This window comes from Temnothorax longispinosus, chromosome 9 (genome assembly GCF_030848805.1).
Source record: "Temnothorax longispinosus isolate EJ_2023e chromosome 9, Tlon_JGU_v1, whole genome shotgun sequence".
NCBI classification, from domain to species: Eukaryota; Metazoa; Arthropoda; class Insecta; order Hymenoptera; family Formicidae; genus Temnothorax; species Temnothorax longispinosus.
The window spans coordinates 15624834-15856354 of NC_092366.1; the positions used below are offsets into that span (position 1 = coordinate 15624834).

Genomic DNA, 231521 nt, shown 5'->3' on the forward strand with positions numbered 1-231521 from the left:
TAGAAATCGAAACGGGAAGCAAGAGACGCGAATTTCGAGGTTATTGTCTCACTCGTGACACGCGGGATAATGACTCTGTTAAGATTCGGATGTATCGCACTATTCGTACTTCGAAACATTTATTTCGTATGTAAAATTCACTCACCGATCACGGAGAGCACCGCAGGAGATTCACCAAATCACAGCCGGGAGGGTGTCACGTCGTACAGCGTCCAGCACGGCGTTCATTTCGCCCAGCGACGGCATTCCCACTCGTTTCGGTCGACGCGAGAAGAAACGGAATATTCGGCGTACGTTCACTTTGCAACACACTCCGTAACCGGATTTCTTTTCGTTCACGAGAAAAGAATCGCGAGCGACAACGTTTCGAGCACCGACGTTGAACGTATCGCGTAGTACTTGCGCCGGTCGGCCGCTTGCGCGCGCCCGGCGCGCCGTTACCGCCGCACAGTCGGGCGAGACTTCAAACGTGATTGGCTCGCGAGTCGAGCTCCCCCGATGCGGCCAATCACGTTCGGCCGCTCCGAGCCGCCGCGGCGTACCAGGCGCGACCGTTGAATTTGACAGCAGCGTACAGTCAAAGTCGCCGCGCGGTCGATCGTTTTTGCCGGTGAGTGGCCTTATCGCTTGTTTTCGTTAACGCTCGGACTACCGTTACCTGCGGAAGTCACTCAGCTATCATTCACTCGATGGATTTTGCACAGGTAGGAAGTGTTCGTGCTCCGCGCGCCCGTCGCCGCCGCGCCGTGGCCGCCGTGCTTCGTGCTTTTGTTATTCGGAACGCGCTCGTTTCCTGCGATTGGCAATCCTGCTCCTCGTTCGCGGGAATCGCGGGCCGCCGGAATAATCGACTAGCGCGAGTACGCGTTTGCAAGTGTATCAAGTGTCGGAATAAATGTGTCGCGCGAATCGCTCGCTCGAGACGGAGACGTCCAGACGTCGAGGTGGAAATGTCGAGGCAAAGGATATGTACGGTAATTGTGAATGATTTGCTTTCGTTGTGATATTCACGGGCGATAATCGTGCGCTGGTCTCGCCATATTTCTGGACTCGGATGTAGCGTTCATTATTATCTCGTGTCGCGCTCATTGAACGCTGTGCCGGAATTGTCATATGATTTATTATCTTCGATTCTCTCCGCGCGGAAAAAGAGTGATATTGTGTCGTATCGAGTGACTCGCGCGAGTAACGGAACGTCGTGATCGTGTTCGTGATACATCGCCCATTCGTGAATGCTTCATGATTTCGTGTATTTCGCGTCGCGTAAGTTAGCGGGCGGCAATCACGGTTCTTCGTCGTGCAAAAGGTTAATAATGCCGTTTTACTTTCACGAGATTTTCGAGTTTGATACGTACTGCGCGTGCGATATTTAATTTCAATAGCGTACGTATATCTTTGATTAATTAACTGCGCGTCGTTACTGACCGTCTGCTTAAAGCCCCTTACACAATAGGCGATAGCGATAGCGATAGCGACAGCGACAAAGTTGCCGACAAATAAGGCATAGCTTTGTCGGCAACTTTATCGCTGTCGCTATCACCTATTGTGCAAGAGGCTTAATAAGGGCCCGGACACACACTTTTTCGTAACAGTAACAGTAAAGTTTCGACCAATCGCGTTGCTTGAATCGGGAACGTACGGCCGTACGAAAAAGTGTGTGTCCGGGGCTTAACTCGCGTAGTATCGCGCCAAGTTGCCGACATCTTGGAACATTTCGTCGACATTAACGTAATGCGGTGATGAACGCGGAATGAATCGGTACGATATATATATATTATTATATATTACACAGTAAAGTACTTCCTTCCCATGGGTAGGACCATGGCGAGGTGGAAAGGCTCAGTACCCTGAGGATGTTATATCCGAGCAAAACTCTTGTTCTGCTTGGATAAAAATCCAAAGACGGGGAAGCTACGAAAAGAAGCTACGGGGAAGACGGGAAAACGTACCCTCTGTCCGTCGATTTAATTAAATAAACGAACCGCAGCCGGTTCGTCGCGTTTGCTTCGGGAGTGTCGTTCAAGTAATCGGAAAAGGACTTTTTAAACGGGAGTGCCGTACAGTATCGCGCGAGAAAGACTTTTACTGAAATTAGAAATTAGCGCGATTGTAGTTTATTATCCGCAAGTGTTTCTCGCGAGTGTCCTGTGCGGTGAGAGGAGAAGGAGGAGAAGAAGGAGGAAGCCTGACGTCCTGAGAGGAGGAGGAGGTCCGAGAGAGACATCGGGTGGCAGCGGAGCAACCTTGGGGTGCGTATAATTATCTCTTATCCGCATAATAATTATTTTTCATTTATTTAGACAGTTTTATCTTGATAAGTTAAAAATAATTAGAGAAAGAGAAATTATCTAAAATTTTACTCTTGTAAAGATTTTTTTCGGTAAATAGATAATTGTATTGCTAAAATATTTTATTGAAAGACAAATTAGAGCCACGTAAGAATTATCTTTTGAAATATTTATCATTTTTTGAACGCTTCTTTAATTTAAATTTTATGTTTGTATGTTACAGTAGCATTGTGGCTAAATAACTCCGCCTGTTGCGCATCAGGTTAATTGGTAAGTCAGATTTTTTTTTACTGAGGCCTTTTACTGAGGTAACGAATCTACAATTAATCAAATATATAGAACAAATATATCTCAATACATGTCGAATTACAATCTCGTAGATCCATTGCCTTAAAATGGATGGGCTAAAACTGATTGCAAATATTTAATCTTGGTATTATTTGTTAATTAATGTATTTATTGATTGTTATCGATTTATTGTGTAATTGTGAAGAAATACTCGCACACTTCGCACGCACCGAGCTCTGGAAGAGCTTATTATTGATCATTTATTTTGACGAACCGCCGAGTTCTATATAAATAATTTTTAAATAAATTTTAAATCTTAAATAAAATATATAACAAAATATTTTATTGAATTTTATTTCGCGGAATTTGAATTAGTAATAAATACATAATAAATTAACTTTTCGAAATTTTGTTATGTAAATCAATTCTACTTACAATTAGAATAACAAATATTTTAAAGAAAGAAATACAAAGAAACAAGAAGTAAAATAATACTATCACAATTAAAGTAATTATTTTTAAAATGTAACATTTTTATTTAAATGTCTTTATAAAATTATTTTTATATTTCTTTTCTTGAACAAAAAAATAAGAGTAAACAAGTTGTTAGGTATTAAAAAAGAAAAATTAATAGATAGGGAAAAGTATGAATTAGTTAGGATATGTTATTTATATCCATCTATTCCTTTCTATTTATTTTTCCAAGATTAAATATTATATAAATCGATGCAAGAAAGCAATATATAGATATATAATGAATAAAAAAGATAAAAAATATTTTGATTTTATGCAATTTATTTTATTGAAAACGTGATAATAATGATTATTAATTACTAAAATAAATTTTCTGTAAGAGAGAGAGAGAGAGAGAGAGAGAGAGAGGGAGAGAGAGAAGGGGAGGGAGAAAGGGAAAGGGGAGAAAGTGGAGAGATGGGAGGGAGAGGGAGGGAGGAGGGAGAGCGAGAGAGAGAGAGAGAGAGAGAGAGAGAGAGAGAGAGAGAGAGAGAGAGAGAGAGAGAGAGAGAGAGAGAAGAGAGGAGAGAGAGAGCAGAGAGAGAGAGAGAGAGAGAGAGAGAGAGAGAGAGAGAGAGAGAGAGAGAGAGAGAATTAAAATTGTCGCTCTTAATTTTAGGGAAAACATAATTAAGTATTAAAATTGATTGTTGCATGGTTAGGATGTCTGTTATACCAATATGATGTAGACGCACATGATGTAGACGTCTATGATTAAGTTGAATTTTATGCAGAATTTTCTGAGTTTATAAGTTATATAAGGCATTAATGTCTGAACAACACTAGCATTAGCGTTACCCGGTGTACAATTTTATTCAGTCAGAGAATTTGTACATCATGTAACTTTAAAAAAAGCTGATGGAATGTAAGTATGTATATATATGGACGTGTTTGATTTAATTAATAAAACATTCAAATGTTGCACCATTAACTTGTATACAAGATTAAATACAGCATTCAAGATGCTGAACACACACACACACACACACACACACACACACATACATACATACCTTTAAAATTTTTGCATATCTCTGAAATTTTAAGTAGCGCCTGACTGTTAACAGATATGCAGTGACGTAGTCTTAAGTGCGTTAAACGCATACCGCAATTATCAAGAAAGTTTATGAAATCTTTAACATCAAAGTTGTAAGATTTTGTAAGATCTAATTGTTGCAAATATTTACATCTAGGTGTAAAATAACGAAATAAATCGCATATAAATTTCTCAGATTTAATACATCGCATGTTCAAACGTGTATAGAGTAGAGGATCCTGTGTCAAATTGTTGAAGCGCATATTATTTACTTCACTCATGCGGCATAACGTTATCAAATCTAAATATTCAAATATTTTTAGTAGTATTTCATCCTGTAAAGATAAAATATAAAACTTTAATATTGAACTGACATTGCAATAAATATTATTATGAGAAACAGACAACTTATAATACTTTATCGGAAGCGCAGATAAACTGTAATGTGATAGCTCCTTGGATTCATCCGAAAAGAGTTTTATATGCTTAGCATAATTTGAATAACTTTTTAATAAAATACGACGCGAGTATTTCTGTCCAAGAGATTGCACATAACCAGAGATTACTTCTTGAGATACCTTTTTGTGTTTAAAATTACTTTTATAAGAAACCTTTCTTACATCGCTGTAAATGTTATCGGAACAAATTTATTTTCATTATTAACAGAAAAAAGAATTTAAATATTATCTAATGTCGATTTAATAATACCTTTTATAAATAACACAATATTCAGGAAAATTCTGTCGCAGATGAACTAAATCCAAGTGTGCACTTTTTAAATCTGTTGTTAAATTATGAACATCGTCATGGCACGGAGAGTACATGCAGTTAATTCTTTTTAACACATTTGTTAAACTCTCATTAGCATTTCTAGAAACAATTAATTTTGATGTACCGATAAGCATCACAGCATCTATCTTTGAGAAAGATTGAGGTGAGCTGTTCTTGAATACTAATCTGAGCATTTTGGTTTTAAAATTACGGATGTGACAACGGTGGAGAAAATAATCTTGATGTAGAGGATACAATGATCGTCTGAGATGATTCATCCCACAATTTAAACCACTTATTATTAGAATTTTGAGCCCAAATTTGAATTACGCTTCTAGAATTACATAATTCGTAAATACAGACTTTGATTGGGTATACAGCTTTATGAAACTCGATATCTTCAAAATAGAAAATATAATTATAGTCTCTATCAACAAAAGCGTATTTTCTTTAACAATATCTTACTTGTTAATTCAAGTGTATTACATACCAATATACTTATCGCTCGTCGTTTTATCCCGTAAATCGAATGTAAGAATATTAACCCTTAACTGGAACCCGGAGTGTTAAACACCCCAAAACGAAGTTTAGGCGTTTTTTTCGGTCGGTTAATCTATGAATTTCGCATCGCAGTGCCATCTTGTCGTTAGTTCGAGTCACCAATGACACATTCCTGACTTAAACATAAAATAAAATTAAGTTTTCTTATAAAAATCAAGATTTTAATTCAGAAAAAAGGGGCACAGGCGATCATGAAAAAAATATTTTTTTTATACCCACTACAATCATAATTTTTTTCGTAAAGTACTCTATCTCAAGAACATCGTGTTAAATTTTTATCAAAAAATATTTATTTTTGACTGAGATATGATTTTTTTAGCAAAACGCAATTTTCATGACAAATTTATTTCAAGAATTTTTTTGAAGCCTTAAAACTAAAAATTTCATAGTTTAGGCTAATGGGTATCATTTTCCAGTGTTTAATGTATGTACTTGATTTTTTTTAAGCCTATTGGAGCCTCCATTTCGCCGTAACCAACGTTCAAAGTCGTGTGGGGTATACAACACCCCGTGTGCAGATAACGTTCGATCGCGGACGTGTGCCAGTTAAGGGTTAATAGAGGAAAGTACCCGATTATGAGATACCATATCTATTTTGTGTGATTGTCGGAAGTCTATGGGCAGAATTGAAAAATATAGTAGGTCATTTTGAAGGGAATTTAATAAGCTTTAAGATGCTGAAATGTAACATTGAATTTAAATATTAATTTTGCTGAAAATTAGAAAAATGTGAAAAATGAGCTTTCGGCAAAATCGCAAAAATGTGCTCCTAATATGAGAGACCCCGGGAAATCGCTAATAAAGTGCTAAATACATCAGTATTACTATTGTATTAAAAATCTTTATTTAATGTTTCTCAAATACACATGTGATGCAAAAGCATATTTGCAACAATCGTAAACCCACTTATACTCAATATTGTACCTAATCTTCCCCCTTCACCCTTCCCTCTCAAATCAAGGTCAGCACAGTCTTATAAATTCGTATAAACCTTCCCTTAACGTTAATATAGTATTTTCTCTTCTTTTATTACTATACAATAACTTTCATACTCCAGCAACCCAGGAGTACCTACCCTGAGTATCTCATGTTACGAGCACCACGCCTTGCGGTTTCACGATCACCAAATTTAATCTCTACAATTGAGCAACTCAACGTATCCCGTATTTTCCTATTAATACGACCTTACTCTATCGCTGCATGCAGAACTTATTGCCAAATATTTATTAATTGTGTAATAAACAAGATTTAAAGATTCATATCCATAGCCCTTGACAACATCCAATTTCATAATTTCTTTCTCTGCAACGACTACACGCACGATCAAACAATGAATTTTCCACTAAATAGGTTTTACCCCAAGGGCAATAAGTTCATGGTGGAACCAACAGATAGGGCCTATTAGTTTAGCAGAAACCTCGCTGTCGCATATTAGCAGCCTATCTCATAATAGGGGACTTTCCTTTAATACATTCTTTCACGAAATCTATGTTTTGCCATGGAGATATTGAAATATTATCATCCCTTATGAAATCCACATTCTTCCTCTGTATTAGAAAATCAAAATGTATCAAATAGTAGAAAATCTTGTAACATCAATTTATAGATAGCGATTAATTTGTATAGGACAATAACAGATAATATTACTAGGAAATACACATACCAATATTTTTTCAGAAAGAAATGGTAAATGAAATAGTTGTCATAGTTGAAATATTTTTCATAGTTTTGAAATTTGGGTGGCCCAATTATATCAGGGGCAGTACAAAATATGCTAATATTCCGATGGTCCCCGGGAACAAATCTCTTCTTCGCAAATTGATAGATAAAGTCAACACTATCCTCCTCTCCTACGGATACTCTGCCGACATAGGGATATCGACTGCAACTCTCGCAGTGTAAAGATTGATAATGGGATGTCATATTTTCTAAAAAATGACAAAAAATATGGAGAATAGTAATCCTTGCTCTTGTAGTATATGCTAGAATGTATGTTAATATCATATATTTATAATTATAACGGTAAGGTGTTATATAATCTAAGTTTATCTCTTGCTTCCATTCACATTGCTGGTACTGACATTATTACATAGTCGGCATGTATATATAATCTCAACATCTCGAGTACTCGCAACTCGTCGCGTCGCGTAAAAGAGTCACGGTCGGTCTCGCTCCACGTGTACTTGGCGCGAGACACTACCGTGTCTCTTGATTATTAAATAATTAATTATTTTTGAAGAAATAATTTATTTTTTATTTTGTTAATATAAAAAAAGTTTTTTTATAAATTTGAAATATCATAAACTCTGTGTTCTTCTACCACCACGTGGCACACACATGCATGAACACAAAAGATAAAACAAAAAAATTACAAAATTTAAATTGCTCACCTTTGCCACACTTAAATTCAATTTCTGAATAACTAAGGTACATTCTACAATAGCCGTAAGAGTAGATGTAAGACGTAAGCAGTAAGCTATTGCCTGGATATTGACTAATAAGATTTTTACAATTCAAGAATGATCGTCTGAATTATAGTTGGACAATTTTTACTTAGATTACGGCTTACAGCATACTCTTATACGGCTATTGTAGAAAGGGCTTAAGATTTTCCAAAATATTTTTTATCTTATTTAATGTAATTTTTATCTTATTTCCGATAACGTTATAGCGTGTTTCACCACGTGGGAGAAAAATATACCTACATCATGCACGTGCACTAGCACCAAAGGAAAAGACATTGTAAAATGTAAATTGCTCACTTTTGCTACACTTATGCTCAACAATTTTTCAAAATGTATTTTTTCGTTTATTTAATGTATCCTTTACCTCATTGTTGGATACAGGTTATACTTTATAGTGATCTAACAATAATAAGTCAAACAAGATGACACAGTGAATAAAGAATAAAGAGGACCGGAAAAACTCGGAACTGAATAAAAAAATTAATCAGAAAAACTAATTTCTATCGATTTTCATACGAGCTTACTGCTTATATATCAACAAGGCAGATTTAATTATTTCTTTATAAAATGAAAAAATTATGAAACAGAAGATTTACCTCATTGTTTGATACAGGTTGTTATATTTAACAACAAGTCGATCAAAATGATCACACAGTAAATAAAAAGAATTACCGGAAATTTTACTCGAAATTGAATCAAAAAACTAATTTCTATCGATTTTCATACTACTTACTGTTTATCAACAAGGCAGATTTGATTTTTTCCGTATAAAATAAAAAAATCATGAAAGAAAAGAAATGTTGGAACACGTGGTTAGTGAGCGCATACTACTTCTGACTTCTGTGTGAGTCACATCTATGGCTATATACGGCCAACGTGACGCTACAAATGCTTTGGAGCGTTCTTCTTCTTGTTTCTTCATTGAAAGAAAAGAGAAGACGAATGCTTCGAAGCATTTGTAGCGTCACGTTGACCGTAGCCTATATTATATACTAGACTGCGAACTTCCACAAAATACATAGTCCTGAAAAGTGTTACATCCACAAACCTAGGGATTCAGATAAATTAGTGGAAAGCAAAAAAAAATACTAGCTAGAGGGTGGAGATATGGAAGGACGCAGGCAGGTACAAGTAGCGTTTTCTACTGGGGAAAACTACCTAGACAGCATATAACGCTAAAACAATAACAAAAAAAAAACGTTTTTCTTAAGTTATCTTCTTTTTGACAAAACGAAAAAATGTGTGAAAGACCTTTTGATCTTATTGAAAAAAATTATCTTAAAATTGTTTCGTCTCTTTTACGATGTCTTTCAATAAAGACAAAAAAAAACGCGTTAAAAATATCTTTCCAGCCAATCAAAAATAGATAATTATTATTTTATATTATTGTTTTATATTTTTATTAAACATCAAAACTGAATATATCGATTGAAAAAGTAAAAACTGTTTTATTAATTTTATTGTGCTTATTGCGAGATAATCCGCTCAGTTAGTAGTCATTTGCTGCGTTCAGCGGAGGAAGCTGTTTTGCAACTGTTGTAAAATTTAGGAATCTGCAGATCAATGTATGCTCTTAATTTTTACCGGAGCTAAAAATATTTACCAATTAAATTCACAAATTTTACAACAGTTGCAAAGCAGCTTTCTCTGCTGAACACAGCTATTTTCAATTACCTTCAATTTTGTACATATATAATGTTATAAAAGAATAACATTTAAGTTTTATTAGCAACTTTAAATATTATACAATTTTAAATAATTAATTTTTAAACAACATTTGAGATATATTTAAACATTAAAGTTACAATTAACAATATAAATCTTGTTCTACAGAGAATAATGTGTATAAGGTAGGGGAGCAAAGTCGTCACTATTTTTTCGGTGCCGATTTTTAACAACAAAACAAATAATTTTAGTAAAATGTGGTATACCGTTGTAAAGAGTGAATCCTTGGCTACAAAATTGATCAGGGCATTTTTCGTCTACGTCACTTTGTTCAACTGGTATAGAGTAAAAACGACAAAGGTGCAAAAATTTAAATGTCAAAATTGCCGGGGCCGAGTCGTCACTCTATTCTCGGACTGAATTTTAAATGAAAATTTATAATTCCGATTATGAAAAATGATAGGATACATTTTATTAATTATTTATTAATAGAAAAATGGAAACATTAATTGAAAACATGGCGGAAAATAATTATAAGAAAAGCGCACGCACTTATGAACGCTCGCACGAAATACACTGTTTCTCGTCAGCTCTGTTCTCTGTCATCTCTCATGCTGAGCACACGCAGCACATATTATCCAAGTCCTCGTCGGAATCCGACAACTGCTGCTTCCTTGACTTTGATTTTCGCTCAAAGCCTCCATGATATCGTACGGCCACGTCAAGTGTGCTATTTCATCATTATTCTTCTTCAACCAGTCGTTCAACGTAGTTTTCGTGACTCCAAATTGTTTTGCGGTTACTTTTTGTCTCAATTTTATCTTTTGTTTTAATTTTGTTTTACTTTGTCTTACTTTGTCTTAATTTTATCTTTTTTCACCGCAAGAACTGTCTTCCTGAGTTGCTTCTTGTCGACAGGAGTCACTTTGCGATGGTACATGCGTACCATTTTCTTGCAATTGAGAACGACGCGTAGGTACAATGACGCATTTGCAACGAAAAATAGAGTGAAACTACCGGGATAAAGTCGTCACAGTGACGAATCCCCGCCGCGGCGCCGATGGCTTGATGACGACTTCGCCCCGAACACAGATTTTAAGTTTGATCGCTCATGAAATATTAGAAATCAACGAAAATAAAAAAACTTTACTGGATTCGTGTTTAGCATGCATTACTCTTCAGAGTCACTTATCTCGAGATTCGGAGAGAAAATAATATTTAAAATATTGAACATTTTCGACGCGCAAGAAATTTTACTTTTGACCTTCGAAAACACGTTTGCCTTAATGAAAATCACAACATGGCGTATAATCTCACTAAACTCCGTTGGTCACATATGGGCACCATAAGTAGCGTTTACAATATTAATGGTGAGTTCACACAACATATAGATTTCGAGATAATTGTAGTAACGACTTCACCCCGGTGACGATTTCTCCTCAGTCTCCCCTATTTTTAAAAACAATAATTTTCACTAAAATTAACTTTTAACTTTTCTATTTACAAATTGTACTTCTATAACGGAATGTTATATATAGGGATCCTTAACCAAAGATCGGACAATATGCCGTCGTGGAGTGAAAAGGATCTCTAGTATATACATATGGGTAATTCCACGTCAGATCGGACGAAAAATGATCTCGATTTTTTAAATTAGTCGAAACTTTTTTTACATGAAATATATACATAAAGTAAGAAGATACATATTTTTTATTCCGTCGAAAAATTTTTTTTGCAAAAGTTGTAAGCAATTCAATTTTTATGAGATATGAAGAAGTCGTTAACCTTAAAATTAATATCTCTGATGGCTATACTTGTGGTAGAAAAATCTTTGAAAAGGCATTTTAAAGTTAAGGAGACAATCTTTTTCGTTAAAGTAATTTATGTCACAAAAAAATTTAATTATTATAAGCAATTAAAATGTTTAATTATTTAAAAAAAATGCATTTTTTTTTTAATTTTTAAAATAATGCTATTTTATTCTCTATTTTATTCTAAAAGTGTACATATTTTTTATTTTATGGAGAAACGATGAATTTTAAAATTAAATATACAAAGATTATAGTGTAATTTTCAAGAGGAAACCGCGGACAAATTCTGCTATTATTAATAGTAGCTTTCATAATTTTATTTCAGAACAGTATGAAGATAAATTTTTACAACAAACTTTACGGAAAGCTGTTTTAGAAACTGTTTTGTTTTAGAAACCGTGGCTAGAAAGAGTATCACAGGAAATATATTTCTAAACGAAAGAAACATACGGAAAAAAATATCAAGAGTTTACTGACGATGTTATTAATGTAGCTTTTATAGTATTTTGCTGAACAATTGTTTCAAACAAAGAAATAACACCATCGCCTAAAAAATTCAAATTATGAAAAAGAAAAGAAAGATAAAATGGTTCGAAAATAACAAAACTATAAATAAATTTGAATATTTTATTTTTATTAAACATTAACTTATTTTAAACCTAATTTATCAGATAATTTTTACAAAGTAAATTTGTAAGTGTAAAAATATGAAAAGTAAACGTAAGTAAACATTAAATTGATATGTCCTAAATAGTAAACAAAAACTATTCAAATTACCAGTCATAGTCGTATATATAGACCGATATACACACAGAAAAATATAAACTACCTGCAAGTTAATATTACTTGATTCAAGTATTTGATAAGTTCATATATGAGCAAATCTTCCATAAAGTCGTCATAAGTATCACATTTACTCAAAACATATTCTAGATCTTAGCAAGTTTAGTACTTGAAACAAGAATATTAAATTAATACGAACATTTTGTTTACTTACAATATAGAGTCCACGGAAGAGAAGCATATACTTCAATAAAGATATTACATTTTCTTGAGAGAAGTTTATCCGTTATTTGAATCAAGTAAAAATTTTATTCATCTAGAATAATTGTTTACTTCAAAAAAGAATTTGTATTCTTGATGATTACAATTAATATTATTTTTATTTTTTTAATTTTCTTTAATTCTTTAGTTCCTAAGTGGAATGTAGGTTAGGAGGTTTTCGTGCGCGGTGCGGAGGGGTAGTACTTACAGTTTAGAATATAAAAATTCCTGTCTTCAGGTGGACTTGAACCCGGTTCCTCGTGGTTATGAGTCTGACACTTTATCACTAGGCCACATCTCTGATCATATTCTTAGTGTTGCAGTATCTAGTTTTCACAGAAGTAATTTATTGATTTCAAGTATTTCATAATCTTACCTAAAGAATCAGTAAATATTCAAATCAAGCTTATGTGGCTTTTCTTAGATAAAGTTTACAGAATATATTTGAAATTAATGAATCACTTTCTGTCAAAACTAGATACTGCAGCACTAAAAATATAATCATAGATGTGGCCTAGTGATAAAGTATCAGACTCATAACCACGAGGAACCGGACAGGAATTTCAATATTCTAAACTGTACCCCTCCGGACCGCGCACGAAAACCTCCTAACCTATAGAAGAATGTCGTTCTACAGCCAAGTATTTCATATTCTTACCTAAAAAATCAGTAAATATTCAAATCAAGCTTATGTTGCTTTTCTTAGATAAAGTTTCGAAATATACTTAAAAGAAGAATAAATTCTTCTTTTAAGCACATGATGATAAGCTTTTCTAATACTTATGATGAGTATATTAAGAAACTAATATTAAGAAAATATTCTTTGTTAAAGAAAACTGTTACTCAAACCAAATAAAATAAAATGAGTAATTGCTTTTCTTGGCTATAGAACGATATCTTTCTGTGTGTAGACAGACACATGCGGATATCTCTTTTTCCATTTATTAACCAATTGATCGCTTATATTACAGTGTACGAAACAAACCTCTTGCAGTTTAGAACATTGTTTCAAAATAACGGAACAATTATCAGGTATATCAAGTTTCGTTGTAATGGCACTAAGATATAACTTTTTCAAGTTTTTGCACTGCGCTAGTAATTCCAACCGGTGATCAGTGAGGACAGCATGTTGCAAATGAACTTCTTGCAAGTTTTGGTTAGAAGAAAGGAATCTAAATAAACTGTCATCAGTAACTGGATAATTGTATCTGTAACCAAAATCATATAATTATTACAGTACTTTAATTGTAAAGAAAACATTTATGTAACTTTTTCAAAATGCTCGCAAAAGAAGCAAACAAATTTTAATAAAGAATACAATAATATGTATTTTAAAAGAAAATGTAGCACACACACTTACAGACAAAATTTTACTTTTCGTAAATTCTTACAGTTAGTGAGGGTATTAATACCCTCAGATGTAAGATTACATATACATAAATTTATTACTTCCAAGTTACGACACAAATTTGCCAACTTTATTAGAACTGCTTCTCTGTTTATAAGGTACGTATCTAACTCACGCATCCATTGATTTTTTTGCAGTATTTTGCAAAGCTGTTGAGCGTTTATACGCGTACTACAAAGGTTTAAACGTTCCAAACTTTTTAGCTTTTTGAGGTATGAAAATCCTTCGTCGTCTATACCATAACAACGACTTAGATCCAATTCTAAGAAAAATTTGTATTAGATGTTATGCAATTTATCCATAATCTTGACAATTATATACATATACTATATGCATTAGGGTGTGTCATTTTGGAGCAACTTTTTTTTTCATTTCACGAATAGCATATATACTTGCAGGAAGGTAAAATAAGATACCTGTTAAAATTTTAGTCCTTAATATTAATATTAACAGGTCGCTCATCGCGATTTTTTATTTTTCATTTAGTACGATAGAAAAAATTTTATAACTATCTAACAAACAGTAATACAGCATTGCGCCATATAGATTTTCTGTAGTAAATTTACCGCTCTACAAAAAGATCTCTTATCATTTTTTCATAAATTCAACCGTTCAAAAGATATTCAAAGTTAAAGTTTGATAAATTTTATAAAACTTGTTTTTGCTTCTTATGAATGTTAATTAAATTTTTATACTTTGAACTTTAAACCTTAATATCGTCTAAATGGTTATATTCATGAAAAAAACATAAGAGACCTTTTTTGTAGATCGTTAAATTTTCTACAAAAATATGTATTAATTATTTCATAATTTTTGATAATCGATATAATACAACATTCATAAGAAGCAAAAACAAGTTTTATAAAATTTATCAAACTTTAACTTTGAATATCTTTTGAACGGTTAAATTTATGAAAAAATGATAAGAGATCTTTTTTGTAGAGCGGTAAATTTATTACAGAAAATCTATGTGGTGCAATGCTGTATTACTGTTGTTAGATAGTTATACAATTTTTTTTATCTTACTAAATGAAAAATAAAAAATCGCGATGAGCGACCTGTTAATATTAATATTAAGGACTAAAATTTTAACAGGTATCTTATTTTACCTTCCTGCAAGTATATATGTTATTCGTGAAATGAAAAAAAAAGTTGCTCCAAAATGACACTCTAATATGCATATATATACATACCTTTCAAATTTTTGCATATCTCTGAAATTTTAAGTAGAGCACAACTGTTAACAGATATGCAGTTACTTAATCTTAAGTGCGTTAAACGCATGCCACAATTATCAAGAAAGTTTACAAAATCCTTAACATCAAAGACGCTTCCTGTAAGATCTAACTGTCGCAAATATTTACATCTAGATGAAAAGTAACAAAATATATCGCGCATACGTTTGTAGTCCGATACAAAACGTATGTTCAAATGTGTATAGAGTTTCGGGTCCCGTGTTAAATTATTGAAGCGCTTATCTACATAACTCATGTGGCATAACGTCATCAAATCCATATTTTTTAATATTATTAGTAGTACTTCATCCTACAAAGGTATATAATAAAAACTTCAAAACACGATATGACATTGCAATAAATATTATGATGAGAAATAGACTTCTTAGAATACTTTACAGAAAGCGCAGACAAACTGAAAAGTGATAGCTCCTTGGATTCATTTGAAGAGAGTTTCAAATCCTTGGCATAATTTGAATGACTTTTTAATAAATTATGACGCGAGTTTTTCTCTCCATTAGGTTGCAGATAAGCAGGAATTATCTCCTGAGGTACTTTTTTGTGCCTCAAATTATTCTTATAAGAAGTCTTCTTTCGTATATCGCTGCAAACAACATTGGAACAAATTAATTAGTATTCTTAATTTTTATTCTTAATTAGTATTATTGGAAGAATTAAAAAATATTAATTATTACTCAATATCAACGATTATAATACCTTTTACAAATAATGCAATATTCAGGAAAATTCTGTTGCAGATGTACTAGATCCAAGTGTGCACTTTTTAAATCTGCTGTTAAATTATGAACATCGTCATGGCATGGAAAGTACATGCAGTTAATTCTTTTTAACACATTTGTTAAATTTTCATTAGCATTTCTAGAAACAATTAATTTTGATGCGCCGATAAGCATCACAGCATCTATTTTTGAATAAGATTGAGATGAGCTTTTTGTAAATACTAATCTGAGCATTTTGGTTTTAAAGTTACACGGATGCGTTAACGGTGGAGAAAATAATCTTGATGTCGGAGATACAATCTGAGATGACTCATTCCACAATTGAATCCACTGATAATTAGAATCTTGAGCCGAAATTTGAATTACGCTTCCAGGATTACATATTTCGTAAATACAGACTCTGATTGGATATACAGCTTCATGAAACTCGATATCTTTAAATAGAAAATATAATTATACTTACTCTCTTCTCAACAAAAGCGTATCTTCCTTAACAATATCTTATTTATCGATTTGAATATTACATACCAATATAATTGTTTTCACTCCTCCTCGTCCAGAATTCAACCTCAAAATCAATTTGTCTTATGAAACCTTTGTTTTGCCATCGAGATATTGAAACACCAGCATCATCCTCCCTCTATATTAAAAAATCAAAATTGTCAAATAGTAGAAAATCTTGTAACATATAATATATAGCGATTACTTTGTACAGGACTATAACAGAGATAGGTAGTACCAAAAAATACACGTACCACGGAATGAATAAGTTGTCCGTAATTTTGAAATTTGGGTGGTCCAATTATGTCAGGGGCAGTATGGAATATGCTAAGACTTCTATGGTTTACGTCAACAAATCTTTTTTTTACGAATTGATAGATGAAGTCAACACTATCCTCTTCTCCTACGGATACTCTGCCGACATAGGGATATCGACTACAATTTTCGCAATATATAGATTGATTGTGGGTTGTCATGTTTTCTCTCTAAAAGGAGGCAAAAAATACGGAGAATAATAATCCTTTTTTTTAGCATATGCTAAAATACATTACAATATCATATATATTTATAATTATAGCCTTAAGATTATATGTATAATCTAACAATAAGTTTATCTTGCTTCTATTCGCATTGCTAGTACTGACATTATTATTATATGCATGTGTGTGTTGAATATCATGATTAAATAATTAATTATTTTAAAAAAATAACAGTTATTAAACTAAATAATTACCCAGTTATTTTTTAATTTCGTTAATGTAGAAAAATGTTCTTTTATAAATTCGAAATATTGAGAGCTCTGTGTTCTTCTACTACCACGTGGCACACACGTGCACGAGCACAAAAGAAAGAACAAAAAAATTACACAATTTAGATTGCTCACATTCGCCAGACATACGCTTAATTTCTAAATGACTATAAAGTTCCATTTTACAATAGTCATAAGAGTAGATGTAAGACGCGTAAGCAGTAAGCTATTGACTAATAAGATTTTTACAATCCAAGAGTAATCGATTGTAGTTGGTCAATTTTTACTGCTTACGCCTTACCGCATACTCTTACAGTTATTGTAGAATGGGTTTAAGATTTTCCAAAATGTATTTTTTATCTTACTCAATGTATTTTTTATCTCATTTTCCGATACACGTTATAACATGTTCCACCACGTGGTAGTGCGTTTCACACGGTAGAAGAAAATACGGCATACACCACGTTTACGTGCACCAAAAAAACAAATTGCAAAATTTAAATTGCTTAAGTTCGCTACACTTACACTTACGCTTTTAAATAACCAAAATTTTTTAAAATGTATTTTGTTATTTATATTTAATGTATCTTTTATCTCATTGTTTGATATAGGTTATAGGTTATCTAACAATAAGTTGTACAAAAGATCACACAGTGAATAAAAAGAATTAATTATCTACCGGAAATTTAACTCGGAATCAAAAAATTAATCAGAAAATCTAGTTTCTATCAATTTTCATACTTACTGTTTATTAGCGAGGCAGATTTAATGTAAAAAAACTTCTGTGTAGGCTGTAGGCCCAGATCTATATTATATTCTAGACTGCCAACTTTCACAAAATACATACATAGATTTAAAAAGTGTTACGTCCAAACCCTAAGATTCAGGTAAATTACTAGAAAGCAAAGGAAAGACTAGCTAGAGGGGGGGGGTATGAAAGAACGCAAGCAGATAGGTACACATAATTTTCTACTGGGAAAACTGCCCAGACAACACATAATACTAAAAGATAACGAAAACGATGTCTTTCTTAACCCTTAACATACACACTACCTGTTTGAGACATAAAATACACACTGGGTCATTTTGACCCAGTGCTACTTTGCGTAATTACCACAAACGGGGGATCGATTTTTTTTGGCTGAAATTAAAAGGGTGCATTCTTGCAACACTCAAAATGAATGTCAGATTGTTTGTAAAAGGTTATTAATAAAGCTTTATGGTTCAAAAATTCAAAATATGGTTTATAAACCAAAAAATTGCTATTTTTTACGAAATATTCAATAACTTTCTAAATTTTCAATATTTTTACGTGAAAATTTAACTGCATACTCTCTGGATTATATACTTTAAGGTAAAAATACGCGCGAAAGCTAACATTTCAAAAAAGGTATTTATTTGGAAAACCGAAAGCAATGGTCGCGTTCAGCAGACCAAGCCGCTCAGTAGCGGTCGAACATGATTGGCTCTTACTTTTAGAACTAACTAATCGACGCAGAGTGTTGATAAGACGAACTCAACAGTTGTGTCTGCTGAACGCACCCAATATAAATCGGTAGCACATTTGCTTCAAGATTCGTTAATGAACGATTCGTTTTCGATGGATATAGGGCATGGAAACAATTCGAACTGTAGTAAATAGACTTAAAAAATATTAATCATACTATTATATAAAACCTGACTGTTTTAGCCTGAGAGCTGGCGTTAAAAAACTGCAAGAGTTTTGTAATGGCTGATTTTTTCACATAACGTTATATTGCGGGTGTACATGAGTCAGCACCCACTCGCAAGGTCAGGTACTGGGACACCTGGCGCCGGCGCGCTTTGAAATAGATCAAATTATTAAGTGCGATAAAAGTGTTTTGTAATGGCTCAAATTTTGTGAGAAACTAATAAATAATATAAAAAACCGTTAGAAAGTGGTCAGACCGCACAGTTATGGGACGCAGCGAGTCAGCACCTCGCATAAGTGGTCGCAATAATTAGGTCAGTAAAACTGTTTCGAAATAGCTGAAAATTTAGAAACTATTAAATTATTGCGTATAATGAAGGAAGAAAACGGTCAGACTTCAGTTTAATGGGACTGACGCAGTCAGCAGTCGTTTGAAGTGCGAAGATCAAGCGCGCGCGGCTGCTCCAAGCGCGTAGTGATTTGTTTATAATTAAATTCCATTTGTATTTAATAAAATGATTGAAAGATTTTCAACTAAATCAGGATTGAAATTGTTATTTTTTATGTTGTTTTCCTTTTCTGCTTTGAAAAGGACGGTTAGATGGTTTGAACAGAGCGTCGGTATTCGGCGTCAGTCTTAAGGCGAAAATAAACGACGCGTGACTCGGCGAGCCTCGCGCAGCTCGTAAATGGTTAATTTTTATTCATAAAAATGATCGTTAATTTGAAAAAATATTTTTTCAATTTTCTATGTTTATTTTACATATTTACAAGTAACGTTTTTATTAATTCTTTAAATATAAAAAATTATAAAAATTATAATTTACATATATTTTGCTTTTAACAATAAATTATTATGTATAAAATACTATAGATGAGGCATAATTTTATTTATTTACAGACACTGAGTCTGAGCAGGTAGACGACACTGAAGAAGCTGATTTCGAGAGTGATAAGCAATCAGATGAAGAAAATAACAGCGACATTGATTATTAATTGTTTATTTGAAAAAAGTGTATTATTTCATACTTTAATTATACTTTTTATAAAAATTTTTTTTAATTTTTTGTTTCTTCATTTGTAGTTTTGTAATTTATAATTTGATCTTAAGTTTATTTATATTATAATAAAATTTTTAATTAATTAATTAAATAACGTAAAAAATAACAATTTTAATCGTGATTTAGTTAAAAATCTTTCAATCATTTTATTAAATACAAATGGAATTTAATTATAAGCAAATCACTACGCGCTTTGAGCAGCCGCGCGCGCTTGATCTTCGCACTTCAAACGACTGCTGACTGCGTCAGTCCCATTAAACTGAAGTCTGACCGTTTTCTTCCTTCATTATACGCAATAATTTAATAGTTTCTAAATTTTCAGCTATTTCGAAACAGTTTTACTGACCTAATTATTGCGACCACTTATGCGAGGTGCTGACTCGCTGCGTCCCATAACTGTGCGGTCTGACCACTTTCTAACGGTTTTTTATATTATTTATTAGTTTCTCACAAAATTTGAGCCATTACAAAACACTTTTATCGCACTTAATAATTTAATCTATTTCAAAGCGCGCCGGCGCCAGGTGTCCCAATACCTGACCTTGCGAGTGGGTGCTGACTCATGTACACCCGCAATATAACGTTATGTGAAAAAATCAGCCATTACAAAACTCTTGCAGTTTTTTAACGCGCCAGCTCTCCGCCTATTTGTCTGTCCGTCCGTTTGTCCGTCTGTCTGTCCGCGAACTACTCATTCGTTAGTGGACCAAATTTTTACCAAAAGTATATGAAATAGGGGTAGAATTGGGGAGTGCAATGATGTGATTAATTTTTTGTTACCGATTTTTTTGGAAACCGGTTCCGAAATTTGCCCTAGATTGTACGACATTTATGTATAATTCAGTGTTATATTAATAAACATTAATTAAAAAAATTTCAGAGCATATTTAAACATTTACTTACACTTTAATTGTTCGAAAGAAGCTCAAAAAGACTAAAAAGAAATTACAAAAAATTACCCCCAAAATGCGTAAACTACACACTGGGTCAAAATGATCTGTGATTTTCGAAACGTTTGACACGGACGGCAGCCAGACACAGCCGGACGCCTGCTGACTTACAACGACTGTACCGCTATCTAGAGAGAGATTAAAACTACCAAGATATGGGCGCGACAGATCCCGATTTCAGCGTTTCAATGCGACACAATTTTTTTTACTGGGTCATTTTGACCCAGGGTGTATGTTAAGGGTTAAGTTATCATTTTGACATAGCTAAAAGATACGTGAAAGATACCTTTTGATCTTATTGAAAAAATTATCATAAAAAAGATACCGTTTCATCATCCGTTTCCTATAATTTTTTTCAATAAACACAAAAGATATTGTTAAAAATATTTTTTTAACTAATCAAAAATAGTTATTATTTCAATAAACATCAAAATGTCGGTTAAAAAAGTAAAAAGTGTTTTTTTCAGTTATATTTGTGCTGGCAAGATATATAATCCGTTCGTATACCATTAATAATCACTGGCTGCGTTTAGCAGAGAAAACTGCTTTGCAACTGTTGTAAAATTGAGGAATCTTATTGGTGAGTGCTTTTAATTTTGACCGAAGCTAAAAGTATACAATAATCAAATTCGCGAATTTTACAAATTGTAAAACTACCGTTGTAAAACAACTTTTGATGCTGAACGCATCCGTTGTGACCATGTTGAAGCGAGAAATAATACACTGAAAATTCTTGCGTATCACTTTTAAATAAAAAAGAGATATTTAGGTAAAAAACATTTCTAATCGCTTATATTTTATTTTATCCAGATATTCGTAGGAACTTTCATGTAAATCCTATTAAGTTTTATCGAAATCGGTGGAGTTCAGTTCTAAGCCTCTCTTGTTAGTAAATATATAAGACGGTCACTCACAAATGTGTCTGTGAAGGGTCTGTGTAGAAATTTACACGTCACCCATTAATGAGGGCCTTGTTGCACTCAAAGTGTTAAAGAAAATGATAATTTGTCACTCTGCGATACAGGATGCACAACAACGTAACCATCTTGTAATTACATTGATTTGCATTAAAATGCAAATATATAATTTGCATTAAATTATAACAAAGCCAAATATTTTAATATTTTAAAAATATAATAGTTATTGTGCGTGACGGATTCTTTATTTACACATATTTACGCAATTACTTTTTCGTGGCATGCAATTCAACCGATTTTATGTATACCGATTTATATATCTCTTCTTTGTAAGATATATTCTTTTTCAGACAGCACAAAATATTCTAACAAGATAATTTTCATGATAATATTCAACAAGAATATTGTAGATAATTCGAAGAATGTTATATTAATGGAAATATTATTTATATATTATTGGAATATTATTTATTAAGTCTCAAAATATTCTAATAATACGTACTTTAATAAATATTTTGTATAACATTTCATATTGTTATCAACTGGAACGTTCATGTACCGAAACATTTTATGTATACTTTGTACTGCTAGTGTCCATCTGGGTCAAAGGTTCGTGGCACCCCGTTGTTGGATCTCGGATTTTTATCTCGCGTATTCCTCGATTAAGTGGAGGATTCCCCAATTAAGTGGAAGAGAGCTTAAAAGGAAGATTCTTTGTTTAAGAAGAAGAGAAAAAATTCAGAAAATCTTAATTGTGAACTAGAGTATCTGTGTCGTATTGCTTAAAAGCAGAAGTTACCTTAATTTCCCTCAAATGAAAGAAAGACCTCACAAAAATACGTTTTACGTGGTCTCATGGTTGTGTAGTGCCTAATAAAAAGAAAAGAATAAAGGAAGACTATCACTGTTTCTTCGACCGTTACAGAGTGTATCAAGATTAGTATAAATATCTTGCAAATAAATATAATTATCGATACTTTAATTAAGATATCTAAAAGAGTTAAATTATTTTACAAATTCTGAAATATAAATTTTCAATAAAAATATACAAAAAAGAGTTTAACAAAAATTAACTAAAAGAAAAATACCCTAAAATGCATTTTATTTTTTGAGCAATAAGATTATTAAGATAATATATTTGTTACTGTAATATATTGTCACAGTCAATATCTAAATCCACGTACAGAAGTTCAATATTGTTGTCTTCGAACTTTCCGGTAAAAGTTCTAGAACTGGTTTTAGAATTAGTCTAGAATTAATAGATTTTAAAATACAGAAACGTAGTGTATTTTTTCTTTGCCCTTAAAACTTCGTAGAAGATGATATGAAAATACGCAAAATATTATCTAAAATTTTATTTAATTATTTATCCGTAGAATGTAAAATTCGTAATTTATTGCATATCCCCGCAGGGTTCGCAATCTACTACCAATACTATCCTTCTCCTCTCACTTTAACCCTTTGGACCAACGGCTTAACGTCTCTTTCCGAAAACGGAGCCCAGTTTTCTCCACACAAGAGCCTATCTTGCACGGAGAGGCGCAGCTATCGGAAAAAACATTTCCATGCTTCATGGCTCTAGTGGACTCGAACCTGGTTCCTCAGATTACGAGTCTGGCGCTCTACCACTAGACCACACTGCCGCCCTTTTTATCCGTAGAATGTTTCCATAATATTTACAAAATATTATTAGACTAATAGCGTTTTTCACTGGCAGAACTGGTGCGCACTCAGTGCACATTAAAGCCGTTGTACACTGATTTAGTATCTAATATTTAAAGTAAAATGCAAATATTTCGACTGATAAAATACTCGCAGTACATATTTTACCAAATAGTGCAATAAAGAATATTGAGGATTTCATGATTTAACCCGATTATATTAAACATACACTTTACGTTGGTTTGTGTACGACGGCTTTAATGTGCACTGAGTGCGCACCGGCTCTGCCAGTGAAAAACGCTATAAAAACTTCTTCATTACAAACCCAGCGTGGGCTTTGGCCTCCCTGAGGTTCCGAGACAAGATTTTCTGGGAGTAGGTTATTGTCAGCCTACTGCCCAACTTCCAACCTGAGATAAGAGACCAGTTTCCTTCTCTAAATACAAAGAGATTTACGTGGCAATATAATCTTGGTGGGTTGCCATCATCTTCCGAGAGCGATCGAATAAAAACCAATCCGTTTTGATGAAATTTGAACTTGGATCTTCAGCTCATTAGAGCTGCGGTCTACTTGACGCTACAAATGCTTCGAAACATTCCTTTCTCTTTTCTTTAATGAAGAAAGAAGGAGAAGAAGAACGCTCCAAAGCATTTGTAGCGTCAAGTGGACCGCAGCCTAGATCAGTGCGCACATTTTTCTGCCTACGATCGCCACTCTAATGGCGTTTTTCTTTGGCAGAAACTGGTGCGCACTCAGTGCACATTAAAGGCGTTGTACACAAATCAACGTAATGTGTATGTTTAATATAAACGGGTTAAGTCACGAAAGTCTTAATATTCTTTATTGTACTGTTTGGTAAAATATGTATTGGCTATTTTATCAATTAAAATATTTGCATTATACTTTAAATATTAAAGATTAAATCAGTGTATAACGGCTTTAATGTGCACTAAGTGCGCACTAGTTCTGCCAATGAAAAAACGCTATAACATAAAGCTACGTTTCTATTAATGTATTGTTAACGCCACTATAGTCACATTTCATATCTACTATACCGGAAGAGCAATTTGAGAAACACAAGTAAGCTTTATAATACGTTTGGGGAAAATCAGAATGTTAATAGTGCATGATATACTTTATATTGGAATGAGGTTGTAAGCCAATAATATAACTTTAATTGAATATCTTCAACGTTATAAAAAGAATTGATAAAATAATAATGAATTAAACGAATGCATTTGTTTACAAGCATAATTTGAGAAAATTGTAATGCACTATAGAAATTCATAAGTTACTAATTAGCGTGAGTAATATTTGCAATATCTAGCAAGTACCTATACTGAATTTATAAATCATTACACTTATATATGCTTAATTCTAATTTCTGTTTGAGAAACTGTGGCTTTATCTATATATATATATATATATATATATATATATATATATATATAACAGGTATCGCAGGAAATCCATTTATAAATAAATTCTTAGAAGAGACATGTAGTTGCGAAAAAAATACCATGAATTTACTGATGATGTTGTTAATATAGTTTTTGCAATATTTCTTCAAACTATTCCAAGCAAAAAATGACACCATCACATAAAAAAAGTCAAATTATGAGAAAAGGATAAGAAAGATAAAACTGTTCAAAAATAACAAAATTATAAATAAATATAATCAAATATTTTGTTTTTATTAGACATTAATTTCTTATATACAACCTACACAATTTACCACATAAATTTTACAAAGTAAATTTAAAAGTATAGAAATATAAAAAATAAACATAAGAGCAAGAAGTAGATTGATATATGTCCTAACTATTATAGTAAACAAAAACTATTCAAATTATTAGTTTATGTCGAATATGTAGACGGACACATGCGGATATCTTTTTTTCCATTGATTAACCAATCGATTGCTTATTCTACGGTACATGAGATAAAACTCTTGCAGTTTAGGACATTGTTAAAAAATAATAGAACAATTACCAGGTACGACAAGTTTCACATGACTGAGATATAATATTTCCAGGTTTTTGCATTGCGCTAGTAATTCCAACCTGTGATCAATGAGGACATTACCAGTCGAGTATAATTCTTGTAAGTGTTGATAAGAAGAAAGGAATCTAAATGAGCTGTCATCAGTAACTGAATTTCCGTATCTGTAACAAAAATCATATAATTATTACAGTACTTTAATTGCAAAGAGAACATTCATGTAACTTTTTCAAGATGCTCGCAAGAGAAGCGAACAGAATTACGCTTCCAGGATTACATATTTCGTAAATACAGACTCTGATTGGGTATACAGCTTCATGAAACTCGATATCTTCAAAATAGAAAATATAATTATATCTCTTCTCAACAAAAGCGTATTTTCTTTAACAGTATCTTATTTATTAATTCAAGTGTATTACATACCAATATACTTATTGCTCGTTGTTTTATCCCGATAATCGGGTGTAAGAATATTAATAAGACGTTCTTTCACGAAATCTATGTTTTGCCATGGAGATATTGAGATATCGACATTTGTAATATGTCTCTGTAATGAAAAGTCAAAAAGTGTTAAATACTACAAACTCTTGTAAGTTTAAATTGCGATTATTTTTTACGGGACAATAACGTATAATACCAGAAAATACACATACCAATCTTTTTTTAAAAGAAAATGGTAAATGAAACAATTATCCATAGTTTTGAAATTTGGGTGGCCCAATTATGTCAGGGGCAGTATGAAATATGCTAATATTTTCGTGGTTATTGTGAACAAATCGTTTTCTTCACATATTGATAGATGAAGTCAACACTATCGTCTGCTACGGATACTCTACCAACATAGGGATATCGACTACAACTCTCGCAGTGTAATGGTTGATGATGAGATGTCATATTTTCTCTCTGAAAGAGGACAAAAAATATGGAGAGTAAAAATCCTTGTTTTGTAATATATGCTAAAATGTAATGTAATATCATATTTTTTTATCATATTGTAATATCATATAATTATAGCAGTAAGATTATATAATCTAAGTTTATACGGCTTTTTCATTCACATTGCTATTACTGACATAATATTGTCTGCATGAATATCATTATTAAATAATTAATTATTTAAAAAAAATAACTGTTTTTTATATTTTTTTAATATAAAAAAAGTTTTTTTTTTTATTAATCTGGGCTGCGTTCCACGCTCTTAGTAATATGAGAATGCTCTGTTTTTGTTCAACTTTCTGTGAGTAACAAGGATAAAACGACGCTCGAGCGTTAAGAGTGTGGTTTTGGAACTCAGCTCTGAAATATCGCGAGATCTGTGTTCTTCAACCACCACGTGCACGAGCACATAAAAAAACAAAAAAAATTGCAACATTTAGATAACTAACATTCGCCACACTTACGCTTAATTTTTAAATAACTAAGGTCCGTTTTGCAGTAGCCGTAAGAGTAGATGTAAAACGTAAGCAGTATAAGCTAATGGGATTTTTACAATTTAATAATTGACTGTAGTTGGTCAATCTTTACTGCTTACGTCTTACCACATACTTTTACGGTTGTTGTAGAATAGGCTTTCCAAATTGTATTTTTATTTTATTTAATGTATTTTTTATCTTATTTTCCGATAACGTTATAGCGTGTTTCACCACGTGGGAGAAAAATATACCTACATCATGCACGTGCACTAGCACCAAAGGAAAAGACATTGTAAAATTTAAATTGTTCACTTTTGCTATACTTATGCTCAACAATTTTTCAAAATGTATTTTTTCGTTTATTTAATGTATCCTTTATCTCATTGTTGGATACAGGTTATACTTTATAGTGATCTAACAATAATAAGTCAAACAAAATGACACAGTGAATAAAGAGGACCGGAAATTTAACTCGGAACTGAATAAAAAAATTAATCAGAAAAACTAATTTCTATCGATTTTCATATGAGCTTACTGCTTATCAACAAGGCAGATTTAATTTTTTCTTTATAAAATGAAAAATATATGAAACAGAAGATTTATCTCATTGTTTGATACAGGTTATATTTTACAACAAGTTGATCAAAAGGATCACACAGTAAATAAAAAGAATTGCCGGAAATTTTACTCGAAACTGAATCAAAAAACTAATTTCTATCGATTTTCATACTACTTACTGTTCATCAACAAGGCAGATTTGATTTTTTCCGTATAAAATGAAAAAATCATGAAAGAAAAGAAATGTTGGAACACGTGGTTAGTGAGCGCATACTACTTCTGACTTGTGTGAGTCACATCTATGGCTACGGTCAACGTGACTCTACAAATGCTTTGGAGTGTTCTTCTTCTCCTTGTTTCTTCATTGAAAGAAAAGAGAAGAGGAATGCTTCAAAGCATTTGTAGCGTCACGTTGACCGTAGCCTATATTATATACTAGACTGCGAACTTCCACACAATACATGGTCCTGAAAAGTGTTACATCCACAAACCTAGAGATTCAGATAAATTAGTGGAAAGCAAAAAAAAATACTAGTTAGAGGGTGGAGGCAGGCAGGTACAAGTAGCGTTTTCTACTGGAGAAAACTACATAGACAGCATATAACGCTAAAACAAAAAAAAAACCGTTTTTCTTAAGTTATCTTCTTTTTGACAAAACGAAAAAATGTGTGAAAGACACCTTTTGATCTTATTGAAAAAAATCATCTTAAAATTGTTTCGTCTCTTTTACGATGTCTTTCAATAAAGACAAAAAAAACGCGTTAAAAAATATTTTCCAGCCAATCAAAAATAATTATTATTTTATATTATTGTTTCATATTTATATTAAACATCAAAAAACTGAATATATCGATTGAAAAAGTAAAAACTGTTTTATTAATTTTATTTTATTAGTTTTTATTAGTTTTTATTAGTTTTTATTAGTTTTATTAGTTTTATTAATTTTTAATTAATTTTTAAACAACATTTGAAATATATTTAAACATTAAAATTACAATTAACAATATAAATCTTGTTCTACAGGGAATAATGTGTATAAGGTAGGGGAGAACGGAGCGAAGTAGTCGCTATTTTTTCGGTGCCGATTTTTAACAACAAAACAAATAATTTTAATAAAATGTGGTATACCGTTGTAAAGAGTGAATCCTTGGCTACAAAATTGATCAGGGCATTTTTCGTCTACGTCACTTTGTTCAACTCGTATAAAGTAAAAACGACAAAGGTGCAAAAATTGAAATGTCAAAATTGCCGGGGCGGAGTCGTCACTCCATTCTCGGACTGGATTTTAAATGAAATTTATAATTCCGATTATGAAAAATGATAAGATACATTTTATTAATTATTTATTAATAGAAAAATGGAAGCATTAATTAAAAACATGGCGGAAAATAATTACAAGAAAAGCGCACGCACTTATGTACGCTCGCACAAAATGCACTGTTTCTCGTCAGCTCTGTTCTCTGTCAACTCTCATGTTGAGCACACGCAGCACATATTATCCAAGTCCTCGTCAGAATCCGACAACTGCTGCTTTCTTGACTTTGATTTTCGCCTGAAGCTTCTATGATATCGTACGGCCACGTCAAGTGTGCTATTTCATCATTATTCTTCTTCAGCCAGTCGTTCAACGTAGTTTTCCCGACTCCAAATTGTTTTGCGGTTACTTTTGTCTCAATTTTATCTTTTGTTTTAATTTTGTTTTACTTTGTCTTACTTTGTCTTAATTTTATCTTTTTTTACCGAGCAAGAACTGTCTTCCTGAGTTGCTTCTTGTTGACAGGAGTTATTTTGAGTGAAACTACCGGGATAAAGTCGTCACAGTGGCGAGTCCCCGCCGGTGGCTTGATGACGACTTCGCCCCGGACACAGATTTTAAGTTTGATCGCTCATGAAATATTAGAAATCAACGAAAATAAAAAAACTTTACTGGATTCGTGTTTAGCATGCATTACTCTTCAGAGTCACTTATCTTGGGAGTCGGAAAGAAAATAATATTTAAAATATTAAACATTTTCGACGCGCAAGAAGTTTCACTTTTAACCTCCGAGAAAACACGTTTGCCTTAATGAAAATCACATAATGGTGTATAATAACACTAAACTCCGTTGTTCACATATGGGCACCATAAGAAGCGTTTACAATATAATGGTGAGTTCACACAACATATAGATTTCGATATAATTGTAGTAACGACTTCACCCCGGTGACGACTTCTCCCCAGTCTCCCCTATTTTTAAAAACAATAATTTTCACTAAAATTAACTTTTTAACTTTTCTATTTACAAATTGTACTTCTATAACGGAATGTTATATATAGGGATCCTTAACCAAAGATCGGACAATGTGCCGTCGTGGAGTCAAAAGGATCTTTAGTATATACATATGGGTAATTCCACGTCAGATCGGACGAAAAATGATCTCGTTTTTTTAAATTAGTCGAAACTTTTTTTACATGAAATATATACATAAAGTAAGAAGATACATATTTTTTATTCCGTCGAAAAATTTTTTTTGCAAAAGTTGTAAGCAATTCAATTTTTATGAGATATGAAGAAGTCGTTAACCTTAAAATTAATATCTCTGATGGCTATACTTGTGGTAGAAAAATCTTTGAAAAGGCATTTTAAAGTTAAGGAGACAATCTTTTTCGTAAAAGTAAATGTCACAAAAAAATTCAATTATTATAAGCAATTAAAATGTTTAATTATAAAAAAAAAATGCATTTTTTTTTTAATTTTTAAAATAATGCTATTTTATTCTCTATTTTATTCTAAAAGTGTACATATTTTTTATTTTATGGAGAAACGATGAATTTTAAAATTAAATATACAAAGATTATAGTGTAATTTTCAAGAGGAAACCGCGGACAAATTCTGCTATTATTAATAATAGCTTTCATAAGTTTATTTCAGAACAGTATAAAGATAAATTTTTACAACAAACTTTACGGAAAGCTGTTTTAGAAACTGTTTTGTTTTAGAAACCGTGGCTAGAAAGAGTATCACAGAAAATAGATTTCTAAACGAAAGAAACATACGGAAAAAAATATCAAGAGTTTACTGACGATGTTATTAATGTAGCTTTTATAGTATTTTGCTGAACAATTGTTTCGAACAATGAAATGACACCATCGCCCAAAAAATTCAAATTATGAAAAAGAAAAGAAAGATAAAATGGTTCGAAAATAACAAAACTATAAATAAATTTGAATATTTTATTTTTATTAAACATTAACTTATTTTAAACCTAATTTATCAAATAATTTTTACAAAGTAAATTTGTAAGTATAAAAATATGAAAAGTAAACGTAAGTAAACATTAAATTGATATGTCCTAAACTAGTAAACAAAAACTATTCAAATTATCAGTCATAGTCGTATATATAGACAGACACATACGGATATCTCTTTTTCCATTTATTAACCAATTGATCGCTTATATTACAGTGTACGAAACAAACCTCTTGCAGTTTAGGACATTGTTCGAAAATAACGGAATATTTATCAAGTGTATGAAGTTTCACAAGCTCAAAAAGTAACTTTTTCAAGTTTTTGCACTGCGCTAGTAATTTCAACCGGTGATCAGTGAGGACAGAATGGAACAAATTAACTTCTTGCAAGTTTTGATAAGAGGAAAGTAATCTAAACATACTTTTTTCAGTATTATTGTCAGTATCTGAACATTTGAATCTGCAGTAACAAAAATCATATAATTAGTACAGTATTTTAATTGCAAAGAGAAAATTCATGTAACTTTTTCAAGATGCTCGCAAGAGAAGCAAACAAATTTCAATAAAGATCATGTATTTTAAAAAAAAATGTAGTACACACTTACAGTGAAAAGCCCACTTTTTGTACATTCTTACAGTTAGCGAGAGCATTAATACCCTGAGGTGTAAGATCACGTACTTTTAGTAAATTTATTACTTCCAAGTCACGACACGAATATCCCAACTCTATTAGAACTGTATCGTTTATAAAGTCTTCTAAATGTAACTCACGCATCCGTTGATTATTTTTGAGTATTTTGCAAAGACGTTCATTTGTTATACATGTATTAGAAAGGTTTAAATGTTCCAAATTATTTAGTTTCTCAAGATACGAAAATCCTTCGTCGTCTATGCGAGAACAATAACTTAGATCCAATTCTAAGAAAAATTTGTATTAGTTGTTATGCAATTTACCTTGACAATTTATCTTGACAATTATATATCTATACTACATGCATATATATATACTTACTTTTTAAATTTTTGCATGTCTCTGAAATTTTAAATAGGACATAATTTAATAAGTAGACGTCCATGTCGTTCATCTTGGCAGACGTCCATTTCCATTTCCAGCATTCACTCAATCTTAAATGCGTTAAACGCCTGCCGCAATTATCAAGAAAGTTTACGAAATCATCAACATCAAAATTGCTTTCTGTAAGATCTAATTGTTGCAAATATTTACATCTAGGTGTAAAGTAACAGAATAAATTGCGCATAATATATTTGTCAGTCACACGTCGCATGTTCAAACGTTTATAGAGTAGAGGATCCCGTGTTAAATTATCAAAGCGCTTATTATATACTTCACTCATGCGGCATAACGTTACCAAATCTAAGTATTCAAATATTTTTAGTAGCATTTCATCCTGTAAAGATAAAATATAAATCTTTAATACTGAACTGACATTGCAATAAATATTATTATGAGAAATAGACAACTTATAATACTTTACCGGAAGCGCAGATAAACTGTAACGTGATAGCTCCTTGGATTCATCCGAAAAGAATTTCATGTATTTCTGTTCAAGAGGTTGCTTATAACTAGGGATTACCTCCTGAGATACCTTTTTGTGCTTCAAATTACTGTTATAAGAAACCCTTCTTATGTCGCTGCAAATATTATCGAAACAAATTAGTTTTTATTATTAACAGAAAAAATAGATTCAAATATTATTTAATGTCGATGATAATAATACCTTTTACAAATAACACAGTATTCGGAAAAATTCTGTTGCAGGTGAACTATATCTAAGTGTGCACTTTCTGAATCTATTGTTAAATTATGAACATCGTCATGGTATGGAGAGTACATGCGGTTAATTTCTTTGAACAGATTAGTTAAACTCTCGTTAGGATTTCTAGATAGGATCAATTGTGATGTACCGATGAGCATCACAGCATCTATCTTTGTGTAAGTTTCAGGCGAACTCTCCTTAAATACTAGTCTGAGCATTTTGGTTTTGAAGTTGCATGGATGCGATAACGGTGGAGAAAATAATCTTGATTTCGGGGGTATAATCTGAGACGATTCATCCCACAACTGAATCCAGTGATTATTGGAATCTTGAGCCAAAATTTGAATTACGCTTCCAGGATTATATATTTCGTAAATAGAGACTCTGACTGGATATACAGCTTTATGAAACTCGATATCTTAAAAATAGAAAATATAATTATAGTCTCTTTTCAACAAAAGCGTATCTTCTTTAACAGTATCTTACTTGTTAATTAAAGTGTATTACATACCAATATAATTATTTTTGCTCATCATATAGTCCCATGTAACTTGGGACGAGCTGGGACTATGTAACCAGCTTGTATCAGTAAGCTCTCTTATGTAATCTTTGTTTTGCCATGGAGATACTGAAATATCGAAACCATCCTTTCTCGACTATATTAGAAAATCAAAATATGTCAAATAGAAAATCTTGTAACATAAATTTATAGGTAGCGATTACTTTGTACAGGACAATAACAGATAATACCAGGAAATACACATACTCTGACATATTTTTCTCCAAAAGAACATGGTAAATGAAATTGTTCGCCATAATTTAAAAATTTTGGTGGTCCAATTATGTCAGGGGCAGTATGGAATATGCTAAGATTCCAGTGGTTCATGGTAACAAATCTTTTCTTCACAAATTGATAGACACAGTCAACACTACCCTCTTCTCCTACGGATACTCTCCCGACGTAGGGATATCGACTACAACTCTCACAATATAAAGATTTATTGTAAGTTGTCATATTGTCTCTCTAAAAAAAGACAAAAATATGGAGAATAATAATAATCCTTGCTTTTTTAGCATATGCTAAAATTCATTATAATATCATATATATTTATAATTATAGCGTTAAAACATATTGTAGAATGGGCTTAAAATTTTCCAAAATGCATTTTTTATCTTATTTAAGATAATGTATCTATTATCTCATTTTCCGATATACGTTAGTGTGTTCCACCATGTGGTAAAAAAACATACGGTATATATGTGTGCACGAGCACTAAAGAAAAAAATATTGTAAAATTTAAATTGCTTACGTTCGTTACACTTACCTTTATGCTTCTAAAATGACTAAAATTTTTTAATCTTTTATCTCATTGTTTGATACAGGTTATATTTAACAACAAGTCGATCAAAAGGATCACACAGTAAATAAAAAGAATTATCGGAAATTTTTCTCGAAACTGAATCAAAAAACTAATTTCTATTGATTTTCATACTACTTACTGTTTATCAACAAGGCAGATTTGATTTTTTCCGTATAAAATGAAAAAATCATGAAAGAAAAGAAATGTTGGAACACGTGGTTAGTGAGCGCATACTACTTCTGACTTCTGTGTTAGTCACATCTATGGCTACGGTCAACGTGACAAATGCTTTGGAGCGTTCTTCTTCTCCTTCTTTCTTCATTGACAAAAAAGAGAAGAGGAATGCTTCGAAGCATTTGTAGCGTCACGTTGACCATAGCCTATATTTTATACTAGACTGCCAAAAACTCCCACGAAATACATGGACCTGAAAAGTGTTACATTTAAACCCTAATAGGATTCAGGTAAATTACTGGAAAGCAAAAAAAAAAATACTAGCTAGAGGGTATGGAAAGACGCAAGCAGATAGGTACAAGTAGCGTTTTCTACTGGGACTAAACTAATACCCAGACAGTACATAACACTAAAAGATAACGAAACAGATATTTTTTTTAAGTTATCTTTTTAATAAAACGAAAAACTGTGTAAAACACACTTTTTGATCTTATTAAAAAAGATATTTTTTTCGACATCTGTTTTATGTCTTTCAATGAAGACAAAAAAAACGTGTTAAAAATATCTTTTCGGCTAATTAAAAATAGTTATTAATTTATATTTATATATTATTCATCTAAACTCAATATATCCATCGAAAATAAAAACTATTATTTTATACAGTTTTATTGTGCTTGCGAGATAGACTGCTCGTAGCTCGTTACTGGCTGCGTTCAGCAGAAAAAACTGCTTTGCAACTGTTGTAAAATTTAGGAATCTGATTGGCGAGTGCTTTTAATTTTGGCCAAAACTATAAGAACACCAATCAAATTCACGAATTTTACAACCATTGTAAAACAACTTTCTCTGTTGAACGCACCATTGTGACCATGTTCAAGCGAAAAATGATACACTGCGAATTCTTGCGTATCACTTTTAAATAAAAAGATATTTAGGTAAACAACACTTCTATTCGCTTATATTTTATTTTATTCAGTTATTTAGAGGAACTTTCTCTGTAAATCCTATTAAGTTTCATTGAAATTAGTGGAGTTCATGCAGTTCTGAGCCTCTCTTGTTAGTAAATATATAAGACCGTCACTCACAAACGTGTCTGTAAAAAGTCAGGGTAGCGATCATGTTACTTTTTCCCTAGAATGGAAACGTGAAAAGTGAAAAGTTTCATGTAACTATCTCTTTCTATTGGTGTTGAATAGAAAGAGATAAACTTTTTACTTTCACGTTTTGTCCTAGAGAAAAAGATACATGATCAATCCCCTGTGCGGAAATTTACGTGTCACTAATGAGTGATCTATTGCACTCAAAGTGTTAAAGTAAATGATAATTTGTCACTGCGATACAGGATGTACAACAACGTAATCATCCTGTAATTATTTGCATTGATTTGCACTAAAATGCAAATATATAATTTGCATTAAATTATAACAGAGCCAAATCAATATTTAAAAAAATATAATAGTTACTAGGTGGTTACCCGGGCTTCGCCCCGGAGGACATATGTAATAAGACACGCAAATAGTTTCTCTCTCTCTCTCTCCCTCCTCTCTCTCTCTCTCTTTCTCTCTCTCATACTTATAATCTGTTGCGTCAAACTAGAGTCAAGGCTAGGCAATTTTCCTTTAGGTATGTGTGGTGTAGGGACAGTGGGATTTTTGTCCGTAAAGATCAAGGTCAGCCTCCCATATCGATTACCTCCGAGGTTGATTTGGCAGAGCTTCTGTGACCTGTGTGTAGTTTCTTTAATGTGATCTATTCTTGATATTTCGACTTGAGCGTAACATTCTAGTCTATTCTAAGGGATATGTCCGAGTGTTTCTTGCGATATTTTATTGCGGAGGGTGAGAGCATAAATCGATCAATTTAGTTCGAGCGTGATCGGCCACTGACGCCTAATGTTCAATCTAGTTATAATTGCATTTGTTAATACCGTTGTGATTAGTTTCTTTCATGTGATATCAGCATTTAGTATGTATTTTGTCTATGGCGAGGCATCCTTTACGGAGGTGTGAGCTGCATGCGTTAATTTTTTCTACTAATCGTATATCTTTATCTCAATTTTTTCACTGTAACTTTTCCGTTCAATATGCTTAACGCATCCTCCGCCGGGGGGTGAGTCTCCTGCTTGCTGATATAATCTCCATCATTTTCCATTTTTTATTTACCGTATATGCTTATCTGTGGCGATTACACTCTGTTCTTCATATTTGCTTTCGTTGTATATTATTATAATTTTTGTATCTTTTGTATATCTCATGATTTGCCTAAAGTTTAAACTAGGGCATAATAAAAATCATTCATTCATTCATTCTCTCTCTCTCTCTCTCTCTCTCTCTCTTCTCTCTCTCTCCCGCTCTGTAAAATTTCGTAACCGATTTCCAAAAAGATACCGGTTCCCAAAAAGATCGGTAACAAAAAACTATACGGTTTATAGCACTCCCCGAGAAATTCTACCCCTACTTCATATATAATACTTTCAAAACCAGTCGAATAGTTTAAGAGTGTATAAAGAACATACAGACATTCTGTTTTATATATATATAGATTGTACGCGACGGATTCTTTATTTACACATATTTACGCAATTACTTTTTCGTGACATGCAATTCAACCAGTTTATGTATACCGATTTATATATCTCTTCTTTGTAAGATATATTCATTCTCAGACAGCACAAAATTCTAACAGGATAATTTTCATGATAATATTCAATAAGAATATTTGTAGATAATTCGAAGAATGTTCTACATGTTATTGAAATATTATTTATTAAGTTCTCAGATTATTCTAATAATACGTACTTTAATAAATATTTTTTCTAACATTTCATATTGTTATCAACTGGTTGTGTACCGAAATATTCCAATTCAGATAGATTCTGATAGATAGACGTGCTGAACAGCATGCAAACATTTTATGTATACTTTGTGCTGTTAGTGTCCGTCTGGGTCAAAGGTTCGTGGCACCTCGTTGTTGGATACCGGATTTCATCTCGCGTATTTCTCGATTAAGTGGAGGATTCCCCAATTAAGTGCATGGAAGAGAGCTTAGAAGGAAGATTCCTTGTTTAAGAAGAGGAGAAAAATTCAGAAAATCTTAATTGTGAACTAGTAGTATCTGTGTCGTATTGCTTAAAAGCATAAGGTACCTTAATTTCCTTCAAATGAAAGAAAGACCTCACAAAAATACGTTTTACGTGGTCTCATGGTTGTGTAGTGCCTAATAAAAAGAAAAGAATAAAAGGAAGACTATCACTGTTTCTTCGAGCGTTACAGAGTGTATCAAGATTAGTATAAATATCTTGCAATAAATATAATTATCGATACTTTAATTAAGATATCTAAAAAAGTTAAATTATTTTACAAAATTCTGAAATATTAATTTTCAATAAAAATATACAAAAAAGAGTTTAACAAAAATTAACTGAAAGAAAAATACCCTAAAATGCATTTTGTTTTTGGAGCAATAAGATTATTAAGATAATTATATTTGTTACTGTAACAGGCAATATCTAAATCCACGTACAGAAGTTCAATATTGTTGTCTTCGAATTTTCTGGTAAAAGTTCTAGAACTGGTTTTAGAATTAGTCTAGAATCTGCAGTAAGTTCTAAAATACAGAAACGTAGTGTATTTTTTCTTTGCCCTTAAAACTTCGTAGAAGACGATATAAAAATACGCAAAATATTATCTAAAATTTTATTTAATTATTTATCCGTAGAACGTATCCGTATTATTTATCCACAAAGTAAGTGTTTATTCCGCCAATGATATTAAACCAAAACTAAATATATTTCTTTTGACAACAAATTGGCAATCCATACATATAGTTACACGACGTTTCCCCGTAGAATGTTTCCATAATATTTACAAAATATTATTAGGCCAAGAATTTCTTCTTTATTACAAACCCAGCGTAGGCTTTGGCCTCCCTGAGGTTCTGAGACAAGATTTTCTGAGAGTAGATTATTGTCAGCCTACTGCCCAACTCCCAACCTGAGATTAGAGACCAGTTTTCTTCTCTAAATACAGAGAGATTCACGTGGCAATATAATCTTGGTGGGTTGCCATCATCTTCCGAGAGCGATCGAATAAAAACCAATCCGTTTTGATGAAATTTGAACTTGGATCTTTAGGTCATTAGATCAGTGCGCACATTTTTCTGCCCTACGATCTCCACTGTAACATGAAGCTACGTTTCTATTTTCTATTAATGTATTGTTAACACCATGTCACATTTCATATCTACTATACCGGAAGAGCAATTTGAGAAACACAAGTAAGCTTTATAATACGTTTGGGAAAAATCAGAATGTTAATAGTGCATGATATACTTTATATTGGAATGAGATTGTAAGCCAATAATTTAACTTTAATCGAGTATCTTCAACGTTATAAAAAGAATTGATAAAATAATAATGAATTAAACAAATGCATTTGTTTACAAGCATAATTTGAGAATATTGTAATGCATTATAGAACTTCATAAGTTACTAATTAGCGTGAGTAATATTTGCAATATCTAGCAAGTACCTATACTGAATTTATAAATCATTACACTTATATATGCTTAATTCTAATTTCTGTTTGAGAAACTGTGGCTATATCTATATATATATATATATAACAAGTATCGCAGGAAATCCATTTATAAATAAATTCTTAGAAGAGACATGTAGTTGCAAAAAAAATACCAAGAATTTACTGATGATGTTGTTAATATAGTTTTTGCAATATTTCTTTGAACTATTCCAAGCAAAAAATGACACCATCACATAAAAAAATCAAATTATGAGAAAAGAATAAGAAAGATAAAACTGTTCGAAAATAACAAAATTATAAATAAATATAATCAAATATTTTGTTTTTATTAGACATTAATTTCTTATACAACCTACAGAATTTACCACATAATTTTTACAAAGTAAATTTAAAAGTATAGAAATATAAAAAATAAACATAAAAGCAAGAAGTAGATTGATATATGTCCTAAACTAGTACACAAAAACTATTCAAATTATTAATAGTGTATATAGACTGATACATGCGGATATCTTTCCTTCCATTGATTAAACAATTGATTGCTTATTTTATAGTATATGAAATAAAACTCTTGCAGTTTAGGACATTGTTCAAAAATAATGGAACAATTAGCAGGTACTACAAGTTTCACAAGTTTGAGATATAATATTTCCAAGTTTTTGCACTGCGCTAGTAATTCCAACATGTGATCAGTGAGGACAGTATCAGACAAGTATACTTCTTGCAAGTGTTGATTAGAAGAAAGAAATCTAAATAAACTGTCATCAGTAACTGGATAATTGTATCTGTAACCAAAATCATATAATTATTACAGTACTTTAATTGTAAAGAGAACATTTATGTAACTTTTTCAAGATGCTCGCAAGAGAAGCGAACAAATTTTAATAAAGAATACAATAATATGTATTTTAAAAGAAAATGTAGCACACACACTTACAGACGAAGTTTTACTTTTCGTAAATTCTTACAGTTAGTGAGGGCATTAATACCCTCAGATGTAAGATTATGTATAGATAAATCTATTACTTCCAAGTTACGACACAAATTTGCCAACTTTATTAGAACTGCTTCTCTGTTTATAAGGTGCGTATCTAACTCACGCATCCATTGATTTTTTTGCAGTATTTTGCAAAGCTGTTGAGCGTTTATACACGTACTACAAAGGTTTAAACGTTCCAAACTTTTCAGCTTTTTGAGGTATGAAAATCCTTCGTCGTCTATACCATAACAACGATTTAGATCCAATTCTAAAAAAAATATGTATTAGTTATATGTAATTTACATACACACAATCTTGACAATTATATACATATTAGGGTGTGTCATTTTGGAGCAACTTTTTTTTTATTTCACGAATAACATATATACTTGCAGGAAGGTAAAATAAGATACCTGTTAAAGTTTTAGCCCTTAATATTAATATTAATAGATCGCTCATCGCGATTTTTTATTTTTCATTTAGTAAGATAGAAAAAATTTTATAACTATCTAACAAACAGTAATACAGCATTGCTCCACAAAAGATTTTTGTAGTAAATTTACCGCTCTACAAAAAAAATCTTTTATCATTTTTTTATAAATTCAACCGTTCAAAAGATATTCAAAGTTAAAGTTTGATAAATTTTATAAAACTTGTTTTTGCTTCTTATGAATTTTGTATTATATCGACTATCAAAAATTATGAAATAATGAAATAAATTATAAATACATATTTGTGTAGAAAATTTAACGATCTACAAAAAAGGTCTCTTATATTTTTTTTATAAATATAACCATTTAGACGATATTAAGGTTTAAAGTTCAAAGTGTAAACCTTAATATCGTCTAAATGGTTATATTTATGAAAAAAATATAAAAGGCCTTTTTTTTGTAGATCGTTAAATTTTCTACAAAAATATGTATTAATTATTTCATAATTTTTTTAATAGTCGATATGATACAAAATTCATAAGAAACAAAAACAAGTTTTATAAAATTTATCAAACTTTAACTTTGAATATCTTTTGAACGGTTGAATTTATGAAAAAATGATAAGAGATCTTTTTTGTAGAGCGGTAAATTTACTACAAAAATCTCTTGTGGAGCAATGCTGTATTACTGTTTGTTAGGCAGTTATAAAATTTTTTCTATCTTATTAAATGAAAAATAAAAAATCGCGATGAGCGACCTGTTAATATTAATATTAAGAGCTAAAACTTTAACAGGTATTTTATTTTACCTTCCTGCAAGTATATATGCTATTCGTGAAATGAAAAAAAAAAGTTGCTCCAAAATGACAGACCCTAATACATATATATATATACTTTATGCATAAATATACACAGACCTTTCAAATTTTTGCATATCTTTGAAATTTTGAGTACAGCACGACTATCAACAGATTTGCAGCCACTTAATCTTAAGTGCGTTAAACGGATGCCGCAATTATCAAGAAAATTTACAAAATCCTTAACATCAAAGACGCTTCCTGTAAGATCTAACTGTCGCAAATATTTACATCTAGATGAAAAGTAACAAAATATATCGCGCATACATTTGTCGGATACATCAAGTATCGAATACCAGTATCGAATACAACGTATGTTCAAACGTGTATAGAGTTTTGGGTCCCGTGTTAAATTATTGAAGCGCTTATCTACATAACTCATGCGGCATAACGTCATCAAATCCAAGTTCTTTAATATTATTAGTAGTACTTCATCCTACAAAGATAAAATATAAAACTTCAATACACGATATGATATTGCAATAAATATTATGATGAGAAATAGACTTCTTAGAATACTTTACAGGAAGCGCAGACAAACTGCAAAGTGATAGCTCCTTGGATTCATTCGAAGAGAGTTTCAAATCCTTAGGATAATTTGAATGACTTTTTAATAAATTATGACGCGAGTTTTTTTCTCCATTAGGTTGCAGATAAGCAGGAATTATCTCCTGAGGTACTTCTTTGTGCCTCAAATTATTCTTATAGGAAATCTTCTTTCGTATATCGCTGCACAAACAACATTGGAACAAATTAATTAGTATTATTGAAAGAATTAAAAAATATTGATTATTACTCAAAATCAACGATTATAATACCTTTTACAAATAATACAATATTCAGGAAAATTCTGTTGCAGATGTACTATATCCAAGTGTGCACTTTTTAAATCTGCTGTTAAATTATGAACATTGTCATGGCATGGAGAGTACATGCAGTTAATTCTTTTTAATACATTTGTTAAACTCTCATTAGCATTTCTAGAAACAATTAATTTTGATGCACCGATAAGCATCACAGCATCTATTTTTGAATAAGATTGAGATGAGCTGTTTGTAAATACTAATCTGAGCATTTTGGTTTTAAAGTTACATAGATGCGACAACGGTGGAGAAAATAATCTTGATGTCGGCGGTACAATTTGAGACGATTTTTCATCCCACTGATCCCATAACCGAAACCACTGGTTATTAGAATTTTGAGCCCAAATTTGAATTACGCTTCCAGGATTACATATTTCGTAAATACAGACTCTGATTGGGTATACAGCTTCATGAAACTCGATATCTTCAAAATAGAAAATATAATTATACTCTCTTCTCAACAAAAGCGTATCTTCTTTAACAGTATCTTATTTGTTAATTCAAGTGTATTACATACCAATATACTGATAGCTCGTCGTTTTATCCCGATAATCGGGTGTAAGAATATTAATAAGACGTTCTTTCACGAAATCTATGTTTTGCCATGTAGATATTGAGATATCGACATCTGTAATATGTCTCTGTAATAAAAAGTAAAAAAGTGTTAAATACTACAAACTCTTGTAAGTTTAAATTGCAATTATTTTTTACGGGACAATAACGTATAATACCAGAAAATACACATACCAATCTTTTTTCAAAAGAAAGTGGTAAATGAAATAGTTGCCCATAGTTTTGGAATTTGGGTGGCCCAATTATGTCAGGGGCAGTGTGAAATATGCTAAGATTTTTGTTGTTCACGGCAACAAATCTATGCTTCACAAATTGATAGATGAAGTCAACACTATCGTCCTCTGCTACTGCTACGGATACTCTACCAACATAGGGATATCGACTACAACTCTCGCAGTGTAATGGTTGTTGATGAGATGTCATATTTTCTCTCTGAAAGAGGACAAAAAATATGGAGAATAAAAATCCTTGTTTTGTAATATATGCTAAAATGTAATGTAATATCATATTTTTTTATCATATTGTAATATCATAATTATAGCAGTAAGATTATATAATCTAAGTTTATACGGCTTTCATTCACATTGCTATTACTGACATAATATTGTCTGCATGCATATCATTATTAAATAATTAATTATTTTAAAGAAAATAACTGTTTTTTATATTTTTTTAATATAAAAAAAATTTTCTTTTTTTATTAATCTGGGCTGCGTTCTACGCTCTTAGTAATATGAGAATGCTCTGTTTTTGTTTAACTTTTTGTGAGTAACAAAGGTAAAACGACGCTTGAGCGTTAAGAGTGTGGTTTTGGAACTCAGCTCTGAAATATCGCGAGATCTGTGTTCTTCAACCACCACATGCACGAGCACATAAAAAAATAAAAAATTGCAACATTTAGATAGCTAACATTCGCTACACTTACGTTTAATTTTTAAATAACTAAGGTCCGTTCTACAGTAGCCGTAAGAGTAGATGTAAAACGTAAGCAGTAAGCTAATGGGATTTTTACAATCCAATAATTGACTGTTGGTCAATCTTTACTGCTTACGTCTTACCGCATACTTTTACGGTTGTTGTAGAATAGGCTTTTCAAACTTGTATTTTTATTTTATTTAATGTATTTTTTTCTCATAGATTTGATACAGGTTACAGCGATCTAACAATTAGTCGAACAAAAGATCACAGTGAATAAAGAGAATTATTGGAAGTTTAACTTGGAACTGTGAATTAAAAAATTAATCAGGAAAACTAAATTTCTATTGATTTTCATACTACTTACTGTTTATCAGCAAGGTATATTTGACTTTTATCGTATAAAATGAAAAAAATCATGAAGGAGGCGTGGGTCCACATCTATATTATATAGATATACTAGACTGCCAACTCTTACGAAATACGTAGACCTAAAAAGTGTTACGTCCATGATTCAGGTAAATTACTGGAAAGCAAAAGAAAAACTAGCTAGAGGATGGGGATATTGAAGGACAGGCAAGTGGATATGTAGGGAAGACCATGAGCCACGGGGTACCATGGGTCGACTGTTTAGGGTAATCCAGAATATTTAGGTTGTTTCAATTATCATGTAATAGTTATGTAATAGTAATTTTGTTGTCCATACTTCATATTTAGGTGGCAGACATCAAAGTCCGTAGTCTCGAAACTCACGTGACATAAATGATTTTCGTGATGCGTAAATTTCTTTTTAATCATTTAGAAATGTTGTAATATTGTTTTTATAGTAAAATATATATACGTACTAAAAATTAGATGTAACTTTCTAGCATCTTTCGTCATTTTACTACACTATACAGATAATCATTTATTATTATTTTTTTTATTACGTTTCACTGTTTTCTATATTAAGTGCATTCGAAGTACCATGGGTCACACTCGCCACCAAGGTTGATGATAGACAGGTTGATGATATATGTTATTTTTAATTGAAGAAAACATGTCAGAAGTTAGTTTTTCTAAAAAAAAAAAAATAATATTTTAGTAGTGGGTTCTGATATCTTGTTTGTCCTGCCCAATCCTGAACAGTGTCATAAGAAAACATATAAAATAAAATTTCTTTTCAACTTTTGTAACTTTTCATTATTTCTTGAATAAATAAATTTAGTTTTTGTGTGTGATTTATAGTGCCCAGTGACAGACCCATGGTGTTCCGAGTATGGAGCACCTTAGGTCATATGTGTTTTAATTTTTTTCTAAAAAACTAATCAATATTTACCAAATACGCTAAATAAATTTTAAAATAAATATAGTGCTTTAATTATTAAAAAAAATGAAACAAATATCTTATATTTAAAAGTACTTTTCAGAGTTTAAATTTTTGTGGCTCATGGTACCTCGGTCTTCTGTATAATTAAAATGATTCTTTGTAATATTAAAAAGTTAAAGAGAATTAAGAAGCTACCACTTGGGTTGAAATAGGAAAATCCTTGAATAGGAACACAAAGACACCACTTGGGTTTAATTTTTTTTAAATAGTTGCACAACAATTATCTTTTAAAGCAATATACATATTCTCTTTGCAATTGGCGCAATTTAATTTAAAGATTTCACTTTTTTTTTTTTTAATACATGTCACTTGAGTTAAGTTAGGTAATATAACTTTGTGAAGGAGAAATAAAGCTACCACTTAAGTTGGATTTTTGAATTTACAATATACATTGCGTATACTCGGCGCCTTTTTTTACCTTTTTTGAAAAAGATAATTTTTTACTATTCATATAACACAAAGTAAATTTTTTTTTGTACTTGATTATAATTGCAAATTTAAGAAATGGGTCACAAAGAAACGGTTATTTAATATTCTCAAGTAAATAACGGAATTAGTGATAAAAACATTTTTCAATGTTTAATGTCGTTGCAGTTAGTTTTTATGAAATAATATATATATATTTTTTTTTATTAACTTCTTGTTGTACATTTTTTGATACTATCAATGCTCGCGCGTAATTCGAATCGAACGTAATATTATCTTTCGGTGATGATAATTATCCGACAGTGGAAGGAATTTTTCCCCTTCTTTTTGATCTGGTCAAAATGCGACCAGATTGTATATGGCCAGGACAAAGGTAGGTCCGATCTGGCTCGAAGAAAGAAGATTGAATAAAAGTAAGTGGTCAACACTGATCACAATGGTGAAATAAGGTATAAGAAAAAACATATAAAATGATTTTATATATCTTATTTTTATTTGTTCCAAAAGGCTATTTTTTCTATATTTTCTCGCATACGCGTGCGAGATTAGAAAAATCGCAATTAAATCACAATCGCACGCGTGTTATAGGACCTCCAATTCCACATTTCCCACATCTCAATTAGTGATCGTGTTACTTTGAGGTATCCCACAAGCCTTTTATAAATCGTGTCGCGGTCTTAATTAAAGCTTTGAATATTATATAGATTATAACACGGGTAGGTAGAAAAATGGATAGGTAGGACTATAGATCGGACTACGAGTAGGTAGTGATTCGGGTAGGCAGGGACAAGGGGATAGGTATAATCGATAGAAAAAATTGTATACAAAATAAAAGTAATATCCTTTATATAATAATAAATATACTTATATTTATTATTACATTTTGAATAAAATAACTCAAATGTATATTAAATAACACTAATTTTTATATTAAATAATTTTTATTAATTGTATTTCTCAACAAACTATATAGTATACAATCTCTCAATCAATTGGTTTATATTATTTATTTTCTTTTTAAAGTCATTAACCTTTCTAACATGTTTAATGAACATTCTTAATAAAATAAGTACTGTTTTAATCAAATTTATTTTTGCTTTCTTTTATTATGATGGAATTAGCGGAAACTTTAAATTAATATTTCGTGTGTTTATCGAAAATATAAAATTTTTCACAGTTGTGGAACAATTAAATTGATTTGAAATTAATTGTTTCTGTAAATAAATCTTAAGAAAGAATATATATTTGAAAATGGTATTTGTGAATAGTTTGTATGGAACTCTAATATTATAACTTCAGTAATTTAATATATTTTTAAAGCAATTTCACAATATTCAAGTGAATTATATTATCCACTAAGATACGTATCAACCGGGGTACATTTCGTTTCACATATGATGTGTGCATGATGTGTGCATGATGTGTGCATGATGTGTGCATGATGTGCGCATGATCATTTATCCTTGTTTGGCATTCAGTGAACAACAAAAATAAATAATGTATTATGCGTATCATGAAACGGATAATGCACCCATTATCAATAGGCTTGTTCTTTGTCACACTGCATTGAACTGCACTAAAACTTTCTACTGTGCTTTCGCCACATTTTAAATATGTGGCCACGTTTAGCAGAACAACTACTGAAGGTTTGTTTTTTTTCAAAGAACTCCCTAAACTGGTACATATTAGTGCAATAATTTAGAGTAAAACAAAATATACTTGCCCTACTCTAACTTATAATATATACCTATTTCATTTGAAGTACAACGCGAGTGTACAGTTGTGGACAGAAAGGCACTGTACATTAGCACAATTTAATTAAACGCTTTTATATTTATTTGGGAAGAAAAATAAAAGATCAGTATTCAGATGGTTTTAATAAGATTTTTCAGCAAACACCAACTAATAGTAACATTGCGTCATTGTTATTATTTTTCATGTTATTATTAGTTGGTGTCCGCTAACAATAAGTTATTTTTATGGACAAAACAGATAAAATACAATTTACAGATTTGCTGAAATCCGTTCAGCCTCTTTTATTATTGTTAAACGAAGAAAATTGCTGAAAAAATCATTTGATGTTAAAATCAAACTAGAAGTCCTTTTAAGATTTTTGGCAACTGGAAATTCTTTGAAAAATTGGCTACGGCTGGGTTCCCTACATTAATTAAATATAATTATTAGTATTATATATGTATATATATATTTTTTTAATTGATGTAAACATTATAATTTTTTTTTTAATTTCAAGTTTCTAAATTTTTACAATAAAATGTTTATAAACTTTACAAAATTTTAAGATCATTTAAATTATATAATAACAAACTAGAATTATTTTTGGTGTGATTGTATATAGTAGTAGTAGTAGTAGTAGTAGTAGTAATAGTAGTAATAGCAGTAATAGTGGTAGTAGTTGCATTGTCTGCAATAGCAAATTTTGTGTCCAATTGAATGACCATAACGGAATATGTTATTATAGCTCCAGCAACCTAGAAAAATAAAACTTTATTTAACAGATCCTGCATTATATGTTATTGTGCGAATAAATAGAAGTACATTTTTTGCTTACAGAACATATGAGAGGAATATTGATTTCAAATAGTCCTAAAGCAGTAAACGTTAAATTCTCATGGAAAAGCTGAAGTGAAAAATGCACCACCTAAATAATACATATATAAGTTCATACAAAAGAGTACCGATCCAAAAATATTTCGTATTTAAAATGTTACATATAAATAATCTTACTTCAGCCCGTAATGATTTATACTCCAGGAAAGCATTGTGCAAAATGATTGCCATTTGCCGAAACTAAACGTATATAACAAAATTAAAATCACGTTATGCCACGCTCTCTTATCTAACTATAGTAACTATGTTCGCACGCACACCCAATACACGCACGAATATATGAATATTCAAAACTATTGGTAATATTGAAAAATAATTTAAACAAAAAGCTTTGAGGAGGACGTAAATTGATTTCAAAAATTTTTTTAGCTAAAAGTGCAGCAAAGGTGTAAGATTACCTTTGTTTTATCTCAAAATAAAATTATATTATATATAGTTTTAGACTTCTTGATTTTGTTTTTTATTAAGAAAATTAGCACGTACTGTATAATTAGTGCTAATTACGGAGTGGTCTGATATGATGTATATTTATAAATAAGCTAATAAATAAAACTCAACTGCATTTCTCGATCGCTGACAAATGTAACTGACGTACAGAAATGGAAGAGCATAGAAGAATGTCATATGTACATAGCCTAATATTATTTCAATGTCAATGTTTGTTTCTATACTATGATGTATAGTATAAAGGCAAAAAATTATATTAGTTAAACATAGAGTAGACATTGTGAGAAGTTGTAGACTAAAATTTGTATTTATCTGGTGGTAAAAATGAACTCGTATTAGTAAAAATTACTAAAGAGAATGATAATTTAAATTACAACAGTAATTCATGCTACACAACATAATTGTATTCGAATCTTCGTATTTTTAGTATATTAGGAATGAAATCAACATTCGTAAAAATTATAGTGCTATAAAAATAGAGAGAGAAGTTTAATCTTTAGAGAGCCACATTATAAGATGTTATTCTGACAAGAAGAAAAAAAATATTATTTTAATTTATACAAAATTTAGTAGTTAAGAATTTTTGAGACTGCTAATTATAATACAAATTCTGAAGTCAAAATTATCAAATTTAAAATGGCTGGAATCGAAGGCCTCTACAGGTTAATTATTAATTGATTATAAATCCATATTTAGGCTGCGATATAATCGATAATTAATAATCAACTGATCAATTGCAGATCAATTGATAAATTGCAGATAACATTATGTTAAAATTACCTTTGTCGCTAAAATATACAATTCATGATGAACATATTGAATCGATCGAAATTTGGTAATTACAGCATTGTTGCATTTATTAAATAATAAACTTGAGCTTGTGGTGAAATCAACATAAGAAACCGATAAGTTTTCCCTCGAATGCTGTACTGCGATCTTATTCAATTCGCGAGATCTCAGATATATATCGTATATGTGATGACTGAATAACCCATTCGTAATTAGTATGCACATTCTGCAGTACCAGTTAAACATGGTGAAGGGTATATCTTTAAATAAATTAGAGTAAGCGATTATATCGTACAAGGTTTTCATCGTATCCAATAATGCTATTTTCGCAGTCACGATGTCCTGCAGATGCGCGAGGAAAATATCATTATTTGTGAATCGTGCACCGTACGACCTGAAATATGAAACAACCGAACATATTAGCTATAATAAAATATAATAGATTATGACAACTTATAATAAGATGCAGTTATGCAATAAGGAACCAAGCGCCATTTTCGTGATTTTTAATTCTGCATTGCCAAGTGATCATAAACTGGACAGGAGATTGTCTAAAAATCCATATAACACATGGATTTGTATTTGAAAAAGATTATAGTTCGGTAATTATATTTGACGTCAGCATGTATTATAACGTTGGCACAGAATTTTATTTCTGATATTTCGCGAAATTTATTCTAGCGGAAAAGTAAGGTTTTGAAATTGGTTCTGCATTGCAGAATGCGTCCAATATACAATCCAGATCTTGTAAATATTGATTTCAAAATAATTAAAAAAGCGTGTAATAACGACGGCACAAAAAAATCTTTAAATGTCAAATGATTAATGAAAAAATTATTATCAGCCATAATTTATTGCATATAAGAAAATTATTTACAATATTTTTATTAGAAGACTTTGTCGCTCTTTGTCTTAAACAAACAATGTAATGAGAACATTAAATATCTTCATTGTGTCTCCAATGACTTAAAAGCTTTGCATTTAAATGAAGCGCGTTTAAAGATATATTTAACAAAATGTCAACAAATTTATTACACCTACATATATCTTATTAGAAATTTTAATGATATAAAGAGTGAGATCGAGTATTAATTAAATCTTGTGATGTAATTATATATACAACAATCAATTTCTTTAATACACTTTAAGTTACAAAGCTGAATCTGTGATAAATTTTGCTTTTTAATAACAGCTGATAAAACTTGACTTTACGAATTAAAGAATTATTATTTTATTTCGCATTAATTATAAGTATATATAACTAAATATGCTTTTTATAAAGATTGTTTTTTTTCCGATATGTATTTTAAATTAGTTATTTTTGAAAAGATTTTCACTACACACACACACACACACACACACACACATATATATATATATATATATATATATATATTCGTCGAGCGCGCGCGTTTAATGACGCTTGATATAATTATAAAATTATATAAAGACTTGAATAATATATAATTATATTTAACAAAAAAAACGTACTCAAGTATGGAATCTATGACAAACGTCTCTTGGCGAGGGAAAACAAATTGTTTTGGATGAAATAGGGATGTGCTCAGTATAATCAACACTAATAGAACCTTCAAGGAATATGTTAACCCTATCAAAAACTTTACGGCAAAACGTTGCTCGCAATGATTATCAGATAAACAATTGATCGTCCAAGAGTCTTGACTCAAGAAAATGACCAATATCACAAGAAGCGCAAGATTATATAATCTATTTATGTAACTCGACAGATTGATTCCCAGGAAACGCGAAATTTTTTCCAAAGATTCACTTGTAGAAACTAAAAGTTGCTTTTTCTTTCGATCCATTGTAGTATATAAGTTATTCTGAAAATTTTGAATTGGATTTATTAAAACAGACAAGCTAAAGATATAATCAATTAATTTATCATTAATATCCGTTGAATATGATGATATATTTACCTAATTTTTATTTGATTTTGGACAATTCTGTTTATCGTATTCACTGTTGTACAACTTATACGTGCGTATCAGAAATTCTACTGACACATTGTACGTGGGGGTTTATGATTTTATCGTTACTTTCAATCGTAGCGTTTTATTGATCGCTGAGAAAAAAAATACGCATTATCGTAACACAACGCGTTAACATGTAATAGCATGAGTTATATTGCGATGAAAATTGCTTTTTGCTTTTATGATCGACATATATGTAATAAAGGTTTGTTCTTTTTTAAAGAACTTCCTGAATTGGCGCATATTAGTGCAATAAAAGTTAGAGTGAAACAAATATACTTGTCCTACTCTAATTTATAATATATATCTATTTCATTTTAAGTACAACGCGAGTGTACACTATATATTAGCACAATTTGATTAGACGCTTTTAAATTCATTGAAGAGAAAAATAAAAGATCAGTATCCAGAATATCTAGATGGTTTTAAGAAGATTTTTCAGCAAACACCAACTAACAGTAACATCGCGTCATTATTATTATGTCTTATGTTATTATTAGTTGGTGTCCGCTAAGTTATTTTAATAGACAAAACAATTAGCAGATAAAATACAATTTGCAAATTTAATGAAATGTCTTCTTATTTATATTATTGTAATTATTCAGCCTCTTATTTGTATCATTGTTAAACGAAGAAAATTGCTGAAAAAACTAATTGATGTTGAAACTAGAAGTAACTTTAAGATTTTTGACAACTGAAGATTCTTTGAAAAATTGGCTACGACTGGGTACCCTACATTAATTAAATATAATTATTAGTATTATATATATATTTTTTAAATAGATGTAGCCATCATAATTTCTTTTTTTTAATTTTAAGTTTTTAAATTTTTATAAATTGCTTATAAACTATTAAGAATTTTAAGATTATTCAAATCATGCGATAACACTTGTAGAATTATTTTTGGTGTGATTCTATGTAGTAGTAATAGTAGTAACAGTAGTAGTAGTTGCATTCTCTGCATTAATATATTTTCTGTCAAATTCAATGATTATAACTGCATACGTTGCTACAGCTCCAGCAACCTAGAAAAATAAAACTTTATTTACCACGCAGCATTATATTATTGTGCGAATAAATAGAAGTATATTTTTTACTTACGGAACACATGAGAGGAATATTGATTTCAAATAGTCCTAAAGCAGTAAACTTTAAATTCTCATGGACCAGCTGAAGTGAAAAATGCACCACCTAAATAATAAATATATAAGTTTATACAAAAGAGTATCCAAAAATATTTTGTATCTAAAATGTTACATATAAATAATCTTACTTCAGCTCGCAATGATTTATACTCCAAGAAAGCATTATGCAAAATGATTGCCATTTGCCTAAACTAAAAGTAACAAAATTAAAATCACGCTCTCACGCTTATGCCACGCTCTCTCATCTAACTATGTTCGCATGCACACCCGACATGCGCACGAATATATGAATATTTGAAACTATTGGTAATATCGAAAAATATTTTAGACAAAAAGCTAGATGGCTTCGAAAAGGACGTAATCTGATTTTAAAAGTTTTTTTAGCTAAAAGTGCAGAAAAAGTACAAGATTACCTTTGTTTTGCTTCAAAATGAAATTATATTATGTATAGTTTAGGTCTACTTAATTCGTTTTTTATTAAGATTTAGAAAAGCAAAATTAACACATATTATATAATTGATGCGAATTACGGAGTGCTCTGTATATTTATAAATAAGCAAGTAAATAATACTCAACTGCATTTTTCGATCGCTGACAAATGTAACTGACGTACAGAAATTGAAGAGCATAGAAGACTGCCATGAGTACCTCATTTATTATTCGGAAGATGCCAAGGTTTGTTGTTATATAATAATATACATTATAAAAATTATTAATTATAGAAGTCAAATATAGAGCAGACATTATGAGAAGTGGTAGACTAAAATTTGTATTTATCTGGTGGTAAAAATGAACTCGTATTAGTAAGAATTACTAAAGAGAATGATAATTTGAATTATAACAGTAATTCATGCTATACAACATAATTGTATTCGAATCTTCGTATTTTTAGTATATTAGGATGAAATCAACATTCGTAAAAATTGTAGTGCTATAAAAATAGAGAAGTTTAATCTTTAGATAGCTACATTATAAGACGTTATTCTGACAAGAAGAAAAGAAATATTATTTTAATTTATACCAAATTTAGTAATTAAGAATTTTTGAGATTGCTAATTATAATACGAATTTGAAGTCAAAACCATCAAATTTAAAGTAGCGAAGGCCTCTACGGGTTAATTGTTAATTGATTATAAATCCATAGTTTAAGCTGCGATATGATGAATAAATTAATAATCAATTGATCAATTTCAGATCAATTGATAAATTACAGATAACATTATGTTAAAGTTACCTTTGTCGCTAAAATATACAATTTATGATGAATATGTTGAATCGAACGGAATTTGGTAATTACAGCATTGTTACATTTATTAAATAGTAAATTTGAACTTGCGGTAGAATCAATATAAGAAATCGATAGGTTTTCTCTTGAATGCTGTACTGCGATCTTATTCAATTCGCGAGATCTCAGATATATATCGTATATGTAATGACTGAATAACCCATTCATAATTAATATGCACATTCTGCAGTACCCGCTAAACACGTAAATGCATATATGTCCAAAACGTGTATCATCGTCGATGATTATAAAGTACAATAAGGTATTCATCACGTCCAATAATGCTATTATCGCGGTCGCGATGTCCTGCAGATGCGCGAGGAAAATATCTTTGTTTGTGAATTGTGCGCCATACAATCTGAAATATGAAGCAATCGAATATAGCTATAATAAAATAACGTATTTATATTGGCTAGAACATAATAGATATTATGAGTAATAGAATGCAGTTGTGCAATAAGGACCCAATCGCCATTTTTATGTGCGATTTTTAGCTCTGCATTGCCAGATGATCATAAACTGGAGATTTCCTGTAAAAACGCATATGACACATGGAATTGTATTTGAGGAAGATTATAGGGTAAATGTTTGGTATAACGCTCTCCCCTCCGATTTTCTTAAAACTTTGTAAAATTGTTTATTTCTGTGTGTAAAAAACATTTTGAGAAGGAAAATCGTCGCTCAGGTCTCGTTTTTTTTAAATTTAATTTCAAAGTTTTGATGTCGGTAAGGTAGGAAAATGATAATTTACGTTTTTTAAATACTGCGCAACTTCATTTGTTACTATATTCACAAATTAAGTTGTCCGCATACTCATTAACGGTGCCATTTAAGGACGTTCTCTCGTCCTTATACTAGAGAAAATCGATTTTCTTAGGATTTTCTTAAAACTGTGAATATACGTTAATTTAGGTGTGCTTTATGCGTGGTATAAATTTTAGTACCTCTTCTGGTATAAAAAATAAAGATACTGAGCCTCAAAGTTTTAAAAAAAAATTTTTAATTTAATTTTTTTTAGTTTTAGCATTTTTTCCATATAGAACTCGACGAGAGGAGCAACTTTGGTCCTCTTGGCCAACCTCGTATCTCTTACCGTTTGGCCTGGAAAACCTTTTCATTAGTAAAAGTTGAAACTTTGAGGCTCAGTATCTTGATTTTTTATACCGGAAGAGGTACTGAAATTTATACCACGCATAAAGCACACCTAAATTAACGTATATTCACAGTTTCAAGAAAATCCTAAGAAAATCGATTTTCTCTAGTATAAGGACGAGAGAACGTCCTTAAGTTAAAATTTTATGGTTGTGAAATACTGTACGTGGCCAAAATTGATAAATTGCTAAATTGTGATTTTCGTTAAAGCAGGGCACAAACACACGTATGTATGCCCTGCTTTATAGAACTTGTTATTTTCGTTAAAGCAGGGCACAAACACACGTGTGTATGCCCTGCTTTATAGAAGTTGTGATTTTCGTTAAAGCAGGGCACACACACACACGTGTGTATGCCCTGCTTTATAGAAAGTTGTGATTTTCATTAAAGTAGGGCACACACACACGTGTGTATATCCTGCTTTATAGAAGTTGTAATTTTCGTTAAAGTAGGGCACACACACACACACGTAATTTTCTTTTTTTTTTTCTTTTTTCTGAGCTTATGTATGCCTTGCTTTATAGAAGTTGTGATTTTCGTTAAAACAGGGCACACACGTGTGAATGCACTGCTTTATAAAAGTTGTGATTTTCGTTAAAGCAGCCCAGATAGCACAGCTGATCTTTATGAATTCAAAAAGATCTGAATCTGATCTTTATGAATTCATAAAGATCAACTGTGCTACCTGGGAGGGCACACACATGTTTTAAGCAGATATTTTGTATTTAATTAGCAGAAAGTTGTCACGTGACCTTCAAATGAAGTTGCGCAGTACTTTAAAAACGTAAATTATCATTTTCCTACCTTACTGACATCAAAATTTTAAAATTAAATTTAAAAAAAAACGAGACCTGAGCGACGATTTTCCTTCTCAGAATGTTTTTTATACACAGAAATAAACAATTTTACAAAGTTTTAAGAAAATAGGAGGGGAGAGCGTTATACTAAACATTTACCGATTATAGACATTATATTTGTGATAACGTTGGCACAGAATTTTATTTCTAATATATTTTGCGGAATTTATTCTAGCGGAAAAGTTTTTGGAATTAGTTCCACATTGCAGAACTGCGTCCAATATACTGTCTAGATCTCGTAAATATTGATTACAAATTACTGAAAAAGTTTGTGATTTAGGCGGCACGAAAAATCTCCGAATGTCAAATGATTATAACGATAAATACATTACCGCTCATTAATTTCAAATACACCCCCAGATTCGTTGATTTCTCTGTAAAGGATGAACATGATACGTGTGTTTTGCACAGAAATGAATCCACTTACTGTTATAAACACTTCACTTGCATGCATCGTATTTTTATACATTATTTACATATAAATCTTTGAAAACTGTAGTTTTCGAAGAAACGGGGGCTAACAGCCGGATAGTGTCTGATCCCTGGAAATGAAGAAAATACGCGCGTAAGATCATTTAATTTGATCTTACGCGCGTATTTTCTTTATTTCCAGGGATCAGACAATTTCCGGCTGTTAGCCCCCGTTTCTTCGAAAACTACAGTTTTCAAGGATTTTTATATAAATAATATATAAAAATTCGATGCATGCAAGTGTCGGAAGTAATTATAACAGCAGGTACATTTATTTCTGTGTAAAACACATATCACAATAATAATAATAATAAACTTTATTAACGGGTAATAAACCCTTTAGCGTACAAAGAGAAAAGAAAAACAAGAACATTACATAAAATTAAAATTTTACAACATAATATGGAGAACATTTAGGTTACAAAAGTAGACAAGAAAGTTTTTGTTTAAAAGTTGATACAGAGCCACCAAAGTCAACCCTATTGGAGAAATTACTTGCAGATATTATTAGCCTATTTACACAAGAATTTGCGCTATACAAAGTACGGTGATACCCGGTGTGGAAGATGGAGTACTGTCTTAATTCTCTAGTCGGGATGTTAAAATAGATACGTTCCAACAAATCCGGACAATCAGTAAAGTGATTGAGAAGCTTAAAAATAAATGTAAGGTCAAAGGTTAGTCTCCTACTTTCTAACGATAGCAGATTTAATCTATCTAATATAGCGCAGTAGTCATGGCAAGTAATTGACATGGGATTACCTAGCCGATAAGCAGCCATACGCAGGAATTTGTGCTGCACACGTTCAATCAATAACTGATGGCATTTAAAATACGGAGACCAAACTATGGAACGGTACTCTAACTTGGGGCAAACTAACGTACAGTATAATAATTTTAAAGTGATTATATTCTTAAAAAATCTACCCCATCGAAGGATGCATCCAAGCGTTCTATAAGCAGATGAAACTATTGATTGTATATGTGTATTAAATGATAAGTCCGCTGAATAAGACCCCGAGATCTCGAGCTGCGCGCACTGCTGAGAGAGGTAAACCATCAAGAGTATAGTTATATAATTATGAGTTACGTCTATGAGTAAAATGAATGACAAAACATTTAGAGGCGTTAAGCCGAAGACAGTTCCTCCTACACCAGGCCTCAAGTTCAAATAAGTCATATTGTAATAAAAGTGCATCAGCAGGTCCATTAATCTGACGGTATAATTTAAGGTCATCAGCATACAATAAGAAGAAGCAGAATTTAATAAAAGCAGCTATGTCATTAATAAATAAAACAAATAAAAGACGAGGGCCAAGATGTGAGCCCTGCGGCACTCCAGACAAAACATTTATACTTCTGGAGAAGCTATTATTAAATTTTATGACTTGAGACCTGTTTGATAGGTAGCAGGATATCCAACGCAAAAGAGAATCTCCGAACCCTAGAGATCGAAGTTTACATATTAATATTGTATGATTAACTAACAATAAGTCAAAGGCTTTTCTAAAATCGGTATAAACTGAGTCAACCTGAGATCCACTCTCAACAGCAGAAATTAAAAAATTGTAATAATTAACGAGATTTGTCGTCGTCGAGCGTCCCGGTACAAATCCACGTTGTTCTTTTATAATAATGATTTTATAATAATTGTTTTCCAGCAACAATACCTTCAAATATTTTCGGCATAATATTTTGTTTACACATAGGATCATGTTCATCCTTTACAGAGAAATCATCAAATCTGGGGGTGTATTGAAATTAATGATCGGTAGTGTATATTAATATTAGTTATTGCATACTTATTGCATATGAGAAGATTATTTACAATATTTTTATAAGAAAACTTTATTGCTCTTTGTCTTAAATAAACATAATGTAATGAAAGCATTAGATGTCTCTTTTATGTCTCTAATGACTTAAATACTTTGCATTTAAACGCGGCGCACTTAAAGATAGATATATTTAACAAAAAAAATGCCAACAAATTTATTATACATATATCTTATTAGTAATTTTAATGATAAAGGGTAAAATCGATCATTAATTAAATTTCGTGATTATATATACGATAATCAATTTACGTTACTTTACGAATTGAAGAATCGTTATCTCATTTAGCATTAATTATAAGCATATATTGTATGTATAATTAAGTACTTGATTAAATGTCTGATTTTATATTCAATTTTAAGCAGCTAATCTTTTAAATGTTTTTTAGGAGTATTTTTTTTTAACGGTATGTTTTAACGGTATTTTAAAATTAGTATAGATATTTGTGAAAAGATTTTTACTATATGTATAAAAGTATTATAAGCTTGATTGCATACACTTTAGGGTGTTATTTTATCCCGCAACTATGTATCTTCGTCGAGCGCACGCATTCAGTTTGGGCCCCGAGTGAACAGTCATGAGACACATATTAATCACGAAGTACAAAACAGAAGATTTTAATTAGGAATCGAATTTCTAAAAATCTCTTCTTATAGTTGGTGCTTACGTCATAGAAGGAATATATATACTCCCTGAATTTCATGTTTCTAGGTTTAGGGGTTTTGGGCTAGGCGTTGATAAGTCAGTCAGTCAGTCAGTACAGGACATTTGTTTATACATGTATACTTTATATAGATTTGACAAAAGAAACTTACTCAAGTATGGAATCCACGATGAACATCTCTTGGCGAGGGAAAGCAAATAGCTTTGGACGAAATAGAGATGTGCTCAGTATAATCAGCATTAATAGAACCCTCAAGGAATACACTATCAGAAACTTTACGGTAGAACGTTTGCACTGATATTTATTTTGACACTCATGATTTGTATAATTTAAAAAGATGACCAATAGCACAAAAAGCGCAAGATTATTTAATCTGCCTACGTAACTATTGATTCCCAGGAGACGTAAAACTTTTTGGAAAGATTTACTCGTAAAAACTAGAGGTTGCGTCTTCTTTGAATCCATTGAAGTATATAAATTTTTCTGAAAATTTTGAATTGGATTCATTGAGAGAGGCAAACTAAAGGTATCAATTAATTTATTAACATCCGTCTAAAACATGATGTATTTACTTTATTTTATAGACAATTTTGTTTATCGTATTCACTGTTATACAATTTATACGTACGTGTCAGAAATTATACTGACACGTTGTACGTGGGGGGGTCTATGATTTTATCGTTACTTTCAATCATAGCGCTTTATTGATCGCTAAGAAACTAAACGTGCATTATCGTAACACGATGCGTTAACACGTAGCATTAGTTATATTGCGGTGGAAACTTTACGATTTTATGATCAAAATATATGTAATAAATTTATTAGTTAATTTGTTATGTACGTGTACACGCGCGTTAAAATAATCACATGAAAAAACTATTGAACGTAATGTTTCTTTCCATATAGTTCAACTTTAAATTTCAAGTGAAATCTTATTTCATAATATTTGCATAATTGTTAAAACGCATATTATATTAGGACATACATGCATGCTAATATTGCGCGATATGTAATTTAATAAAAAGCAATTCTAAAACGAAAAAATTTAATAAAATACGACAGACGCAGTGTTAAATGGTTTGTATTATTATAACAAGATCATTATTTAAAAATGAATCACTTTTTAGATTGCATTGCACGATAATATTTCTCTACAAATTTTTACTTCTATAATAAATAATAAAATTTAAAAAATGCATGGAAATATTTAGGTTTTTATTCGTATTCATAACCATTATCGCAAAATTCGCCCTCGGATATTGCATGAGACTCGAGTATCTGTCTAATATGTGACATTCCTGTAGCATCAGATTCTTCTTTATCAAGGTAATCGCCATTATCATATACTGCAATAAAAATGGATAAGTAATAAGGTCTATGCAGGACATTTAGTACTAGTATGATAATTCATGATAAGATAAAGATAGTCTAAAGTTTTCTTCAGATAGTGATTACACAATTGCCTAATTAACCGCCTTAAATTATTGCTTCGTCTAATGGAGAGAAGAATGGAAGATGGCGCCAGTGGACAAATTCTATTTAAAACGCGAGCATGATGTCCACTTTCAGGCTTCTCTCTGATGGTAGCATCACAGATATTCGATAAAGAAGATAACTTTCCAAGATAACATAACAGATACACATGATAACATATAATATTTTTCCAACTATTCAATCTATACTTAAAAAAAAATATTCAATCTTTATTCTAATAATATTAAATGTACTTATATATTTACTATTTTCTCAGAATATATTTCATAATGTATAATAATTATTTAAAGTATCCTTTGAAGGTAAAACTATATTGTTGATACACCAGATTATATCACTCTCCTGGTGCACTCTATAGGAAAACTATTGATGTAACATGTAATGCGGAAATTTAGAAATGTAATGTATCATGTAACATGTAAAGAAAGTTATTAATCTTCCTCCTCCTCATCAACATCTGTTTCTTCTTCTTCTTCTTCTTCTTCCTCCTCCTCTTCCTCCTTTTTATCTAACATTCCTTTTTCTCCTACAGGAAAAAATTATTTTAGGAAATGTAAAAAAGTAAAAAATATAATTATAAAAAAAAATATTTTTTTCTTTAAGCAATCACCCATTGGTAATGTTGGTGATGGTAAACGCGTTAATTGATAAACCTCTTCTTCTTTGACAGTAGGATCACGAATTTCCATAATCTCCGGTCCGATTTTGTACTGATCTTGAACAGGTGGCATATCAGAAGGACTATAATTATATACGTTGTATTTGTGGCCCCAGCCAATATACATAGTAGCGAAGCGTCTGTGAAATGACATCATTAAAATCATATTAGCGTAATTCCATGCGCATTAATTTCCTTATAGTGTAATTATAGTTCAGCATAATTTTTTTTTGTGTTATCATTAGCCGCAAACTTTTGCAGTGGAATGTGATGATCATTGAGTACGTGATAAGTTACGCATGAAATAAATTTCAAATTGTTTTGCATTAAATTTGACGCTGTGTAAAATTTAAATAAAATTGTTTTGTATTTTAATGTATTAATAGTTGGCTCTTAAATTAATTTAAATATTAATATTGGAAAAAAAATTAAATGCACTTGCGTACTTTCCTGCCGCAAATGCGAACGCTCCAGGCCAGATATTCGATCTAACTAAAGCTACTGCAATGTCTGGTTGTATGTATGTCGACTGTCTAACAGTCCATGGTATCACGGAGTCAACAATAGCGTCTTCCGATAAAGGAGTTAAGAGAGGCGGTCCAATCTCTTTTTCCATCATCTTTGTTTCATCTTTTTCTACATCTTCTTCTTCTTCTTCGATTGCTTCCTATGTAATTAAAGCTCCCTATCAAGCAACTTGATGAAGTACTTTTGCAAGTAATGATGAAAGATAGTTTTACAGTGGGAACTAAAATATTTAATCAACTAACGTCGACAATCTTTTCCTCCTTCTCGAGATTCCACCACACAGTTCGTCCTTGCTCGAGAATATATGGACTATGATGACACCAATTTGACATGGAAGGATCTACAAGATCCTTGATCGGCAGTGGATCATAATTAATGTTTTCTGACAAATCTTCTGTGTAGACTATATGTAAATAATACTGTTTTTAAATAGTGTATAGAGTTAATTTATAAATAATAATTATTGGATTTTTTTCTGTCATTGTCTATTGAAAAGATAATTTATAACAAGAATTGAAAATTTGTTATGTATTACCTTCTTTCCTTTCTTCTTCTATCTCTTCATCCTCGTCTTCTCCACTGAATGTAAAGAAACCAATCGGCGAAACATGAGTGGTCGCACTGATTCTTGCAATTTGTGCACGAAGATAATTTTTCTCAGTACCAGGAAACGGCGGAAAACTGTGAATCTGTCTTGGAACAAAAAACAATATGATAAATTAGAGGAATAGCCAAAAGAATAGAATTGATTAATCAAAATAATTTTATTGTAGTTTAAAAGTCGTTCGTTGTTTGATTTTAATAACTGCTTTCAGGTATCTCTCCGCATAATTGCTATATATATATATATAGATATTGCTTAGAAAATAAATTTTTAATTTATCCATAAATCACTCCGCCGTCCTTGTTCATTGTTATCATACATCGTCTCGCAAAACTCTGATATCGTCATATATATGCATACCATCACATATTATGAATAACAAAGCGATATGTGGATTAACTTTATAGATGCTTTATGGACGTGTTCGCAAATAACATCGCTCTAACTAGGGGTTCTCCTTTATTAAAAGGCATCACGTACCGGTGTCTCCAAGTTTCCCGTGCAGTATCGAACAATCTGTCGTGCAATTACTATCTGCTGTGGTGTAACCGTCGGAAGTTCGATCCACTCGTCTAACCCAGGCGTGTTGCATACAAAATACACCTAAATACGATTAGCTGTGAGATAGCGAGAGATTATAAAAGAAGCGTGCAACGTGACACTGGCTAAATATTAATTCATTACGCAGCCGTCAAATGTCATCTTTGATATTCCGATAATCGAGAACTTATAAATGCGCACTTTTTTATTGAGGCCACTCCCAATTCTCTCGATCGGTATTTCTGGCAATGGTATCCACGGATTAACAGGTAACGATGGAAAGACAAGCTCCAAAGGCTTTCCTTCTGACGTATCCTTGCGCGGATTTCCCGTTGTTTCGACAGTTCCCTCCATATCTTCCTTCTTGATTTTTCTTTCCGCTTCTTCCGCCGCGAGTTTCACCGCTGTTTCGACTTCAGCTTCTTCTTTTTCTCTTCTAGATTGTATTTCATGTTCCTCCTCCTATTTTTAAAGAAAGTGACATAACATTCTTACAAGATTTTAAGATTTTACGTACATAATAATTGCATTATATGTTAGTTATTCAAGAAAAGCTCATATAGGTATTTTAATTCTATGATAAATATTTCTTCAATTCATGTTTTCAAGCTATATGGTAGAGAATATATAACAATAAATTAATGAATACAAAGAATAGCATAATCAATTTTCTCAGCGTCACTCATAATGTCACCAAACATTTTTATGAGACTATATTTATTTAGAGATTAGATTGAATCGCTATATGCAATGTCTTTTGTACGGTACAAAGCAAGAGTTTAATTGTATTTTAATATTATTATTTTACCTGCAATCTTCGAGCAAGCTCATCCGCCTGAAGTTCAGCTTCCAGTATATAATAATTTTTAGGTTTTCCAAGTATTTTACCCCAAAATCTGGTATAGCAATTAACAACAAAAAGATACATTTATTGAATAAACATATGGTGCGATATAGTTTTGGAATATGATAGCTACATAAATCAAATACCTAATATTTTCAAGTGGCATTGTCGAGGCGAGTTTCCGAATCGATAAATTAAGCAACGCTATTTCGTGTCGTGGCAATCCTACACCCGTCTGCTCGAAGTAGAACAAAAGATCCAACATGTTGGGATGTTTCTTTTTCTTATCGACCTCCTCTTCGTCCCCTATTTTCTCCTGTTCGTCGTCGTCAATCCGCTGTACGCTCTACCATGATTGCAAGAAGATCGAAAGGTAAAACGAAGATTATAGTTTGCCTCGTTTGCGTCATTTACATGTATTTATCTGAAGAAAACTTGGAGTGTGTGTCGTGGTTTCATTATCTATTACTTGTCAGACCGCACCTGGAAGAGCTTAATGAGCTTCTTGGCATCGTCGTATTGCACGGGCGGTATGTACAGATCCCGAAGATAATCCGTCTTAGTCTTAAATCTCTCCTCTTTCAATTTTTTACTGTATTCCTCGAAAATATCAACAGCGTTTTGTGGCCGTTCGGCCAGTATTTTTGCCAAAAGCTCGACTAAATGGTCATATCTAAGAATAAAGAAGTAAATTAATAATAATTTATTTATTCCTCTTCAATAACTATTCTTTATTTATATTTAATACATTTTCAAGTTTTTATAACGTTAAAAAATATTATTTTATCATATGTTTAAAAAATATTATTTCAAAATTAATGCAATACAATCGTTTCTACTACGCTAAATTTTTTTCTGTAAAGGAGAAATATAATAAATATGTGAAATATATATTGAAATATATTGAAAATAAAAGTACGCGACAAAGGGAATACAATTGTATAGCTTTTATCGCAGGAAATTCAGTGATGCGCGTACAAACTGTCACCCGATTCCGTGCTGTGTTTCTGAAGAAATATCTTCGCGCGTCGGATATCGTGCTTCACGCTGGGAACGTCGTCGGGAGGTGCTTCTTCTACGATATAAGAATATGCCATTCTTATTATGCTGTTTTTCACGTCTCACCGCATGCAGCTAGCTCTGTAAAATTGCACGCGATGTCGCATCGCCGGATACTCAGTATAATATTATCGCACTAACGTAACCACTACGCAAGCTCTGTCATCATTTGGTAATATATCAACGCCAACTGATTTTTTTTAATCGACGCTGTTCATCCGTTTCTTCCGTTCATCGCCATCCTGTGTCGCGAAATCGCTGCGATTGCTGTTACAAAAATATAAAATCTTATCTAGTGACCTAATTATTTCGACACACCACACTGCTAAAAATGCTTTTAATCAGCTTTGTCGAAAGTAGATAGAACGATAGCTGAGATAAATGTCGCCTACGCATTTCTACAAACGGGAATCCATTTCCGAGTGACGATGTAAGAAGCAGACAGATGTACAAAAAAATATTTGAAAGAAAGCTCCGTTTAAAGTATAAATATATATACATATATAAAATTATTGAGTTGAATACGTGTAAATATAATAATAGTAGTAAAAATATATATCATGCATATACATATAATTTTTTTAGTATTAATTTAAAATATTTTATATATATCTGTATCTTTTAATCATATATATTTAATTATATATTTTTTTTCTCTGCATCTATTGCATGATATAACAAAATACAATCATTTTCTAGATAATTCTGTAAATAGGTAAGTTAAAAGGAAAATGTGAATGAATAATACGACTCGATAAAGATGAGTCGCACGCGTACAGTTTCTATCAGCTTGCATCCTGGAATATAGTTATCGTCTATCGGGTGTCCTAAATATGACGAACATTTTTCGAGGTCACTGGCTGTTTCCTTTGACGCCCACCCTCCTTTTACAGCGTAGAACGTGCCCCATCTTCAAAAACTGCCGCCACGATAAATGTCGAAGCTTTCTGATTGAAAAGTTCTGAAAATCTACGTCGTTAAAAATAGTTTCAGAAATGATGACTTTTATCTCTGCTTTGTTTACACGAATTATTGAATTATGAAATAAAAATGTTATATCATATTACTTTAACAGTTATGTTTTTAGCTGAAGTTTGGAGCGTTCTTGGAGTAAAAATTAAAAATTTGTTTTAATTAAAAAGGATTTATACAAAGAAACATATGTAGATAAAGATATAATAAATGCAACAAAAAACGTGCGGATATATCGGATTAAATGGAGTACTTCCAGGCGTCGGCCGATAATAAATCATTATTCTCTTACCTTCATGCATCTTAAAGATTGTCCGCGCACTTGTACATTTTGGCACAAAACGCAGGAACAGTCGTGTTATGAATTTTTTATTTACATATATACAAGTCATCATTACATATACTAGTACGCACTGAGCTTAATTGAGCACTTTTGGGGGCCTCGATTATTAATAAATTATTTTATTCTTACAGTCAAGAATCATAGATATTGTTTTTACATTTGTATATTATTTTTTTACTACAAATTACAGGATTCAGCGTTTTTGTGAAAATTTGATTCTGCTCTCTTCTTTATCTTTTGTTATTTGTTTATTACTTTTAAATTGATTTCTTATTATAATTTTATGGTTTTTTATATAAATATATATTTATTCTTTTTTATAATTTTTTTTAATTAAGGCAATTTTTTAATTATTTTAAATAAACGCTCCAAACTTTATCTGCATAGTTATTAACGTATAATACATATACATATATGTATATTATATCTACACTGATGTCTGTGCGCTGCAATATTTATACATGCATAACGGCATTATGTCTTTTCCAGATATTATGAATAAAAACTACTATTTCAAAAAGTTCTCAAAAAATGTAATTCTGCGTACACGTTTGCATAATCCTTGTAAGCTATCATGCAAATTGTTTTTCATAATTTTAATATGTTAATATTTGCTGAGGCATCTAAATATATAGTAATCATTGGCCATAATATATATAATTAAATTTACGAATATTTGGAAGAATAGGATTAAAGACAATGATCATGATGATATATTCTTGTTTCTCCGTAAAATTACCAAGCTTCTCATTAGATTCATGCCACAATTTTAATAAAACTGTTAATTTACGCACATACTTTCTCATATATGAAATTTTCTATCGACATTGCAGCTCGAATGTACAGTGCTATGGCGTGCGATGCGTTCGGCTTTAATTACCATTCGTTGTTACGCCGCCGGTCAACAAGCTGAAATTATGGCTGTGCCCTACCACCCGCGAGGCATTCGGTTGAACACGTGGCAAGCTTCAAACACATTGAATTGCGTATAGTCCAGGATTTCGTAATTTCAAGAGTTATAACAGGTGGTGTTGGACGAACGTATCACACATCATCCCACGTGTTATGTTCAACATGCTTTTCGGCGAGCCATGCAGCTGCGTCACTCCGCATTCCGCTCGGCACTTCGCCGCTGCATAATGCCACGTAATTAACAAAATGGTATGCCGATTAATAAAACGTGAGCGCATGATTGCCCGAGTTGGCATGTATCGGACGGACGGATTCGGAGCAGAACGGATTACCCGATTCGCCGAAATTCAATAGCCACCGCCGTTTGACGCGCATTGTTCGCGCGACGGCCAAATGCGTTAATTAACAAAAGGCCGTTAATGTATGAGCGTCTATCGCAGATGCGATTTTCAACCGATAACGATGATAAACGAGTTCGGATAATCCGACTCTCTCTCGTGCGCGGAATAGCGTAATAGTCCGCGATAGACGACAATCACGATATTTTCCTCGAGCATTCCATTTTCCGCAGCTATCCGCGGTTAATGCTGTTACAATCAAGTCAGTCAAGTGTAAACGTTTTCTTGAAAATGAAAATAAAAATATTTTAATTAAGTACAAATATAACATATGTGTCAATTTTTAACGTTATTCTTTGCTGTTTGTAGAAATTATTTTATTGAAATGATATGTTAAGTCGTTATCATTATCTTAATAAAATTAATTTTAAATAAAATGTATTTATTCCAAATGTTTTTACCGCGGCTATTATTCAATATAATTTAAAATCTGATTTAATTTAATTTAATTGTTAAATATACTTTATTAATTTTCAAAAGTTTTTAAAATTTTACTTGCTTATAAATTAAAGACTGTTGAAGCTCTCTGATGCTTTTAAAGGCACTGTTAAAAACAAATCTATCCAAGATTGATTAAAAAATTCTTATATAAAAGAAAGTCAATATACCTGCAAAATTTTATATAAAAGTTTTGTAAGTCGTATAGACTTTCTTTCGTATAAAAATTTAAAAATTTTTACAAATCCTGATATGTTAAAAAAAGTATAGATAGTGAGCGAAAATATAGTTTCCGAGATTTTTCTTGAAGTTCCTTTACACGCTTCACCGACGATGCTCTTAAAGAAGAGCGAAGAACGATAAATTTGTTAATCAAGCGGCATTGGACGCATTTCGAATGTAGACGACGAGTGCCGGAGTTGGTGCTCGTAATTCGCGGGGGCGTTGGAGTATGAATGAGTCCCCACCATTGTCTCTCTCTTCAAGCCATCTCGTTCTCTCGCCAGTCGACCACCCTGTCTCTTACCAGCCCTACTCGTCCCCTCCATATATCCTTATACTCTTCTTTTTCTTTTCTGTCTCTCCTTCTCTCTCTTCCTCTACTTCCCTTTCTCTCTCTCTCTTTCTCTCTCTCCCCGTCTTTCTCCTTCGTATCATCACTATTCTTTGGTCCCTCTGCCTCACACCCACACCGACCGAAAGCAGCTCATATCGGGGGTCGGTTCTCTCTCCAAGTTCCGCGCTTCTTTCGGTCAGTTTTCTCCCGTGAGTTGTACGCGCGCGTTCTTTCGTGAGGACCGGCTTCTGTGTCGTACAGTCTTTAGGCCCTACAACCACGAGAAACAGAACTAGTTGTGTTGAAATAAGAACTATTCCTCCCGGCATCCTGTGGATACCCGCAGAACAGGAGAGCCGCACTGTTCAACATGCGCCATCGACTTTCAAGGTGCGTTACATACAATAAATAATATATTTTTTTATTTCTATTAGATTGGTGAGATAAATAAAGTACCTAAATTATCTTGATTAGATTGATTATCAACTTTCTTTGTTGCTCGTTGTCAAGTTGAGGTCCGAATATCTGTCCATGAAATAAAAGTGTATATAAGTAATTATACAAGTAACAAAGTAATTATAAAATTACTTTGTTTATTATAAATACAATAATAGTAAAAAACAAATTATTACATATATTTATAGCTAGCAACAAGATATGTATTTTAATTATAGCATTTTATCTAATGAAACATTGTACATTGTTTAATAAGTAACAAACCTTAATATGCTGTAACTCTCCAAGTATCGAAGCGATTAAAAGATGAACCCTTGTTAAATAATATGCCATTTGAAGTCTTTTTCATTCAAAATAGAAAATTACCCTGCTGTCGGACAGTTACTCTTGCAGTTATTAAAACGATTTAGTATGAAATGCGCAAGTTTACGTCTACTGGACCTTATTATTAAAAGTTTCACTTCTCCCGTCTTGAAATCGTTCGAACTTCGGTAATGTCATTCTAACTTGAAAGTGCAGTCTAACTTATTTGGTGGTAATTACGCGGCATTATACAGAAAAGAGGAAAAAATGCAAACGTATTTAATACAGCAATAAAAAATAATTCATTACGCAATGATTGTGTAAAGACATAAAACATTGAACAAACTGCCCTGAATCCATCTGACCTTAGATTTATACTGTACTTAAAAAAGCATTTTTTTTCTGTGATAATTTTTCTATTTTCTCCCTTTTAAGTTAATTTTTTGTGAAATAATTATTATCTTTGTAAGTTACATTAATTTTACCAATTTTATTGTATATTAGTCAAATTTTGTTTTCATTCACTACTTCTGAGATTTCGTCTCTATACTAATATTCTTAAAAAATTTACAATTTTTTTTACATTTTAATCGGTTAAATACTTTATGTTTTATATTATAGAAAGATAGTGGTAAATTAGTATGGTATTCGTGTGATTTGTCGCGAGAAGTAATGTCACTCGTTACTATTAAGGAGTCGTTTCAAAGAACGCCTTACATTATTCATTTGTCGTTTCTACACGGCATTGGTCGATCGTTCGTAAATCGTTCGTTCCTGATTCCCCTCGACTCACTCTTTATTAAGACGTTCACGTTTAAATGAATGAGTGAATGAATGGATGAATGGATTTCAAGAAGCCGCGAGACCTCGATCTTTCTTTATCCTTGAGCCTTCCAGTAATGAGATACTGATTTATTACAAATTGCAAATATGCGTTAAATCGCTCACATTCATCCAAAAAGCCTTTTAGATGTATTGTGTTAGCGTACATCATTCTCACGCATATATGTAAAAGAGACACTTTACATTCTTATAAAAATAATTTTATCTTTAAGTGGTGTAAAATATTGGAACATGTTATATCCTTTTTTTTAATATATTAGAATTTTAATTTAAATTCTCGCACGCATTTTAGATATTTTTTATTCTTTGTTTGCATTGTACGATCAATAGCATGAAAATAAAAAATTACCATTAATGTTTCAATTAAATTTAGTTCAACAAAAATTAATTGATATTCCTACATCTTTTGCATAACAAAAACATAATTTATGCAATGAATTTGATACGACTAATGTAAAACCAACGTAAACAATTATATATGGAAATATTTTTTAGTATTGCACAGTTTAATTACCAATATTTCCGGTGTACACCTTGCATTTTATTTCTTATCTTACTGTTAATTAGATATATAAATCCAAATGTCCTTGTGTTTGCCTCATCTAGTTTTATGTCCTAGAAATGATGCATGTGCACATTCGAGTGGAACAAATCATTTCCTTCTATTAAAGCGTAGCATTAAAAAAATAAAATAGGTAATTACCATTCTCTTCTCCACTGATGTAAAACCAATGTTTTATAGTTTACTTATACGCATATCTGTGTATTAGAGTTATATTAACGTTCGTATATTTGATGCAAATTTTTTCTTTGTGAAAATAGGAATAGCTATGATTATTGTTAGCATATGAAAGCAATTACCGCGATTGTTATAAATTCTAAATCTGACAGGTTTTGTCGACGAGAATGTAATAATGACGATATAACTACTCATCGATGAGTAACTTAACTTTAACTCTATTTAACTCTCTTAACTTTATTTGGAAAACAGAGATTTTAATATGTCATGTGGATTTATCAGTCAAAAAATTTAATGAGATACGAAGTCGCGCGCGATGGGATAAGGGAATAAAAGCGAAATTTGCGGCACCTCAGTATCGGAAGGCCGCAGGCCTGTGGTCCATGACCGGTCGACGCAGCCTCCTCCCGGTTCCAGAGAGAATCGGAGTCACGTTCAGTCAGTGGCCGACTCCCGTCCGTGGAGGTGGTGCGCGTTATCGCTCCTTCGGTTCCTCTCCCAACAGTGCGCCGAAAGGAGTTTTCCGGCTTCTGCATATATCCCAAGGCTCATCTTCATCGGGCATGACGAACATCAGGAGCACGTGGTTAGTCGAAAAAATTTTTTTTGCGTCACTGTTGGTTTCCATTGCGTCACGACTATGCTCCGTTTTTCAATTTTTGAATGCCGTTCTTCAATGCGTGAAGAATATCGAATGTTCGTTTTAGTTTTCTCTTTCTTAGATTCAGGTCTCAATCTCTCTCTTTCTCTCTCTGTCTCTCTCTCTATCTCTCTTCCTTAGGCTGGGAATCGATTTTCGTTTAGCCCGTTTTTATGAAGCGCACGGAAGTACCCAATTACGAAACCATTTAAAGGGAGTTTTAATTAAAGGCTGAGGTGGCTTTTGCGAGTGATTTGCTTGCTTTCTATCGTGCCGCTCCTGCTTAAAGATATAACGCGTAATTAATAATCACGTTGTATACAGAATGTTTATTTGCATTAATGAAGAATTTACCGAATGTTCGCATACTTCACATTCTTCTCAGCTTCTTCTCTCCTTTTCCTCGTTTCTCGTGGCAAATCAAAATTGTATGAGGCTATAGCAATACTGTCAAAACTTGATGTCGATCGTAATTGCTTGAATGAATAAACTGAATTGCTACAAAAACGAGTTTCTATTGAGTTCTTACTTCTACTAGTTATTACGTCTACGAGCGAATAATTTTAAAATTCTGGTGATTTACACACTTAAATGTATATATCCGCGCTCGCATTTGTAGAATGACTCATGAAATTCTCGTCACAATTTGAATTATGCCGTAGTTTTCCAAATGGTTCGACCGTTAGATGTGTGTGAAAGTCCGTTTCAGAAAAGTTTTCGTTTCTGCTCGCCTAGTCGCAGACGTTTACGTTTCTTCCGACATGCACAATTCGCACATGTCGAGAAACAGGAGATGGTCTCGTGAGTTCTTTGAGACGCGAAGGGCGGATTGGTCGACATGTGTGTCTCCTCCGACCGACTCATTTGTCAAAGCGCTCCGAGCGCTTCCAGTTAACTGGACTTAACTTATTATATACTGCTTATTATTTATTTTCCAGTAAACCAGAATTATGTTATTTTTAAAAAACAATTTCGTATATTCGCACAATGCTGTGGTTACAAACTAGTTATCATCAACTTTTCACGTTGCGCTCATGCAACGTCTACCACGTTTATACAATGTACATATTTCTCTTGCTCTTAATTTTTTATATATAGATATATAATGTAAATCCGGGAGTTGTATTTTATTACTGTTGTTCTTTTCTCCATCTATTCTGTGCTAAGCTATCAGACAAGCTGCCTTCCTGGTATATTGTAACAGTGACAATTAAATTACGTTACAACACATGAATTATTACATATTTACACAAAGTCAACGAAAATGTTTTTGCCTTCGATTTACAGTTATAACAGTACTTCACTTGCGGTAGTTCTAAAGGGTTATTGTAACGAGCTTTCAGGTGCCATCCTACTGGCTAGCTTGGCAGGACAATGGTTTATGCTAATTCCTGCTGATTCTATGTAGACGTCTTTCCACAGTCTGTACACAGAATACGCGTGTAATGTGTCAGAATTTAAAATTTAACCGGCATCACAACAGTTGCAAACGATGCGAGATTTAAGCATTGCACTTGCGAGTTGTTTTGTTCAATAAAATCACAACTTGTATTTTATGAGAAATCAAAGAAAAAATATGAGTTTCGCGCTTCGTTTTATTTACTTTTTTATTTATCTCATTCATTTATGCACGTTTGTGTAATGGTAAACATATGTTTTCTGTTTTATTTATTAATTAATTTTGTTAATTGCTTTATCATTTATTTTATTATTTAATCATATGTATAAATAATCCGATTCTTCCTTTAATGAGATTAACAGAATCTAATAAATGTCTTTTTCGAATTATGTATTAACTGCGCTAATGTTTATTACTAATGCATTCTCGGAAGGAAGGAAAGGATTCCTTGAAGAAGTATCTGCATGCTGACATAGCAACATTACAGAGTTTGTCATTTGCGCGATGCTGACTCGTGAGAAATATAGTAACTGACGTTCTAATATCTTTTTCGAATTTCAAAAATCCGAGAGATCTACCTCGTGGAACAAAGGGTTGTAGGCTTATACCGAATAAACAATTTAATGTCGGCCGAATAAATACGTTGTTCCACTGGTCCCGCACTGTGTATATTCGCTCATAGAAATTTCCAACGCGGAAAGCACTCTGTCAGGTATACCCGGCCACATATGTTGCAGACAATCCTGCATTTCGTGGCTTATTTTAGTTTCTCTGGTAGAGGGGAGAGGGAGAGAAAGCTGTTATTTCTGTTCCATAAGTTAATACTCCAGGGCACAGCCCTCGCGTGTTTGGTTAAATACCAGGCACTGTTCCGCTGTTTCAAAACACTCGAAAGTATTACGGTTTTGTTTATTGTTAGGCTGTTTGTATAAATGAGATTATCGTACAGGAGGGTAGGAAGGCGTGCTGCGGGAAGTAATTTTAATCACAACTCCCGCGCATTCCTAGATCACGGAAGATACATCGCGCGACGTACGCTCCCCACATTATTCTAACTAAATTTGAATTCATCCTACAATCTTGCGAGCTATTTGATCGATTAAAATAGGAGTTTGCAAACTTTACGCGTTTGTTAACTTGCTAAAAGGATAATTAATGAAACATCTATATTTTTAAGTGATATAATACTTTACGCTCATTAAAGTAATTATGTGCTGGCATTCGTAAATAGTACGAATGTATTGCATGATAAATTTTTCCTGTCCTTCTCAAATACATATTTGTTTATATAAATTTTACATTTTACTTAAATTTTATAAGATTTATTTTACTGCTGCATTTATCCAATTTGCTATACAATTTTTAATATATTTAGAAATTGATCTTATTAAATTTCTGTACACATGCATGCCTTTATGAGAATTAGTATATACGCTTTTGCCTAATTCTCACGATGACAGATAAGCCATCAATCCAAACAAGTTTAGTTAAAAAATTTTCTATTATTTATATATAAATTCTTTTTTCAACAACATTTTATTATTGTCAATATAAGTCAATATAAAGTATTGAAATTGATAGATACTATTATGAATGTATCTCTTCGTGATAATACATCGTATTCTCATTCTAAAAAAATATTTGTGTGAAAGAATAGCGATACAATATAGGACTTTATCAATTTATAGTACATACTATTTGCAAATTAATAATATTACTATTAGTTCAAATTGGATATTGATTACGGGTGCATATAATAATTATTGTGCAGTTCTTTATTTCTAATCATATTTACCCCTGTTACTTTTGATGAGGAGTAAAAGAAATGTTAATTTATTCTCAGAAGATTTGACCGGATGATTACTCGAAGTAATTGGATTGTTCCTCATCCGTAACGAACTTGATTCAACAGTGCAGTGCCATTTAATACGTTTAAGACTTAAAGACAATGTATACTTTTAATCTAAATAATTAATTTAAAAAAATAACCAAACTTTATCTTCAAAAATCTGACATATAACAATAGATTGTTAAACGAATTACAAAGTATAATTTAAAAAAAAACTTACATATCTGTTTCATGTTTTTTTGCAAAGTAGAATGTTACTTAACAAACATGATATGAATTATTAATATATTTTTCCAGTTACAAAAAAAGCTTGATACGTTTTTCTCAGTTTAAGTAATGTTTTTCACCAGCTGTGCTAAAACTTCTTTTCACTATTTCGCGTTAACATTGTGCAACATAGCTTGAATTATTATTTCCACGTTGAGCATTTACCGTGCAACTGCATTCACAATTTCTGATATCTGCTGGCGCTGACTCGCATAAAATGAAAAACTTGCCGACGCATCTTTGTAAGCGAGAACTCATCTTTTCTCCGTAAAGATATACATTTCTTTTTGTTTTTAATCTTTCCCTTTTTAATATTTTCGCACCTATTTGTAGCTCGGGCGGTAATGTATACGCGCGTCATTTTTACGCCCCAAAGCCTTCGTGAATTATTCTTCTAAAAGCAATAGACTGTCGTAATCAATCCGAGAACCTATAGCTTATGTGTTTAGTGGTCGAATGTCTCATCCAACTATCTCACGAAGATATTAAGTACTACAAACGTTGTCTTTTACGTGGACGACAACGAGCACAATTATAATTTGCAATTCGACTGTGTGAGTATCAACATTCTGAAGCACAAGGATACGATTCCTTGCAGCATTGTTTGCTCATAGTAATTACGAGATCCACGGATTCAAGTGCTTCTGCAAAAGGAGCAGAAGAGATTGAAGAGAAGAGGCCGAGTAAATGAGGAACGAGGGAGAAAGGCCAAGGAAAGCGCTTGCATACACGTGGGTTTCCCCTCCGTTCATCCTCACGTAAGAAGAGGCTCCGCAGAGCGGGGAAAAAAGTACCGGTTATATCGTATCCTCGTTCATCTCCATCGTAAGAGAGCGACTGTAGTCGATAAAATATCATGATAGGGACGGGAAGGGAGGGCAACCCTTCTGCGCTCGTGCGCATCACGCACGAAAAGGAACAAGAAGAGAAGGTACGAAGCGAGAGGAAGCCGCGCATATAATTCTTGTGTGACTGACGGGTACGCGTAAATAAAAAAAAAAAAAAAATCCTTAACGGAGATGAAAATGCTGGGTGTTTTTTTACGTTGGAAAAGTTGTCGCTTCTTCCGATCGCGATTTCACGACAAAATATGTTTTAGCAACAAATTGTACGCGCGAGTCATCTCTGGAAGTAATCTGTCAACGAGTTCGTGCGGCCGATGACAGTTTACCTTCATCGACCTACCTCGTTCGCGTACTCACAGCCCGTCATTGGTACAAGATATACTTGTCCTCGGAGAAAATGAGACACGCGTTTGGCGAGCCTTCTCGTTGGCGGACATAATAACTTGCAATCAACGAGGATCATTTATCAGGCTAAGTACGATCGTATCGTGACGCGCAAAATCGAGCAGGACGAAGCTAGCGGAACCTTTGGTCCTTCGCGGAAGAAATTGCGCGTGAGAAGCACGATAATATACGATCGGCGAGGAAAAAAAAACGTGGTATTCTTACATGTACTTCTTCACCGGTGGGTTCGTTTGTCGAGAAGAAGTTTAACTACAACTATTGAGCGAATCAAATCAACAGCGCGAGTGGACCATAGAGAATTGGAGCAGCAGGTTTTGTGCCGTTGGCTTGCCAGAAAAATCGATCGATAGAAATTTTGTTGTCAGTCATCACCGGCGAACCCGGAGATTCACAAGTTGTCCATGACTGTGAACATATCAGTGAGTCGCGTGATCTTTACGATGATTATACGTCTAGCGGATCCGAAAAGAATCTGACGAAATAACAACTTCCATATTTACACTCGTTCTTACCGTGTATGACTTCTTATGCTGATATAATCTCGAACGTTGTAACGCTCGTTACGTAAATACAACTTTTATCTTTAACCAGATAAAATCTTAATATAATTTACATTCTTAACAATCTATTATTATTATATTTTTCATCATTTACAAGAATTCTATCATTTATATGTGCATAAAACGCACTTAGTCAACCTGACTTGAAATTGAAGAATTTAATAAGAGATTTTTTTTAAATCAAGGAATTGATTGCTGTGCATAAAAATGTAGTAAATGTTAATTTAATAGATTTGATTCTTGATTACAAATATTTTAGTGAAATATTTTAAATAGAAAAAAATAAACGCTATTAAAATAAAATTACGTCCAAGGATTTTTTCTCATTGTCAGTGAAGCGATGCGAGACGTATAACAGGTTTCTAATCAACATATGACAATGGCAAATTAGTTCAGTGCAGTCAAGGAATCATTTGTATCTCGTTACATATATTTTTCATGTGTTGATTTGACGATGCATATTGAGCGAACAAAACAAGGAATTATTTATCATCTCGTTGCTTCGTCTTCGCCTTTTTCGAGTCATCCCGCATTCCAGGACCATAATTTCAAACTCGTCATTTTGTTTCACATTCGCGTATCGCAGCATCACCGTCGAGAGTTTCTCCGGGTCGCATCCCCTGTCAGAATAAGCATCAGGGCAACCTGTTGCGCTCAGATGCCGCTCTCCGTCGTTGCTCACGTCCGTGACCGTGTCAGTGAGCTTCTTTCGCTCTCCCTCTCTCTCTCTCCCTCTCTTTTCCTCTTTCGCTCTCTCACTCTCTCACTCTCCTTCTCATTCTCTCTCGTCTTCCTCTCCGTCCCACTTTCCTCAAGTCACCATCTCTTTCCTATGCTTTCGTTCTTTCTTTGTCGCCTTCTTTCGTCTTTTTCCCGCTTGCCAAGAGCGACAGAATGCCCTTCGTCTGCGACGTGTCTACGGTGCATGTTCTCCTGGTGGTACGAAGGCCTGAAACGTCGCACTCTGTTGCTCCGTTCTGACGCGGCATCTTCGTCGCGCCAACGTCGGACACCACCGTGTTCTCGCCTCCTCGTAATAACACCCGCCGTGGCTCCTCTTCCTGTCTATCGAGCGCGCCGGCTCTCTTGCGCTTTTCCACGCTCGTTCTTCCTTCCTCACTCATCCGGCCGTTCTTTCCGTCTCGCTCTCGTTCCGTCCCCCTACCATTTCGACGCCGCCGTCGCTTTCTCGATGCCGCCTCCTCTACCGTCTACTGATACCTTGATCCACGTGAGCGAAAGCGTCCTCCTGTTCTAGAAGAGAATGGTCTCTCTCACGAGATGAGCAACGAAAAAATATGAGAAAAGCCGCCACGACTAAAATCTGGCTTTTAAACGAGGTATTAGATATAAGTAAGGTAGCGCTATCGGCAAGCACTAGCAAACAAAAGTTTGGTTTTTGATATTGCAAATTCTTTCTACATAAATATTTATTATATATTTTCAATTTTAAATATAGTTTGTATTAAATATATAAAATTTAATTTCTATTATATAAAGTTAAATTTACTTGTTTTAAGAATTATACGATTTAAGCTATCCTGGATCATATGGAATTTAAATGAATTTTCTGCAAAGGTTTCCCCTGATAAAAGAAGTACGTGCTTGGATGTTTTGTTACACGATATTATTAGAAATGGCCTTTCGATCTTTGAAATATCGCTGTGAAACTCGTAATAGTTATTGACACTGAAAAATTACGGTCATCGCCGGATTGACATGATTCCTCTCGGAGCACGAGTTCCGAGACATCTCTTTGCGATCGTTTTTTATTTTTTTCCCCGGCTTGATGTCCGGATACAATGCACGGGGGTGTTGGGATGTAACTAATAACGGAGCCAGGACAACCGCGAAACGATTTTGTGGCATGACAGTTCTCCCACTCATTCTGCGGTCCGAAACCGCAAAAGATGCCCAGACGACTGAAATTTCCGATGAGAAGTAGAGTCACCAGACGGTTAGTCCTTTACAAAGTTTCCCTTTGTTCAGCGTCCTTAATTATACTTATAATACTTATAATACTTATCGAAGCGTTTTATATAGAGTGCAAAGTAAGTTTTATGTAAAATGTCATGCATTACTAATCATCGAGATCTTGCGAGATAACTTAATTTTTATTCATACGAGAAAAACGTATTAACCAACTATCGCCGGCGGAAATGAATTATTTGCGTGCGGATATCATGCGTCATAAATCAAAGTAAAAAGTGCATTACGAACAAATATTACACAATGATGCAATTATTACGCAGCAGTGAAAGCATATAGTTTTGACCGAAAAAACAAATCTATCATACTTTAATAACTACCACAAATATTTTTCGACAATTCTCGCTATCGCGTACAGTTTACATAGAGCATGTTAAATGAAGCGGTGGTTTACCCGATCAGTGGATTCAATATGATTCAAACATCTCGACCCGTTACGAAACGGTCTTTTCACATCAGACCGCAGATGGTTGACAGGGCGGCGTCCCTTGAATCAGTACTTAGAGAATATAGAATGTAGGACAGTAGGACCTGTTTGCCGAGGAATTCTAAAGATCTCATTATAATAATCCCTCACGTGCCCGTCCCTGCGGGTCGAAACGTCATTGTGATCGCCGATACAGTACCATATATCGGGTGTTCGCGCTTCGATGGATCAATGAATCATCTTAAGAACAAGTTTTTTTTTTAGTTCATCGCGCTTCGTGGCGTGTGTATCGTGGTCCGGTTTCTCACACCCCCGCATCGTTTAGTATCTGTTTCGAACAAAGCCAAAGATATGCCCGGCATTCTTCGAATATCTCAATGGAACACGCGGCTCCCTGGCTCTCTTTGTAAACCGCGGACATCCGATAAAGATTCCACGGCGCTAATACAGGTATATTTGACGTGATTTCGCGTTACAATGCTATACGAGGACACCGAGTGCATCATCGTACATCCTCTGTATCAACTTATATAAATTGAGCTTGATTCTTCACGGTAATGAGATTTCTCTCGCTGCAGCATGCGACGTTAAGCACAATGGAGAATGGGAATTTTTAATCACACGCGCGTCAGGAATGTCACGTATGTCGGACTTGTAGATTATTCCCTTGCTTATTTTTATTCTTTTTACTTCGCAGCATCAGTCTTTATTCGCGCCATTGTTACAACGCAAATATTTTACAGAAGCCCGTTGAATAGGTTGTTTTATTCAAACATGGATATGCAGCGCGTTTTCAATGAGATCAAGGAGAACTTTTATTCATCACTTCATTGTGTCTTTATAATTTATTTACAATAATTGAACATCGCAAAAAAGTGAAAAGTGAACGAACGAAAATAGAGTGAAATTTATATACAAATATAGCCGAGAGTTGAGAACCTACAGAAGTTGATCCTTCATGACTGAGCATTATGCGTTCTTTGAACCCTTGGCTCACTTGTACCTACGTCGCATCGATGTGCTGTAGGTCGGTCCGAGGATTACGACATCCTCGGACGTGGAAGATCGATATGTCTTCGAGGATAAAATTGACTTAGTCGCGTGGGAGTACCCGCGGTCGAGCTTGAACAATGTGACGGTCGAGTCTTCTTTCTCTCTCTTGGATACGATATCTCAATGTCGCATGGGCGACCTTTTACACATTTTACGAGAAACCCTGGTTCGAAATTGCAGGACGTCAAGCTTGAGAAACAAATGGAAGGATGCAATGAAGGGTTTTTATGAATTTCGGCGTTAATTCTTTCGCCGTGAAAAGATCCCAAAGACGGAGATATATTCGCCCGTATATAAACTATTAAAGAAATCCATTAATATATATCGTATATAATTTATTTAATGCATCGTAACAATAAGACGAAGGAAACTATAACGCAAGATGAAATATTGCGAGTCTCGGAAATGTTATTAGATCTCGCTATAAAAGAATTATGAAGTCGAAGTAATAAAAAGTCACTGGCAACTAACGTGATTGTTTCTTGCAACTGGAGCGTTGTAATTTCTAGAAAATTTATTGTCCAAAAATTAAGTTATCGAATCAGCCTGCCGGCCTTTTCGATCAACGTCAGAAGATACCAAGATGGATGTTGCAAGATTGCAGGGTCGTTCCTACCCGGCGACGATGCTCTCGCCAGAGGATCCGGATAATAGGGTTTGCAATTTTTGCCCAGGCCTTTACCGCTCCGCGGAAATCACGGTGTAACGCGCATCTCGTGCACGGTAACGATCGTCGAATCGCGCACGATTGCAGGTAGATATCATCCGCCGTCACACTCTAATCTGTAATAGAATCAGCTCACTCGCCGGCGAATCGAATATAGGGACCGCCCGTGAATGTCGCGCTGTCGGGCTGCTCGGTTATTCGCAGAATATCCGACGTCAATTTAAATTCCTGAATTTTATGACATCTCTGACGCGTAAACTTGCGCTTTACAAATACGTTATCGCGCGCGATAATCGATCTCGTCGCGAAAACCGGAAGTTAAAAATCCGAAATAAATAACGAGAAAAAAATGCGAAGCATAGAACCACGAAATATTTGAATTATTTGATTTATAAAAAAATAACAGTTTTACACACGAAGGCAAAAAAGATTAGACTAATGCTTTAGACTAATGTTCTTCGATGACTCAGCAAATCAATTTGCGAATCAATTGGCTGTCTCATCTCAAACTCGTTTAAAACTTTATTAAGTTACGATTTCAGATTAGACAAGACGATTAAGAATTGTCCTATTATTTCATCGTTAATTGCTTTCATTCAATACAATTAGAAGCTAAATGTACTTGTTATAAAAATGTCTTAAATACCTATATAAATATATAAATGTTATGCGTATAAATAATCTCCGATTAAATAAATTGCAATAAGATAAATAAATAAGAAATTATTAGTATTACCCCGATGCTTCACTGAGGAAAAATCAATTTTAAATTAGCTGAAAAGCCTGTAGATAAATAAAACTACTGATATTTGTTATAAATTAGAAATTATAATAATTTTAATCTCCTAATGAAGGAGATGTGTAAATGCAACAGCTGTAAATCGAAATGATAGGTCATACGTTTATGATGTCTGTGACACTTGTGTGGTCGCGGTAGACGTGAAGAAACCTTTATCTTGTAACTAACGGGTGTCGGGTTCTTGTATGCACGGTGCATTAGCAACGACAGCGAAGACGCTTCCGCCTGTTACCTGTTTACTACATACAGTAGCTATACTGTTCTTCTAGACAGCATTCTCACATTGCACCTGCGCCGCAATTTCTACCTACCTACGGTGATATCGCGAACATAATCGTGCGCATCCTTCATCCACGAAAATGTCTATAATACTTTCCTTATGCTACGCGCAGCTGACTAATATTAATGACAAGCAATTCCGATAGAGCAGTTACTGGAATTCTTCATGATATAATTAAGCAAAATTTACGTATGAAATGCATCAGCGTCAATGAACAACAGAATTAATTACCGACCTTGTCACATCATAATTGTCTAGTTCTCATCCATAGCTTTGAAACAAGTTTTTCGAAACAAATCAATGTCGTCTGAAATTTTTAATGTGTCTATTGCACTGATATTGTACTTAATAAAGCTGTTCATAAATCTCGTGCTGCTATCAAATCGATTAAATTAATTGCATCTAAATGAACAAATCATGCGCGTACATAATAATTCGCGTTAGTTTATTATATATTTTATGATATTATTTATGCTCTTAGTTAAATTTTTAAATAGATAAAAGAAAATTTAAAGTTACATATTAAACAAAAATCGTAAATAATGAAATTTTCGATGCACGAAAGATTACTCGAGGTACAACGTTTTCCTTAAATGCTTTCTTTATAGTCTAAGAAAAAGTCTTGTCATACCAATTAGTATTTTTATCAGTTCACTCTTCTTTGACCAAAGGAATAAAAGATAGGAAGAAAGATAATTCTCGGAGAAATTGAAATGTTTTGTAGTACAAGAAAGCCGCGTTAATTGTGGTAGTTTTCCAACGCAGTGAGATAAATCGTTTTATCTTAAATAGGCATACACGAACAATGCCGGCGGATAATATTGAAGATCCTCGCAATTTATGTGTCGAAAATTCAAGGAAATTGTGAAACCGCGGTGGACAGATATTCGCGAGCTTAGTTTCAGGAATGAGCAAGCAAGCAAAAGAAGGCATAGCCATTGAGTATCGTGCAAACAAATTCGCTGCTAATGACTATTGATTTAGGTTGTGCGAGTGATTTAGGCACACTATGTGTATTCAACATTTTGCATCTCATTGCGTACTCTGATCACGTTTGTGACGACCGTCTTGAATATCATTCAAGAAACGAGAACGAGAACGAGCGGAGAGAAAAGTAGCAATTCTGTAGTAACTTTCGATATACAGTTAAACGGAATCATTCTTATAACAGAATGCTTTAATCATGTCTCCAAGTAAGTCCAGTAGTAAAATATTTCAAAAATTAAAACATTTTAATTTTAATTTTAATTTTTAATATTTGTTTAAGTGTTCATAATTTGTACTATTTTATTACTACTTTCATCTGTACTCAACCGCAACATACAAACTACAACCTCATATTAATAATTATCAATTTAAATATTTCAAGTGTGTGTGATATAGTCTCCAAATAACAAATACAAAAGTATATATATATATACCGAGGCAATCCGTAGCTTGTGTATTCTAAGAATTTCTCTGTTTTACAAATATGTATTAAAACGAAAATGAATATATATGTTCCTGGTCAAATACTCTATTATCATAGATATTCCCGTCTTAAGCAGCTTGAGGACCATTACTTGGTCGAGTATTTAAAGAAAATGATTGCTCAGTAATGATTCATCATCGGATGAGCGCGTTAGACTCACATAAAATTTGGACGCGTGTGCATTCTGAGTAGTAATGGCACGCTTGATTAATTTAATTGACGCAGTGTTTCATATATCGCGCAGCACCAGGCATCGTCGACATACTCTCGCGTTCACAGGTGTTGCTGACGCGCGCATGCATGACTCTTCGTCGGGTGTCGCGTGCTACTATCTTCGTTAATTAGTATTTATTCGCTAATTAGTTATTATTTGCCGTGATCTATTGTGTCGTAGAACCAGACATTCGCTCGACGCTTAATACTGCGTTAGCTGACGATTAATTTCAACAAAACGTATCAAATTCTATCAAATGTTATAAAATGAAATTGGTGTTGTATATCTTTACAGTTTGATCTTTAGATCTTTAGTTTGATCGTTAGAATCTTTTAGAGATTTTTTAATGCAAGTTAATAAAGCTTTGTTTCTCGAAAGCAAACATTTTGTTTGGGGAATATCCGCTTACAACGCAAAAATGATTAGTTTATTATTGACTCGTATTATTATATTTAGATGCATTAATGCGAGCAGTTTTATTTGTTAATTGAGGCCGTTAATTAGACCATGCACGATAACGCGCATTTGATTGAAATGCACCTGCGGCGGTTAGTTTCGTTCGCTCAGCAGGGTGGCGTAAGTTGCACACAAATCGCTCGTTAGCGGGCGAACTTTAAATTACCGACCGTCCTTTTTGTCGTGTTTGCCTCGAGTTTTGGAGAACGCAACCGCGGCACACCTTCTTTGCACCTCATCACAGAGAAGCAAAACTCCAAAAAGATTCTTTCTTCAGCGAAGAGATTTCTTTCTTTTAAACAACTGTTTTTTAATAGTAGATTTTTTCAAATGATAGAAGATTACTTTTTGCGATTTGCACAATTAATAAAGATTGATTTTTAATCAAATATAACATTCCACGTTAAAGCTATAAAGAACTTTTGATATCTTAATTTATTTCTTAAGCGACTGTTACTAAAAGATGTTTGCCTCGATGTTTGCAGAAGTTTATGGGAAACATGCGTGATTTTTTTCATTAATTTTTTATTTAATAAATTTAGTTTAATATACTTCTTTTTAACGATCAAATAAAATTTTTATATAGATATTTATAAAAAAAAATATAAGTCTTTTTTACTGGTTTCCTTTCTTTGGTGACACATCTGATTAGAAATTTACGTTGACTCATATGTTCAAAAGATCCCGCTTTCGTTATTCTCAGTATACAGATAAAGAATTATGAATATCAGTTCTGTCTTCTCAATGAGTTAATTCACGAAATCTCGCGTTGTTATCTAAGCTTTTATCAGAAACAGTAAAGTCTTTTTGCGGGTTACTCCTTATCGACCCGCGCAGACCCCTCTTCTTATGGTTAATCAAATCTTCCGGACAAAAATCTCACTGTAGAGAACATAGAAAAAATTGTCAAGTTACGCATAGTGTTATAATATTAATACGTAAAACATACACATTTGTATAAGGAACTACTTAATAAATGATAAGTTCAAACTCAGGATCAAGGTTGATAATTTTAATGTTAAACGGGCAAGAGAGAGATATGTGAATTATTATATAAAATATAAAATAATATATCTGCTGATTTTTAAAATTTTTAATATATTAAATATTAAATATTGATTTGAACTTGCGTGACGTTAAAGAGATTATCGTAGTCACGCTTTGCAACATGTTCCGTTTGTGATCAATCAGTTTCAATATCACGATGACTTGCAATTAGACGTGTGCATTAGTATGAGTTTTATGCCGTTAGAAAATATACAAGTAATTCCACGAGTACTTATTTGCATTCATATCAGCACCGTTTTCAACGCAAATGTGATAGTACGCGTCGCTTCACGCCAGATGAAAAGGTTCTATATCCGCAAACATTTTCCGCGGATTTAAATAGCACTCGTCAGAGTATGACGTATGACCAGTTTTTTCAACATGTCAAAAACGTGTTTAATAAGAGATCGACCGGCAAAGCGATGAAAGCATTTGACGGACGTTAGATTCATCACAATCAACTACAAATCACGACTCATACTTGTTTGAAAATATTAGAGAATAAGATTGGAAAGTAAATTAATGAGACTAGCTATCATAAATTTTCAAATAATGCACTTGGCATATACATATACATATTTAGTATATTGAAAACGACGTTATAACTTCAACATGATTTTCGTCTTTACAGTTTGTAATAAATCATATCAAAAGTGATTAATGATGGCAAAAGTGAAAATTATATAGTTATGCATTAATTTTTAGACGGACATTATTGTAAATGACAAATTTAAGTAATTATTGTATAATGTACATTTATTTATTTGCATCAATAAATACAAATACATATTTACAAGAATAAAATAAGATCTATTAAATTATTTATGATAAAAAATAATTACATATATTTAATATATATTCGAAGTCAACTCGTAATATTGTTTTATTTTTACGAATATGTTTGATATGAATAATCAAGGCGTGACGATATTAACCAATATTCCAAATAATTTGGTTATCTCGGAGTTTGGAGCCAGTTAATCAATTAAATCATAATCGAATTACTTGATGTTGGCATGAATGCAGCTTACTATACATTGACATCTGAAATGTCAATTAACGAATTTTCAAAGTTCATCTATTCAGAATTCCGCTCGAGTAGTTTACGATTATCATATAACTGTTTATGAAAATTGGTCGATGTAATTTTGAATTTAATGAAAAATTTCGTGTTGTCACATTTTTAAATCTATATTGCCAGTTTATCTGCAACACTTTAACACATTATTTAAAATTAACAGCCTAACACACGATTACATCTAAATGCAAATAAGAAGTCGACATCACTTCGAGCGCGATCCGCTGTCCAAAATCAATGGGTTGTCCTTCCTACGAAAATCTCGAAAGTTAGGGAACATTTAATTTCTTATCTGACCTGACAACACATTGCGCGCCTTGAAATCTCGAGAATCCTTCATCTTCTTATTTCTTAATTTCTTTTCGTTATTGTTCTTTAATGAATCAATATCCGGTCTTTAATAATAAGCTTGAAATTACAATTTTGCATTGCCATGTCGCAATCACGATTCTATTTCACTGATTGCTTAATTTTATTATTTCTCCTCTCAAATGTGGCATTTTATTGAAAATAAAATTACTTCAGTCTTTCTAATTCTGAAATATTTATCATTAACTTTCGACGGCAACATCGAGATTTGCATAATATATTATGAATCAGACGTTACAATCTTATATTTAACACATATTTAATCACCATTGTTGGTTGTTGGGTTTAAGAAGTTAATAATGTTATCTGCGATGTTAAAAAATATTCGTAAGTAAAATGTCACTTTCCAGGACTAATTGTAACCTCTTAAAAATAATCAAAGACTATATCGTAATCACTTTAGTTACAAGAATTTTTAGATATGCCTTATAAGTAATGGGATAAAATTGTGATTGATTACAAGTGTAGAGCCTAATATATATTTTTGATGTGCAATTACACCAAATCATATTATATATTTGTACATTTGTAATTTGTGATTTCTGGAAAAAAAACGTAAAATATTTTTATTAATATATCCTACGGAAGTTTTTTAACTATTATTTTCTCTATAAGATTGTTATCCTGCGAAACACAATTATAAAAGTTACAAAAAAACATAGTAAAATAGGAAAATATAAGTGAGAAGTAGTGATGCGAGTTTTACTAATTAAAGTGACGGTGTACATCAAAGTGCTCATCCATCGTAGCCGAGGTGGCGTTAATGGAAACGTCAAACATTCTCAAAGAGGGGCACCGCGGTCCTCGTGACGCAGCAAAGCAGGATTAAAGTTCTTCAGGTGTTCCAGAAAAGAAATTTCTGAGAGAAGTCTTCCGCGAAGTCGCGACATCATCCATCTGGTCAGCGCGAGCTATCGGAAGCGCTTATACCGTGGCAGGAAATCGATACTATTTCACGCAGTTTGTGGCTTAGGCAAATGAAATAGGATGCATATACAAAAATTGATTGATATATTGTAAATTATTTTACAACCGCACGCAAATGTCATTTACACGACAGACAGACAGCTTCGTATATATAAAGTTACATAATCTTGCGCAAAATCCAAGAAACGCGTTCTTCATATCTCTAACTGCGCGATAAAATTCTTCAATAAAAAAGACAGAAATTTACATTTACATTATGTAATTAAATATATAACTATACGTATGAGGATATATAAAGAGTGAATATATATATGTAGAAGAAGAATTTTACTCGTAATTCATATGTATACAAGATCACAAACGAGGTGTGAATCATTGCAAATCAATTGGCCATGTACACGGTACTGATCTTATATCTTGGCTGAGATGCTGTTCCTGACATTCCTTGTACGCTATGCGCCGTAAGGAAGAGAACGTACCGCAGTCTATTTATCACTGACCGTTCCAGAAGGAACCACCCAGGAAATACAAAGCCGCGAATGTTCTTGCATTCGAACCGTGTGAGGAAAGATGACTTTAACGGTTGCTCAAATTTCATTGCGTCAATGTTCGCCCGCATTCTTTTTCTCGTAAAAAAAGTGTCTTAGTTATTTATACAACAAACTGCCTAACGTTCGGCGTTCGTTTAATCTCGTCGTATCATTTTTATGTTTTAAACAGAGTTTTGTAATTAGGACAAGCCATATAATGAATTATGAATCACATGTAAGATATTCCGCTTTTATTATATATTACTCAAAAGTATTTTTCTTCATTATATTATTAATAACATTTTAACAATCTTAGTATCAAATATATTATTTAGAATTATTTTTAATCTTATGAAAGATACAGCGCATATGTAATAATCTAAAATTAACCGCATTTGGTAGAGGCTGCAACTAAACTTACCGAGCCACGATTCGTTTGTTTCTTCTTCATTCAGGCAAAACATCGGAAGATTTTCGTATATACTGTCGTTACATTGAAATGAAACACGTTGCTTCTGATGTGGTGAGGAAGTCTTACGCGCGAAGGTCTTCATCCTTCCCCGATTATTTTTGGTGCGTATTCCGCGGAAGCGGATCTTTGACGGTCTTGCGTGACGATTCTCTAACGTGAATACACGCGAATTTAACGTGCTTTCCATTAGTGATATGTTAGAAATTTATTTGGTCAAGTGCACGGTGCGGTATTCCGTGTAGCGTGCCTCTTCGAGGAAACTAATTTATTACAAAACTTAGTTTTATTATTTCTTACTTTTTCTTTTCTTCATCGTTTTTATCTTTTTCAAAAGAAAATAAAGATATTTTACTGAAATGACTATACATTCAAAGGCAATTGATATCTTTTACTCATTATTATCGCGAAATTGTTCCTCATCATATATAATATTACTAATAAGAAAAGAATCAATTACGAATTACAAAATATGTTATTCAATTATATGTACTTTATTACACATTTTATGTACAATTAGATTTTGTTATCGAGATGAAAATCTCGATTGTATTGAAAATCTGTATTGTAATAGCAAAAAACTTTCCGTAACAGATTAACAGGAGATTCTTTTTTGTGTATTTTGAAAAAATTCAACTAGAGTTTTCCGTTAAACAAATCCATAAAACTTTTTTTGTAAACAAGTTTAATTTTATTTTTGTGACGGATCTATCGAAACGAGTAACTCGCTATTATTTTTTTTATCGCATACGTTGTTCTGTACAAAATAAAAAAATATTGGCAGAATCTTACGCTTATACTACCTAATAACTTTTGTGAATTTTACACATTCCTGTATATGCTTTTGTATTTTTATATATATATATATATATATATATATATATATTTACTTATTAAAATTAAATAAACTTCTTATTAGCATGATACACGTTAAATACGAAATAATAGATAATGAAGATTATCAATTATTTATCAATCGATCACTATGCGATTAATTAAAATTTGAAAAGTTAATTACAAAATTCGATGTAACATTGTAAACATTCCGATCGTAAACCAGCGCTTTGGTTGACATAGCACACAAATGGTGATAATACATGGAACTATAACTCGCACTTGGTAATTTAATCATCGACCGTTGCGGGCGGAGGTTAACTGATTAAAATATAAATCGCGGCTTCTACAGAATCAGATTAAATCATCCAGCGCTACAGCTCACTTCGTATGATTTATTATGATCCAGATTTTAATAACGATATTAGGATCAAAATTAACGCGGTATAAACTATCACTGTAATTTGCGACGCTCTAGCACAATAAATTTTAGTTATCTATTATCTATTCTTTTTACATTAAAATGCAATTTAATTAATGTTATGTCTAAGCTACATATAAATATTAAGTACATATTGATATATGTACTTAAACGATATTGAACAAAATATTTATGAAACAATAAGCATTGCAAAAAATAAATTTTTAATGGATAAAAATAGAAAAAAATCGGATATTAGAATTTATTAAACTTACTATACATATAAGAGAATTACATAGATATTTCTCGCACTTTTATCTCATCAAACGTGAAATATCTCGGGCAACTAACACGATCTGTCATGCCAAATTTACATTTTTTTTCTTATTCAAAAATGTCTGTAATACATATAGCTGCAACGGTAAACTCGTGTCATTCCGCGCATAAGTCTCGCTGAATGGTTCTCCCACTGTTCCAAGATACAACAGTATCTATATACCTTGCGAAAACGGAAAAGAACTGCCAGTGAATGATGTTGAGTTGCATACCGAAGATGCAGCCAGAGGTGTTCTCGTTACTTGAAGGACATCACTCTGAAGACGAGGCTGAAAGAATATCCATGTGACAAAATATAAAAGACACCGGCAAAAACTCAGATATGCGCGAGAATGAAAGAAGAGACGAATGAGAGAAAGACTGTCACGGGAGGAAACTGTAGAGAACAGGGAAGAGCACTATCGTTAAAGCTGTGCCTGGCATCACAACGTCGCAATTGAATCGCATGGATAGATGAGTGTCGGTGTATGCACGTATGCTTGTTGTACGTATATATATATATATGTATACGTACATGTGTGGTGTGGTGTGTGCCGTGTCACTGGCAGTTAGTAAGAAGAGAGATATAGGTGAGCAAGAAGACGGTGTGAGATGATACAAAGTGGCAGGAGGAAGGAGGTAAGAGACGATGCAGCGAACGAAGAGACGTGAGAGGAGTGCAGTGCTCTCCTATAAACACTTCGTTGCTCATAATCGCTGTACCAAGCTGCTGCTGCTGCTGCTGCTGTTGTTGTTGCTGTTGCTGTTGTTTCATCCGTGGAAGTAGATCACGTTCTCAGCGCGCGATTAAGAAGTTTAGCCGCGCACATCTGCGCACGACGCCACAAAGGCTGCATTTTCGAGACGATTTTGTAAATTTAAATCCGCTCGCTTTTATAAATATTAATTGTGACGTTACGATGCTAGGATAAGTATACCGTTCTAATGTAGGGTTCGGTAATGCTTGACTCAAGATGATGATGCGCGGATAATCGGGCATATAAAGTTATGATAAATTAATCGACGCAGATTTTATCGCATCGTACGTTTAAATCTCGCGTGATCGCGTGCGGCAGCATAAATACATGAGCCTCGTGCGCACTTAGCCGGCGGCGTATATGTATATGTAGATGGTGAAGAAGCTGATGCATATTGTTGCAACAAGTGCATTGCCAGTGCCGCCTCGCAGTCTCGCCGCCGCCGGTCGATCGGCGCAGACAGCACGGCGCTATTTGTACCGGTGCAGACTATCTCGGAGCTCGGCACATATATATTACGTAACGGTGAATTACTCTGGGTATCTTCTAGCCGGATTTACAGTACCATGGAGAATGCATTGTTTCGATACAGGATAATGCCCCAGGAACCAAAATCAACAAGCGTAACCGAAATCATAATAAAATTGACGGCAATGTGTTTATCAGACAGAGTATAACCATTACGATCCAGCTTACATTTTTATAACGTGATACCAATTTTGTTCAAGTCTTTTTGTCCTTTCTATCCAATCAAGACCAATCTGACGATGCCATTTTTATCATAATTACGTAAAGAGATGATCACGAGAGATATGACAGCTCATTAAAGGTTTTAACAAATATGCTGCATCATTTAAGTGCATGTCGTTTTTGTATAAATTTAACGGTCAATTTACGAGAATGACTTTGTATAATAATCTCACCACTGTATCATCCTGGTAAAACTTTAAGCGTATGAGATTGTATATAAGCTTCTGATAGAACTTTGGTGTTATAGAAAAATATATGAAACGCTCCATAAAATTTCATAGAAAATACTGTATTTTTATCAGCGTATATCTTTTTTTTTAATTAAAATTACTCTTGTCAAAATTAAACCAAAGATAATATTTGAAAAATGTCGAAAGATAATTATTGTAATTAAGGATATAATACAATTTTTATTTATACTATTTGTAAGAAAAGTTGCAATTTCAGCAACTACGATGCTTGATGGTGAAGATTGTTTCCTCCATAGTGGAGTCTCGATCCAAGAGATCGATTCGAGAGGGCATTGTTTGACCAGAAGCCCTTAAAAAGGTTTCGCCCTTTTAACAGGACACAAAAGCCTGTGGAATTTCTCGAGGCATCCCGACGCAATAAACGACCTGCTGATTAAAGCTCTGTTTTTTAATATATAATCTTTTTACTTGTTTCGAGTGAGTTTATTGGTGCGTCATCGTTCATAACACATCTAAAGAAAGGCGCATATAAAGAAATGAACATAATTTCTAAGGAATATAGGCGAAAATTTCTTACATGTTGATTTTTACTGTTAATTACGATGATGTTTTGTAATCCATCATATAAATATGCTATTAAAACTCGGAAAATGTTTTACACGGGCGTGCATCTGAATACTAACATGTGAAAACAAATCAGTCATCCTAGATACTCTTTCTGCATCGATATATTAGAATATTAATTTAAAATAAAAACGAAGTTAGAAAAAAATAAACTATGTTAAAAAGTGCAAAAATATGGCCAACAATAAGTCCATAATTCTGGTTAGTTAAGTAATCGTTCGATACTGATGGACATTGTAATTAATACAGTCATAAAAATATATTATAATTTCTTTTTTTATATCCCGTTAAATATTGTAATCTACAACTTAGGTTTGTATTATTCTCATCTCGCTTTTCAAATATCTCGACGCTACATAGCTCATAAATATTATCATTTTTCTTCTCACATGTAATCGTCGTTAATATCTCATAAAGTGTTCGTAAAGCGAAGAAAATTGCAATGGTTCAAAGCCTTTCCGCGTTGCACTTATCTGCAGCTGCTTTCTCCCTCTTGTCAACTTACGATCCTCGCCGATCATCCATGGCGTTCCCCTGTCGGGTTAATTAGCAGCCATTATCTCGATACTAGCCGTGTAATTAATTACCGCACGCTCGAGAGCTCCTCGTCCAACCTTGGTGAACTTTTCCTCTTCTTTTCTTTCTTCGTTGCCGAGTGAATCACGTAGCAGCGACACGCAAAGCGTATTAATCGTTTTCACGTCCATTTATTCATTTTTAAACGATATAATCATATTCGAGTATAGTAATTGCGATATGTAACACGATAATTAACGATATAATCATTTTTAACGTACCGATATCTGTAACGAAAGAGAAAGAGAGACGATCTCTCAGACGTTTGTTCAATCTGTCGTTAGCTTTAAAAGATGGATAGAATCTGAAATTGAATCTTGTAATTAGATCAATTAGCACCGTGAAATCTTCGTCGCGCAAAACTCATTAACGAAAAGGTAGATCTGCCCAATTAAAAATGTACTCATTCTTTGATGTCGATCCATGTTCATCTCTTCAGTAAGAGATACTCAGTTTTCAACAATTTTTACTGTGCCTTGCATAGAAATTAAAAAATTCTTTTTTCTAGGCGACAATACGTAAGTTTCACCTCATAAAAATATATTGTATAAAATAAGCATTATGCATTACTTTATAAACTTGATTTTAATTTATTTGCCGTGATACAAGTGTAAAATGTTTGTTTACTTCGTAATAGTTATTAATTTAAATTAAGCTGAATTAAATTAATTTAAATTAATATGAATTAAGTTGATAACGAAGTTTAGAATTGAATATTCTCAAGTTCCAATTTTATTTCTTTCCGAAGAAAAATAAGTGTATATAGAGAATAACGAAAAGGGAGAAATTGATCCAATAGCGCTAGCGGAAACTTTGGTCTACGAAATCGAAGTCGTCTTTATCTATTCCGTCGAGACGTCGTATTTCTGGACGTCGCATCGGGGCAATACGTGTGACAGCAATACGATCTACCGCCGCCACCGCGGTAGACGCGCTGCGGTGTATTCCCGGCGGAGTGTTCGTGTCTTTGATACCTTACCGGAGTTTTTTTACGCGGCGCACAGCAGTTTCCCCCGATTCCGCGTATGACTACTCGCGCCCGATCGTTACGTTTCCCATAAAGCTCTAGTATGCATATACATTTACAATAGATGTGTCTATAAAACACACGCGCAGAATCCGCTCTGTCTCCGCGAGCGCGCGAATACACGTACATTGTTTCCTATATACCGAACCAGGACCACCGCTAGCGCGCGGCGGCCGACTTTACGACGAACTCTCCGGCTTTCATACGCGGCGCAGACTCGCCTGGCAGCGACGACGGCAAACGTTGGTGAATGCAATATTCAGCAGTGCCGGCGTTGCTCTTTGTGCTGCTTGATTTTTCTGTCTCCTCCGATATGCAGCCTCGCTCTCCCGGCGAAAGGGGGGAAAGAGTAGGCCCTCCCTCTTACCTCTATCCTGACTTTTCTCTCTCTTCCCTTGACGTGCCTGTGTCTTTCGCCGCGCTCAGCCTCTCTTCCATCAGCTTCTTTGATTCTTCACCTCTCTCGCGTCTTTCTCGTTTCTTCCCCTTGTCTCGCCGCGCTAACGCATTTCGCCTTCGTCGTCCCGACGATGACGAAGACGGGTGCCGCACGGAGGCCGTTTACTGTTTACGAGGCTCCCACCAGTGCGTACGGCGTTGCAATTATTGTAAATTGCCGCCGTAGCGTGAAAGAGCGTTCCCCCCTTTCATAAATTTCGTACGGCGGATACGGGCCCACGATCGAATTTTTATTCACGATAAACGCGCCACCGAAGGAGGAGCTAGGGTAGTAGCGACCGAAGGAACGAACGAACGACCGACCAAGCGATCGGTGCAGGCGTAATCGCGTGGAAAGAACTTTCAGCGCGTTAACGTCCCAATTCAATGTTTGGGCGACTGAGTTTGCATACGGCCAGCGTATCATAAATTATAACCGAAAACTTGGTCGCGTTTACCGACGAAAATTCAACCGAAACTTGATTACAAACTATTTCTAGGTAAATGCGTATATGTTTTATCGTATAATGAATGTGCAGTATATTTTTATGAAAGTAAAACAGAGGACCTGTACATTTTACAAGTCTGCACAAATTCGTTATTAATTGATGAAAAAATTTCGAGCGTTTATAATAACTCAAGAGTAGTGCTGTTAATAACTATTATTTATCGGATGCTTCAATTTTGTAGAAAATTAAATATTTTGCAGTAACAAAATACTTATTTATATCAGAAATGTTGATCCGGCTTACGTAAATCTGACGTAAGTCTCGAGACAAATGTCACAAGAAGCAACGATGTTCGTGACGTAAATCAATGCGGAATATCTTCTGAATAAAAAAAAGCAGCCAAATTATATAATCTGACTATTAGCATCGGATTCGGGGAGATACGCCGCTCCGACAGTAAGTAGCTGTGGGCTTAAGTGAGCTTTAAATCGAAGGGCTCACGAGATGTTAATGCATATGCGACGAAGAAATAAAACGGCGACGCTCCGGCGGCAGGAGAGAAAAGAAAAAAAAACCGGGAGGGATGGAAATCCCCTTTAAGACTTAAGAGGATGAGAGCCACCGTTTGAAACAATCTAGCTAATTTCCCGAGCCCTTTACAATCGACCGTAGATCAGGGGAGGAGAAAGAGAGTCACGACGAACGCTCGCAAGGATCCGAGAGATAATCCTCCGAGCCACTCGGGATGCCAACGTTGTCCCTCCGTTCTCCTCTGCCATTGCCCCTTCGTCCTTCAGAATGCGGATTATAGTGGAATTGTCGCCGCGGCGAAAACTCACCGTCTCGTAAGTTGCAGTGTTACCGCGTGATGCCGAATTTGTAAGATTATTTCGCCGTTTTATACGTGTAAACGTAAGACCACTTCTAAATACAGATTAAATTAACAGATGTCTCGCGGTACATTCTCAATCAATTTGATGTTGCAAATCAATTTTGATGAAGAGAGATGCGTTGACATCTGTCGTGTTTTTTTTTACTTAAAAGCGAAGAAAGGAATGTATCTACACATCTAACAGACGGCGTTATATCACACTTTCGCTGGAATTTAACGAGAATGGCCTGTAGCAGAAGAACTACACATACGCGGGACTAATCGAGGTGTGTAGGGTTTGGGTACAGATGAAAGAAGGCGGTAGATATTATCGGTAAGAAGATACCTCGAGATGATTATTGTCAAACATTTCATCGGCTAAGACGTTTCGGGTAGGCCGCCATAAATCCCTTTGAGATTTACGCGCTTCTTCGTATCATCCTCCCATCTTCTTCTTCTTGAAGAATCTACTGCCAAGTTACGATGCACTCGTGAGCGGAAATTTTAAGTACTTTACTCTCTTCGGCAAACTCGAATCGTTTACTAACAACGTGGCGTAATACATCACTATGTTTTTTTTTATTTATATTATTTACACTATGTGAATGTAATTTATCTTTGTGTAACATGTTTAATACTTGCTTTTTATAAATTTTTAAATGCATATTTCATAAATGTAACTTTACATTCGTGACGTCACCTTGACCAGCCATTAAGTTATAAAATTTGAAGACCAGAGAAATCGAAAATTAGCTCTACGAACATTTTACATTTTTCTTAATTAATTTCAATACCGCATCATTGAAACTATAAAAACGACGCTTTGCTTATTTTGAGAGTGATTTCAATTGTTACATTGTGTTACCTATATCGCAAGAAAGTAATGTTTACTGAGCTGTAGCTAAGATTAGCCCTTCGGTAAGTGTTGCATAAATTTACATAATATTACATACACAGATCATACGTTAAATTGCGTTCATTGAGCTTTACGTAATTTTCATGCGGTGCTCAAGAACGGCGTCGAATTGAATTTCCGCTCCGACGGAATAGCAGTGGCTTTGACCGCCCTTCAATTGCAATGGGAACTCGCGACTCGTATGACGTTCGTAAACGAGACGCGTCCGTTTCGTCATACACCCGTAAATAGCATACCCGAGGGTTATGGTGCACGAATGAACATTAATATCAGTGCGTTTAAAAATAAAAACTTGCGCCTCTCTTGTGGACACGGCTATTGGGTTAACTGCAAAAGGTCTCGAATGCAATTGTAAGCTTTACAGTTTTATGAGCGTGGATTGTCGTTTAAAGCAGGAAAATGTGGATCGGGTTACAGTTGTTAATAGCAATGCCGATTGTAAATAATATCCATTTTGACATATTCTTTAAATTTATTTTTTATTTATGGAAATTATTACTATTAATATTATTATTATTAAAAAATGGTGAAAAATAGTAGAAAAATGTTTTTTTGCATATAAAAATATTGTACTATTACTTTATAAAAATTATTTTTTATAATTACCATATATTTTATTACTATATCTTTATTATCTTAAATTTTTGCAATAAATACTGCTTTCTAATTGTGTAATATTATATTTATCTTACTTACAGTCAATCTAGGTATACGCATGCAATGCTCTCATATCGTTCACTATTAATATTTCTCATTTTCATTAACATTTTGTACTTTTTTTTATTTAAGCAACTTTTATATTTTTAATAATACTTATCTTCTGTCTTTGTCTTCTACATACTCTTCGTTTTTCCGGGAATATGCCTCAAAATTCTCATATCAAAAAATGCTGTGCAGCTCTTTCCGTGCGAGCAGATAGAAAGATATCCATGCATTGCGTGATCCTGTTGATGTATTTTTCTTTCTCTTTCTTGGCGTATTCTTGGCGCGCATAATGTCGCCTCGTTAGTCTCTGACGTTATTTCACCACGAACCTGCTTGTTCCTTTGTGCGTTTTCTCGGTTCGTCCAGGATAAAAATTTGACAATAGCACTTTTGCATTAGGTTCTGCGATACGTGTTGTTAAGTTCTTTTAATGGTGAGATCTTTGTTATTTCGCACATGTAACGGCAAATTAGTACGCCGTTTATTGCTCCTGCTAAATTCTACATTCTAAATTTATCGATCGTGGAGCCTTGGCATTGCTTTTTGCAATGCTGCTTTTGACCAGATGTTTTCGATATTATAAAACAATGACAAAATCTATAATAATACTAATAAAATCTATAATAACAATGTAGATATAGAATTATAGAGAGTATACTTTCCTTACTTGTTACAAACTTGACTAAATAAATAAAACAGAAAAGATATTTGATTACATTTTGAAAAAAATTTAAACACGGAGATGTAAACGTTCTTATAGAAATGGCACGTACGCGGATACGCGAAGGAAAATCACTACATGTTTTTTTTTTTTCAAGCCGTAAAGAGACCGTACTTTCGAATTCCGTCTGCCAAACGTTCGCGTGGGTATTCAGAGAGCAGAATACACATTCGTTCCTATTACAGTTATAACACGAACGTCTCTACGCTTTGTCGAGTGCCGTTCTTAAAGCGTGCTTTGCCCACACTCTCACGTATAGTAATCTCGATCCCTGGGATCCCATCGACCAGTACTCACTCGTAGATCCTATGCTGGATTCCCAGCGTGATGCTGGGTTGCTTTTGTGGAAGCTTCATGACGCTTTCTGATACCCGCGTCTCTCTCCCTCTCTCTCTCTCTCTCTCACTCTCTCTCTGTGACGACGTTGCGAGAAGTAAGATTAACGTTAAGAGAGCGGCACTCTCTCATTAACTATGCAAGCTGACGTGAGAGCGTCTCATACTCAACATTATGAGTTCTCTTCGCTTGTTCTGAACAGATGATGTTGAGCTGAATTTACCATAGCGGAATTTATGTTGCTTATCTTCCTTCTCTTTAATTATCGTAATAATTATATTATAAAAAGTAAGCGAGTGAAAAATAAATTTATAAGAACTTATATTGCGTATGTCTAATTTTATCGGAATTAAAAATATATGATCTGGTGAATTTCTTTATATTAATATCCATTTAGTCTACAATTTCTTACTTCTTTACTTAACTTCTTTGAAAAAATGTGTTTGATATAAAACTTAGTGCAATTTATCGATCTGCTAAAATATTTTCTTGTAAATGCTAAATGGTTTTTGTTTATCGCAACGCCATAAAAAGTTTTACCCGATTTCTGAGAGCATCGACGAAAAAAGTCGTTATCGCAGGAAGAGTAAAACCTTAAAAAGTTGCATCGTTTGGAACTGCCCCGAAAGAACTGCAACGTCCGCGGTCAAGTGAAACAACCTGCCAATTCCACGAGGAAAATTTACAGCATCTATAAAGTCTTAAAGTGGCCCGCTTAAGCGTTCACACGATATATCCATATATCGCAGAAAGTCAATTCCGTCATCAGAAGATCGTTCGAAATGGAAGGAGCGCTCATTGTTTCGTTGATTTCGAGGATTATATAAATTCTCGAAGGAACGCTAGAAATCATTAGAGTTCGTAAAAGGCAAAAATGAACGAAATATGATTTCCTATCGACAAAATTTCGTTATAATTACGAGGAATGATGTATCCTGAAGAGTTTAGATGCTCGTCATGGATAATTATCGGAGTAAATTCGGGATGTATAAATTGGTGATTGGATTTCGATGACAATTCTAGCTCATAAAATAAACCTCGAATTAATCGCCACTGGCTATCGCTGTCTCTTTTGCCTTTTTTAAATTTAATTTTCGTCATCATTATAATGCCTAATTATTAAGAATCAAATAATAACGCCCAATATTAAGAATTAAATAATTGCATCGCGCGTGGTGACCAAGACACGTCGCCTCTTTCACCTCAGAAATGCATTTTGTGTTAGGATGATGTAGCGAAGAAAGTTTTTATCTGTTGCCTGTGAATTTAAGTTAACGCGTAACACAAGTAATGCCGGTGAAAGCCGGAAGTTCAGATGTTGATGGTGCAATAAGCAAATTCAAACGTTTTGCCATTCGACTGTGCGTGAAGAATACAATTACCACCGTGAAACAACAGTTATGTACACACGGTGTGTGACGTAAGAACTGATGTTAGCGACGTTATTAACGTGAACCGGAAACCGCAGAGAGAGAAGCTGCGCGTCCGTCCGTGCCGAGATTTCGGAAATTATTTGGTCGACCGGGACGTGATGGTCATTATCGACAACGTACGTTTATAGGGGCCCATATCCCCGTTGATGATGAATTAATCGCCACCTCGCACCGCCGTTTCACATCGACAATTGCCATCGCGGTTTCGACGTACTACACGGGCATTAACGATGAGGACTTAATCGCGGATCCTAATTCATCGGCAAATCAACCTGAAAACTCATTAAGCATTCGAGCGCATGCATAAAGAATGTGCGGTGACACATACGTGAATAGCCATTGTATATATATTCGCAGAAACGCTTGAAAACGCTATTCTAGGGTACATCCATGTCAATCTATATGACTACGATCGATACGTCGAGTGTGGATCGAATCTTCCTATCGTTTCGCTGCACGTGTCATTGATTTCATTGAACGACCGGGAAAAAATAAATAAATTAGATGCCTGCACAATTGCCTTCAACTGGAGTTAGCAGAGCATCACTCTATCAGCATACCATTAGAGGATCAAAGCCCGGTTGTCTATCTAGAGCGAAGTCAGTTCTATTATAAGCACGCGTCGGATGTTTATCGGGTGTACCGAAAGTATTCAACGAAAAATATGAAAAGGGAGACAGGCCGGGGCGCAGCGATTTTTCGCTCATGGAAAACGGCCGCGGCTCGCGAACCATTTTCCTATCGCTTTCCCGTGCTTCCTGCAAACCGCCGTTAGTCACACGTCGTGGGAAAAACCGACGCGCGTGATTTACCGCCGTTGGTGGTTGAACAAACTCCGGGCCACGAATTTTAATAGGAATTCAGATTACGCAGAAGTCACGGGAAGCTGTGTGCACGCGCGCGCGCGATCATCTCTCTGTATAGCGACACAGCGTTCGGGTTAGCTCTCTTTTATGTATAATCGTCTCTTCCACTTTTTGGAAAAATTATTCTTTCGCGCAATTTTATGCAATTCTCTCTTTTTTTCGATTTTATTTTAACAACAACTATTATCTACTTTTCTAGTCGACAAATGTTACTATTCGATTGTTATCTCTTGGCAAGATTCTTATTTTTTCTCTCCTGCGTACACGGTTAGTTAGTGATATTAAATTCACCACGGCGGAAGTTGCGTGAGACACGGCCACTTGGCTTTGCTAATGCCGATCATTGCAAAATGTTCGATCGGCCTATTGATTGAATCGTGCATTATATCTATCTTGCTCGTAGCTAATTTTGAAAGCGCGTGCAAATTTCAGCCTTGAAATTCAAGCTTTTACAAAAAGTGCGCAGAGTATGGCGAAAATATCTTGTGAATTTGTAAAGCAGCAGCATCCTTGTACATTGCCGATGCTCAGAAACACCTAATAATTCTAGTTTATCCCATAAAATTCCCTGTACTTTAACTTTTTCTCTTTGCTTTGCAAAAAGTGATATTTGTGTTAGTCTGTACAAAAAATTATCACATCGTTCGACTCATAATCGTTTGATTATGTTTTTAATTTCGAGTGTTCACCGAACGCTAATTTCTCCAAATGTACACATGGCTTATCTCGACTTCACAAGGAGAATCATGTTGACAGTTTTACGTAAGGTTTAAATCTCTCTTTTACTGAGAACACAAATATTATAGTGATAACAATAATCATACCCATATTTATATAACATTTTCGGTGGAATTAAGAGCATATGTTTAAAACGTGACTGGACATATTATCGATTAGATGCTCAACAATTTTTCCAACGTCAAAAAGTTTGACGTGAATGTCGGACAAAATTTAGCCACGCAAAATGTGGCCGGCGATGACATCAGTCAAGTCATCTGCATACATTGAAAGCCGTGACATAACATGCTACGGGTGTGCAACATAGCAATCACACTCGCTGTGGCAGACGTAATCAATAATTCATTCTCTCTCAGCTGGCTACTGAATCACGTCCGAGTGTCAAATATATGCTTAGCCAAATCCTGATTTGACTATCGCTGTTAAATACACTCGACTAATCGTGAGCCTCGCGATCCTCGACGAAAAGGGATCTTTCATCAATTTCATCAAATCGTACGTAACGATATTTTTTCTTTGCAGGATCGATAATTTATGCCCAGAGTTTATGAAAGTTTATGAAAGAAAATTAAAACCTAAATAGCCAACGCTTCTTTCATATGTAATAAACGTCTCTTAAATATTCGAAATTGCGTTTAATTTTATTGCTATGTATAAAGCTACTTTCTCTCTTACAAATGCACGATTACAGCGAGAGCCATTTATGCGAATTATTAAACTGTTCGTTTTGAATGCATTCCATTGTAAATCTGAGTAAAAGACTATAATTTAGAAAAGAAAATGTGAAATTGATGATTATTTATAGCAATTTTCTCGTTACTTGTTAACTGTTCAGAGAAAATTCTTATTGCGAAAAATTTCTAAATGAACGTTAAAACACGAACTTTGATTGTTGCCAAAACCGCGGCTAAATACGATAATCTTTTTGTCGTTGTGGACGAAAGTAGGCGAAGTAAGATAAAGAATCATCGTGTCTGGTAAAATAATAACGCGAGAATCCCTTTGCGTCACATGCTCTAGTAAGAGCATAAAAATAGCTGAGAAGACTTACACGATTACGTCATTTAATCTCGTTAGTTTTACATTCCTCGTACAAAGTATACATACACACGTGCATACGTTGCCGTTTGTGGGAGTGTCGAAAATTCCTCGGTCTCCACGTGTCGGTACTGGTGTCACGAACAGCTTGGCGCGACCGGCTGTAAAAGAACTACCAAACAAAGCGGATGCGCGCGCGGGTGGTCCACCGCGGCTCCAAAATTGACTCTAGTGCTATATAATGTTCGTCTATACAATGCTGAAATAATGGGAATTGAAAGTTGAGGTCAATTTATGGCAAACCATCGCAAACCAACTTTATAATTGGTAGAACCAGAAAGACTTTTAACGAGCGGAGTCCATACTCGCGTCTACCACTTCTAACGCTAAACGTAGTTGTTTAAATCTCGCGTATAATTATAAATCATTATAATTTGATATTATTTTATATTTTTAAAGATATTGCAGATAATATATTGTTTGCAGATTTAACTATCTTTTTAGAAAATAAAATAGATAATAAAGTAGGTCACGACAATAAATAGAGTTGATAATTGAATTAAATGAAATTCCATGCCATGCATTATAAGTTATTAAATTATATTATCTTTAAATTTGCTTTACATGGTAAAATGTGCACAAAATTGTATATTAGCACATTGAAGGAAAGTGTAACTCATAAACGCAAATGCGTACTTATTCTCCTTCTCTTCCTTCTCTTTTCTAGAACAATTTTGAAAATTATAAATTTTTATTGCTATTTTAAAGATTTTTGGATACAATCGAGAAACAAACACAGACGATTCATCTGTTAATAATTAATTTAACGATGAATTTAATTAACTGTCACACTCTATAACACGAGCATTGTCCACAGGCTTTTCTCCGCGCTTCAATGGTTCGTTATCGTGGCATTTGCGAAATAATAGCCATTTTAATATAATGAAATCGGCGATTCATTGAGCAGTTATTCGCTTGGTATTGTGTGGGCATATGATATCAGCTTCTGTCCGTTTAGATAGGAACTACATCCCGGACGTTAGATGATAGTATCTCATCCCCCGCATTTCCTCGTACTTATTACGCATCCTCATCCAAAACTGTTGAAATTGTGCGTCGAAGTATGTGGCACGTTATGAAGCATAGAATTTCTTTTCTCTTGCGCATAAAGTAAATTTATGTTATTATTTGATATTAATAACGATATGAAGAATTTAAGAAGAAGAAAAGAATAATCTCTGTACTACATTATCGTATAAAATCATAAAATTATTTAAGCTATTATCGTTCTTTAACTTGACGATTCTGGAAATATCTCACCATTAAAAAGCACGGAACTTCGAACTTTTTCATCTCTTGCTCACTTTGAAAAAACTGAAGCGTGGATAAATGGGATTAGTCCCCTCTCCCGGTCGAGTTTTAAATTTACCAAACACACTTACGCTTTTAATTCTCAATCGTGCCAACGATGTTTGAGATTGAAAGCCAAACGATTAACCGGAGACCGGCGTAAACCAAACAGACATCAACATCTTCTCGTCTGGAACCTTAAGGATAACTTCTGAGAATCGAATTAGATATACCGTTCCGCGTTCTGTCGAAGATTTAAACACAAGTTCTCTGTCAAGTTGGCAATGTTACGCCTAGTTTCGTTCATTGTTTACGGTGTTTCTTTCCACCTTGGCAGATAACAACATTAGATCTTACAGGCGACAAAACAATTTAAAAAAAAATTACAATTTTAGATAAATTGTATCTTTTACGTGAAAATATCTACATACCTAAAGTAATTTTTATTGTAATTTCTAACGTAATCTTTAACACAGCTCTTTTTTCGTTTTTTGATCTAATAAATATTAATCATCAAAAACATCGTGTAATGCAACGGAAAGTTTGTTAATTATAAAATTAATTTTACAGTAAATTATTTGTCAACGATTTGTCAATTTTCTTGTATGTTTATCATGTCGCAGATACGATAAGCAATTAAAATATTTGTAATTATCCATGATTTTATGCCCTGTATTTCACGGCATCGTATGGCGTAATTCGGAGCTAGCAGGTGAACCGTGCACCATCATTGATTGGCTCACGTGTAATTATTATCTAGAACAGTTTTAATGCCTGGATTAAATTCGAGAATCGTTGTTCACAACATACTAACGCGATAAATGCTTGAAATATTTAAAAAAAAATTACTCAGTACATAAAAAAGCAATAACTACAGGTGTCTCTTATGCTTTTAATTAAAACAATAAAATTTGACTTGAAAAGATTTGACTTAATTGTTATCTGTATAACACACATTTCTACATATTTAACTCATTGTATCTGTTTTTTTATTTTAATAATAAATAAGCACATCTATTTCCTTATCTAAATAATCGAAGTTGTAACAAAAATTATATAATTATTACACAGTAATTAATTGCAAAGGATCATATCAGTCAAATGTTTCGTTTTTATTACACATTAACTTCTTTTACAACCTAATTTACCACATAATTTTTTCAAAGTAAATTTGTAAGTATAAAAATAAAAATATAAAATAAGTGTGCAAGTAGAAACTTGCACATTGCTTTCTCATGCAGTTTCTACTTGCACACTTTTTTTATGAATAAAGTATCATTAAAGATAAATTGGTGTTGTATTTGACTTGATATCTTAAAATTTGCGGACATTAGAGCAATCACGTAGATTTTTTTAAACAGAAATCGGTAACCTCTTTATTATTAGCAATTTTTATTAATTCTATTATATTCTTCAATTTTTTCTACCCCTATTTTATATATAATTCTTTAAAATTTAATTAATCAGTTCTTGAGTTATAGAAATTTCAGTAAATTTCAGAAATTTCAGTGGCTGTTTTTTTTTTAAACAGAAATTGGTAACTAATCAACCAAATACAGAACTAATCTTAACGAATTATATATGAAATAAGCGTAGAAAAGACTGAAGAATATAATAGAATTAATAAAAATTGTTAATAATAAAGGAGTTACCAATTTCTGTTTCGTAATTAGTATGCACATTCTGCAGTACCAGTTAAACACGGTGAGACATATATGTCCAAGATTTGTATCATCGTCGGTGATTATAAAGTACAAAGTACTTATTCATCACGTCCAATAATGCTATTATCGCGGTCGCGATGTCCTGCAGATGCGCGAGGAAAATATCTTTGTTTGTGAATCGTGCGCCGTACAATCTGAAATATGAAGCAACCGAATATAGCTATAATAAAATAAATTATTTTATGCAACACGTGCATGGAAAGTGGCCCATTACGCACGCTACGCGTGCGTGATAGACCACTTTCCAGGCACTTGCAACATAAAATAGGGTGTGCAAGCCGAAGGTCTTCGGCTCGTGCGTAAACTCCGCACCCGGGAATTTTCATCTTACGGCACTTGTTACACAAATAACTATTGTCTGTTTGTAAACAAAAGCTATTCAAATGATCAGAATCAGCATTATCAGAAGGGTGGCAGTGTGGTCTTGTGGTAAAGCGCCAGACTCGTAACTCCGAGGAACCGGGTTCGAGTCCACCTGATCACAGGAATTTTTATATTCCAAACTGCACCCCCCGCACGAGTGGGGCTCGTGCGGAGAAACTGGGCTATCCTTCGGAGAAATTAAATTTAGAAATTGGTCGTCAAGCTTGGGGAGCTTGGGAGTGTTACATTGCATGGCACGTATAAGTAAACTTCTTAATGAGTCTTGTTGACATGTCCCTCTATACGTCGTATGTATAGACGGACACATGCCGATGTTCAAATATCTTTCTTTCCATTGATTAATCAATTGTCGCATTTTGCAATATCTTTAAAATTGAAGAAAATATAGTATAATATAGTCGCTGCGAAATCTTTTGAAGTTGCCGTCATCAAAGAGACTTTAGCAAGCTATAACTTTCTCAAATTTAGGTGTTTTTTTTTTTAATTTAAAAAATACTAAAAATTGGCTTAGATTCTCTACATTAATTATGGATACCGCTTAATAAAAAAAATTTACGTTAGAACCGAATTGATCGCTTATATCACAGTATATGAGACAAAACTCTTGCTGTTTAGGACGTAGTGCGAAAATAACGTCCTAATTAATAACGAAATATTTATCAAGTATATGAAATTTTATAGACTCAAAATATAACTTTTTCAAGTTTTTGCACTGCGCTAGTATAATTCCAATTGGTGATCAGTGAGGTCAGCATGGCGCAAATATAAACTTCTTGCAAGTTTTGATAAGAGAAAAGTAATTTAAATAAGCTATCAATATTAATTATCTAAAGTATACCACTTTCTAACAATCTTAATCAATTCAAAGATTGATAAACGCGAGCAATTCTTTGTTTTAATTTGCAATTGTATTCACAATTCTTGTAAAGTAAAAAAGTTCTAATGCAAAAAAGCCGTTATGTCTCTTTATTTTCAAACCTTTATCGCAATAAATGAAATAAGCCAATGGACGATAATGAGAAATGAGATGCATCCAATATGCTTTCCTACTTTTAATAATTACCAGTTACCTTTGCATGACAAGATTTTTCGAAATATAAGTATTCTTTATTTAAGAAACATCAACATTTCTATGTAGAATATATTAACGTTCGCAAAACGAACAGGTCCGGGAGCTTCTCAGCTTATTCCGATTTAAACAGCTGAATGCACATCAGTTAGATTGTTGATATTTATAGATGCAAGCGTTACCGCAATACTATTGTAAAGAAATGGCTTTTCGAAGGATATATATTTCACAGACTTTACTCCAAATATACATTTCCGTTAATTAAAATCATTTTTGACACATGTCTAATTTTCTGATATGTTCTCTTATTAAATCGAGGAAATTAAATGTTATCCGTAGGAATAAATATTCATAACGATACTTGTAATAATAACGTAGTAATTTTACTGTGTACGTTTGCTATCTTCCTTTACGCGTTATGTCATAAAAGTTTATAAAATTTATAGATTTTTATAAAATTTTATGAGCTGTTTCCTTCAAGTTCTTATGGACATTATATGAAAAGAACATATTATGCATTATACAATTATACATAACTTGAAAATGTAAACCATGAAACAGAAAATGTTTTTGCTACAAATATCTAAAATATGTTATTTGTAATTTTGAAGATCTAGACAAACTTGTATATATGTGTATAAAAATTAAATTCTTCTTTTCAAAACTTTTTTTCTTTTATTTTATCTTGACTCTTCATTAATTTATGCACTCACTTTACATTTTACATACGTTTGCATATGTACATATATTATTTTAACAAGTCATTGTTGGTAATATTCTTATGCATTATTCTTTTTTTTTTAATTTATAAATATAAAATATGCTGCTGTTTTTCATGACATATTATCATATCCAAATTTTTTATGTTTTACGATTTTAATAAAAAAATATTTCTTGAGACTTAAAAAAGAAGCTTTAAAGCATTTTAAATTTGTCACAAAAAATGGGCTTTTTTTACTTCAGAATAGATAAATTTTATTTATAGAAGTTAATATTTTTATGAAGTTTTTTTTACTCAATATAAAATATAACAAGAGATTCGGTAATTAACATTGACTATGTGTATGCGAATTTAAAAATATTATTTTAATTTTTCCACATGCGTTCATGGACTGTTCAGTAAAAGGAATTAAGTTCTGCGTTTCGATAAACGTCTGCGCAGACCCTCCGAGAGCGAAAGAATTCAAAAAGGGCGAGAGCGAAGAAATGCAGACTAGTGCAGAAGCGTCTGGCTATACATTTTGAAAGGGCGGGAACGAAAGGCAGAGTTAGCCGATCCGACTGTGAATTCGCCAGTATACTACCACTACTAGTCCACCACTACTGGTCCGAATTCCACTCAATTAGCCCATAGTAGAGACAAAGGAACTGCCGACAGTTTTAGTAGTCGCATTTAGATCTCCTTTTTGTTCTGATTCTCATCCGGTTTGGGGACATTGGTCGCCTGACACTGAAAAACTGATCACAAAAGATTGTCAAGTTTCTTGTGTTTATTGTGTTATTGTGTTTCGTCAACAATCCTTATTTTTGCAAAGCTTTGCATATATTACAAATTATATTATAATTTACTATAATTTTTATAACTTTATGTCTTTTAACAGTAAAACAGAACAATTGATTAAACTATAAACACCAATAAGATATAAAAAATGTATTAATTAATCTATAAATTAATTAATTATTCTTCTTAGTTCTTTGACACTTAGTTAGTGTAACGAAAATGTTGTTAACAAAATGTTGTCAAAGTTCAGAGATAATCGATAAAAATTTGCGAAAAAGAAATCTTCAAGTATTATGATTTGACAGATTTATATTTATCGCTTCCTCGCGTCACGTCTCTTTAATTATCTAAATTTTTATTTTATAAGTTACAGGCGTTATAATTTTTCTCCGGCAGATTTCAGCATCTTTCGCAGCAGGGAGAAAGTAATTGCGATGCTAATTAGCGAGAAGTAATGGCAGCGTCGTTGTTTCGCGATGTCATTCATGAGATTCAGATCTTTTTTTAAGCACTATGAGGCATCTGCCGCATAACGGGTGAAAAATATTGGGTCATGTACGGCTCGCTCTCTCCGCGAAATGCGAAACGGTGAAGCTAGACCAATATATATGACGGAACTTAGTCGCGTGGTTTCCTACGAAGAGGCTATTCGATGCAGGTCACCTGAAGCTGGTGGTTCTGGGGCAATTTGTTTTTCTTCTCCACCCAGACTTCCACGAACCGTGACCAAACAGCTCGTTTTTCTCGTATTCGTGCCGGCGTGAAACTGGCCATTCCTCCGAAGACAGTGAACAATGTTATCCGCAATTCTGTGCAGTTGCCTTCTTTTATACGCTTCGCACAAGGTCACATCAGGAAGATACGTAATTCGAAGATTCACTCTTTTGAATAAATTCTTAAAGACATTACTCAATCTTCTTATTCTTAAAAACATTATCTTTTTTCGTTTCTAAATTCTCGATGATGATATCTTGGCTACTAGCCATATTTTATTTAAACAATTCCTGTTGTAACATTTTTTAATTGTGGAAAAATTGAACACTAATTTTAATTTTTAATATGCATAATTTATTACATTTTTTAAAATGTATTCTCTGGACCAAAATCATTTAGCAGATGTAGTAAAAATTGCAATCTTTCTTACGATAAAGGAAAATTAGATCGCCCATCCGATCATCCAAAGTGTAGGAGCGATAGGGACACCAACCATTTTTTTAAAAAGCTACTTCGCTCTTGAAAGAGTTAAAAAAATCGGTTCCTACGAAAGATGGCCGCGTCATTCACGCGAGTGAACATTTACACTCGCCGCAACCTCGAGCATCGAACGACTTGAAAAGCTCGAAAGGGCTCCCAAGGGAAGATTCGCGCGCAATCGTAACTACCGCGCTGGGAAACCTCGAAGGGCCGTGGAAGGACGTGATTTAACTTTGAGTAATGAATTACCAGCGAAATGATAGAAGAGGGGCGTGAAGGAAGACGAGACCACGCTGAGAGCTGGATACTGGAGGCTCGCTGGACGGAAGGAGAAAAAAAAATAAAAAAGGCAGAGACCGGTGTAAGCGGTCTACATGCGCGTGTGTGTTTTCGTACGAAAAGGGACAGAGAAAAGAACGTAAAAGAGTAAGAGGATGTGGAGACAGTAAGGAGACACACCTTGATATCGAGCTACGAACGCGTATACATCTTCTCGGGCCGAAAGATGAATTTTTCTCGCTGACAACAACTATTCAAGAATTCCCCTTATTCCTTGAAATTATATTTAGGCATCGTGGAACGAAAACTTTACATTTGCGAAATTCGCGAGCGTACGTTATCAACCTCTCGATCTCCGGTGTGAACTTCGATGAGAGTTTTGGTAAAGCTGCAATTGGAAGTGAAATGTCATGCATACTGTGATACATATTGTATTCAAACATAATGCAATAATATCATAAAGTTTAATTTCTAACAATAAGTTAAACGATATTCTCCAATATATACTATTTTTTAAATTTGTTATTAAAAATGTATTGTGATTTTCAAAATAATTATTGTATTTTAATATATAAATTATATTTGTTACATACAATGCGTACAATTTAACATACAAAATTTAAAAACGTGCAAATAACGTTATGATAAAAAAATATTAAATTGTGAATTATAGAACACATATGTTATGCGCATAACTCTCAGTATGATTTTTATTATAAAAATGTAATTCAACACACACACACACGCACACACACACACACACACACACACACACACATCAACAGAAGCATAATTAAATTGCGAGTTTCAAAATGTCTATCAATATAATTTTTTGTATTGTGACTTCAGATGTACACAATTTAATAATGAGGCTGGTTTTGTTATATTCCATGACTTTTTGCCATTCGAGCGAAATCATTCACACGTCAAATATTTATCATTGCAATCCCTGTGCCCCATGAAATCACACGATTGTTTCCTTTAATGGAAGCAGACGTTTCAAAGAGTGTAAAGAATATAAAGATAGATGAAAATGAGGGAAGACGGTTTCATCAGGTAGAGTAGGATTATCGTAGCACATCGCCGAAGAGAAAAATGGTAAAATACATATATGGCAATATGATCGTTTTGGTATTGGCGACATAGATTATCGTTTTCTTTGTCTCGTCCTGCGAATAAGAGAATCTTTTTTCATCTCATTCTTTTTTCTCTTTCTTCAGTTTTTGAATTAAAGATGAATGGCGTTTTGCGCGACTCCGGCGCATACTATTATACGCAAATTACAACATCGTCGATGGTAATTAACACACGAGCACGAACTACACTTAGCTGTCTTTATCGAATTGTTTAATAAATCATTATAAGTATGCGACCATAATTCTTGGAGCGATCAAATCGTCTAGGAAAGAAATAAAAGCGAATGAAGACTGGGGAATGGCATTTGATATACATTTAAATTCATCAGCACAATAATGAACATTAAAATAGCAAAAGCAATCAATGTAACATGTTTATCGCTTTTATTAGACTTTAGTATTAGGGAGCATAAATTCTACTAATTAGTGTGTATTTATATAGGCGATTCGATGGATCTCGCTCCCGATAATTCCTCGATCGAGAGGTTTACTGTTGGCTCGTGGCCACTTTGAAATCGCAATCAAAACACGAGAGGTTTACTATTGGATCGTGGCAAAATTCACAGTCGATTCCTTTCTTTTTCTAATTCGGCTTAATGACGAACCGCGCGCGATCTTTTGGTCGGCTTGTTGCGATCATTATGGGATTAGCTACGCGTTCCGCGCGCCGCATGATTAATTACGACTGCCGCGACCGGGCCAGCGCCCGGCTCGTAAGTCACGACCACTTTCTCACCAGTGCGCGAACTTTGCACCTGCGGCTAAAGTAAGAGCTCTCTACAGGCTCTCGAGAGTACTGTTATCGTGCCTGAATGAACTCGAACCCGCGGAAATCCGCCATCGCGAGTGCGTAGAGCGCGAACTAATGACGCGCGCACGTGCAATCGTCGCGTGCAGTGCATATACGTCTCGCGCATACGTGTGCAAATAGTAGGTATATTTCATTGATGAAATACAGTTAAGCACGACTCAGAGAAAATTTGTTACAAGATATTAAACTATGTATTCTAAGTTGGAATTATTTTTTTATCTTAAATTTTCCGTATATTTATTTTTATTATTATAACGGATAGAAAGAAAAGAAAAATAAATTTATAATATATATTATAATATATAATATATAAATTTATAATATAATATATTATAAATTTATTTTTTTTTCTAATTGTTATTTAGTTTTGCACACGTTCGCTAAAGTTCTAGCTAATTCATAAATATTGTACGTACTATAAAATTTTTCTTTATTAATTCGGAACCGAGATTACCTCAGCCACCAGTAGTGACAGATGTAAATTCCATCATCATTATCGCCATTGATCGTTTAAAAAAGAAATATATATTATATAATATATTATAAATTTTATTTTTTCGACCGACTAATTAATACGTGCATACCCTCGCATGCTCGCAGCGATTAAGCTAGCGATATCTTTTACTTTACTCGATTGTTCCTCACGCGTTTGTCGGCGTTTCAATTAATCTCACTTCGTGACGAAACGTTGTAGCAGGCTCGATATCCTGATCACGATTGCATTCGGAGATCGATACACTCGGGGCATAATCCCATTTCGATACTGACCTCGATTACGCTCCAGGGAGGCGATCTTGTAGGACTCCTAATGCGATCATATCACGAAGGGATTAAGCTTGCATCAAGCAAGTGGGTATCTCAAACAAGCGCCGTCTCTATTGTTCCCAAAAGGATCTGCTTATATCAATAGTAGGCTCAAATAGCAATTACAATATGTGATTCTAATTGCTCGCGCGAATGTGAACATACATTGTGTAATACATAAATCGAACCTATATAAAAGGATAAATTAGTTGTAAATTTATCTTCAATTTAACGATGATTGGATTTAAGTGCTAAAAAAAGATGACTTTCTCTTTAAAAGAATGCTGACATGACTGTTTTCCGAAATTCAAATCGCAAAATTGATTTCTGATTACTATTTGATGTAATAATCGATATTATATTAATTTCTGGATAATTTAGGACAAATTCTTTAGTTATTACACTTCTTAAACACTTTAAACATTTTAACATAATAAGTTGATAAATTTGTAACACAATAGTATCCATAATTGATGAAATAATATAGAAACAATGTGCGATACGTTTAGGAAATCATTATCGCTCCGTTAATTCCATCCAATTCGTATATATTCAAAGATATTAATTATTTCCGAACACGCGAGAGTGGTTTTGCATCATAAACTTCCAGAACAAACTTTACGCGCGTGTACATTATTAACGCCGATATTGGAATAAATTGGAAATGCTTGTTCGCGCGGCAGCATTAGTCGCGAAATTACTTCGTTTTTTTTTTTTATCTGGTCGGTGCACAAAGGGTTCTCATTGCGGGTTTACGAGGCGTACCTCTGGTCATCGGCAGGCAGCGCTGGCACGTTCCCAAGAATCAGCCTCGAGCTAGATGTTCAATCGGATAACCGGCTAATACCGAGGTTTACACTCTTTTTCGCCGACGAATAGGATAGCAATCTTTGCGGTGGGTTCGTCCAGCGCGATTCCCTCGCAATCGCGGTGCCTTCGCATAGTCTGGATATACCGAACTGTAGAGATATATAAAACCAGTAGATTATACAATGTATTTTTAGTATAAAACTATAAATCATTGTCGCCCAGAGATTATTGTCATATTTGTACATTGTCATGTACAAATATCTGAACAAATATTCGAAAAATAGCAGAAAAAAACAAAACTCTGCTTATATTCTACGTTTTATATAATTTTGAAGCAACGTTGGCATATATTTTTGCATAAAATATTATTTTGCAAAAGATTATGAAAAAAATTTTAATTTAAAGAATATTAACACTCGATTTGTCGTACTATAATATCTTACTAATAAAGTGCGAATAATCACGTTATCGTTATTCGTGTCTTTGTAATGCATATATATGCAGGTATGTGACTCGTTAAGTATTTATAAAAAGTCTAACTCGTCGGTTCGGTAATTAACACGGCACGAATTCTAACCCGTTTTTCCACGGAGAGCAGTCTAGCTCGTTTATATTCCCGACGAATTCTAACGAAGCTCGAGCGCACATTAAAAGAAATCGACGGCGGAGCTTTCATATTATTACGTCACGGCGGCATGACGGCGCGCTGAATTAACTGCGACGGCTTAAACGCTGCCCGAGGCTTTAATCTCTCCGTGAAAATCTCTCTCTCGGCACTTGTAAAGTGCAAACAACGAGACGACCCGTGCCAAATATTTTTCGCGTCGTAATTGGCGTTATAGATGCCATTACTCCACTTTGCTGTTGCTGTGCAAAATTGAAAATTGTAACGAGAAGTTAATTACTGTTCTATCATACGCTAACACATTTATCACGAAATGGACTAAAATGACTAGATAGATTTTTAATGGCTATCAAGCGCAAATAACATACATGCGAAATAGCGGAGATACGAATCGGGTATCTTCAAAACGTTTGTTTTACTTTGTCTTATTTTACTTATATTTTTATTAATAATTAAAAATATATTAATATGTCTTTATAGTATAATAAGCAATCCAAAAAATCCCTAAACATATTTATTCCAATTTTAATTTCGTATTCCTACGGCCATAGGTATTTCTGAATAAATAAAGCTCAACAATCGATTCGTCGAGAGATTATTGGGCATTATCTTTGCGGGTTAGTGATACCTTTGTGAGGAACGTGAAACATCTGGTATGCAATCGACGGAAAGCGCTTTGCGAGGATGATTATGGTCCATCCGTGCGCGGCGCAATGTCCACAGTAATCACACTCGATTGCAAGGTGCCGACAGTTCGCTTCAAAAAGCGATCAATTTCTCACACGTATTCGCGAAAATTATATGGTTCGCGATCCACGTGCAAATTGCTCTTATTACGTGACGCACGTGCGTAAGATGGGATACAATTAAAAAAAAAAAAACGATTCTGCTTTTGCACAGCGGAAACCAAGTGTGAACTATATTATAAAGATTTGCTTTTTGCAACTTATATAATTGTTGTATACAATTTATTTTGTTAATTTAACCGTATAAGTTTATATTGATAGCACTATCCGGGAAAAAATTGTTATATGTAATTATATAAAAATATGTCTATATATGTTTTTTCTTTTATATACAGTTTCTTTCTTCCATATAATTTCTGTTTGTATATATACCAGAAAAATAAGAAAAAGGAGAATTTAAAAAATAATTTTTGCATTGTCTTTTTATAAAGAAGTAAAGTTTGAAAATTTTCATACACGCAAATTGCTCACGAATTGCTGTTTAATAACGCCTGCAGAGATTTAAAAGTCGCGAATTTTTCGCGTTTCTTTTCCCGGTATGACAGTTTTGAATCAAAAAACAGTTTACAGTTGGGTAATTAATAGAGAATCATTTATTTTTCTAAAGAATCGTGATTGTGCGCGCAAGAGTTCGCATCTATCTATCACGGCGACGTGGATACAACAGAAAGGTGGTGCAGCAACCGAGTATGCGTCGGAATTCTTCACTTATAATTGTGCAATTCAGATATTACGAAAGTCTATAATATCCACGTTCGCATACTTCATCTCCTTTGCCTTCTGTCGTTTCTCATTAAAAGTAATGCATTAATCGGGCCGACGCCCGCGTCGGACATCAATTCATTAAACGAGCGACGGAATTCGCGTCAGCCAAGCAATACGTGAGGGGTCAAATGTTATATTTTCCCCTGCGATTACTCCTGGTGCAAAAATACTTTACATCCTAAGTGCATTTCTGGTAAATGGGTTAATGCTATGCGCCATGTATAACGTCCTCAACGCGTGGTCTCCGACAGCTATCATGGTCGGGATAAATTATAATACGTTATAATATGCACACAATTAAACCGAAATTATATTAAAATATGATTACGATGTATACGATGTAAAGCTATATTGATAACTATTTATATATATTTGAATCGTAATTATACAATATGTTTTGCTGGAGATGTGTCATAAATCAAAGTAACAAATAATGCAGCACTACCTTGGATGGTATTTTGTTATTTATCGCGATGCAATACTGCGACAATGTACGACGTATAATTGTATTACACATTTTCACTTTTGGAACTTTTGTCATCGCATATATATTTTCCGAGGAATAATCCACATAAATCCAAATAAAAGCAACTTTGCGTACACGTAGTTGTTCGTAGTTGGGACGACGACGTGATATGAGACAGGTTTATGAGAAATTTATTCCATAAATTTTACACGCGAACGGTAGACTCGAATCGCGACACTCGAGTCAGAAGTTTGAACGGAACGTTCTCAAGTGCACATTCATGACCATTAACAGGTCATTACGCAAGCGTAATGGAAATCGATAATTAATTGATCCGTGTGAGTATGCGACCCTTTCGCCAAGCATACTAATTGACTCTTGAATATTTATGATTAACTAATTTGTAGCGTGTTGCAGTTCGTATAAATTGCGGATTGAAGAGCATTCCGAATAACGCATCTAAAATTATCTCTTAAGCTCAGTGTTCCTAGAGTAACACCTTATTTAAATTTGGCATCTTAGAGAGAATTTGTAATTTTCATCAGTACCCTCTCCAACATTCTCTAAGGACACTTCATAAACTCGTATATATCCGAATCAATACAGTGCTTAGTGCTTTTTCGATTATTTTACGCTTATTAATTATTTTATTTTGTTTTGTTTAATTACACGAAATTTAAGTACACATATTTCTGTTTTCCATGTAAAATACTGATTTTCTTCCTAGTTATAAATCGCTTGATGCGTAACATTTTGACCAACGCTATTAAACATTCCATCGATGGAAACTGGATTCGTGTAGTACCTATATATATTTTTAACATTTTATAAAAATCCAAGTTGTGTGGGAAGGCGATATTTCGATTATCATATGTCGGGGCGCATATACTCCCAGGTCGATGCGTGCTGCACCCTGACGATAGACCACGAACGGCCGTGCCATTATTAATAACCGATAAACCAATTACAATGTTATCGGACTGCCGTTATCTGCAGGCCGGCTGCGTAAAAGGCGGCCTATGCCAGTTTCCTAACCATAATCTGATATGAAAGTGCCCGGAGGTAGTCTTGCGTGAGCATGCCGATGCTTTTTTGCCACTTTCATCAGCACTGCGAGTATCGTTCTTACGATACTAATTAGCCCGTTGTCCGATCGGAGAGATGCGCCTTATGCCTGAATTCCACGGATACGTCTTACGTCTCTCGCATTCCATAAGCACGCTAGCCTTTTTCCCTTCATATCCTTCATCTCAAGACAAACGTTTCTATAATATAAACTATCTTACTCATATAGCAATTACCATTTCTACACGATTACTATCTTTCTCTTCAATTATTATTTACTTTAAAATAAAAATATACAGACACTTATTACGAATCATAAAACATAGGCACAAAGGGCACATGTTAATGTTCGTTTGTAGATATTATTAGAAAATTTAATCCAAACAAACTACCGACGATAAATAAAAAAACAAAGTTGCACATTACACGCGCGCGGATACTTCACTTACAGTGTTCTCTCACAATCAGTTGGACCATTTATATTATGGCGCATCGTGAAAACGGTATGCAGTCTTGGTCGCGACGTAATTGGACATTCGAATCCGCGCATACTCAAAGAGGTACGGCTGATTAAGAAGTTTCAAGAATGCGATCGTAGGGGGTCCTCGTTAGGAAGGGTTTCGGAATGCAGGACTTGATCTCGATCCATTTGCATACGGACCGAGTAGGATTTCAAATCTTATTTGACGTGTCGGGAATCTAACGATAGAATTTTATAGTTTGCAACTATAAAATTTGACAAAGAATTAATTTAACAAAGAAATCAATGATGAGCATAGATACTATAAGTAATCCGTTGAAATTTTAGTATTATGACGTAGAATAACATTAAATTTGCATTTTTATCAGAATAACTATTGTTTCGGATATTACGCACGTATCAACAATCTCTAAACATTTGAAAGTTGCAAAAGGGCAAAATAGAAGTTAACAATCGATTAATAAAAAGAAAGCAGTAATTTATGTATTGATCCAATTTGGTACGTACAAGTTATTTAAGATTATTCCGGCCTTTATATTGTTCGTCGCTACCAGTTTGCATATTTCTGTAAACCGAATATTCACGAAGCTAAATTTTATTGACACTCTCAGAAGTTCATGAGAGAATTTCATAACTAGAAATTCTGCAAACTGTACACTGCAATATGAAACTTTATATCGACAAAGCCACCTCTGTAATATTGAATGGATGAAGTTTATTTTCGCAAACACAGAAACACTTTCGAAGTTTCGAGCTTGAATAGCTCGATTATCGAGCACCGGTAATTATATTAGAGCCACGCTATTGGTAATTGTGATTAAGTTAGTTATCAGCGATTTAATTCCACATGACAAGCATTTAAAAGACGAAAAATATCGTTAAATCAGTCGATGCTATTGCGTTACGGAAAAATATACGCTGCGAGCATCGCTGCGTATGCATTTAGCGCGCTGAAAACTGTGTTCCAATTAAACGATATCTAGTTATTTTTATAGGTATCTTTATAGTTTCATGTTTGTGTGTTTCGTGAAATTACTTTAAGAAATTTCCCACACTTGAGACCAATTATAATAATTGCAATCTTAACTAGCGATCTATACAACCTTCTTACGTTGGATTTGTGATCTGTTTTTAGAAAAGTTAATTCACACGAAAATTGTCTTTACAATATAATTCTCGACACTAGAACATAATTACACTAAAAATATCAGTCGTCCAAACGATGACTCTCTTTTCTCTACATTTTTGCTGTCACATTTTTATGAGAGAACCAAATTTTAATTATTCTATTGTTTTCATTAATATGATAATTGGAAAATTGCTAACTAAATAAAAGATGCAAAATTTAAACGCGATGTTTTGCATCGACAAATAAACAAGAGATAGTTGTCATAAACAATCAGAGAGCGTTGCTCAGGTTGTTCTCAATATGCAGAATAGCCGTTGTAACGTCGGCTTTAAACGCGATGCGGCGCAAACGCTCGTAATTACCGTCGCGTAAAATCGATATCGATAAAATCGATAAATCACTTCTCACGAGAATATTAGACCCGCCAGCCGATAACAGACGCCTGTATATTGGAGCTCGCCCATTCCGGATAGCGAGTCACCGGCAGTTCCGGGCATCGTTCCAAACCTGAATGACGACCACTCGAGGAACTTACGCAATGACGCGTGCCAACGCACTGCAAAAACACGCTCATTCAAGATTTTCGTCACCACTGCTGTTGACAAAGGCATTGCACTTGCTCCCGATTTATGTTGCCAACACGCGTTTCTATTTTCCGTGCTAGCTCTTTCACGCCTTTGTTGACTATTATAATCTAAATTTTTCTTATACTTTTAATGCATAAAAACAAAATTATAATCCACACAATTGAGAATTTAATTGACTATACTGGCAATGATTATAATCGTTACCACGATTATAATCGTCGTGACAAATCGTCACCGAGTTTCGACCAAGGATTCTGGTAATTCTAAATTATTGCGAAAAATATTATTATAAATTTAATTATTTAATTAAGATGCTTATATTATAAGCCTCTAAAATTACATCAACTTTAGAATGACCAGAATCCATTGGTCGAAACTCGGTGACGATTTGTCACGACGATTATAATCATTACCACGATTATAATCATTGCCAGTATAGTCAATTAAATTCTCAATTGTGTTAATTATTGACTGGTGAAGTAAATGTTACTTATTTGGTTAAAATTATAACCCATCATTGATTTTTATTGCAATTCACAGTGGCAATAAAATTATTTGTTTTCATTAACTCTGCAGGTTAATAACTGAAAATTATTTACTTGATAGTTATATAAAAAAGTACTGCATTGTAAATTTTATATATGCCAACTGTAATTGTAAAATTTTTAGGTATCCGATATAAATTCCGAATAAATTACACGCTATTCTATTATTTTGATGCTTGATCGAATTATGCATGTTCAATTTACATAATGCTACGTAACGCGTAACGGTGTCGGATCATTGACGTAAGGAGTCGCGGAACCACCCAGTAAAAGTTGCCTCGAACGAAGCCTGTTACTACAGCATCAAAGTCTAGGTCAAGATCTGTTGTGCAGATAATTTGCGTGTACAACATATAGTACATGTGTTCATTTAAATAGTTTTGTGTAAAAGATTGAATCCTTATTTTGCACTATAATACATATATTAATTTCATTTTTCCATGCGTCTCTTTTGTACGCGGCATATTATATATTCTTATTAATAGTTCTATAAAATAATAAAATATAAGATGCATATTATTAATGTGATGTTTTTCTTTTCAGGTCGCTGGGACTTGTAATATTTATAATATCAGCACACGTGCACGATTCTGCCGCAAAACATGTAAGTTTATTTATATATAAAACAAATAATACTTACGATATAAAAACAACCACGAGAGATATCTTGAAGCCCGGAATAAAGCCGCACGACAAGGGTCTCAACATATCTTGACGGAATTCCCTCAGGTTTTATTGCCCTCTCTTTGATGATGGTTCGGGTTTCAAGGCCTCCCGGTCTCTCGCGCAGATTATCTTGGTACATTTTGTTCCTAGGAAACCCGAGACAATAGGGAACATTGAAGATTCCGTAAACCATTACGACGTAACCAATAATTACGAATGGCCTTCGGGGTCTAACTGCAACCTCTATTTCTCTTTCTAAGCTCATTTATTAACCTATATTTTATAATTTATTAACTTCTAATCATGAGTGGCATCTTTGAAATTATTTAAATATTATTCTGTGATATAAAAACAGTAATGTTTTGTATTTGTGAATATGTAACATTTCTTTTTTTCTTGTTTACAAATTATAAATAAAACATTTTAATGCAATTAATTGCATTCCAATGAATCTTATTATTACTATTGAATATTCGGGTAATTTCTACAATCAGTTTTTCTTAGAATTTTAAATGTAACAATTTTTTATTAAAACTGATTAATTTAACATTGTTTTTTCAACAATGTTACGATTTAACATAATTTTGCTTTCTTTATATTCTTTATATCTTTTATGATTAAAGAAATGTCAAACTTTATTATTCATTTATTAATTTATGGTAAATGCCTCTCTTATAATTTCGTAATTGTATGCAATATCTGATATTATGTTAATTATCGTCGTCGTTTTGATCATAAAATTTAATCCGCAGGAAATAGTTTCGTAAAATCGAAAAACTCGACAATGTTGAAAGTATAATGGTTAGATCAGATTTTAGATCTGAGATAGAATAAGCTATAACGTCGCGACAACTTCTAAGAAGAGAAATTTTGTTAGAGAACATGATCTTCGGCGAGTAAGAAAATACAGGCACATAGAATGGATGTGGATAAGAGGGACGAACTAAACCGCAGTAATCTTATTGCGTGTACACGGTTATTGTGCTTCTGTAATGGCCATTGTTTTGCATGTATCCACAATCCGCGTGTGATTTACACGCGGGAAATAACTTATGCGAGAAGTAACTCAGGATCTTGTTACACGCAGCGTATTCATTCGTGGCAATCTGCGCGCAACCTTGAACTTTATACTCATTGTCTCGCGTTAAAATAATGTAAGTTCAAAGGCATTTAACACTTTCTCTTGCTTAGGAATGCCTTGTCGGGACTGAAACATTTGACAAGATTGTGCTAGCCCTATCTTACTTAATTACACTTTTATAATCTTTATCTTTAAATTAATATGAGCAATTTAACAAAAATGAGCTTAATTTAAATTATGTAGAGTCAAAGTCGAATATTGGCAATGGTAGTTTTGAGCACAATATTATTGTAAATACTGTAGAAAAAAAAAACAGAAAAAAAGAGAAAAAAAAGCAGTACTTTTCTTCATATTAAAATAAATCTACGGATGAACGTTTTGTGTAATATGCAAGTAAAATCAAGTAAATGATTGAAATATCTATAAATGGATTGTACTATTGGATGGTTGCCAATCACAAAAATTATTCTTCACGTAATTTATCGTAAATTATTGCAATTTTTAATACCTCGATTTGAAATTAAAAGAGAGAAATTTACAATGACAGATCTGCTGGAATTTGTGTGTTTTTAAATACATAAAATGAATGCACGCGCGCGAATGTTATCGTACTTCAAGTATGCTCTCGAGATATTCGTGAGGATCGACAATGAGTGAGATTATTAAACGCGGCACGAAGAGAAAAGGAAAACTCTGTGACTCATAGCGGCTTTTTACCGTCATCAATGCAATCCCGGCGAGACTGCGTGGCTAATCTAAGTTAAGTGATCGTTACAGCCGCAAAAGAATCTTGAAAATGAATCCGCTAATTTTGTCGATGCGACATCGCAATGGTGTGCTATAAAATTCACATCATTAAAATAAGTTTATCCATATTGTCATGTATAATTTCTATCGGTGCATTAATTAATTTTTTGACACATTTATATAATTAGATATATAATTTATATAATTTATATAATTTTATATCATTTATATAATTATATATATAATTAGAATATATAATTAAAAAGAAGTTGTATAAATGTTAGATAACTATTTTACCAATTATGTCATAACATAATATAATACCAAATTGTATTTTTGCTAGCTTCTTTTTCCTAAGAGAATATTAATTATAATCTTGTGAACATTTAAAAAAAGAGAAAGAGAGAGAGATTCCATTGATATGTGCATCAAATTACGAAAAAACATTTTATAAAAGAAATGTAGCTTCCGTTAATTTTATATTTAAGTAAAAATGTTAATTAATATTGTATTTAAATAAATATTTTATAAAAATGTATTTCATAAAATTTAACATAACATTTTTTACGAAATAAAATTCAATTTTATTTTATTATATAAATTATATTTTATTATATTATTTTATTATATTTTATTATATAAATGAAGAATAGATCAATATAAACCGATGATACAATATGATACTTCTCTCTTATATTTTCCTCTTCGCTCTTCGTAATAATTCGTCTGAAAAAAAAACATATGATAGACATATGAATCTTTAGTTTCTGTTACATTATTGAATTGCTATCAATGATCTCGCAGACAAAATTGCCATTATACCTATTATTATTTGTCTCGGACGTGAGGTCAGACAGCGACAATATATATGACAATTATTAAGAAGGAGGCGTGTTGAGTCCGGCTGTTCATGGTTCATCGGCTGACCTCTCGCATTGGGAGAGAGAGGCCCATTTCTCCGAACCATTTAATTAACTCTTCGCCACGCAATCTCACGGAACATTCTACGATCGTCAAATTTTATGTACGACCGCTGCGTCTCGGTAACAGCAAACTCTGAATCCGACGGTCCACGACCGACATAACATGCCTAAAACAATATTAAATTATTGTAATAATTTATTTTACAAACTAATCTAAAATAAAGCATAGCATATAGATAAATAAAAAATGTATACATAGATGACTGTTATTGATTATTTTAATTAATTAATTAATTAATTTTTATTTTCTATCACTACCCATTTTATTTACGCATCTTAGCGTGATCATATTGCAATTAATGCAACTAGCTATGCTTATTTTAGTTCAAGCAGAAAGATTAAATCAGAATTTAGTGCAATTTAAAAATATAGATTTATAATTAATTATAATATTCGAAAAAACAAACAGATTTATGAAATAATTTTATCTGTTTATTTAATACGTTGTATATTAAGCAATGCAAAATTATTCCTATTTAAATTACACCTTTTGTCTTTTATTCCTGATGAGAGAATGTCGAAATTTATGGTGATTAATGACCATTTTCTTACTAGAACGAGCTATCGTATTGCAGAGGCGACCGTGATAAAAAGTGTTCATGGCTATCTACTGTTACCGCAGATATTAAACAGTAAGAACTTGAGCACCAAATGAAATTGCATTTATATAGCGTACATATATCTGGAGCACTTACAAAAAGGTCCTTTATGCTATTCAATTTAATATTTTATTTTAATTTAGTTTTTTAAGTATTTAATCTTAAGTAAGATAAATAATAAATAAGAAAAGTAATGTAGATGATTATAGAGTAACATAATAATGCAAATAAACGTAATAGTTGCATACAATTAGTTTGCTACAACGTCAATGAGATTACGTTAATCTGCTCAAAAGATCAGCTTGCAAAGATCACCTGATGCAGAAACCTTCTCTGTGAATCGTTGACCCCTGAGACTATTGGATTACGTTCCAATAGTCTGTTATAAACGTTATGGTTACGTTTCATATCTCGTCTTGTGCAGTCACGCAGCATAGTGAGTGATATATTACGATGGCTAATCGACTGCGAGATTGATAATGAAGAAAAATATGGGCTTTTCTATTCTGTTCCTATTCTTATTCCTATTCTACAAGATGTTGACTAAATGCAAGAACTATTGAAAAACTTCAAAATAAATTGAGAATTCTAGATCTGCAATATCATCTTTGTTATAAATTGTAATGGCAATTTTACGATACATAATTATTTACATTGTGCAGCTCAGTATAATGTCACAATTGCATTTTCTCTCTATTTAACTGTATTCTTATAAAAAAGTATTAAATAATTTGAATAACTTGAAACGCATCTGCGTGTTTTATCGCCATTTACATACGTTCTTATACCGTATGAATAAAATATTGTATAATACGCGCAACCTGGCAGCGCAAGGAACACGATAAGTTGCAGATGCTTATGGAAACCGCAAATAAGAAAGCCATCTTCTTGCGTTCGAGCATATACTTATATTACGCAAAAATGACGCATACGCGCTGCACCCATCTGCTCACGACGATCTCCCACGCTTAATAAAAAAAATCTCCGTTGCAGCTGTCATAAACGGGAGTATAAATGATGTACATAAACGATACGCATGAAATCTTCTACTTATCGAATGAGATTAAAATAATGCAAGTCTCAACAAAATTCTTCGTCATAACAATGTTATATAATGTGTATTTTTCTTTTGTTTTGATACTTTCTTTTTCTGAAATAAAAATGATTTAAAATTTAAAATGTTTACGTTAGATATTTACATACAAATTATAGACTTGAGTTTTTTAAACTATTTTTTGAGCTATTGTAAATCTAAATGTAACAACGCTGAAAAGTGGAAATAAACGAACAAAAAAAGAGAAGGGCCCAAAAATGAAAATTATGATATAAAACTTTGATACACTACATTAGTTTTATAATAGAAAATATTAAAAACTATATATTAATTGCAGAAATATTTGATATTAAGATTATTTCATCCCTATTTGATACCGATTTATTAATTCTTCCGTTTTTTCATTAAATTAATTTTAAGAAATTGACTTAGTGAAAAAATGGCATTAATAAATTTCTATCAACATAATTGCGCTGAATCATAAACATAATCTTCTACTATATACTTAAAAAGCAAAAGAAATTCGCTGTAATTGCCGCAAATCGTTACGGCCGCTATGATTCATTGTGTCATATAACGATTGGTGTAACTACTTAACTGGATAAATTGTACACAGAGTGTAATTGCGAGAGGAACGCAATAAATCTATGTTTCATTAAATCGCGTACAATCTGTGCCCGGTCCTTCGTTCGTTTTTTTGTCGCTAATTATTTGAATACAAAGCACTCGTTAACCACCTGGATGAAGCATAAAACGGTTTCATTGCCGATATTTCAAGGGAAATACTTTTATGGCAAATAATTAACGTAAATAATCGTGTACGTTAGCTTGAAAAAGCAACGCAAACACGTATATGACTTCCGCTAATCAATCAACCATTAGTTCAAGAAATAATTATATTATTACTCATGAAGATAAACTTTCCGCCTTTGAATTAAAAACAACTGAAGAAATTCCTAAATTCGCGAATAAATAGAAAGATTAAATATACATAATCGTCTCTTTATCAAAAAGTTAGTCGCAAAGATATGTATTAAAGCTTACAGTGATAATTAAAAACTATCCCTATTAATAGCGCGAAACATAGAATCATTCGTATATCATTTGCAGCATTATATAATCTTAGCACTTTCTTGAAAGCGATAGATTTGCATACGAATCTACCTATAAAGTTTACGAATGGGCCATTAGAAATCAATATCCAAGCGGCTCAGCAAAACACGCTTGTACTCGAGCAACGTTCGATTAGGAAGCTATATCGTTTACCGGTGAAAGCATCATTAAATTACGGAGGACCTTAAGTATCCGGCAAGGGAATCAGTTATCACGCAAGCAGGATAGCTAGTAATTTCATTGAAAACCGCACATGCGCTTTTCAACCGGCGAATGCAAACTGTTTTGGGCACTCGCCAGAAAAACCTGGCCATTGAAATGTTATATGGCCACTCTTCGTCTTTCCTCTGGAATAAAAGCTCGGGCAAAAGTTATGACTGTGACTTTATTCTTTATATTGAAAAATTAATTCTAAAGCTTTTCTTTCTAAACACCCGAGAGATTTTTGTTTGCCGTGATATAATTCTTACTGTCTGATATTAATACGTTGCATGCGATTCTTGGAATAAAGTTTCTTCTCGTTTAGCACATATGGCTACGCAGCAAATTTCTGAGATGGATTTTACTTGCATAAGTCACATACATAATTATATAATAAAATAATTGCTTAAAAAAGTAGTAGGTATATTCAAATAAATTGACTGATGCATGAAATTCTGAGAATATCCGGATGGAATATTAATTATAAGTTTTACAGTTAAGAATTTCGATATTAAGAGCGAAAAGATTAAACAATAGATTGCAGTTACACTCTTCTATGAGAAAAAAAAATTAACTGTCTGTAGGTAAATAATAGATTAAAGAATGTATTCTTCAAATACGTTTCACGTACGGTACACGTGCGTGAGCTGTTTCCGTTTTGAGGGATTAAAATGCCTCATGCCGCGCAACCACCGCAAGTACCATTGTTATACCCACGAAGCTCAACTGTACGTCGCACGGATGGTTCTTCGGAGGCGGAGGCTGCAAGTGAACAAGGGGGCACTTAACGCGAAATGTTCCCCTCGCACTTACGTTCTCACGGCAGGCCACATCTTTTTCGCGACCCCAGCTGCGACCTCGTGATACCTGTTAGACTCGCCCGGTGCACGATGCGGCGCGGCATGGAACAAGAAGACGCGAGCACAACGTAATAAATATATTTCTCTTGATCTTGTTGCAGCATCATATAAAATTAAGGCACGGAAGGCATCGCCGACAACACGGCGAAAGTTATCTGCCCAGCAGCTTCGTACCGGACACGGATGAGCCCGAGAGAGGCAACTGGGGACCATGGTCGACACCCAGTTCCTGTTCGCGCTCCTGCGGTGGCGGAGTCGCCCATCAGACCAGACAATGTCTCGACATAGAGTGAGTTACTGTCATACCTTACAAGTTTCTTTTACATTTATCGTCTATCTGCTACCATTCACGTTAGAACGCTCGTCCTGACACATAATTTAAAGAATAATGTCAAATCAGATGTGTTGGAGAACTTGACACGTGCATAAGAAAAACGAACTTAATATATTTCTCGTGGAATTATCGTAAAAAATGGAAACAATAGCGCTGGATCTTTTGTGAAATGTGAGATATTACAAATTGTTAATTTTTTATAACCTTGTGACATTTTCTGGTGAAAAATTTCTCGGCGCAATATTTCATAAAAAATTTCAAGTGAGTATATAAATATTCTTTCGCAAGTCTGATTTTATATATAACAATTAATTGTTGTGTTATTTTCATAGTTGCGTTCGCTCAATTTCGCAACAAAGTTAAAAGTTAAAAGGTTGTTCTTCGTTGAATTTGTTCGAAAGAAGCCATTTTGCCTCGTTGAGTTCCTCGCTTATCCTTAGAATTCGCTACAATGGTATGCTCAATTGGATTGAGATTGGATTAAAGCGGACACAAACTTGCAAAGAATTTAATCAAGTCTCGATCTGCAATGGATACTCGATGTAATATCGTATAAGCAGCAAATTGAAGAAACTGTTTTTATCAAAACACTGATAAAAGTGTTATAAATTATATAATTTATATAAATAAAATAATACAGATTTTTGTAGGTATAATGTAAATAATATAAGAGAAAATTTCTATTGAAGAAATATCCCTTCAACAAACTTTAACTCTCTTCCTAAAACATTATTGATATACACTCTTTGCACTGTATTTAAACAAAATACTGTTTTCGTTGGAAAATTCCAATCAGGAATTTTGTTTAAATAAATCGCGATAAAAATCAAATGTAATATGAGAACGTCAACCAAATTTTTTTTTACAGTGCGTCGTATGTCAGCCGCGATTAAATTTAGGATAAATCAACGAAACTTTTCTCCTAGCACACGCCAACAGATCTGCCGTAAATCCTCCTTATCTCGAAACTAAGGGAAGATTAATCGTAGGGCACTTACACGTCTCCCGACGTCACGCTATCTCCGGCAAATTCTCACAATTTCCCATCGCAAAGGCGAAGCGCAATTAAAGTTGGTTTCAACGCGCCGTGATTACGTTAGAGTAGGAAATCGGGCGAGTGACCGATCGATGATCGACATTGTGCCAGTGACCAGCTGGGATGGGCTCGTCGCTAATGATACAGCCACGGCTCTTAGAAAGCGCGAGAGATATAATCGTAACGTGAAAGCGCGTAATGCGCGCATATAGCATCAACCTCCCCACATTGAATGTATCGTGTCACAGGTCAGCTGAATGTATCGATTTAATCGCGAAGAAAACGCATCATTTGCACGATGATCGTGGTATGATGTGCTTTCCGTTTCTACAGTTGATACTTTCGATCGATTAGAAATTGCAAATTAATCATAAATCAATGGAGAAAACGTTATAGTTATATATAATTTGTACCTTTTCTAAGTATTTCGTATTTATATTGAAAATGATTCGATTTGAAAGTAGCGTTTTCGTAAGTTTCTCATGTACCAAGAGGTACCAATAAATTATGAAACTCCGAAAATGTAACACAATGTGTACATAAATCTATTAATAAAACATGACACATAATACTGTACAATGTAGCTACGTAATCTACATAAATCTTGGAATCTCGCTGTAAAAATTTTATCAAGCAAAAAGAGGTATCTACCTTAGGAGAATAAATTTTTAAATGTTAGACCTTCGTGCGAAATAAGTAAGCAGCACTTACCAGGATACTGCGGGAATTTATTGAAGCAGTAATCTCTCAATTTTGTTCTGAGGAAACATCACACTCACCTAGAATGTTACCAGCCGTTATTGATTATTTTCCATTTTCTTCCATGCAAATTTTATAATTTACTTATTTTTTAACTGAGAGAGATAGAAATATCTGTCTATATCTTATTTTATTTTTTTTTAACAAAGATACTTTTTGGCTGAAGGGATAATTCTCAATATTTAGCAAAGAATTTTTCATAATTCATATATTAATCAAATTTGATAGAAAGTAAAAAATCTAAAGTGCATAATTCAAATATAAATTGATGTAGAATGAAGGACCCCGCAACGGTCATGGGGGGTTTTGGCTCCCAGTCAAATTTAACAATAATGTAGGATAATTTAGTTCATAAAATGCTGATGAAAAGTGTCTATAGGCAAAAAGCCCAAAAATGGACAGTTTCCGAGATATAAGTCATTAAAGAGTGGAAAAATGAGAGTTTCAGGTTTCAGCTAATGGCAGTTTGCAACAGGCTGAATGCCATGCTTTCACTAAAACATTTACTTCATTGCTGAATGAATTATACTTATGCACAGTATGCGTGTTCAAAACGTTTTTCTCTAAAATGCTTAGTTTTTGAAAGAAAAGGGGTGGGCGGGTGATCTCAGACACCCGGTATATGTTGCATACATGTCATTCGATGCAATGACATTATATTATGTATGGTTTGATCATTGACTTGACTATGTGAACACGCATACTGTGCATAAGTATAATTCATTCAGCAATGAAGTAAATGTTTTAGTGAAAGCATGGCATTCAGCCTGTTGCAAACTGCCATTAGCTGAAACCTGAAACTCTCATTTTTCCACTCTTTAATGACTTATATCTCAGAAACTGTCCATTTTTGGGCTTTTTGCCTATAGACACTTTTCATCAGCATTTTATGAACTAAATTATCCTACATTATTGTTAAATTTGACTGGGAGCCAAAACCCCCCATGACCGTTGCGGGGTCCTTTACAATCAAAACGAATAAACATATTAATATATTTGAATAATATAACAGGGAGAAAAGCTGATTAATTAATTACTACAGAATTAAAGTTTATATTTTTAATAAGACGATTTCTTATATAATGATAATATTTATCACTTGATAAATAACTATAAACATGAGGAAATACTGATAAGTAATAAAAGTATAAGCCTGTGATACTATCTCGCTTTAATTTATTCTATAATGTTGCAGTGACAGTGGTCATGACAAGTGTACTGGCGCATCCAGGAGATTCTTCTCGTGCAACATACAAGTGAGTACGGGAAATTAATAATAACGACTTATAATTATCTTATTCCCGATAAACTCACCCACTGGACATGTGACTGATTGCATCGTCTTCCGCGATGTGATAATATCGGCCGGAAATTACAAAAAGATTCCGTCGTGGGAATGCTGCGGATTATGCGAATCGAGTACAATTAGGAACTTGATTAATTGCCTTGTAAGAGCAAGTGATTTATGTGATGTGCTTTAATAGATCGAATAGTCTGACAGTTTATCAAAAGATCTTGGGATATTAGACGCATAATGCGCATTCCAGGTACTTTTATCTGTAAACAAACTAAAATCAATGAATTAAACTTTCACTTCTTTCGCGATTCTTACGATTGTCGTTAATCAGATAAAATAATTCAGTCATTTAACTATGAAGACGATCCATCAATATAGAAAATTACGATTAATCTACAATTTATTTGCTCGCTGATCTCGGTGAATGATTGATTGACTCGGTTGTCACGTTTTTTTCAAACGTCCTGCCTGCCTTTAATCTATCAGATATGAGTCAACGAATGACACGCCGATCTTTAATCATATAATTTATATCATTATTTAATTCGGCCCTCTTAACCAGTTGCAACGTCATTAATCTCTAAACTCAGACGTACACAATCCATTTAAATTTAAGAAAACGAGTTTGATTCTGAAAAAATCGCGAATTTTTAGTATACTTTTATGTTATATTAAGAAAATAATTCAATTTTAATTTAATATTAATTTTTTACTTATTATTAGATTCGGAATGTTTTTGATCAAAAATTGATATTAATAATTGCTATTAAATAAAAAAAAAGCTCTTTTAAAAAAGCTCTATATTTATGATAAAATAAAAGTTTCATTTTGGTATATTCACCTTTACCTTTTCCTTCCTATTTACGTATCATAATGTATGCCGCACGCTCCTAATTGTATCGAGCAGCTTGTCGACATTTCAACGAGGTGATTCAGCAAATCACCTCATATCGTCGATCCATTCATCATTCTAAAAATATGCCCTCCCAAACAGACGAATGCGTTTTTATGTACGCGTTTTTACGACAACACTCGTATGAGGTTACCGCGCTTTTAACTATCACGACATATACATTCAAACATCCCCTCGAGTAGTCTCTCGAGTAGTCTCTCGAGAATTTGCAATTGCTTTAAAAAGTTTTGTACTACTGCTACAAATTTCTCATCTTTTTTAGCTTTGATAATTTTACTTCTACTGGCGGAAATCACGAATTATTAAAATTTTCTCAATTATATTTGATAAAAAAAAGCAGTATATATGTTTTATTTTAAAAGTGGTAGTAAAAATGTTTCTTGTTATAAAAAAATAATTACACACATATACATATACGTGTGCACAATTTTAAAATGTAACATCCAATTTAAGTTCGAACATGGAACGAAAATACGATGTGATATCATAAAATCTGCAAGTGGTAAAAAATGTATGATCACATTTTCATGATATTTTCACTTCTGTAGCTCATAGAAAAATTATGATTAATTAACTGCAATTAGTATCCAACGGCGTTCTGCCTTTTCTCTATAAATTTTTTGCCATCAACTCATCAAACTACTTAACGGCGAGCAGAAAATGAGGTAGAAAATTATTTCAATAAAAATTATAAGTGGAGAAGTACAGCATGCTGTACACAATTACGAAACCAAACTAAGAGATTATTACGTAAATCTTCTGCAACTGACACGACAAGAACCCATCACTTCGTATTTTGAATTGACAGATTATTATTGAAGGAGTTTAATGGGATGCAAACGTTATTTGGATCCCGTATTACATTTAAAATGTTTTGAAATTTATTGCATATATAATAGTATTAGATAATTGATACATAATATTAAAAATTTTGTAATTATTAAAGTTTTTCTTTAAAATATATTGTCTTTTTAAAAAGTGTGTCTGCGCGATAGACTGCAGAAGATTCATAAACGGAAGTCTATTATGCGGCATTGACTCACGAAGTATTAACCTTGTTAGAGCTAGACGCTAATTAGAACAAATAGCAAGGTACATCGTTATACATGCTCTATATATAACAGATGCCAACGTCTATTTCCTGGAATGACAATATACATTTCATTTGCTATAAAAGATTACAATTACGTTCGTTATAGATCATACTTTATACTTATAATTATATATAAAATTATACATAAAATGACATATAAAAAGACAAGTATGCATACAGTGATGATTCTAATCTTTGCATATTTATAATTTATTTCTTATATATTTTCCTTGTTTATTTGCAGTTTTTTGCTTTATTTATCTTCAGAATAAATAATTTTCCTTAAAAGGAATTATATATAGTCAACATAATCGTGATGTATGATGCGTCAGTTTCCTGAAGTAGTAAGAAGTTAAAAGATAACTTATCAGTTTAATAAGTATTAAATAATTTATATAAATCGAGAATATTATTAGAGATTACATTCAAAAACCTTGTATAAATGAAAGATATCCTTTGAAGATCTCATAAATAATATACCAGGATTAACTGTCTTATTATCTCTCCGCGTTAAAATATACATAGAAAGACAATGTTACGCATGTATCGCGGTAATGTATTTCCTACCTTTCGGTTCTTCCAAAAAAAAAAAAAAAAAAAAGATTTTTGCTTCCTGTGGCGAATAAAAAGTACGATTAAAGGTACGATTCTGAGAAGGATCGAGGACTGCGATACGGTGTCATCTATACATACCTGAGATGCTATTACTTCTAAAAGTAATATTGTAGATTTAAATAATTCTGACATTCAAGGAAAACTGTTCGATATCAATCAGTTGGCTATATAACACTCGAAATAGTTCCTCATAAATTTCAAAGTTTGCTACAATTGATATAATATTCGTTATTCGCGACATCGTTTTCGAATGCCTCGATTATCGACTAAAACTTTTTTCAGACTGTCATTTCTCTCTTTTTCTTTCTCTCTCCTTCTATTTCTCTTTTCTACCCTTACTATTTCAGTCTACCCTGTTGCCTTGCCACCCTTTTCCTGGTGTTTCATTCCATTCGCAAGAAATCTCCCATAAATTCTGTGCTGTATCCTCGTGCGTGGTACCGGTCCCGCCGGAGTATCTTTTCTTCGTTTTTGCTAGGGTTCCACTCGATTTATCGACATTACCTGCCCCACAGATCTGCCCTTCGTCCATTTCTGGGTCATTTCATTTTTGCGGACCGTTCATGAAATAGTACGACAACACGCGCTCATTTATTTCACAGTATTAAATACGGATAAAATTTCTAAGTCTATAAATATTATTACTCAAGTTGTCAAAAACAATATCAATTTAGATATGATACAAATATTATTCAAGAATGATTCGAAAACAGGTTTTGATCATCAAAATCGGTAAAGGCACAATAAAAGGGTGAAGATATAAGACTGCATGTTAAATAACTTGCTAAAGTTTTTACATTTTTACTACAACATTTTTACACTTTTACTGCAACAAGTAATGTTAAGAAAATGACATATCTCATGGAGATAAGATGTTCGAAAAGTCAAATTGACCTAACAAAAAGAACCGCTAGTCACAAAATAGGAACGCTACACTGATCCTTTAACAGAGACCCTTCTGCCCCATCGAGCGGCATTTTTCTTCGATCCCTTCACATGATGATGAAACGTTTTTCTCAATGATGCTCAAGCATGTGTATATTTCTTCATATGTAAACTCGACATCCATCGCAGATATGTATTTCGAATTTAAGGTTGACAAAATGAAAACGATAAAGCACAGTGGAATACGATAGAAATGAATTTGCGCGACTTACTTTTCCAGCGATTTTAAGTTTCAACCGTGATTTTGCATCGTTTTGCTTTTTTTGCAAAGATGTTACTTTTACTTAATCCATTTTTTTAATTGTTGCATTGACTTTTATATTCATTAATAATACAAAGGCGCAACAGGAATTTCTCAATATCAGCGCAAAATATTATGAGATTTTGATAGAAAATATTAAAAAGTAAATTTCACTTACTTCTTTAAATTACTGTTTCTTATCAGAAAGAAAGCTATGAATTTTTTATAGAACAATTTGTATTTTTGCGGTAATTAAAATCGCTACAAACAGTCTTTATGTTTGTTGTCTATTTGATATTACGGACTAATAAATAATTTAAGTTAAAGTACAATCTATGCGCTAATAATTTTATTCCACTAAATTAAAAAATTGTTAATTACTCTTTTGCAGGAATGTCCTGGTGAATCGAAGGATTTTCGTGCGGAACAGTGCGCGGAGTTCAACAACGTACCCTTCGAAGGAGTTTATTACGAGTGGGTATTTCTTCTTCTTTTTCTTCTTGTCTCTTTCTCTCTTTCTCTCCTTCCCCTTTTCTCGTGACTGCATTATGATGATTATCAATGTCCACTCGATTGGGAATTCTGTCGAATTCATGAAACGAGATTATTGTGGCGTAGTGACGGTGATTTATGTTCGGTACTCCGACCTGGAACGATGATAGAATTCTCCGCGGCCTTTGACATCACTTAATAATCCGCCTATTTGTCCTGCAATCCACGGCCGCTTATTCCGTTATTTAATGAAAGACAATATTTATGGATACCCTTTTTTCTTCATGCATCGTGAATTAAGTAATCGAAAGGGATTCGAACTTGGATTCGAAAGTTTCTTTCAAAACTATATATAATCACATAAATACTGTTATTTATTAATATAGAATAAAATCATGATCCGAATCTCTTATTTGCTATGGTGGATGTTTCACTACCGATGCAAAATACATCGTTTAAATAAATTAAATAATATAAGGTAATAGATATTAGTAACTGATTGACAAAATGGACACGATGATAATTGATTTTTAATTACACATTATTATTTATTTTCCGCAGTTGGATTCCGTACACCGGAAGTCCGAATAAATGCGAACTGAATTGCATGCCACGAGGCGAGCGATTTTTCTACAGGCATAAAGTCGCCGTGGTCGACGGCACTCCTTGTGAATCCGAAAAGAACGATGTTTGCGTCAAAGGCAAATGCATGGTAAATTATGTTTAATCATCGCAAATTTATAATTGCGTAAGAAACAATTAGATAATTTTATTTAAAATATATTTTTGATTGTATACTCTTACCAAATAATATAGACTTATGTTAAATAATGACTTATGGTTAAATAAAATAAAAAAAAGCTCCATATATTTCGATAGAATTGATTTATAAAATTGTCCGATAGCACGTCGGATGCGATATGATGTTGGGCAGCGATGCCAGAGAAGATGCGTGCAGAGAGTGCGGTGGCGATGGCTCAGATTGCAATACCGTTACCGGCTTATTTGATACAGACGACCTCCAAGTGGGTGAGTAATTTTTGTTAATTAATCTTTGCATTTAGTAACTTCCCTATAACAACTTTCCAGCAAGCGATTGAAATTATTTCTGTGTAATCAATATTGTATATTTTAATTAATTTTCTATTACTTTATTATTTATTTTATTTTCTTACACTAATAATAGAAATATTATTTTTCCAGGTTATATTGATATTTTACTTATTCCCGAGGGCGCGACAAATATCGTTATAAAAGAAAATTATCCATCTAACAATTATTTAGGTGAGTAAAAACTCCTATAAATATCAAAAAGTAAAATATAGCGTGATGTATAAATATTTAACTAATATAAATCAATAATTTAATATTAATATTAATAATTTTATCAATAAATATAATATTAATAAGTTGGTTAGACAGAGTTGGTCATTTTAAATATTTTTGGAAATTGTTAATTAGCTATACGCAACACAACCGGACATTACTATTTAAACGGCAATTGGAGAATAGATTTTCCGCGCAGCTTGCGCTTCTCCGGTACGATCTTTCATTACGCTAGAGATCCACAAGGATTTGCGGCACCTGATACCATCACGGCTCTGGGACCAACGAATGAGCCGATTTACGTTGTGGTCGGTATACCATCGGTGTCGGTTTTCTTTTGGTACTGAAATATTCAGAGCCGAGAGTGTATTAACGAGGAACCGTTTTCCTTTCGCAGTTGCTGTACCAGGACCGCAACGTAGGAGTGCATTATGAGTACAGCATACCCAAGAAGTTCTCGACGCGTACCGATCCAGACAGTTACACTTGGGTAACCGATGAATTCTCAAGTTGCAGCGTCAGTTGCGGTGGAGGTAAGTATTATAAGATTATCTTTTTAATATACGCGCAATTAAAACTGCAGGTTCTCAAGTTCATCTTTTCTCGTCATAGGAAACAATGCTTTCGCCCGTTATGCGCAAATATTTAAAATATGTGTTTGTGTTGATAATACTAAGAAATCATTTTAATTGTTTTAGTAAACTACTTTTATTTTAATTCGAATATTGACGAAATATTAATAAATCAAAATAATGTAAGTAATTACTTGGCTATCATGAAACTAAATGGCAGCAAAGTAATAAATATTGCTGATCAATTTTAATTATACATAGTTTGAACATTGAAATTAATAATTAACTATTAATCTAATCTGTTATTTTAACCAGTTATTTTAACCTGTTAATCTAAAGTAACAGTTTTATACGAACAAAGACAAGTCCGTTTCACGCTTCGTTTACCTTTTAAGGCTATCAATCGAGACGAGTAGCTTGTGTACGAAGGCGCGACAATCAGCCGGTGGATGAGAGCTTATGCGATCCGCAGTTGGAACCGGCTGACACTCAGAGCTGTAGCGAAGAACCGTGTCCGCCTGGCTGGGTAGAAGGCCCGTGGTCAAATTGCACGAAACATTGCGGCGAAGGGGGCGAGCAGACCAGAGAGATCAAATGCGAGCAAATCATCTCGGGTGGAATTGCTTCCGTGGTGGATGATTCTCAATGTCTGGAAAAAGTCGGGCCGAAAGGACTCGCTAAGCAGGAGTGCAACAAAGACGTGGATTGCCCTCTGTGGCATGAAGGGCCCTGGAAGCCTGTAAGTTGTATTATCACGTATAGCGATATTAAATTATACGATTATGTGATTATATGATGAAAAAAAAATTAATTTTCTCTCAGTGCGATCATATATGCGGGCCTGGTAAGCAAACCAGGGCAGTCACGTGCTACAAGAAGGTAGACGGCAAGATCCAAGTGTTGGAAGATGAAGCATGCGAAACGGAGGTGCCCGAACGTGAAAAAGATTGCGAACTGAGACCTTGCGCTGGTCTCGATTGGGTTGCCTCTGAATGGAGCGGAGTGAGTCCTTTGAACACGAGAATAACTTTTTATTAAATAAGAAATGACCAAAATTGCTTCTATATGCTTCTCAAAGTTTTAAACAAACAAATGTAATTTGAAAATCTTTTCTTATAATAGTGCGAGGAAAAATGTGATCTTGTCAAAGAAACCAGAACGGCCCATTGCGCTACTCAAGATGGCACAGTTTATCCAGATGACTTGTGTGATGCAGACAAAAAGCCGGAATTGGAAAGAGATTGTGAGAAAGCCAAGAATTGCGATTTCCAGTGGTTTACCTCGCAATGGAGTGAGGTAAATAAATAAATAAACATTCTTTTGCATCTCTTCCATTATTTACTCCAAAGTAAAAATGTACTTCAATAAATAAATTGGCTAACATTGGTCGTATCCTCTAAATTAAATATTGCTCTCTAACGTAGCTTTTAATTAAATGTACAACAATAAAATTGATTCTATTTGTGTTTTTTATCTTTATTAACATTTTCATAGTGTTCGGCAAAGTGCGGAAACGGCGTTCAGACGCGCAAAGTGTTCTGTGGTACTTTTAGTGACGATACTGTGAAGAAAGTTTCGGACGAGAAATGCGATCCTGAAAAGAAATTTGAAAGTACCCAGAATTGCACCGCTGAAGAACCGTGCAAGGGCGAATGGTTCGCAGGGCCTTGGAGCAAGGTTTGTCATTCTTAATTTATTTTTGAGCATATGTAACATTTTTATTTTTAAATATGGTCAATTGATATCGATTTGTTAAAGTTACTGCTATAGTTTTGTAAAACTTGATATAAATCAGATTTGTTAATTTTCTCGAAATGTAATCAACAACGTTATCAATCACGTTGTAATATGTTGCAGTGTTCAAAGCCATGTGGCGGTGGCGACATGACTCGCAAAGTGATATGCATGAGTGAAAATAAGACGGTACCTGTGAGTCAGTGTAATGCCGATGACATTATGTTCTCTACCGAAAAATGCAATGATGAACCTTGTGAAGAAGGTAAAGGTTTAATAAGCTTAGTCTTTTTCTATATTTTTAAATAAAATAGTTTAATGTATTACAATTTACATACAGGTATAAAATAAATAATTTTTGCAACAAAAAGAAAGTATCACTTTTTAAAATAAAAATAGTTTAAAAAAGACTTAAATTAACAGTAACTTTAAAAACTGTTGTTTAATAAATCTATTATTTAAATCTTTAAAATTTATTTATTTTGTATTATTTATATGCCATTATATCATTATCGATGAAAAAAGAAAAATATATTAATGCATATTAATACATGATCCATTAAACTATCTTATTTGGAAAAAAGAAATTTATTCTGTAAATTCTATTTACCTCGAAAATGCCTTGGATATTGTCATTTTCATTACGAGAGATAATAAAGATGTATGTATTAACATTTGCTTCATCATAACGCAGAGTACGTGATTTATTGTGACGTAAACCTTTTCATTATAGGCCACGAGCATAATATATTAAATATGCCTTGAACAGCAGGCGTGAAAATAATGAGGTTCGTGGTATTAAATTTAAATGTCCTAGCACTTATCACATTTTAAAGGGCAACACGAACCACCTACCGTGAATAACATATCTCTCATTCTCTGTAGCGAGGAAAATTAAATTTCCGATGTGCTTTCGAAGCTAGTCAACGATAAATAGAGTGCACGCATAGAATTCGTCAACGTTATATTATTTTCATGTGCATACTTTTAAAAGACGTTCATATTAGAAATTTAAATTACGACTTATGTAAAATTGTTATTTTGCTGAACGCAGGTGTGACACCGAGCGACAAGGAGCCGGATGAGGAAACGACAGAGGAGGAGGAGGAAGAGTGCGAGGAGGAAGAGGAGGAAGAAGAAGAAATAGCTGCCGGTGAAGTCAGTCTTCCTGCGGGGGTAAGTGAAACTGGGTCGTTTCTCGCACTTAATTAAATATTAGGTGCGACTGAGTTACTTGGTAACTTCGTTTCTTATTGTTCCACCGTTTCAAAGAGTCATCTCGGATTCGCGAATCAAATCAACCTTTCCTTACGCGCGAAACAGTCTGATAACGCGATTTTCTGTCGATTTTGCGTCTCGTCGAGGATTAGATGGTTGCATTTAAGTGTCTTTTCTCGGTCTTTTTTTTCAGAAGGGCAAACTAATCGACCAAACAGAAGCAACATCTCTGAGTTCGCTGTTTACCGAAAGCGACGTTTACGACACTATGTTTAGCGATTCTACGAGAGGCGATATATCACCTTCCGAATTGGGTAGCGGCGAAGGTAGCGGCGACGATGATTTTACCATGTTTGACACTGGCTTCTTCACCGGCAGCACTATCGATACCGAGTCTACCGATGTCGAAGAGAGCGAAAGTCCGGTTAGCGGAATCACGACGGAAGGCAAAACCGGCACGACCGAGTTTGGCACAGAGGTAACCGAATCGGACATCACCGAAGGAACTGACGTAACGCTCGAAGGATCCGGGACTACTATCGAAGAAGGATCCAGTATCAGCCCCGAAGAAGGATCCGGCGCGAGCGCATCTACGGACGAATTTACTCAAACATCGGGATCCGATAGTGGTACGTTTCTGTCAAATATACTTACTACAGTTTTCAAGAAAGTTATTATCCCAGATAATGTTGAAATTATTTACATCGTTGATAAAATCAGTATTGCTTTATGTATTTATTAATTTTCCTTTGATGTGTGATGTAGGAATAACGGAACAATCGACAGATTACTCCGTTTCCAGCGAATTGACTAGCAGTGTAGATTCTGAATCAACTGCCAGTGATATAACGACTGATTCAAGCGACGTAACAAGCGCATCGGCTGACACAGATGTCACTTCAGCGGAAACCACGATTTCTTCGACGAGTGAATCGGAAGAATCCACCGAAACAGAAACGACAAATACCGAAACGACAAATACCGAAACGACCGATTCGACAGAGACTGAAACAACACAAACTACCGAATCCACAGACACGACCGAGTCTACGGAATCTCCACCAAGTACATTATCTTCAGAGACGGAGACCACAGGTACAGAGGGAACAGAAACGACTGAAAGCGAGATCACCTCCGGTACGCATTAAATCGTAAAATAGTTTACAATATTGATTTAATATCACATAGAGATATAATTAAAATATTGTAATTTTGTATTTTATTATTTAAATTTAAATCATAGATATATGGCAATATTTTAAATGTATTTTTATCTCGTATTTTTACGAGATTTTCAATATCTTTATAACGTAAAAATGCATGAGCGCTTATATTTCTTGGTTAACATAAGCATACAATTAAATAATTCATTTATCAACGTCAAAGGTGGTTTACAAATTACAAAGTAATAATAATATTTCGCAGAAACGACGTCTGAGACATCAACAGTAGTTTCTGAGCTAACAACCAAATTAAACGTACCTGGCGAGTACGATTTCGGTTCTGAGGAACAAAGTACTGACACTATAACTACGGCAACGAGTCAAACAGACGAGAGTAGTACAATAGTTAGCAGTACAGAAGACACTACTGTTTCTGAAACGAGTCCGTCGGGTGAGACTGAAACTACCGGTAGCGAGGTAACCGAATCGGGACAAACTACAGAATCAGGAGAGACAACTGAGTCCGGTATTAGCACAGAATCAGCTGAGACAACAGAATCCGGATTGACGACCGAATCAACCGAATCTGGCGCGACAGAATCTAGCGAGAGTACCATCACGGTTTCTACGGAGACGGAAGTTACGGAGACTACCGAGTCAGGTATGACAACCGAATCGGGTGAGACAACTTTGTCAGGCGAAACGAGTGAATCGTCGGCTACGACATCGTCTCTCGAAGAGACAACAGTATCCGGTGAGACGGAAATTACGTCCTCCACGATCAGTGGAGAAACCGATCTTACCGAAAAGACTCATAGTAAGTAATCTCGAATGAGAAAATATGTAGATATTTTTCTATGATATATATTAATGTCAATTTATAACTTTAGTCACAGAGATATGGACAACTAGCTTCCCAGAAACAACAACCAAACGGCAATGCAAACCAAGGAAGAGCTGCAAGAAAACGCCCTTCGGATGTTGCTACGACAATATCACCGTTGCTCAGGGACCATTTGGTCAAGGTTGCCCGACACCGCAAACATGCAACGAGACACGATACGGTTGCTGTCCCGATGGCGTGTCACCAGCCACTGGCCCCAAGAACAAGGGTTGTCCCGACTCTCATTGTAACGAATCACTCTTCGGTTGCTGTCCTGACGGTGTTACTACAGCGCAAGGCAACGATTACGAAGGATGCAAGAAACCGTGTAAAGAAACCGAGTTAGTTTCCATTTTTATAAAGTAATCTCCTCACATGTATGATCTCAGTCTTATAAATTAACCGCTTGTGCATTTAACCGCGTTAGATTTGGATGTTGTCCTGACAACGAGACTGCAGCGAGTGGACAGAATTATCTGGGATGTTGTAATATCACCAAGTTTGGTTGCTGCCCAGGTGATATGAAAGCCGCTTCTGGTCCTAATGGCGAAGGTATGTATTTCGTCTTTGTATCGTGTAAATTATACATCTGTATAATAATATACAATAAATCTGTGTGATATTCTTTTACTTATTGTTAGATTAGACTGGTTATGTTATATTATGTGTTTTTATTGAGTATTGTACGTATTTTTGAACGTTTTAAATAATGGCACATGTTGTATTAAGGTTGCGAGGAAGAGGTTACTGAAACATCGGAGATATATGAAATAACAACTATTTCACAAGATTGCGCAAACACCACTTACGGTTGCTGTCCTGACGGTATTAGCATTGCAAATGGTGCCAACTTTGAGGGGTGCGGCGTCATTAATACCGAAAACTGCAGCGCGTCCTACTTTGGATGTTGCCCTGACGGAGTTTCCGCGGGTTGGTTGCATAATAATGAATAAATTACCAGAAATTTTATAAGACTAGCTTTGGAAGCAGTTAATTATTCACAGAACTTGCTGAATCGAAAAAGATACTAACATCGCCGGCTATTAATATTTGGAAACATATCATTAAATACATATAAAATAATATTTTATAATAACAGTGCGTTATAAAAGACAAGTCGCTTTTTACACCAATTTTATACCATTTACTTTTCATTGATGGATTCGTGCCATTAATCGATTGAATGGATAATTGGAAAATATCGGAACAAGCTGACGAGCCATTCTAAACTATTCCTATATGCTTCCATCGTTCGTAATTGTTTCCATAGCTCTTGGACCAGACAACTATGGCTGTCGCATGCCATGCCATGACAGTGCTTACGGATGCTGTGAGGATGGAGTAACACCGGCACATGGACCGAACAATGAGGGATGCTGCTTATCGACCCCGTACAAGTGCTGTCCGGATAACATTCTGCCAGCTCGTGGACCAAACTTCTACGGCTGTGGCTGCCAATATACGAGATTCGGTTGTTGCCCGGATAATTCGACGGCGGCGCGCGGACCAAACAATGAGGGCTGTGGCTGTCAGTACACACCCCACGGTTGCTGCCCGAATCGGTTTACCCCTGCCAATGGACCTAATTTCGAGGGTTGCCCGTGTTACACTTACCAGTTTGGATGCTGCCCCGATGGCATTACTATCGCCAAGGGCTCCCATGGTCAAGGTAACTATACAATTGTGGTAAAATAATATAAAATTGACTTGTTGAGTGTAACTCGAGCTTAAGTCAAGAAGAATAGAAAATTATTACATGCTTTGTATAATGCGTTGTATAACATTTACAGGTTGCGGATGCGAGAACACGCAATATAAATGCTGTTCGGATGGCAGAACGCCAGCTAAAGGACCAAACTTTGCGGGATGCACCTGTGACGCATCGCAGTACGGATGCTGTCCCGACGGAATCGAGGAAGCTCAAGGGGAGAACTTCGAAGGTTGTCTCACAGTACCTTCAATGCCTGGTGCTGCATGTGGTTTGAAGAAGGATAGAGGCTCTTGTCGAGACTTTACAGTCAAGTGGTTTTATGATACCGATTACGGTGGTTGCTCGAGATTCTGGTACGGAGGCTGCGAGGGTAACGAAAATCGATTCAAAACACAGGAGGAGTGCAAAGAAGTTTGCGTTCAACCAAAAGGAAAAGGTAGTTATATTCAAACATGATATTTTGCAGAATAATTGTTACATATTGCATCTTCCTGCTAGACTTATAAGATTAGAATTAAAAATGTATTTCTTATTTATAGAATTTTAAAATCAACTTCTTATAAACAAACCAATTATATCTATTTAACATATCAAAATTTAAACAACGAATCTTCGGTTTATTTTGCAGCTGCTTGCTTCTTACCAAAAATCGCTGGTCCTTGCGAAGGATATCATCCAACGTGGTATTATGATGCCAACAGGAAACAATGCGGTCAGTTCGTCTATGGTGGTTGCCTCGGCAATGCTAACAAGTTCAAAACAAGGGAAGAGTGCGAAGAACTTTGCGTCACACCGGACGATATCGGTAAGCAAGGTTATCAATTATGGTATATAAAAATATTATATTCTCAATTAAGTTATTTTATATTGCGGCTGATGAAGACTCGGTGTAGTTGAAACGTTCCGCCTTTTGTATACATTAATTAATTACATGATTTAACACCTAATAACTGCTCGATTACCGGCCTTTTTTCCTTTATTTTTATTTTGCTCTTGTTAAATATAAATTTTTAATGTATTTAATAAAAACCTTTACTTATATTATATTAAATTTAATCTAATAGATAAAATATATTACACCTGAAAGAATTTACGAGTCAGTTAAACAACTAATACTTTATATAAGTTGTAAGTTTATATTATTTAAATTTTACAGATCCTTGCGATCAACCGAAAGAAGCAGGTCCTTGCGCAGGCAATTTCACAAAATGGTACTTCAACCGAGAGTCGCAAACTTGCGAACAATTCATATACGGTGGTTGCAAAGCGAACGACAACAACTTCCCGACAGAAATCGCTTGCCATCAACAATGCTTACAGCCAGGTCGAAGGAAAGGTATGTTTCCGTTTTCATTATTGTTATTGCTTTTTGTATGTGCATTAAAATTTCGTGTATCTTAAGTAAATTATTAGTTTATTTATATGACACTTATTTTAAAATATGATTAAAAATTTTATCGGTATTTATTACTTGATAAATCTTTTCTAACGACGAGATATTATGCAACTACTATTTTTAAAAAATTGATTCCATGGTTGGGATTTGATTTAGTAACAGTAGTTTAATTATATGGAATGCTTGATATTGTATGTTTAATAATTTTAGCAATGGCAAACTTTAATAAATTTTATCTGACAGATGTGATCAAACGCGTAAATCTAATTAATAATATATAACGCATTTACCTTTAATATATGTGAGATATAAAAATTTATCAAAAGAATAGTTACTTTATACTTTATACTTTAAAGAATTGTTACTTTATACTTTAATATAAAAAAGATCTGTGAGATAAAATCTAAATAAGATTTAATATCTAGAAACTTAATAACATTTATAGTTTTTACTAAAAATATATTATGATAAAAGAACCCTATGAGATTACTCGGTACGTAAATGGAGCATAAGTGTGTTGGGCTTATTCAAAACTGCCACGGATAGGTATTACTTCTAAACGTTCCTCTAGTCGTTCCTCAACGACTCGATCGCACAGTGATGGACGAACTTTTGCAGTAAATCTGTCTGACGTATGCGCCATGAAGAGAGATCCCGGACCTTGTCCGGGTTCGGCATTGCGCTGGTATTACGATGCCGAGCGTGGCACTTGTAGCCAATTTGTTTACGGCGGTTGTAAAGGCAATGCCAATAGATTCCGTACTCTTGCTGCCTGCCAGCAGCGCTGTCCTTCACAAGGTATAGACAGCAACGAAGAAAGAAAGAGCTTTAATCGCTTCGTGGTAACATCACGCGCAATTTGACAAGAAACCTCAATGCTCTTGCTCGATTTCAAGAAAGCGTCAATGTTGTTGTTGTTTTTTTTTCGAACCGTATTTAGTTCATAGGTGATGGTAACCGAAAATAGAATGCAACATTGAGTCGTTATTACATGTCGGCAGCAATATGAGACTGGAATAACGCAATCACATGATTCACGATCGCGCGTTAGCTTTCACATAATTTTAGTTTTATGTGCACGCTTTCACTTGCATAATCTCGTCCAACACAATTTAAAAAGACATGAATCCTTCTTGGATTTCTTCATGTAAAGTATACCATATTATATTTAATGCTAAAATTACATTTTTGATAATTGCAGGATTAAACATGATAAATAATGCCTAATTATGGTTAATTCAGAATTGAATAGTGATATTATGTTATAAATTATTTATAAAGTGTACTTTAATAATTTTAATTATATAATAATTTTTTTAATATTTTGTGTGTGCATGCGTGCGTGCGTGTGTGTGTGTGCGTATGTGTATGTGTGCAACCCTATAACATTAATATGATGGTGATAGAGTAAAAACTAGCAAATATAGGTTTTTATAAATTATTTACTTGAATTGGATATGAGTCTTAAACAGCAGCTGAGTAGTTTGACTAACAGTAGGAATAAGAATTCTTAAACTAACGACAGGTATAGTGAAGTAGTTGGAATTGGATTGAATGTTTCTAATTGCATGGTATAATAATTAATGCGATTAACAGATATTTGCACGTTGCCACGGGCGGAGGGTACATGCATGGAGAAGCAATCTAGATGGTACTTTGATCAATCAGAGAATCGCTGCATGCCATTTTATTACACTGGTTGTAATGGCAATAAAAATAACTTTGAATCTAGAGACGCATGTGAGTCTGATTGTCCGCCTAAAATCGGTAAGATTTCATTTCCCTCACGTTCCTTTTATAACATCTTTTTTGTGTTAAATGTTATTATTATACTTTTAAAAGCGCACATTTTTTGACGTTTTTAATAGCATTAACAGTATAAATCGTCTTTTTTCAAACTTTTTACAACAAACAAAAAATTTAATTTAATTATAATTGAAACAGATTTACATTTAATTGCACATAATGTGTGATATTACATCATATGTAACAACACATTAACAATTCTTTTCGTCAATATATAGAGAAATTATATAGAAAAAAGTATAAATACTTGCCTCGATTTCTCTTTTTCTCTCTATCTTGTTCTTTATAATATAAAAGTTTATGTCAAGGCTTTTGAAATTAATTATTATTACTATATTAACATATCATATTTTAACGTTAATAAGAATTAATTAATAAGAAACTAAAAATTCTTAATCTTTCTTTGATTTTTAAAACTTTTTACTAAGCAATAACATAGCACAAGTATAATTGCTAAACTTACGAATACAGAACAAGATATCTGCCTCCTGCCCGCTCTCCTGGGAGAGTGCCACAACTACACTCAACGATGGTACTACGATTCCTATGAGCAACACTGTCGGCAGTTCTATTACGGTGGATGCGGCGGGAATGACAATAATTTCGTGACCGAACAGGACTGCGTCAACAGGTGTGAAGTGGCCGTTACCACACCGCCTCCACCGGGACAAGTCGAGTTCCGGACAGGTAATGTTTCTAATGGACTTCGGAAATTGTTCATAAGTAATAACGCCGCGGTACCATTATTCATCTATTATCAAATAGAATTCTGCTTCCTGCCCGACGAACATGGTCCTTGCTCCGAGAATCAAGTCAAATGGTTCTACGACAGTCGTGATGGGGTTTGCAAACAATTCCGATACGGCGGCTGTCAGAGTAATGGCAACAATTTCAACACTCGCGAGGAGTGCGAGTATCGCTGCGGAGAAGTTCAAGGTACGTTAGCTGTAAATATAAAAAGCTGAACAATAAAAGAACATGTATGAAAGAATAAAAATATCAAAATTTATACTTGTCATCAAAAAACTCTAATAATTATCTCCAATGAAGAAACTTGAAACACATAAAACGAAATTTAATTATAGAAAAAAATTATTTAATATTTTTGTTTGATTTATGTAGTACAAGGAACCCAGAAAGTGTTGCAAATATTCTAAAAAAATGTTATAATAATTTCAGATCCTTGCATCCTGCCACAAGTGATCGGTCCTTGTAACGGTTTTGTAAAACAGTTCTACTACGACAGACGCAGTGATGCTTGCTACGAGTTCGAATACAGCGGCTGCCAAGGCAATAAGAATCGCTTCCAGGATAGAGAATCTTGCGAGAGGAAGTGTAGGCGGCAGACACCACCGGAGGTTACTCAAGCACCAGCCACGATAACTCCGCCGACTGGAGAACCGAAGAGTACGATTTGCTTGGCGCCGGTCGATTCTGGCGATTGTGAAGAAAGTCTTACCGCGTATTACTACGATGCCCAACATCAGATGTGTCAGGCGTTTATTTATGGCGGATGTGGTGGAAATGCCAACAGATTTCAGACCGAAGAACAATGCGAGCGGCTCTGCGGAAAATTCCATAGACAAGGTAAATTGTAACGAACTCTATTTATGTTGCCATTTTATCTGTAATAAAATCTGTTCATTAAGTACAAAGTACTAGATATATAATTTATTCAATATACATATGTATAATCATATTACGAGAAAGATCCAATATCTCGAAGATTAAATTTAAAAATGTTTGCATAGTAATTGTCCCTATTCTTTATTCTTTTACTAAGCATTTTTATAAAACAATTATTTAAAAAGATTAATATGATTAAAATTGAATTAATGGTCTCTTTTCAGATATGTGTAATCTTGCTGTGGACTCCGGCCCATGCAGAGGCGCTTTTCGCAAATACTATTATGAACCAAATTTACGTGCCTGCCATGAATTCATGTATGGTGGATGCGATGGCAACGCTAACAGATTCAGTACAATTTCTGAGTGCGAATCCATTTGCATACATCACGAGGAACCTCTACCTCCCGGAAACGACACCAGTGTTTCAAACTTATGTACGTATATTTATCTCATTGTCTCTTTAACGTTTCCTGTTGAACAATGATTCCTTCAAGCACTTAATTTTCATGTCGTCGTTATATTTTCATTGAACTTATTACTATAAAATATATGGATCATATAATTGTCTTTATAATGATGATACAGCGATCTGTAAAGAACCAGTTGACAGTGGATCTTGCACGACCGGTGCTACGAAACGATTTTACTTCGACGAGGAACGTCAAACGTGCCGGGCGTTTATTTATACCGGATGTGGTGGCAATCGCAACAGATTCAAGACTTTCGAATCTTGCATTAACACTTGTCTTAGGAGTAAGTTTAGGAGAGCGAGTTCGCCAATGAGTTTCTTATTCTCTTTTTATTATTGCAGATATACAGCTTTGTTGCAGTGTCATCAGCAATCGCCATTTTTATGCATATATAATCTTCATGTATTTTTATGTTTAAAGGCTTTTCTCGCTTTTTTTGGCAATTTTTATTAAAGCTCGCGTCTCTATCTCTCAATTCTTTATACATGCGATTAAAATGTATTCGTATATTACCGTAATCGTAATTAAATTTAAATATATATTTTAAAAATAATAATACATTTAAAAATGTACATTCTCTTATTGTGATTAAAGTTAAATTTTCACCCGAACGTAAATGTAAAGATAAAAATTGTTGCACATAGTTTTCTACAAGATACACAACAGCAAAAAAAGCATAATAACTAATTACTTTTTAACAATTTTTATGCATCTGATATTTAACGCAAATCATAAAATTGTAAATATAGAAAGTTTTTTATATATGTATTATGAAAATTTTTAATATTTGCATTGCTTATATTTCTTCTCCACTGAATGCTAACGTGCTATAATATTTTTTAGCAATATAAATGTGTCAATAGCTTTTCTTCTCTTATATTAAAGTTACTCTTGCCGCTTGAGAAAATAAAATTTTTCAATATTTTGTAATCCTTGATTACAGCGAGTAACGAAATAGATGTGGATTCGAACGATACGAAAGATCGGTGCGCGGAAGCCAGAGAAGAGTGTAATATCATCCGTTGTCCGTATGGTAAAGAGCAATACGTGGATTCACAAGATTGCGAACGTTGCCGTTGCGTCGATCCTTGTAGAACGCAGATCTGTCCTGAGGGTACTCGATGCGCCATTACGCTAGTCGCTACGCAAGACGGCACGGAATACAAAGGCGTTTGTCAGTCAAGTAAGCATTGTCTTGTAATTTTTTTTCGTCAATTTAGATTTTAAATAATTTTTTACGCTATTATAATTAGCGGCATTTGTAATATTTACATACATCTGAGAAAGAACTTTATTTGCGCAGTAAGCGGCGTATGAAGTGCTAAGTAATTTTCTTAAAAATTAGAAGAAAAGAGAGAGAAAATAAAAGTTAAATTGTCGTCCCTACTTTTATGGAGAAATATATTCTTTTGAAGATAGTTTTGTATTAAATTATTAGTCATTGTATTATTAGTCATCTCCCTATGAATTTGTTTATATAAATATCTGCATTTAATATATATGTGTATAAAATTGCAGTCGTTAAACCCGGTCGTTGTCCAAGAATATCCAACAGCACGAGATGTGAGCAAGAATGTGTCACGGATGCGGACTGCCCCGGAGAATCGAAATGTTGTAACAGTGGTTGCGGTACATCCTGCCTGGAACCTGCACCGGAAGAACCTTTGACAACGACACCACAACCCTCCGTTACCTTACCGCAATACGGTGGTGAACCTGCGAAGATTAAAGAACCCGAAGAACCTCGTGTCAGCGCCCAAGAAGGTGGCTATGTCACGTTGAAATGTGTCGCACTAGGAAATCCCAGACCGATCATCACATGGAGAAAAGATACTACATTGGTAACCCATATCACAGTATATTTCGAGTGCGCTAAACAAATACTTTATATTTGTAAAAAATATGACAATTAATATATAACTATAATTGAGCAATTATTTTTCTATTGTCTGCTTATTGAAAATATTTTATAACTATTGTCCATTTTAGATTGGACCTTCGGAGAAAAGACGACGTATACTACTCGATGGATCTCTTCAAATCATTAATTTATATACTTACGATAGAGGAACTTATGTGTGCACCGCTGATAACGGTTTAGGACCACCGGTAAGGGCGGAGTATCAATTGGACATCACAGGTACGTAGAGAGAATCCATTTATCTTACAAAGAGTGATATCTACTCAATATGGCTAGGTAGAATAGCATTGATTGGTTATGGGACTGATACTAATTTTTGATTGTAAATGTCTTGTGAAATGCGGTCGAGAGTATTGGAATAACATAGATTTCTATTTTTATTTAATGCTAATATGTTGACTGAGATATCGATTGTGGGTTTAAATTTTAGTCAAATGCATTTTGATTGGCATGAAGTAGAATTAATAATGTCCTGTAGCACTAGTTATAAATTGAATGTCAATTTGCGATTTTCGTGGTGATGGTGCGATTAACATTTCTCTTTCTAAGCATCGCGCATGCCCCTTTTCTTGCACTCTTTAGAACCGAGCGAGCTTCCCGTTGCCATCATCGGAGAGCCCGATACTCGCATAACGGTGACGATGAACTCGCCGATAGCTCTGCATTGTTATGCCATGGGATGGCCGAGGCCATTAGTCACTTGGTGGCGTGGCGACCAAATGTTACCTCTGTTTTCGGACAATTACGAGCAAGACACCGATTATACTCTTCTGATACGCTCGGTAACACTAACCAGCCTCGGCATTTACACTTGTCAGGCGTTTAACGGCATCGGTACACCGGCCTCTTGGTCGGCGACCTTGCAAGCGATCGGGCCCGTCTACAATGTTAAGCCCGAACACGAAGAGTACACCAAGTATCTCGTCCAACCACCGAAGAGACCTACTACTGAGAAACCGCAGTATCCTTACAGGCCTACCAGAACGCAATCTCCCGAGCATCAGACCTACGCTCCCGTTTATTCCTCGAAACCGCCTTACATTCCTCGTGTTATTCCTCTCGAAACCACTACCGTCGAGCCTGGTAGCGGTAGGTTCAAAGGTGAGACTGTGATGGCTGATACTTGTGTTTCTAGCTAGATTGCGCCGATCATTGTGACAATTAATTCGTTGCTTCAAATTTATCGCTTTAGATTTTCCCATAAAGTTTTCATGTCGGTGAAAAACTTATCTTTCACTACAGCTTTTAAATAAAGTTTTTTCAAAATGTTTTTTTTTCCGCGAACTGGTCACAATGATGGTGTTATTTCTTTTTCCTGCATGCGCGCTTAGTATGGAATTTATTTACATTGCATTGTACTGTCAGGCTGAGAATGCGTTAAGGTAACTTGCTTATTGGCTACTTGAAATATATTCTAAGACTTTAATACGATTAACAATGTATCCGTATCGTTACAAAAAAACGAAACTGATGTAAGTATACTCTAAATGGACTTTTTACATTCTCTTGCTGAGAGAAAAAGATTTCTTATTTAATATTCACTGAACGAAATTTTTACACTTTGAGAATATTAATCTTATTTCTTTATCACATAGTGCCGGTCAAAGTCAACGTATCGGCAGGACAGTCGCAATTCCCTGAAGGCAGTGACATAAGCATCGCTTGCACTGTCGACGGTTATCCGATTCCACGTGTACTCTGGTATAAGGACGACGAACTTATTCAAACGAACAATCGAATAAAGATTTCTGGTAAAGCTATAAGTAATAATGTAGTTTATAAAAAATATATTTTTATACAATTATTACAAATTAAATTTTCTATAATGGTAATAAAATAAATAATAATCATACATTTTTAATTTCAGAACTCAATCGACTTATTATTAGCGATGCAAATCGAGAGGATTCTGGCCGGTATCGATGCGAAGCGGCCAATGACTTCTCCTCGAATTCCGATAGCGTTGATATACGCGTAGCTGGTGAGTGATACTGATTGATATCAATACGCTAATATAATATTCCTTAACATAAACAATTTAACGTGCGTTTAATTAATGTGATTAATTCTTTCAGGTATCTTTATTCATCCCCATTGTCAGGATAACACGTTCTTCGCCAATTGCGAGCTTATCGTGGCGGCCAAGTATTGCACGCACAAATACTACGCAAAGTTCTGCTGCCGATCGTGCACGGAGGCCGGCCAGCTGCCGGCGAGAGGACCGCATATTGACAATTCGAGAAGAAGAAGGAGATCGATTCTGCGAATGCTCGTATAAGATACGTAATCGACTTTTCGGTATTTCCGACACACGTGATAGCACATATCGATTCTGGATCGTGGCCGGCGGGATTCGCAATAGAAAATAAATGAGGAGAGGAAGTTATTGCGCGTACCTGCCCCTATCGGACGTGCCGGATAATCGACTTGTTAAATCACTGCCAAAGCCTTAGAGCGTTTATACATAGGTATAATATATGTGTACGGTATATTCCCATCAAAAAGAAGCGTGCGAAACTCGATATCGCGCATCTTGACTTGCGCGATCTCGTTCTTTGACGTTTTTATCCATGTATATACGATCTGACGCTGAATCCTAGTCCGACGGAGCCATATTAGGCGGGGTAATTAACTCGTTCTTAAGAGACCAGTGGAAATGTCGCGACTGCGCGTACCTTCCAGATGACATCCCGCGTTACCGAAGTAACCAATGTCGACTGATTAAGCGCGTAATTTTGCGGATCATATTATCGAATACGTGGGAAATATTGTTTCCGAACTGGTGTCCTTTTAAGTATATATTTTATGTGTCGCCATAATAACTGTACTTCAGGTTAATCGTAGAATAATTGCGATAAACTCACAGCAGCGTACCCGCAATAATGTGCGATTCTTGTAAATTTCTTTTTGTGAAGTCAACAGCGAAGCTTTTCGGCAATTCCTGCACAATCTTGAGAATACGATCTGAAGAGTCTTCATCGATGTGGGACAATATAGCGTAGCCATTCCTTTCTCACGCAGCATAGGGTTTAATGAGCACGATACGACGATATGAGAATGGAATGATATACAAAGTAAAGTTTTCTCTCATAGAACAGTTATCTAACAATAAGTCGCGTGATGTCCTTCTTCATTGGACACACTGTAATGCGTAATTAAAAAAGGAACTTGTACCTATTCCTATTAAGCGTATGTGCACACGTTACGTTGTATAATATAAATAGTTTATTATGCAATATGCCATTTATACTCTATAATATTGTTATTACTTATTTCTTACACTCGTACATGTGTTAGCATAACGCCTGCCGACTCCAAGATAAACTCGTTATCTTTTTCGTTATCATTTATACATATATCATTCTTCTTTTTTAGACAAAGAACGCTTAACATTTTAAGAGCAAATCTCGGTATTAGACATCTATCTAATGAAACAAAGATAATAAAGAAGCAGAACCTTAACATTTATATTTAGTTGAGAATTTTGATGATATTTAAATTTTTATTAATTTAATTTTTTGTCTTCTTCAAAGATAAAAAGGCTTTCAATCAGACGTGTAGCTTTGATTTGATGTACATTTTTTGAAAACAATTTGAATTGTATGTACTGAAATGTTTATCCATGAAATTGAGATTGACTGTAAATGCCCATTTGAGACTTCATTATTCGATAACAATTCTGAAAGTAAAACTAGATAATTTCTACATGAATCTTAGATATGCGCAAACAAAAAACATGTAATTCTATTTATGCAAAGAACGCGTAAATATAATTTCGCGCTCGCTTAATACTCTTAAATTATGCGTCGCATCGCATCTTTCACCTGTCGTGACACGCATGTACAGCCAATCTTCTACTTTATCCAATCAGCCATTGCATTTGTGTGCAAATTTGCTGCATTTAACTATTAATTACGCACTGTTTGCTATCGTTAGACGCATCGTCATTCGTGATGTGTCAAGTAGATCGTAGAAATACCGATTATAAAAAGTTGACGATCATAAAGATAAAACGGGAAGAGGAAAGGTACCAAAACGCATTTATATACACACCGTAAGTGTAAGTCGTAAATCAAGATCGTTACCGATCAGAGTCGACGTATCGCAAAACCTCTAGAACAACTCCTGATTGTTCCGTACTTGCACCGATTCAGTCGCAGTAAAACGCAGTGCCTTATTAGATGACCTTTGAAAGGATTGGGAAAAGAGTGCTGAATATACACGACGTCTCGTTAGTGTAAATAGCTGTTCACGTATCTGCGTATTTCTTTCTCATATGACGTCAGTATTGTTGTCGTATATAAAACAAGATAGTAGATTAGATTTATCCGGAAAAGACATATTCATTTAAAAACGCGAACAAGAACAGTATCGACGGAGATATTAAGTACTCTTCTCCTCTGTGCTCTCCTTTAGGTATGACCAAGAGAACATGTAAAACCGTTATAGCGAATAGTACTACGTAGCATAGTGACCCATTTAATTCGATAAAGCGATCTAGTAATGATATATAGACAGTCGACGTTGATCAGTTGTCCCCCGTAGATTCGGAATTGATTACAGGAAACGGAAACGGATGGAAAATGGAGGAGTGCGAAAAGGTAATTGCGTTAAAAATCGTAAAGCACATCCTATAGGTGTACATCGCCCGTGTTAAAAAATCGTTCTATTGTAAATAATTATTTACATCGTATGATTCGAGGCATTGTCGCCTGCGAACATGCCCCGTCACTTTACGTATATAGATATAATTTTCACACAGCGTTGATTTAACTTCACGTTAACATTACGTATCACGAAAGGGTGACATATCTTGTACAGTAAGTACCGATGTCCATATAGGTGCGTCTAGCAACGTGTTACGATTACATCAATGGACCTGATTAAATTGGGACCGCGATTCTCACACGGAATCGTTGGAACTTACCTCGCGCATAACGACGTCGGTTATCGATAATGATCCGCTGTCTTCCTCGACACATCGGCAAAGTGTGTCGCACTTTTTTTCCTATTTTGACGTTGCGATATTTCATCACGATCGAGTGCTACAAATTTCGACACAAACTTGACCTCCTTGTAGACGAAATTTGCCAAAAAAGAAAGGAACCACGATTCATATCCCTCATGCGTTATATCGATAGAGGTATAGAGCTCATCACAACAGTGCTACCGTAAAAGTCTTATAGCGGATGTAATTGTAATTGTAAGTACCCGTAGGTAATGATTAACATACATATATATAATTTTAAAATAAAAGTAGATATATATAAATATACGAGAGAATGCCATTATCTACGATTATTGTATGGACAATAATAATACATAAGGTCCTTAAATATATACGATTACACTGTCAAAACGATTATTATTTTACGATAACGAGAAACCAATCGACGAGATCGTTTATAAGAATCTTTTTTTCTAATTGCTATAGCTCATAGCGATACAATAAAACGGTCTTTTAGTAAAATGTTACTATAATTCTATAGTAACACAGAGGATTATTGATTAAGGATCTAAAATACTTAAGTCTTCGGAGATTAGAAAATCGACACATAAATTCAAATAGTAATCAACATATATGAATAAAGTCAAGTTCTCGTCGGTCCGTTGCGTAAATTCGGCACGCGACTAGGACGCATCAAAAAACGCTTGTGTTGTTCCTCTGCTCTGATGGTTCTCTCTATGCGTTCCGTGGCGATGCGTTCGATCTCCGCGAATAGCTCGCTGTGTATATCTATGCATTGACGGAAGTCTTTACGATCTAGCCGATACACCTCGCAGACTTCGATCGCGACGACACTGGCTACTCTTCGCTGATCCGCCACCAAGAGCGCGATCTCGCCGAAATGGGCACCGTCATTCAAATGGCACATCTCGAAATAACACACAGAGAGTAAATTTCTTTTTCGCAGTCCAAACGAACTTAATATTGGATATTCAAAGAACTAACTTCCTTTCCAGTTGGCGTCAAAACCGCGACGGTCCCGGAGGACAAGAAGAACATACAGTCACCGTGACTACCAGCTTTAATGATTACGTCGTTTGGCAAATATAACTCGAATTTTAAGTTCTTCACTATTGACTGCAGAACGTTTCTTGGCAAATTCTTAAAGATTGCCACGTTCTCGATCAATCGTCGACAAGATTGAAGCGCGATCTCTTCACGTAGCGGTTCTGTAGAAAATCCAGATTTTATATTAACAGTTATTATTTGTAAAGTTTTATGTGCTCCTCTTTTTCCCATATATTTTATTAACCTGTCAAATCTGATAAAATTCGTTTACTGCGAAAGTAAGTGTTCTTGAAGCGATAATGATAATAAGCTAAGAGACGTTTCTTCATGTGTGGCAATAATTGTTTTTGTCTCGTGTATGCTTTCACTTGGTCTATTAATTCTTGAAATTTTGATTCGGATGACTTTCTTTCAGCTTTGATATGAAGGAACATAACTAAAAGACACGACATATGTCCGACATTTGAATGAAAATGTCTAATAATGCATGATTTTTAATAATGAAGTGTAGATCTTACTCAATATATAGCACACAATGAATCTGCCGATAATCATGAGGATACTATTGAAAATGATGGAACCATCTGTCTCTGGTACAAACGGGCCGTAGCCACTTGCTAATATATTTTCCAGCACGATATATGCAGCGTTTTTTAATCTGAATTGGAGACTGCTGTCTTCCAATTTCATCATCCAACAATCTTTGCATTCCTTTTTACACACATTACGAAATACATTTTAATAATTGCCGCTTGAAAAATATAAAAATATGGAAACGTTCGCGTAGAGATCAATATTGAAGATATGCTTACCTTCGGCGGAATGTTCATAAAGTACATCAGCAAAATCGGTATCAAGTAACACAAACAGGAAAACCAAAAGATTAAGTATAATCCTAGCAATAGGGTGGTGCATAATTCCAAATAAAAATTTTTTATTTCGAAATGCTAAAAAATTGGTCGATATGATGCATATTGTATAATATCATCGTAGAAAATATATGAGGAAAAATTACCATAAATAGATAATAAATGTTTGAGTTAAAAGTGCAATAGCGTGTTAATTTCAGGAGAGGCATGATATTAATTAAAGTAACGATATAATGAGGATTATTTCCCGGTAATCTTCGCCACTGTAGTGTTATATAACTATACGGAAAAGACGATAACACATCCGGCACAAGAAATCCTTTGAGATAAAACCTAAAAGAATATGTATTTAACATTAAGCGGAAATTAATAAAAATAATTGAATTAACGAAATATTAGATATGATATCTCACGTAAATATTTTAATAGGTTTCAACTCGACAGACATAGTTTTCTCGTCGTAATATCCCGTAATACAATTAAGTATTATATCTAACCAACAGATCGCGTAAATTGGAAGATTCACTGTATCTAGACGAATTGTTTCGTAATCCATTATAACGAAGCAAACCATAAAGGGGATTGTAAAGAAAGCTATCATGTATATTGCTGTCATCAAAGTATCCCACATAAATCTGTGAATTCTCTTATTTAGAAAGAGAAAACAATGCGTTTTTGTTGTACATCAGAAAGGTAAAGGTATTGCCTGGCATAACTGAATGGATGTATTATCCACCAATATTTAGATTCAGCATGTCTTGTTTTTTCGGCGGTGATTGTGGCATTGCTGTCCACGTGAAAACCACATTTTGGAGTGTACTTGCTGATACCGCACCAGGTTATCCACACGTTTTTGAAAGTCAAGGGTTTTACATCCATAAAAGGAAACTTACTTTCTCTTTTCAAAGACAGTTCACATATATGCTCGATCATAGTTAATAGCAAGAATAAAAAAACTTTTTATCTCATTGATGAGATATCCAAATGGCACGTAAGGTTAAACGAGTAACTTGTTTATGTCTAAAGAAAACTTCTATTGTTTTTCGGAAATTCTCGGGGTAGTAGCATTTTATTTTTGTAATCTTTGTAGCTATAAAAAAGATTTACGTCAACGTATTTCTTATAAGCTCGGATAAATTTAAATGGACTATTTAAATTAAATACTTTATAATGTATCAAAAATTAAAACATTACAATTTGACGAATCGGTTATTGTTTGCTATAATATTTTCACATTTTCTTTTTCTCATTTTCTAAAAAATTTATTTACACATGTTATAAATAATAGAATTACATAAAGTTCTAAAGAAATAATTACTGCAATGTAATGTATGTTGCATCTATGATTATTAAAAATGTATTTATGTTAAAAAATATAACTACACATGTAAGCTATACGTTATAATAACGTTACAATAGATGTCTATCGTATCATCTAGTATAATTTGTCTAGTTTAAGTAAGTAAAAATTGCGCACTTTTAACCCGTTGAGGTCACACCTCCTAAAAGTAACGTAGAGGTCACATGGGGTCCAATGGACCCCACAACAGTTTCCATTTGCGTTCTTTTTGATGTATTGACTCAAACCTTGAACTGGAATTAATTTATGACTTCCTCTTGATAATCCAATAATTTAAAAAAATTTTTTATGTTGAAAAAACGCGAGGAAAAAAATTTTTTTCCGAGAAATTTGACTTTTTTCACAAAAATATTCATCAAAATTTTTTGAGATAGAGCAAAAAAACTTTGTGCGTTTTACTCTCAAAATAGTATACTTTTAAGAAAAAAAAAAAAAGCCTGGGGTCCACTGGACCCCATGAAACCTCAACGGGTTAACTGTTGCATATATTGCAATTCCGGAAAGAATTGGATTTCATCTATATTACCGATATATTTAGCTAAACTTAAACTTTTTTTCAAGAAATAAATTCACAAACATTCTTCATTACTTCACTTGTGCGTGTACTGATCATAACACTCGTGACAAAGATTTTGATAATTAATAAAATGAGGCATACATCAAAGCAAGCATCAATCAAATATTCTATGTAATTAAACAATTTTATATCTCAACTGTCGTGCAAATTAAAAATAAAATATAAGTACAAACGATGTTGATCGAAATGCAACCTCTACTTTTGATCATTAATACACTAGGTAAACAAATAAATGTTTAAAGAATTGAATTACTCTTCATTGCTATTTGGTGTATTTATTTTATTATTTTATTTTAAATAACAACATGATATCATGTAAAAAATATCTGGTAAACTATCTTAAGAAATATTGTGACGCAACTAAACAGTAAAGACCCAAAGATTTTTATTAAAGCAAATAATAATTACGCTGGATTTAATTTAAGCTATCAGTCTTCCCGGGTCATTTTCTTGCATCTTTTATTTTATTTTGTAAACGTTTTAAAAAAATATGAGTCATGATACATCTATGTGTACATATTTCTGATCTGATTACATAAGTGATCGCGTCAAATTTCTTGAGGCAAGATTTCTTCATGGTTATAAATATGGAAATATGTATATAATATTACGCTGTTGAGGTTTATAATATCTAGAATATTGTTCTATCATGTTTATATTCATATGTATGTAGAATTTTTGCGACGTAATACGATCCTGTTAGACTAGAGGTTCTCAAATATTTTTAACAGTAAAAGCAACGTATACATTTCACTCAAAAGTTCAAATTTATATCTTGTATATTAAATTTAAATGTATTAAAGTGTTTTCTAATTGCAAACACTACAATCTATATAAAACAAAATACAATTTTGTTAGAAAAATAATAAATATGTAGCGATTGCAACAAAATCTGCTTATAATGAGATTTATACAATAGCATTCAATGGCATGTTATATTAATCTTATTAATCCTACATTATTCGCGTAGTTTTTTCAACGTAAATATGTTACACCCCAACATTACGCTTTAATTTTTATTGTTTTTTTTTTATAATTTACATTTAAATAAAGGTTGATAATATTCGATATATCTTTTAGATAAAGTGCAAAGTTTTTCTCTAATTGTGAAACAATTTGTGCAGCATTCGATCGATAAAAAGTTTTTATTCTGCGAATTTAGTAAATTTCCAAGGCTGGGGTGTATCTTATACGCGAGTAACGTAAGATTAAATGTGAAAACCTCTAGATTATATTCAAGCAATTTATGCTTCTTCACTTTGCACATATTTTATATTAATTCAACATTGACAATACTACGATATTATATAAATGCGCCATCATGTTTTTAGATAATCTGCGATCCGATAACTCGCGTACGTTCCTTTTGAGGTTTATTATAGATGTTTCACTTTTTTTAAAGATACAATATTACAATATTACAAAGATCACCACCCTAGATATTCGAATAATCGAGGTTTCGTATTCATGTTTACCGATTGAAACGATTATTACGATTTGTCACGTTCACTTGACAAATCGAGCGTTACACGTAACACGCGGATTACATATACAACATGCATCAGGAGTCGATATAGTTGAGCAACATTAATTATCAAAATGAATCAACTTGTTCAGGGATACGTGACGATATAATGTCAAGAAATGCGCGGCAGGAACACGTTATTCAAGCGTCCCTCTTCAAGCTTTAGCCATCAGGATTCGAACAACGGTCAACAATCAGAGTTCTGGTCACACGTATCAAACATCAAACATTTTTCTAAACGGCAGTTTGTCTTTTCTAATTTTACTTTCCACACAGAGTGTGAAAATCTTTGCCAAACGTTACAAATTGTCCTTCGTGGATGTATCACAGTGCGCGGTATTCTCTTACGAGGAGGTTTTGTGCGAGGAATATCAGCAATCTTAAACATCGATGCCGAGCAACTCCCGGCTGTCGGCCTTGGAGAATCGGCGACGTAAGCTGCGACGACGAAACTCCCTCCATCAGACGGACGCGCGTTTCATCCGCAGACTGGCAGAAGTCGGGGGTGGTCGGTAACCCTGATACCCGGAGGGATCCAGCAGCTCGGAATTCGTCGGGCCCAGACAGGTGCAGGAGCATACGCTCACGCAATCGTCCGTGTCGTGCATGATGGGCATGTGGCTGGCCAGGAGCTTTCCGTTTACCGCCACAACCTCGCCGTCCAACGTTAAAACGTGATGCGAGGCGGATTGCATCTCGGTGTCTTCGCGGCGCGCCTCACCCGAATCCCTAAAGTGATGTGTGTGTTTCAGAATATTAATAATAATCTTTCTTTTTTCAGACATATATAAAATAATTCGTTCTGTTACAAAAAAATATATTTACGTTGTCATGAACCGCAATACGAGCAAATTAATACTGGCGGCGACTACGGCCAAGCCAAATAGGATGAAGATCAAACTCAAAATCACGTATCCAGGTTTGTTGGAGAGCGCTTGATCATTCTGCAACACAATTTATCTGTAAATCTTAGTCACTTTACTGTTTCTCTCGTGATCAGCCAAGCGATATTTACCTGGAGAGCGACATAGTCACCGAAACCTATAGTCGTGAGCGTTACAAAACAGTAATAAAAGCTATCGAAGTAACTCCAGCCCTCGTATCTCGAAAACACTGCAGCACCTGTCGTAATAATTATACTCGAAAGCAGACCGGTCGCCAGCATAAGATTCATCTCTGTAGCTTCGGTTTTTTGACACCTGAGATACGTTTTTGCTCGTCTGATCACGACCGATGCGAACTTGTTCAATCGCTCGCCAATGCTCTGGAACATCACCAGTCCCAAAGGAATTCCCACCATTGCGTACACCATACAAAACGCCTTCCCAGTTTTGGTCACAGGAGTGGAATGCCCGTAACCTTGAAAAACGTTTAATTAAAATACGACTTTCTCTTTCTTTCTCTCTCATGATTTTATTTTAATATCAATTATAAATATATTTTTCGTATTAGTACAAAACATAATTTTTATAATTAAACTTAGAGATTTAATGTGGTCTATATAGTCTTTAATATATTAAAAATAATTAAATTTAAATAACTTTCGAGGATAGCACAAGCGCGACTCACCAATCATGGCTAAAACTAAAGTAGCAAAATAGAAGGCACCCGCGAACTTCCACTGCGGCCCCGCTTTATGTGGCTTGTTCTCTATTATTACAATTTCGACCATCTTGTAGTCCTCCGGCGTGATATTGTACTTCTTCATCATATTACGGCGTATCTCTGCAGCGGCATATTTCCCGCCGCGCGCGAGCGGCGGAAATAATTAATTATCAATTAACGACCCGCTTAAAAAATATTCGTTCGACTGAAACAGCGAAAAGGGGGAAACTCACCCGAGAGAAATTCCCAGCGTTTCCTCTCAGTGTCCGATTCGAGGGCGTCAAACACCGCGGCGCCAACGAGAAGATACGTAAAAGTGCACACTACCAACGACAGAGTTCTAACATTTTGTCTCTTCATTTTCGCCGTTTTGTCCTTTGCGGGAGTATCGCGCGCCTAGGCGCGCTGTAGAATAAAAAATTCAGCGATCACACTCTCAACGTGTTTCCCGAGATTTCCCCAGACAGTAACGTTCCTCGCAAAACGCGGCATTTATGCAGGATAACACTTTGCGCACGGGATGTAAAAAAATATTTATTTCGCACCGAAGAGACGAGCGTACACGCGGAAAGTTTATATCGCATATCAGGTGGAATATTCGTCGGAGAACTCGAGACGGCCACGAAAGTATGCACGGTACTCGCGAGTACAACAAAATCGCTGCACGCTCCGTCCCGAGCACCGAGTATTGATCGCAAACCGACGAAGGGAGTTTCGTGGGGATACGCCGCTGCTGACTTACTTGAAAGTATACGTAGGGGGATGATCGCGAGCCCCGGTGGTAACTATATTGATGTTACAGCCAAGGGATAACTGCGATAACCGAATGATAATAACATTGATGTTGCGGTCCAGTAGTACAACGCGTTTTCGTCGCGACAGTAGTTATATCAGTTATGTGCAGACCACCGATCGATGTGAACGAGCCTCGCCCAACTTTGCACGGCAAATCTACTGCTGATAATTTGGCAACTTGCGTAACCAACTTATCTACAAATTTATTATATATAATTTATCTTTTAAATAATTTATTCAATATTCAGGGTGGACATGCAAAGTCCCGAAAGAAAATGTGCTGAAATTTGAAAACTCGTATAGGTATATTGTCCCAAAAAATAAAAATCCCAAAATTTAAGAAACGTGACAATGTACCGAAAGGGCAAAATCCCGAAATCTTAAAAATGAGACAGTATCGTTTGTTCCAGAAAACAAATGATTGTCAGATAATCCCCCCACCCCTAAAAAAAGTTGTTATAGGCTGCGTTCGTCTTGATGCTTTCAGCGCTGAAAGCATCGCTCTATCTTCGTTTGATGTTCGATGTGCAACAAAGATAGAATGATGCTTACAGCGCTGAAAGCGTCAAAACGCACCCAGCCATAATAGGAAACATCAGGTAGAAGTTTCAAAGTCCTAGATCATTTACTCCCGAAACGGCGAACAATCAAAATCTCGGTGGGACACGAAAGTGCATGGTTGGGTGATTACGTCAGTGTTGTATAATTTAAGCGTATTTAAAATATTTTTGTCGTTAAAAAAACATTTGACATTCCACAGAGGACTATTATGGCTCAGAGACAGATGGAAGAGGTGGGGAGGAGCTACAATTATAAAAAAAAAATTAATTTTTTTACATAAAAATATCTGTCACACTTCAAATCCGTCTTTTCTTATTCAAAAATTCTTTTTTAGTATTCTTTAAGTCCTTAAAGTCCTTCTGTACCATTTAAAAATTACCAAATTTGCGGCGACGAAATTAAGTATTCCTATTTAATTAATAATTATCTCATTTTTTTTTCTCATTCGCACTACTTTTAGCTTTAATTTGCGTGTTTGATCATTAAGCTTCGTCAATTTGTTCGTGAGTTACGATTTTTTAAATAAAACGAGTCGTAAAGTGTGTTTGTCAACATATAATTATTGTAAAAAAATATTTAAATAAATGATTTCCAAATGTTCTTTACATTTTAGTCAAAGGTACAAAGATACTATAATAATTTTTGGGAAATTTTTCAAAGCTATTAACATTTTGAAAAACGCGTGGGACTCGAAAGTGCATGGCTGGAGGACTGATGTGCCAGAAAATACGTTGGAGGGTTTAAGGGTTAAGCACGTGTGCGTCAAAGCCAACAATTGGATACAAAAATCACTCGAAATAACATGAACCGGAATTGGAATTAAATTATATATTTATAATTTAAACTACCATGATCATTTATTACGTACTTCTTTTTTAATCTAAGTTTCTTTAAAAAATATAAATCATTATAAAAGAGCGTTTTTTGCAAATGTAAATAAAGATTTATATTTACAAAATAATAGGTATTTTATTTGATAGGTATTTTATTTGATTTAGAGAAATGTTAACTTTTGCTCCATTTGCGATACATCTTTTGAAAGCGTGATTAAAAAACGTGAAAGAAATTCTAGAGCATTATAATAATTTTAATGCGCAACACACAATTCTGCAATCAATTTATCTTCACAGTTTTGCAATTTATTTAAATTGCATTACGTAAATAGATATGATAATCATGAAACGACGGACGTCCTGAAAACGATAATTTGTTGTAAGTACATCGATTAATTAAATAGATACACGAGATCCCGTTGACCATGATAAAAAACATTTATTTGATATTTAATTCAATTGCTATTTTTATTTATCATGCATTAATCCTTATTTAGCATTTCCAAATTTTCGAAAAAGGGTACTATTTTCGAAGATCCACTATTCGTCGTGCATTACCTTCCAAGTTGTTAAACTTGGGCGAGAAAAAAAGAGAAATTTGTGAAAATTAATATTCCTTGAGTTTGAGATTACAACATTATCCGTTATTGCATATCTGTTATCGTAGGCACCGTTTTATATTAATATAGATCAGAAGGACAAAAGATGATGAGCCGTCGGGAGATCCGGCCTTCGGCTCTATCAATGCGATATGATTGCGTTGCAGGATCCTTCCGCAGTATAAATAAAAGAGCTATGCAACAAATAATCTTATTTTGCGGCGAAGAACATAAGAATACGTTTACCACATAGCGCAACTAAAATTTATATCAGCCTCAGATTGTTGTGCAACAATGAGGCGGTTAATCCTTCTGTAAGTAACTTAATTATAATAATTATTTTTTAAATACGATGTCAATCATAAGCGAATCGGCGATTACTAATTTTGATTTTTAGAAAACTAATAATCTGTTTTAATTGATAAGTCAGGAAAGCCTAAGCGATCCATATTTATATAGATGTGTTTTTCTTGTTTCGAATTTTAGATTCACTACCTGAAATAAGTACTGGTATTAATTAAGAATTATTCTTTATACATTAGATTTATTTTTTGTTTTTTATTTTCATATATCGTTATTCATCATTTCTTACACAGTACCATTATACTTATTTGATTTTGAATTGCATTTTGTAGCGCCTTCATTGGCGTGCTTCTAGTGAAAAATGGCACACCGTCGAAAAACCAGAAATATCCTTCACATCTGGAATGGTTGTTTGGTTTAAACAATAAACAAGATGAAAATAAGGAAGAAAGTAAGGAAGATAATAAGGAAGTAAATAAGGAAGTAAATAACTCGACTGTATGCCAATCTCAGGAGTGCAAAAAAATAGGTATTTATAAAACAGCAACGGATGTAGTTGTAATTATAATTCAATTAACAGCTATAGTCTTGATAATTTAAATCTTTATAATTATCCATTGTCTTTTTTCTTGCTTTCATTTTTTTCCAGCTCGGATAATAACGGAGAGCATGGACAAAACTGTGGATCCGTGCGATGATTTTTATGAATACGCATGTGGAAACTGGCCGAAGCATAATCCCCTTCCGGAGGGGAAGAAAACCTGGAGTATGTTCGCAAGTGCGCAAGAGAATGTCAAGAAGCAAATAAAGGGTAAACGCCAAATCAGCTCAAACTGTAATTCAAAACTTGTGATATTAAAGATTGAATGATATTTTGCAGAAATTTTTGACGAGGGTCCCAAGAAGAGCGATCCTCTGGCGGTGAAGCTCGCAAAGAAGTGGTACGCGGTATGCACGGATACAGGTAAGCGCGAATGACTCTCGAATGAATTAAAACCGTTCAAAAATTCGAATATTTATTATTTTTATACATAATCGTGTTCCACGATATAATCGCTGATTCACGAAATGCTTCTAGATGCAATGGAGAAGTATGGGCTCGAGCCACTTGTCTTTACCATGTCGCGAATAGGCGGCTGGCCGTTGATAATGGAACCGGACGAGTGGAACGAGCAGGAATACAGTTGGCAAAAAGTGGATGATCAATACGTGCGCTTGACGGGAAGAAATGCTTTTCATGACGTGCGCGTGATCGATTATGGTTGGAACGATACTCGGAAAATAGTACATGTACTTATCAGAAGTTTTTGAATAAGATTATCATTATGTATGTATGGTATTAACATTACGCAATCAAATCCGAATCCAAAAGCGATGTAATTGGAGTCTTTATAACGTTATTATACAGCATTCACATATATTATGTATCATCGAGCACTCATTTTATGCGTTGCTCTTTGCATTACACGTGGATGTAAATTTATAATCTAAACATTTGCCTTAATTTCTCATTAGTGATCTTTTTTAATGTAAGTTCTTGTTGCTAGATCAATATGCCGCATATGCCTCCGGGTTCATATAGAGTCTGGGGTGAAATCGACGATAGCGAAGAAGATGAAAGCGATGAGGATCCTAGTGACGAGGAGAAGCAAAGCGACGAGCAGAAAGATAGTCAAGAACCTGGAAGCGAAAACAAAGACGATAACAAAACCGGTACTAATAAATTTAGGGCCGTAGGGCCGGTATTGATAGGAGATCGGGAAAATCAACGTAGTAGTAGAGCAGTCATGGGGTAGCAGCCTAAGTGCTAGGCGTATGAACGAAGGATCCCGAGTTTCGAGTACCGGTCGGCTCCGTTAATTTTTTTCCGTCTCTTTCAGATCCCAGTGACGAGGAGAAGCAAAGCGACGAGCAGAAAGGTAGTCAAGAACCTGGAAGCGAAGACAAAGATGATAACGAAACCGACACTAATAGTAACGATGACAATGAAAGTGATAATGACGACGACGATGAAGACGATAATAACAATGATGACGAAGATGATAATGATGACGATGAAAATGACGCTAAAGATGACGACGAAGAAGACGATGAAGATGATGATAACGATACAAACGAACAGAATGACGATGATAACGAGAAGAAAAAAGTCGGCATGAAAAAGACTGGCAAGTCCGTAAAAAAAATAAAAAATAAAAATAAAAAATTGGGACATAGTAAACGGATGAAGAGTAGTACTCACTCCAAGAAGTACAAAAACCATAAGATGAAGAAAGAGAGGGTAAAGAGACGAGCAATATCGACACATGTTCACGAGAGTGCGGAAGAACAAAAGAAATCGCGTGAAGCATCAAGAACGTATGGAGAGACTAAAGAAAACTTTAGAGGCAACAACACCGCAGATCAGCACAGAAGTAACGATTGGTGAAGTTGATGAGCCGAAGAAATACGCTAATTACATCTCGAAAGTAGCTCGCGCCATAGCGAAAGTAAGAGGTGTCGAAGTCTCGAAGGAACATATGAATAAAGATATTCAAGATATGATCAAATTTAACATGAAACTAGCTAAGGTGAGTGTTATACATTACTTCGTAGACAACGGAAAAAAAAAGACTGTATAATAGCCCGAATAATAATATATTTCAGATTACTACAAATCGCAGCAAGGATAAGAAGATGACACTCAAAGATTTCCAAGCATGGTATGATGAAAAGAAACCTGCAACTCCCAACAGCGCAGTAAGTCGTTTTTTAATTGATTAATTTAATCTGTAAATGTCTCTGACTAATTAAGCATGATTGACGCCACATAGATTAACTGGGTGTACAAAATTGGAGAATTATTTGATGAGGCCCACGTGTCTATAGATAGCGATTTAGATTTAAAAATTTATTTACCAAATTACTTTGATGGTCTTGTCGCTTTGCTGGATGAGACGTCGAGTCGAACAATCGGTAAATTTTGATAGAAGTGCGGCGATAATAAGGAAATGTCGTCGATAGACACGCTCACGCGAGATATGTTTCAGTGAACTATATACATTGGAATTTCTTGAGCAGAATAATAAGAACTACCACAAGTGAAATGAGAAAATTATACAATGCATGGGAAGGAAAAGAGATATATGGATTTCCAGCGAGGTATGATGCCAAGCTCTTTTATCGAAAATAGTTTCTCACATAATTATCAGCATAACCATTCGCTCTTCACCTCGCTAGAAATATAATTCTTTTTTATTACATTCTATTTTTACCCTAACAAACACCAAAACTAACGTTTACATACTCTTCATCTGTTTACTATGTCCTAATTTTTTATTTTTTGCAAACTCGCCAGTCTTTTTCATGTTTTTTTCTTCTCGTTATCATCGTGATTCTATTTGCGTTAGTTTGTGTGTTTGCTGGGTACATTCTTATTCTTAATATAGTCTTAACGCGTGAATCAAAATTGAGTTGGTTCTAGATTATATCGATGTCAAACTGATCATGAATTGTTACCACAGATGGGACCAATGTACACGGGAAATGGAGATGAGCGACATTCTAGCGTACGAATATGTGAGAAACCATTTCTCTGATGAAATTCTGGCAACCGTAAGCACTTTGTATTGAATTATTATAACAGTCTTCTGACTATCTTTGCTCGATTGCATCACTTATTCCTATTGCAGGCATCGGACATGATAGACGATATACAAAAGGAAGTAGAGTATCAGATTAAAGAATCAGATTGGGTGGATGAGGATACTAGGGATTTTGTTTTAGCGAAATTAGTAAATATGAACAACTTTGTCGGATATCCAGATTGGTATAGGAATAACACTATCGTTAAACGATATTTTCAAGGAGTGAGTTTCTTAAAATTCATTAATTGCCACTCCCCATAGTGACTGTTTTATTTAATTATAATGTTCTGTTAAAGCTCGTTGTCGGAAATTCGTATTACGAGAATACTCTCAGCTATGACAGATACCGTAAGTGGAAAAATCTACGAAGCTTATTGAGGACAGGTGAAGAGGAAGAGGAAGAGGAAGAGGAGTAAGATATTGCATTTGTATTTTTTCCGACATAATTACAGCTTTATTTTTTCATTTGCAAAATAAATTCATGTAATAAATTCCGTGTTACAGAATATTTCAGATAAGCCCTGTAATGGTAAATGCATTTTTCTCCCGGGGTGACAATTCCATAGGTTCGCCTTTTTTAGAAGAATTAAATCTAAACGAATTTACAACTATTCACGTTGTCATTGATATTAATCTCTTTTTCGATTATAGCCCTCTCGGCAGCGGATTTCCAGAGCCCATTATTCGCTTATGACCGACCGCAGTAAGTGAATAATTTTGATTAAAAATATCAACGCGACTAGCGTAGCGATAAGCTTACATTATTACAAACAAGCTTACATTATTTCTAAAAAATTTATAATTTTTAATAAAATAAACCAAAATCATTTTTAATAAAATTTTTTCTAACTACTCTTTATTCCAGAGTTATTAATTATGGTATTATTGGATTAATCATCGGTCACGAAGTTAATCATGGATTCGATGATGATGGTAACATTATGAAATAATATGTATTTCTCGTTTACTTTATTAAATTACAGTATTTCATTGTTGATAATATAGTGACATCTATCATTTTACTCCAAAGTATATCTAAAAAATTCTTTGAAAATATTTAAAAAATATGATAAAAAGAACCAAAAAATAATTTTTAGGACACTTGTATGATAAAAACGGAGATTTTGTGGAATGGTTATCCGCAATGGACGAAGCATATGGTAAAAGAGCAGAATGTTTTGTCGAACAATTTAACAATTATCCCGTTGACAAAGAATCGAATTTTAAAATAAATGTACGTTATCTATTCTGTATTTTTGATTACCATTTTAATTTAAATTACCGTTATTTTTCTTGTCGTGCGTCTTGAAAATGTTTAATCGTACTTATATTGTCAAAAATTGCAGAATTATGGCAACAAGACGGCGGGAGAGAATATCGCGGATACAATGGGATTAGAGGCAGCGTTTAAAGCGTATCAAAGGAGAGAAAGAGAATGCGGAAAACCGGATACTGTGTTGCCGGGCCATGAAGACCTCACGACCGAACAACTTTTCTTCCTGTCCTTTGCTAATGTAAGTATCACAGACCATGAATGCAGAGCTGCAATAATTAAAAATTGCGAGAATAATAATAATAATAATAATAATAATAATGATTAAAGTAAACGTTTATGTGTTTTAATATATGTTTGAAATTACGGTAATGCTTGCAGTTGTGGTGTGAAGCTGCGGCAACGAATAACGCCACTATAGATGACGCTCAATCTGACGTGCATAGCACCGGACGGTTGAGAGTGATAGGAAGCGTTTCAAATTCACGAGACTTCGCCGAAGCTTACAATTGCCCGGTTGGCAGTGCAATGAATCCCGAAAAGAAATGCCATATTTGGAAATGATTAACTACAAATATTACAAATTAAGCTTCTCAATACTTGAGAAAAATGTTAAATTGATTGTTTGTAATTTTCTATCCATATATCGATAAGTATATATAGTATGTAAAATAAGACATATATATATATATATATATATATATATATATATATCACTTAATATAAATATCGATATATAAATATCGCTGATCAATAGCAATTACCTCAGAAAATGACACCTAATAAAACGTCTTATTATATACTGTGAACGTTTCTTATAAAGAAATCGTTTAACTTTTTCCTTCATGAAATTTTTATCGTGATCTCGTCTTGAGTAAAAAAAGATTATATTTATGTATTCAGGTGTATCGGTGAAGGAATGACGCACGTATAATATATATATAAAAAAAACACTTGTCATTTTTATAATTGAATTCTCCGAGTTTAAAATTACGTTCACAGTATAATAAGACGTTTTATTAGGTGTCCCTTTCTGAGGTAATTGCTATTGACCAGCGATATTTAATCAGTTGTCAATGAATTAAAAGAGGAAAGCAGAGAGGAAGAATACTAGCAAAAATTTTTATATTGATAAGTTGCAATGTTCCATACATAATCCATATAGTCATTCTTTTACAAAGAACGTTTAGATGTTTGAGTAGTGATACGTTTGTCGGTAGAATTCTTATAGTTTATGGGCTATTATACCGCAACACGTTATGACACCTAAATAAACGCCATCATCACCTATTTTCAAAATACATATTAGAAATATATACATATACGTTTCTTCTGACGGTTGATTAACTTTCGTTTCTGTATAAACAATTGTTTATTCGAACCGACTCAATTGAGACACGATCGCTCGACCAAGGACGAACAGATGTTAATCGATTGTAGATATTAGAAGTTCAGACCGAAAGCATCGCGTTACGCCAAGTTCCCCGCAGGCGTGTGTGCTGCATATGGCAGACATCTAAAACACAGTCAGACGGGAATCGAGTATGTATTTTGAGTGTAATACCGACATTAATCTTCGTAAATTAATGTCATTTGTTCTACTTTTTATGCACACCATTCTGCTTTTCCTGCGCCTTTAACGGTTTTATTATTTCTATATTGTTCAATTGTTCGAGCATCAACTGTTGCTTCTTTTTCTTCTTCTTCAATAATTTCCTTAAAAAAAATACTGGCAATTTTACAGTTTCGATTACTAAGACGAGAAAGCGCGCAAGACCTTAACGGAACGTGCGGCAATCATAAATGATAAATAGAAAAATGATAGAAAAATACTACAAAATGGTTTTAGTCTTTTTTCCTCGTTTATAATGTTTTTTTTTTCAAGCTGATTTCATCGATTTTTGTTAAGTATCTTTGTTGCGCGCCGACTCCGGAACTATATCAAAATCTGAGTCATTTTTGGCTAAAATTATATGAAATAAATATGTTCTCGTCAAGATATACGGTAAATTTATATTATTTGTTCGCACTCATTCGGTCGTCAAAATCGCCAATGTACCGCTTAATATTGTCAATTTATATAGTGTCGATCGTGAAACTATATGCTTTTTATCGTTACAGTTAATTTAACGGCAGTCGTGAAAGTATATATACGATTGAACGGTATAACGGGATATCGTCTTATTTCTATGATTTCGGGATTATGACATTTCGGCACATTGCATTATCACGTTTCTAAGATTTCGAGATTATATCCTTTCGGCACATATTGTCATAGTTTACAATTTTTATGATTTTGATTCTTCAGGACAATATACGAGTTTTCAAATTTTGGCACATTTTTTTCGGGACTTTGTATGTCCACCATATTCAGCAAAAGGCATTTATTAAATTCGTGATTATGGCATTTTTTCCGAAATAGAGAAATATTTTTCTGACAAAAACAATAAATATTTTTCTGTTTTTAATAAATAAAATATAAATATATCACTTACTCGAAATGTTAACCCTTAACATACCCCTTGGGTCAAAATGACCCAGCAAAAAATTGTGTCGCATTATCCATCATTGAAACGCTGAAATCGGGATCTGTCGCGTCGTCTTTTGGTAGTTTTAACCTCTCTCTAGATGGTGGTACAGTCGCTGTAAGTCAGCAGGCGTCCGGCTGTGTCTGGCTGCCGTCCGCGTCAAACGTTCCGAAAATCACGGGTCATTTTTTGAAATGTTAGCTTTTGCGCGTATTTTTATTTTAAAGTATATAATCCAGAGAGTATGCAGTTAAATTTTCACGTAAAAATATTGAAAATTTAGAAAGTTATTGAATATTTCGTAAAAAACAATTTTTTGGTTTATAAACCATATTTTGAATTTTTGAACCATAAAGCTTTATTAATAACCCTTCACAAACAATCTCACATTTATTTTGAGTGTTGCAAAAATACACCCTTTTAATTTCAGCCAAAAAGAATCGATCCCCCGTTTGTGGTAATTACGTAAAGTAGCGCTGGGTCAAAATGACCCAGTGTGTATTTTATGTCTCAAACAGGTAGTGTGTATGTTAAGGGTTAAGAAAACTATGTAAATTATAATTTCACATAATCCAGATATGAGATTTTATTTATTAAAAAGAAAAAATTTTATGTGTTTAAGTTTATATACATATGTGTGCGTATAGAAAGTGGGAGAGAGAGAGAATAAAAGATTACGTAACTTTTATATTTTTGTTATTTTACTTTTGTGTGTGTGAAAGAGTTTTATAACATTTTTAGTTATATAACACTTTAGAAACTCTGTAAAAAAAAAGATAACAGGAAGCTGAAACATCGATCTTTATAAGAAATGGTCACTATCAGGAACTCATAATCTGCCGGACATGGGAAAGATTTCCACGTCCCCTCATGATATTGACAAACACATTAAAAGACGCTCAGAGATGGTATATAAGAACAGAAAGCATTGTTATAAATATATATAAGTTATAATAAGTTATTTAAATAATGTTGTTGATTCCTCGATTATGATTTTTCAGAAAAGATCAATGCTAATTACCGTTTAAGCCAACGACATAAATGGTAAATCAATGCAGTGAGAAGAAAAGATTGCGTCTCTTATTTCCGCGACGGACGAAAATAGCCAATAGCTGCTGGTGATGAGAACAGAATTCTTCATGACAAGAGGGATATCATATATCAACAACGACCCGTGCAAATGTTTGATGAAGGAAAAGCATGCTGGAATTATCACACAGCTATATAAGTAGAAATTCTCGTGCTTGAGCCGACAGCGAGCAAATCCCAAATATGTAAATATTTTTTTCTGTTAAAAATAGAATATAGAATATTTTAAAATTTAGAATTTTTGGAATTGAAAACGTCAAAACTCCGTAAATTAATTCTAAGAGACTGATTAAGTAGATGTCTCGGGAAAGTTGTAAAATATTTATATGTAGGTAAAAATATAAAATATGTTTATTATTTTTTTCTGAAATTATCTAAAATCTCAATAGTACAAATACAAAAAATCAACATTTTTCTAATATTGTACGCGACACACGCACGCACACAAATGTAAATTACGTACAAAATGTCGTAACAATTCTTCGAAATTAAATGGATTATTTAAAAAGCTAGCTATGGGGTATTGTGAAGTTGATAAAATCATTTACTTCACATTTTTCTTCAATTTTCTATTTTACGAGTATTTTAGTGTCATCTGCAGCAATGCTGTGCTACATCACGCGTTATACGCACGAATTTCCTCAATCCGAGTATTTCAATATCAGAAATACAGTAGCCTATAGCACCACTGCCATGAATTTCGTGAATTATTCTACAATTTAAACGCACATATATATGTATACTCACGTAACGCCTTTTGTCCTGCATTATACACCTAATATGAGAAACGTTGCATGATGAAAATTTAACAAGAGAACACGGGATATATTTAAAGCAAGTAAATTATAATTCTAATACATAAATTATAATTTACTTGCTTTTAATATTTCCTGTGTTCTTAAGTTAAATTTTCATTACGCAACGTCTCTCATATTAAGGTGTATAGACGCAGAACAAAAGGCGTTACGTAAGTATATATATGTAAGTTTAAATTGCATAGAATAATTTATGGAAACGTGAAAACGGTGCTCTAGGCCACTGTAATTTCTGAGATTAAACATACGTACGCTACGTGTATGTGTGTATGTGTATGTGTGTGTATGCATGTGTGTATTAAATAACAGTTTTCGTGTTCTCGATTAATCACAAATAATGTAGTCTGCCTGCCTGCCGTTATAAGTCGTTTCGTGGTCAGTCTATCTACCTTCAATACCTTCTATAGATAACAAATGGTAACTATAAACTTTCCATGTAATTGTACGTGAAGCCAATTTGCGTAATGAGATAACGCACCCATTAGATTACATTTTATTATGATAATTAAACGGTTGAGTTTTAATTGCCGCTATCGACTTACCGAATTAACTTGTGTTGTGATAACATCACCGGAGTATCACATTACGTCTATTTTGCTTGGTCATCTAACTATAGATTGGTACGAAACTTTACCGTCTAATGCTCAATGTCTCAGGTTACTCGAAGCAATTAATTAGCTTGCATTGTCGCAGGAAATTGTCTTCTGTTCAGATTATCTTAATCTGACGAAATACGCAAGGGACTTTCATTTCTCGAGCCATCAAATTTCATGAAACCATTAAACGGATTGCTATGTGAGAAACATTAAATGGAGGTAATTCATTAATTACAAGAATTAATTATATTACATCTTTTCCAAGAACAGCAATGCGTTTTATACTTTGCCATCTCTGCGCGCTGTACAACCTTATACAATTACGTTTCGAAAGTTCAGGGTTTTCCATCTCGATGTGTGTGATTTTTTATGATTATACAAAAACGCCTGTAACTCCATCAATAATTCAATCATGGCACACTCGATAAAACAATTTTATAAACGTTTCTCGAACACGGCGTCCTTGTAGATCTGCAGAAACTTGCCGTTGTAATTGAAGGAAAAAGAAAAAAAAAAACAAATGGCAAGAGAAATACTTTCTACGGTACGCAATTACGTCGCAATTTTTTTTCACGGAGCATTCTATTTGTCCCGTCCACCCCCATGATGCCAGTAAATCTCACCGCGTCGCATCACGGTCCGAACGGAATACGTTAAGACAAGTAATTGGACTTGATTACGTATCTTTATATTGACTGCATGTCTTTGAATCCCTATAGGTATGTTTGCGCCACAAGTATTCAATAAATCATCGAGACAGATACCTACGGAGAGATCGCTGAAGAAGCGTACAAGCAATCTTTAGACTGTGTAAAAGTCGAGCTTTAAACAAAAATTGAACAATAGATTATTATATAATATGATTACTTCGCAGAAAAATGTTGCCAGCAAAGAACATTTCCCGTAAATGGTGACTTACGCTAAATGACTACTAAATAAGTATTAGCAATAAAACACAAAAATGTTAAAACATGAACATTTTAGTTCATTCAAAAAATTTTAACTCTAAAAATAAAACACATAGAAAACATTTTTATGTGAATAATTTATTGCATCAATATTAAAAGTTAGTTATACATGATCTTTTTTATATTCACACTGTTTTATATCCATCTATTTTGAAACTACTATATCACGACAAAATTCATTACCTTTCTGCGAGAACAGAACAACGAAAGAGCATTATTCAATTTTTATCTCGAGTCGCTGCCAACTATGCGACCATAACTGTTTTTGCGACGCAAAACTCGCCGTCAGAAGCAGAAGAGCACTATCATTATCAAATAATGGCGTCGTCAAAGGGAAAAGCGAGAGACCGAAGACCCGCGAAGAAGCGAGTAACACGACGAATATCACATCCCGACACTCGTTCCCGAGTTAAACCGGCACGCCGTAAACGCGCGAGTACTCCATATCGACGGCAGCCATGCAATACCATTAGTATACCTCAATTGGTCTATGAACTCCTCACCATTGATAAATATAATCAAGGTATAATACGATTGAGACATAATTACATGATTAACATCAATGAGCTGTAGTAGATCCAAGCATAAAATTAAATTATTTTGACATACTCTTAAGCGTTGCACAACTTGAACTTCTCAGCTTAAAATCTAAAATCAAGTACATCCTAGGTATAACATCTAAGACTGAATTTTATTTTAATTGTATATATTCTGTATTATATAATTATAATCGATATTTGATAAAGCATTGTCATTATCAGTTAAAAATAACCTAAAGATACCGATTTGTAATCTATAACATCGTTGCTACATATATGTTTGTTGTCGCAGAAAAAAAACGCTTTCCGTCTCCGGAACGCGTCGAGACACGCTCGAAGCGTCAGAGAATGCAGAATTCTCACGAGCAGCAAAGGCTCTCGTACGAAGCGGTCGATCATCGCGATGATTCAGAATCCGTGCATATACCCGAATACACAACAGAGTCTAGACCTACATCCATCGATAGCCTCACGGAAGCAACGGATGCTGCAAATAGCTCGGCGCCGACGAGTTCCGCGAATAGCAGCGTGTCAAATGTTTCAATGGAACCAATCAAGCTGGCAAACTCGCTCAACAACGCCAAAGCACTTTTCAGAAAAAGATCCCTGGTACAGCTCATTAACAGTTACATCAAAGCTGGCATCGAAGAAGGTGCATTATTCAGTGGAATTTTTCAGCCTATATATACATAGTGGTAAAAATAAATGTTGAATAGTAATAGCAGAAAAACTTTGGGTCCTTCCTCTCATAGAAACAAAGAAACTGCTATAACATAATTGTTTTTCACATTAAAAATTTGCATAAATCTTCTTTGGAGAATTTACCAAGATACATAAAATAAAATCATTTCTACCATTGTTTTCCATTTAATTTAAAAAGTTTTTGCACACAGTTTTTAAAACTATTATTTTATGTGAGAAATTTTAAACATCTTTTTCTTCTTTTTTTTCCGACAATTTATAGCGTACGAATAAGTGTAACGATGATTTCTAGAACAGACGCATCAAACGAGCGCGTTTCAAGTAGACGGACCCGTTTGGTACGTCTGTGTTACGTGTATCGTATTGTCATTCTATCTTGTTATACGTAAGAGCGCTCTTAATGGCAACGTCAAAGTTCACGAGATGATGACGCAACGAATGACATTCACATTATAGGGAAGCGACATGCCAAGAAGTATATCCGCAAAGCACTATCTTTTGGCGTGAGATCGGGTTACTTGATCCCGGCCGATCCGCAAGGTAATGTGCTTCGTGTGTGCCCGACTCTGGACACACAATCTTGGAGCTGGAGATCGACCGACACCGAGTCTCGACAAAGACGGCGCAACGCTCGACGAGGGAAGCCGCATTTGACAACTGTCGCCGATCGAAAGGCAATGCGTCGCGGGATACCGCGAGATAAGCCCCTTATTCACAATGCGGACGACAGGCGGACGGCATCGAAAAGGAGATACAGAGCGCAACTCGCTAAAAGTCCTGCCAGAAGTTTGAGCACGCGAGGGAGCACTCCGAAAAAATCGTCTAGTAAATCGTTACGCGAGAAAAACAAATCAAAAGTTGTCACGAGAAAGAACAGGTTAGTTAATTATCTTATTTTAAAAGAAACATTTGTTGCAATTTTTCTGTCTTTCACTATTTTCTCGTAACCATTTGATGTATATAAAATTTGAAAATGGTTTTAAAATTTTCTCATAAAATTACGATGTCGCAAAATTAGAACAATTTCTTACAAATCCGTTTCTGAAAATACTTTTTTTATTGCTTTTTTCTTATGCTCTTTATATTGAATAGTGAACGAGCTTAAATGTGTTACAAAAATGGATTTAATGAACTTTAATATAGTACGGACGTTTTAATAAGCTTAAATTCATTATGAATGACTGAGATTTAAACGTGGGAAGCGAGAAGATAAAAAGATGTCACAGTGGTATTAAATTCTCTTTTTCTCATTGTATTCCTGTCTCATTGTGAAGCACAGTGTTTGCGATACTGTTTTACGTAATAAATTTTGCCAGTGCATATTTATTTAATTAAAAAAATAAATTTGTTTAAACCGTGTTTGTTTTAGTAAAATTAACAATACGATCAACAATAAACGAGAACAACAACGGAAAAAAGACGACGGCGGAAATATTAAGAAGTCAGTCAAAAGACGACGTACGTCCTTCTCCGCGAAACGTGCGGAGAATGATCATGAGCCAGTTGAAGAAAGTTGTAAGGACGTTAGCGAAAAAGATCGCGATCAGTACAAAAGCAATGAAAATAATAGAGCTAAGAGACGAAAGTCGACGTCGAGCCAAGAGGACGAAGAGAGAATGGAGAAACGAAAGACCGAGGAAAATGTCAACGATGACAGCATAGAAAGTAGGAATTCCAATGATGAAGACAATGACAAAAAATCTGAAAAAGGGAGTGACGAACATGACATGAACGACAGAGCGACTAGAGAAATGGAACATTAAAGAATGAAACGTGTATCTTGAATGACGTCTTTTTTAGTATAGAAACGAGAAATTTCTGTCTTTCATACTCTTTATTTTTTTATTTTGTTTGTAAAATATATTTATTACATAAAATTTTGTAAGATCCAATTAAAATTATATTTTTATATCGCAAACATGTGTCGTCATTCTTTCCGTTATTATTTTTAATATAGATTTTTATGTAGATTTTGGAAAAGAAATCTATTCCGCAAACATTTAATTTTGTTAGTCTTTTCCAGGATGCGTTCTTCACGTTTTATAATTAGACTAAATTAATTGATAATGTTCTACTGACACAGTAATATTAGTAATTTAATAAACAAGTAATTATATTTATATAGCTGCTTCCGGATATTGACAGAGATTTTTTAGATTTAATTTTATTTATATTCGAGACGAGAAACAGTTTATTGAACGCCTACAACGCTTATTCCGAATTGTTGCCGATTTAATTAAACTTGGCAAAATACTGCTGTGTCATAAACATTTCAAAATTCCTATTTTTGTTTTTCATTCGCTGTCCTATTTCTCTCTATTAGATATATCAAAATAAATCCACTTAGCTTTAAATATAACAGGTTTAACAAAGTTAACCTGTTAACTTTGTTAAACCTGTTACTCGAATTCAACTCACAATTTAAACAAGTAACATTGTATATAAAAGAAAAAATTTTGTTGGCTATTTAAAGCCAAAGAATTACAGTAGCGTTTGATTTCTTGATATATACGAATATCGTATATTACTGTTTGTGATTTATTGCAAACTTAATTAGTAATTAATCGATTACTCGAACGATAATTACAAATAACACTTTAAACAAAACAGAAAAAAGAAAAAGGAAAGACGAGAGATGAAGTAAGCGCCGACGACGTCATTGTTTTTCCTTTTTAATCTCCAACATTTCGGATAATTTTAAGCAAAATTCGTGTCGCGATCAAGTAATTATCCAGAAAATTCAAAAAATTGGATCAGATACATTCAGTAATTAGACAACAAATCTTTCACACTGTTTGAAAACCGAAAGAAATAACAGAATTAATAGTAACCCCAAAATGGCTCGCATAAAAAAGCATCGGAACGCGCAAAATCACCAAGAAATAAGTGAGTAATTATTTCGATGAGTTAAATGAATTTTGGTCATGTCGGTTCTTTTGTAATATCTTCACGGTTTTTTTCCAATCTAGCAGCAAAGACGCAGATGTTATACAAATTTTAATTTGCGATAGATGTAAAAAAAAAAGTCTTTTCTATATAAATATAATATCTGCTTCTCCTTTATGTATTATTTATGTATATGTGTTATCTAATATTTTAATCTATATGTTTATAAAATCAGATCTATATATCTACGCATAAATTAGTTTATTATAATATTAATACGTTGTTATATATTATTTAATTATATACGGCACTATTGTTAGCTAATTTGTATTTAATGCAGTCTTTAAATTTCTGATTTTGGTTAAAATAGTATATCTGATGCCAGCAAATCAACATTAATATTAGTGCCTCAGTTATACATTTTTTTATATTTTAACTATTTCTTGATTGTTTAATACTAAAAAACAGAATAAAAAGATTTATGTAAAATAAAAATAAATATATAATTTATTTATTATAATGTAATTAAAGAGCGTCGTCGCAAGCCAAACATTCCCGAGTTGGTCTACAAATATCTTGTTGCGAATGAAGCTTTACCCGATACGGAATGTCGTGTCGTGAACAAATGCTGCTGTGGTCAAGAGAATCATGACGAAGTCATGGATTCTTCGCGAACCAACGACAAGGGCATGGGGTACAGAGTAAGGCAAGGACAGCGCAAAAATAGTGGCAGGGTTTCGAAATTGCACAACGTCAAGCGACGTCCTATCTCTAAGGATCTGCCGATCTCACATTTGCAAAAATGCGTGGATAGCAAAGGTACAAAATTTAATTAGAAAAATAGTTAGAAATTGCTATATAAAACACAAATTGAATTGCAATAGCAGTAATGATTTAAAGATAGAGAGCACACAACGCTTTTAATTGTTTACTACTTCTATAAATATCATATGATTGACATGTAGATATGCTGTATAAAATTTTAACTTGATTTTAATAATAATGTGATATTACATTTAATACAATTGATATACAAAATATACTTTGTACATACAAAATCTGTTTATCTGAATAATCTACATATAATTCTCAAAGAGAAATATCAGATTAATATATATAATATGTATGTGTGTAATGTTTTAAAGCAATTGAAAGGAAAGATAAGACACAATACACAAAAAAGTTTTTATTCAAAAAATAACTTTCTACCTAAAATTTTATAAATATTTTTCGACAGATACAAGAAAGGCAAGAAAGTATATGAAAAAGGCATTGGACTTCGGTGTCGAATCCGGCTACCTTATCCCTTCTGATCCTACGCACAAAATTCTACGCGTATCCTCGGACTTAATGAAAAGCAATTCGCGAAGAAGCAAGAGCATTTGTGATACAGCTCTCTCGAAGAATCGTAATATTCCGACCAGACTCGAGGATCTTCAAGTGCAGGAGCAAAAGAGAAGGCGAAGAAGGAGAGGAAGGCTAGGTCGAAGATCGAGAAGCGGTTCGAGGACGCGCCGTAGAAGCAGAAGGAGGAGAAGCAGAAGGAGCCGATCTCGTAGTAAAGGACGTAGAAGGAAGAGCAGGTAATTGTTATGCATAATCCGCATAATGACATACAATTCGCATTATTCGCAATATAGCGGGATTATCCAAAAGCTCGAGGGCATACAAAAATTGCAATTTAAACATAAATTGGTGATGATCCAAAAGAAGAGAGGGACAGAACAAGAGATAAACTTAAGACCATTTCTATTCTTTACGTAAATTTATGTAGATGTATGTAGATTTGCTGATAATGTACATATAGTATAATTTATTATTTCTTTATGTAATTTATTAATTACTTACAGTTTAAATACTAACAGTTTAAAAGAGCAGCTAAATGTAAATAGACGAAAAAGAATGTCTATAATATATCTATCTAGTTTACGTTTTTCCAATAATAAACTCATCGTTTCCTACGATCAATAAAATTATTTTTATCTCTGCATAATTGCTTCTTGTTAGGCGAAATAATTAGACTCTAGCGTCATAATTGCTCAGAGTGTTCGCACTGTAAGCTACAGTGTAGGTCTAGAAACTCGATAAAACGATCAAAGGGATTTCCAGCCCGCAGAATCCCGAAGAGGTTGCCGAGGATAAGGCGGACGATTACGAGATGGATGAGAACGATCCAAAGAGGGATATTCATACGGACGACGTAGAAAGGGAACCAAAGACCGTTCGATCGAGCCGACCTGACGAGGAACAATCCACGAAGAAAGCTGAAGAGGATGGCTCGGATTTATCCGGCGACGAGGATGAAACCGACGATGAGAATGAGGGGAAAAGAACAAACATTACCAAATCGTAGTTTCTCAAAATTGAAGCTTAACTGCAATTTCGAAAATAACAATTTACATTTTACGTCCGATGCTTCAGCAAATGGCAAGGAATTTACTTTGTATAAAATTGTATTATTTATCTACGTTTTGATATTTGTTTACAATCTAACAATCTAACAATTGCATGTATAAAATGTAATGCATGTAGTCATGTAGTTAGTCATATGCAATATACATGCTCCAATAATTCGATGTATATTTATTATACATCAAATAATAAAACAGCTACATCATTCAGTCTTATAAATCATATAAATTGTCATTTGTCGTATCTCGGGATGCATTAGATTTTATTTTAGAATAAGGATCGAGAAGGATGTTGGAACTTTTATAAACTTTTTGTCCTATGTGCTACTCCTTTTCTAAAGTTACCGTCAAGATCCAAACAGCATTTTACGATCCTGCATTTGTACACGAAACCTTGAAGGACTTCTCTTGCGCGAATTCAAGACTCCAATTGCAATTCCACAGGAAATTTTCTACAAAGTAGTGAGGTACCTTGCAAAGATACTTTATAACGTGAATAAAACAAGAATAAGCGGCGGTAAAACACAAAATCTGCGTTATATCAAAATAAAATTAAAAAATCTCGCAAATAAACTTTTAATTATGTCTTCTTTTCATGTGCTTTCGTATAAAATTGGAATCAATTGTGCCGATAATTCAAGATAGATGGTTAAGTCCCGAAAAATAGTTCTGGCTTTAGCAAATAGTAAACGGACAAATATCAATCGCGCAATCTTTATATTCTTAACGCTTATTTGTGTTGCAGATGTGTATAACAAAGACGTCAATATAGATAAAACATATCTACACGAAGCTTATCTTTTTCTTTTAAATTAGTCGCTATTTATAAAGTTTCATGTATTATTCATGCCACTACGCAAGATCTCTTTTAACAAGACAAGCTTAAATCAATACAAGTATTTCTTCAAAGTATTTCACAGCTTTTCCCACCGATATATATTTATCTGAAATTACGGTTGAGTAAAACAGGAATTATTTGTATCCACCTGCATCAACGAACAGCTAATAAATATCGTTAAATCCCAATTGCGTTACGTAATTTTGCCCATTTTGTGCACGTCTCGATCGAGAGCTCTACGCTGAGAAGCCGACGATATGCTGCAGAACTTTACGTAAGTCCACCTTTCCCAGCTTACGACATCACTCTCGTTGAATTGCACTCAGAAACTCCCACTTAGGGTGTTTCCGGGGGCACTTGCAAGCTGAACAATCGCCATCGTGACCTTGGCTAACTTCTAAGTAGCGAAATATATCACGTAGTGTCGGCCTTCTCTTTTTGCTATTTTCTGTTTGATTTCACTCTTCATAATTACATTTTCAGATACTTATCGTTTCATCTTGTATTTTTACTGACCATTGTCCTCACTCTCTTAATTGAGCAACGTACAAAATTGTAGAAGTCTTTTTAAGCGTCATTTTATAACGTGTATAAAAAAGAAAAACGTAATATAACAAGTTACATTCTGTACATTATCAGATTCTCATTTTTGAAATTGAGTTTTACATTAGTTTATTATCTTCTAACATGTTCCAAACTGTTGCGCAAACTTTATAAAGTTTGAAATTGAATTTAGACATCTAGATAATAAGCTGCTGTGAACAATAAAAATGTTCACAAACCTGACTTACAATGCAGATGATTTACCTTTGTATGCAATATTACAAACTATCCAAACTACTATTATCCATTAGATACATGAGTACGTTATATCGTACTATATAAACAGATGTATATATTTCTTATCGTTTTTGCCTTGACTACACGGTCACCTTCCAAGATAAGTTTCGCAAATCGGATTAAACAGGATTGATATGAAGTTACATCTCTCTTTATAAAAGTAAAATCAATATTTTTTTTTTCATTGCTCGCAAAAGAGAAATTAAAAGTTCCATTACCCTTATAAAAATTTAATACTGTAAGTGATTTTTTGGCTAGTAATTAATCACTTAAAAGCACTATTAAAAGCACTGTTAATAGTGCTTTTAATAGTGCCTTTAAATGATTAATCACTAGCCAAAAAATCACTTACGGTATTAAATTTCTATAAGGGATAAAGAGCGTAATTCGATTATATCTGATGTCCGTCTGCGCGCGATCGCATCAACGAATTGCACGTCTCGATCCCTGCGATTTCAAGTGCCGTTAAGAGTCGGGCGACCTTGACTAGCCCGTGAACCCCAACCCGAAATTTACGAGCGATCGCGCTCGTTCTTTTCCCCTCGCTTATTTCTCAATTCCCGGCGACTCCGGCGCTCCGCTCCGCGCCGATCCACCCTCCCAGCCGTTGCGTTCACCATCGTCGCGCATATTGTCCCGAGCGTTATGCTCGTTCGTCCTGCTCGCGCTGCCGACGATGCGCTGCGCCGCGCCACGCGCGATGCACACACGAAGGGGCGAAACGGATCGATCGCAGGGCTGCATCGCGTCTCCTCGACGACGAAGGGAACGCAACGCGCGGAACGTTTTCCGCTTTGACACGCCCGGCACCGGCACCGTCGTCTTCGTCGTCGCCGTCGCCGTCGTCCCCGTCGTTGTTTCCTCGTTATTATTCCCGTCGGCGTCGTCGTCAGTTAACCGACGGATAAACGACCGGTCGATTGCGCGTCACGTGGGCACAGGATTCACGGCGGCGTCTTCTGGCAAGCTGCTCGCGGGGTGGTTGAACGTCACGGTCTCGACGGCGACGGCGTCGGCGGCGACGGCGGCGTCCCGATGTTGGCAGGCGCGCCCGCACACTCCCTCGATCGTCACTAGAGAATGAGAGAAGAGCGACGGCGGCTTCAGTCGGCACGCGGCGTCGCGACGCAAACCAACCCGCGTGCATCGCGCCAGATGTGTACACTCGAGTGCTCGTCATTCAGCCCGGAACTCAAACAATTCAATTTTTCAACTCTGACGAGTCTCGACTGACGAATGATCGAGGGGCGCGCAGAAGCTGGAGGCTTAATACATCGGAACCGCGGAATCGGCGATCCAATTTTCTCTCGTCGGTAAGTCTCGCTGATATTTATCCGCGGCTGTCTTTGACTGAAATGATCGATGATCCATGATTATAACATAATAAATATGAGAGAGAAATCCAATGATAGATATTGGCCATTTTTTTCCTTCAAACGAATTGTATTTTTAAGAAATGCCTCTCGCGAGTTCGGAGATGCAACTGGAACATGTTTCTCAATCGAATAATTTGCAATTTTTCGAGAGAAATCATTATACTCAAGTTAACGGAAAATGTGCCAATATATGGTCAGGATCTTTTGTGCCTAATAATATTTTTCCCTTCGCAAACCACATGCCGTTGCCGTTATTGTCGGTCTCGAAACGCAGTCTGAAGCTGAAACTAGAATGGTATAATCACATAATTAAATTGAAAATTAATTTAACATTATTGATACTAATACGCATCTTTAGAACCACTCTGCAAAAGATATGTTATGAAAAATATCACCCCAAGCAGGGTTTGAGTCAGGATCTCCCTATTATCCGGGACGGGAGTCTGTATCAATTTGACATGGACCGACGGTATATCGGCACATTTTCGGTTTTTTTAATTGTTACCATAACGGTCATGACTCACGTAATATGAAATCATTATATCATTACCGGCTAGAACAAACGGAATATTTCTTCTTGCAAGACGAAACACAGCTCGACGAAGCCATGGGTACGCCCATGCGTGAGGTCAATATAGTACATTCACCAGCACTTGAAAATGCAAAGAGCGCAACGATTAAACGTTGCGGGAATAATTAACACGCCGTACGCGGCTAACACGCATCAAAGAGAATAATTTTGTTACATCGGAAAAGCTTTTGCGTATAATTAAAGACTCGCGCGTCTGCTTCTTCAATTTATTGTTTCTTCAATTTAAATTCGACCGTTTTCTTTTGCCTGTTAATCCCCATTTCGAACAGGCGAATTGGCACGTTTACAACAAACAGAGACATTATTAGTATATTTTATATTTACGTTGTTTCTTCAATAACAGTCCGATTGATTGTTAATTGTCGTTTAATTTTAAGTTTATTAATTATTTTAATTTTATTGTTAACATAGCCAGCGGTGCTAACTTTCTTTAGTAACCTTTAGATTATATGTTTACATGTAAAATAAAATGTAGGTGCAAACAAAATATTTAATGCACATACAAAATTGAAAAGAAAACTTATAATCGAAAAAAGTTTGCACAACGGATTTTATTTCGATTAACCCTTCGCAGAACAAGTGTAATTTTGCTGCTTCCGTCGAACATGTGGGTCTTTTACGCCAGTTAAGATTTTCAAGCTGTAATAGTGTCATAAAGAATCTGAAAAAATTCAAGTATACTTTCAAAGGCTTTAAGAATCTATTTATACCGTTACATATGCCTGATTTTTGTTTAGGTTTTTTTTTATGAGCCGCAAAGTCTCAGAAAAATTCAAAACTGAAATATCGACCGGGTCTTTAAAGACCCATTTGTTCTGCGAAGGGTTAATAAACTCGTTAGCAATTACTTTTCGATGGATAGCGTCTTTCGTTACACACACTATAAATTAAGATATATGCAACTAAAATCCGTCACATGTTTTTCATAAAATTTAAAATGTTGACAAATTCTTATCTCCATAACCAGAAATTATTTGTGGTTGTTAGACAAACAAAGAAAGGTCCAAATTATTGTGAGGGCGCCGCCTCCACAATAAAATTAATGGGAGGGAGGCCAAAAGGGCACTGCCCCCATTAAGTTGGCGCCTATGATTACATGGCAAGGGGAGAAAAATATTCTAATTTTACAGGCATTTCAAAGAAACAATCATATTACTGTCAAATATAGAATACAGAATAAATAACACGTTACTTTTTTCACTTTTACAAGAAGCATCTTGAAGGAAGACTTTTACTTAGGAGAGCTAAGTTCGATTTTATGCGTGTCATGCCTAGCCCTCTTTTTATCAGTATCTAAGTTATATAGTAATACTTACGCGACCAACTGTTTGCGGATGTTCACGTTCTCGTTTCTTTCAAAGATGCGAGAATCATCCTATTTCGAGAGCTTCGTAGAGAGGAATACGAGAAAAATACAAGAGGAATACGAGAGGCTCGATTTGTCATAGCAATTATTCTCACATGCATATTACGCGCAGAGCTGGCGGCGTCGCTAAAGGAGAGGAATATGTATTACGCATTGTTAATCTAGGCCGTATAAGCCGGCCTCGCCAATTACGCGCTGGCACCATCACCGATAGCAATAGCATTGAATTTCGTTCAAATTCGACGTGAAGACACGTGACAACATAACGCCTGCCACTCACACCGCGATAACATACATATTTCTGACACATTCCGGTAAGACGCTCAGCGGGTACTCCCTCGCCGCATGACACATCAAAATTTCCATATACTAATCCATCAAATGTGCCATATTTTTGATAGTAAAAAAATTACAAATAATGTCTTCGACTACAAGAGGGCAGAGATAATTGGATAATTACACGAGTTCTAAAAATGTACCTAATATGTTTTCGTCCACCAATTTTGTCGAAAACATAAATTGTCAAGAAGATGAACACATAATCTTTTTAAGATTGTAATGTATAATTAAAGAGTACAATGCTATGCATAATTTAATCAGGAAATTTTTTCATACATGCGAAACACGCGATGATGTTTCGTTTCTCGCGTGACAAACGTAATGCATTATTCATTAACTATTTCAACTATTGCATCATTTATACATGTATTAAAGAATAACGAATCAGCGGGTAGGGTAATAAATATCATATTATCTCGTCTTTTCTATATTCCTAAAGAAGATAAAATTTTTTTTTAATTAAAAGAAGAGGCAAGGACATATTATATTATCACAAAAAAGAAATTGCCTCTTTAGACGCATCCTCTTTTCTCCGATTAATTAATCAGTCCGGTCGTGTTATGTACGTTATCATTCAAAGACGTCTTATACACCTTTACACGCCTTATATGTGTTATACCCTATATACGTTTTTCTGATGCAATTGCCGTTGCTGCGCGCTGCCTTACCCTTCGCCTAAACACAAAGGCGCGTACCACTGTATCTTCCCTCGAAAGAGAAAAATTGAGAGGAGCAAGGAAATAATTTTGCTTCCTAGAAAACGTGCTTAAAGAGAAACATGCCAAAGGAACTTTGAAGCCGGTAATTCTAAAAAAAAAACAAGCCGTTACTATATTTACGAGTACACATATTCGCCGGTCGTTTGCATATATCGTACGGACGAGTCGCTTTGCAATTTTAAATTCTTATTTAAAGAAGATGCACAAAATTGTAAACACGCCAATTTGTTTACTTGTTTACGCTTTCCATTTCTATTATCTATTTCATCTCATTTTTACAGACCATGTTCTGTGCTCTAACTTTTAGTTTTTTTTTTTCATCTACCGCGATCGATTATTTCTCGATGCACGTGTATAAGCGCTGCAACGACTCATCATTCACTTCAGATCTGCACCTGCCGATAATTTGCATATTTTAGATAATTTAGATTATAACCTGAGCATAACTTCTGCATATATTATTTGCAGTGCCGAAAAAATACACACTGAGAGAAACAATCCAGGTTTAAATAATCGGACAATCGTTCGAAAATTAACAAACGGGTATAATCCGATAATTTTTAGTCGGAATTACAAAAAGCCTATTAAGGCCAAAATAATTTCCAATTATCAATGTCCCATTATCAATGATATCTGGATATCATTAATCGGACATTGTTTTGGCCTTGATCGACTTTTTATAATTCCGATTGAAAGTTATCGGATTACCCGTTTGTTAATTTTCGAACGATTTATTTCTTTCAGTGCATTAAAATGCGCCAGATATTTCGGTTTCTTTTGGATTTAATATCGTATTGAAATTGAAATACCTTATACAAGAGAAAAGAATGCTGCCACTTTAGAAATCCGTATCATTCAAATAATCTGTATATAATTCAAAACTTGAAATCATCTCTGTGTACTTCATACGCTACAACGTTAAATTTCGTTTCTCCAAACAAAAAAATTAAAAAGCTAGAAAGCTAGTCTATGAATAGAGAACAGAACAACAAAGTAAAGAGTTAAATAAAATGTGTCGATGATACCGCACGAAACCCTGTCAATCGATTCCCACCCACGGCATCGACGAAAACATGAATGCGCAAAAACGTAATACAGCTAGCGAAAATAGAAATAGAATTATTCTTATCGTTGCGCGTAAAACAAACGACGAGAAAATAATAAAAGGATTAACGCGTATACACATTGATATTTTTGTATTCGTATATATATGTGCGTGTATTAATCAATACGGAAGAATCAACGTATCGTATGATACATATTTGCCCTGCGGCATCGCTTTGTTAATCTCATCTTTTCACGTCGAAGCTATATATCTCAGTCCATTTCGATAATTGTTGACATTTGATAATATGAACTATTAGCGGAACTCGCTAACAGCTCACGTTAGGTATACGTGTAATACAACAGCGATAGATGCTCCAAGAGAAAAAGTGCAGTGTGTCTCCTCTACTTTAATCTCTCAGGGTATATAAATCTTCGAATTGACAGACGATATCCAACCTCACCCCCAAGGCTGCGATCTCTGATTTCCAAGCTTTTAAAGAGACGACAGAACGTTCCGCACGCGATACAATTTCTCCTCGAGTTTTCAGGTTTTCTTTTTACAAAGCGCCCAAGTGCCATTAGGAGAGTTAAACGAAATTTTATTCTCCAGAGTAATTCCTGATATAATTACGTTTGAAAATTGAGAAGGTGGACGTACGGTAAATGCTTTCGAAAGTCGGTAGTAATGAATCTGCAGAACACGCTTTTGTGCGTTAAAAATTGTCTTCCGCGGTAATGCAAAATTGAAATTTCATCTTACATTCGGAAATTTGTTCACACAATTGCAAAAAACGTTACGCCGCGCGTTTATCCACAATGTAATTCAAATTTTAATCAGAGGCACAACAAGTTTCAAGTTTAAAAATGCAACCTTCTGATATTCAGCCTGTATGAAATTTTCTCTCAGCGCGCCGAGCGTTTCAGAGGGTGACAGTGTCTACGTTCGATACTAAGGGGGTATTGCTCCACTATAAACCCAGATTCTATTTTTGGCACGTAGTCTAGTCTTTAGACCGTGTATCATACTATTCGCGTGGTTGCGCGCGAATACATTGTGCATTTTTTATCCGAAATAAAAAAGATCGTCCACGATCCATGATCTACGATCCGTGATTCTCATTCGCGTGGTTTGAAATTATACGTTGCTATTTTATCATCCACTAAGAGAACCCGAAGAGATCGAGTATATAAAAGAGCTCCTTAGCTTTTCCTTTGTGCCCACTTTGCCTTGTTGTCTCAAGCGATCTAAAAGCAAAAGGCCAACGTTGAACATCACGTCAAAACGCATTTAATGTGTTTTATCGGTGTTATATATATCTCGAAAAAGCCTCTAAATTCTTGAAAAAATTCTTAATACTGTATGTCTTTAATTAATGAGAACAATATTAATTATAATCTAGAAATTTAACAGATAAACGAAATAAAAAAATTATGCTATTGAAAGTTCTATTACCTATACGGAATTTTTTTCTATTTTTATATTAACGCTACATTTTCGCTACAATCACTTATACAAATGCGACGGAAACAGAAATAAATTATATTAAAAAATACGATAAAAATTTAATTCCATTTATCTAATATACAAACAATACAAAAACACACGCATACTATATGTATAACATACTTTCCTGGAAATCCGATCTGACAAGATAAAAGGACTTTAAGAAGAAATGCTGGGAAGGAGGAAATAATCGCGAATATCACAGTCGAGAGCACGTAGATTTCCTTACGCAAATATACATCAACTTAACGATGCTGAAAAGTATATTGTATTACGAACTGATATGTACTAGACAGTGTTTCTGCTAAGCGAGAATTTTGATTCTTCTTTAATTCGTCCAATAGCGTGATTTCCGGGAATAGTCTTCATTATCTAAATTCGACGTGTAATCTTATGGAAGGAAATTATAGTAAATAATTTAAGATATAGTATTCAATGGGCATCTTTTACTTTAGGAAGAGAAGACGTCGCTGTAAAAATAAATAAAAATACTAAATGTTTAAAATTGTTCATAACGGTGCACGTAGCGCGTTCAATTTTATGTCCATAAATAAGGTTCCGTATTTGGAACGCGCTGTTAACATTAATAATGACACTTTACTTACTTGCCGAGTAGTTTGCGTTCTCCATTGGTATAATGCAAGAAGTAGGAACTATTAACGTTAACACAAACATATAACTCGGACCATAAGCGAGAATACTATATAGCAAAAACTACTTCCGACAATAGACCTTTCTGTAGTCTACTTCAGTTATAGATATTCTGAAACCACTACGAACTCTATAAATGTGTATAATAGCATACGGTTGATATGTCCGTCACTAAAATTAGCGAAGAAATTATAAATAAACTAATACTAAAATATCAATGAACATAACGCAATTACTTTCTTTCTTTCGCATCATTATTATACAGTTTCAGAAATTCTTATACAAAATAGCAATACTCGAATCGCTATTTAACATTATACAAAAATAAAAAAAATAAGTATTTTACGTTGTATGATATTGCGATTGCAGATACGTATGTACATTCTACATTACAGAATTCAGTGTGATCGTAAAAACAGCATAAAAAGACTCGGTTCGAGTTGATCGACATCTGGGCAATGAACAACGGTCACGAGAACAATGTGAACTAGCAGCTTTTATTAGTAGCTCTGCCGCCTCCGTCGTTTTTTCCGCAAAATAAACCTTGATTTTTACGATTCCGCGCTCTCAACCATTCCGCGTATCCCTTTTTCGAAAAACTCACGAATGCCGCAAGGAGTTACGGCAATTCGACGTCACTGTCACGCCCGTCGACTGACCGCATATAATGGAAAATTATTTTTAGTTATCAGAAAAACACTGCTGCTGGATAAATTGAAGGAGAATCAAATTTCTCGCCCAGCAGACACTCTCTCCGTTCACTACACGTCGGAACGATGTATAACATTTTTTACCAACGAGGCGGTGTTTGCACCTGCAAAAGGGGATTTGTACCGTATCGATTCGTGATTACACGGTGATTCTCGATATAGAAACCTTCGCAAGTGCTTTTATCTCGTCAGATTATGGTTTCTGAGACAATATTATATGGCAGCGCATGCATGCATGTTTTTTGTACTATTTATATATTAAATTAATTAAAATAAATGTTTAGCATATATTTTAATATAATCCATTTCTATTGTTTTCTGCGTATTTGAAAATGTGTATTCAATGAAATTCTAACATTGCACTAAATATCTTTAAGTTGACCAATATCCGCGAAACAGTTTATTGCTGTTTTATGATAATATTGATAAAAAAAATTGATAAAAACACAAAATAAATAACGATTTTGTAAATTTTTGTAAATGTTATATTATACGTATTAGATACATGACAGTTTTTGGCTGTTGAGAGTTCGTTTGAATAACAAAGTAAAAGGAATTTGACGAATAAATAAATCAAACAGCTTAATTATACTATAAACAATTAAATATGCGATTTAATTAGAAAAAGGAATAATTCAATAAGTAGCACGATAACTATCGTCGAAGAATCATGGCTGTTAATACCGTTACAACGTTACAAAAGACACAGACGACGTGTAGACTTTCGTGACTCTGATACACATTCATTGTGCGTAATAGAAAAGAGAATAAATATGCTTTGATGGTTGGCTAGTTGCTAATTAAAACATTCTCTCTCTTTCTCTCTGGCTGAAAGAGACAGAAAAATGACAATGGTGAAAAACCGTGTCAAGATCTTTCAGTAACGCGAGATATCAATGAAATCCGATTAACGCATTTTAAATATAAAGAGGAATAAATCCTATAACATTTAATCCTGGTAAATGCCTGGAAAACAAAGAGAAAATATTTACAAAGAGAAAATATACGAACGGCCAAAAACAGCGGAAAAATATACGTACATTATACAATTCTAAATCGCGCTTATCACGCAGAATGAACGTGTCGTACGATAACGATGTTTGCACCTAATGAATATCCATATACGCTTACACCCACGGATATTTCCTATTCTAAATTAAAGTGGTACTTTATCTTTATAATACCTTGATCTATCGCACATTTTTCACAGATCTTGTTGAATACTAATGCCTCTCAGTTTCTCCCTATGCTTTTTTCTTATATCGTTTTCGTCCGAAGCGATTCTTTCATGGCTCATTTTGATACCAATCAAGAACAAGAAGGTTTATTGATAGTATAAATATTTATCAACATGATAAATAAGGATAAATGATTAGATATTGAATGTAATAAAATATATATCTTTTTTATTATATAAGAATATAAGAATATACCAATGTTCGGCACGTGTTCTAATATATAGGTTGCAGTAATATTTCAAAATATCTGTCATAGCATAACCGTTGCTACTCTCTCACGTTCCTCTTTGCATACTTATGCAGTTTTACTCAATATAGTTGACATTATTGAGATTCCGAATACGTGACGTTAGTCGAGATCCAAAACTTTCTTCACAAAATTTACGATCCTGTCATCTCCTGCATGAAATCGAAGAACTTTATTTGGGACAAACTTTTTGGGACAATTACGACTACAATAATTAACACGTATTAAGTTTCGCGTCGATCCATAAATTGCAATATTTTGCGCAGCGCTCTTATTAGCAGTTATGTATTTTATGAACTTAATTCACGAAAGAGCCTTGCATAATTTTATCGCAAGAGAGCTTGATAATTTAATTGCACGGTCACTAACGGAATGTTCTCTCTCTCTAAGAACTCGTAAACTTTCGTTTAAATTACAAGATGGAATTTTCACAACGGGGAAACGGAATTGGCGGAATTCGATTTAAAAAACAAGGCGAAAGAGAACCGCATGAGAGAGCCCTCATTCCAAGCGAGCTTCCCATCGTAAGGTGTAATATTCGCATTGTCAGTTTACTTTGCAAAAATAGCTTACAAAAGATGTAAAAAGATTGGAGAACCGTTGAAAAACTTTTGGCGATAATTTGGATAATTATAGTTTCACATTTTGTTTTACACATTATCATTTACAGTATTTATACAACCGTCAACTTTCTCGTCTATTTATAATATATTATCTATTAATTAATATAATTTTGGAGAATTTTTATGTGCTGAATGTAATTTATTCTCCAACTTTTAGCCTTTGATACATGAGCGTCAGTCTTTAAAATACTTATTTAATGCGTTGTAAGCATGTTAATTAAACTGTTAATTAAAACGTTTTGTGAAACTAACGTAATCTCACTATTTCCGATTAAAAACATTGAACAGCTACCGGTTATGTAATTCGTCGTTCGTAGATAAGAAATCTGATTATCTTCTTACGTCACATGGAGATGAAAAGGAAGGTGGTGAAAAGGAACGAAGACATGAAATTCTTGCGACAAAGGTGTAGGCGAGAAAAAGTCGCATTACAGAAAATCACGTTTTAGGTGAAAAGTGAAAATTTTTTAAATTTAAATTTTCTTCTCTGACACTGAGTCAGAGCTATAAATTAGAATTTACATATTACATACATTAGCCTCATCTTTTTATTTCAATACAATCTGTTTCCTTTTAGAGCGTCAAACTAAAAATAGAAAATTATCTTACTTTCTAGGAAAATAAATTAAAACTTATTTTAGTATCATAATTTTAGTATAACTTTCTATTTTTAAACACAAAACGCGTATTTGTTTGATTTAATTGCTCCGTATTATACAACATGATGTAAGAAGACAGGTGTAACAAGTCCAAGAATGCGCAGTAGTCATTTTCTTTGATCAATCAGAAACTGGTCCGAAATGTGAGAAGGAACATGGCTCCTATCATGGTAGAGAAGACAGATATTATTTAGTCGTTGCACGCATTTCGTAATAAAGGTTCGTAAATAAATATCTCTCTACCGGAAAAACAAAGAGACATGATTTATCTACTATAGTTAGCTTACCAACAGGTTGGAAAAATCAGGTCAATGGTTGCGTGGCAGCAGAGTATGCATGCTTTGCCACTGTTTTAATTTGTGAATCTGATTGGGGTGTATGCTTTCAATTTAGGCCGAAACTAAGAGTATATCAATTAAATTCACAATTAAATTTTACAACAGTTGCAAAGCGGTTTGTTTTTTTTGCTGAACGCAGCCCATGTTACATCATTTATTTACCTTTTTAGTGTTACATTTAAATAATTACAAGCTTGGTCCGGATGTACTTAACTTATTTGATGATTTTGAACGTGTCACTTCTCAAGATTTAATAGAATAAATGCACTTATGAACATAGCTGAATACGTAGCGTTTTAGAAATCGGTATAATGATTTGGGAATCCCCATCAAATTTTTGCCTAATCCACCAAACGACTGGCTTTGCTCACTGTCGAAAGGAAATTGTATGTATCCGTCTGCAAGCTTCCTTCATGCAGCAGAAATAATAAACTACGAATTTACGAAATTTCATGGCAACTTCTTTAGTAAAGAAGACAAAATATTCGATAAATTGACTAACATAGTTTATATAAAAATTAATAATACTTCCGCTAAAGAAGTGATTGCTTGCCTTGTTTGCACTCGAACTTACATAAGATTACGAAAAATTAATAAAGAAATCGTAGAAAATAATATTATTAAAAAAAAGCCAAAAAAATTTATAAATGAAGCAATGAGGAAAATGTAAAAATACGTAAAATAAAATAACATTCTGGAAGAAATGCGTTCCTTTATTTATATAATTGTTTTAATATAATATCACTCTTCTACGCTCTTACACTTTCTTTTGTATCATAAAATATTATAGACATCACTATAACTTTAGAACGGTATTCACGTATACAAGTCCAATCTTAAATGTTAAATTATAGAAAGGTTTACCTAAAGACGCTGCAAGGGCTGTTTTTTTATTATAGCATCTTATAATAAACTCAAGATGATTTTAAATATATAAGATATAGTGTCAGGAAAATTGTTCTTACAGTTTGCAATACAAGTTAAATAATTTCTATATACTTCCTCATTAATAATGTTTTTCATTTCCTTATTCGCCGTATTTAATCTTCCTTTACTACTTATTAATCAATGTAGAAATTGTTCTTTTATCATCAATTTATATTATGTATTACATATTTTTATTAATTTATGAGTTTCCGTACTATATTTACAAAATTTTTTAATTTTGTTTGCATTCTTGTCACGGACCTTGACTAATGCTACATTTGAATGTAGCGTGATGTTCCGGACCAAAATTTGATGAACAGTCGTATTCTTCGGCCGCCATTATACGCAATGCTACAACTGTCTTCTTACATCATGTTATACAAGATCAAATTTGATTGATGAAATGAAAGATTGAACAACGTACAATACAACGCGAAAAGCAAGGCTATGCTGGATTCATTGTTAATGCGAGAGCATCGTAGATATCGATTTGTATGGCGTGATTTTGCGAGGTTAACCAAGATCAGGCCTCATCGTTACGCTAATAAGCGCCCGAATTACGGTATTGTTTAACCTTGCATTATTACGCGCCATTTGTATATACATATTTCCTTGGGCGTTATCGGATTCTCGCATCGACACCACTTGAATTTATTCGAGCAGAGCAGAGATATTTCCATCATGGTCCTCGAATAATGAGATTTGAATCGATCGATTTTAATATTCCGCACATACAGGCGCAAACTAGATCTGTTCTATCAAGTATGCGAATTGCATTGCAGGATTTCACTGTGTTTGACGGACAAGCAGCACACGTTTGAATAGAAAAACAAGTGTGAAATATTTATTATATTATATTGTACGATTTGTGTATAAATTTGTGTATGATAAATAAATATCATAGCAAGCTACGGTTTTTCGTGGTTATATATTTCAAGCAAGTATTAGAACAAGTTAAAACTTCCGGTCTATGTCACGATGCGTGAGACTTTGAAGATATTTTTGAAGAGCATGGTAATGATAATAGCATGTTTCGCGCGAGTACTATGAAGTTGACGATGTCACTAATCATAGTGACTACAGGAAAAGCAAAAGGCAATTTATAACGACCCAGGTAGCAAGATGACGTCCAAAGACGTCTTAATGACGTTAGAGACGTCTGAATTAATACGTCATTTGACGTCACTCTGCTACCCGGGGAGATGTACGGTACTGCTCACACACACATACCTAATTCACAATTGTTTGATTGATCATTTGATTGTAATTACCATTCCTACGCTGTCTAAGTGAATCTCATTAATCTACCTAATTTACATTTCCAATACTGTACAGTCAACGAACCGACTTTACAAACATCATCCATATTTATTGGCTGTACTCGTCGTGATATTTCTGAATTAAAATCGTGTATAAATGCAAATCGCGTAGGATGAGATCGGAAAAGAATGCTAACATCTCTAATCTGGATACTTTTAAAGTACAGCCATCAAACTTTTTTATGCTCTATCTAGAAATATCTCATATATTATTATTGTTTAATCTGATATATCTACAAAGTATCACTATAAGATATCACAATACTGCTTATCTAGAATTCTAGATAGTGCGACATTGCCTATATGTGTAGGACAAATCGATTCATTGCACTTTCACTCATACTGGATGTTTAGCAGAGAATTATAATTGTAATAATGTTTAATACGCTACTTTAAGGAGGTTGTAAGAAGAATCAGAAATGTTAAAAACTGCATAAAGCTTAAAACATAAGCTTTTTTATAAATAATGTCAGCGTGGGAATTTTTTTAGATTTTTTCTACCGAGGTTAGCTTTTGAGAGCATTTATAACAAAGTACAAAATTCTTTAATGGGTTCTAATGGAAGACTCAATGCTGCATATCAAGTATCAACAAAAATGACTATTAAAAATATAAAGAATTGAATATAAATTTATGTTTAATATATGAAGAATATTATTCTAAAGTACCTTTAAAGATTTGAAAAATATAATTACATGATATTTTTTGCAATATTGAAATTTATTAGAACCGCAGTAATAAATCGATATCAAAACGTGTATTTAATCAAAATTTACTTAAATAGCAACAAAAGCTATAAGCTTCGATATAAAATATATAAACTTCTTTTATGTCATATCTCAAGTATATTGGCTGCAACTGCTTTGCTGTATAAAACACATAGAGAATAATGCGATAAACTTTTACTGTGATATAAAAGTGACATAAAAGTGACATTAAAAGTTTTTGAATTTTGTTATAAATGTTTTCAGAAGCTAACAGAAAATTGCAAAGCCAGCATAGTTTTGCTTTTCGCATTGTTTGTTGTTCATCAATCTTTCACTTAATCAAGTCATTTTGATCTTGTATATACGGAACAATTAAATTTGTAGAACTAACCAGAAAAAAATCTAAAATTTTTACATGCTAACATTATTTATAAAAGAACTTATATGCTTAAAATTTTATGCAATTTTTATAACATTTCTGATTCTCTTTACAACTTCCTTAACATTTCTTTTTAGTTATTGGAGTCAATTTGGTGTTTCTCTATGAATATATAACAATAACCTTAGAAGAAAATGGTTATCTTTTTTCCGCAAAAACGCTTTTCGTATCATATATGGGAAAGTAGATCGCCTCGTAAAATCGAAATCTGACACGGGCCATTAACGAAATCGAATCACGAACTTAACAGGTTCCCAGACGGCTTAGACGCATTCCTTAAGTCACTATCGTTATTATCTTGTGTACCAATACTTTTACTTGCATTTCTTCTACACATCTTTTTATATATCCGTTAAGTACTATCTTATGTGAATATGTATACTTTACATTTGCACTTTTTATCATTACGTGTTTTGAACGCAGTTATATTATAGGTCAAGAATTCCAACTTGTCATGTTAAAAGCATGTGGTGCTGCAGAATACAAAATGCTCGTGTCGTGTACGTTGCGTACAAATTCAAGAAGTTTTCTTATTTCCGTGGATAGTTACGTTCCGTGAATACATATACGTTCGTACATGAGCATCCATTTGTACCGTGGGTGTTTTCACATATTTATAAGTAGTTGGATGATAAAAGAAAATGTGAAGCGTAACGATTAAAAGAGAAATAATGCTCAATCTTCCTACGTTATTCTCTTTTTGAGAAAAACTAAAAAAATTTTAAATAATAATCACTATATCATTAAGCAATATTCAAAAATCAAAGTATTCATTAAAATGTGCTACTGTAAAAACAAATTGTAAAAATGCTTGATCTAAAGATTATGTAATATCGTTATAGGAATAAAGCCTATTACGCTCTTTAATTTTATCTTTATAAGAGGAACAGATATAATGTTGCACTACTTATTACAACTTGCATATTTAAAAAAGTTAAAAGATAAACGATACAAAGTCTGTTAAGTCAGATATCATCATTTTAGCACCATGCTCAAAATGTGCCAACAATTAAAGCGAAAAAAACGAAGTCTACATTTCATATAGGTCGCTATAGATAGGTTTCTGGTATAGGTACTACAGCTGAGCGCTTCTGCTAACAAATCGATGAAACCTATTAACGAAACGATATCAGAAACAGCCGTGACCTGAAAATTAGGTGATATCTGTCGTATGCATTCACCTTCTGTATTATCTTGTATTACATTATGATTGTTTTCACGCTATATTATAAAACCCTTTAGTAACATAAAAGTTAAAACGAAATAACCATAACTCAGAAAAATTTATAATTCGCTACGTTATGATGGAAAGACTGGCATTCCTCGTACGAATGATAATTTCTAATGTTACTTGATTTGCGAGGAAAAATTATTTAATCAGCTTAGAAGAAAATGTCATTTAAGGTCCGACCCATGGGACTGGATCTTGATTCTTTTAATCTTGATTCCAAGATCCAGCTTGGACCGTAAATGGTATTTTCTTCTAAACTGATTGTACCTATATCAAGACGGTCTTGTTACCCTTAATAATGAAGAATTATTTGGGTATTTCTAGAAATAGATTACTTTTTAGAAAGCAATCAAATATCATTTAGCCTTTCGTGAATAAACATTGCCATTTTACGTAGTTCAAGAATAAAAGAAAATTATTCTTTAAAAACTCATTGCTCGAATTAAAGAGAGAGAGAGGCATGATGCTTTGAGATCTATAGAAATTTTCTTACACCGATTCGTTCAATAAGCTACTTATAATTAAAGATAGAATATAAATACAATATAAACGGAGTTTTTGTGTTCGTAGCAATTATAATAATCACAACAATCTCGACACGGCAAATTGTCCGAAGCTTGTGAACTTTATCGCTGCATTTTTCTTCGGAAAACCGAAGATTTTTTTCGAAAATAAAGACACGGTTCAATACACATACTGTATAATGCATACTTTGAGTCGAACGTGCGATGGGTGCACGGCAATGTACTGGCTGGAGATAACTATATGAGTGCCATGGGAATACATCGAGGAAAACCAGGCAACAAGTTAGGAAGCGAGGCAGGTAGGCAGATAAATACGTAGGCAGGTAGGAATAAGGAAGAAAGGAAAGGGGAGCGAGAAGCAAGGGCGGTGCCAGTTGACCTGAATAACGTGACCCGTATTTGCTGCTGCCGTAGTTTGCAGGATACATCCCGGCGCAGGCTGCCGGCACCCTGCGAGAGGTTGTCAACCTATGTGGGCGTAGCTACGAGGAACTACGCATCGAGAGCTAGTTAATATTCGAGCGGCGATCTTACGAATTAATCGAATAATAGATCCGCTGACGGACACGCACGACTCACCGTTGTGGCCGATATTCGCAGTGATTGATCCGGCAGAAACTATGAAACTCACGCGCGAGGATGCGACGAATGTGGCTACTGGCTGTATTAATAGCAGCCGTGTGTGTTTAAATAAATGTAATTTAAAAATAGAACGGAGAGAGAACAGGAATATTCAGAGGACATAAATTCGACCGTTCACAGTATCCAGGGCTATCTGTTCGATATAATTAGCGTACCATTGCTACAACACAGGAATATCTTATTATACCGCTGGGAGATGCATTAAATCCCAATTAGGTTTTCATTGTAATAGAATAGAGTATCAAATATTAACACAGAGTGCTCGACGACTTCTCGAATCTCCATAAAACGGCGTGCTTTCCACAAATTGGATAAATAAACCAAAAAATATTTGCTTCAAAAAAAAAAAGATTTTTATATATCTATGCCGATTATGGTCACATATTTTGCCTGATTTATAACTTGTAATAAATATCCAGTTACAATATTTAACTTTATGACGCAATTCGGTCAAATACATATATATCAAGGGATAATACGCATAGACCTCGATAAAATAGCCGCTATATTTATTTTATCGTATATGCGTAAACATAATGCAAATATTTACAACACACATACATGTATGAATGACGTGGGTGAAAAGTCTTCGTGGGTGAAGAATCTTTATGTACGATAGGTATTATGCTTTATATTTTGCTTCAGCCCAGCATGGAATTTATTTGCCACCGACGCATCTCGTTCAATTTTCCTGCGTCTACCGCGATGCGTGATTCTGGACGAACGTGACTCTCATATACAAATGGAGATTTACAAAGCCCTTTGCGCAAGCACGAACTCCTACATGTACTCGCTACACAATTTACATCCTATACGAATCCTACGAATTAACCAATGTCGCGACAGGAATTCAATAGACTGTTAGAAATTTTATACTAATGAAAATCAATCAAGTTCGCGAGTAAGTTAATTTATTGAAAAAGGTAATAGAGAAGAGAGTGGGAGAGGAAGAGAAGGGAAAAAAAGGAGAGAAAGGAAAGTTCACGGAAAAGGAAGAAGTTAATTTTAGGATTTGTGAAAACGCAATTACGTGAAATGAATATTTACATGTTTAAATTTTTTTCTTCCTCTCTTTTCATTTGCATATAGATTGATTTACATAAGCATAAAAATAATGAAATTATATATACCAAGATGGTAAAACTATAAATATATTTTTCTAAAAACAAAATTTTTTAATAATGGTATTGCGATCGAAGTACATTAATATCTCGAAATCTTAATTTCCAATATTGAAACTTGTATGCAGAAGAACGGAAGAGAAAAGTACGTGTGTTTTGTGTTTTCTTCGGTTCTTCCATATACGCGAGCTTTGTTGAGAAGGATGATCGTTTATTGATGCACTCCGTTGAAGATTAAAAATTGATCGCAACCGTGGCGACCATGGTCGAGCTATCCAGTACAGGGTCAAGTGTACCAGACATATCGCCAATTGTTTGCAGATCCACCTCTACGAATGTCAGTAGACTTACACTCATCATGCGCGCGCGTTGAACGGATCTCTTAAATATAATCTTCTGGATAAAAATACGATATATGTTAAAAATAATATTAAACGTTACACGTGGATGTGAATAATGTTGCACGTTGCACGATCGTTAATAGTGAGATGCACTAGCGCAGAGCGTAATTGCATTTAAAGCTTTTCAGAAGTACGGATAATGTAATAGTGAGAGAGAGAGAGAGAGAGAGAGAGAGAGAGAGAGAGAAATTAATAATTATTTTAGAGAAGAATATATATTACATTATTGTAAATGTGTGTAACTTATAGAAATGTAATGATATTAAATTCTTAATTTGATATTCTAAAAATAAATACATATAACAGGCAATTATTATTGATTTTCTATAATTAATAAAAGTATTAATAGAAGGTAAGAAGCTTTATAGATAAAAAATTATATAGTAAACATATGAAGGTGATATCATGTCATCTCACAGGCGAATTTTAGCCGTCAAATCAATGTATCACCGATCGAAACTCCGTAATAGATTTATGAATCCGATTTTATTAAACCCAAATTGATACACGATCTGATAGGTCATGTTAGGTCACGCGATGTGTTCGAATAAAACTGTAATGATTTGAAACAATTAAGTAAAAAAACGCAAAAAGGAATCAAGCGAGTAGATATCGGTGATACATTAACACTTTTTGAAAAAAATAAGGAAATAATACTCGGTATTTTCCCGATGCTGCAGTAAACAGACAATCGAAGTGAAAAGCAGCTTCTCAGTGACCGTGGCCTTCCGGGAAATCTGAGAAGCGGCTAGGGAGGAAGCATTGGCAACGGGTTCAAGGCCGGAGACGCGACGCGACGCGACGCGACGCGACGACGCGACGCTGGGCGTCACTTCGTCTCCACGTGCCGCAACTACAACTTTTATTCCGGGCGACAAGAAGCGCTGGACAATGAACGATTTTTATACCGGGTATCCAACAATCTTAAACCTTTCTCGATACTCAACATTAAATAAACATCTTGGTAATTAAACTGCGAATTGAGATTCTGAAAGATAACAAGTCCATTTAAGTGGGCTTAACTATATCTACAATATAATTGTAGATATATCTGTTCTGTAAAGAAAACTTTATAGGGGCTACTTTTCTTATTTTGACACAGAAAAGCTCGGTTTTTTCCACATGAAAGCTGACTAATTTATCAAGGCCTGGATTTTACCGTGTTCATTATTTACGCGTGAGCCACGGTGAGCCGCCAACATGAGTACGAACAAATTTTCGCATGGCTGATAGAGTGAATTATCCATCGCGTAAACGCGTAAACAGTGCGTACATAAATTAACTCGAAAGTTACGTCAGAAGATGCAAAATTCATTGCGACGATAACTTGACACATTTGTGCAGAAAGAAATCAACTATAGAATTTATAAAATATTCCAGTTATTTTCAAGCAATTAATAAAACAACGAGATATGCATTATATAATACTTAATTGTAAGATATGATATTAATACAATATACTAAATTGTTTTCATTTTATATAACTGTAGAATTCACTCATAATGAAGACTGATCGCTTGTCTTTTGAATTTTGACTTCCTTGATCTCGTTTTGTGCTTGGAATTAAACGTATAACTAAAATGGATGGAGTGGATTTTACCGCAATTGCAATATAATTTGTGCGATGAAACCGCAAATCCTTAACTCATTGCTAGCAAAGTGGATGTCATTGTATCGCGGCGTGTATATCGATTTTACATTACCGACACGTGTCGAGATCGTAAATCACGAGTCGAGCCATCGAATTGAAAAATAATAGATTGAATTTATCATAGTATTAGTATGGTATTAGCTCTAATCTTAATTAATCCCGCCCTCGTAAATAACGATTATCAAATGGACAATTTATGTGTCTCGGTAGAAGTTGCAGGATGAGCAGCTTGGAGCAAATCGATATCTCACGTAGTCATGCGAGGTTCAACGTTCTCGCAAAGGTCCTTGAGTATGCTGTCAAGGTATTGTCGATACGGGCGCTTGTCGACCTAGAAAATTACGCGTATCGTGCAGATGCAGAGCATCAACGAGTGGAATAATGACGATGCCTTTAAAATCTCACTAACAGAAATTTATTTGTGAATATTTCAATAAAGGACAAGTTTTTCATCATCTGACGAGCAATTCTTTTATAATTGCTAAATTTAATAGGTTTCCCGATATTTCATCTCGTTGCATTTTGAGAACTGCATGTATCATTTATTAACATATTTATAGGCACATTAATTTTTAATCGAGTGCGTTCGTGTTTACAAACGCTAATAATATAAAGTTAAGCAATGGATAATAATGTTGAATGTTTTATTATTAGCAGCATGCTTAATTAACTTTAATAATTTTACATTACGCGCGGCTTATACCTAAAACATTTTCCAGCAACGGTATCAATAATATTCTCGTACAACATAATATCTATATTTTTATCTATATTACATGTATATTACAATGTTTTTGTAATTATTTCCATTTAACAAAATTTTCTTATTGAATTATGAATAAGTATCAAATTTATTGAATTAAAATAATTGTTTAAAAGTGCGATTTATTAACAATCACTCGTTTTGACTTCAGCTCTAGCACGACTAACAAGTTAATATGTGCGCAAACACGTTTTTCGATGTTATCGATATCAAATTACGAGGTTGCTCTCGTGATTATACGTGTTCTATGTATAGGGACGAAGGTGACTAAATCCCAATTTGCGTCGTTAATGTCCAACTGACTGATTATTTGCGATACGCATGTCGTTAGTCACGAGACACCCTCGCAGAGCGAGGTGGCAGAAGATGCGGTGTGGTAGTCGTGGGTGTTTCATGGCGCCGTGATGGTGGTGACGCAAACATTTGATATACAAGATCAAATGTACCCCATCCACAACGCCATTCAGTAGCTCGCGTACTCAACAGTGTGTGCATCGAGCAAACATTATTAAAAGTCTGTAGAAATACTCTTTGATAAGTTCCCGTTCAAGTTAATTGCATTCTAATAAATTTATACTTTACGCGCTTGAATTACGTAAACGTTAATATACATGTTTAAATCCGATAATCGAATAATTATCCGAGCAATTATTGAAAGTATGAGTATTAATGACATCGCATTATTTATTACGCGTGATAGTTATTATATATTGGCGGTAACAATCAAAACGTAAAAAATTTAAACTGTAATTTACAAAAAAAAAATATATCATTGATATAATAATAATATGTGAAACAGAACCGTTGTGATATACAATTAATTAGAAAGAAAAACGGCGTTTATACGGTCAGGACTGGATCTCTCGGTAATCTAATAATAATATTATGTGAATTTATATATAGTTTTTCCAAACTCAGTAAACAGCGCATCGATTTCTTTGTCGATCTTTATAAAATGCAGCTCCTAGCTAGTTGGCACAGTAAATACACATACTTAAATCGATAAGCGACTTAAATTTTGATGCTAATAAGGATTGTTGATATACCTTTACGGTACAACGTACGATATCGATCGAATTAAATTTTTACCTCGCGATTGTAAGTTTAACTGAAAAGGTACTTTTAATACTTCAGAAAGATCTTTCTCCAGATCATCACAGTTGCTTCCGGGCAAATTTAAACGTGCACATTATTCAGATTTTCCTCATTTAAATAAGAGCAGTAAAGGAAGTTATAGAGTTAAAAAGAATCGATTTAATTATAATCTTTTTTATTATGTTGTTTTACTGTTAAATTCTCATTTTCGTGCTTAAATTATCGCGATGAAGAAGACCTACAGTACAGTCGAAATCCCACAATGTTTCCTTAACCATTGGAGAATAAACTATAGATTACTTTAACTACAACTTCCTTCACATTTTGACCTTTGACTTTCCTATATTGTTCCTCATTTAACTTGTTTTACTTTTGAGTTCAGAACTCCTTGTCGACACTGGCGAATCTTCGAAAAACAAATACGCGCCGTAGTGTTTTGATCGAACTCTCAAAACAGTTTCGCAAAGTCCTCGCCGTAATAATTAAACTCTATTTATGACATTTACAGCATGCTTTTTCAGTAAATTTTATTTTTTATTTTAAGATACAGCTAAACAATTTTTTTTATATAAGAGGAACAAATTTTTTTATTAATTTAAGTATCAGGTTTTCTCATGCATAAAAAGATCGTGAACCATCGCGAGGATAAGACGCATAATGAAAATGATATGTCACCGATTTATTTATGGAATAAATGCGAAATCGAACCGAGAGATTGCCTAGTATCGAATGAAAATTGGTACGCGACTCATCGATACGATTTATAAGTGATACCCGAGCGGATACGCTTGGGAAATATGCCGCGCCCTCGAATTAATCTCCTCCGGAGTAGAATCCGCCGTATTTGTGCTGCAGTCAGAAATGCGGTTTGCAACACCGATAAACGCGATCAGGTCAGAGGAGCCAGGAATGCTACGTGAGATTCCAGAACGATCAATATATCGGTAAATTAATTAATACACGAGATGATGATTTTCTACCCGATAAACTTGCATAGTTTATCATACATATCTTGTAACATATTTTGAAGTAAATTCACAAGTGCGAGCAAGATAAATTTTCTAAATTATTCATACATGCCTGTAGTAATAAACATACATTATGTTAAATATGTTATATGAGAAATTAAAGTAAATATATTCACGCGATAAATATTTTCCTCTCAAATTTTCTCTCAAATTGACCAAATTCGATAAAGCGTAACTATAAAGCCAAAATTTTATTTTGGGTCATAATCTTGAATTAGCAGACTAGAACGTTTGTCATTCCTTAATGTAATATACATGTCAAAGTAGAACAAATGGTGATAAAGAATGAGTCACTTCAGTAATTGATGATTCAATGATTGATGATTTAATAATTCGATTTGTCAAATTTTGTCACGTTTTCTGCTAGAAAATATTTTTCTTGAATGTTTGAATCAAATAGAGATATAATCGTTGATGATAAATAGTGCGACAAAAAACGGTTCTTTCGTCCAAGGCCGAAAGCTGAATAATACCACTATATAGAAATATATAATTGATTGTACGGACATGTAAGTGTTGTACTATAAATTTGCCTAATAGCATAAGGATATAATAATGCATTTTTATTTTTTGTACTTTTAGGTTTCATACAATTTAGATACTTTCATCTACTTTTAAACCTATCGAGCTCTCTCTCTCTCTCTCTCTCTCTCTTTTGTTTTAATTATCTTCTATAAACATTCATAAAATAATGCGTAAAAATTTGAAGCCTATTATACGTTTAAATATGATATAATGATTAGACCCACACAAGAAACGCGTCTCAATAAACTCCATTATATTATGTCAGCACCAATGTATGTACTACACGTCATTTCGTGAGATTTTCACAAAATTGAATAAACCGTATCATTACCTCAGGATACCAATTTTAGTATACATAAGTTTATCGAAGTTCCATCCAGGTTCCATCATCCACAGAAAAATGCAACTTTATTTTCAATTCGCCAGTAGAGATTTATCGAGAGCGTGTTCTCGCGAATATCGAGATTTTAAATTATATAAGCAAATCCAAGTTTAGCGCATCATAAAATAAATAGTTTTGCAGCAGAAAAATAAAATTATATGTTTATTAATTTTTCCAAAAGTTCATTCTTTACTAAAATTTTTCTGAAACTGTACTAATTTAAAACATTAATGTGTGACATACAGTGCTCGCGTCTAATGGGATACACTTTGACTAAAAATTACAATTTTATCTAGTCTATTTCTTTTGATATTAATTAAAATTTATGAATTATTTTATGGTTTACTTGCATTTGACATTTTCCATGATGATTATAAATTCATGTCTACATGGCGAAAATTTCCTTGTATATATATGTATAGCGTAATTAAATTGATATAATTACGTGATTCTGCCGTTCTAACTTTGGTTAAGACTGCGTTATGAAAGTAACGACGCATGGTTTGCCGAGGCGAAGAATTGTACGTAAAATTCACTCAAAAATAATATTATAAGCAATCAAGATCCAGTTCTGACCGATTATGGCATTTCCCTTGCAATTTGACGGCGAAAATTGTTTAATTAACTTGGAGAAGTATTTTTTCTTAACAAATATATCCTCTAAATTAGTACACTTAATAATACATATTTGAAATGGCAATAATAATATTTGTTTGATCTTTATTTTCCAATTTGAAATAGTGAAATTAAACGGGCAAAAGATTTTCACGTGAAAGGATCTGTCTTTTTTACGATGGTGAGCAAATATTTATTCTGTGAGCTTGTTCGCCTCGATACGAGTGGCTATATGTATAATTCACCTTTGGGTTAGAACGACAAAAAAGTTGAATCAGCATAGAATATTTTCAGTAGATTGACGAAGGATAATGAATCCAAAATACAGACAGACAGACTAAGCTTGAAACGAATAAATTTTCAATTCGCTGTTTTCCTTGAGTTATACTTCTTATTTCTAAACGCGACGCAATTGTAGGAATCGGCTAGTAAAAGCCAACTATTTTAAACCATCGCGCTTTGCCCCACAAGCGACGTGTATCCAGTAAGCTTAAATGTAAGCTTAAAACTTTTGTGAACAATACGCTCATCACGATAAGGCACGTTTTTCAGCACGCTTTTTACACGTTTTGTAAGTATAAAAATCGCTCATATGCATCGTTACAGTCATTCAACAAAATGTTTGCAAATTTATGCATTTTTTATAATCAGATGCGAGATTAACGCATATTTTGCGCAAAGAAGAACGTATTTTAAAAGTTTGGATTAATTGAAAGCGCGTGAATGTAAAAACAAAATCAATTTAACAAGAAAAACTCTATTTTTAATCAAAAATCAATTTAATCTCATTCTTTCTTTCAAATAATATTAAATTACCAATTTTTAATTTTATTTCCTAATTTAACGGGTGTATGTGTATTATTTAATGATGTGGTGCTGCCAGCGATTTATTATCAAAAGAGAATAAATAAAATGATCTGATTATTAATAAACAAATTTTTATACGTTTTTACATACATTATGGAGTATTTACATACATTATCGAGTATTTCCATATAATGTATGGAAATACTCGAGTAGATATTAATATCTACTTACTTATATCGAGTAGATATAAGATACTTATTATAAGATACTTTTATCGAGTAGATATTAAATTTTTTAAATCAAACTTTGAAGAATTCGAGGTTTTTTCGTCCAGCATTTCTGCACTTTTGAATTAAGGAAGAAAATTACATTTCGAGTGTTTTATTGTCGCCAATATTCATTATTCAAGTTTCACACTGTTCGCGAATTTCCTATTTTCATCACGCAAGGAGCGTCGCATTCCAGCACGTAATATTAGGAATCGCTAGTTTCTCGACCGGATATTAACACCGGATGTTGACGTTCAGTCAATACCGACAAATTCCAGAAACTACGTCTTGAAATTCAGAAGCATCTACTATTAAATCACAAAGCGCTATAATATAGGCATGAAGAATACCGAAGCAAATAGGATTGTATTACGACGATATTAAATATCAATAACAATACGCGTTATAATATTACGTTTACATATATTTAATCGTGCTTTGATACGCAATTTATCGCGATTGACGGTAAATCTATTTTTACCAATCGAATAATCATTGCCAAACTGTGGCTTAGTTTTTTAACGTTTCCTGAAATATGTACCCCATTCTACAGTACATAAATTATGACACAATTATATATTATTTATAAATATTTACTCAGTCGATTTACAAACGTGACGTGTAAAGATAGATTCCACAAGTTTGTGGGCTATCGAGCTTCTTTGTCATTTAATCGTATAATAAATTTCGCTCTGTCATTTCCATATAAAAAGAAAGACGACTTTTAAACAAGTATTAGCTCTTTTGCTCATTCGTGCAAATGCAGTAAAGGTTAAGCAAACGGGAAGTCGTATTTCTTCTTTGCGACGTTACTACATAGCATTGCTACGTCGCATGGAAATATTTATTCTTATGGCGATTTTACATGATAAACGTGACGGTACTGTTTGATAAGGATCGTTTATTTTTGCGCATTAATGTCAAAGGTTTGAATTATTAGCGCTATTATTTATACGAGAAGATACTATAGACATTTACTTTGCTCTCAATTTCGAGCTTTTTGTTGGAACTGCCGTAACTTGTATCTTGTATTAGCGTAACCTTCGATAAATTCCTCTTGTACGTGAATTCTCGGTGTTCTTCCTTCATAGGAAAGCGATGTCAAAGACGTTATTCTCACTGCGTCATGGCAAAATCCACGACATTCTGCTGCTAATATCCTTGGGATTAATTATCAACCCATGGAATCTTGTCAAGCGCAATAACATTTGCTTAAGAAGTATATTTGCTCTTTTCCCTTCTATGTATATTTGATGCAAGCGCTGCATTCCTAAAATAGTATTGTCATTATTCATACAATTGTAACCTTCGATAAAATTTTCTTGTATGTGAATTCTCCGCGTTCTTCCTTCATAGGAAAGCGATATCAAAGATGTTATTTTCGCCGCGTCATGGCCAAATTACATATGACATTCTCCTGCGATATTCCTGCTGGAACTTAATTATCAACCCACGGAATCTTGTCAAACGCCAGCATTTGCTTAAGAAGCATTTGCTCTTTTCCCTTCTATGTGTATTTGATGCAAGCGTTGCATGTTGCATTCCTAAAATAGTTTTGTCATTATTCGTACAATTTGTAAAATCGATATAAAATACACGGTACAGTGAAAAGATTGGTACTTACCGATAAATCATGCGTATATATAGATATATACGTAAGTTACACAACATAGAATTTAACAAGATTTGAGTAGATTCAAGCGACACGAGTAATCGTTGCGTCGTATTTTGAATGCATTTACGTTACGTAAGATTGCCGTTAGTAGACACTTAACAAGGGCGAAAGGGGTGTGCTCGCGTTAGTGTTGAAGATTTGTCACGAAGATATTTACATCGCAAGGACAAGACGATTAGCAATGCATAACTCGATGGGATTTAAATCTGAATATTCATACCGTCAATGAGTGTAATAATGAGTGACGGCGTCCTACGCGCGGAATAAATATTCCGCCGCAATCACCGTAATATTATTTAAAAAACCATGTATATATTAAACAGAATCTACATATTTCACTTTATCGGATAATCACTTCACTCATCAATAGCAAAACTCGAGGAATCTTTCAACGCATTTTTCAGCTGTAGTCACGATCGAGATGTATGTGTGCGTGTTAAATTTTATTGTTGTATTGTTTTATTAAACGTTAATAAATTATTTCCGAATGCCATTAAACGCGATTATTATTATATTCTTCCTAATTTAATCTATCGCAGCTCTCTATCTATATAAAGAAGACTTAGAGAAACATTCAGGTTGTAACATTTTTCAATTTTAATTCAAATGTTTCGTAAGTCGCGATTTAAATCATCAAGCAGGCTGCTTGAAGCAGCACAATTGAAATAAGCGACGGAGATTAGAGAAAATCTCCGTGGAAACGACGAATGGTCGTCCAATTCTTTCGGAATCGGTTACCCGGCCGGCTCCCGGTTCGCTTTTATTGGAGATCGAAACTGCACCATCCGTCACAGTCGTTACAGCCCAGCATGCAACGGAAGTATATGCATGACGAGATTCGTCAAAACCTGACGCATCTCGCGTCAATCCTCGCCGCTGTAACGCAATTTGTTTTCCGTTTCGATGATTGACTTTAGCCTCCACGTGCAAAACATCAACTGAAAAATATTCTGGCACTATAGTTCCATGTGTTTCCAATTAACGTTGATAGAAAACTGTATACAATATACAATAGAGGAACTGTGCCTAATATCGCACCCTATTTTATAAAACTAAAATTTTGATTAAGAAATCCTATAAAAATATAACTAAATCGCACCATTTTATCCTAGAATTATCGTGATCTCAATGGCATGAATGAGTTCCATGTTCACTTTTACTATCTTTTCTGAAGAAAAATAAAAAGAGTAGCATTTTGCGATGTCACAAAAAAGTGTTCCTAATATATCGCGCCTTTATACATCTTTATTAAAAGTACAATTGTGACGCACAATACATGCAGGAAATAGACATAACTCAAAATAAGGCACATAAGATTGGTAAAGGTATCCCCTTTTAATGATTAAGAAAGCCCATGGGGTTTCACGGGCTATAGGGTGAGGTGATGCGGTCAGCATCCCGCCTAGCCGATTTACTCCGGGAAAAAGATCCTGTTACTCATTGAACAGGAGGCTAAGGGAGCTTCAGGGGTATTCTATATATTCAGCGGTATAAGGAACAGTTCTAAATAAGGGGATTTAGGAATACCACATGACGCAAGATAACCAATTAAAGCATCACAACAATGGTTAGCAACGTATACAATATACACGTTCTTCTATAGGTAACATACAAAATAATTTTTTTCAAATAAAAATTTTTTTGAAATTTCTTACGAAGCATCATTTAATGACAAATAATGTATGAAGTACAAGAAAATTATTAAAAAGACTAAATTTCCTTGTTTTTTTTTTTTAATTTTTTTTTTAATTTTTAATTAATAGAAATTATAATACAGTAATGTAAGTAATTTAATCTGGAAATACTGAAGTAAAGTAAATAATAAGATAAGAAAACAATATCGTTATATCTTCTTCGTTACGTTTTTGTATTGCATTTATTTCACGCGACGCAGAATCCGACTCTCAAGATTCTTATCGTTTGCGAGACGCTTTCAACAGCGAGAGTACTATTTCATAATTTAGCCACGCATATACAGTTTTCTTCTTTAATAGAAATCCTCAAAGCTTGGAGCAAAAGAAACTACAAGTCCCTCCATTTAAAAAAAAAGAGAAAGAAAGGAAATATCCGCGAGCGTTTGATCCACTTTCGCGTTTCTCATATCTGTTGAAGTTGACACGAATGAGGCAATCGCTTTCCGAAGTTTATAACATTTGACGACGCTCGGCAAGAGCAAGAGCATAAGTAAGAGCAAGTTAAAGGGAACGTGCCTTTTCCTTGTGACGTGTAAACAAATTAATAAAGACCGAAGCTTACGTTTCATTAGTTACAATATAAATCCGTTGCTACCGCATCACGCTGTCCACGTTACTCGGCATCCCCCGTTTACGAGATGGAAATTCTTTTTGCCGCGATTTATTCACGGTAGCTTTCGCTACTCAATCGGTCGAATAATCGATTGACGTGTAGATCTTACTGGTGACAAGGGCAGAAATGAGGGGGCGAACATCCTCGTTTAGCAAGCAAGAGATAAAATTCTGTATTGCGGGGGAAAAAACTGTCAATATTTCTATATTTTCTATCACGATTACCTTAACAACTTTATCGATCGTCACGGAACCACGTGCCTTAACGATGAAATCTAGTTATAAATTGAGAAAACATGATTAAAAAGTAAGATAAAGTGAAAGTTTATTTAACATCACATTTGCTTAAAAACCGTGTATTGAAATTTGTGCACTTTGAATAATTTTATAATTTTATAGTAGTACTTAAAATAATTCTGTCTTTTGTTTTGTTTCTTCAATTTTTTCCGCACGCAATTTTTCCATAAACTTTTTATTTGTGATAATAAACCAGAATGAAAGTTTTACTGAGGAGAGTGTTCTCCTCTTTTTTCCTTTCTCTTTTTCCATAAGTTGTTTCCTGTCAGACATTTCCTGTCTACGTGATTGTATTTCATGTTCTAATTACAAGCAACATGATATAATCACTGTCCAATTATATAATTAATTAATATTTTGTATCTTATTTACGCCTTTGCTATCTATCAGCTAATAAGATGCAAGAAGATCGATATTTATTAATAATTTATTTAGTAATAATATCACATCGGGTTTACATATTTCCTTAGCCTATTCAGATTTGAATGAGCATTATGAGTAAGTGCCATACGATATCTTTATTGCGGTACAATATCTAAATTAAAATTACAAAAGTAAACTCTCTCAAACTCTTTCAAAAGTAAACTCTCTCTTTCCCCCCTTTCTCTTTCTTTCCGTTTTTTATTCAAGAAAGTATTGTTCAAAGATACTATTTATATGTTACAGATCACGTGTGAACAACCAGTCAAAAATATTGCAACAGTGAGCAATTTAGTACAAACTTATTAAAAGTTACAGCCTTAAGTTTGAGATTAAAAAAACTTACGCAATCTTCTCTTGAGTTCATTTCAAAACATAATAAATATTACGTACAGTGTTTTAGAGGAAATTTCATACACAATGTTGTTATCAGCTTTCGTTCACTCAATTTTTGTTACAATGTCCGAAGTAATAAAAACTTACTTCGATTTTATTTACACTTTATTAAAGGAACAGTTGTAATAGAGAGGGTTCGACATTAAACGTGAAAAAAAAAAACGTTTCTCTGCAAAACGCTGAACTCCGAATACATTTTGATATCACAAAATTAATCAAATATTCTCTCACCGCGAGAATTACTGGCCAACAGTCTAACAGATTGCCTCCAGTTGATTTAGATTATGTTGAAACCCTCATAAGATTCAAATACGCATCCTCACCATTCAGATCCCATCTACTGTGTCAGCATTAAACATCGCATTCCGGTTTCATTCGAATTGCAAATGTGGGATACTTAATGACTAACGCGTGGACAAATTTAATCGAGCACGGTGGTTCACTCTCTCGAGATGCGGAAAACTCGCCTCTCGTAAACGAATGACTCTTATCAACGATTCTTACCAAATGACTCCTATCGGACATTGCGCGACATCCATAAACATTTCCCTCCTTATGTCTGTAGCGGAAAACGCTCCGTTTCTCCGGTTCTTTCCTAAACGTTTGTAAGAAATGGTAATGTTCGGAGAGAACACGCGATCGTTATTCCTACTGCCTGCAAATGCACCGCTCTTATACTTGGAATATACCAATTACATACTAATTACTTGAGAATATCATGAAAAAAAATGCAGAATTAATTAAACTACAGTGTGAAATGCAATCAGTATTTTTTGCAAAAGTATTTTTTACTTTAACACATAAGAAAATTTTCAAGAATAAATTAAGAAAGAAAATAGCGTATTTTTTATAAAAAGAATTCTTTATTTAAACTGCATTAATATAAACTCTAATATTTATATAAACTAAACGTTTAAATTAGTTTTCCAATATCTGAGACGTGTGCAACTTAACACGCGTACTACTTTGCGTGAAAAAGACATTTATACGATAGTTGCAATTTCAAAGAGAAGGTAATTAGAAGTGCGGGAACATGTTTGTTTCAGGAAGCGAGCAGACGTAACAAAGTTGCGAGAAAAATGAAGAGTTAAATGGAGTAAGTTTAAAAGAGGTTCGAAGGACCATATTCCTGCGTATATTCAAAAGTCATTTCCGCTTCTCGATGGATACTAAGCTCGACGTTACGATAGCTTATAACTTTTTAACGGATCAATCGCCTTGACCAAGTCCAAATACCTTAGCCGCGAATCTCTAAGAGAGTTTTCTCCAATAAAATAGAAAGATTTTGTCAAAGATGAAAGTCGCGATGGTCAAAGATGAAAGCAACAGGAAATTGTTTTCGTCAGATAATCCAAAATGAAGATCGAAGATTATGACCATTGTATTTTGGCTGAAGTATCTCGTTATCCTGATGAAATAATCGAATCGTTATGATTGGTATACTTATGGAAGAATGCTTCCTTTACTCCTAATCAGCCAATCTCGTTAAGGGCGAGCGATAAATCATTCAATCAATCGTTCGTACCACTGCGACCGAGCTGCGACGTGGCAATCCGAAAGACTGACGTCATGACATCACACGTAGGAGGATGCGTCTACGATGAGGAAAACTTGACCCGAAGAAAACCGCATAGACAAGGATAGAATATAAGAAAACCGCATAGACAAGGAAGAGCGAATATTTTTCTATTGGGGGTGAGAGCGACAATGTCAACGCTCGATACAGACACGCCGCTACCGTCCACCACTTATGCCGGGGAATTAACGACCACACTCATACCCACCGTCACCAGGATCGACACGAGGCTGGACATCAGTCCCGTCTCGGTGGTCCTGGCGGTCTCCATAGTGTGCATTCTCTCGCCCATCACCGTCACCGGTAACTCCATCATCCTAGCCGCCTTCTATAGATACAAAAGACTCAGGACCGCTTCCAATTGCCTTTTAGTTTCATTGGCCATTAGCGATTTCGGGGTAAGTCTTACATAATTTCTATCATGTATTCTTATATAGTTATAAAAAGTGTGCACTTGTACATATAATGCCTATATGTATAAGGAAAGAATATTTATATAAATTATATATTATTATATAAAAGATATTATACAAAAGAGTAAAATATTAAATTTAAAGAATTCCTGAAAAAAAGATAATACAGATGTAAACCGATACTTTACATGAAAGAGATTTATCATCGTATATATCCTAATTATTTAATTAAATGTACATTTTATTGTGCCTTGCGACGTCAATAAACTGACAAGTCTATTTATTTTTGCGTGTTTAGATTATATAGTTAAAAACAATCGTCACTGGTACTCTAGAGTATTCTTGCAGTGGAAACTGATTTTTAATGCCAATCTCGCGTTTCAAGTTTCTTCACGAGTCCAATTTACGGACCGTTATTTCCTCGCGATAGCAAATGTACAATCCTGATTTAGATCCGCAATAAACGGAAGTTGCCCGTTTTCGTTGGTAGATTGGCGTATTTATGCCGGTCGGGATGCAGCTGGAGCTCTCCGGTCTACCGGAAAACGGCGTTTCCGCTCTCTGCATCATGCCGTATTGCATTGTGATCGCGCTCTGCAGCGTGAGCGTTCTGGTCACCGTGGCCATCGCGGTGGACCGTTTGACTTCGTTGGCGCAGCCATTGCGATACAAGAACATCATCACCCACAGCAGCGTAGAAAAGTACATCGCGGTCTTTTGGATATACGCGATCGCCGTTGGCCTCTCGCCCCTCATCTATGCTCAAATTACCGGTGGGATGCAGTCGCACAGGTAACGATGTTTACTCAAAATGTGTGACATTTAAATGAAAAATTGAAATAAATTCAGGCTTGCGTGATATTACGACATGCATAAACTAAATGTTCTTTTATTTAATAAATATAAATGATGGCTCGTAGCGGTATTAATTCGACCGTGATTTCAGATAAATTTATTATTTAGGCCGGCCGAAATAAATGTAGGTACGACGGGAAACTTGCAATTTGGGAAATATTTAATCTCAAGTAAAAGTGTCTAATTTAGGTTTGGATGGAATAGAATATACGAACCATTTAGTTTAATTAAAAGTACATTGATATAATATACGCGCGGATTTTACTCTCATTTCTCTTCATATACCTTTTATCAACCAATTTCCATAGAAAATTTAGAAAGAAGAGGAACAATAATACACGTGTAATTAATGTAAAATTTTACGTCGCGTTTCTATCTAAAAATAAAATAATTTGTTTCCATTAGAACTTTTTAAAACAAAATTAAAACTTTACCAGTACAAATATCGATTTTGATCTTGTCCCACGCGAATTAAATTAATTGTGCCGGCGAACAAAACGCACCTATATAAGTTAGCACATTTTTCTGCGAGAAAAATAATCAGAATGGAAAATTCGCCATAGGATATGACGTGTTATGCATGCAGTATTATTGTCGCAAAACTGATATTTAAAATGCACGCCAACAATTTGATTAATTGAATAATGAATCCAGACAACTTGCTCAAAAAGTTAAACAACGTTAATATCTCGTTGATTAAAATTTAAGAAATAAATTAGTCTTTTGCGTTTATCAATTATAGCATTCATATTGATTATGCTTTAACGATCGACACTACGTTCCTATAAATAGAACTGTGAGCAAAATTGTATTAAATTGCTATCTGAAAATATCAACATGATTTATACGTATCGCGAATAATTCTGTGACACGTGCCGGAGAAAGTGGATACATTACGTGACTGGAATAACTAAAATCCAAATAAGTGCGTCATACGCAATATTGTAAAATATATCGTTGCACAAAGATAGAAATCGGAATAAATATTATTTAGTACCATCATTTTTCTTAAACCTTCATTTTATAATATCCCTTTTTTTTACTTTTTAATAATAATATTTTTTAACAGAAAAATAAATTGCCAAAGGGGTTAATATATCATAATGCATTTTCAATTATAAGTTTAATTACAACATTGTGTCTATTTTTAGCAGTTATCAAGAAATACGAATATACTACAAAAAACATATTTTTATTATTTTATAAGTTAGGAGAAGTACAAGAATATAATCAAATATTAAAATTCACTAAGTGTACTTGCACTTGATATTTTTATTTAAAAAATTACATTTTATTAAGCATTGCAATTTTTCTGTTATCCTCGATTTGTAATAATGAAGAAAATTTTCATCTTCATTATTTTCACATTCTATCTCAATATCAGAAGTAGGTCTTGGAAAATATAATATGTTATATCTCTCTCCCTCTTTCTCTCTCCTTCCCTCTCTCTCTCTCTCACACATACACACACACACACGCGCGCGCGCGCGCGCGCGCGCACGCACACACAATGTTTGTCACTTTAATAATTTGCAGTTATAAGTAACTCAAGGCAAACAAAAGCAATTAACTCGATATTCAACAAACTTTTCACACGATCTCATAAACATAATCTCTTCGAAGGCGCAATTGCGTATCAAATTATATTGTTGTTAGGACTTACCACGATATTAGCTTTACGGTCGCATTACTTGCATTACCTGGCGAAGTAGAAAAGCTTTTTACCCTGTAATACTGCAGAGTCTGCAGATTGTACACAACCGATTAAGCAATGCACTAAAACGTAGATGAGAAGAGAGCGACAGAAAGGTTCTTTAACCCTTTGATAACTTCGCGCAATTAAAACAGTCTAGGAGAACCTTTGTTCCCGATCCGTTTATCTCGTTACATTTATGAAATACAAATCCTAATAGACTTATTAAACACATTTTATTTGCAGCGTGTATATAATCGATTCTTGCATAGTCCTTTTATTGGCTTTTGGAAAAATAATAAACTTCAACTCCAAAAATAGTCTGTTTTAATTTAACAAATCATACAAAAAGGCAAAATAAATGAAAAACAGTTGAAAAAACAATATTGACATTTAACCGTGCTGGACAGATATCAAATGATACGATAGTTATTTTAATTTTAGCGCGATTAACCTTTGATTTTAACTTATCTTGCAGCGGAAGCTGCAGGTTCGATGCAGCCGTGTTACCACCGGTCAGGGTGTTTCTGGTCGTGGCAGTTTGGGCACCGAGCGCCCTAGTTCTACTTGGCTGCTACATGTATGTCTATCTTGTCGCACGTGCACATGCACGTGCAATTTACACGGTGGAATTATCGTTCAGACATCAAACGCAGACATTGGCGCTGCCTCGTTACGGACAGACGCTGGCACTCACGGTCGGCGCGTTTCTTATCCTGTGGCTTCCATTCCAAGTGAGTATCACAGGCACACCGCGTAAAACAGCAAATAGACTTTCATCGCTGCGGAAAGACTGTAAATTTCTTATTTACACCGTTAATATAAGATCCAAGCTTCACGCTGCGAACATAAGATTCCACATTGCGCCGCGTCTGACCATTAAATCCCGTCACTACTTAAACGTCGCGTCGACCGTGCGACGACATCAATTTCATTTCGCTCTCGCTTCATGCTTGCGTGCTTCTTATACTGGGGGAACAAGATTTTAGTTTAATATAGTGTTGATAAAGCGGTGTACTACGATGAACAAGCTTTTATAATCGATGCTCGCGTATCACAGTGACGGTAATAATGCAATTCGATATTAAACAATCGATAAAAATAAGTTGTATGAAAATATTTTATATAAACATTTGATTAACTTGTTGTAACGCAATATTTAATTTTTTTTAAAGTCAAATAAACACGTGTATATCAGTTAATCATTTATTGCATCGCGTCATCTATTTGACATTGCTTCTTAAAACGTCGTCATTCTACGTCATTTTTGCACAAAGTTTTATCTTGCGTCCAAATTTCACCAAAACTCATTTCGGCCAAGACGTACAATTATTTTGGAAAACTTTGGAGACAATGACTCGTTTACTTTTCGCCATTACTAATTTATACTTGTATTTACTCTCTGTATTGACTTTACGTTATCTCTACCAGCTAAAGGCCTTCACACATAAAATGTCGTAAGGACGTAAAACGTAGGCGTAAGAAAATCGATCAATCCCAATCAAGTATTTCCCCCTACTGTGGTTACGGACAGCACAATACTTGATTGGGATTGGTCGATTTTCTTACGCTTACGTTTTACGTTCTTACGCGATTTTATGTGTGAAGGCCTTAAATCAAGCACATGCGCATGAATTAACTAGTGTAAGAGAATCAAGTTTTAAATGTTTATTATAAGATAACACATTCATCGCTTTATAAGTAAAATTCCTTTTTTACACAAAACGCGACCACGATAGCAAAATGCGCATGCATATTCTCCCATTAAGTTCCGCGTCATCTGTTTATATTACAAAATGCAAGGCATGCTGATACAGAAAGTCGTAAGACTGGAAAACGTAAGATAAAGGCCATATCGTGTCTACGTCGTTAAATATTCTCACCAAAGGTGAACCTGAAAGAATCCATATAAAGGAATTTTTTTTCAAATAGTATCTTATTCAAAATTTTTTGCATTTTGGAATTAACAATGAGGTAATTTTCCAAGATTAAGCGTCAATGCGTTGATTTATTTGAAATTTTCGTTAGATTGATTTGAGAAACAGGGACATTGAAAAACTATATTATATAATAAAAAGTTACCTTGATTTTAACTTATCTCATCTTGTCTTAAGAGAGCGAAAGTTTCATTTAACGATTGCAAAGAATCAACGCAATTTGGCAAATTACCAGACGCTAAAACATGTTTACTGCATTGCTAGACGTGAAGAAAGGAGAGAAACGTGATATTGCTCCGTGTTGATCTTCTTGTTACTTTTTACGAACCTTGCTTCGTAAAGGAGCAAACGGGGAAACAATTGCAACGTTTCCTCGAATGCCGAGTGTGCCAAATTTCTTTTTAACGTGAAAACTTGTAGTTTTCACTGTAGTTGTAAACTGTTAGAAGCGAGTAGACAAAATTTAATTTAAAGTCCTTCTGGTAGACGATAAACGAAAAATCATACGCGTAAATCACGTTATATTTCACATATAGATTATATCGATTTTGTGGTACTTCGCAAACTACGCAATGGAGCAAGCAAAACTCCCGCAAAACGTCCTCTCCTCCGCCTTCCGTGGAAGAAACAATCTTCATGTTTCTCTTTTGGAAAAGTTTGAAAGGATTCGCGATGCACAGTGAATTTCCATCCGGATGAAGTAAGGTGGATTTGAATGGGTCGGTGCGACGAACAATTTGTCGACTTTCATATTTCGAACGTTATCTCCGTCTTTCAACACGTGACTGTATAAAAATCTACTCTCTTTTCTATAACGCGATGGAATTTCTAAATAGAATTACGATAACAGTGGCTTTCCATTTACATCAAAACTCAGGTACTTAATTCTCACTTGTGACGTCATAACTCAGTTGAACGCACGTTCTTTTTGCATGCTGGCAAGTGAGATCAACTGAGTTTTTATCCACAATCGAGACCATGTGCTTTAATGAATCTAATAGACTCACATTAAAAGTGAGACTATGAACCATTGAACCTGTATTATTATGCGATAGCTTTGTCGCCAAAATAAGCAGGTAAATACAAAATGACATATCTTATACCTGAGTATAAAATACTCACATGAGTGACTCAGATCACTTGAGTGTAAATGGAAAAAGCAACTAATGTAAACACGCGATTCTTTCAATCTCCAACACGCTTTCCTTCTTTTCTAGACTTGTATGCTGCTGGACATTTTCTGCGGCACCAACATCTTATCGGAATGGGCGGTGGTGTGGCTGGGCTTGCCTATCCTGGCGCACAGCGGCGCAAATCCCTGGATCTACGCCTTTCATCACGGCGAGATGCGCATCGCCGCCGGCAAGATTGCCGAAGATCTGGTCTCGCTGTTCGGCGTGATGCCGGGCCGTTACGGCTGCTCGCCGACAGGATGCGGCACCAACACGAACCTCGAGCTGGGCGAGGTGAATAACGAAGACAGCAACGAGAGCAGGCATCCGCCCGTGGAGGATTGCTTCGCCGCCGCCAAGCACCACAACGTTCTTTACAGCAGAAGGTGCCTGGAAACGTCGGGCCAGCACACCGACATCTCGTCCGAGAAGCACGGCATCATCGAGCACGTCGCGTCCTGCAGCAGCCGACCGGGCGACATCATCGAGGAAAATATTCACGACCTGACGAAGATGCTCGACCCGCGATACGTCATCGATCGGAATCACGTGATCGACTCCAATCACAATATCGACAAGCTGAAAAATCTCAAGTATCTGCTGGATCCGACCTTCAACAAGATCAGGCATCTCCGACGGTTGAATCACAAGCGAATGAACGGGAAGAGCTTGCCATTGATTTCCGAGCCGAAATTTATATCTTATCAGAACTTGAAGAGCGACACGGCCGCGCACGGCAGCCGTAAGTTTCTTCAGCTGAACGCGTTGTCGGATCCGATGTTGAACGTCGATACTTCCGTGATAGACGCGAAGGACTCGAGCCAAGCGACGTGCCACGCGAATAACGTTGCTTATCAGAAGCGGAATCCGAACATGTCGTTGACCGTGTCGGACTCGAATCTCAGAGCAAGAACGGTGCACGCTTCCGAGGTGGACGCGAGATTCTTCCGGGCGAACGACAGCAGCACGGAGGAACACGCCGGCTACTCCGCGCAAAATCTCAATCGTGGATACGAAGCCGCGTTAGCGAGGCACGCGATGATGCTCTATCAGCAGATGGAAGATCAACGGAGATCCAGCAAAGCTCCCTCCCGTCCGCGACCCAAGTTCCGCGGCCATTTCGGGCGCGTGAGCCCGAATCTGAAGCGCAGATTACGAAACGAAAGATCCTCGTCGTCGTCGTCGGCGCCCGATGACGTCAGACTAAGTTCCGAGGCGAATATACCGAGGCGAAGCGTGTCGCCGGCCGTCCCACACGTAACCATCACGCCAAACAAATTGGCCAATCTCATTAATCTAGACCCACCGTCGAGAACACCCGCGCACAGGATAGACTTTACTGCCAGAAACACGACACAAGCTCATAGGAATCTGGAGACGTTGAAACACTCCGAGTCGATTAACGCGATCGGCGATTCGGCGACGCGCCGCATAACTCTACTGGAGCCTTCCAACTTGATGGACTCGTTGCTCGTCCCGACGATACACTCGGAACCGCCGAGTCCGATAAATCCTCTCCCCGCGGCGCCTCTTCAGCCCGAAGAGACGCAGAGCCTCGGGATCCCGAGGCCCGTCGCGCAACGCACTAAATCGCCCGTAGGTAAAAAAAGCAATCCTGAAAGACATTCCGATCCTATAGTACCCACCGTATTGCTAAACATCGAGGACTTGAGCGAACCGTTCGAACAGGGTGACAATCAGATTCAGAGTCAAGAGCTATGCGACCCACCGTCCGGTAATACATCGACGTTAGAACCGATCGACCTTTTCGAGGCCCTGCTGAGAAACTCGGACAAAAGTAGGGACATGAGATTACCGGAACCCATCTTCGCCGAGCACGACTCCACTAGATTCAGCTCAAGACGGCCGTCCGACTCGAAGTGGTCCGAGTCCTCCAGGAGTCAGGAGATCCTGCCGAGCACGATGGAACACCAAGCCGCGTTCCCGTCGTCCTATTCGGTCAACAACTTTCAGACCTGTAACAGCGGCAGCGATCTCAACGACCTCACGTCCCTGGACCCGTTCATGTGCCCCGACGCCCTGACATCGTCCCTGCGCGAGTCCTTCTTCAGCGCGCCGTCCATGCCCGACTCGGACATGTTCACGTCCTTCGAGGAGAGCGACGAGCCGGTCTTCACGCCCGATTCCGAACGGGACGCGTCGGCGTACAATTCGATGTCGAACCTGAAGAGGTGCGTCATCGAGACGGCGTTTCAAAGCAGATCCACGGAGTCGGTGCACCACGTCAGGCAGCCCTCGACACGATCCTGCGCGATTCTTAGACTAGAACCAGCCGTGCATTCGAGCAGATTGCGCGTCCGACCTTGCGCGGATTACATCCTGAAGAACTCGCCCGCGCCGGTCAAGAGAAACCCGCGGCTGGCGCCTCTCGCCATTCCCACACCCACCGACATCTGCACCCCCACGTTCGACGTCGTGTCGGAGATCAAAGGCGATAACGGTGTCGGCGTGAGAGTTTGAATCGTTCGCAGGATAAATGGGGAGGGGGGTAGGGGAGGGTCTGCGAATTCCCTCGCGTATACCCTGTATTTGCACAAGAAGTATTTGTCAGTCGCAATTAAACTTTATTCTCGAAAGAATTTAGAGATTTGAAAGCCTCTATTGGCCTCTAGGGTAAAAAAAGAAGAGAAAAAGAAAAGTATCCGGAGAAGAAGTGAGTACACAGAACGTTTTTATACGCGCTAGATCACATATGCGAGCTAGCAAAATAATTTATCGTTACATTTCTACTGAGGTAACGTTCACTTTAATTTAATATATATATAATATATATATATATATATGACTATTTACATACGATTATTTTGTTTGCACTTTTACATTTTTTTTATTTTTTTCAGTACTTCATTCTTTCATACTTCTATTTTTTATATCAAGCAATTTCTAATTTTTGAAATAGTTAATCGATTGAATTTGCAATTATATATTTAAAAATTTAAAAACTCAATATTCTTAATTAAAGGCGGTTTCGATGAGCAAAACGTTATCAAAAATATGCGCAGCGCTATATATAAAAGTCTCCTCTTACGTATGAATACATGAGAGAATCTCTAAATATTGATATGTTTATGATTGGATTGATTGGACTGCAAAATGCTTTCAAATTACAATTTGATGTAAAAAGAGAAAATCGGATGATTAGCGGCGCTTTTCGTTTCTCAAGTTAATAAACAATATTCGATGTAAAAGAGAGCGATGCCGAATTTGTCAACATTCGAACGAATCATCGTTTTATCTAAATTAATGATATTTAAACTAATGATTCGTTTATTCATCCAATCGTTACCCGTATTAAATAATATTCTGCCTCAAATGCGAAACGATATTTATAGAAAAGTAGGAGGAAGTTCTCTGTGTGTGGTCCAATTGCGTTATCTGTTACATACGTCATACATATGTACAAATACGAGCGTGCGATTGCGTTTATATTCTACGAATCGAACGGTTATTCAAAAGTTCCGTAAATCGTGTGCCAAGCAAATTATATTGAATCCCAAATCTCGCAGGTCATCGAGTTACGCGCTCGAGTTACGCGTAATTACGTTCGATTATTGCTCGTGTACCTGACGAAAGATTATATACTTGTTGATTGGAAAAGACATTGAAGATATATTGCAGAATATTTACTAAAGTATTCTTTAATAAGATGCAGAACTCACACTAAAACCTAATATAATGCAGATAGCACTTATAGATATTTTTTATAGTCGACGAAGTTTGTATTCTCGATTGACCTGGCCTTATTTTTGCGCGATTTCATTTTCCTGATAAAGCTCTTTCAGAAATAATTATCAAAATGTTTCCAAAACAATCATCAAAATGTTTTTCTATCAATATAGAGAATTATATATTACTTTCAAGAAGAATAATATAAAGGTTCAATTTGTTTATGCTAGAATTAGAAATATTTTTCTCAAACGGAATCACTCTCTCTTTTTTATCATTAAAAATAATATATATAAATGGCGTAACACGCTAAATGGCCAATCCATAAAATCATACATGTTAAATATAAATTATAAAAAAAAATTAAAGCTGTTGAAGATGAGGATGTTGTAAATAGATAGATAAATAAATAAAGAAAGAGAGAGATATATGTATCAGTGACATATGTATATATCTATATGAAGTTACTTCTATTTCAAAGAAAAGGACCAAAATTAAAGCAAAAGCATAAATTTTAAAAGACAACTAATAGATTTAGATACATAATCATTCTACAAAATACGGTAATTAAAATTACCGTTGTATTTTCTTTATGGCATTATAGAGATACCATGCACAAATTATATTGCCATTTCCATTATCTTACAACCATCTCTTAAAGATCTTTAATTTTATTTACGTCGCCGTAGGAATTGCTTTGCTAATTAATACGAAAGATGAAATTATCTAAGGACACGAAACAAGAATAATCGCACTTCTTACAATTCAATGCCAATTAAATATCGAAATACTTTTATACGTAAGATCGAGAAAAATCGCGTAAATCGTGTAAATTATATATCCTGATAAAAGTTTTTCAAAAGAAAAACAAGAGAAAGAAAGAATGTATGTATGGGAGTTTTCTGTACTTCATGTACCTAACGGTGTCCCTGCACTTGAAATAATTTAAAAGCCGAAACATATATTGAAGAATATTTTACGACACATCTATGTATATATTAAAGAACGTGCGCAAGTGCAGGCTAAATACTATAAACTAGAGTCCCTCTAATAAGAGTCGCGACATCTTGAGTTTCGGCAATCTATTTCTGTTTCTGTTTCTCGTGCTTTTGCCGAAAATGCGAACCAATCAAAAGTTGCCATCTCCGTGTCGCGACTCTTATTAGAGGGACTCTACTAAGAACAAGGGTATTTATTTCTTTTCGCGTTCAAATAGTTGACTGATCTTGCGTGATTTGTCTTCCATATCGTACAAATTATAGATATTAATCTACATCAAGATATCAGACTTACTTGCTTTTTCTTTTTTATTCTTCTACTAATCTACTTTATAAAGTAATAACGGTAAGCATGATCGATGAATTTTTTTTTAGTTGATAATGTTTCTCAGGAATACTTTAAATGCATATTAATTATGAAAAAGATATACTCTGTTTTTTTTCTATTGAATTTGAGAAAACATTAAAAAAGCAAATTTTTAAAGATTTTTAAAATATTTATCTTTAAATATATTTCCACGCACTTAATCATTATGTTATAATAAGATAAAAAGATTATATTTAATCAAGAGACACGGGTAGTTTCTCGCGCCAAGTACACGCGAAGCAAGATTTGTTACAACGTTGAAATTTTCATAACTCTTTTCATGGGACACCGTTGAAACATATATGTTCTATAGAAGTAAAACTCGAGTATTCACAGAAGTGACAAACACTATATATTTTTATGAAATATATCTTTACTCTATGCGTATGTGTGTGTGAGTGTTCGAGTATGTTGTTTATATATGTCAAGTGCGAGAGAGAATGAAATCTTGATTCTGCAACACGACTCATTGAAAAAAAAAAGTTAAGAAATGTTCCTTCTTTCTACATCACGAACGTGATTTCGAGATAAAAATGCCGTTTTTTCTATTCTGATAAGCAAAAACATAAAACACCAAAGAAATATATTGATTTAGAAAAAGGTAAATTAAACTTACAATTAGAAAAAGAATTGTTCGTACTCTAAATACTTATGTGTGTGACCTTTTCTCTTACCCGCCTAAGATCAAAGAGAATAAAACGGAGTTGGGGATAAAGTGAAAAGTACATGTTACCTTGTTACGTAAAATGTAAAGAGACGTAAATCGAAAATAGACGTAACATTGAAAGAAATCTCTTTTATATGTCATGCTAATGTTTTAATTTAATAAAAAAAATTTTCTAGAAATATATTGATATAGATAATATAATAATAACGATTCAACAAAGAATAGAGTAAGGATGATTAAAATATTGTCTAGTTGATGTCGTGTATTGATCATTATATTTATTGTTATATTCTTGCAAAATTATGTACGTTAAAAAAGTTATAACGCATGATCGCGAAATTCTGTGACGAGAGAGGGAATTTATTTCGGCGCAATTGTAATTATACGATCACGTGTATACACGTGCTATACACTTATCCATTTCACATATCCACACCACCTCACATACACACACATGTACACGTACATAAAATAAAATTAAAATATAAGATTTAGATTCATATCTAGCATATTTGTGTAGCGTGTTATAATTTTCCTACTTCCAACAAATTCGACTGTCCTGCTGAGGTTCTATAATGTTCTATAATATTTCTTTAAAAGTTTTTAGTTTTTTTAAACAAAAATGGATATATTTCGTAATTTGAAATTTTTAACGTCTTATTATACTTGAAAACATCTGATAATGCCGTTGCGACTTTCGACGCACGTCTCACTTTCACTCTGTTGTTTGTTTTGTTTCCGTCTCTGTCACTCTAAAGGGCATATGAAGGTTTCGTTTCAGCGGCGACAGCGGCGTATGCGACGTATGCGTATAGACAGTTGGACAGTGTGCTGTAGACGTTTGTGGTGCGTGTTTCGTTGGTCGCGCTTATCGTCTTGTTCATGGGTGAGCCAATTGTTATAATTTCCTTTTGCCTTGCTGAACGTGCTGAAATCAGAACGGTCTGTGTCGAACTAGTAGTGTACATATGCATCTTTCAGGTGCATAATGAACGCGCGCGTGTGTGCTTATTATCTTGCCATAAAACATCAATCCTAATTGTTTTATAGTTACACTAACATAGAGTCGGTACTTCTATGTATAATCTGAACGTCATTACAAATAGCTGCTTAATTCAATGCATTAGTAATCTAATGTAAAGGTTAAAATAGGATATGTAATGCGTTGTTCTAAGTGGGTGATATATAATCCTGTTTATTTTCTTCAATATTCGCAGATTCTCCTGTAAATAACATGGAATCAGGATATATAATAAGGGGTAATGAAAGGATTACCGCGAAAGAGATACCAAATTCGGATGCAGCCTCAGAATGCATCTGTTACAGACCGCATTCTAACATCATATGCAACGGTTGTGGATTTTGGACCAAAGGAAGAGTAAGATACTGCTGTCCTCAACATCCTAAGGTTACTATTGTTTCAATATTTCATTCCTCTTTGTCTTTTAAAATAACATTTCTCGATTAGTTGAAGACGCTGTTCAAACGATACTGTTCAAACGGCAAATTTGAATAGTTATTACTAATGCTGTCACCTTGTTATTGTTATCATCTCTTTTTTTCTTATTTTACAGATTGTTTTTCTACACGATCATGCTCAATGTCCACGCTGCAGGAGCTACGACTTCATGCTTACAGAGATCTAAAGCAAACGTGATTGTTTTTGTCAGATTAGAGTTAAAGTTACAGAGACATATAAGATTAAATATAAGTAAGATAGATAAAGATTTAGTTAGACGGTGCCAAATGATTAAATTAAATAAAGCTTATTACTGTTTTATTATAATTATACTGAATAAGTGAGCTAGTGAATATGAATAATATAACCGCCACAGATTTGTTTGGCAAGAAGACTGAGGTATTTTCATATCTATAACGAATGAAAGGACACCTATGGATCTGTTTAGAGTCAGAACTGACAAAATGTTTAATATTTGTTTTTTATTTTTATGTTTATTTTTTTCATAACACAGTATTAGAAGTACTAGTATATTGTTACAACATTAATAATAAAAGATTTTGACGGTAACATTAGATAAGAACAAATGATAGATTATCGAAATCAATACTGTGTTTTTAATGCTTTGTGTTCTGTTCTGAAAAAGTTGTCTTTTTTTAATACTTTCAAATAAAGTGCCTATATCAAAGATCACACTTGTAAGATTGACAGGCATAAAACAGCATAATCCTGACGCATATCCTAAGCATAATCCTTAAATATAATGTCAAATCTGGTCAAAACATCTAATTTTTTTTTTTACTGAAACTAGAGATGTCACTTGATATGTAATGTATGTTATTAGGACAACCAGCAATGTTAACTCACTTATTTACTGTACCATGATACTGTACGTACCTATATATCTTCAAGAGCTTTCATATAAACAAAATCATGTTTGAGGAACGAAATACATATAAAATTTACACGTTAAAATTATTTGGCACGTGTGGGAAAAGAGAAGTATTTTCCAAATGTGTAATTATATGATTATCCAATTATATGTTTCATTTTTTTGGCAGATTGTTACATCCGTTCTTGTCTTAAGAGCATCTTTGAATTTAAATTAATATAAATTGTTAAAATATTGGAGGATATAAGTTTCTATAACCGAATAAAAGTAACGTAAAACGAATTTCGACGAATATAGAATATCCTATAAACTATGAAATGAAATGTCAATATAAATCCAGTAAAGTTATATGTCGATTCGTATTGCCATATGGCTGAGTAGAGGATAGTTTAACATTTTTATTTTTCTCTTTTTGGCTTCTCTTCTGTCAAGAATGCACAAGAGTGCCAGGATGATAAAGACCATAAGTTTATCCGCCATATTGAAAGCTAGCATCGCGGGATACCCGCAGAGCAGTTAACCTTCTCGCCAATTGGTTCTTACCTGTGGATTCAACCAATCACATGCAAGCCGCTTTTGGCTAAGCTGCTTTATCCGGCTTGAATGCGCCAATGGTCGCGTTCAGCAGACCAAGCCGGTCAGTAACAATCGAACGTGATTGGCTCTTACTTTTAGAACCAACAAATCAACGCAGAGTGTTGATAAGACGAACTCAACAGTTGTGTCTGCTGAACGCGCCCAATGTTTGTCCTGATTAATTAACGAAATGGAAAGTTGTAATATACAGGCAATTTATTATACATATTTCATGGAATTTACACGATCGAAATTTATTGCTCGTGCCATTATTGACTTTCGTGTATATGTGTCGTA

General features: G+C 34.1%; 13 protein-coding genes and 1 long non-coding RNA gene across 20 annotated transcripts; 6 read left to right on the top strand and 8 right to left on the bottom strand.

Annotated features, from left to right (window-relative positions):
* Positions 1-11774: 11774 nt before the first annotated feature.
* On the bottom strand, positions 11775-17882 carry LOC139819323 (F-box/LRR-repeat protein 4-like). Of its 2 annotated transcripts, none has more exons than XM_071788567.1 (8): positions 17820-17882; positions 16581-16811; positions 16354-16465; positions 15803-16259; positions 15485-15689; positions 15044-15395; positions 13803-14112; positions 11775-13650 (listed from the first exon to the last, which is right to left on the bottom strand). In XM_071788567.1, exons 2-8 carry the CDS (start codon positions 16800-16802, stop codon positions 13326-13328), a joined length of 1983 nt encoding a protein of 660 aa, XP_071644668.1. In that variant the 5' UTR covers positions 16803-16811; positions 17820-17882; the 3' UTR covers positions 11775-13325. The 2 variants fall into 2 exon arrangements, with proteins under 2 accessions (XP_071644668.1, XP_071644669.1); XM_071788568.1 differs by having other exon boundaries at positions 13519-13650; positions 13966-14112.
* Positions 17883-25022: 7140 nt separating this feature from the next.
* Positions 25023-27607, bottom strand: LOC139819298 (uncharacterized). Its single transcript, XR_011733678.1, has 4 exons — positions 27488-27607; positions 25992-26241; positions 25762-25885; positions 25023-25502 (listed from the first exon to the last, which is right to left on the bottom strand). It is a non-coding gene; the product is annotated as an uncharacterized lncRNA (long non-coding RNA).
* Positions 27608-30687: 3080 nt separating this feature from the next.
* Positions 30688-33994, bottom strand: LOC139819128 (F-box/LRR-repeat protein 4-like). The gene is made up of 7 exons (XM_071788317.1): positions 33816-33994; positions 33082-33339; positions 32827-32971; positions 32277-32733; positions 32034-32190; positions 31550-31946; positions 30688-31455 (listed from the first exon to the last, which is right to left on the bottom strand). The coding sequence occupies exons 2-7, from the start codon at positions 33328-33330 to the stop codon at positions 31139-31141; spliced, it is 1722 nt and encodes a 573-aa protein (XP_071644418.1). The 5' UTR covers positions 33331-33339; positions 33816-33994; the 3' UTR covers positions 30688-31138.
* A 4796-nt stretch (positions 33995-38790) lies between these two features.
* On the bottom strand, positions 38791-42641 carry LOC139819135 (F-box/LRR-repeat protein 4-like). The gene is made up of 7 exons (XM_071788323.1): positions 42265-42641; positions 42035-42158; positions 41473-41941; positions 41179-41383; positions 40715-41090; positions 39326-39635; positions 38791-39173 (listed from the first exon to the last, which is right to left on the bottom strand). The coding sequence occupies exons 1-7, from the start codon at positions 42595-42597 to the stop codon at positions 38867-38869; spliced, it is 2124 nt and encodes a 707-aa protein (XP_071644424.1). The 5' UTR covers positions 42598-42641; the 3' UTR covers positions 38791-38866.
* A 3498-nt stretch (positions 42642-46139) lies between these two features.
* LOC139819153 (uncharacterized) lies at positions 46140-58704 on the bottom strand. 2 transcript variants are annotated; one of them, XM_071788353.1, is made up of 13 exons: positions 58638-58704; positions 58217-58548; positions 53038-53446; positions 52380-52580; positions 51932-51994; positions 51760-51849; positions 50605-51683; positions 50156-50508; positions 48656-49058; positions 47987-48187; positions 47546-47608; positions 47370-47459; positions 46143-47289 (listed from the first exon to the last, which is right to left on the bottom strand). In XM_071788353.1, exons 8-13 carry the CDS (start codon positions 50488-50490, stop codon positions 47086-47088), a joined length of 1296 nt encoding a protein of 431 aa, XP_071644454.1. In that variant the 5' UTR covers positions 50491-50508; positions 50605-51683; positions 51760-51849; positions 51932-51994; positions 52380-52580; positions 53038-53446; positions 58217-58548; positions 58638-58704; the 3' UTR covers positions 46143-47085. The 2 variants fall into 2 exon arrangements, with proteins under 2 accessions (XP_071644455.1, XP_071644454.1); XM_071788354.1 differs by lacking the exon at positions 47987-48187 and having other exon boundaries at positions 46140-47289.
* A 1030-nt stretch (positions 58705-59734) lies between these two features.
* Rsph4a (Radial spoke head protein 4a) lies at positions 59735-64188 on the bottom strand. The gene is given in 11 exon segments (XM_071788807.1): positions 59735-60067; positions 60170-60357; positions 60664-60884; positions 60988-61136; positions 61254-61434; positions 61830-61952; positions 62091-62351; positions 62698-62785; positions 62880-63079; positions 63217-63406; positions 63712-64188. Coding segments are annotated over 11 exon segments (1797 nt in total). The 5' UTR covers positions 63831-64188; the 3' UTR covers positions 59735-59990.
* Positions 64189-67601: 3413 nt separating this feature from the next.
* Ppn (proteoglycan-like sulfated glycoprotein papilin) lies at positions 67602-155188 on the top strand. Of its 5 annotated transcripts, none has more exons than XM_071789262.1 (39): positions 67602-67801; positions 119515-119575; positions 126377-126564; positions 129600-129660; positions 133900-133982; positions 134562-134712; positions 134906-135029; positions 135204-135284; positions 135462-135634; positions 135724-135859; positions 136294-136637; positions 136721-136900; positions 137021-137194; positions 137393-137575; positions 137756-137897; positions 138687-138808; positions 139044-139479; positions 139616-139987; positions 140276-140830; positions 140904-141237; positions 141324-141448; positions 141626-141826; positions 142167-142565; positions 142687-143043; positions 143236-143412; positions 143764-143943; positions 145600-145770; positions 146281-146496; positions 146575-146745; positions 146989-147396; positions 147660-147872; positions 148024-148191; positions 148852-149091; positions 149427-149749; positions 149898-150048; positions 150412-150930; positions 151425-151580; positions 151697-151810; positions 151905-155188. In XM_071789262.1, the coding sequence occupies exons 1-39, from the start codon at positions 67782-67784 to the stop codon at positions 152105-152107; spliced, it is 8412 nt and encodes a 2803-aa protein (XP_071645363.1). In that variant the 5' UTR covers positions 67602-67781; the 3' UTR covers positions 152108-155188. The 5 variants fall into 5 exon arrangements, with proteins under 5 accessions (XP_071645363.1, XP_071645361.1, XP_071645366.1 ...); XM_071789260.1 differs by lacking the exon at positions 67602-67801 and adding an exon at positions 70206-70338; XM_071789265.1 differs by lacking the exons at positions 67602-67801; positions 150412-150930 and adding an exon at positions 70206-70338.
* A 143-nt stretch (positions 155189-155331) lies between these two features.
* On the bottom strand, positions 155332-158770 carry LOC139819693 (potassium/sodium hyperpolarization-activated cyclic nucleotide-gated channel 1). The gene is made up of 8 exons (XM_071789269.1): positions 157421-158770; positions 157128-157349; positions 156861-157047; positions 156658-156792; positions 156364-156556; positions 156090-156281; positions 155783-156006; positions 155332-155705 (listed from the first exon to the last, which is right to left on the bottom strand). Exons 1-8 carry the CDS (start codon positions 157645-157647, stop codon positions 155421-155423), a joined length of 1665 nt encoding a protein of 554 aa, XP_071645370.1. The 5' UTR covers positions 157648-158770; the 3' UTR covers positions 155332-155420.
* A 140-nt stretch (positions 158771-158910) lies between these two features.
* Task7 (TWIK-related acid-sensitive K[+] channel 7) lies at positions 158911-162658 on the bottom strand. Its single transcript, XM_071789268.1, has 5 exons — positions 162015-162658; positions 161746-161901; positions 161192-161535; positions 161002-161120; positions 158911-160905 (listed from the first exon to the last, which is right to left on the bottom strand). The coding sequence occupies exons 1-5, from the start codon at positions 162139-162141 to the stop codon at positions 160638-160640; spliced, it is 1014 nt and encodes a 337-aa protein (XP_071645369.1). The 5' UTR covers positions 162142-162658; the 3' UTR covers positions 158911-160637.
* Positions 162659-164726: 2068 nt separating this feature from the next.
* LOC139819690 (neprilysin-like) lies at positions 164727-171100 on the top strand. The gene is given in 20 exon segments (XM_071789266.1): positions 164727-164883; positions 165205-165401; positions 165522-165683; positions 165753-165836; positions 165951-166162; positions 166420-166585; positions 166753-167216; positions 167218-167442; positions 167519-167611; positions 167686-167827; positions 167902-168013; positions 168376-168466; positions 168544-168720; positions 168795-168910; positions 169003-169064; positions 169150-169201; positions 169364-169431; positions 169596-169732; positions 169845-170012; positions 170153-171100. Coding segments are annotated over 20 exon segments (2931 nt in total). The 5' UTR covers positions 164727-164863; the 3' UTR covers positions 170336-171100.
* A 3215-nt stretch (positions 171101-174315) lies between these two features.
* On the top strand, positions 174316-178926 carry LOC139819691 (uncharacterized). The gene is made up of 3 exons (XM_071789267.1): positions 174316-176958; positions 177465-177885; positions 178378-178926. Exons 1-3 carry the CDS (start codon positions 176583-176585, stop codon positions 178769-178771), a joined length of 1191 nt encoding a protein of 396 aa, XP_071645368.1. The 5' UTR covers positions 174316-176582; the 3' UTR covers positions 178772-178926.
* A 1505-nt stretch (positions 178927-180431) lies between these two features.
* Positions 180432-184207, top strand: LOC139819695 (uncharacterized). The gene is made up of 3 exons (XM_071789270.1): positions 180432-180713; positions 181132-181477; positions 182004-184207. Exons 1-3 carry the CDS (start codon positions 180554-180556, stop codon positions 182245-182247), a joined length of 750 nt encoding a protein of 249 aa, XP_071645371.1. The 5' UTR covers positions 180432-180553; the 3' UTR covers positions 182248-184207.
* An 849-nt stretch (positions 184208-185056) lies between these two features.
* On the top strand, positions 185057-228806 carry LOC139818835 (uncharacterized). The gene is made up of 5 exons (XM_071787821.1): positions 185057-185296; positions 215979-216906; positions 217412-217713; positions 219948-220203; positions 222624-228806. Exons 2-5 carry the CDS (start codon positions 216640-216642, stop codon positions 225057-225059), a joined length of 3261 nt encoding a protein of 1086 aa, XP_071643922.1. The 5' UTR covers positions 185057-185296; positions 215979-216639; the 3' UTR covers positions 225060-228806.
* A 108-nt stretch (positions 228807-228914) lies between these two features.
* LOC139818836 (uncharacterized) lies at positions 228915-230887 on the top strand. Its single transcript, XM_071787822.1, has 3 exons — positions 228915-229183; positions 229515-229705; positions 229872-230887. The coding sequence occupies exons 1-3, from the start codon at positions 229180-229182 to the stop codon at positions 229941-229943; spliced, it is 267 nt and encodes an 88-aa protein (XP_071643923.1). The 5' UTR covers positions 228915-229179; the 3' UTR covers positions 229944-230887.
* Positions 230888-231521: the final 634 nt, after the last annotated feature.

Bases quoted from the DNA above. Each gene is read 5' to 3' on its own strand.
- LOC139819128 (XM_071788317.1), bottom strand. From the start codon at position 33,330: ATGACAACTTACAATAAATCTTTATATTGTGAGAGTTGTAGTCGATAT. The intron at 32,734-32,826 runs GTATGTAATACA...TCTATTTTTAAG, and splicing joins GAGCAAAAATAATTATATTG to ATATCGAGTTTCATAAAGCT. The intron at 32,191-32,276 runs GTATTATTATCA...TAATATTTGCAG, and splicing joins TACTGTGTTATTTGTAAAAG to CGACATAAGAAGGGTTTCTT.
- Ppn (XM_071789260.1), top strand. From the start codon at position 70,316: ATGACGAACATCAGGAGCACGTG. The intron at 137,195-137,392 runs GTAAATAAATAA...ACATTTTCATAG, and splicing joins TTACCTCGCAATGGAGTGAG to TGTTCGGCAAAGTGCGGAAA. The intron at 142,566-142,686 runs GTAACTATACAA...TAACATTTACAG, and splicing joins CAAGGGCTCCCATGGTCAAG to GTTGCGGATGCGAGAACACG.
- LOC139819695 (XM_071789270.1), top strand. From the start codon at position 180,554: ATGGATTCTTCGCGAACCAACGACAAGGGCATGGGGTACAGAGTAAGG. The intron at 180,714-181,131 runs GTACAAAATTTA...ATTTTTCGACAG, and splicing joins AAAATGCGTGGATAGCAAAG to ATACAAGAAAGGCAAGAAAG. The intron at 181,478-182,003 runs GTAATTGTTATG...AGGGATTTCCAG, and splicing joins GGACGTAGAAGGAAGAGCAG to CCCGCAGAATCCCGAAGAGG.
- LOC139818836 (XM_071787822.1), top strand. The intron at 229,706-229,871 runs GTTACTATTGTT...CTTATTTTACAG, and splicing joins GCTGTCCTCAACATCCTAAG to ATTGTTTTTCTACACGATCA.
- Task7 (XM_071789268.1), bottom strand. From the start codon at position 162,141: ATGAAGAGACAAAATGTTAGAACTCTGTCGTTGGTAGTGTGCACTTTT. The intron at 161,902-162,014 runs GTGAGTTTCCCC...ATGCCGCTGCAG, and splicing joins ACGCTGGGAATTTCTCTCGG to AGATACGCCGTAATATGATG. The intron at 161,536-161,745 runs GTGAGTCGCGCT...ACGTTTTTCAAG, and splicing joins TTTAGTTTTAGCCATGATTG to GTTACGGGCATTCCACTCCT.
- LOC139819153 (XM_071788353.1), bottom strand. From the start codon at position 50,490: ATGGATCGAAAGAAAAAGCAACTTTTAGTTTCTACAAGTGAATCTTTG. The intron at 49,059-50,155 runs GTACGTTTTTTT...TTCATATTTCAG, and splicing joins GTCATAGATTCCATACTTGA to GTCGTACGGTGCACGATTCA. The intron at 47,609-47,986 runs GTTGAGTTTTAT...ATATACGTTTAG, and splicing joins GTCAGCGATCGAGAAATGCA to TTTCGGCAAATGGCAATCAT.
- LOC139818835 (XM_071787821.1), top strand. From the start codon at position 216,640: ATGTCAACGCTCGATACAGACACGCCGCTACCGTCCACCACTTATGCC. The intron at 216,907-217,411 runs GTAAGTCTTACA...TTTCGTTGGTAG, and splicing joins TGGCCATTAGCGATTTCGGG to ATTGGCGTATTTATGCCGGT. The intron at 220,204-222,623 runs GTGAGTATCACA...CTTCTTTTCTAG, and splicing joins TCCTGTGGCTTCCATTCCAA to ACTTGTATGCTGCTGGACAT.
- LOC139819135 (XM_071788323.1), bottom strand. From the start codon at position 42,597: ATGATATTACATTACATTTTAGCATATATTACAAAACAAGGATTTTTA. The intron at 42,159-42,264 runs GTATGTGTATTT...TTTTTATTACAG, and splicing joins TTTCTTTTGAAAAAAGATTG to AGACATATTACAGATGTCGA. The intron at 41,942-42,034 runs GTATGTAATACA...TCTATTTTGAAG, and splicing joins GACGAGCTATCAGTATATTG to ATATCGAGTTTCATGAAGCT.
- LOC139819691 (XM_071789267.1), top strand. From the start codon at position 176,583: ATGTTTGTTGTCGCAGAAAAAAAACGCTTTCCGTCTCCGGAACGCGTC. The intron at 176,959-177,464 runs GTGCATTATTCA...TTCACATTATAG, and splicing joins CAAAGCTGGCATCGAAGAAG to GGAAGCGACATGCCAAGAAG. The intron at 177,886-178,377 runs GTTAGTTAATTA...TGTTTGTTTTAG, and splicing joins GTTGTCACGAGAAAGAACAG to TAAAATTAACAATACGATCA.
- LOC139819323 (XM_071788567.1), bottom strand. From the start codon at position 16,802: ATGACAACCCACAATCAATCTATATATTGCGAAAATTGTAGTCGATAT. The intron at 15,690-15,802 runs GTATTATAATCG...TGTTGTTTGCAG, and splicing joins TATTGCATTATTTGTAAAAG to CGATATACGAAAGAAGACTT. The intron at 13,651-13,802 runs GTAAGTGTGTGT...TTTTGGTTACAG, and splicing joins CGAAAAGTAAAATTTTGTCT to ATACAATTATCCAGTTACTG.
- LOC139819693 (XM_071789269.1), bottom strand. From the start codon at position 157,647: ATGATCGAGCATATATGTGAACTGTCTTTGAAAAGAGAAAGTAAGTTT. The intron at 157,350-157,420 runs GCAATACCTTTA...GAGAATTCACAG, and splicing joins CATCCATTCAGTTATGCCAG to ATTTATGTGGGATACTTTGA. The intron at 156,007-156,089 runs GTTAATAAAATA...GATTTTCTACAG, and splicing joins AATTTTATCAGATTTGACAG to AACCGCTACGTGAAGAGATC.